Genomic DNA, 288,358 nt, shown 5'->3' on the forward strand with positions numbered 1-288,358 from the left:
AAAATTATAAATAGCCTGCAAAGACAACGTTATGAAAAATAAAAAAAAATAGGTTTAATCATTTCTAGTTTCAGTATCTCTTTATCAGTTTATAATGTAGTATCTTAGACCCACTACTCTGTCTGGCAAAACAGAACTTGTCTCAGGACATAGCATCTTAGTGATTTATAAATAAACCTGGCAATAGACCACATACCTGGAGTATTTATTATATACAGTATGTTGCAAATAGAAACTTGGGAGCCTAAGTAGCATAAGCAATGTATATTACAGTCAGTTCCACAAAATTGCCTTATATATACAGTATATAGAGAGAGAGAGAGAGAGAGAGAGAGCATTTTTAATGAATCAGATGAAAATTAAGCATAGGACTGGCCAGATATGGAGTGACTTTGACGTAGTTGGCCAGCGTAACTATATAAGGACAAACAATCCCTGTTTTGTTTATTGGGTAAGGCATTTTTTAGTAGCTGTATGCACAAAATGTCTTAAATATATTGATAACGGGTTGAGTGCAGAGGACCTCTTATATTTGTGTGTGTATATATATATATATATATATATATATATATATATATATATATATATATATATATATATATAGCTTTTTTAGGGTATCACCCAGGTATGTGATCTATTTATTTTTTGGAAACACTAATATGGATGGTGTGTGCTAGGACTTTGAATCTATATATATATAGTATACTGTATATACAGTAACTTGTACTCAGCATTCATTACTTCGTTTTGCAGAAAGAATGAAGACCATATTCAGCATTTTTTTCTGAAATAGAGCATTTTTTGCAAAAAAGTGTGGTGAGATAATATTTGTATTTCCATAAGGTACCCGACGGTCTACACTGAAAACATTCAAAGCTATGCTTTGGTTGAAAAAAGTGTTCAAGGTCGTGCAAGGACTCAAAATGAATTGCTTTCACAATTGCAGGGTCTTTTAGGTTTATCTGTTTAATCTGCAAATCTATCTGCTGAGCATTCTAATCTTGGGTATATATGAAAACTGAAAAGTCCAACAGATTCCCAATAATATTACTTTCATGAAATTGTAGGAACCTACATTTTCAGCACGGATATTTCATCACATCTAAAGTATGTGCTTTGTAGTTTCCTTAGTTTTATTATTGTTTTTTTATAGTGCAGAATAAATGAACTTAGTCTTTTGGATTTTATGCTTGATGTGTTTTGCAATAATGCAACTGCTAATTTGTAAAATGTTTATGCTGTTTTATAATACTATGGAGCAGATTTACTAAAAGGAGAAGTGACTAAAGTTGGCGACGATTCGCCAGCATTACTGCTTTCAGGCACTTTGCAGATTTACTAATGGGCGCAGGCGAATTTTCGCTCTGGTGAATGTACGTTACTCCACAAATTCACTAAGATGTGGATTTTACTGAACGTTACTTCTTTCGCCAGACTTGCCTTCGCCAGCTCAGAACAGGCGAAATGCATTGGAGTGCATATAACTTCCGCATTCTTCTGTGACTTACATCATATTTTTAGTGGAAAAAGTTTCTAAATCCCAAAAAACACTGGCGTCTTTTCCTTTTTTCAGACTGATAGCCTGAAAAAGTCCTTAAAATTTATTTTGGGTAACCGGGTTCCCCCATACATTTTCTAACATATGGAAAAAAAACTATACAGTGGGCTCATGTGTAGGGCATTATGACAAGTCTATTTTCTTCATTAAGGTTCCCTGGACTTGTGTAATGTAATGTATTTACTGCAACATATACATCCATTCAACTTTATAATTTCCCGCCATATGCAAATTAGCCTGAGCATAATTGAACGCTAGAGCATCTTTGCTTTGATTGCCGAAGTAACGATAGCGAAAATTCTCCAGCATTTGGCACCCTGGATGCAACTTTGCATTTTAGTAAATTAGTGTTGTCTGAGCGAGTTTTCCGCATGGCAAAGTGTTGCGCCGGCTGCGAAGCTGTCGCTGGCAAATTTTTGCTGCTTAGGAAATTTACCCCAAAATGCACTAGAAATATTTTTCAATGCATTTATTCATAAGTCAAGAATAAAATTGTAATAGTAAATGCTCAGTAGAACAGAATATGAAAATTTCCCCAACATGTGTTTTTTAATTACAAAAAAACAAATAATTTATCAAAAGTCGCGTTTGAGAAAAAACATGGCAAAAAATATACTCAAGAATATTCTTCAAAGCCTTTAATAGTGGAGATGAATACAAGAAAGAATATGTGAAAAGTTGCCTTAAAAAACCGGCAAGTAAAAGCTGGTAGCGAGTTTTCGATGAGTATTGTCTCAAGCAAAATTACTTTATTTTTTCCCAGTTTATTAAACCATTTGAGATTATCAGCCTCATTGAAAATTAATGGAACAATGTAATTTTCACTTGTGTGTATTTTTTTTTTATTGAAAAAACATGACTGCAACTGTTATTAAATAAGCTATTGCCCAATGAAAATGGGTGTGCGTTTTGTTGTAGGTTTTTTTTTTCCACAGTCAAGTTGTTTTTGATAGATTAGCCTATACATTTCTGGCTTGAAGGATCAAGTGTAGCACTCAAGGTTGTTTCAAGCTAGCACCTAACTTTACAACAGAATTTGATACACTCACAAAACTCACACCAATTGATTGGTTGTTGTGCACGAATTGATTGGTTGTTGTACATGAATTGATTAGTTGTTGTACACCAATTAATTAGTTGTTGTACACCAATTGATTGGTTGTTAAGGGGCAAGAAACCCTTTCTAATTGCAATCTAAATGAATGGATTTCAAAGTGTGTAGGAAAGGAAAGGAGGATGATCATTGTTACAATAATTAATGGCATCATTGATAAAAAAAAGAATATTTACACAATATACAGTCTGTAAATTAAGTTATTAAAATAAAAGGAACATTGATCTGAATGTACTTTGAAGCAGTTGACATATGAGAACTTCTTTTTCCTGCTTCAATCGAAAATACACTTTTTTAATATTATTTTAAGGGGACCTGTCACCCACACATAAAAAGATGTATAATTAAAGTTCTTTTCAAATGAAAACATGAAACCCAAATTCTTTTTTTTATTAAAACCTCCATACCTGTTACAAACTTGTTTAAAAATCACAGCTGTCAATGATATATTGCCCTAGACACAGAGATGGGGCAGTCAATTATTTCTACTTTCCATTCTGCACTTCCTAGATGTCACTGCTCTCCCCACATTCCCCCCTTTCTTTTCCCCATCTAATTGTTTAGCCAGTGCATTCTCCTAGTCTTTAGTCTTTACTTCATCTATTTAGCCTCTTTGTTCCCATGCAGTGCTGTCCAACTACTGACCCGCAGGCCACATCCAGCCGTGACCCCCCTTGTGTGGCCCCCCACATAAAAGTCTGCCGGATGTGTCTGCTTACCTTGTGTAAGATTTAAAAGGTATCAGTACTGAGAGTAACTGGCCCCTGCATTGTTTACACCTCAAATTCAGACAGTAATCCCCTGTATTGTTTACACCTCTAATACCTTTTATTGTTCACATGCATAAAGCCCTGTACTGTTCACACCTCAGGCGCAGATTGAAAGTGGGGGAGGGACACCAGCATTGTGTCAATGTATATAGCACAGTATGAACTGTTCATTTTAGAGTGGTCCTGATAGATTTACTTGTCTTCTGCTCTATATTGCCTGTGTGCCATATTCTATCTTTCCTGTGTTCTCTTTGTGTGCCATAATCTGCCTGCCCTATGCTCATTGTGTGTGTCATACTCATTGTGTGTGTGACGTGTGTCATACTCCCTATGCCGCCTATGTGTGGCATACTCTGCCTGCCCTAAGCTGCCTGTGTGTACCCAACTCTGCCTGTGGGGCGTGAGCCTGGTAGGGGTTTGTTTTTGGGGTATTTTAGTATTTGGAAATTGTTAGTAGGGGCCACTAAGGTGTTTAATTATATGCTAATGGCAGTTTGCCTTATAATTTCTAGGACTAGTACTTAAGCAGGCAGTTCCTGTTTTAAGCTTCAAATCACAGCTTAAATATGTTTTTAAAAAACTAAGCACCAGTTTGGGTGCTGCAGTTTGGATACACTTAGTACAGTGACTTACAATGTGGTAATACGAAGTGAAAGTGTTTCTATGCACCCGCAAGTTAAATAAATGTATCAAACACATGTAACAATTGAGAAACTACAGAGTGGAATACATTGTAGCTATTGCATGCACTCTGTGGTCCACTAGTTAACTAGTTCAGGTGCTGCAGTAATTGGCCACTTAAAACTCAACTTTTATTCATGTTGCATTAAAAAGACGACCCTGCTATATATTCAAAACTCATCACTGAGAATTGGTCCCAGTAATGCTAGGCCGTGCCCATAAAAATACAAAAATGTTAAAAACACACATAGGCTGGAACCATAAGAAAGAGCAGTGAGCTGCCAAGCTTGCAGCCACAATAAGGTAGAGTGGTCAAAATTGGGGTATATCTAAGTTGCCCTTATTCATTAGTCAAGTATTGCAGCTTCACTTCCCTTAAGTAAGTTGTTCAGTGAAAGGCGCCATCACTATACATAGTTTTTTTGTATGCAAAGAAACTCCCAGCCTCCCTGACCTCCCTTCCACTTAGTTCCCCAGAAATTCTACCTGGCTAAGTTGGGAGCGTATGGGAGCTGGTCTCCCACCATCCATCTCTGCCGCCCGCCCGACGAGTTTCACCAGAGATCCGGCTTCTTAAGGGGCATACGTTTTTGACATTTTTGTGTTTTTATGGGCACTGCCTAGTATTACTGGGACCAATTCTCAGTGATGACTTTTGTATATATAGCAGCGTTGTCTTTTTAATGCAACATGAATAAAAGTTGAGTTTTAAGTGGCCAATTACTGCAGCACCTGAACTAGTTAACTAGCGGACTAGTGGATGCAATAGCTACAATGTATTCCACTCTGTAGTTTCTCAATTGTTACATGTGTTTGATACACTTCAAAGGTATGAGACCTGTTATCCAGAATGCTCTTCATACCTTAAGTCGACTAGAAAATTATTTAAACATTAAATTAACCCAATAGGCTGGTTTTGTCTCATTTCTTAGTTTGGATCAAGTACAGTGTACTGTTTTGTTAATACAGATGAAAAGGAAACACTTTTTAAAAAATCTGGATTATTTTGATAAAATGGAATCTATGGTTTTCTATAGTTTTCATGTGATAGGTTATTTAATTGTACAGGATTTTACTTGTATTAGAGCACCTTTTGGTTTGGCTTTCTTAGTAAACATAACCAGAGGGCTTATTTACAAGCACAAATGCTATGTGCAAAATGCATTTTGATCACAACTTGCTATGTTTTTTTATCCAGAAGGTAGTGTTTTTCCCACAATTCCAGCACAACCATAATTACGGTAGCTCACCATAAATGACACCTCACAGCTTTATTTTCATCCAAATAAATTTTGTCTGAATATATATGTATTCAGTATCAGGCAATGCACATACATTTATCAACAGCAACAGAATTTGTCTAGACTTAAATGTATTATTTTCTTAAAGTATTTGATTGCAGGGCTAATATTAGTTTGTAAGTCCAACAGTAAGAGTAGTTTAATTATAAAAAAGCTATTTTTACTTTTCTTAGTCTGTTGGTCAAAAATGTTTGTGCATGTTTTAAATGACCCAAGGGACATGTGGTGCTATTTATAATTCATTCTTGGAATCTTCATTTCCTAGAATCTCACAGGAGATGAACTTTTACAGACATGAGTAACAGAGCACAATTTGTAGATAACACATTGCACATTCTCAAGGACACGTGCACCAAGTCAACCCTTAGCAAAGTCCTAATTATCAACTAATACTGTCATGTTTTTTTTTTTTAATCTATGTACATGTATCATTACTTTGAGGTAACCTTTAATGCCTGAATGCCATTTATGGCTATTCCACTGCAGAGTACAAGTTCATTAAAATACAGATCTGAAAGTAAAGGGAACCATATGTACATCGATATAACAAGACTTGCTCTGAGTACAGCACTTAAGTAAACGACTAGCATGGAATGGGCCACAATAAACTGGGAAGAATGTTTGAAGTAAGGAATGTGCATTATTGTGATGTGGAGTATTCCACAAGATGGAGGGACTTAGAAAGGGGAACATACATGGGAGCTCTTTTATAAAATGTGTACAATACAGAATAATTCAATAATACAAAAATAATTGGGAGTTTTTATTCACACTGTGATTGTCCTTTAAATGTGGCATAATTGCAAACTGTAAATATGTATGTGCTCTCTCTGTGTTTGAGTTACATCACAGCTGTGATAGTAGAAGAAATATTAAATATAACAGTTTTTGCAAATTGCAAATCTATATTCACAAAATTACCGTCACACCTATAATTGGGCACATCGACTACACATGGTAGCCACGTTCACACAAACACCCATCTCAGTTGCAAGCCATTTGTGAATATTTGTGCACAAGACGTAACTCACCAATATGCACATTAATAATAAAAATGTGCTACGCAAATGTCTCCTCTTCCATGTGCAATATGGGTTGCATGTGAGAGTTCTGTAGATATCTTCTGCACACATGCTAATAACCATTCTTCCCAGTTTTAAACACTTTTGGGGCAATGTAACAAGGCCGAAACGTTAGTCTCGCATTTAACAATAAAAAATGTTTATATTATATTTAAGACCTGAGAGTGCAGATCTTTCTTGCTGGTTATTAATCAATATTTTTGATACTGCACCCAGGCAATTTAAACCTTTTTTCGTGAGTGCTGGCTACCCTGTGGATTATACAGATGAAGCCACTTGGATTTGTGAGATAAATGCGTCATGACTCATGGTTAATTGAAGAAACTGCGTTATCTAAAGTCATCTTAACTCATTTAATGCATTTAACCTTTCCATTAGCATACCAAAGAACCATTGTGAACAATGGTGAATGCTTTAATTAGATGGGATGTTGTGACGCAGTTTTCTGTGTTAAATGAGATAAATGGGATATCTGTGTTTAGTTATTCTGTGTCAAACAGACAAACCAAAGTGGCTGCATCTGTATATATATATATATATATATATATATATATATATATATATATATATATATATATATATATATATATATATATTTCCATACTGGTTCGTTCCTAAGTGGTTGTATTTCTCACAGCTGGCAGGATAAAATACGGTGTCCTTGCCATTTGTTATCGATGCTTTATCGGCTTTACCTACATGCCCAACGCGTAAGTGGTGGCTGGCATTTTGATAATTGATGTTTGGTGATCTAATGGCAAGTTTTTTGGTTTATGGTTAACAGAGAATAATAACATGTTTAAAATAAAAGCTGTGGCGATCCTCACCCATTCAAATGGAAGTTGTTGTCTCTGTGTGGTTCTTTATGCCTTAGCTTTAAGAGTAGTTGGTTGCACAGAAATCATGCATGCCTCCTCTTTTGGAGCAAACGTAATATTTACAGAAGGAAGTTGTATTACATTCACTGCACACTGATGCAAACAATAACATTTGCAAACTTTCTTACGAGATCAGGAGAGGTCGCTATAGAGTTTCCAGGTTCACAAAAGCTATATTAAATTTGTGCAAAGGAACATTTGTTCGCACAAAGGCATAACTTTTTGCATTATGAATAGTTTTTCCTTTACAGACTTTGATTACAGTCCCCCATTTATTCCAGGATCAAGATTTGGGGGGCTCGAGCTAACTACAGTTAAGCCAACCAGTGTTTTCCATATGGACATTAGCATACCCATAAAAGAGAAACATTTTGTGTACCATGTGGCATTAATAAAATGAATTCATTAATTACTCTTACTAAATCTTAATAAATTTGTCTTACTGAAAATTACATGCTTTATCTTATTTTACATTATTTTCTTTTCTGTACCATAACAATAGTTACATTAGTTGCCTTTCTATTTTGTAACCTGTTGAACAAGCTACTTTTTTTGGGGGTTGGGATTCCTGTTCTCCAAGCTCATGTGCACCACAAAAAGGGAAAGAAGCATAGCTACAGTATTATTTATTACCAAATAATTACTCTTACTACTAAATTTACCGTAGCAAAGTAATTAGACTAACGACCAAATGCACAACGAATAACTCACTAGCCAGATCTCTTCTTCCACGAACACCCAGTGCACATTATACTTGAGGGATCAACTCCCTCCACTTAAAACATTAAAAGAAAGTACTTTTGCAAAGGGAATGCTATTGGGTTTCAGCTTTACTGACTATGTTCCTGCAGAGCTTGAACAAAGAGTTTTATCCTTCATGTGTTTTATAACATAGATTGTAGGTAGTCATTATATCCCCTTTTTTATTATAGAAATTAATTGGTACTCCCCAGTAAACCAGGGACATGTAATTGTTTCTCTTTGACAGGATAAGGCAGTTTTCAACCTTGTATTATTTGACTTTCTTTTATTTTTATGATTCAGCAACTAGGTTGCTTGGGACTAAGCACTGAATGAATTATGGACTTGATTCACATGGATTAATTTTAATCTTAAATATGTTAATTACTTTACTGATTGAGGTCACACACCCATACTCTATAATAATCCACCTTGCCATTCGATTCATTGGTATGGCATCCCTCCAAAACATTACACTGTAGGGGTACATGTACCACAGTAATAATATGTCAACATTAGTCTAGCAAAAGATAATTTAGAATAGACACAAGCCACAGCTTAATATAAAGTACTGTTTCTGTTTCATAGCAGAGCATTTCTCCTGCAATTTAAGTGAATAGATATTTACAGTGAGTCATCATCCTATATGATCATAAGTACTGCAAGAATGAACAATTAGTGGTGCTATTTACAGTGGCACAATTGATCTGCTAACAAAAGTAAGCATAAGCAAATCAATGAAAAAGCAGAAATGGAAAAAACTGCACTAAGGCTAAATGTTGCAAAAGATAATATCATGCTATTGTTAAGATGAAGCAAGAGTTATTGCAAAATATCAAGTGTTAAAATGATGGAAGCCCTGTAGACAATAGCTCACAAAGTGACTACAGTCCCCTGGTTACTAAGCATTTGCAGTCCTGTGATGCTAATTTATAGTAAATGTATATATCATTATCCCATCTAAAGGAATGTAGAGTATAGGATTGTAGAATAGTAAAGATAACATCTGCTTGACTATTTTGGATTACTGGACCAGGGCTACATTTTATATTCTGGTGCTATATAACATCCCTTATATAACCTCCATGTATCTTAGACCATCTTCTAGCTTCTGGGATTTATTATTAGCTTTTTTCAGAAATTAGTAATAAAGCAAGTTGAATCTCCACAGTAGGGTCCATTTCCAACCTCAAGGTTCAGAGAAAAATGGAAAAATGGAAGTAAGGTTGCACTAATATACTCTCCTATCTCTCTTACTAGACTGCCTGATTGAGTGCCTGCTCTACACATGTATGGGCATGTATGACTTTTATCCACATTGAGATAATATTGTCCATTATGTTTATAAGAGTACAAACAAACTAAATAGTAAAATAAAAAGTTGTGAAAAATAGAAAAAGGCAAGATAATACTGCAAATGAGTGCACATTCATAGAGAAAAACTAAATATGAATGCATTTGCTTCTCAAACTAATTCATAAACAATGAGGTTTAGAGGAATAAGTATTTGGAGAATAATTGTAACGTTTATGTCCCAGAGGGCTGAGTTGAGCGTTTATCTTAGATATTATGAAGCTGAATATACCATACTTCTAAACTTCACAATCTATCTAGAAAGCAGGTTAGTACTGGAAGAGGAATGGATAGCTAGGCTTAGCTTAGCTATCTAGAAGTCTATGGGGCAAATTTACTAAAGGGCAAATTGGCGGTTGCTAGCAAAAATCTGTCAAAAATCCCATCTGCAGGCACATCGGCAACAGGTGTAGAGGACTACTCGCTAGTGAAAGAGACCATCGCTAGAGTTGTTTCGTGCCCTTCGGTAGGCAAAGTTTTGCTCAGACAAATGATGGTATGTGTGAATTTTACAGAACGTTACCTCTTTTGCCAGAGTTTCCTTCACCACCTGGCGAACTGATAAAATGAAGCTACATCCTCCTCAACCATAAGTCAGTGACATCATATCTTGTATGCAGGAAAGTCATAAAAGTTCTATTTAGTTCTATATTTTAAAGATTTTTGTGTTAAAATATTTTTTTAACCAATTTGGGGGGCACCCATTTAAATGCTAGCATCTCATTGGTTGCTATGGGCTACTGCATGTATTCTATTTTTGCTTTTTTTTTTTTGCTTACACAGAGAGGCCCATAAAATAAATTACTGTGTGTATGCTATAAAATAGTTCATAGTGGAAATCCCTTTCTAGGCCCATGGAAACTAATTTATGTATAGCAAAGGCACAAACCATGCTACAGCAGTAAAGATATACTCAATTCTCCAATTTCATCAATCTCCAGAACTCCTGGTTCTACTTTTATGACTCCAACCTCTCATATAATAAGAAACTCAGTTCATGCAGTTCATGGAAGCTGGACCCAGGCAGTATATGAGTGTTTATCCTGCTTGGGGTCCAGCTTCCAGCACCATTCCACAACCAATAGTCATAACATCTAAAAAGTAACACCAACATGAAGGCATCTAACAAACTATTAGTTCAAAGAGAGAGAAAAGCATCCCCCTGCTATCAATACTAATGGTAGGCCTCAAGGTTGCTTCAACAGCAATTCCACAAAACAACCAACTTATGGGAATTCGAATGTTATAATTGTGCAACAACAACCCCTTTAACCACCTTGTAAAAAAATGGTGGGTCAGGGTATTCTTTAATCAAAAAAAAAAAAATTGTAGTTTAAAGTGCTTAGTGCAATAAATTAAATAAATAATTATATATCAAATGTTATAAATAGTACCTTGTAATTAATTCTAAACACCAATTACATAGTAATTCTATAAAGTGCCATGTGATATGAAGTTAATTAATAAATTTGATTATATTCAATAAAGTGCTGTGCTATTAGTTAAAAAAGAGAAATTCCCAATTAATTTATATAAATAGTGAATAATCAGTAACCTTGTTCCTAAAATTGATTTAATTAACGGATAAATTATTTCTCAATCATTCAATTCATGAAGAAATACTAGGTAAAATGAAAAAAGAGGAGATGGAGTTGTCCCATAAACTGCTACCTGATTTTATCTATCCCTGGGACACCACAAAGATGTAGAAGACAGGGAAACCAGGACTGTGGCCTTGATTTTTTTAGCTTGCCCTAAGCGTGTTAAAGAGCTAACTAAGCCTCACAAAAACCACAAATCGTCAGTCCCCTTAGAGTTCCAGTGCTGGATTGCAATAGAAAGGTAGAGTAGTTGAATAGAGTAATGGATTAGAAATTACATGCCACCCCACTTGACCGGTTCCTAATTTAATACCTAAAACCGCTATAAGTTTGCCAAATTAAAATCAAATAGATCATGCAGAGCTTCGCCAACGCGTTTCACTAGTTTAGCTTTTTCAAGGCGACTGGCATCTAACAAACTCACGTGGACCATCCAGGCACCCCCCCTGCTAAAGTGCATTTCTTGCCACATTGTAGTTTTCATACATAGCAAATTTGATTACTTCAGTTATAGGAGTCGAAGAACCCAGATCTCCATGCAAGGATTGAATTTACTTGCACCTAATAGCAATACTGTTTATTCTCCAGTCATTAAGTATGTTTAGAGCCATATATTTATGGTGCTATAGCAAATAAGCAAGGAACGTCGTTGCAAAGCAAAACCTTTTTGGTTCAATAGAAGCGTTGGTGTTGAGGTGGGTAAGAAAAGACGTGCTTTTAAGGCTTTCAAGTTAGCTGGTACAGCCGAAACATTTATAAGGTACAAGGAGGCCAATAAATCATGCAAAGAAGCTATAAGGCAAGCTAAAATTGATATAGAAGAGGATATTGCAGCAAGCTGTAAAAAAAATCCAAAATTATTTTTTAAATATGTTAATAGTAAAAAATTGAAGCAGGAAGGGGTGGGACCCTTACTATCAGAGGGGGGTCAGCTGGTTGATGAAAACAAAATAAAAGCGCAGATTCTGAACTCATGTTTTTCATCTGTCTACACAAATGAGGAACCAGTAAGTGAAGGTTTCCTTCTTAATAGTACCAATTCTAGTAATACAACTAATGATGCATGGTTGACACATGAAGAAATTCAAAAGAGACTAGAACATTTTAAGATTAACAAAGGTCCAGGGCCAGATGGTATTCATCCCAGGGTAATTAGCGAGCGAGTGATTGCCAAACCTCTTTACTTAATTTTTCAGGAGACTCATTGAGATCTGGCATAGTGCCGAGAGACTGGCGAATTGCTAATGTGGTGCCTCTATTCAAAAAAGGATCCCGTTCTCAGCCTCAAAACTATAGGCCAGTTAGTCTGACATCAGTGGTAGGAAAGCTTTTCAAGGGTTAATAAAGGATAAGATACTGGACTTCATAGCAAATCATAATACTATGAGTTTGTGCCAGCATGGTTTTATGCGTAATAGATCTTGCCAGACTAACTTAATTTCTTTTTATGAGAAGGTAAGTAGAGACCTCGATTCTGGGATGGCAGTGGATGTGATTTATTTAGACTTTGCTAAAGCATTTGATACAGTGCCACACAAAAGGTTACTGGTTAAATTAAGGAATGTTGGCCTGGAACATAGTATTTGTACCTGGATAGAGAACTGGCTAAAAGATAGACTACAAAGAGTGGTGGTAAATGGAACATTTTCTAATTGGACCAGTGTTGTTAGTGGAGTACCGCAGGGCTGTGTACTAGGTCCCTTGCTTTTCAACTTGTTTATTAATGACCTGGAGGTGGGCATTGAAAGTACTGTTTCTATTTTTGCAGATGATACTAAATTGCGCAGAACTATAGGTTCCATGCAGGATGCTGCCACTTTGCAGAATGATTTGTCTACATTGGAAAACTGGGCAGCAAACTGGGAAATGAGGTTCAATGTTGATAAATGCAAGGTTATGCACTTTGGTAAAAATGATATAAATGCAAGTTATACACTAAATGGCAGTGTGTTGGGAGTTTCCTTAAATGAGAAGGATCTAGGGGTCTTTGTAGATAACACGTTGTCTAATTCTGGGCAGTGTCATTCTGTGGCTACTAAAGCAAATAAAGTTCTGTCTTGCATAAAAAAGGGCATTCACTCAAGGGATGAAAACATAATTATGCCTCTTTATAGGTCCCTGGTAAGGCCTCATCTGGAGTATGCAGTGCAGTTTTGGACTACAGTCCTTAAGAGGGATATAAATGAGCTGGAGAGAGTGCAGAGACGTGCAACTAAATTGGTTAGGGGGATGGAAGACTTAAATTATGAGGGTAGACTGTCAAGGTTGGGGTTGTTTTCTCTGGAAAAAAGGCGTTTGCGAGGGGACATGATTACACTTTACAAGTACAGTAGAGGACATTATAGACAAATAGCCTTTTTACCCATAAAGTGGATCACCGTACCAGAGGCCACCCCTTTAGACTAGAAGAAAAGAACTTTCATTTAAAGCAACGTAGGGGGTTCTTCACAGTCAGGACAGTGAGGTTGTGGAATGCACTGCCGGGTAATGTTGTGATGGCTGATTCAGTTAATGCCTTTAAGAATGGCTTGGATGATTTTTTGGACAGACATAATATCAAAGGCTATTGTGATACTAAGCTCTATAGTTAGTATAGGAATGGGTATATAGAATTTAATTAAAAGTAGGGAGGGGTGTTTGTATGGATGCTGGGTTCTCATTTGGAGGGGTTGAACTTGATGGACTTTGTCTTTTTTCAACCCGATTTAACTATGTAACTATGTTAATTCTTAATACTTAATTAATCACTTACCTTCAACCAAAGAATTAAAGTTATCAAGTTGTAAAACTAAAATTGTAATAGGCTAAAATTGCGCCACCAGACAAACAAGCCAAGTGACAATGTAGCATCCATAAATATAGCATACTTTTATGTGAAAATGTTTTGTGCTCCAAAAATAAATTAAAACATATAGGTTGGGAAAATCTTGCAATCCATTTCCAATTCTGTATTCTCCTAATTAGAAAATTACATTGTCCGTGGTATACTTTCAGTATGTTATGTAAGATAAATGTCTACGTCTAAGAAATTAGTTTTTTTTTTTAAATATTAGAAATACAAACAGTGTCAGATTTGTCTGTAACAATTTCGTTTTATACGTTTAGGAAGATTTAATTTTGTCTAGAGTGGCATGCCTTTAAAGAAAGATAAAAAGAATGTGTTATCAATTTACCAAAAGCTGTTTCACATTTTTTTAAGAAATAAACTCACTCAAGGGATATAACAGAATGTATGACACAGAATTAAGCATCAGGTTTAATTATGGGCAGTTTTCCAATCCAAAGTCTCTATATATAACATATTTTATAATTCATTATTTTTCAGTAAATGTTTTAATGATCAAGAGGGTGAAGTAGAACATGGTGGGAGAGGTTAATAATACTGAAATTAATTTATATGTCTCATATACTAATATAGGTGCTAAATTGCACAAGTGCAGTTGCCTGTAGCAACTGATTGTGTGTTGTTATGGATAACAAAAGTATTAGATTGTACTTTTGTGTACCTATCAAATTCTGACAATGGAATCCTGTCAAAAAAACAGGAGGGTGCATATATATTTGCAAGTGCTGCTGCAGTCTCCACACTTTCTCTGCAGTCAGTTGCTGCAGAAATAATGCCAGAGAATGCAGAAAATGATGCCAGACAAACTTTGAAAATATTTTACGCAACTGCATCCAATTTGTGAAAAGCACGCACATTCATTTTGGCAAATCTGACGCCATTGCAGTAGGTATAGCATAACTATGTCAAGAGTATCAACCTCTGCGACTGCAATGATACTGGAATTCTGGGAAAATACACTTTAAATGCACTATTTGCTTGCAGATGTACATGTGCCCTATAGTGTCATAAGAGTACAGAGAGGTCTTGTAAAACCCTTATAGTTTTTCTGCAGAAACAAAAGTGTGTCCCACAGTATGTCTTTTATTAAAGTATTTTTAAATGCAGATTTATACTACAGGCACTGATCATTTTCTTTTATGAACCATTCATGCACCGTTCTATATAGAAAAGAATGGTATTCTGTGCTCACTATGTACAAGTTATGCCAGTGTATGTGGGTCACTGCACAAATTATATAATATAATATCAAATATACTCCACCCAAATATTTTCCTCCTAAAAATTCTGGCCAAAAGATTTTAATATTTGAGAAGGATTGCTAGACATCTGGTCTAGTGAGCCTTCTCACAAACCTAAATAGAAGGCTTATAATGAATACAGAATTCTTGGACTGCCATGTTTAAAAAATGACTATAGCCTGACAACTGCTAGTGCTTGCAGGTGATTCCATGTCAATTAGTTTTGTCCACTTTAGCACGTAATTTCCCACTGAGATTAGATTTTCCAGAAGGTATTTCTATGTTCTATGATGTTTTATCATTCCAGGAATATGTATTCATTAGTAAATAGAGGAGGTTGCTGTCTTAGCAAATAAACAGTCTGGAAAAGGCAAGTCCTTGGTCAGCAGATGTCAATTTTTCATAGCAGATCTAGTTGCATTTAAATTCGCTTTTAAAGGTCTCATCAATAATGTGTCTCTTTTCCCAGTCCCTGGAGAGTCTGTCTATATTACCAGTTTTTAAATACCGTAATACTAAGGTTCCCAAACTAGGCGGCTGGGCTCAGGATTAGCTTAAAAGCCTATTAGGATGATAGTTGGGATAATGTATATTTTCTTTATTGTGTACTCCAGGAAAAATAGCACAATAACTTAAAATTGTAGTTCTTTTGTATTACAGTGTTTTCTATCATAATGACATCTGTGCAGGATTTAGGTCCACTTTTTTTATGCCTATTGATGTAGCTCGCAGTAGAAACCCTGGGTGGCAGTAGTGTTCCCCTGCGGTCTTGATACTGATTGGTGGGTATAATTGCACTTGCTGCAAAATATAAGTGAGGGGGGCATGTGTTGCATGTTACATACTGGCCTCAATATACAGATGCTTTGTTGTGCCTTATATCTGTTGGGACCAAATCACTAAAATATTTTATACACCTAATTTATAGATGCAGTTCTCTTTTATGTCTACTGAAACCAAGTTAGTGTCATTTGGAGTCTTCCAAACTCTGAACTCGAATTTTAGAGATTTACCACAAAAACTTAAATGTAAAAATTTAGTATCTAAAAGTTGGTTTATTCATGTAGAAGTCAAGGGGAGTTGTCCTGGGCAAAATGTAAATGTTTTTTTCTAATCGTGTTTCTGATCATTTTGAGAACTCTTATATTCAAGTTTTTTTCATAAATAATCACACATTCGCATTTACATAGGGGCAGATTTATCAAGGGTCGAATTTCGAAGTGAAAAAAACTTTGAAATTCGACCATCGAATAGGGTAGTCCGACATTCGAAGTCAAAGTTGAAGGATTTTTAAGATCGTACGATGGTACAATTTAATTGTACGATTGTACAATTTAATCATACGATCATACGATTTTACAAAAAAATTCGACTTCTCAAAACGTAGCCAAATACTGGCTATAGGTTCTAGGCGGTCTCCATAGGCTAACATAGCAATTTGGCAGGTTTAAGGTGGCAAAGTGTCAAAGTCGCAGTTTTTTAAAGAGACAGTACTTCGATTTTCGAATCAAATCGAATTTGTGAAGTATTTTCAATTTGAATCGAAGTCGAATTTGGCCTATTCGATGGTCGAAGTACCCAAAAATGACTTCGAAATTCGAAGTTTTTTAATTCGAAGATTCACTTCGACCTTTGATAAATCTGCTCCTAAGTATTTTAATGTATTGTAATTTTAAAAGAAAAACTGTAAAATTCGCAAATGTGAATTATGATAACTAAGCCTCTATGGGTCACAGTTGCTAAAGAGTGAATTGTGTTTTTTTGACGAATTTTCATTTAAAAGACTTCTCAGTGACATCGACTGTTTGCTAAAAAGCAAGTAACACATTTTGCTAGCAAAATACCTCACACTCGAGAACTATAATACCATTTCACCAGGTGAATTTTTGCTCAGGCCTATTTCGCCAGGTTCTGACTGGCAAATTAATAAGCTGAAGCTGTATCCTAAACATTCATATGTCAGTGATATCCTGTATTCTAACAAAAGACATAAACAAAAGTCAAAACTTTGGCGTTCATATTTAAAGTGGGATTATGTTGGACATTTTTTTAAAGGTAATGCTTTATTCATTTTATAAACAATAAAAATTGACAGTACAATAAACATTTATATTACAGTTGTGTGTCACTGATTTTATTTTTATTGCGACAGATTGATTATTCCTTTTTTACAGGTTAACCTAATATATGTGTTTTGCATATGCAAAAGATTCCCTCACCATATCACTACTTGGTTGTGTGCCAGCGACCGACTCCCACCATGGGCTCCATATCTTGTCAAGTTTGCGGACCGTGCCCCTGGCTTTGTGTATGAGCTTGATCAAGGGGTCTTACAGCATAGACTAGGTTTATCCATGAGTCACTTGTGGGGGGCCAATGCATAATTATATTTTTCTTAGCATGATAAATTATGCCCTAAATCTCATTCATACTACTTGGTCTACTACCCCCAGTAGACATACCGTAGGAGATGGCACCTGTGGGAAGTCAAGGGTGGTTGCTAGTGCTGTCATTACCTGAGACTAGTATGCACTGATTACTGGACAGGCCCAGATCATGTGTATAAAATTAGCCGCAGGATTTCTACACCTAGGGCATATATCATATAGATTTATTCTAGTTTATCTTTAAGCCTGAGAATACTCCAAACTGTTCTACTATATTAAGGAGGGCGGGAGAGAAGCTTCGGTGTCTGCTAGATATATGAGTAAATCGTCAGTTTACAAGGATATTTTCTCGGTGATTGGGCCGAGAGTCAGACCAGTAATTTGTTCAGATTTGCTTATGGCTATGGCCAAGGGTTCAATAACCAGTGTGAACAGAAAAGGCGACAGGGCATCCGTGACAGATGTCTCATCTTAAGTGGATACCAAACCATTCACTCTAACCCTAGCAGTTGGCTGTTGGTATAGCAACTGCAGCCATTTAATAAACTGTTTCTCCAGATTGAACCTGCGCAGGGTCTCCCAAAGATAGGGCCATTCTATGGAGTCAAAGGCTTTGGTGGAGTCTAGTGAGGCCACTGCTCTAGTTCCCAGTTTGTCATGTTGTATTTCTATATTAGTATATAATCTCCTCAAATTAAAATTAGTAGATCTACCTGGCATAAAGCCAGATTGGTCTGGGTGTCAAATGTGTATAGCTGTAGTCTTGTGGCTAATATTTTTGTGTCTGTGTTTATAAGGGAAATTAGCCAGTATGAGCAGCATTGATTGGGGCCTTTGCCTGGTTTAGGAACCACAACATTGAGGGCTTTGTGGAATGAAGAGGTAAGAGAACCCACTTCAAAGGAGATTTGCAAAGCATTCAGTAGGGGCCAATTTATCCACCAGGGCCTTATACCAGTTTGCTGGGAGGCCGTCAATTCCTGATATTTTATTGGGCGGGAGAGAAGCTATAGCATCTTTGACCTCCTCTGCAGTTATGGGTTGACTGAGAGCTGCCTGGTCTGCTGTGTGTAGAGTCGGGATATTTATGCTGTCCAGAAATGGGCAGTGTGTGTTATTGTAGGGGTGTACAGTAGCTTCGTATAGATCGCAGAAGTATGTTGCGAATTCCTCCTATATGCTTTTGGGTCAGTAACTACTACACTATCTGCTCTCATTATGGCTGGTACTGCAGTTGTGGGGCTCTGTGTTTTTGCAAAGTATGCTAGCATTCTCCCATTCTCATCAACCATTTCAAAGTATCTCTGTGATTGTTATAGAAGAGCATTATTTGTTAGGAGGGTATTGTGCCTCTCCAGGGCATTTAGTTTCTCTAGTAGAAGTGTGTGGGACTCCAATGTTGGGTTAGTGGTATGTACATTTTCGGCCTGTATGACTTCTGCTTCTGCTTGTTCTGCCTTTTCTTGTGCTTGACTACAGGCTTGTCTTATTGCCCCGGACAGGACCCCAAGCATAACTTCCTTAGAGGTGTCCCACAGGACAGCTTGCTCTCCTAACTGTGAAGAACCATCTACATTGCTTCAAATGGAAGTTCTGTTCCTCTAGTCTAAAGGAATAGATTCTGATTTCTTTGTTTTTGTGAAAAAGATCCCCTGCTATCAGTCTATAATGAGATGCTGATAAATTTCAGGTTGAAAGATGCCCATATGATATGAATCTTATTATCTTTTCTGGTTTTATACAAGTGCAAAATAACTCCTTCAGTTGCAAACTCCCAGCCATAGATTACCCAAATATGGCTAGCATATAATATTAAAATATTATATCAGAAGAAATGTACATTTCTGTGATATATTAGCACAAATTAAGTCTTGTTTTTAATCTGAATATGAAGTATATATGACGTTTATTCCTTCTTACAATATAACATAAGTAATCACTTGTAGATTTTTTTGCTGATAATATAATTTTCCTGTTCTGAAAGACTTAAAGTCAGAAATTGTGCTGCTTAAAACTTTCAATTTGCGTAAGCAGAAATGAAATATATGTGTGGTAGGTGGCGTAGGATGAATCCATTTTCTGTGGATAATTATTATGATAAATAGCCTCAGTTTGTTCAGAAATCCGTTCTTTTTCAGCTACAAAAATTTGTGGTATATATTTATGTATATATTTTTTGGAGTTTTTTTTTTCAGAAAAGCTGACAAACCTGTTCATATAATACTTAAAAAAAAACTATACCCCCGAACAATCTAGGGGACAAATTCAATTAAGCGCCAATTTTCACCAGTGACCGCTTCTCACTACTTCGCAAGGTGCAAATTCACTATGCTAATTCACTAAAGTGCAAAGTTGTGTCTCAGCAGCCGAACACTGGCGAATTTGCATATCAACGTTTTGCTAGCGTTCATTTCTGCCTAGCGAAACTTTGTTAGTACTCTTACGCTTAGGTCAATTTGAATAGGGCGGGTACATAAAAGTTGTATGGACAACTTTATTATTGATGTTGGTGCAAATGCTTGAAGTGGCCACTTTTTATTTCAAATGTCCAAGGAACAGAAGAGATCATCTAATGCCCTACACATGAGCCCACCCTAGAACAAATGTGCCATGCCCCACAAATGTCTGGAAAAATGTTAACACAAAAATCTTTAGTAGGTCGGACTTTTGAAGGCAATCCCGCTTTAAAAAAGTAAAAGTCGCAAGCGTTTTTTTACAACTTTAATGAATTTCCGTCATCCAGAATATGATGTCACTGACATAAGATTGAGGAAGATGTATCTTCGTTTTATCAGTTCGCCTGGTCTGAGGTGGCAAAGTAAACTCTGGTGAAAGAGGTAACATTCAGTAAAATTCGCATCTCAAAGAATTTGCGGAGTAATGAACGTTCGCCAGAGCGAAAAGTCGGCTGGCGATAGGGTGCGAACGTACACTAGTGACAGTTAAGTTCTGCAGCGAATTGTCCTCTACACCTGTTATTGAGTTGGCGATGTCCTTGCGGATGGGATTTCTGACTGTAAGACTGGCAGGGAAATTGGCAAGATCTCTTACAACCCGGCGCGTCTCCAGGTTGATGGTGCACAGGAGTGCACTTCCGCATTCTGGTCCCCAGTGACGTCCACAATAGATGCAGAGCATCATTACGTCACTTAAAGGCACCAAATTTGAATTTCTGGTGCCAGAACTGCTTTAAAAGTCCAGTTTTCCATTTTGTAAATGCCCAAGCTGGTTCCAGTTTACTGATCCTGCCTAAGCTTTGTAACTATTTTTGAATTCCTGGCTTTTGACTCTTTTGCCTGACTTTCGACTACGATTTCTGCTGCCTGCCTTAAACCTTTTGCCCGACTTCGACTACGTCTTTTCTTCAAACCTGCCGATACCTCGCTTACGATTTTTCCACACACTTGCTTGTTGGATTCCTCAGCAGAAAGCCTGGGGCCCCAAAAGGGTGTCAGTGAACACTGGAATCCACAGGGTTCAACTGTGCGTCCGCAAGGTAAGTCACCGAACACGGTTCCTGACAACGTGGTCGTTACACTGGCCAATTGCCGCTAGCATCGGCCACTTAGCCCTTCAGTGAATCTGCCCCTAGTAGGTTTCCATAAAAATATATTGCATAAAACAGCCCAAATGTTAAACACTGCTTCATCTTAATAAACTATTTTCATAAAAATATATACGTTTGTAGTACTATGTGCCATTGTTAATCAAAAATAGAAAAACTGTCATTTTGCAGCAGCTACACGCAGGGTTGGACTGGGCCAGCAGGACACCGGGAAAAAGTACAGTGGGCCCGCCGACTGAGACCTGCACCCTGGCAGAGGCTCTGAGAGCTGCTACCTGACCTCCCATCCTGGCCCGATCATGGCGCCAGAGGAGAACAAAATGCCACAATGCAGATTTACAGGCCTTTAAAATGATTTTGCTTTAATTTTCAATCATATATTATAATAGGTTGGGCTTTTTTCTTTTTTTTAAGAAATGAATGGCAACCACTATGAGTGCATATGAACCTCTTTAAGTCCTTTGACCAAATTAGGTAGCTGTTTTGAAATATACATTAATTTTAAACCTCTTGTTTATGCAAGCATTGTTTTAATGTATTTGATGGTGATGATCCAGAGAATGGTGGAGGAATATATTATAGCCATTAAATTATTACATTATTTATTACTTTATTATTACATTATATAATGGCGAGCCCAGCTTCTGCTGAGACTGCATTAGGTAAATTAACATACAGTTACATTTGATGAAAAAACATAGCTAACACAATTATACACTAGATTTATATGGTGTATGAAAATTAATTTGCGTACCTTTGTTCAAGCAGATAAATCTTGTTAGATCACAGATACATTAGGCTATATGGAGTCATAATGCCTTGTTAATGTATCTGCTTTGAGGCTTAACAATTTAAGTTATTTAAAAAAGTTAAAAGCTGTCAAAACTAAGTATGTAAATACTTTTATGCTACAGAAGATCTTATATGGGAGCACATTTTGGCATTTAGGACATATAGGTTATCTGGAAACCCGTTATCCAGAAAGCTCTGAATTATGGGCAGGCCATCTCTCATAGACACCATTTTAAACAAATAATTCACATTTTTAAAAATGATTTCCTTTTTCTCTCTGTAATAATAAAAACAGTACCTTGTACATGATCCCAACTAAGATATATTTAATCCTTATTGGAGGCAAAACAATCCTTTTGGGTTTAATTAATGTTTCAATGATTTTTTAGTAGATAAGTTATGGAGATCCAAATTACAGAAAGAACCCTTATCTGGAAAACCCCAGGTCCTGAGAGCTCTGGATAACAGGTCCCATACCTGTACCACCTTTTTTTGATGCAAAACAGATTTACATGGCATAAAACTTGGGTCATCATACTTATGATTCCATGATTATCAGCTTTCTTTTATTTTATTCGGTAAAGATTAAACTATTTTCCATGTTTATAAGATGCTGTTCTTTTTTTTTTTACCTGTATTTTGATTTATGCCTAATATCATTATTTCCTGCTGGTAAAAATGAAAAAGTAAGCCTCAAATAGTGAACTGCAAAGTAGAAATTAATATGTTCATTAAAGATAATGGATTACATTTATAATGTGAATGGGTGAATGAAATATTAAAGGAAAACTATAACCCCAAACAATGTAGGTCTCTATAAAAAGATATTGCATAAAACAGCTCATGTGTAAAACCCTGCTTCATGTAAATAAACCATTTTCATAATAATATACACAGTTATCTTTATAAACCTGGCTAAGAGTGGTGTATTTAATGAGCAACCGAAATTCCACATTTTTATTCGCACTGTGAATGTCTATAGGGGCTTTTTAAAATGGTATAATTGCAAATTGCGAATATTTATGCACACACTCTGTGTTCGAGTTATGCCAGAACATTGGTGGCAGAGAAAATATTCACAAAAAAAGTTTTCCCAAATTGCAGATTACTGTCAATGCTTTTATCGCGCACAACAACCTTGCACAGTCACTAACACCCATCTCAGTTGCAAGCCATTTGTGAATATTTCTGCGCAGTGCAAATTCGAAAAAAACCCTATTATTATAAATGACCCCCTGTTTCCTCTGTGAAACCGGCCATCTTGTGACATCACTTCTGGTTTGTCCGATATCACTTAAGTGATGCGTATGCGGGAGGTGGGTCGGGTGTTCAAGGATGGGGAGAAAATGGGGGTAAGCGGGTGTGGGTCTGCAAAAACAAACCAGTGCAAGTCTCTACTGTGGAATATGCTGGAGGAACTTGAGTAAAGGATAATAACAATAGCTCCACATGTTGCTGGCAAACATTATAATTTTGTCCAAATGTCCTGAAAACAGATTACACAGCTTCCACTTACAGTTTGGCCCTAAATGCAATACACATTAATTCAGCACCTTTCAGAACAGTCCTGTGAAGGTCCAGTTGGCCAAATGTGAATCAACCACTTCCTTGGGTAGTAGTGGAGAGTGACAATTTGTCCAGATCTGAGCCTGGACTTTAACGGGTTACCCAAGCCACCATTTTGTGATAGTCTGTGTGCTCTCCCAGACACTGGAAATAATGCAACTTGTACCAAGAAGAAAAGGAGTAAAAGGCAGAGCTCTTCCTATTCATTGGCAGATGTAACCTTGCATGTACAGTATGTGGTTTGATATGCATTGAACAATTATATAGACATCTAACAGTAATGACCTAGGCTTTCAAAGCTCCACAGGTGCTTGCCATCTTGGAACCTACTAGGCACATGTTCAGCTTTTGAGAAGCTAAGCATAGGGGAAAAATGAGGTTCATCTGATCAAACTGATGCTGTGGAGCTGATTACGATTTGATCAAATGTATTACATTCTATGCAAAATGGTCTGATTTCTGAGCTTCCTTATATTGTGATGTTGATATATATTCTAAATATACTATATATTGTAAGTTGCTCCCTAAGCTCTGGCAATTAGGCACTGTCATTAAACAGAAGAGAAGATACAGAGCTACTGGGGACATCTTCTAGGTGGTCAGGTAAAGAAGCCTAAAATATTATGTGTACCACATGCAGACTACTTTTTTGTTTTATTTCTCTTTGAAATGGAAACTTGAGGACATGGAGTTAAGTAGTGGTAGTAAGAACAAGGAAAAAAATGATCTGGTAATAAATATGTTACTAACTTGAAAACATTTGACATTGAAAATACATTTACAATGTTACGCAGCCACTGTACGCCATTGTATGGATGAATAGCCATTGGATACAGTTGTTCTCTATTTGTCATGTTCTTTATCATGTTATTGCTACTGTCATGTCACAATGATATACCCATCATGTCTGATGTTTAGCATTATTTACTTAACATATTACATCTGCTGAGTGTGCACTGTATTGTCCTGTCCCTGCACTGTGCTGTCCTGTCTCGCAGGAGTTGCATATTTTTGCACATGCACTTGCATCTATGTTGTGTGTAGCACCATGGTCCTAGAGGAACGTTGTTTTGTTTCACTGTGTACTGTACAAACATATATGGATGAAATGACAACAAACGCACTCTTGACTCTAGATCATGATATAAAAAGAGAAATACAGAAAGTGTCAATGATGTGTATTTTTCCTGGCTACACCAAGATGAGTAAGCACCCCTCAATAAGTAAGTGTCCTTACAAGTGGCCTTTCCTCAGTGGCGTAACTATAGAGGAAGCAGACTCCTTGGTCTCAGGGGGACCCGGGGTCTGCTTCTATCCCCACTCAACAGCTGCACAAAGCTGGAGACCCCAGAAGGAGGGAGGATTGATGGGGAAGAGGGAGGGATGGAGGATGGGCGGGCGGCTGGGTTGTGGCCTCAAGGTTGAAGTGCACACTGGGCCCCTGAAGTTCTTTTGCAGGGTGACCTGAAGTGGTCTAGGTATGTCTTTACTGTTATGAATTATGAACTTGAAATGTCCATTATTGACCTATAGTCAGCACTGGATGTCAGAAAGGTGTGCACTAGATAGCAACCCAATACTTTCCCACATTTTCAGCAGTGCTGATTCTTATCAGGACTTCAAGTGCTTCCCTTAGTCACACCAAAGTATTCCACTTTGGCTATTAGTTACCAGTAACAGCTTTTTGCCACCAAGGGCAACTTGCAGGATGCTGCCACCTGAAAAGGGTTCCTCAACTCCTCTTAGCAGCAGTGTCGCTGTGTATGGGCAGACAAAAGTCACATACAAGAGAAGTTATATGAGGACATGTAATTTTAAGAGTTAAACATCTTGTTTTAAAGAGGAAGTGCAGATGTTGCTATTGCAGGAAAGTGAAATGAAGATGTCCCTCCCCCCATGCCCAGCCAACCTTCAGTAAAGTAAAGAATAAAGAGAAGGGAGGGGGCCCAGCAGCCAGGCAGTGGGAGGATTGGGGTGGCTAGGCTGCTGTCTGGTCCCCATATTAAATATTTTGAGATATTTGTTGAATTTACCATCCTATATTTTTCATCTATTTTTCTTTATTTCTGCATTGCTTAAATAGTTTGAAGCAGCTCTGTAAAAGGTTAATATCTTTGCAGAAAAAAACATGATTTGGCTTTAAAAGCAATCCTTAAAACCTTCAGGAAAAATAATAAAGTATTCTGCTGCTAAATGATGCCAGAAAAATCCCAGGGCGTAGACATCTATTTCTGTTTCCGTGCGCTTATATTAGTATTTGCGTGGTAGCAGAGGAATGTGTCACAGTAATGCAGAGAGCTGTAATGATGTCAACTTGTTATTTACTTTCCAAATCTGAATGACTGAGCAAGGCGAAAGGAGAATCAATCAACCACAATGTGACCCTACAGGCAGAAAAAACAGCACTCCCACCAGCAAGCCATGGGGGAAGGGAAGCACATGTAACCAAGGCAATCTTGCATCATGTACTTATGCTGGCTTTTTAAGGCACTCTTCTCATTTTCATTTGTTTTCTCTGTTCACGGTAATATGTAAGGATCTAAGAAAAAACCTGTGCAAAATCGTTAAGAATCAGAAAAAGGGTCGTATACTATATGGGCTGTAAAATAAGACTTTTATCGGATTTTCAGCAGTAATTTTTTTTAATGTTCTGCTGATTCAGAATTATGGAGCTCCTGTAAGTCCAACATTTTCCTATTTCTGTCTCTGAAACACAGTGTGAAACTTATGTGGCACATGGTTGTGATACTCCATTGTGAACTCTTGTCTGCTGTTTAGTTTAATATATATATATATATATATATATATATATATATATATATATATATATATATATATATATATATATATATATATATATATATATATATATATAGTGATCTATTTCAGTGCAGCATTTCAAGTAGCAAATTAATTATAATATATACATGACAATGTGTTTTAACTGTTGTAATTATTGTATCGGTAATAATAAGATGTTTGCCTTCATACGATAGCAAATATTGCAGAAGCAATAGAATGTTTTTCTATCATGTGGCCTTCTTAATGAACATTGGAGAACATTGTATTTATTTTCATATTCTAAGGACGAAATAATATCTAATGATATGTATTTAGTCCCCCAGCTACCAACGGCAGCATTTATGCCCATGCATTTCTATGTGTAATTATAAAAAGTATATAAGAATTCTCCAGGCACAGCATCTCCCTCCCCTCCCCCCACTCAAACATAATAAATGCCGAATGTGCAGTGTCACCCAGCTCCATTTTCTATAATACAAGCTCTCTAATCAGCTCCATTGTCATTGATGCTAAATATTGCCTGCAGAAGATATTTCACAGTTATTAAATCATATTGGATAGGTTGGATTTCATGTATAAGCCCCAAACAAAATTGTAAATGTTGATTTGTGAGTTTTTAAAAGCAAAAAGGAAACAACAGGAAATTATTACACTTAGAAGGAAGGAAAATAAAATATGCTATTGTTTTCCACTAGTTCAGGTCAGTTGATCTGTCTGTTTATAGTATTTTTTTTTTTTTTTCTCTAGGAGGTCACTGGCTCAGTGTCTTCTGTGTGTGTCTGTGTGTGTGCATGTGTGAGTGTGTGAGTGTGTGGATCTTTTTTTTTTTTCCTGCCAGTCTCTCTTTCCCCCCTCTCTGAGCTCCTGCTTCTGTCTTTGGAGCTTCACTTACACACAAACACAGGCTAACTAACTCTGCTAATGAACTACTTAGCCGTACCTTTTTGATTGCTGCACCAAATATAAAACACATTTTATAATATATATACATATATATAGTACAGTCCTAATAAAGTCTGATTTGGCACTTTTCTGGGAATCATAATTTTTTTTAAGTCAAACGTTTTTTTAAATCTATTTTTTTAATAACTCTGGAGGATTTACAGTTAAAGATCATCTATGGTTGTTTGCAAATCCAGGAACTGCGAAGGAAGAGTTAATTGCTTCTGCAAGTGAAGAAAAGTCCCTGTGTGTGTTTGCTTCCTATAAGAAGTTAAGGCTTTAACCAACTGCTACATGAACTGCAAACAGTGTCTTGTATTCCACGTTCTGTGAGGTGAGTCTGAATTTTAATTGCAAGGAGCTGACTTGAAATCCATTGATTGGGAATCAGCTGAGAGCTTTCTGGAATTGTCATTGTATATGTCAGTGCTGGCAAAACTTACCTGCAGATTCAGTGACTGATTTGCCATGTATGATGATGTTTCTCTTTTGAATTTGCTTACTGATATTACTGTACCTTTTAAAACCCATTTGAAGTCATGAAAACTTTGAATTGGAAACTTTATGTTGTTGCTTTTGCTTGCAAGAGTTAATGTTAGTGATCTCTTTTCCCTGTGATTATGCTGTTTTTTATTTACATGGATATTTTCCAAAGCGTGTTGGGGGATGGGTGTTTAAAAGAGTGCCCTTACTGCGTTAGAGTGTTATTTTCAATAAGAAGAAAGATACAGGGGGAAAAAACTGTAAAAATGCCAGGTATTCACATTGCAGATGGTGTGGAGTTTCCTTAAGCCCTGGAGTTGGGGGAGGGTAGTCCCATTCATTGACTTTATGTTAGACAGCATTTGATGCCTTACGTCAAATGTCAAAATCTTTTACAGCTAGAACTTTCATTTTTATTGTGCATATGGTGGTTTTATATTGCTGTGGGCAACCCCTCCCCCCAAACCCACTAAGGAAGACATATATAAAAGCAAGTTGGCAAATCATATTTTATCATACTTTACATTTTGTTGGAAGTAGACTTGTTGCATGTTTTGCTCCCTTGTTTTTATCTTGAAAATCACTTGCTTTTATAAATTTCTAAGGTCTGGGCTTATTGACCAATACAGAGGGTAAACTGTTCGATATACACATCAATCTATTGTGCAGTGCAATGTTTGTGCTTTGTAAAAACGTTTTAATAATAATCTCGGTGTGTACATGAAAGATCAGAAAAAGCTGCAGCACATTAACAATATTTACGTAAACAACAGACAATAGCTTATAGAACAAATACAATATTCCAAGTACAGATACCAGTATTATGGATTTGCTCAGAGATCCTATCATATTTATAATAGAGAAAAGATAAAACAGTAAAAAATGTAAAACGGCTCTTTTAAGTAATATTCAAAGGTTGATGACACTGCTGTATATCAGATAATGATATAATGATATTTGGCATAAAAGGGGTTGTTCACCTTAAAACAACTAGTTGTTTTCAGATAGATCACCAGAAATAATCACTTTTTCCAATTACTTTCTGTTTTCTATGTGTCACCGTTTTTCTAATATTGTAAAGTGTAATTTTTTACCTTCTAAAGCAGCTCTGAGAGGGGGTCGCCGACCCTGCAAACTGTTCTAAATTGATACAGTTCATTTAGTTGATACATTTCTTATCTTTGTCCTTGCTGAGCAGAATCCCTGGGTTTCATTAAAGGCAGCTGTTAGAAGTGATACAATAGTTGCTAATACTCCAGAGATGCTGCTGAGAAATGTATCGACTAAATGTTGCAAAATTGTAACAGTTCAGAATCTGAACCTGAATCACTGAGCTGCCAGACTCAAACACCAAAGACAGGAACATTCAGCTTTAAATTTAGATTTTGGAAAAACAGTAAGAAAATAAATAATAGGGGGGGGGCCCTAGACCAATAGCAAGGAAGAAAAGAAGCAAATCTCTGTTGCAAATCCCCGGGTCCCGCCTGGAAAAACAGCTGCACAGGCACGACCAGCCTGACGGAAATCATCACCCGGCTTAAACCAGGTTGGTGACGGAGGAGGCCCCTCGAACCACATACACACTTGGAGCTATTTCTCTGTTCTCCCCCCAAAATACAGACACCAGGGATAGAGGAGTCCCACGGCACAGCCACGTGGGCTCTTACAATCTGCCTGATCGCTGCCTTCCTCTACAAAGCAGGCACACACTGTCAAAAGGCAACTCCCGAGCCTCGCGCTGACCCCCCCCCCCCCGGAGTACCATATAAACACATATTTGCCTACCACATACTGCACCACTGGGGATAAGCATATCTATATAAGTACTACTGACTGCACTACTCACTCTTCTAATAAGTGAGACAATTACGGACCCAGTAATTCTGATATCTGCCCTAGTGTATGGGACACCTTGACAGCACTGTGATTGGGACACAACCTTATGCCTCGCAGGCCACAGCAAGCAACCCGCACCACACTGTCAGACTACACCATTGCCACACAATACCTGTGGAAAGGTGGCTGTGACAACATGAGACCATAATAGATTGGATGTCCAGTGCATTACATGCTATTAACTAGAAGCACGCACACTCAGGGTCCTCCAATATCTGGATATATTCACTCAAAGTGGACAAATAGGGCCCCAAGCAGAGATCACTAGAGCAGTTTACAAAAAAAAATGACAAAGGTCCGGGCTCCCCATCCAGGGACACAGATAAAGGTTCAAGGAATCCTTAAACCACCTCCTGACTCCCCACTACAGGACCCATGTGTCCAAATTTTGCTTGCTGCCATAGCAGAATCAAAAACAGCTCTATCCACACAGATTGAAGAACTTAAGGTAGACTTTGCTTAGAGCTGACCTTCAGATGGTTGGAGAGAGAGAGTGAACAGCTTGGAGGGTAGTGTCTCTGGGCGTGAGGACAGGTGTCCTCCCAAATCAAATACAACAGCTCACCCAACAGCTACGTAACCAGGCTGATCTCTTGGACGACTATGGAAATCGCCAACAAAGAACTAATCTAAGAATAATTGGCTGCCAGAAAAAGCAGAGGGTAATAACCCTGTGGCCTTCATCGAGAGCTGGATTAGGGCGAACCTGGGCACTCATGCATTATCTGGCATATTTGTGGTGGAATGGGCTCACCTTGTCCCAATCCCTGGGTCACCCACCAGGCCTTTCCTGCTACGTCTCCTGAACTATCGCCATACTGGCCATGGGAGAGTGAAAAGCAAGACCTCACTCATGAGGGCAGCAGGATAGCCATATACCCTGACTACTCCTCAAGCCTGCAAAAGAAGTGCAACACCTTTGTGGGAGTCAATCGACGGTTAAGGGAGCTACAACTGAAATATTTAATGATGTATCCAGCAAAATTGAGAGTTACTTATGGCTAGCAGGTCCACTTCTTCACCTCCTCGGAGGAAGCAGGAGCATGGCTGGACTTTCATCCAAATCAGTCCCCCCATGCTAGCCCTAACCGCTAAATATAACATGACACTATTCTTGACCCTATACCCACAATATCCTGGGAATACATTGCTGCACTGGGTGGACCTCTATGATCGTCTCGAAGGATGGGCCAGCTGCCAACCAATGGGAACCACATGATACATTTGTTTCCCCCTTTTTGCTTTGCACCCACGAACACGTGGGGTTCTGTGATGCCCCCTCTATAGTACTGTCGCCTGCTCAACAGGCCATAATAAGAACAACTGCGGGGCAGCTGAACTACCCTCTAGGGCTGAAGTTCTAATGGCAAATCTTACAGCCTAAGAACCAAACAACCTGAGTAACATCCCCCAAGGAAACCCTCACACCACATGAAAGTTTCTTACTGGAAGAGCCATTTTCCACTCCCTGAAATTATGGATGTTATCTCATCCTTCCCTCTGGGTAAGATGCCAGGGCTGGATGGAATCCCAATCGACTGATACAAGCTTAATCTAGATAATATAGCCCATAGACTACTTCATCTATATGAAACTGCACTGGAGGCCGGTATGAGGCACTTATAGTTCTGATACCTAAAAAGGTGACCCACTTCACTGTGCAGTTTATAGACCCATCTCGCTCTTAAGTAATGATGTTAATATACTGGTGAAAGTAATAGCCAACCGCCTCACCAAAGTAGTGCACCCTGATCAGTCTGGTTTTATGCCTGGGCGGGCAACCGATATTAATATATGATTATACACCAATATTGACCTATCCCTTGATATAAGGAAAGCAATTGATTCAGTTGAGTGGAGCTTTCTTTGGGGTGTGCTGGCAACCATGGGCTTTAGTCCTAAGTTATAAGCTGCACGCAACTGTTATACAGTATGCTAGTCCGACAGCTAGAATCTGAACTAATAAATTGGTCTCTGACCCTTTCAAATTAGGCAGAGGTACTAGACAGGGTTGTCCACTTTTCCCATACCTGTTTGTGTTGGCTATAGAGCCTCTGGCAACCTTGATACGTACAAGCCCAAATATCACCGGCTTGCGCTTTGGTGGGGTGGAGGAGCAGATATCCCTGTATGCCAATGATGCCCTGGTGTATCTAGCAGATACAAGACAGTCACGTGGTGCCCTCCTTTAAGATAGTTGACCAGTTTGGAGAATTTTCAGGGCTACTGGTTAACTGGCATAAATCTACCTATATGACTATAAATGGTCACCAGTCTCCCTCACACTCTTCCTCTACAGAACTGAAATGTGTAGAGACATTTAAATATTTGGTAATATGGGTCTCGCCAGACCCATACAAATTTAAAGAACTAAACATTGACCCAGTAGTCCAGCAACTGACCATGAACCTTACAAACTGGTCAGGACTCCCTAGGTTGCATCAATCGCTTAAAAATAGTGGTACTCCCCAAGTTACTGTACCTGTTTCACAATTCCCCAGTCCCCCTGCCCCTCAACCACTTTACCAAACCTGACATGCACGTTTATATGGGGCAACAAACAACCCTGCATAAGTCTCAAAATCTTAACTGCCCCTAAAATACTTGGACTCAGTACTCTGTGCAAGACATAATATCAAATCCATCGGCCAGCTTTATGACAACTAGGGGTATAAATCATATGTGGACCTGGCAGCAGAATTGAAGCTTCCTAGAAAACATTTTTTCCAGATACTTTCAAATAAGGAATGCAGCAATTAGCCAGTTCCCAGCTTCCCCAGGATGTCTCTCTCTTTGCTCGAGGTCGCCAAATCATGGGAAGTTGGTATCTCGCATCTACAATATTCTTAATAAACAAAGGGGCAACCCCTATGCAAGATGCCATAATAAGTGGATGCAGGTTATACCACACATAGACCTGGATGACTGGGACACTATTACACATTCATACTTGCCCTCAGTAATATCATATGATACATAGAACCTATGTTACCCCAGCGAGGCTGCATTCCATGCTTATGCTTATGCAACTTATGCTTTAAATGTGGGAAGGATCCAGACACTTACCTATACACCTTCTGGTTTGGTTGAAAACATTACAACTGTACCAATGTGTTTTATCAAGGTTGCTCTATTTCTATGCAAGGAAGGCAATCACCCTAGTTTGGAAACTGCCTAGATCCCCCTCCTTAAAACGATGGAAATCCCTAGTAAATGAAGCTTTTCCCCTATATAAATTAACATAGTAGAGTTGCGGATGCCCCTCTGTGCAGGACAATGTTTAATGTGATACAAGCTACATATAATGTGACACCTATGGTACACTACCCTCAGCCTGCCAATCCCCCCCCCCACCACCCCTTCTGTTACCCCTTGTTTAAAAAAAAAAAAAGGTTAAAAATGCTTGATCTATCTCTGGCTGACCCGACCTTAGTTCGTAACACTGTGACAACTATGTATTGATATGATAGACCACTTTATATTTGAACTGTTTGCTATTGTTCATTACAGATGTATCAAAGCTGGGAAAAATAAAATCTTAAAAAAAATAAAATAATGGAATGTAATTGAAAAAAGTCTTTATTTCTGGGGAACAATCTGAAAACAACTGAACTGAAAAAAGGTGTTTGGAAGGTTTGAAGCAGGGTTTGTAATGGTCAGCATCTCATGAAGATCAGTTTAGCCTTTGTTAGCTACTGTCACTACAAAATAGTCTCTCAACAGAAAAAGTAAAACCAGATGAATCAGAATTCACAAAATTAAAACAGAAAATGCTCAAAATGACCAGTGTCCACTGTTTATAGTATTTCAAGGCTTGTTTACTAAGTGCAAAAAATGGATGCAAACTGTCATGCAATTCACATTTTTGCCTTCTGTGCCTTGCAGAATGTGCATCTGCCTCATGAATACAGTGCTGCCTTTGTTTGGCAGCTCTGTATTCACAAAGGGATTTTTCATCCATCATGAAACCCCAGGTGCAAGTGCTTTTTGAATGGACACTAAAGGGTGCAGTTTACTCCTTACTTCTCTTCAATGGAATGCTGAAATAAAACTAGAGAACATTACTATCAGTTCCCATAATTTCTCTTCTAAGTAGGGATGCACAGAATCCCGAATCCTTTGTGAAAGATTTGTCAGAATACTGAAATGAACTGAATCCAAACACTAATTCGCAAATGCAAATAAAGTGTAATTAGAAATTTTCTCTACTTCCTGTTTATGTGACAAAAAGCATGATTTTACGGATTCGGATTTGTCGAATCTGAATCCTGCTGAAAAATGCCAAATCCTGGCCGAATACCGAAACAAATCCTGAATTCGGTGCATCCCTACTTGTAAGAAGTGAGCAGTGCAGTATAAAGTTTCTTATAAGCAATTATATTATTCTCCTTCTACTTTAAATTTAGGGGCAGATTAATCAATGGTTGACTTTTTGCTATTAATCAAATTTTTTTCTTCCTGGCAATTTCCAACAAAAAACAAAACTATTCAAAACAATTGGCACATTATCATAGGTTTGAATTTAAATATTTCTATCATTCTACCTACCTGAAAATCTTCAAGGGAATGGTTGGTTGTGTTACCCTAGAGGCCCATGGTAATATAACCAAAATTGAGAAGCGTTTTCTCAAGCATCATCAAATTGACATGAGAAAGGATAAATGTGAGAAATTTATATGCTTAAAAAAAAGATAAAGATACAGAATTGGAAATTTTGGCTTTGAGTTCATGTGAGTAAAATGGGGCCTTTTGTGTGCATTGTCACTCAAATCTCATCAGAAAAGCATAGAGGCGTAGATGTAAGAGATGTATGTGTGAGTGTTTGGTGAAACTGTGTCATGATATCTGCTGGGTGGATGCTGCTGCTGTTCTGAAATTACATTACAAAACAGATAAAGCATGTATATCATTTTATAAAGAGTCATGAGTAAATTCAAAAGTGAGAGTGGTTTGTGCTTCAATAGGAAAGCCAGTCATTAGTGGGCATACCATTCCTCTACTTTTTTAAGTAGCTGGTCTAAGAGATTATCTCCCCTAGAAGACTATGGACAATGTAAAAAAATAACCTTTTTTTGTAGTAAATTAATTAAAACTTGAGTGTCATTCAGTTATGCAAGTTTGGGAGCAAGAGAGGATGACCGCACACTCTGAAGCCCCCTGTGTACTTGATGAAAATCTTCATTCCAACACTAGGTTCAGGGTGCAGAATTCCTAGGGTGCAGGTGGTTGTTAAATAGGCACTAAAGGGAAATGGAGTCCTCATGTCTTTGGGGCAAATTTACTAAAGAGCAAAGTTACTAACGCTGGCAAAAATTTGCCGATCTACTAATGGGCGTAGGCGTTACTTCGCTAACGAAGGAGATATACTCTAGAGGTACTTCGCTCCCTAACGCCAGGCAAAGTTGCGCTCTGGCGAAGGGATGTAACTGCACAAATTCAGTAAGAGGCAGATTTTACTGAACGTTACCTCTTGCGTCAGACTCAGACCAGGCGAAGTGCGAGTAGATAGGACTTCCTCAAAATTCCCAAAGTTCCAAAAAACGCTGTCTTTTCCTTTTTAGGGTGCTAGGCTGCAAAAGAGTGTAACATTTTTTGAGGGTAACCTGCTTCCCCCCTACATTTCCTAACATATGGCACATAAACAATAAACTGGGCTCATGTGTAGGGCATAATAACAACTCTATTTTCTTTTATTAAGCTTCCCTGGGCTTGTGTAATTTAATGTATTTGCTGCAACATATACGTCCATTCAACTTTAACTTCCCACCGTATTCAAATTAGCCAACGCTAGCGCAACTTCTCTCTGCTTGTCGGCGCCCTGGATGCAAATTCACATGTTTATGAATTAACATTGTCTGAGTGAATTTTCGCCTGGTGAAGGGTTGCGCTGCCTGCGAAGCCATCACTGGCAAATTTTTGCTGTTTAGTAAATTTGCCCCTATATATGAAGGGCAAGAGTCTTGATCTTTATCTTGGATCACTATCAAATGGGAGTGAGAATGTCTCTATGTCCAAAATTGTATTGGTTGAGGAGTGGTGACAATGAAGGCTTTATTATAGGTTGTGGGGCTGCTGGAGCACAATTTAGTCACCCCAAGTGATTGTATTGACTTACCTGAAACCCCGGGCAGAAAACTGTACCAGTGAGCACCACGGAGCAATCCTCTTCCATCTTCCTACGGCAAGCGCCGTAGATCGAAAAGACAAACTTTAACTAAAAAGTTGGCTATGTCGTTCAACTGTGCATATGTTTGCCCTGGGAAATTTGAAGAAAGAAGAAGCCGGAAGAGGATCGCTCCATGGTGCTCACTGGTATAACCCCCGGGCTGGGGGTTATGTGGGATTTTTGGCATGTAACCAATTTACTCATGTCTGAGACACTTCTATTTACAATATTGAATGGCTTGTACTATTTCTAAATTCCCCAGATGCTATATGTTATTGGCACTGTGTATGGGCATACAATTAGTAACTGACAAATATGGGTATTTCAGAATTTTCAAATGATTTGCAAATGTGCCTAAACAATTGTTTAGGTGAAATTAATCTTGTAATGTTTACTAATTTCTGTTGCCTATTGTGAGAATGCACCTGTGATTGTAGGCAAATGGTGTTTAAATCAATGAAGTATTTTGTCACCGTCCATGCAGAAATTAATCACCCAGGAGACAAATTGTCCAGAATCACTATGTGTGCCCTTGTCCTAAGAAATAACACTACAGTGGGTATATCTACAGACTATGTTTCTGACTACTAAACCGATGTAGTCAGTGCTGTGTATTTAATGCATCAACACTCCAACTCATGCAACTAAGAAAATGATTCCCACCTTACTAAATGTCACTGACATCTAAAAAGTTTACCCTATTAGAACTGACTGCATCTCATTGTGCCGGCTGCAGCAGCAGGGGGCACAAGCCAGCCCTCTCCTTTCCATTGCTCCATGAGGACCCCCCCACCCATTGTGGCCTATGCCCTATTTTGCACCCTCTGACTCTGAATGAAATGCAAGTTAGGGGACAGGTAGTGGAAGTCGAGGTATGCCTTTGTGCCTCCTCATGTCCACACCTCACGATTACTTGTTATTGTACAAAGGCAACATTGCAACCATTTTTTGGAATTTGAAAACTGATTTACTAATAGTAAATGACCCCTACATCTGTTATATATTTATATATACATCACATTATACCTACACTTGTTTTAAATGTTAATTACATTTTCCCCTTTTTTCTCTATTTATATTTTTAATATTAAGCACCAATCATTGGTGCTTTTTTTTGTAAATGTTATTAATTTGTTATTGTATATACGTATCACTATGGTAGCTGGCTGGGAAAACTGGCTACCTCCTGTAGGGATGGCATGTCTGCCAGGAGTGACTGGAATTCTTTCTAATGCTTGTATAAATATACCATGAGAGGTGAAAATGTTTAAAGGGATTCTGCCATGATTTGTATGGTATAGTTTTTATTATGAAATGATATTGGAAGTAAGTCATTCTACGATTTATGACTTTTTGAACCAATAAGTGTATTTTTTAATTTGTAATATTGGTGTATAGGCAGCCATCTCATTTTGCCTTGTCATGTGCTTTCAAAAAGAGCCAAAAATGAACTTGTGCTGGGTTTCTGGCCTGATAACCTTGGAAAAAACACTTGGAAAAGGGAAGTTTGTCAAGGTTATAGAGCCCAAAATCCAGCATGAATTTTTTTAACTCACACCAGGTTTCCTTAAAGATTGTTCGAGCACAAAAGCTTGAGTAATATTAAATAAGCCACCTAGCATTCGCTACTGTGTATAGTACAAATATTATTTCTTCTCCTCTTTGCATTGATTTCTGTAACTAAGAAAGGTCACATTGCTGTTTAATATCCCAATGACCCAGAGTTTTCTGCGCCACATCGTTTTGAAATTAATTGAATTTCTAGTGCTATAATTATTCCTTTAATAACAATATGATAACATTGTTACATTGTGCAGATACATAAATGTAAATTAGATTGCTAAAATATGACATGCAATTATTATTATAATTATTTATATAAAGCAGTAGAAACTGGAGTGTTGCTTAAATGCACGGAAAGAATTTTTACATCCATCGGCATTGTTTATGTTTTTGTGTTAATGAGCCTGATCTGGTTTGCTGAATCAATAGAATAAGAACAGAAATTCATGCAGGATTTCCTTTGGGATACAGAAAACTCTTTAATTTAAACAAAAGTCAAACATTCTTGAAAACATTATGCACTTAATTAATACTTATTTGTGATTAAAAAAAAAATAAAGGTTAATGTAGCATTTACGTAGAAAGTAAAATTTTTTCAGTTTCTAATTTCCCTGTAGCCTTCAATGTAGTCTTCATGTGATGAAATAAGTTTAACACTGCCAAATCACTAACATATAAGAAGATTATTGGTTAAATAGTAGCTCATTCCTTAAAGAATGGAGCATAATTAGGTCAGAACTTAGGTTCCTGCATGCCCACTCAGAAGGCATGTATTCAATAACTTTAAAGGGGTGGTTTAACTTTTCATTACTATTATATATTATTGGTTTTCATTATTTATTTGTTAGAATTTTAATTAATGTAATTATTTGTTTTGTCTTATGACTCCTTTCAGCCTTGAAATGGGGGCCATTTACCCCATCTAAAAAATGAATGCTCTGTAAAGCTACAAATGTCTCATCTTTGTAATCAGGCCCTCTAATATTCATATTCCAGTCTTTTCAGTTCAGTTATGGTTCCTAGGGTAATTTGGGCCATAGCGAACAGATTGCTGAAATTGCAAACTAGAGAGCAGTAGGGATGTAGCGAACGGCGGAAAAAATGTTCGCGAACATATTCGCGAACTTGCGACAAAACATGCGAATAGTTCGCGAACGTCGCGAACCCCATAGACTTCAATGGGAAGGCGAATTTTAAAAGCTAGAAAAGACATTTCTGGCCAGAAAAATGATTTTAAAGTTGTTTAAAGGGTGCAACGGCCTGGACAGTGGCATGCCAGAGGGGGATCAAGGGCAAAAATGTATCTGAAAAATCCATTGTTGACAAAGCGCTGCGTTTTGTGCTGTAAAGGGCAGAAATCACACTACGTCACTCAGGTGATGTTTCTGGACACGGAATGTGAAAAAGCTCACACAGCTAGGTGGCACTTGGTTAAAGACTGGGCAAACAATGCCTGCAAGGGCAACGTATACACTACAGCAGTGGATACGGAATATATTATTGCTGCTTGGAAAACGTCACTCAGGTGGTGTTTCTGGAGACGGTATTATTATTGATATTTAGACAGAATGTGAAAAAGATCACACAGCTAGGTGGCAGTTGTTTGAAGAACAGATGCAGATGAGAGATCAGCAGCAGGACAGCTGCCCACAGCAGCTACATACAGAGCACTGCAGTAGAAGGTAGATTACTAGCCAGCAAAGCTACCTAACCTAAAATGTCCCTCAAATCCCTGCAGAGTTCTGTCCCTACAATACAGAGCAGTATCAAGTAGATTACTAGCCAGCAAAGTTACTATCAACTGTCCCTCAAATCACTAACAGCTCTCTCCCTACACTAGCTCTTCCAAGCACACACAGGCAGAATGAAAAAACGCTGCAGGGCTTCAGTTTATATATGGAAGGGGAGTGATCCAGGGGGTGTGGGGGTGGTCCAGGAGGGAGAGCTTCCTGATTGGCTGCCATGTATCTGCTGGTCTGGGGTGAGAGGGCAAAAATAAGCGCCAGCTAAGGCGAACCCAAATTGGCGAACGTCGCGCGACGTTCGCGAACATTCGCCGAACGCGAATAGTCGATGTTCGCGCGAATTAGTTCGCGGGCGAACAGTCCGCGACATCCCTAGAGAGCAGCTGAATAAAAAAGCAAAATAACTCAACAACTACAAATAATAAACAATGAAACCAAATGCAAATTGTCTCAGTATATCACTTTTTACATCATACTAAAAGTTAACTTAAAGGTAAACAATCCTTTTAAGTACAACTTTAAAGTTTTATAAAAGAATAGTCCAACAAATCAGTAGGTACTGTAGTTATACCCAATATTACATTGCACCAAAGTCTACAAGCTTTAATTAGAATTTAGCTTCTATAGGAAATTGTTAGAGCATTTAACATATAACCAGTAAAGGTGGCCATACACAGGCCACAGATTTAAACTGCAAAGGGCCAAAAATCTGATTAGCCTAATATTGCATATCCGTGAAAGGTCCCCTTCTTTGGGGGCCTAATGGATCTTATAATGTATGACCAGCTTAATACCATAGATCGAAGTATACAAAATTGTTGGCTTAACCAATATTTTGGATGGGGGGGGCAGTATGATTCAAGCCAATTTGTAACTCTGTATATACCTTGAACTAAATTCTCATGTGGGGTAACTGCCTGCATTGGAGGTTGTTAGTTTTATTTCCCATTGTATATGCTTAGCACTACATTAAGATGGGGTGTCAGGCATTAGCTCCATATAACATATAATAAAACAAATGTAGACTGCAGTCTTATCCTCACAGTGACAGGGTTTTCTTATTTGCAGAGCAAATGTTCACCCTATAAGTAAACTTGGGGCCATCATCTGCTCATTGAAATATCTAATTGAAAATTATAACCATATAGTTGCAACTGTAATCAACTATGAACTCACAGAATGATTTTTCAAATATCCACTCAGTGGCGTAACTAGACACCTAGGCGCCCTGGTGCGAAAATTTTAAACAGCCCGTGTTGTGGGCAGTTACCAACATTTACTGACCTAATGTCCTAGAACTGAATTTAAAAAGTTATTTTAATTACTGAAACTGGTACGCTTTTTAAGGGCAAAGTGCTGTACAACTAAAATTAAAATTTTGAGGTGAAAGGGACAGGAGGAGAGTGAGGAGGTGAATGAGAGTTACAGGAGGAGAGAGAAAGGTACAGGAGGAGATTAAGAGCTACAGGGGGGTGGGTGAGTGGTACAGGGAGTAAGAGAAATGTACAGAAGAATAGTAAAAGGTACACTAGGTGAGAGAGGGGTACAGAAGGTGAATGAGAGGGACAGGCGGGAGAGTGAGAGTGACAGGAGGTGGGTGAGAACTACAGGAGGTAAGAGAAATGTACTGGAGGATAGTGACTGGTACAGGAGGTGAGAGTGGGGTACAGAAGGTGAATAAGAGGTACAGGAGGTGTGTGAGTGTTTTGTGTAACCTAGGCGTCACAGTAGATAAGGAGCATTCACAGTAATATGTCACCACTGGGTCCCTCTTCTCATGCTCCTGGCCAGTCCTCAGTGATGCTGCAGAGTGAGATCTGAACTGCTGCAGTACCGGGGGCAAAGGGTCGGCCATGCTGCAACTGCAACGCTTCCGCCTACGAGTGGGCGGGGATCGCAGTAGGTGATGAGAGAGGGAGACTGAGGGCGCTGTCCTACAGTCTCAGACGGCACTTTACAGCAACTCTTTCGCTTCCGCCTATGAGTGGGCGGGGATCGCAGTAGGTCATGAGAGAGGGAGGCTGACGCTGTCCTATAGACGGCGGGGCTCTGAACTCATTTATGTAATGCCGGTGCGGTAACAACTACTACAGCTGTACTCTTGGATGAGGACACGGGCGGCGGGCCCCACCTGGTAGTTACGCCATTGGCAGCTGCAGCAGGATGTGCACCCGGGCTCCCCTCTCCAAATGTATGCATCAGCGACTAGCGAGCTGTGGGCTTGCGTGCCATAAAGTCCCCCTGCTGTGCCAGCTGTGATAAGATTTATCGCTGCTCCGGCAGGCCCCAGCTGGGTGCGGGCCCAGGTGCGATCGCACATGCTGCACCCCTGGTAGTTACGCCACTGTATCCACTATGTGTGGATGCAATATTTGTATATGATAAATATTGATGGGTAAATCTGTCTGAAAAATTTGTGAAACGCATTCAAGTCAATGGGCGTCAAAATCATTTTGACACACGACAATTTTGACGAGCGACAATTTTTAAACGCGCAACTCTTTTGTCCAAATACATTGAAGTCAATTGGCATCTGAAAAATGTTGATGTGAGACAAACTAACTTTCCGCAGCGAATTTTCGCCACAGTTTCGTGTTAAAAATTCACTACAAACCATAAGTTTGCTAAATCATTAGGACTGGTGCCTTTCAGTACTGGGTTCTTGAATTTAGTTGTGAAGTGTGTATTTTCTCTTCATGTCTGAACTGTTTTGCTACTGGTTCCTCAGTTTTCTTAAACACTCCTGATATGAATGATCTTTGTATGCTGTATAAACATGTTGGCTCGGCACGAATAAGATATAATAAATATAATGATGATAATCAGGCCCGGATTTGCAGCAAGGCTGCATAGGCCCGGGCCTAGGGCGGCAAAAAAATAGGGGCGGCATGCCGCCCAGCCGCATTATGGGGACGCGTGCGTCCCCATTCATTTACAGCAGCTGCCCCGGCGTTTTTTCGCCGGCGCGCTGGGAAGGTGAGGTGGGTGCTAGGACCGTGCGGCCGCCTGGTCAGACCGCGCGGCCTAGGGGCGCGCCTCATTGAAATCCGGCGCTGATGATAATATCACAAAACTCTTTTTAGACTGGTGGAATTAGGCTTGGAATAAGCTCCTAGTTGATTTTACTAATTTTGCAACATTACTTTAGATAGATAGACAGACAAAACTGTACAAAATATTCTATGAATACAGTATCTGAAACATATACATTTTGGGATGTAGCTTATTATATTAATACTGTCCTAAAATAAACTCCCTTTGTAGAACAGAATTTTTTTTCTTCTTATCTGTTACACTTTACTTTCATGCTCTTGTGGATTTTGATATGTGTGTTTTTGTGCTATCATCTGCCCCATATATGCACCTACAGGTTAACAGGTGGTAGTAAAAGTCAACAAGCCACCTATTTTATCCACGTCAATGCTATGGGAAGGTTTGTGTATAGGGAGAAAATACAGAACCTATTTATAAATATAAGCCTATATGTAAATATGTAATGATAATTTTACACTAAAATGCACCTTTGTGCCTATTTATAAGACTTTATATATATATTTATATAACCTGGAATGTATACATTTATTTCTGGGTTTGAAAAAGTACACTAAAATCAATCAGAACAATGTTATAAAAAGCTACAGTATGTGCCAAAAGTTGCATTTATGAACAACATGTGCAGAAATCAATGTGCAATTGTTTACACCTGTGGCTTTTTAGATCTGATTACAACAGTGATACACACATTTATAACTTTGATCAAAACACATTTAGCAGAAACTTGTATATAATTACAGATGCAGCCACTTTGGTTTGTCTGTTTGACACAGAATAACTAAACACAGATATCCCATTTATCTCATTTAACACAGAAAACTGTGACACAACATCCCATCTAATTAAAGCATTCACCATTGTGAACAATGGTGCTTTGGTATGCTAATGAAAAGGTTAAATGCATTAAATGAGTTAAGATAACTTTAGATAACACAGTTTCTTCAATTAACTCTGAGTCATGACGCATTTAACTCACAAATCCAAGTGGCTTCATCTGTATAACAATAAAAGAAAAAGTTGATTTGTTATTATTTTGTTCAGGAAAAGAAAAGCAAATTTACTGCAAAGCATGCAAAAAAAAAATTCAAGGAATTCATGGCACAGTATATAAAATCTGATCCGACTCCTGTTACAGCAGGGATATCAGATTTTGCAGGTTCCTACTAAATCTCTGCTGTTGTTTGACAAGATTTTGTGGGTCAAATAAAAAGTGACCACATAATCTGATAAAAATCTTTAGTGTAATATAGCCCTAAAAGTGGTGGAAAAGCTTCTCAAACGGCACTTGCTGACTCCTTCTGATTTCAATGGTAACCACCTGCCACCACAACTACAGGTGGTTTTTGGCCCTAAAGCTCTCGAATGTGCTGTTTAAGGCCAAAAATACCTTCTTGTATATTATTATACATTTTGTCAATCATTTCTATAATATTTTGAGGAAAAGGGATAATTCATTGGCTCAATGTCCCATTAAAACCAGTTATTAACACTCTGAAAACAAAAGATTGCTTTCTTTTGTTTCCTAAATCAAATTGTAGACATATTTGATTCATTCAAAATGTATATAAACCTGAGTTCTGGGGATAGCTGTTTCCTTTTGCTTTTGCCATAGTTTTGATTATGACTTTTGCCCTCTTTTTTACAAAGAGTCTCAGCAGAACATCCACTGTCGACTACAGTATGTGCTGTCTATTTTGTATGTTATCTTTTGTCAGACATTAAATGGTTTCATCCAACCACATAAATTTTGCTCTTTTCCACCTGTAATATTTTTTGTAATGCATAAATAGACCTTGTCATGTTGAAGATTTAAATTCAAGGAAAAGCTTAATTTTTTTGGAGTTCAGTGAACTACAAAAGGCAAAGAATAAAGACAGGCACCACAATGTATAAAGGTGGCTTTTGTTAGTAAATTCAGAACTCTCTGGGCCATCAACCTCACGGAGTATGTTTTTCTTTGTTATGTACACAGTCTAAGACTTTTCAAGATAGCATGGCTACAATTTGACACATGCTTAGAAAATATTCAGTTAATTTAATAATTTTAAATCGTACAAATGATATATATTATATTCTGAAATACAGTGTAGCACCCCAGACAACTAACTTTTTTAGATTGAATTTATTTTAGTGGCTTATTTATTATTAATTGAACTGGGGAATCTAGAACAATTTCCAGGAATTCAATATATTTTAAGATTGAACAATACTTTCCTAACAGTCAGGATAGTACTAATATATTGACATATTTACCAAATCTGATAGATGTTTACCAAATCTCCTTTCCCCTTCTCCACCCCCTCCATGCACATCTGTCTCTGCTCAAGATATTGCTGAGCACTTCAAAAACAAAATTGACACTATCAGAAGGGACATTACACTACTCAACCCCCCTAGACTTCCACCACCCTCCCTCCACACTCCCCAGTCTCTCCTGTGCTCCTTCACCCCTGTCACTGTTGAGGAAGTCTCAAAGCTTTTGGCCTCTTCTCACCTCACCACCTGCCCGCTTGATCCAATTCCCTCAAAACTTCTCCGCAATACCAATCCTTGTCTAATCAAAGCCTTAACTCACCTATTTAATCTTTCGCTCTCAACTGGACTGTTTCCCTCTCAACTAAAACATGCTCTTGTCACCCCCATTCTGAAAACCCCCTCTCTTGATCCCTCCAATCTTGACAACCTCCGACCTATCTCTCTGCTACCTTTCATCTCTAAACTACTTGAGCGCCTAGTCTACAACCGACTAACCTCATTTCTCTCTGACAATAACCTGCTGGACCCCCTACAATCTGGTTTTAAGCCACAACACTCCACGGAAACTGCCCTGACTCGACTAACTAGTGACCTTTTAACCGCTAAAGCGACAATCATTTCTCACTACTAATACTGCTTGATCTCTCAGCCGCATTTGACACTGTAGATCACCCTTTCCTCCTCCAGTCCCTCCATTCGCTTGGCCTTCGTGACACAGCCCTGTCCTGGTTCTCTTCTTACATCACCAATTGTTCCTTCAGTGTCTCCTACAACGGAGTAGCATCTTCTCCACTACCTCTTTCTGTTGGAGTTCCTCAAGGCTCTGTCCTGGGACCATTACTATTCTCCCTCTATACTTCCTCCCTCGGCAAATTAATCAACTCGTATGGTTTCCACTACCACCTCTATGCTGACGATACTCAGATCTATCTCTCATCTCCTGATCTCAACCCAGAACTCCTAACTCGCGTCTCCTCCTGCCTGTCCGCTATCTCTACCTGGATGTCGCAATGACATCCAGGTAGAGATAGCGGACAGGCAGGAGGAGATTAATTTGCCGAGACGATACTCAGATCTATCTCTCATCTCCTGATCTCAACCCAGAACTTCTAACTCGCGTCTCCTCCTGCCTGTCCGCTATCTCTACCTGGATGTCGCAACGCTACCTTAAATTGAACCTCTCTAAAACAGGAATGGTTCTCTTTCCTCCAACTAACACCAGTAACATCCTGGAAGTATCCATCATAGTTAACAATTCCACTATCACCCCCTCTCCCCAGGCCCGGTGCCTTGGGGTTATCCTAGATTCTGCCCTGTCATTCACTCCTCATATCCAGTCACTTATTAAATCATGTCACTTCCACCTAAGGAACATATTCAAAATACGATCATTTATCACCCAAGATGCTGCCAAAATTCGTATTCACTCTCTCATCATATCACGTCTAGACTAATGTAACTCTCTTTTAATTGGCCTTCCCCTCCAGAGACTGTCACCTCTCCAGTCCATAATGAACACTGCAGCGAGGCTCATATACCTCAGCAACCGCTCCTCCTCTGCCTCACCATTCTGTCAATCCCTGCACTGGCTTCCGTTACCTTTCAGATTCAAATTCAAATTAATGACACTGACTTTCAAAGCACTTCATAACTCTGCCCCACCCTACATCTCTAAACTCATCTCTATATACTCACCCAACCGCTTACTACGCTCCTCTACTGACCTGCTACTCAACTCTTCTCTCATTACCTCCTCACATGCCCGCATTCAAGACTTTGCAAGGGCTGCACCCCTCCTCTGGAACTCTCTCCCACGGTCTGTCCGACTTTCTCCCAACCTTTCGGCTTTCAAGAAATCTCTTAAAACGCAATACTTCCGAGAAGCCTACCCTCCAAACTACCAAACGCAACACCGCATACAGTACCACATTTCTCACCCACTTAATTCGATCTTGCCCACTCCCACACCTTGTGTATTACTCCCCTCCCTTTAGAGTGTATGCCTATGCATAGGGCCTTTCCTCACCTTTTGTACCTGTATTGATTGTGATGTATGTAACTCCATATGTTCTATGTATATAATTCATGTGATTTAGTTGTATAATCACATTTACTTTACAGTGCTATGCAATATGTTTGCGCTATATAAATAAATGTTAATTATAATAAATAATAATAGATGCGCCAATTCACCTGAATGTGTTTAGATTTAGAGCAGGTAAATATATCAATTTCCTTTGGATTTCAGGACAAAGTGGAGCCCAACTGCAGAGCTCTGTACTAACACATGTCCGAATCTCAGATACAGATTGCATTGGGGGATTATTTCATGCAGTGGAATAGAATTTTCTGGAGCAATATGCAATAAGTACTGTAGCCCAAACCTGCACTGCATACTTATTGTGTCTTAAATGTTTGCCTGTGTTCTACAGCTAGGAATATAATGCTGTTGACCACTGAAATCAGCAACTAATGAAAAGATTCCAAGACAAATTTATAACATTAACTAGACAGTATTTCTGGAGGTTTGGATGAGACATCTATATAATTTAATAATAATTATAATAATCATTTGTAAAGAACTGAATTCTTGAATATAGAATATAGAATATTTGAAATGGTAAAGGTACAATCACCTAATTCTTTCACAAGATGTGTATTTATTTTGTGGCTGTGTGCTTTAATAACTTAAATGAACATTTAATAAAAAGTTGTACCATATGATTGGATTAAAAGTCTTTGGGTTCTGAAGCTGAAAAATATTACTGTCTTACATTTCATATATGGACTACTGTTTCGCTTCAGGAAGATTACAAAAAGCAATACATTCTCCAGAAATTCTGTTATTGCAATGCTTTTTTTCTAAATGCTATAGACAATCATTTTATGACAGTACATATAAACATACAATATCTGGTAAAAATAATGTAGAGAATAAAGTTAATGTTAGATCTGTTTATAATTATTTAGCATTCTTAAAATGGTGTTAGCAAAGCCTCATAAGTAAAGCTGGCCATAGACGCAAAGATTCGATCGTACGAATTATTGTACGATCGGACTTTCCCATCTCCCGACCTGCCACTACCATTCTGATCAAATAAAGTACAAAAGAACAGACCAGCCGATGTTCTGCCCCTTACAGCAATCATAAGAAAGTTATGTCCGACCAAAGCTAGTGACAGTCTTCCTCTGAAAATTGTACGATCGGCAACACATGCAGAGATATTATCGGCAGCCGACAGAAATCTTTTAACCTGTCTGATCGACCAAACAACCGATCTCCGTCGGACGAAAAATGTCGGGACTCGCCACACACAGTCCGAAAATCGAGGATTCGTACGATCAGATCTTTGCGTCTATGTCCAGCTTTACACATGTATGGAAAGAATATTGTTTTTTCAACTTGTATGAAAAATATATTGGACAATAATTATGGACCTGTTTCTAAGAAGGGCCTGGAGCTATAGGGGGGGCTTAAGTATCCTCAGCTCAGACTAGTGTAGAATTGCAGATGCTGCATATTGTGTCATAATTTGAGCATTATCATGGGGGAGTAATCACACATTTTCTGACCTCCTGACTAACACAAGAACAGAACCTGGTCACAGTATCATAATAATGATGTAGGGATGTGAAAATCTTAGACACCCTTACACTTTACAGACAGGCACATCCCTAGTAATATGGACACCTCAGTGGGTCCTTATGGGGACCTTGTGCTTATGTAACCCCTGTAGTTCACACAGTGTACACCAGATGGCACTGTGCCAGAGTATAAAAGGTTTAGGAACCATGTGTTCTGGGTCCATTGCTTTAGCCCAACCAAGCAGGCTGCAAGGGAATGGGTAGTGTTGACCCTAGGCGCCTTGGCCCTAGTAATTAGACAGCTATACTCGTTTTATAGATCGCTCTAGGAGTGATAGAGAGGTTATTTAAATTGAGCAGCTCAAGGCTCCGCCGAGGAGATTAGAGGGATTAAGATCCCAGGGTATTACTGACCCAGAGTAAGGAACCAAGTGTTGAGATAGGGATGTCAGGAGTTCCCCTAGTCTGCCACTGGAAGATATCCTGAAAACTGGGCAATACCCATCACATGCTGTCAACTTACTCTCTGCTGTATATTCCCTAGCCTATGGGGATTCAGCCTATACGTGCTGTGAGTATATGCTTCCTTTATGCTGCTGTGTATGTTCTATATTCTATTGTGGATCAATGTGCTAAATGATCTATGTGCTATTGTTCAATAAACACAGTTCTTTGTTCAACCGTTAAAGAACTACTGGCGCCCATCATTGTGTTATCGCACCAGGTTACAGTTACATTACACCCTGCCTCCACCGCGTTGCGATTGCTTACCCCTGAGAAAGAGAGCTCATCTGTGGTCTCAGCCCACAAAGGAAAGTAGCTAAAACTGCCCTAGCACAAGTCAGTTTACTATAGCGCTACAATGATAATAATAAAAATGCATTCTGGGTAAAAAGCATGGCAAATTGCACTTCATACAGACATTGCACCATGATATTATGATATCATATCAAGATAAAGTGCTGTTAAAGGGAAACTATTGCTATTATGAGAGTGCTTCTTCAACCTAACTTTTTTCCCCACTGTTAGAAGAAATCACAAGTGCCAATGGATTTCAGGCAGTGACAACAGATTTATTAAAGATATATTCAGGGTATACCAGATAGCTATAAAGGCAATTATTTGCAAATTTTTTTCAAACTTCAGTTTTATTTGCAATATTTAAAAAGGAGAAATAGTCACGTATTGACAAATATGACAGTCAAGGAAAATAGTTTCTCACACGCAGGTGACATTTCAATATATAAAGAATAATTGCAGATAAAAGCAACCAGAAACAGATAAACATATCAGCTATCTAAGCACAGATAATAAAAGAAAGGAGAAAAAAAAAGAAATTCACAATGTGTCAGCAAAAACTCGAAGTGCTATCTAGGTTGGTCATAAGTGACCATGAAAGTGTACCAGTCACCCCAAATTTCAAAATGGCTCTCCAAAGAGTTATCTCTCTCTGCCGCCCCCTTCTCCATATTACCTCTAGCAGTAATTTGATTCAAGCATTCCTGCAGTGATGGAGTCGTAGCCGTCTTCCAATATTTGGCTATGAGGGTGGTAGCGGAATTGAACACATGAAACAGCAATTGCCTAGTGGCTTTGGGTATGCGTATAGGATAAAGTTGTAACAGGGCCACTGCAGGGGTCATAGGGAGCTGGTGTGGAAGCAATTGAGAAAGCATCCGAAAAATATGTTGCCAAAACGTGGAAATTATGTGGCAGTCCCACCACATGTGGAGTAAGGTACCCTCTAGTCCGCACCCCCTCCAGCAATTCCTGGGATAAGTTGGAACAATGGTAGCTAGCCGGACTGGGGATAAATGCCACCTATAAATCAGCTTGATGTGGGCCTCTCTATGATTGGTGCATTTCGTTGCTCCCTGGGGGGCAGCTAGTGCCTTTCGCCATTGCTGTACAGTGTAAGTTGTGTGGAGGTCCTGCTCCCATTTAGTCATATACGGCAACTTAATGTCCAGATCTTGGGCCAACACTTGTTTATAGCACTCCGAAATAATACGTCTCCCATTCCACGCTTTGTGGCATAAATATTCTGTTAGTTTTGAGTCGACTCTTTTTATAGTCCCTGGACTGGGAATGGAGCCAGTGGGTAATCTGAAGGTAAGTGTAGTTGTCACGAGGGCTCAAGGAATATCTATCAGAAAGTCTCTGAAACGATTCCAAGGAGGTTGCAAAATAAATGTCCTGGAGCTGGGTAATGCCCGCCGCAACCCAAGAAGCTACTCGAATCTGAGGAATAACTGCAGGCAAAGCTGAAATTGGGAACAGCGGGGAGGGAAAGGGCCCAAAATTAAGTTTCTTAGCCATATGGTGCCAAACTTGCAAAGTGTATCTGGTGGTAGGCAGGAGCAGGGTAATGGGGGGCCGGGACGGCTTGTTTAGCCAAAAATATTGCGTGAGCTGACGGTTAACAGCATAACCAAGTTCGAGATCTACCCATTTCTTGTGCCCCGGTGGGGCGTGCATACGGATGGCCGACTCCAGTATCGTAGCTATGTGATAGGCCTTAATGTTAGGAATACCAAGACCTCCTGAGGACCTAGAATATTGGGTGATTTGGAATTTGATCCTGGGCTGTTTATCTTGCCATATAAATTTATTAATGGTGCACTGCAGGGTTCGGAGGTAAGTTGGGGGCAGAGAGATTTGCAAAGTCCTGAACAGGTATAAAATTTGGGGGAGAAGGTCCATCTTGATTGCCACTATGCGGCCAAGCCAGGAGATATGTTCAGTTCGCCATTTGGCACAATCGTGGATTACCTTGTGTAACAGCGGTTGGTAATTCAATTTATAGATATCATCAGGATTTTTGGGCAGCTTAACTCCCAAATAAGTAACATATGAGTCTCTCCAGTCAAATGCAAAGGAGTGTTTGAGAGCGTCTAGGGTTGGTTGTGGTAAGTGTATGGGTAATGCTTGTGTCTTAGAGGTATTAATTTTGTACCAGGAGACCTGCTGGAACCGTTGTAAGCAATGTAAAAGGTTCGGTATGGTAACAGTAGGGTTGGTCAATGTCAATAAGATATCGTCCGCAAAAAGACCAATTTTTTGGATCCCTGCCTGGGTAGTTAGGCCAGTGATATCTGGGTCTGACGGAATGTTATGTGCCAGTGGTTCTACCATGAGGGCAAATATAAGAGGGGAAAGGGGACATCCCTGGCGGGTGCCATTAGTGATGTGGAAGGCGTCCGAGAGGGTCCCCGAAACATTGACTTTGGCAGACGGAGTAGAATAGAGGGGTTGTATTGCCCGGATGAACTCCGGGCTTAAGGCAAAGTGGTTCAGAGTCTCCCTCATATAGGACCAGTGGACCCTGTCGAACGCCTTCTCAGCATCCAGGGAAAGAAGGACTGTGGGTTGTTTGGTTTGTCTAACTATATGCAACAAAGTATGAAAACGTCTCGTGCTGTCTGAGCCCTGTCTCCCCATAATAAAGCCAACCTGGTCATTAGCGATCAAGGTTGGGAGGATATTGGCGAGCCAGGACGCCAAGATCTTGGCATAGAGTTTCAGGTCGGTATTCAATAATGCAATAGGGCGATAGTTTTGACATAAGTCAGGAGATTTGCCTGGTTTCGGGATCGTCACTATGTGGGCCAAAAGAAACTCGGGTTTAATAAATCCAGTATCTTTAATATTATTGAATAGCCTGGTCAGATGAGGAATCAAAACCTGCCTGAATTGTTTATAGTATAGGTTAGAATAGCCATCTGCCCCCGGGGATTTAGCATTTTGAAGACCAAGAATGGACTGTTCAATCTCCTCTTGGGTGATAGCTTGGTTCAGGGTTTCCAATTGCATGGTGGTGGGCCGTGGAAGCCGAATGTCTGCAAGATAGTGGCGGTTAGCCTCTGGCGAGGGCTGGGATTCAGAGGAGTAATTTTGCAAGTTATATAATTTAGAATAATAGGAGGCAAAGTGGTCAGCAATATTCTTAGGGTCGGTTAATTTGGCATGGGGGGTCGAAATAGAGGCTATCCGCGACCTGGCTTGCCTATGTCTTAATTGGGAGACGAGAAGTTTATTGGCCTTATTGCCGGTAGTATAGTAGTAGCGTTTTAGTAATTTCAATCTATGTTGTGTTTTGGCAAAGGAGAGATCGTTGAGCTTGGTCCTGGTCTCAGATAGTTGTTGTTGAATGTCAGGGGTAGGTTGAGTCAGAAATTGCTGTTCTAACTGCCGGAGTTGCTGTTCTAAGTGGAGTTGTTGGGATGTTCCCTGGAGTTTACAAGCTTTAGCTAAAGAGATTAGTTCACCCCGAATGACCGCTTTATGAGCCAGCCATAAATTTTGGGGATCCATATCAGGAAGTGCATTTTCTTGGAAGTATTGTTTTATTTTATCTTCTATCTTTTGTCTAGAGTCTGGGTTGTTCAGTAATGATTCCTCCAGGAACTAATGCATTGTTTACGACTGGATGGCCAGAGCTCTACACATACAGGGGCATGGTCAGACCAGGTTCTGAGGCCTATCCACGATTTGGAAATTTGTGCTGTGGTCTGGGGATCTGCCAGTATAAGGTCTATACGTGTATGTGTAGTGTGCCTAGGGGAAAAGTAAGTAAATTCCCTGACTCCCGGGTTCTTAGCTCTCCAAACATCTATGAGGGCATGATGGTGTAAGGTTTCACGAAACCTCCTCGCCTGGGCATCATAAGGCAGGGGAGACGAGAGCGTGGCGGGTCTAAGGACATCTATTGAAGGGTCAGGAGATATATTGAAATCCCCAGCTATGATACACCTGCCCTGCTTGTGGTGAGCTAATTTCGCTAAAGTGGCGGATAAGAATCGGTTTTGGTGGTCATTCGGGGCATAAATGTTAATCAAGGTGAAATCAGCGTTACCCAGTGTACATTGTAATAGCAGGTAGCGTCCCGAGGGGTCGGCGACCACCTTAGACACCCGTGATGGCACTTTGGCGCTGATAAGGATAGAAACTCCCTTGGTTTTGTTGGGCGAAAAGGCATGAAAGTTATGGGGAAATTTCTTATTAAGAAAAGAGGGTGGTTTGAGTTTACAGAAATGTGTTTCTTGGTAAAACAATACATCAGCCTTTTCGCGGAAAGCAGAGTACAATGCCTGATTACGTTTATGAGGGGAGTTCAATCCTCTAGCATTTAAAGAGTAAAAGCGCACCATTGTGGGTGTCGAGGTAGTCGCCTATAACCCGAGGAGCATGTACAAGTAACAAACACATTGTGAAAAAACATGAGAGATAGCTGAAAAAAAAAACAAGTCAAACTAGAGTGAAACTTCAAATAACCATGACAATGGAAAAGACCTTTGTCGAACTGTTGTTGGTTGTAGGTGGTATCCATAGGAGGGACCACAAAAGTTGACTCCTCGATCTTCATCATGGGAGTCATGGGGGCGGCTAACGTATAATGAAGCAGAGGGTATCATAACCAAGAGTTCTCCAATGAGGACCCCTGAACAGGGTCGTGATACCAGAAACAGTGACAACTTGACAGGCCTTCAATTCAAATCTGTATCAGCCATTAGGAACAGTGTTCCACATTTTAGAGACTTTGCTGGGTGTGGGGTGAGGCGAGTCTCTTCGGGTGCGACGTTGCTCCGCAGGTGGAAGGGAAATGTTCCATCTCGCCAGCACCTTCTTCGCTTCATCAAAAGATGAAAGCGTCGTCGGTGTGCCATTGCGGAGAACGATAAGTTTCACCGGGTAGCCCCAACGGTATGGAATATCATGTTGGCGAAGTAACATTGTAATCTCCTGGAACGCTTTGCGTTTCAAAAGCGTGGCTTTGGAAAGATCAGAATATATCTCGATCTGCTGATAATTTGGCGGCCAGTTCTCCTTTCGTCTGGCAGAGGCCAGTAGTTTGTCCCTGGTTTGGAAAAATAAAAGCCTCACAATCACATCCCTGGGAGCTTTCTCTGGCGCTGCTCTGGGTTTGGGGAGTCGATGAATACGGTCTATAGAAAGTTCCAAGGCGTGCGCATCAGGTAATATCGCCTTAAGGAGGTCGGAAAGGTAAGTCTCTAGGTCCGGGGCCTGGATTGCTTCCGGTACCCCTCTCAGGCGCAGGTTATTCCTGCGTGATCTGTCTTCGAGGTCATTTACCTTTTCCCGAAGTGCGTCTGCCTCGGTTTGGACTTTCGTGCAGGATTCCACGAGGTCGTTGTGGGCCTCAGCAAACTCCCCCAGCTTGTCCTCAATGTGGGCCGTGCGTTCGCCAATATCCTGGATTTCCCGCCTCAGATCAGTCGCCAGTTGCTTTAAGTCGCCTTGGAGAGTCGTTCTCAGCTCCGTCAGCATTTCTTTGATTTGTTGTGCTGATGTGGGTGCAGCATCAGTCCCCGAGGACGACATGGCCGACTGTGTGGGCGAAGGCTCTTGCGACTGCTGTTCCAAAATGGCGGGGGGTGAGTCCCGGAGAGGAGAGCGTGATCGCTGTGCAAAGTAAGCGGTAACCTTTTTGGTCTCCTTTTTCGGGTTCTTTTTCTGTCCCATGCCTCAGCGTCACCTCCACATGGGTTTTGCTCACCTCCTTGCTAATTTGCCTGTCGTAGCTAGCTGGAGATGGTCTCGGTTAGTCGGAGCGCAGTTACTTTGCGTCCATCTTGTGAGCTGTCAAGCTCCGCCCCTAATTATTTGCAAATTTTTGATAATTCCCCTCCCCTTCAGAATTCCCTGGCTTGAAATAAACACTATTGCTTCACAAAATAACAGTGTGTGCTGATCCAAGAGCTTTATAAATGCATAATAATAATTAGCTTAAAAGAAAAAGTCTGCAAAGATAATTTAAACACTGTCTGGTAACCATACTTATTCAGAGGAAGGTAAGATAAAGGGGTAGATTAATGAAAAACTGAATTGGGGCATCTTAAATGATTTATGGCTGGAACAAATTATTCCAGCACAGAAATTAATTAGCTACATTTCATTTACAGTTCCAAGGATTAAGTAAAAAGCATCTTCTCCCTACCTCCTACATGCCTTTCGATGTTTGAATGGTGGTCCATAAAAGATGACGGAAGCAGCATTATGAAAGACCTTGCAGGCAACATTATTGGGCAAACATATTTATAATTGTAATGGATTAACCAACCGGTATTCTTCAGACCAGTCATTCTTCCCTAGAAGGTTCAGCTAATTAAAATTATTTATTATTTGATACAACTAATAGGCTATTTTGATCAATTTCATCAAAAATAGAAATACTTGAGGATTCCTTATTTAGTCTTGGATAAATTTGCGTATATGATTTATTTAGTATAACAATGCTCTGTAACAGGCGTGACTGAAATAAATTACCAGACATATAAATTCAAAATTAATTTGCCTTCAGGTCCTGAGTATTCTGGATAGCAGGTCCCACAGTTTATTTAACACAGTCGTTCAGCCTTATCCTCCAAGCAGGCTGCCCACTTGATTGTTAATTAAGGAAATAAAATGGTATATATACCTTACACAATATAAAAGTTTCAAAAAGAACACAATAGAAGACTGCTATTATAGTCAATATGTATATGCATCTCACTTTAATTAATATCACATTAACTGTGAATAAAGCGTTCAGCAAAAATAAAGTTATGGTTATGAATAAAACCTTCCCATAATACTGCCAGCATATACATTTGCTTCATAAATATTTTTTTCCTTGCAGTTTTTATACTTAGACGGAAAATAAGTGATTTGCTTGCAGACACAGACAGTAGAAAAGGAGATAGGGTCTCTTCCTCTAGCGCTATAGGATTAAATCACCAACTACTGTGTTATTCCTTGGGCTTTCTATTCACACTTCTAAACAGGGGCATCGAAATTACCTATCTATATAAAAATAAATGTAAAAGTCCTTCTTTTTCCAGCTTAAATTCTTTATCAGCTTTTACATCTCCACAGTTCGGGTTATTTTGCTAATATTATATAATAAAAGTTAAGAAAATAAATATATACAAAAGACGAAAGCCTAACTTAATATTATGTTTCGGTGCAGCGTAATATTCTTCTGAGCCCAGAATGTAAGGATGCCAGAAATTACAACACTGGATGCAGGAAAACTATTATTTTGATTTAAATGTTACTGGGAGGAAATCATAAATGTGTTTGTGAAAACCAGACAGTACCAGGCATTATACCGGAATAACCTTACGTAACTTACTCTTTATTTTTGCCCTTGAGGATTTTCAGATCATTGGAACTCTGTTCCTTCAGTACCTTCAGTGAGTTTTAGATTTCATTCTGGAAGTGTGCTTCAGTGACTGCAGCTTTTTGTGATGTGTTCAAGGTGTTTGGAAGCATATTATCCGTCCGTGGACCATCACAGAGAATAATCGGCTTTTATGTCTCTGAAGTATAAGCTGTTAGGACAGCATAAACAATAACACAGGTTGTAAATGGAATTTGGAGAATGAGGTCTGTATATAATTTACTTTTCTTTATTGCTTCAGGTTAAAGTTTGGCTTGTAGATTTGAGATCACTGGGTTTTAACAGCCTTGTTCTTTTGTAGATGCGTCTTTGCTAGCAATAATCAAGTTTTGAAAATCATAGCAACAAAATATACAATTTCCTTTACATTATCAAGGGAAAAGAAGGAAGTGATTCTGACTGTCATAGTTTTAAAATGTAATGATCATTAAATTACATAAAAATACCTCTTATTTCTATGATGTAATATCAGTGATTGCAAGTCCATTAGTATTAAGTTCATTGAGAAGTAAGTAAGTCTTTCCTAGTCCATATCACTAACTTATTAAAGAGAACCACAATATGAGATCTTAAAGATCCATAATCAAACATGTAAGTGAACCATCCTTAATTTACAGTAAAAAAAGAAAGTGTTTACAACTGTTTATCGTATGTTTTTAAAACATAAAATTAGGTTTTCATTACAATCCTGTGAATGTTAAATATTATATTAATACAAAATCGTGTTGGTGTTTTCAACATTTTTTGAAGTAGCTTTGCTACTAGGTCAATGGGGGTTATTTACTAAACTCAAATTAATCAAAACATTTTTTTATGAAAATTAAGTTGACCAAACTCCCGAATTTAACTCATTTATAAATCATTTTTCTCGAAAAAAAAAACAGAGCTACAAAACATTGCGACAAAATAGAGCATCAATGCGGATCATATTATTGACACTCCAAAAAATCCATTTAGGACTGATAGGTGCATGGCAACGAAAGCAGGTGGAAGGTTGCAGGCTTCAAAATACTAAACTGTTAGACTGATAAAGATACTGCTTTCTGAGTTCAAATCTGACAGTCATACCATGTTGAATATAATGTATTTTTTACCTGCGACTTTTTATTGAGTCCAGTTATATTTTTCCACCTGCGTTTCATCGCTATGCACCAATCCGCCGGAAAACGTCTGTGGAGCTCAGCCCTTTGTCGCATTTTCTATGTGAAAACCTGACTTTTTCAAGTTATTGGACGAAAACCCCAACTTTATCGGATAATCCAGCTCAGATCATGATGTCAAGAAGCAACTTCAGGGACATCCGCCAATGACTTCTACATGACCTTGATGGTTTGAGATGGAGTATTTTTGAATTAAGATTTTTAGCAGCTATGGGGTATGATAAATCCCAAAAAATGTAAATTTTTATTTTTCCAGGAAAATTTTTAATTTTCCCCCCAAAACTTCGACCAGAAATAAAATCAAGGTTTAAGAATTGTGACTTAAAGGGGGTTGTTCACCTTTAACTTTTAATGTTAATTTAAAGGGCAACCACCCCTTTAAGACACATAACGATAGGGTTGTTACGTTTTCTGGAAAACAAATAATGGGCTTCCTATATTTTTATGTTTTTTCCAGATAAATAACATTGGCATCAGGCATCGTTTTTACCAGGCAGCTACATACTAAATATGACCAAACAGAGTGTCATTATTACAATCTTTATGGTGGTTTAAACACCATAATAATTAAAACAATAGTGTTTATTTATGAGACAAGCACCACATAGAAGTGATTCTTAGTTGTTGGACCAGTTTAAATACTTCTGAAAAACAGATATCTTGGCACAAACAAAATAGGGTATGTTACTGTAAATTAAGGATCTCATATTGTGATTTTCTATTAGGTTAGTAAATTGGAACATGAAGGACAATATACTGTATAATCCTAAAGTTACATAGTTACATAGTTAAATCGGGTTGAAACAAGACAAAGTCCATTGAGTTCAACCTCCCCAAATGAAAACCCAGCATCCATACACACACCCCTCCCTACTCTCAAATAAATTATATATAGCCATACCTATACTACTATAGAATTAAGTATCACAATAGCCTTTGATATTATATTTATCCAAGAAATCATCCAAGCCAAGGCATTAACAGAATCAGCCATTACAACATCACCCGGCAGTGTATTACACAACCTCACTGTAAAGAACCACCTACGTTGCTTCAAATGAAAGTTCTTTTCTTCTAGTCTGAAGGAGTGACCTCTGGTACGGTGATCCTCTTTATGGGTAAAAAGGTCCCCTGCTATTTGTCTATAATGTCCTCTAATGTACTTGTAAAGTGTAATCATGTCCCCTCGCAAGTGCCTTTTTTCCAAAGAAAACAACCCCAACCTTGACAGTCTCCCTCATAATTTTAGTCTTCCATCCCTCTAACCAGTTTAGTTGCACATCTCTGCACTCTCTCCAACTCATTTATATCCCTCTTAAGGACTGGAGTCCAAAACTGCACTGCATACTCCAGATCAGGCCTCACCAGGGACCTCTAAAGAGGCATAATTGTGTGGACATTTTACACTACAACAACATGGTTGCACATTTATAAACCTGCTATCAGTGGGGTCTTGCTTCATCATGAATTTAATACTTAGTGAGTTGCAAGCATTGATATTACGTTACATACATAGTTAGTTACATAGTTAAATTGGGTTGAAAAAAGACAAAGTCCATCAAGTTCAACCCCTCCAAATGAAAACCCAGCATCCATACACACACCCCTCCCTACTTTTAATTAAAATTCTATATACCCATACCTATATTAACTATAGAGTTTAGTATCACAATAGCCTTTAATATTATGTCTGTCCAAAAAATCATCCAAGCCATTCTTAAAGGCATTAACTGAATCAGCCATCACAACATCACCCGGCAGTGCATTCCACAACCTCACTGTCCTGACTGTGAAGAACCCTCTACGTTGCTTCAAATGAAAGTTCTTTTCTTCTAGTCTAAAGGGGTGGCCTCTGGTACGGTGATCCACTTTATGGGTAAAAAGGTCCCCTGCTATTTGTCTATAATGTCCTCTAATGTACTTGTAAAGTGTAATCATGTCCCCTCGCAAGCGCCTTTTTTCCAGAGAAAACAACCCCAACCTTGACAGTCTACCCTCATAATTTAAGTCTTCCGTCCCTCTAACCAATTTAGTTGCACGTCTCTGCACTCTCTCCAGCTCATTTATATCCCTCTTAAGGACTGGAGTCCAAAACTGAACTGCATACTCTAGATGAGGCCTTACCAGGGACCTATAAAGAGGCATAATTATGTTTTCATCCCTTGAGTTAATGCCCTTTTTTATGCAAGACAGAACTTTATTTGTTTTAGTAGCCACAGAATGACACTGCCCAGAATTAGACAACGTGTTATCTACAAAGACCCCTAGATCCTTTTCATTTAAGGAAACTCCCAACACATCGCCATTTAGTGTATAACTTGCATTTATATTATTTTTGCCAAAGTGCATAACCTTGCATTTATCAACATTGAACCTCATTTTCCAGTTTGCTGCCCAGTTTTCCAGTTTAGACAGATCACTTTGCAAAGTGGCAGCATCCTGCATGGAACCTATAGTTCTGCACAATTTTGTATCATCTGCAAAAATAGAAACAGTACTTTCAATGCCCACCTCCAGGTCATTAAAGGAGAAGGAAAGCTACGGAGGCATTTTATTGCCAATAGATTAGCTGCAATAGTGCAAGCTAGAATGCTATATTTGTTCTGTAGAATGTTTTACCATACCTGAGTAAAAAGCTCTAGAAACTCTCTGTTTGGTTAGGATAGGAGCTGCAGTATTAACATGGTGTGACATCACTTCCTGCCTGAGTCTCTCCCTGCTCTGGGCTCAGATTACAGCAGAGAAGGGAGGGGGTGGGGGAAGAGGAGCAAACTGAGCATGCTCTTGCCCAGGGCAATGAGGTTTAAGCTGAAAACAGGAAGTCAGATACAGAAGCCCATGAGTACACAATAGAAGGATAGAAATGCTGTGTTTCTTTTGACAGGGGACTCAGAGCAGCACTACTTTGGGGGTTTACTGGTATATTTAGATGGACCTTTCTGATAAGGCTTACTTAGTTTTAACCTTTCCTTCTCCTTTAATAAACAAGTTGAAAAGCAAGGGACCTAGTACAGAGCCCTGCGGTACTCCACTAACAACACTGGTCCAATTAGAAAATGTTCCATTTACCACCACTCTTTGTAGTCTATCTTTTAGCCAGTTCTCTATCCAGGTACAAATACTATGTTCCAGGCCAACATTCCTTAATTTAACCAGTAACCTTTTGTGTGGCACTGTATCAAATGCTTTAGCAAAGTCTAAGTAAATCACATCCACTGCCATCCCAGAATCGAGGTCTCTACTTACATTCTCGTAAAAAGAAATTAAGTTAGTCTGGCAAGATCTATTACGCATAAAACCATGCTGGCACAAACTCATAGTATTATGATTTGCTATGAAGTCCAGTATCTTATCCTTTATTAACCCTTCGAAAAGCTTTCCTAATACTGACGTCAGACTAACTGGCCTATAGTTTTGAGGCTGAGAACGGGATCCTTTTTTGAATAGAGGCACCACATTAGCAATTCGCCAGTCTCTCGGCACTATGCCAGATCTCAATGAATCCTGAAAAATTAAGTAAAGAGGTTTGGCAATCACAGAGCTAAGTTCGCTAATTACCCTGGGATGAATACCATCTGGCCCTGGACCTTTGTTAATCTTAACATGTTCAAGTCTCTTTTGAATTTCTTCATGTGTGAACCATGCATCATTAGTTGTATTACTAGAATTGGGAGTGTTAAGAAGGAAACCTTCACTTACTGGTTCTTCATTTGTGTAGACAGATGAAAAATACGAGTTCAGAATCTGTGCTTTTATTTTGTTTTCATCAACCAGCTGACCCCCCTCTGATAGTAAGGGTCCCACCCCTTCCTGCTTCATTTTTTTACTATTGACATATTTAAAAAATAATTTGGGATTTTTTTTACTGCTTGCTGCAATATCCTTTTCTATAGCAATTTTAGCTTGCCTTTTAGCTTCTTTGCATGATTTATTGGCCTCCTTGTACCTTATAAATGTTTCGGCTGTACCAGCTAACTTGAAAGCCTTAAAAGCACGTCTTTTCTTACCCACCTCAACACCAACGCTTCTATTGAACCAAAAAGGTTTTGCTTTGCAACGACGTTCCTTGCTTACAAGTGGAATATACTGACAAGTATATTTATTAAGCAGCATTTTAAAGACTTCCCATTTTTGTTCTGTGTTTAACCCTGTGAAAAGCATTTCCCACTTAATATGTTGCAGAGATGCCCTTATACTGTCAAAGTTTGCACGTCTGAAATTTAGTGTTTTAGTTACTCCCTTATAGAATTGCTTCTGCAACAGAATCTCAAAGGAGACCATGTTATGATCACTATTCCCTAAATGCTCACCCACACAAATGTTAGAGATGAGTTCAGTATTGTTAGTTATTACCAGGTCCAAAAAGAGTTATTCCTAGTAGGTTCTTGAACGAGCTGGAATAAAAAGTTGTCATTCAGCATATTTACAAACCTACTAGCTTTTTCTGTCTTAGCAACCCCATTACCCCAGTCAATGTCTGGATAATTGAAGTCACCCATAGCAACAACTTGACCCAGCTGTGAAGCCGCTTGTATCTGCAAGAGTAGCTGGGCTTCATACTCGACACTTATACGAGGTTGTTTATAGCATACACCAATCACGTTATACTATATAATCATGGGAAAAGGTTTAGTTCTAATACAGTTTTGTTATTTATTATTATTATTATTATATTATTATTATATTATTTTTATTTATATTAATGTATTTCCTGCAACCCACCTTCTACACATAACATTCTAGTGATGTGCAGGTCAACAAAACCTTGACCTGCACCTGGCCCAGACCCGCATTCCCCCCCCCTCCATTTATAGACCAGCGCCACCCCACTGATGATGTCAGAAAGGGGACCGGGCAGTATCAAGAGATAAAACAGGAAGCTGGAAGTCAGTCTAAGGTCGCTGACAGGGAGAGCAGAAGGAGCAGCGAGGTCGGCCCACGAATCTGCCCGGTACCCCTAGGTAAAGAGCGGGTTCGGGGTGGCCTGTACATTACTACAACATTCTATTAAGGGTCTTGCATATAAACAATTCAGTGCAGAGGAGTCATGCTGCACATCTTTGTGTGCCTATTTATCTCCTGATACAAGAATCCTGTATGTGCTAACATGAGCTTCAAATCGCAAATAAAGGAAAAATACTGTTGTCCATTCCTGCTGAGATAGTTGTGTTTTGTTGCCATTTTGCCTTTTTTACATAAAATAATTGAATGGAATTGCTTAGTTTGCTCCATCACTGCTGTTTTGCTAGCTAATGTCACACAGGCATTTTTATTTATTCATTAAAAAAGCCTTTTTACCATCGACAACCACTGCCCTTCCATTTCAATCGGAAATGCTCCATTTATAGCACACCCCCCATGTCCATAGGTTAGTAGTGATTTTTGTGATCCCTTGTAAAGCCTACCTTACTGACACAAATATCTGTCAAATGAATGGGAAGCAATTACTCCTGGAAAAGGTTATTTTGATTCATGTTGTTCTGCCACAGAGGACAGCAAACATAAATGCATGGCTTTAAAGCATTACATAAAGAATCTAATTGAAAATAACTGTTACGGTATCTTGACTGTGCTAGTAAAGCTCCCCATAGACGCGACGATTCTTTTTGCCGAACAACCGATTTTAGCGAAGTCCGACCAATCCTTCAAAATTATTGTGCGGTTAGTGGGATTCGAACGATCGTACATCTTACGATTTTTAGGCCGACATCTTTCAGGAAATTGATCGGCCAGGTTAAAAAATCTTTGTCAGTCCCAGTGCAATCTATCTATGTTTGCAGGGCCAAGCAGGCAGCTACCCTTTGTCTTCCTGGCAAATTGGTCTTTTTAGTTGATGGAAAATTCGTACGATCGTTCGATCGTTCCGAGAAAATCGTGGTCTCACGATGAGGATCGGATCTTTTAAAAATCTCAACATCTATGGCCAGCTTAAGACTTGTGTGAAATCTTCCAAAAAGTAGGAGAACACTGTTGTTTGAAGCAGTGACATTAAAAATAACATGATTACAATGCACCAATTTTCACTTGGCAATAAGTTCCCTTATTGTTTATGTAATTTCCTTACTAATATGGTGTCAAATTAGCATCCATTTTGACAAATTGCCTCAGAGAAGGCTGAAAAGGCACATCATTGCTCACCCACGTTGATCAGTTATGGATGCAAGTACCTTTGTGAATGACCACTAATAATATATATTCTAATTTTTCATATCAATGAGTTAGTTCCATCTGTAGAATCCTCCATCAGTAATTCCAATGACATGTAGAATGATTACATTGTCACAACAAGTTGCTCGATTTATCAGCATTTAACCCTTACCCTCACTAATTACACATGCTTCTTATATCAAAGCTGGGACCTGCAGACTTTGACAATAATACAAAGAAGCAACATTTAAGGAAGTGACTCTGTTACATACCTACTCCTTTTCCCTAGGGGTGGTGATGAGCTAAAATTAAAAGATATAAATATATACCACTAATAACAATAATAGTCATTATTGTAAGTCTAGACTTTAACTTCACTATGAACAAGGAAACAGCTAACTATCTAATCATTCTGTGCCAGAAAAGCCCTAATACTTGGTTCAGTGGAAGCCATATTACTAACAATGTCTCTTTTATGATATGGCCTTTAAATAAATGATTAAGAGTATAATTTTCTTGCTAAATATATGTTACTTTTCATATGGGTAATTTATTTTGATCATCTCAAAATGAATAGCAGCATTTTAAGTATTACAGTGCACCCCATTCATCTGACTTCACCTTGCTTTCACACGAATATACTAGGTTACAGTATTTCCTGTTAAGAACCTTTTTTGTGATCATTGGTGTCAGGTGTTCTGTAAGAGAGCACACACACAAAATCAAAGCAAAATTTATATTAATATTATGCATAAGCCAAATTGTTAAGTTTCTTTAATAAGTAACTTATTGGTATATCAATTATCTGCTGGTTTGGTTTGTTCAAACCACATTGATTCGATTTTAGTTTGAAATAAATGCAATCTATGTTTTACTATTTTTTGGACATTAATTCTGAATTTATTACAGTCTATGCTGTGCATTATTAATTGTGCACGTCTTTACGCAAGAAGCCTATGTTACACATTAAATGTTAAATAATATATTGATAACTCTTTGTAAGATTAATAACAGAGAATATGGTTCTTCTTTACAGTAGCTTAACTAGATGTTGCTGGGCCCCACAGCAAATTAAATTTAGGGCCCCTAACTTATCCAGAGGTTGCTCTGTTTTACCAATACGTATATGGTGAAATTGCTGTTTATTTGGGCCTTATGGGGACCCCTATACCTCCGGGACCCCCCTGCAGCTGCAGGGTCTGCTTCCTCTGTAGTTACACCCCTGCTGCTTCAGTAACTAACCAAGTAGCATAATATTAACAACATGAAGATTTGTATTGTAAAGTGTATTGAGGGGAATATAACGTGTTTTGTAGATTGCAATTTCAAATAGATCTAATTACGGAGTTCAGTTGTTTTATAAGTACATCCATTTAGCATTTTCTGCATTTATAAAGAGAAAGAGAGCACTAAAGAACATGTCAGATGTACTGTAGCTGCAAATGGTTTCATATCTTAATGCCTATGATGTTGTCACAATGAACAAATTTAAGTCCACCTTCGCAAATAGGATTACTCACTATCTGGTGCATTTAATGTAATGAATTATTGAAATACTACATAGATACTGACAAAAGGCACTGCTACTTAAGCACTCTAAATCAATTAAGATGGACAGCAATGACAATTAAAAATGTCTTTATTTATGTTTAAAACTATATAATAGTGATCCATGCCCCTTCTTAAAGGGATTCTGTTGTGATTTTTATGGTATCGTTTTTTTAATTAATTACACTGTGTTCATTGCAAGTAATGAATTTAACCATTTAAAATGTTATTCTTAAGTAGTGATGGGCGAATTTGCGCCTCTCGTTTCGCGAATTTATTTGCTGGTGGCGAATCGCGCAAATTCGCCGCGAATTCGCGCCTGGCGAATAAATTCGCCCATCACTATTCTTAAGCCAATAAATGTATTTTTTGTTGTAATATTGATGTGTAGGCAGCCATCTCTTCTGATAGGCTATTTATGTGCTAGTTGTTGTAGGTGTCACTAGTATTAGAATATAGTCCCAATGATAACTATTAACAGATTAATAGACCAAGTAGCACTGAAGGACTAATTTCTGCTTTAGAAAATTCTGATTAACTCCAGTATGAGGCTAATGTAACATTGTCTAGAATAGAAAAAGGCTAACAAGTGCTTTGATGGGTGCCATTTTTGTTTGCCTACTCTTTATTGCATACAAAATAAAGAATAAATAGAGAGACAGTAAGTAAAGTAAAAGATAACAAGAATAAAAATAAGAATAAAAATGACGAGAATAAATAAAAAGCAAGATAACAGCACTTTCCAAGCTTTTGCCTGCTCATAGGCAAACTCTCAAGGCAGGTAAAATGCATTTCACTTTTGTTTATCAAAACTGTGAAACAATGAAAGAGATCATAGTGATTGTATCTCCACTAGTGATGGGCAAAATTTGCAAAATGCATTTAATTTTGACGCGTGTCAATTTTGGCGCGAGTGACAATTTCGAAACGTGACTATTTGGTCCAAATGCATTAAAGTCAATGGCCATCCAAATAATATTGACACGCAACAATGTTTATGAATGCGGCAATTTTGACTCACGACTTTTTTGTATTTTTTTTACAAGACAGATTTTTCGCAGGCGAATTGTCACTGCAGTTTTTCAAAGCAGAAATTTGTCTTGAATTCGTGTCTGGCAAATTTATTCGCCCCTCACTAATCTCCACGAGAAAGCAACTGGACTTGCTGAGTAATCCTGAAAAAGGTTGTGATGTTGGGAACCATGATGATGGCATTGCATATATGGATGTTTCTAAAGTGTAAAAGCATTGCTAGCAAAGCATAGAGGGTTAAAGGTAACCCTGAATTATAGAATCTGCAGAGCTGGCACATTGGTACTTTAATGTCAGTGCCATAGATTGTACAATATAGAGATTCTTCTTCACTTCTATTAGTCGCTTGCAAATTGTACACCCATTGCAAATTGTCTTACAATGTCCTTCTGTACATCATATTTAAAGTTTATTTTAAACTGAGCACCCCATTAAAGAGATGAGATTATTTACAGCTAAAACAGTTAGAAATGTAAGCACATACAAATCAAGCATGAAAGCAGCCACAAAATTAGAGCTCTGCACAAACTACACACAGAAATCTACATTCATACTAATTGGAAGTGTGTTAAATTCTAAATAGAAAACCAAAAAAATTGAAATGTTAAATGTTATTTCCCTAAATAAATGGGAAAAAAATCTGCAAAGCTCAGCATGGTTGTAAGAGAAGGGCCTGCCATTAAGTTTTATGTCCATCATTAACTTCATGAAAGTGTTCAGCCATTACCAGAGGATGTATTTTTTTCCCTTTAAAAACCAGCAACATTTCCTAGTTCACAGTTTTAAAGCAATTAGTTGTAATTGACTAAAAAGTCTTTAATTGGTTTTGTTTATGTACCTTGACTTTATAGCAATTTTATGTCTGCTGCCCTAGGAGACCTCTTTTCATAGCAAAGTTGCTGCTATTAATTAGATGTTAAAGTTAATCGATACATTTGGAACGCTATTTTTAGTTTACTTTTTTCTGACATAAAAAATACCCAAAAATTCAAGCAAATGTTTTGATCTCAGGAAAGTCAATCTGATATCATAGGCCCTAGATTTGACTTGTTTCTATTGGTAGATATTGTCTTTAAATGTCTTATGCCCTTATTACTAACCATATATGTCTGATTCTCTCAATGAAAAAAAAAAATTCCATCATGGAAAGCTTTACAGTTTAGAAAGTGCCCTGAAAAAGTAGCTGTAATAGCGGAATATAGCTTAGTGGTGCTATTATACTTTTGTTTTCCCTCACAAAAGCCTACACACAAACATTCCTCCAGTGGCATTGTGTGCTGTGTCACCCAGGGAAAATTACTACATTGCCTTTAAAGCCTCTTTGTCTTCTAGTGAATATATTCTTTGAATGGTCTAATGGTCTGAACATTCTGCTTCAATCATTTGCCACAACATTTTTGAAATTATCCCAAGGAACAATCTGTTGCTGAACCTGCCATCACTAATGTGACTAAAAACTCCTATACTGCATTCAGTCTGGCATTAGTTAAAAGCTATAATGGTGTTGATTTTCATCAAAATCTAATATAATATAGCATTTTTTTTTTATTGAAGAAATAAAAAATGTATTGGTGATCTGACTCAGAATTCTGTCCTTGGTCCACTTTTTAACAAAGTCATAAATATACTTTGTTACTAAAGTTACTGAAGGGAACTTCTCAGCATTTGTCGGCATCCAGAATTCTTCAAGAAATTAGAACACTGCAGGATGATTATTCTATCAAGACTAATTTATATAACTGAAAGGACTATATGACCAGTGAGGTTCAAGTACTTGTTTACAATGTAAAACAAGGATATGCAATAATGATGGTGGATTTTATGAATGGCTTTAAATGTTGGATGTGACCTCTTGCAAAAGCATAATATCCAAGGCTACAATGAGCCCAAGGTCTAGAGTTAGTTTTGTATAGTTGTGTGTGCATGAGTGTACGAATAAAGCTGGATAGGTATGTATATACATAGCTATACCTATTATCTATGGGGATCATTTGGAGGGATTGAACTTGAAGGATTTTTGTCTTCGTTCAACCAAAATTAACTATGTAAATATGCCTACAGATTATACATTAAATCTTATATTGTGTATACAGATTATATTACCTTTATTTATGCCTGACTCTTCAGCAGTTAATTGTTTGTGCAAAAACACAATATAGAAGTTATTGCATCTTACATACTATCGGTTTATCTAAATGCTAACGTTTTGTTTATTATGGTGTATTCACTGATAAAACTGCAACATTCTTGATGTTCCTGCCCTATTTTTGTTTTTTGTTTTCTGTACCTATTCTTTTTTGTTTTCTGTACCCTTTCCTCCAACGCTTAGAAAATGTTTTAAGGAGTAAAGAGTATTAAGAGCAAGGAATGGCTAATTCACTAGGGGCGGAAATATGGTAGCCAACCTCCAAATAAAATGAAAAAGTTTTTGTTTTCACTTGGCTGGTGCTCCAGTTTGGAAAAAATGCAGGAGGCTTGGTAGAGTGCTGTGCCAAAGTCTTACCACATTCACGAACATCATCCACTTGGGCTTTCACATGTGCAGCGGAGTAAAAATTTCCAAATGGACTCATCTACAATCAGATTATATGTGTTCATGCTTAATAACACTTTCATGAACAGTCCCCCAAATGTAACCTGTGAGCCACCACGAACCTTTTTAATGTTTAACGCAATGTCACCACATTGCAAACAGACTGCTTACATACATGTCCCTGTCCTATAAGAATTTAGATGGATCAATACCTAAAAACATAATTGCATGTTGTTTTTTTATCCTCTGTGTAAAGCTATGCAGTCCAAAACTACATTCTACATTTTAAAATACATAACATTTCTATTAGGTATAGACATCTCTATACCTTGGCAAATTGTCATATTTATGTAAGGAGATACCTTGATCTGCAAAAAGTAGGAAAATATTTTTCTCTGCCTTGCTGTCTCTGACTAGAAGTGTATTTGAATGAGATATGTCTGGAAAATTCTTCTCAGAGTCTACAGCATATGCAATAAATCTTAGATTTTGCCTTATTGCTTTAATTTGTTAGCGTGAATATTTTGTTTCTAAAAGACCAATGTGCTCGAGCAGCAGAGTTCATAGACAGGCTTTTGTATTATGCAGATAATGCCTTAGACATTCATGTAAGATGGCTTTTGTATTAAATTATGTCTACTTCAATCACTTTATCGTTATAGAAGAGAAAAAAGGACTGTATATTTAATCCGAAAATTGCAACATGTCTGCATAATGATCATAGGAGCCAACAAGACAGTCACTAAAATATATACCCTCTAAACATACTATACCAAGTACATGTTGCAGACACAAATAACATGCATGTACCCAGAAATCTCTTGTAGCTTTAAAGGCCATTGAATACCAGTCCTGTTCCTCAAATCAACAGATTTTCCACCTTAATTCTACACTGACAAGTCCTGCAAAACTAATAAACAACAAAGACAATAAAGAGCAAAAAAGCATTAGTACAGCATTATATAACAGTAGAATTTGAAAGAAACATTGCAGATAAGCTCAAAGAAAGAAAAACATCATGAAAGCCGAGGTCAAATAGTGGATCCTAATGCTTGGTATCTCTAGTGATAGACCTGTATCACTAGCTACTGCCTAGCTAACACCAAAATTACAAAGAGTTCAATATTTTTTTTTTTAATAATATTTTTTTTTTGGAAATTGTTACCCAGAGTCCCGGTGGAGAGCTAAAGGAAGCTTTCAGTTTTTCAGTTCTCCAGTTTTTAGTTTTAGGCTTTGGTTTCGTCTTTGCTATTATTTCAGTTGTTTTTGTTATTGAATACCTGATTTTGATTCCTGAGGTCTAGAGGTCTTAGCCATGACCTCAACTTTAAAGCAAAAGCTACAGTTCTAAATCTATGTAACCTTAGTTAAATCTATAGTGAAATTACATGAACTCATAGGTCTGGCTTCTGAAAAAGAAGGAGCCCTGATCTATAATATTCCCCTACTTCTCCCTTCCTACCCCCCCTTCCTTTACCACCTCCAATGATAAGACATGGGCTACAATGTTAGTTGGTAATATTCTACAGTTTATTATCACTATTTTGTACAACATCTTGCAAAACAAAATCTATGCTTTGTATGTCTATATTTTAAATAAAAGTTTTAAAAAAGTGCTTTTCAAATTAAACTTGAAACTGAACATACATTTTTCATTAAGATATCCATACCTGTAAAAAACTCATTTAAAAATCTCAGCTGTCAATCAGATATTGCCTTCCCCTCCTTGATGCCTTAGTTATAGAGGCAGGGCAGGCAATTACTTTCACTTTCCATTTTGCACTTCCAAAATGTCACTGCACTCCCCACCCATACCTCCCAAGTGTTCCGTTTTTCATAGGACAGTCACGATTTTGACAGTTCAGTCTGCAGTCCTGGATTGTTACTGAAATTTCCCAAGTTTCTCTTTGATCTCCTGCACTTAACACCCGGAAAAAGATATAGTGTTTCTGAAATTAATGAATAAGAGGCTGTTGGCATAGAACCCAGAATACTCGGCAGCTTCACATAGATAAATTTGTAACAATTTAAGCAAAGATACAATTTTAACTATTTAAGCAAGGTACATCTTTTTGACCCTCTTAATGAAGTTTATTTAGCTTGACTAGCATAAAACAGAATTTGTAATTATTTCACAGATCCCCCTTAATAATTGTAGTATCGCAATAGCTGGTATCTAGCCCATCAGTCAGGACCCAGTACCTCATTCAGAGGGTTAATGTGCGGAATGGATTCAAAGTGCAGTATTCTAGAAAAGTTCCTAATCTAGTAACCCGATTGCATTTTTGTGCCAGTACAATTGCCAAATACAGGTATGGGATTTTTTTTTCTTAGGATGCATGGGACCCAACAAGGGATCTTTCCTTATTAAAACAGAATTATTTTGCCACCAATATAAATTTTGACCACTTAGTTTCCATCAAGTACCTTTTTTTTACCAGAGATAAAGGAAAATATGAAAAAGCTAATATTTGATCAGATAGGACTCTATGAAAGACAGCCTCGTCCTGTATCAAGGGGTTTCCAGATAATGATCTCCATATCTATAGCAAAAAAGTCTTATAAGACTAATTTCATAGTTAGGTTGAACAAATATGTATCAATAATTGCTTAAGTAAATACTGCCTAACTTCTAAATGATCCAGGATAGGTTAAAAAAACTGTAAAAATTGACTCACCTTTGCCTCAGAAGTGGTGAAAAAAATATATGTGACTCTTAATATTAGGCAAGGGCACACATATCGTATTAAACGCTTCTCTCAGCCTGCGGATTTAATAATACAGAGAGAAGCATTTAAGTGCTACGTGTGCCTGAACCCTAAAGATCAGTGGAGTAATCTCTCTCTTTCTTAAGGCATCAAAACGTTTCGTGAAAGTAATTTACTGAATGAAGTGTATTAACTATAGCATATGTAGCAGTTGTATTTGTAGCATTCATTATGCATTTTACCTGTTCACCAATGTTTGTCCACATTTGCATTAGCCTTAAGTTTCCTATATTTATCTCTATCCGTGTTTTTTGTGTTTTAGGAAACCTTTAAAGCAATAATTACTTTTTTTCGTAAGTGCCTGTCAGTCATAAATACCCTCAGTTCCGCTGTTGTATTCCAAAATTATGTTTTGACTAAGAAACATAATAAAAATGATGACCTGTAGCAAGTTTTACATAGAATATGTCAGTACAGCACCAATGAATTTGTAATGATTGAAATCTGAGATTGCCAACTGCAGATTATAATAAAAAAGTTTTAAGAATATTGCTATTATATTAGGATAAGAAAATAGCTATTATCACAAATGATTTCATTTGTTTTTCGAAGCATTTTGTACAGATACATGACTGAGCAAATTTCGCAGCCATTAACCGCTGGTTATTTATTCATCACAGCAATGTAATGGAATAAAAATAATGTGACAATTGAAAAATCCTATGAATTGTAACTATGAGAATCTTGCAAGTAATGCAGTTATTGTTTTGTTCAGAGAGGACAAGAAAATAGTATTATTTGTACACATTTATTCTTATAAAGATACATAAGTTCTCAAAATCTCAAGTTCCCCAAATATATATATTAGCACTAACTGAAAGATATGAGGAATAAACTGGTTAATAAAAATTTACCCAAGCCCCTTAAATGCATAGCTATTTATAAATGGGTACAAATCTTTTGCTACGCTTGCCTATTTGCTAACATTAATTTTTTTTTATGAATCATATTCAATTCTCTTAGGGGCCCATTTACTTAGCTCGAATGAAGGAATAGAATAAAAAAAACTTTGAATACATTTTTTTGGCTACTTCGACCATCGAATTGGCTACATCGACCTTCGACTACGACTTCGAATCTAATGATTCGAACTAAAAATCATTCGACTATTCGACCATTCGATAGTCGAAGTACTGTCTCTTTAAAAAAAACTTTGACCCCCCTACTTCGCCACATAAAACCTACCGAACCTCAATGTTAGCCTATGGGGAAGGTCCCCATAGGCTTTCTAAGCTTTTTTTGGTTGTAGAAAAATCGTTAGATCGATCGAACTAATTGAGGTAAATCCTTCGACTTCGATATTCCCTATGTAAATCTGCCCCTAGATGTTCATGTTTTTTTACATTTCTCTAAAACTCCAAAAATTCAAGATTAATTAAGTGTATAAAACCATGAAAAACTCTTAATACAAAACTTCAGCAAGTAAAAGCAGTCAAGGTCCTATAGAAGTCAAGTGGCATTCTGCTGAGCCCATTGGACTTTTTTTTATCCAATCAGACTGTTAGAGGTTTTCAGATTTTTTTTGTTGTTGTTTTTTCTAGTAATTGTCCGAAAAACTTGAAGTTTTAGAGGTTTTTGTATTTTTATTCGGATCATTAAGCATTTTTTTTTCCATTCGTACATTTTTATTCAGGTCTTTTATTAACTTTCGTGGCATACATGGTTTTAGAGAATATTTGTTTAATCGTGGTTTCAAAAAGCTCTAATACCACTAAAAATTTTACCTATAATTAATGGTCCTCTCCATGTTCAGCTTGTTCCTTGATCTAATTGCTGTATAAAGCACTACTGTATTTTTAAAATGTTAGACATCAGTAGTCCTATATAATGTTTTTTAAAAATAAAAATTAATTAAAAATATTTCAATTTTGAAAGATTCCCAGAAGTTTGATCAATCTGTCCCATAGTTTATTAAATATGATTAGCAATGGGAAAAAAAAATCTCATTTCATTTTCTTTTGAAAGTTATAGCCACATTTTGCTTTCAGATTTCCAGGTTCACGTTGACCAATATAATTTCCTCCAGTCATAGGATTCTAGCTTAGTCCCATCTGGAAATGTGTCTGAATATGAAGATCTAGGATCCCTGTGGTGTTATGTAACAACACAGCAGCCTGGGAATTATTTTTACATACAAGTGGATAAGATGTAAAACAAAAACAGAAAAAAATAGATCTGTAGAGGTTGTCTTACAGTTATGTTTATGAAAACACAAGGCTAAGCAATACAGTATTAGTCCCATTCATTTTGGATTGAAATGTGTCCTGTGTTTTATGCAGATTGGTAAAGGGACATCCTATGCATTCATTACACTGTTTTATTTCAATTACATTTGTTGTATATTTGAATGATTGGAATGTTGCCTAGAGACAGCTCTGTAATTATATTGATTTTGTTTGAACATACCAGTAAAACAACCATGGCTTTTTTAGATAGAATGCAAACGATACAATCATTGTAAATGTGGAAATTTCTTTTCAAGAACAGAATCAGTCTTATTTTAACTGGCCAATGACATTGTGGGTATAGACCTTGTAGAATTATTTTTTATTCTCTCGAGTTCTTGAATGGAAAATACTTCATTAGTCTGATTTGTAGCATTTTAGACATTTGCAAATATACCATCCTTTATGTTATACTCACAAATATCTAAATGGGTATTGTTATACAGTTACTGACACAAAAAGCAAAGCATCTTGAATGGGTTAGGGTTGACAGAATAGGTTCTGGAAGGCAATTTGCGTTAATTGAAACACAGACAACTATTGATTAATGGATTAAGGTAGACTCAAAGAAAAAGATTCCAGAGTGGAGCAATACAAGCTTTAATGAATTATTATAAATACTGCATTCACATTATAGGAATATAGGATTTTCATTTGTTATTCAATAAATTACTATCAGTCTGCATTTTTAATGAACACACTTTAGAGTAACACATCTGTATGAGAACATAATGTGACCTGATTGGCAGGGTCCTCTGAAATATAAAATAGAAAATGAGCCACCCACACTATAAGAAGAAACTAAAAGGGTCCAGAGATGCAAGCTACTGTAAGGGTGTCATGCAATGCAAATAAGGGTATCATAGATGATTGACCCCATGTAAAAAAGCAATATACTTGCAACTTCATATTATAGTGTACTGCATTCAATGGTCCTTTTTACTAATAGATTACAAAATATGTATAACCAGTCAGGTATGTTTTAAATCCATTAATCATCATTGTGTATTTAAAATAGTGCCAGCAAATTACTCTGGGTTAACATTAATTTATAATGAACAGTGGTCTTGTAATAATTAAACAAACAAGGGTACAGAATAAAATTTAGGATCAGAGGGCCCTACTCAACACCTACAATCTAAACAGGTTAGGGCACATTTGAAACATAAGGAATATGAAAACAGTTGGAGACTTATGATAAGTTGATGACTGATCAATCTAAAAGCATTGAATATGTTTCCCTAAACCAGGCATGTCCAAAGTGCGGCCCGGGGGCCAATTGCGGCCCGTTTTCAAATTTACACCGGCCCTCAGCCTCCGTCATGAAATTAATAATAATAAGGCCCCCCAGCACAGTGCGATCGGGAATCCCATAGCAGTAATATATGGGCACATTAGTGAAATGATCTGCCACTTGATCTATACTGCTGGTCTATAGAGACGCGCTGTTTTCGCATACTTCTTTAGGGCCGAAGGTGTCAATAGACGTACAGACGTGCCAGTACAGTAAACTAAAGAAGTATGGCGTCACTACGTGCCAGTACGTGTCTATTGCTAACACCTTCAGCACACAGACAGCAGTATAGACCAAGTGGCAGATCATTTCACTAATGTGCCCAAATATTACTGCTATGATTACTCGATTCCTGTAATTTAATGTTAATGGTTCAAAGCATGTTGGGCTGAATGGTTGGCCCCCACACATTTTCACCTCACCAAATCTGGCCCTCAAAAAGTTTGGGCACCCCTGCCCTAAACAGTGGGTCTTTAGGGAGCATGAAAGTTTGGAAGGAAGGGGAGAGTCTGAATTTGAAAACAATGCTTAAATTGTGTTAAATAGGTAAATAAATATAATATCCAATGACAGTGATCATCTGGAAGTATTAAGTAAAATAATGACAAGCCTAATCTCTATCCTTTCCTTGAGCTTTCTTTTAAATATTGCTGCATTAAGTTGTTCTTGGCAGCAAATGTTGTTGTTTTGCTTCCCTCGCAGCTTGTGCTTTAATTCAATGAACATGAAGCCGCAATGAAGCATTAACAATAGTAATGTATGTAATCCATTCCCTCACTGAGCAGAGGTTTTTTTTTTTCTAAAACATGTCCATTTTAATTGGGCTGGATATTAGGAACAACTTAAATGAAGTTGGCAGATGCAACTTGTATGGATAAAGGATGAAATGTTAGTATGCACCATGAGAAATGCCAGGAGAGTGAGGAAAGGGGTGCATATCACTTTATCATTCACCCATGAAACCCAGTGCTGCAATCTTTAATCCTGCAACAGTTACTACAGCCAATGAAACGGACAACACCCAGAATTTGTAATATTGGCCGCAGCATCTTTATTAATCTTACATGCTCACACATTTTGATCACATGCATATTTAATAAAAGCTCCAACCTTTTATCACATGATAACATTTTAAAATTAATAACATGTTTTACCTGGTTTTAACCCTGCCTATTGCTGTTCCCTCAGACAAATGGTCCTGGGATTGCAAATTCTGTGTGAGGTACTTTCCTTCAGTATCGCTGCAATCCATATGACTTTTGTTTACCCATCAGCCGCAGTACACGACTCATTAGTATTTACTGTTCTGCAACCAGGGGACCAGAAGTCCAAGTTGGCCAATTACACATTTTACAATAATCTATCCTGAACTCATCCAGAACCCATCATATTTGCACTCTCACTCCCTGTTTTCCGCCGCCAAATGTGTCAACAATAGCATCTTGTTGCCAGCCTCGGCATGCTGTTTCTACTCCCTTAGCAATAGGGGTGGGCGAATTTGATCCGTTTCGTTTCAAAATGTTGCCGACGCCCATTAAAGTCTATGGGCGTCAAAAAATTTTTGTTGCGTGTCGAATTTTTTTTGAAGCGCGTCTTTTTGTTTTTTTCGCATGGCACCATATAAGTCTATGAGCGGCATTTCCGCGGCGAAACAAGGCAAAAAAATTCGCCCATCCAATCATTGTCTTTAGAAATCCCAAAAACAGGCAGGGAGGATGGGCATCTTTCTGTTCTGCACTTCTGTTCCACGTTGCGGGTAGGAAAAGGAAGTACCCCTGCTCCTCTTCTCCTTTTAATAACCCCTGTAGTGACCTCACTCCCTTACCTAACCTTAGTGAGACTTTGCCTTCCAGTCATGTCCTCCTTCCTCCAGTGCAGGCACCGGTGTTACTTTCTGAATCCGTAAGCAAGCTTTCCTTCTCCCACATTTTAGCTCAGCGGTTGGACACATTGCTCATATTTACAATAAATACATCATTGACATAAGTGAACACTTGTTAAATATTTGTATTGAATATACTGTGTGTAATTGTTTTTTCAGTTTTAATAGCCTATCAATGCATTCAAACTAGAGGACTATTTCCTCTTTTACATTTTCAAACTATAGGTTAACGAAAATGCTAGAAGCTGATCTGTCTAGAGATTTAAATGTATGTAAACTTAACGCTTTATTCAGTGGGCCCAGGTGCTCATGCCCCAGACCTTCAGCCTAGGGGAGTGGTTCACTAGAAAATCATCATGGTAGGCAGGCATCAATCCAGAACACCAAGGAGTAGAATTCAGAAGCACAAAAACTTTTATTTCACAATATGTTTAAAAAAATAGCCAATTAGAGATTAGATAGGCGGAGTTTGTACAATCAAACAATAGCATTCTATGCATAGTCCCCACTATTGGTTCTACAGTATGTTTGATATACATACTAATTAAGCACTATGTACATATACAAAGAACATAATACATAGCACAATGCAAAAAATACAATAATGAAGGTTTCATTAGGTAAAACAAGAAACATCAAATTCGAAGTTAAATCCAAATGGTTTTCTGGTCCCTAAGTGCAAAATCCATCTAGCTTCTTTTTTTTTTAGTAATTCTGAAGTTCTGTTACAAACTATTACAAACAATTTTATCAATCCCTATTACACTCAAAAAAGATACTGTCCTACATTCTGCAAAGTGGTTTACAGCAAGAGTAAAACAGTTATCCTTAGTGATATTCAATATATGTTATCTTATTCTGTCTTTAAGTTTTCGATGAGTTTGACCTACATATTGCTTCATACACTTATTGCAAGTTAATAGGTAGATAACATTTTTAGTATTGCAGTTAATATAGTGTTGAATTTTATGGGTCTTATTTGTAGTGGAAGAAATAAAGACTTTTCATATGTTTTTTCATATGTCTACAAGTAATGCACCTTTTAGAATCACATTGAAAGTTACCTTTTATATGTAACCAAGTGTCCTGCTTTTCATTAAACTAAATAAAACTGGGCGTGAGTTTGTTTCCCAAAGTTTCAGTTCTCCTGGAAACAAACCTGCAACCTTTATTGAGGATTGTTTTAAGAATAGGATCCATTTCCAAGATAACTAAATTCTTATTGATAATACTTTTTATTTGGTTAAACTGAGGACTATATGTTAGTATACAAGATAAGATATCTTAAAGGGATAATGTCATGGGTAAAAACACATTTTCAAAATGCATTAGTTAGTGCTGCTCCAGCAGAATTCTGAACTGAAATCTTTTTCAAAAGAGCAAATAGATTTTTTTTATATTTAATTTTGGAATCTGACATGGGGCTAGACATATTGTCAGTTTCCCAGCTGCCCCAGTCATGTGACTTGTGCTCTGATAAACTTTACAACTCTTTACTAGTGATGGGCGAATTTGCGCCGTTTCGCTTGGCCGAAAAATTCGCGAATTTCGCGAAACGGCGAAAAATTCGCGAAACGGCGACGGCGTCTCGTTTTTGACGCCGGCGCCCGTTTTTCCGACGCCGGCGCCCGTTTTTTGCGCCGGCGCCCGTTTTTTGACGACGGCGCCCGTTTTTGATGCCGGCGTCCGTTTTTTCGAAAAAAAAATTGACAGCTTGTGGTAGATATAAGAACAGCACTCAATAGTAAAATCCAGGTCCCACTGAGACACCTTCAGTTACATTGAACAGGAGAAACGACAGCCTGCCAGAAAGCAGATCCATCCTAAAGTGCTGGCTCTTTCTGAAAGTACATGACCAGGCAAAATGACCTGAGATGGCTGCCTACACACCAATATTACAACTAAAAAAAATACACTTGCTGATTCAGGAATTAAATTTTACACGGTAGAGTAAATTATTTGCAGTATAAACAGTGTAATTGAGAAATAAAAACTACATCATAAAAACCATGACAGAATCCCTTTAACATCAGTTATATTATAGTTAACATGTTCAAGATTTTATATCTTGAAGAAGTCATCTCAATCTAACATTACTGCCCTCTCAAAGGCTATATTTAGAATACTGGAGTTATATCCCCTCTGTAGCTGTCATTTATGAAGATCCTTGAATTTGGCAATGAAACTCATTGTGTTTTGTGCAAATGCAACGTAGTCGCAAGAATTGGCTATAGGGTATATTAGGTGTTTAGGGTGACATGATTTGGCATTGAGGATTGTATTAACTGGACACTTTTTTTGTAAATAGTACAACAGAATCGTTTCAGAGTAAAAAGTAATATCAAGAAAGTTGATGGAGAGTGCATCCATCCAATCTTAAATTAAGATTATTTTGATGTAAGTGGGCAAGAAAATCTTTAAATAGTTCAAAAGTACCTGACCAAATAATCAAATGTCATTGATATAACGACCATAATATTGAACATATTCAGAATTTTTTTTTATCATCTTGAAAAATATGAAGCTCCTTCCACCAACTTAAAAAAATATTTGCATATGAAAGTGCAAATTTGGTACCCATCGAGGTCCCGCAGCATTGTAAGTAATATTTATCATTTAATAGGAAAAAAAATGTGTAAGCAAAAAGTGAATGGCTTGCAAAATAAAAGCGACAAGATTAGAATTTTAAATGCTGTAATGTACAAGATGATTTTTAATAGCCCATAAACCAAGATTTTGCGGAATGCATGAATACAGGGAGACAACATCAATAGATGCCCATTTGAAGTCAGTATTCCAATGAAATGTACTTAAAGCGTGTATGACATGGACGCTATCTTTTAGATAACTAGGTAATCTTAGTCGCAAAAAATGATCTATATATCTTTCTCCTAGTAAGCCAATGCCGGCTAAAATAGGACTACCTACAGGTGGCCTAAGTGCATTGTGTGTTTTGGAGAGATAATGAAAGATTGCTGTTTATGTATTTTCAACTTTTAGAAAGTTGGCTGTAGTTTCATCTATAACATCATGTTGAAGTGCTTCCAATATTACCTTTTCTAATTGTACTTTTCAGTAGGATTTTTGGATAGTTATTCATATGAGGAAAAATCAGCTACAATCAAACAAAAAATGATCCCTTATCAAATTTATTTATCCTGCGGTAGAAGCGGAGGTCTGACCTTAGTCAGTACAAATTAATGAATTAAAAAAGAAGGAAAAAGTACCCCACTAGCTTCAAACTCGCTCAGCAGTCTCTAGTAGTTCACAGCTACCTAATTATAATAATCTCAATTGCATGCAAAATTACTAATTGCTTTATAGTAATCTTATAAATTCAAAAAGTGCTTGTGCTATAATTTAACCGGTTAAAATCCTAATTGATTATGAATTAATTAAATAAATGTGATACAATTCATTCTGTTATATATGCAGGGGTTAAAAAATTGTACTAATATACCCTTAGCTATAATCAATTCTATTTCACAATAGTATATATCCTTTTGCAACAAGGTGTATTAGTCTAAAAGTTTAATAATAACCCCCTCCAATCACTTTGAGTTAGAAAAACTTTAAAGTGCAAGTGCTTAAACAACTAATGAAGACTGGTAATCAACATAAATTCATCCAGACTAAACAATAATTCATAGAATTTAAAGTGCTTGATAGTGCTTAGCAATAAATTATAGTTGAGATAATTAATTAAATAGAGACCGCAATAAATAGGATAAATATTAAAAAACACACAATGCTCAGGTTCAGGAATTAAGTCAGAAATGGAAAAGAAGAGGAGGTGGAGTTGTCCCAAATCTACTACCTAGGTTTTTTCTATCCCTGGGACACCACAAAGACAAAGAAGGCAGAGTACGGACTGTGGTCTCAAATATTAATCTAGTCCTAGACTTGAAAAGAACTATATAGGCCTAAAAAAACACAAATCCACGGGCTCTTGTGAGCTTTAGTATCAGAGAGAATAGCGAAGAACCGAGCACTGGTTGAGGTTTGAAACCTCCCCACCCCCTCCACTACTTCGAAAACCCAATTGACTTCAAATTTTAAAAAGTTAAGGTTAAAAGGACTCAGAACGCCGACGCGCGTTTTGCAATACTGGCTTTGTCAGCTACCTTCTAAAAACAATCCTCAATTAAGGTTGCAGACTTGTTTCCAGGAGAACTGAAGCTTTGGGAATCAAACTCACACCCAGTTTTATTAGGTTTAAAGAAAAACAGGACACTTGGTTATATATGTGGTTCTAAAAGGTGCATTAAAAAATGTTTTAAATAAAATTGTTGGTAACATTAGAGGAGGTAATAGAACTTCAGAATTACTAAAAAAAAAAAAAGAAGAAAAGAAGCTAGATGGATTTTTCACTTAAGGACCAGACAACCAATTGGATATTGGATTGAACTTTGAATTTGATGTCTCTTGTTTTACCTAATGAAACCTTTATTATTTTATTTTTTTGCATTGTGTTAAGTATTATGTAATTTGAATATTTACATAGTGTATAATTAATATGTATTTCAAACATAGAGCCAATAGAGGTGAATATGTATAGAATGCTATTGGTTGATTGTACAAACTCCTCCCATCTAACCTCTAATTGGCTATTTTACCTTTAAATATTTTTGGTGTATCTTCATGAATTTAGCCTATGAATAAGTGTCCCTTAGGCTTTCTGCTTTTATAAACATAATGTGTAGGGATTCACCAAATCCACTATTTTGGATTCGGCCGAACCCACGAATCCTGCGTGAAAGATTCGGCCGAATACTGTACCGAATCCGAATCTTAATTTGAATATGCAAATTAGGGATGGGAAGGGGAAAACATTGTTTACTTCCTTGTTTTGTGACAAAAAATCACAATTTCCCTCCCCGTCCCTAATTTACATATGCAAATTAGGATTCGGATTTGGTTTGGCCGGGCAGAAGGATTCGGTGCATCCCTAATAATGTGAAATTAAAGATGTTGTACTATTTAAATTTTTGGGCTCCTGAATTCTACTCCTTGGTGTTCCGGATTGATGCCTGCCTACCATGATGATTTCCATTTCAAACTATAGGTCAAAGAATATACTAACCAGCACTAATATTTTTTTTTACACTTTAAAAGGCAATTTAATTATTTAGCTGTGTCTTGCATAACGAAATATCCATATGATTGTGCCAATCTTTAAAATAACTCAGCAGGTTGCAATCAATAGGGTTTTGATGAATTGTAGTCTTCTATCTGGCACGATACATTCAACAAATTGTGACCCTCCTACTGGTTTTTATATAAATAAGCAGTTACATTCAGTATAAAGGTGTGGTTTATTGTATGCACAGTCCATAATTTAGTCTGCATTAATGAATGCATTAATGCCATATGATTCCTTACCATCTGCACAACCAACAATTTAGCTGAATGTAAAAGTGAAATACACTCTGCCTATAAACTGCTTTTTGTTCCCCCTTTAGAAACAGCAGAAATATTTTTTTAATCCTGTATATGTGAAAAAAATATAACCTGGATAGGAGATATACATATTAAAGCTGTAATAAATTGGATACTGTGTTCCCCTAGCTACGGTTCAGTTTCATGCTGTTATCTGATATCTACAGGCAGTTTCATATAAAATTATACTCAATATGATGATTTCATTAATTAATCACATCACAGATGAATAACACTGTGTTTGTTAAGACAGCATTATTTGATTCTAAAACCTGACCTTGTTTCCAGCAACCATGTTATCCCTTCCTTCATTTCCTCTTTTATTGAAATCCATGCAAAGTTGCTACAAAACAAGAGATGAAGTAATCACATATGGAGTTCTTTTAAACAATGTAGCTTAATTATTTTTTTAAAGATACGCTATGATCTACTTTAGGGATCCTCATGCTATGGGTTGGAACAGATAATGGGTCTGCCATTGATTCTTACTGGAGGGCAGTGGTGGACAAAATGTTCCATGTGCCAAAGCCCTAAATGTAACAGTAGCTGGATATAGCAGAAAAGAAGGCAATGCACAAATAAATTTGTGCGCCTCTTTTCTGTTACTTAGGGGGTTATTTATTAAAAATTAAATTTTTCTGGTTGGGCTTTTAAAGGGGAAATTTTAAAAAAAAATTGAGAAAAAAACTCCCAGATTTATTATACTCCAAAAATGCTAACAGTCCAGATTCAAAAATACTCCATCTCAAACCTACCTACCTGTAGAAGTCAATGGCAGATGTCCCTTTTCCAATGTGAAGATATCATAGTCTGCACTGGGTTTCATGTGGTTATCCTAAAAATTCAGGGTTTCAGGCGATTACTCAAAATGATTGAGCAATTCGGAGTTAAATCTGAAAAATTTGTACAATTCGAGTTTTTTCACGATTTTATCAACTTTTCCCAAACCAAATCAAGTTATTTTATTAATAAATAAGGTAAAATTGTTGATGGGAGTTTGGTCAAGTTTGTTTTATTGAAATTATGAGAAAATTTTAAGTTTTAGTAAATAACCTCCTAAGTGTCCTACTATGCTACCAATGTAAAGTCTTGTTTATTTAAATTCTGTGTTTTCTGTCTGGTGGATTAAGCAGTGCTGGGCCTAGACAGCTGAGTGCCCTAGAAGTCCCATCCCTGCTCCCACAGGGAATGAGTGAGTGCGCATAGACAGTTACAGTACGTGCATCAGCAACGTGCTAGGGTCAGATACCTCTGATGTGCGGGCAGTGGGGGAACAAGGACCTATATGGTTTGAAGAGGTTGAAGAGGTACATGTAAGGAGGATAAAGATGATGTCATGTGTAAAGTGCAGTGTGTGACAGTGTAGATGTGAAAACGCCTATAATGTCTGTATTTGGGTTTTGCATGTTGAAATTTGTAATGTTTAAATGTGTGGTTGCATGGTTTGGCCACAGGAGGAGTAGAGTCATATTAATTATGTAATGATGTAATTTTTTTAATGGGAAGAAAAACAGTATAAATAGGGGCAAGAAACTACTGGTGTGGCAGTTTGTAGGTGGGTGTGGTCCAGTGAAGAATATCTGCTGGAGGGAAGAAGAGCCCAGCCCTGAATTAAGTAGTAGGCTTAGCCAGAGTTAGGAGATTTATGTTATAGTGTGCACTAGGTGTACAAGGCAGTTAGGAAAAGGTAGCAAGGGAAGTTAAGAGCCCCAACCAGGAGTAAGTGGAACTAGCCTTCCGGTGGATCATCTACCAGTCAGGGATGAAGTGATAGAAACAGAATAGTAAAAGAAGGGCTATGGGACTGTGGCCATCGGAGAAACCCTGTCTGGAAAAGCAAGGGGGCGCCAAGGAGGAATGTCAGGTTGCTGGAGACAGGTAGGGATAGTGCGAAAATACATCGAAAAGATGTGTTGAAGTAAATAAAAGAACTGTTTTTTTATTATCGCTGGTCTGCCACTTATTACTGGAAAACCACGGGTAACCTGCCTAAATATGTACCTGCCACCCTCAACCTTTTGTTCCTTAGGCACATGCCTCTTCTGCCTTCCCCTAGTTCTGACCCTGGGATTAAAGGACATGTAAACCCCCCATGCAAACATTTAATCAGTGAACAGCCTCTTTGAAATCTCTAAATAACTGCCACTCTGGTTGTTCAAAGGTTAATAGTAAGGCTGCAGCATGCCTCTTCCGGCTTCCCCTAGTTCTGACCCTGGGATTAAAGGACATGTAAACCCCCCATGCAAACATTTAATCAGTGAACAGCCTCTTTGAAATCTCTAAATAACTGCCACTCTGGTTGTTCAAAGGTTAATAGTAAGGCTGAAGCATCCCCTTAATCCCTTAGGATTCTTTCTCCTCCTCTAACCCACTCTGCCCCCTCCCTCTGGAATTTGCTTTGGATGTTGGCTCATGAGCATGCTCAGTTCTTCTCAACTCAGATTAATAAACACACCCTCCAGTCTGGCAGCCAATAAAGAGATGGCATTGCTGGTTCCCATAGAAACTCTGCTCTAGCTGTCTGCTCCTATTTTTAAATCTTAACCCCTCTCCTGAGCTCAGAGTAACCATCATAGTAAAGTCTGCCTGTGTAAGCCTGCATTTTTCAATTGCATGAACTTTACATCACATATGTGCTGTTTGCAGATATAAATGCACTGACGATGTGTCTGAGGGAAAATGGCCACCAGGTGAAAGCTGCGATTTGTTTTAGGGGAATGTAATGACACTGGCAAACAGAGGGGTATAAACAGTACAAATAATGCCCTTTGGGTGGGGGGGGATTTGCCCAAATTAGATACGTGGTAGGAAAATATAGGCTTTACATGTCTTTTAAGTGTGTGGCAAAATGATGATCCTACTACTGGTATGAGACCTGTTACCTATCTTGGGATCTTTCCATAATCTGTATCTTCATTTTACTTAAATCCACTAAAAAAATCATATAAACATTAGATAACCCCAAATATTTGTTTTGCCTCAAATAAGGATTGATTATTGATATCTTAGTAGGGATCAAGTACAAGGTATTGTTTTGTCATTAAAAAAAAAGGAATATGTTTTGAATTTTTGACGTATTTGATTAAAATGGGGTCTGTAGGAGATGGTATTGCCATAATTCAGAGCTTTCTGGATAATGTGTTTCCAGAAAACGGACCCATACCTGTAGTAAAATGTTGGGGCAGTATATAGGTCATGGTCACTACTTTACTGAGAAAAAAGGAAAATTACCTCTATGAATACAGTCTATGCAAATTGTGCATGTTTACCTAGAGAAGACACCTTTAAGTGGCATATAGGATACAGCATACTATTCACTATTATCTTCTCCCAGAGGACATAGGTTATCTCTTCTGTTTGATCGAAAGGACATTTTATTTTCAGTTGCAAAATGTTTATTTTTTCTTTTCATGGTGGAAGCAGTACTCTATTACAGCATATAAGTAGGAGTTGTTTCAAATGTTGGTATAACACACTGCATTGAGGCATATTTGCTTTTTTGTAATTTAACTCTAGTTTCTGCCTAAGTTGCATTAACCTTAGTTAATGATTTATTTATTGCTTAATAATTTTTCCCATGCTTGATAATATATGCAGTACTGTATGGGGCAGATTTATCAAAGGTCGAGGTGAATTTTTGAACGAAAAAAAACGTATTTCGAGCTATTTTTTGTGTACTTCAACAAGGGAATAGTCCAAATTCGATTCAAATTTGAAAATAATTTGAAAATTAGAATATCGAAATTTATCATGTACTGTCTCTTTAAAAATTCAACTTCAACCATTCTTCATCTAAAACCTGCCAAATTGCTGTTTTAGCCTATGGGGGGCCTCCTGGAACCTATTTGGAGTCAATTGGTGGACTTTCAAAAATCGTTTTTTTGGGGAAAACTTTGAATCAAATTCGATCAAATGCACTATTCCTTTGATTCGAAAACTTCAAATTTGGCCAAATATGGACCTATTCAATCGAAAATGGACCTATTCGACCAAAAAAAACTTCGACTTAATTTCGGTTGGTCTTTTTGAATTTGAACGTCAACGTTTTTTCAATTCAAAATTCGACCCTTGATAAATATGCCCCTATGTGTTTTACTTAGTTATTTTCAGCTCTTACTTTTTACTGTAAGCCACAACAAGCCAACCACAATTTACTCGTCCCATGTTTCAATGCAAAGCTCTGATTAGTTGCTATGGGTTAATAGATCTTGTAAAACACTGTACCTTTTATAACATTGGACATTGGTGCATTTAAATGGATGGCTAGAACCACTTACATTATACCTATTCATGTTTCCTGCTTAGCAACATTCACCATTTACATGAAAAAGTAAACCACTCTAACACTTTACACTAAGAATTTTTGCCTGACCTCATGGAACATCACAAGCTGTAGCTCACAGTGCAGATGACACAGGCTGTCAACACTGTAATTATAGGCACCAAATGTATCATTCTAAGTTGAATAAATATTAATATCTCCTCCAGTCAAAAGCCAGCTCCTACACACTCGCAATGCTCCTTATAAAGATAGGCCAAGTTTATTATTTTTTTAAAGTCTGAGAATGAGCTTGTGCGCTGACTTAGGGGTGCCCCAATTGTACATATTACGGTGGAGCACAATATTGTTGTTGATGATGCATTCTTGTATTCTATTTAATGCAGTTGGTATTAAAAGGGGACCTACACCCAAAACTGTTTTTATTTTCTATAATGAAAGAAAATGTAATTTTGAGCAATTGTCCAATATACAACTGAAGAAGTATTTCACTACATTTATGTGTAAATGTAATAGTAACTGAAAGTAGTGTTTGTTCATCCTTTTCTTCTCTCTGGTTCTGATTCTTGAAACATTGAATCAGAAGAAGACAAATCACCCCACCCCTCTCTTATTATCTGACTCATTTCACTGGCTTTCCAAGATGACAACCAATTCTTTAGTCCCTGTATTGTCTTCCTGCCAATTACTCACACTTATACCATGTGGTAAATATACAGTAAATACATAAGATATTTCTTGTTGTTTCTGGAGAGACAGTGTATGAACATATTTTATCCAGGTCTTAAAAAAGTTTTCAGCCTGGTGTTCCCTATTGAAGGGGACCTGTCACCCAGACATAAAAAGTTGTATAATAAAAGTCCATTTCAAATTAAACATAAAACCCAAATTCTTTTTTTAATAAAGCATTCATAGCTGTTGTAAACACGTTTACAAATATCAGCTGTCAATCAAATATTGCCTGCCCCTCCTCTATGCCTTAGACATAGAGGCGGGGGAAGCCAATTACTTTCCATTCAGCACTTACTAGATGTCACAGCACTCCCCACATTCCCCACCATTCTCTTTACCATTTAATTGTGTAACCAGTTCATGGGGATGGACATCAGGGGGCCTATTCACAAAGGGTCGAATATCGAGGGTTAATTAACCCTCAATATTCGACTGGGAATTAAAATCCTTCGACTTCGAATATCGAAGTCGAAGGATTTTAGCGCAAATAGTGCGATCGAACGATCTAAGGATTATTCCTTCGATCGAACGATAAAATCCTTAGATCGAACGATAAAATCCTTCGAATCGAACGATTCGAAGGATTTTAATCCAACGATCGCAGGAATATCCTTCCTCATAGGCTAACATTGAGTTCGGTAGCTTTTAGATGGCGAACTAGGGGGTCGAAGTTTTTTCATAAAGAGACAGTACTTCCACTATCGAATGGTCGAACGATTTTTAGTTCAAATAGTTCGATTCGAAGTCGTAGTCGAAGGTCGTAGTAGCCCATTCGATGGTCGAAGTAGCCCAAAAAACACTTTGAAATTCGAAGTTTTTTTACTTCGAATCCTTCACTCGAAGTTAGTGAATCGGCCCCCAGGTGACAGTTCCCCTTTAATAGTGACCACAAACCAGTCCATAGGGTACACAAAGTCAAGTTTTAATATCACTAATTCCAACGTTGGAGGTATATCTGAGGTCCAGCAGTTCAATATAGCTTTCCTACTGACTGCTGTTGTACTGCTGTCGTACAGGCTGATACATTAGATAGCTTTAAGAAGGGGTTGGATGGCTATTTAGCAAGTGAGGGAATACAGGGTTATGGAAGATAGCTCATAGTACAAGTTGATCCAGTGACTAGTCTGATTGGCATCTAAGAGTCAGGAAGGAATTTTCCCCATTCTGAGGTAAATTGGAGAAGCTTCAGATGGGTTTTTTTGGATCAACTGGCAGTTAGGCAGGTTAAAAAAAGTTAAAAGGTTGAACTTGATGGATGTGTGTCTTTTTTTCAACCTAACTTACTATGATACTATGTAGATGGGCTTTCCAGACTGTGGAGCTTTCTGGATAACAGGTTTCAAGATAACATATACCATACCAGTACTTGAAAACCACTGAAAAATGGTATTTGATATATATTGGAATTATATATTTTCTTCATCATAAAAAAACGTTTTTTGGCAGCTTGCTGTAAACATGGGATGAAGAAGAGGCTAAAACATGATCAAATGAAGGATGCCAAATAATAAAGCAATAGCTGTGTATGAGAAGGAATACAGATGTCATTATATTTAACATACAGAAAACAACATATTTCCTAGCGAATCTTGCTTGACTGGAAATAAGGGTCAGTTGCCGTATGTATGTGGCAAATTATACCCTTCTAGTTGAGAAATAGTTGGCTAAGGATTTGTGTAAGAATTTAAAGAGCTGTGGAAGGACATGCAGATTTACACTCTCGCACTGATTCCGTGTATCTCTGCTATTGGATGTCTAATATCTGCAGCTGAAATTTGCCGCTGTGTTTACAGCACATTTCTGTCATTGCTGCTTCCTGTCCAAGCACCGCAGGAAGAAGTGTGTTTCCTAAATTAGATCTCTAAGGTCACAATGAAAGCTTCTCGCACTGTAGCAGATGGAGAAGGCGAGGAGAGAAAAGCTTTCTAGATTTCCAATAATGCGCCTTAATAATCCTAGCTGCAGATCTATTTTTCCCTTTCAACTCCTGCCCGATATTTGTTTCAACCATCTTATTTACTGATTTTGAGTGAAAGAAAATCATCGTTCACAATGTCTTATATACCTGTAGTAACATTAAAATGAAACCAATTTACTAAACACTGAATGCAAAAATCACAAAAAATTTGTGATTTTTTTTAATAAAAGCGGACTTTTAAAAAAAATCACAAGTTTTTCAGAATTTATTAAACCCAGAGGATGGGAAAAGTTTGAATCTGAAAATTTGGCATCTCAGACCTGTCGAGGTTGCATATAAGTCAATGGGAGAAGACCCAATGATTTTTTGATGTGCGCTGGGTTTTTGGCAATACCCCAAAGTTTTCTGCAAAAATCCAAAAAAAAAAACAGTGAAAATCGGATTTTTCACGATTTTTTTCGGATTTTTTCCTGCAAACTAAATTTTTGGGAAAGTGTATTAAGAAATAAGTCCAAAAAACCCGTGCGGATTTGGTCTGAGTTTTTTCAGAAAATATTGAGATAAATTCGGACTTTAATAAATAACCCCCCAATTGTACAGGTAATTTCATATTAACTGATCCCGCACAATAAATTAAAGGTGCAGTATACACACCTGTACAGCTGTATAAACTTGCTCACTCTGCCCATGGTAGATGCTCCCAGGCTTTTCCTGCATTAACCTATGTCTGCCTGGACTTATTTGAAATCTGCCTTGCTTTTGTCCTTTGGGCTGTGTGTAAGTAATCCTTGCAGTGCTGCACTTTGGACTTTCTCCCTACCTTGCCTTGACATACCAGTACCTACCTTAACTATTCCTGTACCTATTTGTGACTTTTATGTTTGTTCTGCTGCTTTTGATGTTAACGTCTGCTTGTTTTCCATCTAGCCCCCTTCTCAGCCCCTATAACAAACACTAAGACCAGTGGCCCCTGAGTGGTCATTTACAGTCTGCTTTAGCTACTAGTCCCTTTCCAGGGGTATGCCGTCTTTTTAAAAATATATATTCACTACTATATAATCCTGCACATAGGGTTAAGAGGTCATTTTAGTTTGCATCTGACTCAATGCAAATATTTAACTAAGGGAGCAGCATTATGAAAATATACAGCATGTTGGTTGGTTGTGTATTTTCTGGATTAATAATGTTATAGAAAGAAGTAAACTAAGATTCACTGCCACACAAAACTTGAAAACAGATAGAGAGAGATAGATATTGATAGAGATAGATACCTGAATACAATGACACTTGAGGCATATTCTTGTTTCTTAACAAAACTAATGTAAATGTTTACATTACATACATTGTCTATTTTGCTTCCTGTAAGGATTAAACATATCTTAGTTTGGATCACGTACAAAGTACTGTTTTATTATTACACCAAGAAAAAGGAAATCATTTTTAAAAACTTGGATTATTTGGATGAAATGTAGTCTATAGGAAACAGCCTTTCCATTATTCAGAGCTTTCTGGATAATGGGCTTTTGGAAAATGGATCCCCTACCCAACAAGGATAACTAATATAATTATGAAAATAGTGGTTAATCTTAATACTCTTTCTGTTAAAAATAGTCTGTGAAATACAAAGTAGAAGTACTGAAAGAAGCATGACTTTTTATAATAAGGCGTAGTAATAAATTCACCTGCAACTTCAGAAACTATATAGGAATTAGGGGCTTTTCGCTGACTAGGCTGCTAAATTGTATTCAACTCAGTCAACAAGATTGTGTATTTTTTAAAGACTTATTAGATCAGTGCCTCTTGCATTCCAAAGAGACCATAGCAGTTTTAGTAGATGTATACTGTCCTATATTATCCTATATTAACACAAAGCATAGGAAAGATCTTGTTTTGTGAAGAGAAGTCATCCAAGGCTAGTTACACTTCATTCATCATTTCTTCAATATTTAATTACAGTAGCACAAGCACCCAGGATGCAACCAACAGCTCATTCTGAGTATCATATGAAACACTATTAATAACTGATTAAGGTTATCAAGGAATAGTTCTATATTGGGCAGGCATTGGAGAAGGTATTACTTAGATATCTTCTCATGCGTCTGTCTGCCTATATCTGGTGCAAATTCTGTCTAGATGTTTAAGGTATCTGCTTAATAACAATTTGCTTAACTTAAGGGGCCTATATGATGAGAAAGCTTAGAGACATTCATCAACATCATCAGCTTGCCCATGGCAGAAGTGTAACAGGCCTAGAACAGCAGCTTTTAGGGCAACAGCAATGGCTTAAACTTCCCTAAGATTATCTTAAATATAAAAATAAAATCTCTCATTTAAAAAAAAATCTACAGAGAGAGAAATATATCTTTACAGATGCAATACCAACTGTAAACAGAATGCAATTTCAAAACTTGGCTAATCTCTACAGATATCTCAAATAATTGTGTGCGTATTCTGTAAATGAATCACCAAAACAACATATTTCTAATTAACATACTGTAAATCTGTTTATATTTTAAATAATATTGCTGCAGAGTCATTTGTAACTGTGTGCAAAAACGGTACATTGGAACAAACTTTAATAGTTCTTTCAGTATATTTAGGCAGTGTCGGACTGGGATGCCAGGGGCCCACCAGAAAACCTTAGGCTGAAGGCCCACTTTCCAAACTATTATTCCTTCTCTTCTCAATCAAGCTCTTTATTCTACTAGTCTTTTATCTCTACATACTATATTCTATTCTTCCATTATTAAGCCCCTTAAAGAAATAGGGAATGACCATGAAATAGACCAAATGGTTAGCAGCAAGAGCCCCACTGACACCTGGGCCCACTGGGAGTTTTCCTGTTATCCCGGCGGCCCAGTCCGACACTGTATTTAGGCCACATGCACATGTTTCACTGGCAGCCTGGAGCAAGTTAAGCTCTTCTATTCCTTTACAAAGGAACTTGATTTTGAATTGGGCTTTCTTATAATGGACCTTTCTTGGTATTACTAACTAGGTGCCAAAACACAGGATAGCTATGGATGTATTGTTTGAGGATATTTATTTTTATTTATTATTTATTTTTGTAAGACCAGTAGGTTCACTAGGTACAGTAGTTAAATGTATCATTAGCTTAAAAACTGCTATATTGCATATAATAGTTGTAATTAGTGCAAGCATTCAGTTATTGCCATATGACAGAGGGGACAAACCAAAATTTTCGAACCCATCAGATTGCAGAAATTATATTAGTCCCCATTATTTGCTATTGTGTCAGAAAACTTGTATATGACAATGATATTTGTACACCCATGGATACCTAGGAAATGTGAAGCAATTCTAAATGGTGCACAGTCTAGATTATTATTGTTATTAATATACTTTATCATTTCTTTTCATGTCTTCCAGTCAATCATTTAACCTCTGCAGTGGGACACTTAAAGGGGTGGTTTGCCTTCAGGTTAACTTTTAGTATGTTCTAGAATGGCCAATTCTAAGCAACTTTTCAATTGGTCTTCATTATTTTTTTTTTTATAGTGTATGAATTATTTGCCTTTTTCTCCTGACTGTTTCTAGCTTTCAAAAGGGGGTCACTGACCCCATCTAAAAACAAATGCCTTGTAAAGCTAAAAATGTATTGTTATTGCTACTTTTTATTACTCATCTTTCGGTTCTGACCTATTGACCTTGACGGGTTTTTAGCTGGAGTATTTTTGGATTGAAGCTTTTTGCAGGTTCGGGGTATACTAAATCTCAAAAAATTGGAGGGGGTTTTAACCCAAAAAAATTGATATAATTGAAACTAACCTTGAAAAACTCATTTTTCTGTAAAGACACAACTCGACCTTTGATAAACAACCCCCTTAATGTGATACAATTGTTTCGAAATTTTTTAAAAATACATTGACAGTAGTATGAATATTTATCAGTATGAATGAATCAATATTTATGATCATGAATTCTTTGGGTGGAAATGGAAAATAATTAAGAACTAATGACCAAAATAATTTCAGTAAACAAAGGTTTATGTAATGCATTTCCTTGTTTTTAGTTTGAAAAAGGATTTCATTGTAAATCTTCTCCAAAACTCTGCAAAATGAATAGCTGCATAATTATAAAGATTTGCCTGCATGCAACCTAATTCTGTGTTTAAAAAGATGAAATAAAGGATTACAAGAGAGATGGTCCCAAGCTAGATAAAATTGCAAATCCATTGACAGACTATGATACCTTTGTCAACTGAGTAGGATACAAAGTATGAAATGCAAATATTTGAAATGTCACGTGTCATTTCATTAGTTAAGGCTCTAACATTTGGTATTTACAGTAACTGATCCTTTGTCATTAGAGCAAACTTCTTCTGCCTCATCCGCATACACTGTGTTGTACTAATCTTCACACCTTAAGTCTACTAGAAAATCATGTAAAGGTTAAATTAACCCAATAGGCTGGTTTTGCTTCCAATAAGGATTAACTATGTCTTAGTTTCATTGAATACAAGGTGCTATTTTAAAATGACAAAATAATTTGTACTATTTGGATAAAAAATTTTATTTTTTGGATAAAATGGAGTCTATGGGAAACAACCTTACCATAATTCAGAGCTTTCTGGATAATGGTTTTCCGGATAATGGATCCTATACCTGTATTATAGTACAGGTATGGTACCTGTAACCCAGCATGCTTGGGACCTTGGGTTTTCCAGATAATGAAGCTTTCCATAATTTGAATCTTCATACATTGAGGAGGTTATTTATTAAAGTTTTTCATAAAAAAAATTGAGTGTTCAAGGGTAGTTTTCAGTAAAAAAAAAAAAAAAAAAAATTTGATTATGCCCCGAAGCTGGAAATACAAAAATACAAAAATACCTGTCAAGGTCATGTAGAAGTCAATAGCAGAGGTCCTTTGAACCATTTGAAGATGTCTGTAGCCTTCATGATGTTCAGGTTTTTTACAGTGAGTTTCCCTAGAAAACTCAATAACTTTGTGTATTTGGATTTTTCACTTTGAATACACTGATTCAAATGTTTTTACGTTTGAATTTTTTCATAAATAAGTAACATTTGAGTTGTGATTTTCTTCAAGGTATAAAAAAAACCTCACAAACTCGACCTTTGAAAAATAGCCCCTCTACTAGTCTACTAGAAAATCATTTTAACATCAAAAAACCCAATAAAATGGGTTTGCCTCCAATAAGGATTAATTTAAAAATTTGGATTATTTGGATACAATGGAGTCTATGGGAGTCAGAGTAATTCTGAGTTTTCTGGATAACTGATCCCATTCCTGTTAGTTCTTCCAAACTTACATTAATATATAGAACTAGTGATGGGTGTATTTATTTGACAGGTGCAAATTCACGCAATTCACCGCTGGGAAATAAATTCGCAAAACTGCAGCGAAAATTTGTCGGCGTCAAAAACTAGGTGCCGGCGCCATTTTGCACATTTTTCAGCCCAAATTCGCCCATCACTATATAGAACATGCTAAGACTGGTCTGCTGGTGTCTTAGGCAAAATGGCAGTAAGGATTATAGCATTCTAATTACATTTTCTTGTACCATATTTCACTTGTCTGCAAATTAATTAAATTGGGCAAGGTTAGTAAATCCATTCAATAGAACAGGAGTGCCCCTACTTTACTTATGCGTGGTCTATTTTTAATTATGTTGTCCCATTATTATCTACATCCATATAAACATTGTTAGTAGGGATGGGCGAATTTTTTCACCTTGTTTCGGAATTGAAGTCCATAGACTTGTATGGCGGTGTACGACAAAAAAAAAAAAAGACGCGCGTCAAAAAAAAAATCACCAACATTTTTTTGTCGCTCATACACTTTAATGGCCATCGGTGACATTTCCCCGACGGCAAATTTTTGGCGAAATGAAACATTGTTAGCATTCTGTGGAAAATGTTGTGGTTAAATGTTACTTAAATATTGTATTGATGTATGATGCATGATGTATGAGAGAATTTACATTTAACATTAACTATTTAACTATTTCTTATGTAACCTTAATATAATGAATATATGAATGAAAAGCATGAAATAGGAGGGCGATGTAGACAAGCTGTCTCTTAGACAGAGTCTTGAGATCTACTGATCACCAGCTAAAGGTCTTCTGGTAGATCCTGATCTACCTTTTGGGCACCCCTGCAACAGAAGCTTAAGGAAATGTACAATGCTCAGGCATCTTCACTCTTGAGAAAACTGATGAGAGAAAAAATGCAGAAAGTTTGTTGGATACATTTTTTGAAATTCCATTATTTCAATGGTATATGAACAAATGATTAGATTACTGATCAGTCAGTGGTTTCTGTCACATTGTCTAGCAGAAGGAATATTTTGTTTACACAAGTTCAGAGCAGACAAAGCAATTTCAGATTTATTTTGGAATTCCATGGTGTAGTTTAGAATGCAGTGAAACATTTTCCCTAAAGTGTAAAAGAAAGTTGGAATACTTTGTCCTAAGCATCCATTATTTCTTACTCCTAGTTACTGGAGTTACTCCTCCAGTTATTAAACTATTTTTTCCTTTGTGTGTAATTACACACTCATCAGCCACTGAATCTGTAAATTATTGAAGTTTGTACTATGAAGAATTATGAACAGTACCTCATATGCTATTTGTCAAGGCCTTGCGGCTCTAGTGGGTTGGAGTCATGACCAGATTGGAATGCTTTAGAGCAGATTGATATTGAAATAGTCAAATGCGTAGTGCAGAGAGTTAAGAAAAGCAAGTTCAGTATCCAGGCAAGAAGTTGGGGCAGGCGGCAAACAGTGTAGTCAGGAACTAAAGCAGAAAGGTCAGGAACCAGAAGCTGGCAAATATAGCGCATCCCATTCCAACTCTCAGAAGCAGAACCTACATTTGGCTTGTTCCTTTTGACTTTGAATTAGTGCCAATTGGGATTATGTCACACCGGTGCTATGCTACGTGTTTGGCCATGAGCCAGAGCGCTCCTGACAGTATTATAATGGATAGGTGTAGCAGCACTTGAGTTCACAATGTGATTGTAGGTCGAAGGTTACCATATATTGCAATGTTTCTGGGTTATATGGACTTACACTGTATGTCACATACTTGTCAGAGATGATTCCCATGGGTTGAATAATGTAAATACTGAACATCAATTTGATTTCAGATGCAACTGCATTTTGATTTAACATATTCTGTAGCGCTGAATACTAAATGGGTGTGATTATTCAACATATAGATTACATACAAAAATACAATCCATAACTGAAATAAGAGGGTCAGGCGCAAATTCGCTACCACTACACTAATTCACTAAAATTCAAAGTTGCGTCTCTGCAGCAAAATGTTGGCAAACTTTCACTAGCGTAAATTTGTTGGCGCGGGCGTTTCATAGGAACTTTTGCTAATGTTCAGTTCTTCCTAGAGAAACTTTGTTAATACCCTTACGCTTAGGTAAATTTACAAATGTCCAAGGAAGCAAAAGAAAGACTAAAGAGATCCTCTTATGCCTAGACATGAGCCCACCCTAAAACAAAACAAATGTGCAATGTCCCTCAAATGGTTGAAAAAAAAAAAAATGTTAACAAACATTCTATCGTGATAGGGTTAGTAAATTGACCATGTGCCTGCGGATGGGATTTCTGGAGAATTTCCCCTAGCGAGAGTCACTTCGCCCTTTAGTAAATCTGCCCCATGTGTAAGTTCAAAAGCCTAATTTCCAATTTTAACAGATTTGAAATTGCTATCCTGAAGTTGATTTGAGTTTTACAACAGCAATTCTTGCTTGATATGCGTTAACTTATTACTTATTCTAACTATTCTGTTGCAATATCCATTTGATTACACATTTGTAGCATTACAGTGCATTCATTTTAGAGGGGGTCAACGACCCCTGTCTGAAAGCTGGAAAGAGTCATGAAAAGAAGGCAAATAGTTAAAAAAACATAAAAGAAAAAAATGAAGACTATTTGAAAAGTTGCTTAGAATTAGCCATAATATACTAAAAATAACTGAAAGATGAACTATCCTTTTAAGGTGGCTAATTTGTCCCACACTGTTGATGGTTGATATATTGATTCTGGCTGGATGTGTTAAGCCAGTGTTAACCATAACAAAAATACTAAAATCATGAAAAGAGCATTAAACAATTACCTAAAGAATTTAAGTGCACTCAGTAAATAATACTGTATTATTTATTTAAGTATGTATATATTTTATGTTGAGACCAATTCAATTTTCAGTATAGGAAGCCAGTATAGTATGGAAAGTGTTGACTGCATTGGTGCATTTATTGAAGTTGCCATATGTTTAGGCTTAAAAAACATGAATGTATGCAAAATATACTATATATCCACACATACATACTTATTTGTGAACTAGCTTCTTAAGCTGTGAACATGTGAATTATGCATGATATCAGAGTTTTGGCAAAGGAAATGTACACTTTATTCTAAAATATGAAACAAAGTCAGCAAAATATTTGTTTTGTGATTATTCCATTGTATTGCTAAAACAGTGTGTGCTGAGTATTTTCATTTGCACTGGAAAATAATTGGTATGCATAATGATGTACTTTCAGACAGATACATTCAGACTGGTGACATTGTCTGCTTGATATGAGCATTATATATATACAGTATCTCATATACATATATGTATGTGTGTGTGTGTGTGTGTGTGTGTATATATATATATATATATATATATACACACACATACATTTACACTTTAGGCCCTAACCAGTGATGTTTTTAGGAAGTGCAATTGTCTTTTTATTACTCATCAACAAGCATTCCATTAAAATATGATGAAAAGTGAAACTGTGAAACTGTTTTAAATACTGATATATTTATTATATCCGAATACCAAAATGTTACTGAAATCCCATTGCATTTATACCACTTGAATAATTGTGATTATGTTTTCAACAAGAAATAATGTTTTCATTCATTTTTCAAAGAAAACCCCATTGTTTAGCTTCCCATTTCAAATTGTGTTGTTTTTTTTATAAAATAGACAGAAGAAGCAGAAAACAAATACATTAACAATGCTTTGAAAAATCTGTATTTTTTTGGTTGAAAATGTAGACTTATAACTGGTTAAAATATCCGAAATAGAAACTTATAATGAAAATTATAATTAAAGCCAATCTGCACCATTCAAAATAAGACCCTCTGTCTGCTTCCAAAAATCTGTAGAAACAATTATTTTATTTATTTTCACTTTTAACATTCCTTTTGTAGTACCGTTGGGACATGTCCATAATTATGTTCATATTTAGTTTTGCAGATCCAGTCTTACTGGTCATATGAAGAAACAGTATAAACTCACACATCAAAAACTATAAAAGCTTTTGCCCTTTTATACTAATTAGATTGCCGTTTTAGATGAAAATTCACGAATTTTTTGGCAAAGTGAAACGGAGTATATTCGCCCATGACTACATATTATGCTACAACATTTACACAAGCTATCCCTCCCCTTACCATAGAACAAATAACTACAGTTGCTGTTGTTAAATTCTACTCACTATAGGTCTAAATTATCCATGACAATAATTATTCATCCTAAATTGTGTTCTAATTACCATCCAGACAAGCTTAGTATTCTATGCTTTTATCTCCCTTATATGGGTCAAGTCCGATACTAATTATTGGAAGATAAATGGACAGGAAGGTTCTTTTCTCTAAAGGTTCAGTTCTGAGCTACAGGTGGAGAGTTAATACCAAACATCTTGCGCTTCTAGGTTTGAGCCTCTTGGGGATAACAGATCACCACATCACAAGAACATGCAGATTGCAGAGCAGCATTAATCAATGGCGATGCCTAAATGTCACATCATCGCATCTGTCAGACTATTCTCTGCTAATTTCCTTTCCTGAAAAAGTTGTAAACCAAATGTCTAGACATGTTAGCTTCCACTTCCCACTGTCAAAAACTAGAATCAACCTCAGTACAAGTGAACATGTGGAGGCCTATTTTTCAAAGTTCGGATTTTAGTGGTTTTGAGGTTTTTGAAACCACAACTAAACTCACTTTCTCTAAGGGCTCTTACACATGAGCGTTTTGACCTGCGCTCCCCTGCTTTCCGTTTTTTGGCGTTCAGCCGCAGGGGAGCGCAGGAATAGACGCAAGTCATTATTTGAAATGGGGCTGTACTCACTCAGGCGCGTGTAGGCGCCGAACGCAGGTTCAGACGCAACATGCTGCATTTTTCCTGCGTTCGGCGCCTACACGTGCCTGAGTGAGTACAGCCCCATTTCAAATAATGACTTGCGTCTATTCCTGCGCTCCTCTGCGGCTGAACGCCAAAAAACGGAATGCAGGGGAGCGCAGGTCAAAACGCTCATGTGTAAGAGCCCTTAAACTATGAATGTCATGACATTTATTAAAAGATCCGAATTAAAAAGGTAGGAGAGAAAAATAGCACTGAACCAAAATTGACTTCTTTAGGACTTTGACAACTTTTACCTGGCGAAGTTTTGTTTTAGAGGTTTTCATTGTTTTTACACTTAATTATTCTCAAATTAGAGCTTTTAAAAAAAACATGGAAAAACCACGAATTTGTAGAGATTTGTGGAAAAAAATCTAAATTTGTTTGTTAGTAAATGGGCCCCATAGTATCTGCAAGTCTGCTTGATAACCAAACACAAACCTGTAATATTTGTTGCTTATTGCAAAAAAAAAAAAAACCGTTTCCCTATTGCATCACTCATTTTATTATAGCATAAGAGGACCTGAAGAGAAAGATAGGTAATAAAAAGTAACAAAAATAAAATATTGGTGGCCCCTATTTGAAAAAGGTAAATAATGAAAAAAAAATAATACCAATTGAAAGGTTTCTATTACATACTAAGGGGCAGATTTATCAAGGGTCGAATTTCGAGGGTCCCTCGAAGTTAAATCCTTCGGTTAACAATCGTTTGATCGAACGATTAAAATCCTTTGAATCGAAAGATTTTAAGCAATCGATCTAAGGATTTTTATTCAATCACAAAAAGCTTAGAAAAGTGCTGGGGAAGGTCCCCATAGGCTAATATTACAGCTCGGTTTGGTTTAAAGTGGCAAAGTATGAAGTCAAAGTATTTTTTAAAGAGACAGTACTTTGACTATTGAATGGTCGAATAGTCGAACGATAGTCTAATTTTTTACAATATGAATTATTCCCTCGATCTAAGTAAATCTGTCCTTTAATTTTAATTTGAAAGTGAAGTGCTTTCTTTAAGACAAAATGACACTAGTGACTACAATAAAACAGCCAAATCCAATTTGTTTTAATGTGGAAATATGTTTTACTTTGTTAACAGGTAAGAAAATATTACTGAAACTGGCTTGGGCAGAGAACCTGCGGAAATTAAAAGCTAGTGGGGATTGGCCACCTCTAAGTCTGTGTAAGTTTACAATTTCCTCATGCCTTTCATTAATGATATAGCTTTTAACAGGCCAATGTACTGTAAATACTTTTCTAAAATGTCTATCTTTCTATTGTTCTGAATTGTATACCTTTTAAGGAAGTGCTACTGGTTCAAATTGAAGTTTAGTCTTGCCTTAGTTATTCTTAGACTATCTGGTTAGAACTTCCCAAGCCTCTATTATTCTTAGGCAAGCTGGTTATAAATTTCGTTATTACCCGCCATCCCCTTTACCAGAATCATGCACTGGGAAATGAACAACACAAACATGGCTAATAGTGGAATACAATGGGGCAGATTTGTCAAAGTGTGAAATTAGAGCTCACCACAAAAAAACTCATCCACTTTATATTCATTCCTATGGGATTTTCAGAAGCTCTGAGCACTAACTTTCACTATTGATAAATATGCTTGTAAAAATCCCATAGCAATGAATAGAAAGTGATTGAGTTTTTCTGTGGTGAGCTCTACCTCACATTTTGATAAATTTGCTCCTAAATTTTCTAAACTGAAAAAGAGATTAATCCAGCAAAGGTACGGCTCTCTACAGAGTATTGATGTGCAGGTTGAGAGAAACTCGTCCCGTATCTGCCTCCTCCCCTCTTTATATAGGCCTGCGCCAACTCGCCCCATAGATGACATCACAATAGGGGTAAGACGAGCGTTAGAGTATAAAAAAGAGAAAAAGAACTGGCAGCTTAAGGCCTGCGACCCACAAAGGGTGTGCTGGTTTTGGCCCAAACCTGCCTGACCTGGGGATATCTGGCCGGCCTGTACATCACTCCTACAAAGTACTACACAAGAAAAATAAGAGTATAGTGGCCTGTTAATATATGTTTACACACTGCTCTGAATGGCTTATTGTAAATGAACAGCCTTGTCTAACTGTAAATAATGATAGTTTATTTGCTCTGTGAAACATGTCTGTTGTGTTTAAAGCACCCTTAGAAAGAGGAATATTTTTAAAGTTTTTATTTTTCATTGATATGTATAGATATGTTAGAAAACTTTTATTGACACATTGATGCATACAACAATAATATAACAAACAAGGGAAAGTTGTGCTCGCCACTAATTTTTATAACATTAAGTGGGGGTGCAATGAGGTTGTGACCACAAAATACATATAGACAAATACAAGAAGTCCTCTGCATTCAAATCATTATCAATATATTTGACATTGCGACATTTTGTGCCTTGAGCTACCAAAAAATGCCTTACCCTTTAAACAAAACCGGGATTGTTTGTCAATATATTTAAGCTGGTCAACTATGTCAAAGTCATAAAACAATAATATAACATACTATACTATAACACAATAACCATTTTGCCACTAGTGTTGCATCTGTGTGGAACTCGGATGCCTGTTATGTGATTTAAAAGCAGGAGCAGTTAAAGGTAAATGTAGGTCTAGCACCCAAAAATACTCTCTTGAAAATAATTTTTAATATACAGTATCTGTGCAAAATTAAGCAATTAATATTTGGGTTTCTCTGGAGGATAGTCAAAATATCTATGTATATTTAAAGGGCAAGTCACCCCCAAAATTACAAAATGCCTAATAACAGAAAACATAATTCTAAACAACTTTCCAATATACATTCATTAAAAATTGTCAGTGCAAAGTTATTTGTAAAAACAATGGTTATTGTAAGCAGCATTTGCCTAACTCGTGGCTGTTACTTTTTAAACAATATTGCAAGAGTCTTAGTTCCCCAGCAAAGACAGGTCTGTTAATCAGTTGGCGTGTCTTACATTATATCAACAGTTTGAACCACCAGGGCAGAGAGTAGACAGGGACAGACTCTGCTTTCAATAGCAATACATATACAAATAACTCAAAAACCATAGAAAATTTGTAATGAATATATATATTGCTTAAGTTGGATAGAATCAGGGTTTCTTTATTAGTCAAAATAATTATTTTTGGGTATTATTTTAGTCAAAATAATTGTTTTTGACTCTTTAAAAATCAAAAAGGGCCATGAACATTATAAAATAAAAATACCCTAAACTCACACACTTTAATATTCAGTCTTTTAGTGAATATATTTATTGTTTTGTTTTTTAGGGCTTTCTGGGGCAGGTCATGAATATATCTTTTTTAAAATACAAATGCACACCATAGACTGGATGGGACTATTGAGGCAACACATTAAAGATGAAGTAACGTATGGTATCCCAAAACCCAGAACAGACCCCAAGGTCCCGGTCTCTGCTCACACTTCTGCCAACAGCCTTTTACTTTAGGAGGAGGCCTCCGTTACGCAGATGCCACCAGATCTTAAAGTTAGAGGACCAAGGTGGAAGTTCTGGGCAGACAAGGGAACATATACAGGAAGGACACGGAACAAAGGAGCGTTTTTGAAGGTCAGGCTGAAGTGGAAACCAAATCAGGCAGTTCAGTAAAGAACCAGGAGTTAAAGACATAGTCGAGGTTACAAAAACCGGGTCAAAAACCGATCAGTAATGCAGTACAAATCAGGAGCCAAGAGAATGGTCAGGAACCTGCAAAGGTCTGTACAGGCAGTGAACAAGCAGTAGTCAGGGAAAGCAAGGATCAAAGAACTGATATCAAACTTGAAACACACACATGAACTATCAGGAAATAGACCTAAGTTGGGCAAGGAAAAATTGGCCACTGTCCTTTAAATAATTGCGTGCCTAGCATCATGATGTCAGATGCAGCACGGATTCCGTATCAATTCCGTATTCAGTGCGCGTGTCTGGAGGCGCACAGGTCTGTTTTCAGAAATATCCAGTAACAATGTATATGAATAATTAATTTTTTGTGTGTGTTTGTTTAAGTTACTAGTCCTTCCAGTGGTTAAATTCTAATTTAAATATATACAATTTGCAATTAAAAGTGAATTACAGGAATACATATAGTAAATAAATTAAAAAAATAAATAATAATAAAATAATAACTCTGTACAAATAGATTATATAAACAAAAAACATAAAAACATATTCCAACTGTGACATGCATGTATACTTTAATTAATCATTGACTTTCTTACAATATAAATATGCAAGGGAGCCGGTTGAATGTTTGTTGTACCAAATCCTTGGTGACTTTTCATTGTCTTCTTTTTCCTCAGTAAGAGGTAGCTAAGTGCTTATTAGCTTCTTCTGGTGCAAGGAGAAATAGTGTAAAGGTGCTATGGGGCACAAAGTACTAGGAATGTGGGGAATCACATGGAACTCAAAGCAATCAACCAGTGGTGTAATTAGATGTTACTGGGCTCTACAGCTAATTAATTGCTAAACAAAACATTTGCTAATTTGACCAGTTTTACCCAGATATATTGAAGTTGCCCATTAATTAGGGCTTTACTGGGCCCCCTACACTCCTGAACACCCTTGCAACCACAGGGTCTGCTTCCTCTGTAATTACGCCCCTGCAATCAATGTAATTTATGAAGGCAGTACACTTGTCATGAACATTGGTAACAGGCTAGACTTTGAAAAGTGGAGAAACTTTGAGCACTGCCCAGGAACAAATAGCAGCGAGGATGTGCTTTTCTATATACAGACGACTGATCATTTTGTATGAGCCTGAATTTTGAATATTATCAATGCCAGTTGAATACATGTCGTAGAACTGTTTATGTGAAGGGAAATAGTGAACATTTAGATTTAACAAAATGTAAGATTAGAGCTCACTGCAAAAAAAACACACACACACACATTTCTATTAATTTCTATGGGATTTCTGGAAGCATATTTATCAAATGGTGAATTCTAACTTTAACCCATTGATAAATACACTTCTAAAACTCTAATCTCACATTTTGATAAATCAGTCCCTTAGTGAAATATGTCTTTATCCCAACATCACATATTAGCATGTATTAACCAATATTACTGTCATATAGACAGTGTATATATAGACATCTACAAATATTTTTGGCACACAGGTCTCTCTAAAACTCTGTGATCTGTTTATTTGTAAACATTGTGCAGTTTGAGCTCTGCTTGCCAATGATAAATAATGGAGATGAGCCCAAATTCTGTCCACCTTCTACAGTCCAGAAAGCAACTGTTGTGCATGACAGAAACACTAAAATGATACAAAAATCGGACTTGCCCTGTTTTGTATGAAGAGACATCTGACTTTTGTACTTTATTCATACCCCTCATTCCAGATTTTCCTGTACCAATAAAACCTACATACTTCCTTTATCAAATGGAATGTTTCATGCAGCTATTCAAATGACTGTTGCGTAGGAAGACCCAGTGATCAAGCCCTTTGTAACAGAATATTTGTTTACTGGCAGGATTAATGCCCTCCTCCACTTATTGAATGAAAAATGCTTGCCATGGAACCCTGAGACATTGAATGAGCCCATTCAGCTTTCTCACAACTGCTGCTTATAAACATGGCAGCAATTTGTATAGTTTCATAGAGCATAAATTCTCTGACAGTGTTTGTATGTCACCTGTATGTTTTATGTATGCCTCCTTATATTGTACATGAAGAATATGTTGGCCCTTTGTAATACTGGTTAAAAATAATAATACTGTAATACAAAGGTGCTGTAAATGAAGCCCAGTCTGGACCAGTGTCCAGTTATAATGAATAAATTATAATCTGTTTTAATTCCAAGAAAGAATGTGCTGCTGTGCTCAAATCTAGTGTTCCTTTCTGCATATAAATACATGGCAGAGGTCACCAGTTGTTGTAACATTGGTCTTGCATTTGAGTTTGGTCTTTTTTTATATTGTATGCTTACATGCTTTAGTAATTTTCAATATGTTAATAATTGTGTTACAGTGCGATTAATTTGTCAGATTTATGCAGCAGAATTTAAAATGTTTAAAGTTTGTTATGCTAGTTTGTAATGTTCTTTTATTCAAATGTTCTTTTATTCTTTTTCTGGTTTGTAGTACTTGGCAGACAAGATCTTTTTTGCTCATGCAGCTCTAGGGATTTTTTCAATTATGCTTTAATAAACAAGGATTCCACTTATAATTGTTAGCTTATCTGTACAGTCTGTTGTGGCAGGCTCTACGCATTTTTCTGCTCTATGTGTGCAGGCAGAGATGGCAGCAGTTTATCTACCGATATATATTTATTTCTCTGGAGAAAGAAGGTGTCTTGTTTGATGTGCAGTTACATATGTGCTTTAAGGGGTGGTTCACCTTTGAATTCAATTTTAATATGAGGTAGACAGTGATATTTTGAGAAATTTAAATTGGTCTTCATTTTTTATTTGACTTTTTGATCAGCAGCTCTCCAGTTTGCCATTTCAGATATCTGGTTGCTAGCAGGGGCGTAAATATAGAGGAAGCAGACCCTGCGGCTGCAGGGGGCCCAAAGGTAAAGGGGCCCCATGAAGCCTTAATTCATACAGAGTTTCAATAAATATTGGTAAAACAAGTCAACTGATAAACATTTTGGGGTCCTGAAAAATAATTAGCTGTGGGGCCCAGTAATATCTAGTTATGTCACTGGTTGGTAGGGTCCAAATTACCCTTGTAACCAGGCAATGGTTTGACTGAGAGACTGGGAGATGAATAGGAGGGCCTGAATAGAAAAACAAGGAATACGAAATAAAAATAATAACATTGTAGCCTCACAGAGCAATAGGTTTTGGCTGCTGGGGTCAGTTTATAAGCTGGAGAGAGTCAGAAAATGACAAATAATTAAAAAAACCAAACAGCTTAAAAAAAAATAAAGACCAATTAAAAAGTTGTGAAGAATTGACCAGTTAACTTGAAGGTGAACTACTCATTTAATGCTTGTGATGAATTTAGGCTAATACCTAAGGTCTATGGGATATAATAAAAAGCTAACACTTTTATACAGATTTGATTGTGTTTTATAAGGAAGAAAAAAAGAATTATAGACAGAAAGACTGACAAAGGGATTAGCCCCAGGCCATTCTCTACTTCAATGAATGCTGATTTAGTTTGCTAGATGGGCTGGCCCCATGAGCAAAAGTTCAAAATTATTATATTGGCAGTCATTCTGACTTTCAAAATTCAAAAAGGCTCCAGTAGGAATGGGACAGAGGAAGAGAACCCCAAAAGGAGTGTGGTAAATTCTCGCCCTGTTATAAAATCAGCTCAAAAAGCTCAAGAACCCATTTGTGGAAGTATTGGGCTATTGTTGGACTTGAAATTATGCTTAGACTAACTAAAGTTATATTTAGTTGTATTTGCTATTCATTAATGTTGTTTCTGCATATGTGTTTAGGCTTTAGAAAATGCAAGACATTCAATGTACTTTCTATTTATTTATATGAGTTGGAACTGTCATGTGTGATGCTCAAAGAAGTATATATTAAATCACGTCCATGGCTGTAATGAAACTATTCCCACCCCAAAGGTTGAATGATTAAGGAAGAAGTGTATTTTCAACCTATTCTTCCCCTAACACCAACATTTTTCAGTCGGATTGCTGTACTTATTTCCTAGAGCTACAAATAAATTAATGTTAGCTGCTACCAGGCCAAGAACAACTTCCCTTGCAATAAAAGGATTTAGTGACCATTTTCCCTTTATGAGTAAAACAGCAGGCCTCCCTTTAATGACTTGAAGTAAATATTTTATTTTGTGAACCATAGCCCTGTCCCAAATCACAATGTGCTTCAATGCAGATTTGCTAAGCAATGCAGCAAGATGAGTTGTTTGCAAGTGATTAATGAGGAAGCCTACTGGCAGTGATCACTTACAGCTGCAGTGAACCAAGAAGCACAATCTGCTCTGTACAGTACTGCTGACAAAAATCACAGCAGAAATTTAAACTTGGTTGGAAACCTGATATACTGTATTTTAAATTGATTGCCATAGCCTCCTCATCTGCTACGTTTAACCAATGGAAAATAGGTGGGCAGAACAAGAATAATATCACCACAACCTTGACTTTATAAAAAAAAATGCACATTAATGTGAAACATGGATGAAACCATTGACATCTGTTCTGTAATATATTACAAAAAAAGTCTGCTTTATGAAAATATACTGACCTGGTCTCAATAAATGCAGTAAGAAGCATTTTGTATTTGTGTGTTTTTCATAAATATGAAATAAAAATGCCAAAATTCATAATTCATATTGAGTTTTCTTACATAAATCTCATTTGTGAATTCAGAGCAACTGGCTGCTATGATTTCTAGCAGTCAAATGTAGCATTTTATTCTTGCCAAGTTTCCCTTACCTTACAAAAATTCACAGGCGCATTATTTGTTGTTTTTGAGTTATTTAGCTTTTTATTCAGCAGCTATCCAGTTTCTAGGGTCCAAATTAGCAACAATGCTCTGATCTGAATGTAAAGCTGTAATATGAAGAGGAGAGGTCCTTAATAGAATGAGTAAAAAAAAAAAAGTAACAATAATAAAAAATTCTAGTCATATTTTTTAGATATTGGGGTCAGTAACCCCCATTTGAAAGCTGGTAAGGGTCAGAAGAAGAAGAAGGCAAATAAATAAAGAACAATAACAAAGACAACATGAAGGCCAATTGAAAAGTTGCTTAGAATTAGCCTTTCTATAACATAAACACCCCTTTAATAAATTTTTAAAAATCGTGTTTCAGAAATCTGTGTTCAATGGATACGTTTCAGGGCAACCCCCCCCCAAATTCGAATGTTAATAAGGGTATGACAAAACTTCTAAGGGTTGACTAGTGACTGAAACTTTGAGAAACTTAGAGAAACTTTGAGATGTATTAACAGATTTTTTTATAAAAATCTGTTAATATATGTGACATCATCAATCTTAATCAGTATAATATTTTAAGAACAGCATTGCTTCTAAAACAAAATGATTACTACGAAAAATAATAAAGATAATGTACAGGTGTGAACTGTCAATATTTTATTGCATTTTCCTATAAAATCAGTTTTGGTTATGAATAATATTGTATTCTATAGTTATTATCACAGCAAAGCAAACACGTTCTCTAAAGCAATAACTAGACCTTCTTGAATTGCTATGCAGAATTTGGAACTGCGATTTAGTAATATAATATTTATTGGATTGGTTCCTATAAATCAGTCCAACATGACTGAGAGAAGAAAACCTACTTTATGTGGTGTTTCATGATGTCAGAACCAAATGTATCAGTTTATTGGAAGGGATTAAGGATTAAGAAAAAAATCCAGGCTGCCTCGTCTATTATTTAATAATAAGGATTTTTACAATATCAAGAAACATGTTAGTATGACAGGTGATACTGCCCAAGGTATTTATTTAGGTTTTCATAAACTCAATAAGAAACTGAATTTATATTTATTCTGGATAGAGACCTACCAAATAAACCTGGTTAGGGAAGTCATGCTAGAGTTGAATTTATTTTTCTTGAATCTCAACAATCTCAACAATCTAGAATACCATCGTTAGTGAGTTATTAAAAATTTATAAAATTAATTAAATAAAAGAGAGTTTGGTTGGATTTGTTTTCATAAAAAAATTTGATTTATTCAAGTTTTAGTAAAAGAGCCCTTAAGTAATGATAACCTTGCCTTCAGTCAGGTTGTTAGACTTTCCTTAAAAAAAAAAGAATTTTGGCATTGTAGTGCTCTACTTATCCTGATCTGGAAAAAATGTTTAATTTTTAGATATTTAACAACACTTTCTTAATGTGTTAATAGCTCATCTTCTGCCAGGGTCTAGTGGCTCTTGTAAGGTTGGAGTGGGGACCAATGAAGAAGCTGTTTACAGAAAGTCCAATTCACTGTATATGAAGAGTTAAGAAACTTTATAGTTGTTTCTAGGCAAAAGATCAAGATCAGGGCAGGCAGAAAATAGCAAATTCAGGAGTCAAAACAAGAAGGTCGGGATCCACTCATTAATTATAGTTCAGCCAGGAACACTCAGGAGTAGAACATATATTTGGGCATTGAACCAGGGTCTCTGGCTTCCTTTTATTTTGAATTTTCACAACAAAATGCAGCACGATGACATCATGTGCCACTACATCACAACCTAACGTGATGATGTCAATACGTGGCCATGGGTGTCGATTTCTTGGATCCTAAGCAGAGTTCTCTGCAATGGAGGACACCTGGCATCTCAACCACTTTTCAACCACTTACTCTTTGCCCCCATCAGTATTTTGTATATTTCATGCTATTTCTCTAGAAAATAAATATTGCAATCTAAAATAACTTTCAGATAAAACAAACTTGCACAATGCCACATTTCCATTCACATACTTCTAAAACGTCTAGTAACATTTCTATAAATACATGTTAATAATAGTGGGATTGCACTTCTTCAAAGCCTTTTTACACCTTAAAGTTCAATGAAACCATAAATCATTGGGGGGTACCAATTAGCTCTACCACGGACTTGGAGTAGACTCATGCACAGTACACTAAAAGTCAGCTTTATCAACATTCAAATTCGACTTTTGTTAATGCAAAATAGCAAATTTGAATTCCAGCTTCCAAAATTCAAATTTTTTAAATATTAAGTGCCAAAAACTAATGAACTGAAATATAAGAATTTGGCATCTAAAAGCTAGCAAGTTAATTGTGATTCTGCTGCATTCAGGTTTTTTCAGGTTTTTACATAATTGAGTTTTCAAGATCAAGTTTTCATTAAATAACAGCACATTCCAATTTGGTGAGTTTTCAATTTTTTTTTCAAACTAAAGAAAAATATAAAATGCCATCTTGCTAAGACTTGCTAAGACCTGGGAGATATAAAATTTCAAAATTTCATCATAATTCTCCAAACGATCTTCCCACTTCTTTGGGCTCATGTAGTGGATTAGCCTAAAGATTTGGGAAACTTCGCTCTAAGCACATACATATTTGTTAGGGATGCACCGAATCCACTATTTTGGATTTCGGCTGAACCCCCGAATCCTTTGAGACAGATTCGGCCGAACCCCCGAATCCTTTGAGACAGGAACATTTTTTTACTTCCTTGTTTTGTGACAAAAAGTCACGCGATTTCCCTCCCCACCACTAATTTGCATATGCAAATTAGGATTCAAATTTGGTTCGGCCGGGCAGAAGGATTCAGCCGAATCCAAATCCTGCTGAAAAAGGCGGAATCTCAAACCGAATCCTGGATTTGGTGCATCCCTAATATTTGTAACTGCTTGATGTTGGTTAAATTCAATAAGGGGTCCATTTATCAAAACTTGAATTTATCTAGTCGGGTTTTTAAGGGAAAAATAATTTTTTTTGTGGAAAAACCCTCAAATCTTTAGAGATTTTATACCCCAAAGCTGCTAAATTTCAGAATCTGAAAATACTCAAACCTTTTGAGGTCATGTAGAAGTCAATGGAAGATGTCCCTTGTTTCTTGACATTGTGATCTGCGTTGGATAAAAAAAAAATCAGGGTTTTTGTCTGTCAAAAAGTTGAGTTTTCAGCGTTTTCAATCCTATGATATGAATTGACGCCCGATATTGTCACATCGTTTTTTTGCTTCGACTTTTTCGATAAAAATCATTGATGAGTTAAATTCATGGAAGGGATTTTGACAACTTTGTGTTTATAAAAAAAGAGAATAATTAGACTTTTAGTAAATAACCCCCTAAGTGTTTGTTACAATAATAATATTTTAACTAAAATCTTAATATTACATGTTTCTAACACACATTTAGCCATGCTATATTATATTCATATTTTCATTTTCTCTCTTAGTAGAAAGCATGGAATAGATTAAAAATGTTTGTATTGCAGATGCAAATTCTGCAGTCATGTAGTGCATTTTCTTGTCTGTGTATAAACAACAAGAAGATTAATAAACACATGCGCCATATAAACCTACTTTAGTCTGAGCTCTATTGACCTCCTGGCTTTCAAGCTTATAGATTGATGGGTGTTGTTTTATCATTTATTAGATTTGATTTTTTTGCATGTTTTTTTTCTTTCTTAAACTAAATTTTCATGATGTGTTTTACAGAATTAATAATTTAAGAAAATGAATCCAACAGACTATATTTATAGTGTTCATATACATACTGGACTGTTATTCTTCTGAGCATTCAAATGCTTAGTCACATAAGCAAAAAATTCTTACGTGTGGTAAACATTTCCTATGATATTAAATAAAACTAGCAAAGATGCAGGGAGTATATGTATTAAAAATATGCATTGAGGCTTCAAACTGTAATTTAAATTTTAGAGAACACACAAAGAAATTAGGAATTAATGTACTCCAGCAAAGTGTTAAAGTGTTCAAACTTCTGTCTTCCACAAATTTCTAAACTCTTACTGAAGTTATAAAGGATATTAGAAGTCAGTCCCGTGAGTCCAGTAAAAATGCCACAGAAGTCCTCAAACTTGAAAATTCTTAAAATGTCATTGCATTGTCCCACAAGTGACAAATACAAACAGTGTTTTCAATCACTATGCTTAATCTATTTATATAAAAGCACATGCACATTTAAGATCTCAGTTCGGTACTGATCAAGGTCATAAATGAAACATAAGCTAATAATGTTTTAAATTGAACACATTTTTTTTTAAAAAAAGTAGTATTATTATCCCTTATATAACAGCTTCTACATGTTATGCCATGCTTTATAGAAACTGTCCCTTTAGTCACATCGGTCAGTGAAGGTTATTGTCTAAATTCCATATAACATTCATGCAACACTCACACACTAGGGTCAATTTCATCAGAAGCCAATTAACATGGAAATGCAGACTGGCACTTTAAAAGCTGCCAAGTGATTGAACTTGCCTTTGTAGGCCATTGCACTAAAAATAAATGACGGCAATATTTTATCCTTCACTCCTAAACTGTTAATTGATGCATGCAACAATGTGCTTGAAATGGCCCTGCCTGCCACTGTCTTAGAACTAAGCAGCATTAACAGAAGAGCATTCACAAACAATATATGCAAGTGCAGAGCTATACAAATAGGAAAGAGAAACATTTTCTTCAGAGTTCGCCATTAATTGAATATGGGCTCTATTAAGAATGTTTGAGAGCTGGGGATTTTCTGTAATTTGGATCACCGTACTTTTAGGCTACCCTAAAACCATTTAAACATCAAATAAACTCAATAGGATTATTTTATCACGAATATGAGATTATTCATTTTAGCTATGATCAAAATAGTATCATGGGAGATTTAAACATTAAATAAACCCAAAGCGATTTTTTTTGCCACCATCAAACAATAGGTTTAGTTACCCTTAGGTAAAAGGAACTTATTATTACAGAAAAAAAATTAAATCATTTAAAATCAAATCATAAAAATTCAAACATGTATTAAGGGATTGTTTACCTTTAATTTAACTTTTAATATATTATACAATGGCCAATTCTAAGCAGCTCTTCAATTGGCCTTATTTTTTTCTTTTTTATAGGTTATACATTTGTTGCCTTCTAACTTTTTTCATCTTTTGAATCTAAAAAACAAATGGTCTGTAAGGCTACACATTATATTGTTATTGCTACTTTTTATTACTCATCTTTTTTTTCAGGCTCTCTCCTAATTTGGACCTAGCAACCAGATTGCTGAAATTGCAAATTGGAGAGCTGCTCAATAAAAAGCTAAATAACTCAAATCCCACAAATAATAATAAAATGAAAAACAATTGCAAATTGTTTCAGAATATCACTCTCTACATCATACTAAAAGTTAATATAAAAGATCAACAACACCTTTAATGTAATCTTCTCAGTCTGCATGACACATAATAATTTAAACTGGATGCTGGAAAGAAGTAGAATAATATATAATTATTCTGGAATAATTAAAAATATTTTAAAAAATATATAAAAAATGGTAATCGCTGTTTATACATGCTTTAGCCTATCGATAATATTAAAATAGTATAATGAAACTGACGCATTTCACAATACTAAGCTCTGCTCATTAAACATTTATACAAAAGATTGAAAAGGTACTTTTGTCAGGACAGATGATTTTCACAGTGAAAACAACTCGCCTGATAAATAAATCCTGTTATATACTTGAAGGAATACATGTTCTGCTGTATTGCAGCCTGAAGTGTGATATTGATGCAACCTCATGATGCTCTGTAGTGAATAGCAAGTCTGCTGGATTTTCTACAGAATCAATCAACTTTGCAAAAAGGTTAAAATCCCACTACCTTGTAATTTTTAAGCAGATACCACAAACTAAGGACAAGCCCTAATAACTTATGTATTTTATATTCCTACTGAGGGTTCTTTTGTACATGTATACTGTGTCTAGTAATGTAATTATTTTTCTTGCAAAGATGTTTGTGATAAATAGAAGTGATATTCACAAGAACATATTGCTTGAAATAAATCTAAGTGCAAAGTAACAAAGTGGAAATGCTGATATGTGGGTGTTCAGAATTGGTCTAGAATTTTTTTTTTTAAATGAAATCCTCATTTTCTCTTGTACGGTCATGTCTTTATCAGTCCTGGAAAAACAAGGCAGCCATTTTCTCTAAATCTGTTACACACAGCAAACTGGATTGAAGTGTTTCATACGCTGCTCTTCTCTTCCGTGCCTGCAGCTATCAGATGGGAAAAACAACCAATGAACCACAAACAGCAGCCATTTTTGTCCTTACATGCTATGATTCATAGTTCAGTAACTCAGACTGGAGGGTGAAAGACTTGATTACAAATGAATCCATATTCAAGTTAAATGCAGGCACAACAAATATTTTTCCTTTTTTATTCTAGAATTGACAGTCTATTCATTATACATACTAATTATATTTATTTCTCTGTTTCGTTTCTGTAAATCTATTAAAATCTATTAAATCTATTAAAATATATAGATAAGTATGCAAACTATTATCCAGAATGCTCTGGACCTGGGGTTTTCCATATAGCGGATCTTTCCATAATTTGGATATTCATACCTTAAGTCTACTAAAAAATCATGTAAACATGAAATAAACTCAGTAGGCTGATCTTGCTTTCAATAAGGATTAATTATATCTTAGTTTGGATCAAGTACAAGGTACTATTTTATTGTTACAGAGAAAAAGGTAATCTTTTTTAAAAATGTGGATTATTTCATTATAAAGGAGTCTATGGGAGGCGGTCTTTCCGTAATTTGGAGCTTTCTGGATAATGGGTTTCTGGATAACGGATCCCATACCTGTAGAGATGTAGCAGACTGTTGGTGCACCATATGCACACATTCTTCTACTGATGTCATTATAGCAAATGTTTCATCTGGTTGTGGTCATCGGTAAAATTATGGTGCAAATTATGGTGCATTCGTCATATTGGAATCAGTTGGAAGGCAAAAATTACACTGCAGTTAACTCTGCAATTGCATATACCCTGGTGGTCTAGCGGGGTGGTGGGGACGCCCACATTAATGTCGCGGGGACAACTGCAGACTTATCTCCCTGCACACCGATGTGAGATGTTCTTCTGAGGCGCGCGCCAACTGCTTCCCAGTTTAGTGTACTGGCACTGTGACTTCATTGCACATTGGCGCAAAATTTGAATATTTAATGGCGCAGGCGTCAATTTACAGTGCCCAATGTAAAGGTATTTTCACAAATTCCTGGGTGCTTTCTTCTGGTGTATTAAGTTGTTATTGGTCCTGCCTGTCCCTGGTTACGTCCTGACTGCTGCCTCTCCTGATTATTGCCCATTTTGACTACTCTCTTGGATTTTCCCCTGGTACTGTGATATTGGTGTGTCTTGACCCGGCCTGTGACCCTTACTACTCTCTAGCTTACTGCATCTGTACTGTCTCTCCTGTTTGGTTTTTGACCCGGCCTGTGACCCGGCTATGCTTCTTGTTCTCCATTACTGAGACCTGGTGGCACCCAAGTAGCGGAGGGCTCCTCCAGAAGTAAAAGGTGACTTGAAGGTGAAAGAATGAGCCGCGACTGGGATCTCCTATTCCAATATGCCACAACATATTTTCATGGAAAAGAAAAACTTCCTATTTTACCAAGGTGAATGCTGGTTCATAGTGGAGATAAGAAAATCTGTGATATCACAGGTCATGTGATCACCCATGTGGTCTCCTGGACTTTAGAGGAAGAGGAATCAGGGGTAGCAAAATAAACCATAGAGCAGAACCTGAAACTGTACAGGCCCACCTCTCCCGTGACTTCTTCATGGCATTTATGCCACAAAACAGAACAGGTAAGGGTGTGGGAGAATTTACATTCACAAAAAAGCACACAAATAGAGAGAATATATGGAAATAAAAGTAGTAAACAGAAGAGGAATGAAATTGGAGATAAGACAGAAAAAAAAACATCAGTAGAGATTGCAAGAGAAAGTTGGAGGAAGAGTGAGGGTTTGTTGGCTGATATGGGGAAGGGATGAGAGGAAGTGTAAAAATGTAAGAATGAAAGTGTTTAAACATAGACAAGGAACAACATTTTCAGGAACATATCACAGGCTCAAGAGCAGTAGCCACACAGTGCATATGAGAGGCCTAAGAGGGATCCTCCACCTGAAGCAGTCTTTTTAAAAAGTAGTTCTTAGCAGCTTACATTTGCTAAGGTCCAGGGTCCAGTTCAAACTAAAGCTGTTTTTCGCTTGTGCTTATGCCTTTGAGTTTTATGTATTTTATTTTGGGGAAAAAATTCACAAACATAATCTTCATTATTGTGGATTTTTATATATATATATATATATATGTCACAATACTTAAAAGTATTTCTCCCACCATTTCACACATACATCTGTGTACATGTATGTGGGTATGTGCACATCTTTAGTTTGGAAGTTGATTTTTAAGGATCTTCTGAATGAATGATGTAACTGCTATATGGCTATTTGCTCTTTATTTCAAATACTCTAATAGACCATTAGTGTGTTTCCTTCCAACAATGATGGCAGTATTCCAAATTCCCCTTAGGCCTGTGCTTTGACTTAATGTATATTAATGAACCACAGTCTATAGTATAAACACCATATTAACTAATGAACAAGGAGAAAAATATAACAGGAGCAAACATTGTTTAATCAAGCTTTATACTATGCTTTCACTTATTCCCTACAACCACAGACAAGACCCATTTATATGCATTCTTTATACGTCTGGCTAGACTCTGTGTTTATTCCTTAGTCTATCTTACATTTGATATAGTAAAAATAATTGATATGCTTGAGTTATATTCCGTGATGTACAATTAAATAGGGGCAATTGGGAAGTGTGTTTCTGGGATTGCATTTGTCCCAAAGGCATATGTGATATGTGTATCAGGGATTTTATTGTTTGCTTTGTTATATACTTATATTAGCTTGTGGAAATACTATCTTGCCTTAAACAGTGTCTGGTTTTCTATAATGTGAAAAATATAAATTTGGAATCTGGCATTTTAGTCCCATACTAGGCCTCACAACAAGTTTTTCCATGATAGAAGAACAATGTGCACCAATGTTCTAGTCTAGCTAAAGTCTAATGGTGGTGGAGTAATGAAATCCTGGGAGTGGTCACATACTGATGTCCATGGTTAAACTGTATGTCATCTCTGTCAGACATCTCTTGCTAGTGGATCACAAACTGATGGCCTACAATCCATTTGTTTTTGCATTTACCATGCTTCTTACCAGATCAAACCAAATCCAATAGGACTGCAAGGCTGTAGATAGGTCATATATGTGACTGTTGTCTTTGCCTTTAAAGGAGAACTAACGCTCAACTGTAGATGTAGGCTAGCAATGTTGTACATTATGTTTTGTGCTTCGGTTCAGTCCAGGGCAACCACAGCCCTTTAGCAGTAAAGATCTGTGTCTCCAAAGATGCCCCAGTAGCTCCCCAACTTTATTTCTGCTGATTCACAGCACAATATAAGGCTGATTAGTAATTAATACAGAGAATTACTACATGACAGCCCAGAAAATAGTTCGGTTAGCATAATAATTTAATAATCAACCCTGTAACATCATCTTATATTACAGACCAACCTTATTTTCTGCTTGATAATTTGTGATGACCCCTAAGTTTAGCTTCTCAACAGTTTCTCAGATCCCACTGAGCATGTGAGTGTCACAGACACTTTCCAAGACCGTGACCAAGTGTGCCAAGTTTGAAGTCCTGGATCATTGCTGCTATTGAGAACCTGAAACTATGGGCTGGTGCAATAAGGCCAGTATATAAAAGATGGCATTCTTAGCCATTTTAATTTTTAGGGTTTAGTTCTATATTAAGCCACATATACCTCTAGAGCAAAGTTACATCAACTAGAAGAACTGATCTTCTTACTGTATGTATTTGATATTTCTGTACCATACATTGTACATCTACAGTATTAAATGTAGTTGTTTAAATGTATAATATTTTATATTACAACATACGCTTCAATAATGTTCTGTTATTTTTGTTGCATCCGAGGTTTATATCTAGTCCATTTATATAGTTTATAAATAGCACATCTATTTACGTCATGTGATCTGCTGTCTTCAACCCCATCTTTAGAATGCACTGGGATGACATCCACCATCACAGTGTACAGAGAGGGCAGATGGTGTGAAAATTCTCAGTTTTGCATTTCTTTATTTACACTGGAAACTGCCCTATATGTTCACTCACAGGCCAATGCCATCCATGTCATGATGGGAGAGAAAGCATAGTGTTTTCTTCTCTGGAATAAAAAGTAGAAAATGCAACATGACACTAATGTAAGCCCCCTTATCTTATTCATTCTCATAAAGCAGAGACAGGGTAATTGATCGCACTTCATCTTGTTGGACAGTGACCCTGATCTTGGGTATATTGAACCACTGCCATAAAGAAGATCTTCAGTTGTTTGCAAGAAAAGAAATAAAATAGGTGACTGCCCATGTGAGCAAAAACTATAGCGATGACATCTAAAGCAGTATAGTAAAACATTTGTTTCCAAAACTGCAATACTTTACATAATATTTAACAATTGTTTTAAGGTTAAATAAAGTGTATACTGAGTGCAGTATCCCTTTAAGTTGCTTGATGAAACCTCCTGGTTATAAAATTTACATCTCAATATGACAGATAATTGCTGCATTTTAAAGGGTAATTATCATATTCTAATAATCATGCACCCAGAGACATGTCATATAATACAGCTGTATCTGAATACATTTTACATAGAAAAGCCACAGAGACTTAATATAGGAATAAGCAAAAGGCCACGATTCATAACCATTAATTTACTGATTTTAAAACAATAAAGCTGGGAACATATTGTATAAATTATTATTCTTAATTATACTAGTCTAATTTCTTTTACAACAACTATGCAGTTGGATTTGAGGATTAAAGCAGATACATGATATGCTCCAAAATACATTTTAAAATGGGTATGTAAGTATAAGGAAACTGTAACTTTTAAACTGCGTAATTAGAGACAATCCTAGTTCTCAATTGCTTTAAAGATTACCTACCATACTGAATCAAACACATGTGTATAATATAATGTAACAAAGTGTTTCTTCTACTTGAACCAATGGTGGGATCTTTAATATGTCTTTGATTGTGACCTAAATTTTAGTTACAGATTATGGAGATTAAATCAAGAAATGAAAAGGGATATTCAGTTACTGGCAAGACATAAAGTTCAATTACTATTGAAGTTTACTGAGGACATAGTCAGCAGCATACCAAGCTAGCGCATACAGCAACTTTCCCGGCCCCATGCTCACAGACTCTCTGATTTGAGCTTGCTGGTTCAGATGAGTTGACGCAAGAGAGCGATAATTGCGGATGCATTGACGCAAGCACACTGATTGCGGGTGCACATCTACTTGCTGTAGGGGCCTGTAGGTCTCCAGGCAAGAGAGCTGCTATAGTGGAAGAAGACCCTGCAGTCTGGGCCCCTCTTTTCCCTGGGCTCCCCCGCAACTGCAGTGTCTGCTTTCTCTATAGTTAAACAACTGGACATAGTGAGTAATAATGTATAACAAATACAGTACACCGTCAATAGCACGGGACTTTTTTACCCATAAAGAGGATCACCATACCAGAGGCCATCCCTTCAGACTAGAAGAAAAGAACTTTCATTTTGTTGTGATGACTGATTCTGTTAATACCTTTAAGAGTGGCTTGGATGATTTCTTGGATAGACATAATATCAAAGGCTATTTTTAGTGAGACTAAATTCTATAATTAGTATAGATATGGGTATATATAATGTGAGTCAGTCAGAGAGCAAAATAACTTAAGGGCAATATGGATTTTATAATAGGAATTATCCTATATTTACAAAAATGTCATGTCCTCTCTTTATCTCATGGTATCCTAGTAACTAAATTTCATGCAATAATCAAATGAAATCATACTCCTGGGTATTCAGGCAGACAAGCATTTAGGCCAACTTGGTCTGTCAGTTCACTTTATAATCCTGCAAGTATTAGTCTAGAGCAGTGGTCTCCAACCAGTAGCCCGTGAGCAACACGTTGCTCGCCAACTCCTTGGCTCTTGCTCCCAGTGGCCTCAAAGCAGGTTCTTATTTTTGAATTCCAGGCTTGGAAGCAAGTTTTGGTGCATAAAAATCCGTTGTACTACCAAATAGAGCCTCCCATAGGCTGCCAGTCCACATAGGGGCTACCAAATAGCCAATCAAAGGCCTTATTTTGGCACTCCAGAGACTATTTCATGCTTGTGTTGCTCCCCAACTCTTTTTACATCTGAATGTTGCTCACAGGTAAAAAAGGTTGGGGATCTCTGGTCTAGAGGGTGCAAGTATACTGTTGCAAGTCACAGATCTCAATCATGACATAGGTGGGGCACTCCTCATCTCCAGTACTGCCTGGGGACCCTGGTAGATTTATTCCCACAGTTTAGTTATTTATTTTTAAATTAATGTGGATGTTACATTCTAATTATCTAAATGCACTAGATCAATTATTGCTTATTATGCAGCTAGTGCATTTACCACTGTAATTTACGCACCACTGCTAAATTCAACTAAATACAGGTAATGACTAAATGATGCAGAAATATGTGACCCCCACTGGCATAATATAATAAGGACATCATAAAGTGAATATATTCTTTGTTGTAATTTCCAAAATATATATTTTGTATAAAATTATTCTAATACAACTAATAATAAATAAGTTAAAAAACAAGTAATACAGGTCCCTGTTATCCAGAAAGATTAAGGGAAGGCCATCACCCATAGGCTCCATTTTTATCAAATAATTATTTTTTTTTAGTTAGTTTTTTCTCTGTAATAATAAAACAGTACCTTTTACTTAATCCCACTAATGCCCAAGATTATATTATATTCCTTAAATTATGATGTTTGAAATGGTCAAGGTATGGGTTATTTTATCTTGTAATACTTGAAATTATTATCTTATTCCTTCTCGGGTTTTTGATTCAAAAAAAGAAATTTGTGCACACATTTTAAATTTGTGCATGCAGTTTTTAAAAACTGTGTGCTCAGGTCATAATAATACAAAATGTTGTTTTTTTATGCAACATTTTTTGCGCGCACCACTATTTGTTGTGTGCGCTGGCTTTAAAATGTGTGTATGTGTGTGCATGCACAAATGCACAACTGAGAGGGAACATTGGTTGAAACCTGGCATTTTGTAGATAGAAGTTGTTTTACCACTGACATGAAGTACTAAACTACTTTAGTTCAGCAGTTTTGCTAAACTAACTTTAGTTTTGTAAATTTGCTAATAAATTTGCAAAAATTAGGAATGTTTCATTTAAAGGGCACTCCAATCCTATTTTTATTCTGTAATCCTTGTTTGCTATATTATTGTATAATTTCTACTTATAATTATGATGAAAGTCACTATGGGAAAAGGCATGGCTGTATCTGCAACATTCTGGATCATAGATCCCATAGATTTCTTTTCAACATAAGTAAAAAGTACTAAAAAATAGAATATGTTGTGCAGTTGATTGAAAAACTAGATCTGTCTTTCCTGAGAGATAATTAATTTAGAAATCGTTACTTTTAAACATAATTTATTGTGTTAAATAATTTGCACCCTAAATTTGAGTAGTTTTGTTCTATAGCAGCCATACGTTTTATATCCATTAAATGGGAAATACAGTATGCCAAAAATGGCCTGGCTACAAATGCTCTATAACTAACATATCTGTTTAAAAAAATATCAGGCAGCACTACTTCTTCAAGTCAGAAATCACATCTGAAAGATGGGTAGATAAAATAATGCAAGTAAAGAGATTAAAAATAAAAATTATGTGACTCAGAGTCTATATAAGGATTTCAGTAATGCAGTCCGCTCCTCTCCTCACAGCAGAGCTAAAATAAGGAACCATTCTGTTGAGTGGGCGTGCTGTGCAGAGTAACTAGAAAATTACAGAAATGTTTGTGGTTTCGAAAACAGAGAAAAAATATTTTTAATCATGTCAAATGATAATGTGAAGCAGTTTTTATTTTTTGTTATTAACATTTATCCATTAAGTGGCAGATGTATCAAGGGTCGAATTTCGAGGGGTTAAATTCCTCGAAATTCGACTGGGGAATAGAATCGAATAGGCAATTCGGGCGAATTTACGCGCCGGCGAATAGTCAAATGGGCGAATAGTCGCACAATCGAATATTCGATCAAAGGATTTTCATTCGATCTAATGCCTTTTTATTCAATCAAAAACGTAGAAAACAAGCCTATGGGACTTTCCCATAGGCTTTTAAAGCAATTCGGTAGGTTTTAAGTGTCGAAGTAGGCAGTCGAAGTATTTTTAAAAGAGACAGTACTTCGAATATCGAATGGGCGAATAGTCGCAGCGTTTTTGCGCTCGATCTATTTGAATCATTCTACTCAGGCGAATTTACGCCAATTCGATAGTCGAGGAGCACAAAAAATTACTCGAAATTCTAGTATTTTTCCCTCTATTCCTTCACTCAAACTTAGTGAATGGGCCCCTTAGTGTCATAGAAAGCATCGCTAGGACTTTGGGTGTATGGATTGCTACAAAAAAATGTGTCTTAGCCTTGCTTTTTTTAAGATGGCTATGTTTCTTAGAGAAACAGTAGAGTTTAAAATGCACAAAAAATTGGCACAATTTACTATCATCTTATTTTTTTTTCTTTCAATGAAACATTCTTTCCTAGAAATGTTATCGCAGCTACCACCACAAGACAAACTATTGCAGCAGATGCTGGATTTAAACTAAATAATAAATTGCAAACAAATGGTGGTCTGCAAGGTGCTGGAAATGTGTGTGCACTTGTTGCACTGTTTATGGTTCAGCTTGTACATGTTGAATGGCCAAACATGCAAACGGAAACCTTTAATGAGGACCAAAACATTGGATTATATCAAATATGTCAAATGTCATTTATGTCAAATGGCAAATCTCATTATATTATCCCAGAAGCATCCACTTGATTAATAAAAGGGTACTGTGGTGGTTTCTTTCACAAAAAACAAAACATTGTTTAACCTTGATAATACAATGGCAGTGAATGTTTACTTCTTCAATATACCGAATCCTAGTTTCCTAATAATTTTCTAACCTTACTTGGGAAATGAACTGTCTACTTTGCTTTTGCTCAACCTTTACAATTCTGTGCTTTTATATCAAATGGCTACCGACTGTTTCAAGTACATTAGCAAGCAATTACAGTGGCTTTCTAGCAGTTGTCTAACACTTTCAACAAGATTATTCATTTTATTTTTAACTGAAGCTGAGAAATACCTCAGAGAATTGTCACTAATTGCCTCTCTTGCCTGTTATTGCCTGAGCACACTGTTCCAAATAGAATAAATCTAAAAGAATAACAAATAGTAAGTAAGCAATAACTATTTCACCATTGTTTTTTGAGAACAGCAGAGACTGAAAGTGCAATCAAGGTGCCTATGTACCCCTCAAATGTACACAGATGCACTTATTGTGTGGAGCCTGAATTTTTAAGACTTATGTCTAGTGATGGGTGAATTTGCGAAACGGCGGCGGCGTCTCATTTTTGACGCCGGTGCCAGTTTTTTGACTCGGGCGTCCGTTTTTTGTCGCCGGCGCCCGTTTTTGACGCGAATTTTCGCGGGTGGTTCCTGAATTTATTCGCTGGCGGTGAATCGCGCAAATTCGCCGCGAATTCGCGCCTGGCGAATAAATTCGCCCATCACTACTTATGTCTATAAGTATTAAAATAAGATGCATCATTATTATTGATGGGTGTCAAAAAAGTTTTTATAAGTGGAAAACAGATCGAGAAAGCTGGGAATCCTTATATAGGTATAGGATCCGTTAAGCAGAAACCCGTTATCCAGAAAGCTCCAGAAGGCAATCTCACAAAGACTTAATTTTAATCAAATAATTCGCATTTTTAAAAATGATTTCCTTTTTTATTGTAATAATAAAACAGTACCGTGTGCTTGATCCTATGATCAATTAAGGCTAATTGAAGGCAAAACAATCCTATTGGGTTTAATTAATATTTAAATTATTTTCTAGTAAACTTAAAGTATGGGGATTCAACTTACAGAAAGATCCCTTATCTAGAAAACCCCAGGTCCGAGCATTTTGGATTACAGGTCCCATATACAACTGCAGAGATCTCAGCACACCATTCACTTATGATTCTTTTATCATCATTTATTTATATAGCGCCGACAAGATACGCAGTAAGTTCATCCCTTTAAATTAAAAAATGCATGGACAAATTTCAATAATTGCACATCATTTTAAAAAGTGTTTTCTCTTAAAGGGATTCTGACATGATTTTCATAATGTCGTTTTTATTTTTAAATTACACTGTTTAAACTGCAAATAATTCACTCTACAATATAAAATTTCATTCCTGAACCAGCAAGTGTAGCAAGGAGGGGGTGATATCACTCCAACTTGCAGTACAGCAGTAAAGAGTGACTGATGTTTATCAGAGCACATGTCACATGACTGGGGACAGCTGGGAAACTGACATTATGTCTAGCCCTGTGTCAGATTTCAAAATAAAATATAATAAAAAATCAGTTTGCTCTTTTGAAAAACGCATTTCAGCGCAGAATTCAGCTGGAGCAGCACTATTAACTGATGTGTTTTGAGAAAAAAACAGAATATTTAGAGACCCACTAAATAAGTGACCAACCAGATTTATGTATTTATTTATGTACAGTACACCTGCGTTTGCAGATAACCATGGGAAAAAATGATTTCTCCTAAAGACACTATTCAATCAAAGTGTGAATTTGTGAGTTTTCGAAAACTCACAAGCTCACTGATTTATGAAAAAAAACTAGAATCTTGAAAAATTAATTGACTAAAAATGTGAACATACTCAAAATATGACAACTTTACATTCTACTAATCATTGTCAATGAGTCTAGCAACTACAAAAATTCTAGCAAAAATAATTGAAAAACTCAAATTGAAAAAAAATCACTTGCATTTTGACTAGGACAACTCCCATTGACTTCCACGTGAACTCGGCAACTATAAGATGCCAAAAGTACAAAATCTAAAAAATGTTAGTATGGTAAATCTAATTTGAGTTTGTGATTTTTAGAGCAAATATTTTTATAAATGTGCCTAATGGTCTATTCTCAACTATAATGCTTACATGACATTGCTATAAAGAAATATTCAGGTTCCCATAAAATAGTTTAATATTCAGCAATCAAAATCATCATACTTATGTTTTCTATACAACTTTGAGGTATATAGCTGAACTACTCACAGTATATCATGCACAACTCCAGGCTTTTTTTTCCTAGTTTCTTTTTTCATTACAACATTTATAGTAAATGTCAAAAATTAAGATGTCGGAAAAATACACTGACATTTTTTAGTTATGAGTTAAAAAAAAAAAAATTTTGAATATTTATTTTTGGATATTTAATTTTGGATAATCATTGATCTGAAATGATATGAAAAAATGTTTTTTTATAAATATTCCACTTGCTCTAGAATTATACGGGGCATATATATTTTTATTTTTGATACTCATTGGACCTCTCTTTTTCTGGACGTTTGTGAGTCAAATGACACTACGCGGCATATTTAGAAAAGTGTTTAAATACCACCATTTCATGCTGTGTATATATAATATAGAATATGTTAAAACAGGGATAGTTTATACCATGATTGAGTGGCCATCACATCACTTACTTTGAGAATATTCAGGAAGTCAGCAGCGAATTGTTATTGGATTGTTTAATGCCACTCACCTATGTTAGTCCAGCCCTTGGAATTGCTATAAAAATGATTTTGCTTGCATGTCTCCAGCTGGGACTGCAATGGGTTACCCCCCAGAAATATTGAAATTTACAAATGTGTTAGGATTCTTTCCAGATTCTAATTGTGTGTACCCTTGGCTGTATTTTCTAATTTCAATGCTATTCTCAGCACGTTTCCAGGCAAACGTGACGTGAATTTTATTAGGGGCATGGGGCCTATTAGCCACATTTTTTTGGAACTGGGGATTCCCAGATAGGAGATGTTTTTCATAATGGTGAGCACTGTGTCTTAAAACTTTTACCATTTAGACATTATAAAAAACACCACAAGATTGAGTTGCCATTAATGTGGATTAATGCTAGCTTAGTTAACATAACATCTTGTCTTATTACAGAGAAGAAAAAAATCAGTCAAAGTGAAGATTGGTTTTCTGAATATTGGGTAACAGATTCCATACTACAAAACAACACTGTACAACTAAAATACTGCATATTTTTTACTATAGTGTGCATGTTTAGGCCAATATTCTCTTCACCCATTAATAAAATGTTTTTCATTTGGACATTTTCCACAAAATTGCTCCCCAATGCAAATCATAAATTAGGAGAAAGAATATTTTCTGTTCCAGCATGGCAAATAAATTGTCAAATACAAAAATAATTGGTATTTTTTAATAATGTATGGGCTTCTATAACCTAAAATATTTCAGTCTGATATTTGGTTAATTCAACTTCTGCTTTACCTGGTTTTATGTTTTGCTTCCTCTTTAAAAATAGCAAAAGTGAAAATAGTCATCATATTTTATTATTCTCCCATAATCTGATTGAAGTCATTAAAATGTCACTGAAAGAGTTTCACATTATTCCATTTTTACTTATTTACTACTTTTACATTTCCTTTACTACTTTCTACCTATGCCTTAGCAAGCAAATGTTGGAATGTTAAGACAATTAGAATGTAGTCAAATATAATGAACATGAGACAGAGTAATAAATTGACTTGCACCCTCTAAAATGCTCTTTAAACAAATGCTGGGCAAACCTGCCTTGGTGCAGTAACCTATAGGAACTAATCATTCTTTCATAACTCTACCTGCAGCAGGCTGATCAAAGTTGGTTCCTGATTGGTTGGTATCAGCTTTTCTTTTTCGGCACTGTTAGTAAATGAGCCCTTAGTGTACTGTGAGCCACACTGTTATGGTATAACACTTCAACACCATGTTTATTAACTCAATACCATGTACTTAAGTGAATACCAGCAAAATGGAAACCAAAAAACTGATCATGCGTCATTTATTTCTTAAGTCACTGGATGTAGGTATGTAATGACTTTCAAAATGAAGGTGTTATCATTGATAAATATTTTTATCATATTTATTAAAAATTAACATTTTGGGGGGAAATACATAATTGCAAACAAAACATGATTATGTGACTTTTCCTGTGATCAAGATTTTCATATTTATTCTTTTATGGTTTAATCCTGATTGCCTATTGTGTTCAGTATTAAAAAAACACGATTCATTTTATTGAATGCTGAAGCAGCATATTTCATTGACTTCAATAGCAACAGGCTTTAGGTGGCAAGATTTTTATTTACCATTTTTCTCAATCACGTTGCCAAATTTTAAAAATTCCCAGCTAAAAAATGTAATAGTGTCTTTGATCATAATTATGTTTTCTGCTTTAACTTTTTTAAAAAAAAACCTTGACATACATATTTTTTAGTACGGTTTTACAGGATTTTAAATGCTTATCCACGTTTGAATCCCTCAGTTTTCCCATTGTTCCTGTTTAACAAACTGAATGCTAGGGTAACATACTGTAAGCATCTTTTTTGAGATTAGTTACTCTTTATAAGCAAATGTATACTTGTAGTTTCATATGTAGCAATATTTTTTCTTCGCCCCTTCAGCTTCCATTAATTCGCCCTCATTATACATCATCTATTCCATTCCATTCTCATGCTGACATTTCACATTGGTGTCCCTTATTTATCTTTTTAGAGATTTATAGAGGTAATTTTCCATAATCAGTGCTTCACGTTTTTCTTTCTGTTGCAGGCTAATATTGAAGCTTTCAGTAATCTGACGCAAAAAAATGCAGGATATATATATATGTATATTATATAATATACAGTAATTGCTTGCATTTTCTCAGATGTACCTGTCAGATATTAACATTTATTCTGGGTAAATAATGGTGCTATTAAACTTAATGTAATATGGGCATATGATTGTAAACATTGCATGTCTTTTAAAGGCAACAGTATCTACAGATTAGTGATGTGTGGGTCGACAAAAAGTCACCCTATACCTGACTCTAACCCGATCGTTCAGCACCCTGGGACTTTAGATTAAAAAATGCAGAGTACAGTGCTTACAGTGTAAAGAAATTGTGAGAACAGGGCTGACTAGCACCCAGCGCCAGTGTGTAGTCAGTGTGTATGCAGAACTATGTTGTATATTATATAGAGCATAATGAACATGAGTACTGTATTTTAATTGGTTACTTATATGTCCGCTTGGAAGTGCATAGGACAGGAGTGCCCAAAAGATAGATCGGGATCTACCAGTAGACCTTTAGCTGGTGATCAGTAGATCTCAAGACACTCTCAACAAACAGCTTGTCTCAATCATCCTCCTGTTTCATGATTTTCATTTAGATATTTATTATGTTATGGTTACATAAGAAATAGATGCAATATACATTTTCCCATGAATCAGTATTTAAGTAATATTTCCCATGGAAACAAAATGCTAACAATGCTTCTATGGATGTAGATCATAATGGAACAACATCACTAAAAGTAGACCTCGCATAAGTATGGGCACACTTGGCATAGGATAATGAAGCCCATGCTGCAATGTATAAGGTTGTTATACAAAACTACAAGGCTGCAGTCTTAAATTATTTTTAGACATCCTTAGATATCCTTAGATTTTAATGATATCTTCTCTTTCTACATACATTTTATTACTTGCTCTACAATCCTGCTCAGATTTATTCCCTCGCTGTCATGCACAACTCCCTGCACTATAAACTCCCTGCACTTTAACTGCATTTACTGTATTCTAGCATCAGCCCCTGTTCCCTGCCTCCCTAAAAATTTCCCTTCATCTTCTTAGCGCCCCATGCCCCCAAAGTCTGGCCAGTGTCCCCTCCAGTTGCTTTTATATCCCGGACAACTCCCAGCACCTTCACTGTCATGTTTAATTCTCACCACCAGGCCCTCTCCTGATGCCTTGTAAGTTTCACTGTCAACACTGTCCCATGCAACCATCTTCCCTTGCCAGTTTCTTTATTTTAATGATGAAATGAATTAACGTGTCAAAACAGCAGTAATAGCATAGCTAACAAGCACTTATATGGGTGCACTGTCAAAAAAAAAGAAGATTGCACCCCTTTAGGGCAAGTTAACTCAAATAGAATACCCATGCCCATGATAATGGCACTGCTGACATGCACTGGCATAGCACTGTTAGACCACTATAATTTTAATTATAGACTGTGTGTCCATCTACAATCTAAACTGTTCATTCTGATGTCAGAACTCATAATTTATACAGATATAATACACAAAAGCCATGAATATCCTGTAAATTATATCCTTATAAACGGTGAGTAGTGATGTCATCAGTTATAAACGGTGAGTAGTGATGTAATTTCTGTCACATGACTCACTAAAATTTGTGTATTATAATTAATAAAGTACCCCCAGTTGTAAAATATGAGGATATTATAAGTTACCTCGGAGTTCCATGACCTGTATAAAAACACTCGGCCTTCGGCCTCGTGTTTTTATATGGTCATGAAACTCCTCGGTAACTTATAATATCCTTATATTTTACAAGAGGGGGTACTTTATTCACTATATAATATACAGGTATGTTGCACTGTAGATTACAAAGTAATGTTTTACTAGCTTGGTGCATCAGTTTCTAGTTTCTTATATTGTTTTCTTGCCACTGTTCATTTTCTCCTCTGAATACAATATAAAGAGGGCTCTGACATTTTGACTGCAGAAATATAAATGGAATGGGACCCATGTTACCAATGATTCAGTCATCTGTCAGGCTGATAAATGGATTAGTGTAAGCAGTGTTCCAGTGGGGAAATACAGCCTATAGGGCTTTCAGCTAATTATATTTAAGTTGTTTAGTACTGCTGGGAAGCTGCATCCAGGCAACTGCTGAAAGCTTTGATACAGCTTGCACCATTAGACTGTGTGTTCAGAAACTCATTAGCCTTTCATGCTTTGCTCTGCCTGGAATCGAGGAAGTTGACATGAAATAAAGAGAGAGGATCGATATTTGAAAAGACATTTTATTTTGCTTCTGGTCTGTTTCCTGATTCAACAGCAAATGTGGTCCCTGTAATGTCTTGGTCAACTGCACCTTTTCATGTAAAGGCAGGTAGCATTTAAGCATTTTTCCCCATGTTAGTTTGCTGCTTTACACACAACTGCTGGTGGCAGCTTTTATTAGTAGCATTATTTTTATTTTGTATAGATATATACATGGGGTAGCAGAAATTATAAACATCTTACTGAAATATATGTCTTGCTGGCGAACCTCTGAGGCTTTGGTTTCTCAACAGTGTAGCACATTCATAGGGTGGAAAGTATTTACCAAATGTGCTTACAAGTTGCCAATGATACAGCAAGGATGGCACATTTGCACATCCTGAGTACATAAATCAAGTGTTTAAATATGTTTAATGCTACAGTAAATTAAGTGGCGCAGTTCTCTAAACTATAATCTTTACCCGAATACTTTGCTCCCGATGAGACCTAAATTCCCAGGGGTTAAGCCCTCTCAATGGTTTGGAGGTAGGTATTGTACAACTGTTACTATGCACAATAATTGGGCACCAGTAGTTCTTGCATCTTAACCAGATAACGTTTCTTGAACACAGTGATCCACATAGGAGTATACATAAAAATCAAGCAGGAACATAGAGCAATAGTGGATATGCATATACTCACAAGCACAAAGGTCAGCATTAGTCCCTGCAGGAAAGAGAACATACACAGCAGCAATGACACACAGTTTTCAACCTTTACCCTGTGGAACCCAGGGGAATCTCTACATCCCTATGCCTGGGTAATTAGTACCCGGGATCTTAAACCCATTCACACTCCTCCTCGGAGACTCAGACTGCTCAGCTAAATAACCTGACTGTCTGTCACTCCTAGAGTGACCTCTTAAAGGAGAATTCAACCTGTGAGGAAAAAACCCATACTCCCCTTCCTCCTTCCCCCAGGCTAACTACCCCCCATCCCTCCAGGGAAATGCCCCATACTCCATACTTACCTCTCGCTACAGATTCTTCCAGCGGAGTTCCACGCATCGATCTTCTGGCTCCTCTGTAAGCTGACTGAGAGATCTGCAATTTCCATGTAATTCCGCGCATGCGCAGTTGTCGCAAACCGGCAAACTGCTCTTACTGCGCATGTGCAGAAATACCGATCTCCCAGTCAGCTTACAGAGGAGGCAGAAGATGGATGCGTGGAACTCCGCTGGAAGAATCTGCAGTGAAGGGTAAGTATGGAGTATGAGGCATTTCCCCGGGGGGTAGTTAGCCTGGGGGGAGGAGGGAGGGGGGTCTACCTGGGGTGGTGGGTACGGGTTTTTTTTCCCACAGGATGAATTCTCCTTTAAGGTGAGTAGCCTATACTAACTATACCTGACCTGTCTAGGTTTCACTTTACCCTTCCTGCCTGCTGAGGCAAGGGCTTAACAAAATGGACCCTGAGTACATGGTTGCTCAGGACTATATACTTTAGTGCTGGGCATCTACTGGACACTTGTTGAACTACAGGGGGAATAGCTCAAGGCAGGATGAGGAAACAACCCGAGACAGTACATGATCATTTTTGATATTTGAATTTTTGAATTTTTTTCAAATTCAAATCAAATTTGGACTTTTTACACAAAAAATAGCTTGAAATTCTTTGCAATTCTAACCCTCCATATAATTGCAAAGGACCTGCCAGACAGTGTAGGTAGGAACAGTGGAAGACCTATCCATTTTGCAGCATTGCTTGGACCAATGTCATCTGCATGGAAGAGTCACCAGACTGAAACGCTACCTGCAGTCATAAGTGTACATCTGCCTCCACAGCTCATGAAGCAAAAAACATGAGTGGGAGAGAAAAAACACTCACTTTTTACAATAAATTAGAAATCAGTGAAGTTATGGAACAAAGTGCTGTGGACTAATCAAACAGAACACTTTTAAGAATGACAGCCTTACCAATTATTGTATTAGACACCAGAGGGAAGGATGGCTTATGATATCAATATATTTTGGAAGCTAATGGTGCACAGTTAGTGAAGAAACTGAAACATAATAGGTTGGGTAGTACAGGTATGGAACCTGATATTCAGAATGCTCGGGACGTGGGGTTTCCCAGGTAAGGGATCATTCCATAATTTGGAACGCCATACCTTAAAGGGGTTGTCCATTTTTAAATGATCTTTTAGTATGATGTAGAGAATGATATTTAAAGACAATTTACAATTGGTTTTAATTTTTTTATTATTTTAAGTTTGTTAGCTTTTTATTCCGCAGCTCTCCAGTTTGCAATTTCCAAATTACCATAGCAACCATGCATTGATTTGAATAATAGACTGGAATATGAATAGGAAAGGGTCTGAATGAGTAATGAAAAAATGAGTAATAAAAAATAGCAATAACAATATATGTGTAGCCTCACAGAGCATTTGTTTTTAGATGGGGTTACTGAATAAAGAATAAAGGCAAATAATTAACAAAAATCTATAAAGGGGCTGCAGGTTTGACACCCCTGCTTTTTATTGGTCTTTGTTTTCAAGTTGCAATCAGCTTTCCTGCTGAAGCTCCTGGCACTCTTCTTTAAGTCCAACACTGATTACCCTTCTACTTATCTGTGGCAAATTTATTGTACTAACTTGATACCATTTGCTGTTCCTGATCTACTATTCAAGCGGCTGGAGCTAAACAATTTATATCTTTATTGATTGCTTTGCAAAATCACAAGTGGTGCAGAGAATGCCAATTCTATGTTAACAGCTTTTCTAAATTAAAATTCAGTATGTGATATAACAACAGAAAAGAACACTGCTTCTCAGAAACTCATCAACCATGTTTTTATATATCCCAACACAGGACCAAGGGAATGTAAGAGTACCGTTTCATCTAGCTATTTTCATTAGAATAAATTTTCAGCTGATTTACAGCATTCTTCCCCTAACTCTTCCTTTCCTCTGTTTCCACATTCTCAAACAATTACCTCTATTACAGACAAAATGCATTTTAATTGTTTTTATAGACGTGTACTATCCCACTGGGGCACATTACACACCAACACTTGCTATCAGCAATTCTTGTTAACACAAAAGGAAGAGTTTCCCATAGCAGTTATCATCTGCTCTCTCTGTTTAGTGGAGATTACTTCCTCATTACCCTCCAAATATGGTCTTCACCACAGGGTGCAATGTTGAGATTTATTGTTTGATAGGTTTACAATGGAAAAGCCTGCATGGCTCGTCTCTCTCTCTCTTTGTCCTTGTTTGATATCAACCTAAAAGTATTGTGATTGGAATGATTGCTGCATGCATAAAATAAGTCTGCTTAAAGGGAAACTAAAGTCTAAAGTAGAATAATGCTTGAAATGCTGTATTTTGTATACTAAACATAAACAAGGATTTATGCTTTCAAAGTTGGCCACAGGGGGTGACCATCTTGTAATTTTGTTAAACATCTTTGCAAGACCAAGACCATGCACATGCTCAGTGTGGTCTGGGCTGCTGCTTAGGGATCATCATAAATTATCCAAATAGCACAAGTCAAATAACATCTGCCATAGAAGCAGATACAGCAAGACTGATTTATAATCAGAATATGCAGACTGCATTGGGTCCAGTGCTGTCATGTACTCTTATGTGGATTTTATAGTTTTTGTATTGTTTAATACAAATTTCTCCTACTCTCCAGAACCACTGGCAAAAAAATCCTCCAAATGTAATCCCAATCTGTTTAAATCTGGCCCCATGATCTTTGTCCCTGCCACTAGAGTTGGAAGCATTAAAGAGGATGTATAGGTAAAAAATAAAATACCATTCAATTGAAAAATCTGTACCGTTTTTATAAGAAACCTGACTGTATGCAGTGAAATTCCCCCTCTTTACTTGCTCTGACTGCTGCAGATATGAATCTCTACATGGTTGCCAGCTATTCTACAGGGAAACAAACTCGAAACAAACTTGCTCGAGTTCTGGAAGTCCCTCCCCACTGCCATTTGAAAGTATGATTGTTTCCCTGCAGTGCAGATAGGAACCATCTGCAGCAGTCAGAGCAACTAAATGAAGGGAGAATATTACTGCAAACAGTCAGGTTTCTTATAAAAACGGTCGATTTTTTTTTTTTAAAAAAGCATATTGGAGATAGGTTTCTTTTTCATTAAAGAAAGTAAAAATGGGATTTTTTTTGCCTTTACATCCCCTTTAAACAGCAAACACTGCTGCCATTAAATAGCTCAGATGGCACAAACAGTAAGTTATAAAATGCAAACCCCATCATCCTCCATGGTAAGCATTTTAAATATATTTGCAAATACTGTGGTAGAGTGACCAAAGAAATTAGTCAAAATGTGTTTTTCCTATAATTTCTCCCCAGTTGGAGAGGTAAGTGCCAGGAAGGGTGTTAATAAACAGAGAAAGGTTTCTCTGTTTAAAGACTTTGGTGGCCAGTTCTTGGAAGCTGGAGTATTCTGGAAGGAACAGGCAAGCCAGGTACCCCAATCCAGTAGTCCAGCTCATGTATTGGAGCTCACCTTCCACAGAAAGGCTGTCATGTAGAAAAGTATTTAATTTAGTAACTAAAGTCACAAAGTTTTTTATTGCTGTCTTATCATCAATTGACAGGAGGCATCAAGATTTATACTGATTCTGAAGCATGAAAACATTTTTGATGACACTTCAGGCAAACTGACATTTAAAGACCTTTCTAAAAGAACAGGTACCAAACAGTGTGTTACGATTATAATGACATATCAGTTATTTTAACATGTACAATAGAATATACGTGCATCTTAAATTAAGCCATACCAGATTTTATAATTCAGGTATTGAACAGAATGCTCAATGCTATTATCCAGAATGCTCAAGACCTGGGATTTTCCAGATAATGGATCTTACCGTAAATTGGATCTTCATACATTAAGGGGCAGATTTACATATGGTCGAATATCGAGGGTTAATTAAAAAAACATTCGAAATTCGACGTTTATTGTATTCTATTCCTTCACTCGAGCTGAGTAAATGGGCCCCTAAGTCTACTAGAAACTCTAAGTCTACTCATTTAAACATTAAATAAACCAAATAGGCTGGTTTTGCTTCCAATAAGGATTAATTACATCTCAGTTGGGATCAAGTACAAGGTACTGTTCATTTTTAAAAATCTATGGAGTCTATGGGAGATGTCCTTTCCGTAACTCGGAGCTTTCTGGATAACGGGTTTCCGGATACCACAATGAGAAAAATAAAGTAACCCCCAACAATATTTTTATAGCAAGTGCCTAATTGGTAGTAGATACCCCATTTACTTTCTAAACAACTTTTGTTGTACTTGGAATGATATTCCAAGCTGTAGGTAGTTGGATTCGGAACCATCCTTCAAAAAGAAGAAAAGCCTATTTTTCACTGAGGAATGTGTCTGACTTCACCCTAGTTTGTGAAACCACTCTCCAATTTGTTTAGCTTTTTGACCATGAGAGAACCTTGTTTGAACCATAGGATGCAATAGCAGACCTAATGACTCCCACATAAGGATTGTACATACCCTTATGAATCCACAGATAGCAAAAGATATGATGATGATCCAGGAAAGCATTGCAAGAGCACTGAGTGATGCAAGATCACATTTCCCAGTAGTTATTCAGCAAGTGCATTTTTCCCTGGTCTGATGGTAGCCTGCACTTAATAAAAAAAATCTGAATCAAGGTGTAGACTGCAGTGATACTGCCACAGGCCAGCCATATCGTTACTGCCTGCTATAGGGCAGGTGGTAAGGAAAGGGCTCCTTTGCAGCCTGTTTCCCCTCCAGAATGGATAGGGGTGGGTGGGGGGGGGGACATCTATGTGCCTCCCTCGGCCTAGAATTCATGCACTGTAGAATACATTGATGGCAGATGTAATTCTTTGCACACGACCTTCTCTTAAACAAATGACCCCTATTATGTCTTAAAGACTTAAAAAGACACCAGAAATTAAGCTCTTTTTTACATCTATAATATTGGCTTTGAAAGCAAAAAACTAAATTTTCCATAAAGTATTTGCACAATGCTTTTACATTACCTGTCTGGTGCCCCATGTTCCTGTATGGGAGTGCTGACATATTTGTGCAGCAGAAATCCATTTGAAACTCTTAGCTGACAGGCTGAGATGGGACAGTCAGGTTTAGATACTTCAACTAATGCTTACAAAAACAAACCTCTCTGCAAAAAATGATCAACATGACCTATAGGTAACGTTTAGGGGCATATTTATCAAAGGTCGAGGTGAAGTTTCGAATTCAAAAAATTCAAAATTTCTAGCTATTTTTTGTGTACTTTGACTAGGGAATAGTTCAAATTCGATTTGAATTTGAAAAAATGTATCATTTACTGTATCTTTAAAAATTTGACTTCGGCCATTTGCCATCTAAAACCTGCCAACTGTTTTAGCCTATGGGGGACCTCCTAGAACCCAAAAACTTTGATTCAAATTCAATCGAATGCGCTATTACTTCGATTCGTATAATATATTCGATCGGAAAATTACCTATTCGGCCAAAAAAAACCATTGAGTTAATTTTGATTGGTCTTTTTGAAATCGAATTTTGAAGTTTTTCAAATTCGAAATTCGACCCTTGATACATATGCCCCTAAATGTACATTCATATTTTAAAAAGTATTTTTTTTAGTGTCAGTATCACTTTGATTTGTTTTTTTTAAAGCCAGCGTTATTCATTGTCTTTCTAGCATATTTCTCTTTTTCTATTTCCCACTGAACCCAATAGGCAATTGCCTGGTAGGAATTATAACTTTATTTTAATGGCTGATAGCTCTTTAACTGATGATGTATCTAAGGAACAAGTGTCACTAATACTGAAATTTATCAAATTGGCTTGACAAACTCTGGATTATTTACATTACCAGAAGGATTCTCTTGTGCCCCATAGTGTTTTAAAGAAAAAAAAGTAAATGGCTTTTAGATAATTCAAACTTTAGATAATCCATATTTTGATAATACATATTTGTTAACTGCTCCAAAATACCCTACCACAAAAGCGACATATTTTCATAAAAAATGTCATACATTTGAGAAATAGTGCTGAATTTGCAGAGTGCCCACTGAGGAAACACGTGTATAAACACTTATAGGTCATTTTGATTTCCTGCTATTACTGGATGTTTAAATTGTTTATCCTCTAAATGTTGCTATTTTAGTAATGCCATTGACAGCCTTCACTTCCTTCTCTCTGCTAAACTGTATAAAAATAATTACCTTATTAATGGTGGAGTAACATAACAAGGAAGCCGGCAAAGTTTGATGTCAGGTCTGTGCCCTTGGGCATTTGCTAAAAGAAATTATCAGCCCTGATCGTCAGAGTGATTAATCCTATAATATATATACACCAGTGCATTAAAGCAGTGCTGCAAGACATAAGACTCAGGTCATAACCAGTCTTGTATGTGTATGGGCCCTTCTCATTCTAAAAGAAATGTTCTTGTGGCTCTGAAAATTGTAATCATATCTGTGAATGTTATAAAATAATATTTTCTGCAGAAGCAGCTTGCAGGTCAACTACCGCCAAGTTAGAACTGGTGATATTATATTACAGATTTATTATCCATTAAACCCACACTACAAATTGCTTTCGTTCAGTTCTTATCCAGAGCTAAACTGACCTATTAAGTGTGACTGGTAGCATATATCAACAAAAAATTGTCAGTGTTTCTCTGATAGAGAATTAACAGTCCTGTATTTATTTCTTTAACTGCACAGATATGCCTGTGGGCTATCAATGCATGGCCAAGAAATTAATGTAAAATTAGTTGTTGGTTTAGCCCTTTAAGCGTTTGCTCCTTCAGATGTGTACTGCCTGGTTTAGAGACCAAGTACATACTGTATCTACATTAGGATAATTTAGTGTCCCCTATAGAAGACTTGAAGCACAGCACCGGTTTATGTTTAAAAATAAAAAGCCTTTATTAAGCACATTTGGCAATGATCTGGATACAGCGACATTTCAGGCCCTATGGCCTTTTCTCAATCTAGTGTCCCCAACCAGTGGTTCATGAGCAACATGTTCACAACTGACGACAACTCACTCATCATAAATTTCCTTCATATCAAGTTTTCTACCCCAAGTATAAAGTGCAAACCTAGTAAATAAACCTGCTCACAAAGTGGAACCAACACACCATTTCCAGTGGGCATTCTATAAATACAGTTTATCAGGTAGGTGTGAGCGCTGCGCTTGGTCCAAATTGCAAAAAGTCTTTTAGCTGCACCAAGGGTTTGTGCGAGTCCAAACGAGGCCCGCAATGTTACAGGAAAGAAAAAGTTCAGGGTTTGGTGCACTAAGTTGATACCGAGTGTCAGGTAAGGGTAAGCGTCTCTGGGGAAGATCTCCATCTCCTGCACAGAATGTCCGACCTCACTTAAACAGGTAGATTAGTAGATATGTAACATGTTGACCGCTAATCTGTTTAAGTGAGGTGGACATTCTATGCAGGAGACGGCTCTACAGACTGACTCTGCCCTTGACCATGTGTACTGTTTCTGCGATGAAAACACTTGTCAAGAAGTCCAATTTTGTGAGTAGCTCTGATTAGCAACCTACACCAACTAATCGACTGTAATACACTATATATATTTTAATTTTCTGCTTAGATATTGGGGATGTATTATCAACTTAGCACACCAAACCCTGAACTTTTTCATTCTATAGATACAAACTGGGCTATATGTCTTCATTGTCCACAGACACTGGAGAAATTATTGTAGATGAATGGTTGATCTAGGGAGAATGTTTTTTTTTTTGTCTTTTTTGTGCAATAAAAACACACATGCTTCTGCTATAGGTCTACCTGATCTCCTACTATTTTTAACAATCCCTTCATATTTATGTTTCTCCTATTTTTTCCTTCTATTGAAATCATTTTCAAAGAACCCGAGGCACTGGTTTATATGAATATTATAGGCCATTTGCTTTCACGTATTGCCTTAGACCTGTTTTACAAAGCCTTGGACAAGTGCACTTTGCTCCAGGCCCAGTAGATTGTAATGTGGCCTGCAGCTGTTCAGGTTCACTACATCCAAAGTATACCCTGAAATCCTCCTAGAGTGAAATTTAACGGTGTGGGCCCTTTAGTGTCCCAGCACTTGCCATTGTAATGGTAAATGAAGCTCCTTGTGTCCTTACCCTAAAATGAACTAGTCTGCTGCACAACTTGCTTCTGCTATATAAATATAAGTTGATTATGATGATGAATATTGTGGTTAGAAGGCTATTATTCACGACACATGACACACTTGCAGTATGTTCTAGGTTACATCTCTTATATTCACTCTCACTAAATGAGCCCTAAATAATTCATTTTTTGGTATGGAGAATAGCAAGGTACATCCTTTAAATCAAGAAATAGAACAAATTTAAGAGCGGACAACCCCTACTATTAATGTGAAATTTGCTTTATGTCTTAGCTAAAGTACAGAGGATGCTTACAGCCCTTGGTATTTGTTTTATTGAGCTGAAAGATAGTTTCTATCAAAACAATTCTCAAAGGCAAGACATTAGTAAACATTATTTGCATTCAGAGATGCAGTAAATCATCTGAAATAAGTCAGTGTGAATAACTTACAATCCAGCCAAAAAAATAATTTCCCTTATGATAGCTCAGTGTGCACAACAAATAACAATATAATATGTTTTATGGGTCTCTATTATGATGCTGGTTCTGCTCTGTGAGCCAGTAATTCTGTCCTCTGTGTTAAACTGGTAATCAAAAAAAATATCAAACTAATGTACTAATCTTAGGTTAAATGAAAAGTTCTTTAATGAAAGCGTTTTGCAAAGCATGGGAAAAATTCCAAAAGCAAGAATTGCTCAGTGCCTACCAAGAAGTTTTTAGAGGCAGTTAATTTGACCAAAAGGGGGCCCTGACAGACAATGTGTAAATATTATTACACATACCATGCCATGTGCTTAGAAAACAAAACAATTGCATCTAACATTAAAATGGTATGGTACTCCTTGTCCAGTTATCCACAAAGTTCTAAATTACGGGAACGCCATCTCCCATTATCTCCATCAAATATTTCAGAATTTTAAAACATATTTCCTTTTTCTCTTTAATTATAAAACAGTACCTTGTAATTCATCCCAGCTATATATTAAAGATATATTTAATCCATATTAGAGGCAAAACAATCCTATTGGGATTATTTAATGTTTAAATACATTTTTTATCAGGGGGCCTATCGACTTCTAGCGTGAGAAGTCCGGACCAAGGAGGAAGCTTTGGGTAAAAGTCAAAGTTCAGCGGTATCCAAAAGGGGTCAGGCAAAGGCGTAGTCAAATTCAGGCAAAAGGTTCAAAAGGCAGCCATCAAGGCTCGTGGAACAGTCTAGGAACACAATCAGGAATAATTTAGGAGCACCCAGGAACAAAGGTAGCAATTCCTGTAATCGGGCATTAAACCCGTGACCTCTGCGTCTTTTTATTTAAAATTTTTGCGCCGGATGGGTGACGTCTTAGGAGCAGCGCCGACGGAGACTGGAGCGCCATCATTTTTATAAAAGGATGAAGATCCAAATTAAGATCCCATACCTGTAAACATATATGGAAGCAACTGACCACAATACTCCTCTGTGCCACTGAAAGTTTCATCAAATTGAAAATCAATATTGGTCAGTATTTTAACAGTGTGTTGAGAATTAATCTTTCATTTCAGCTGAGCAAAACCAATAGGCCAGTTGCTAGACAACTTTTGCAGAATGCCAAAAAGCCATGTTTAAAAAAGACCTCTTTAATAATGTAACAGAGGATAAAGCAACTCTATCAAGGGGTGATTGTTCCTGGAAGTCGTGTTTGAAATAATTGAATCAAAATTATTATTCAATGTACATTTTACTCTATGATTGGTCTTGTAAATACTACATGAACAATGCCTGGCATACAAATGCTACAAGGCAAATATCTGACCCCTATCAGATTCTATTTTGTCTGAAAACTCATCTCACATAAACTATTCAGATGGTAAAACAAAAAGGAAAATAATAATAATAAAATATATATATATATATATACACAGTCATGTGAAAAAGTTTGGGAACCCCTCTTAATTCTTTGGAGTTTTGTTTATCATTGGCTGAGCTTTCAAAGTAGCAACTTCCTTTTAATATATAACATGCCTTACGAAAACAGTAGTATTTCAGCAGTGACATAAAGTTTATTGCATCATAACAAGGTGCATAACAGGTGCATAAATGTGGGCACCCCAACAGAGATATTACATCAATACTTAGTTGAGCCTCCTTTTGCAAATGTACCAGCCTCTAGATGCCTCCTATAGCCTTTGATGAGTGTCTGGATTCTGAATGGTGGTATTTTTGACCATTTATCCACACAAAAACTCTCCAGTTTAGTTCAATTTGATGGCCTGCTTCAAATCATCCCATAGATTTTTGATCATATTCAAGTCGGGGGACTGTGACAGCCATTTCAGAATATTGTACTTCTCCCTCTGCATAAATGCCTTTGTAGATTTCGAAGTGTGTTTAGGGTCATTGTCTTGTTGGAATATCCAACCCCTGTGTAACTTCAACTTTGTGACTGATGCTTGAACATTATCCTGAAGAATATTGATATTGGTTTAAATTCTTCCGACCCTCGACTTTAACAAGGGCCACATTCCCTGAACTAGCCACACAGCCCCACAGCATGATGGAACCTCCACTAAATTTAACAGTAGGTAGCAGGTGTTTTTCTTGGAATGTGGTGTTCTTCCTCCGCCATGCAAAGCGATTTTTGTTATGACCAAATAACTAAATTTTTGTCTCATCAGTCCAAAGCACTTTGTTCCAACAAGAGACTCTGGGGCAAATTCACTAAGATTCGTAGTTGCGCCAGGCGCAACTTCGCCGTACTTCGCCAGGCGTAGTTTCGCCAGCGCTCCACAAATTCACTAAAATCCGAAGCTGCACACAGGGGTAGCGTAAGGTTGCGAAGTTGCACTAGGGTTGATTTCGCTAAGTGAAGTTACGCTAGCAATGGTTAATTTGCATACGGTGCCAAATTCAAATTTCAATGGAGGAATACGTAGAATCACTACAAATGCCTGGGAAACCTTCAAAACATGAAATAAATTTTTTTTTTGTCCTACACATGTGCCCACTGTATAGTTAAGTTGCCATGAGTTAGGAAATGTAGGGGGGAAGGAGGGGAGCCCCAAAAAAAATTTATATCTTTTTCAGCCTATCATCCATAATATAGAAAAAACGCCAGCGTTTTTTGGGACTTAGAAAAAATTTGACCTTTTTTTTAAGCAATCCCTATCTACTCTATTGCGCTTGCCTGGTCTGAGGTGGCGAAGGAAGTCTAGCGTAAAAGGTAGCGTTCAGTACACTGCGCGCATTAGTGAATTTGCGTAGTTACGTCCGTAGCAAAAATTCGCCAGGCGTAAGGGTGCGAAGTAACACTAGCGAATCTAAGCCAGCGTTCGTTAGTGAATTTGCGAAGTAACGAAAATGCCCAACGCTAGCGAATTGACACTAGCGTTAGGCGCTTCGGCGCTTAGTGAATTTGGGTCTCTGTTTGTGGCCTGTGTGCAGAAAGGGCTTCTTTCTCATCACCCTGCCATAAAGATATTCTTTTTTTTTTTTTTTTTTTTTCTTCTTTTATTTTTTTATTTTTTTTTGCAAAGGGGTATATTTAAAAGATATTCTTTGTGCAAATTTCGCTGAATTGTAGAATGATGTACAAATACACCATCTGCAGCAAGATGTTCATGCAGGTCTTTGGAGGTGACCTTTGGGTTGTCTGTAACCATTCTCACAATCCTCCAGATATGCCACTGACCTGGGTTTTACAGCAACTGTGCCTGTGGCCTTCCATTTCCTGATTACATTCCTTACATTTGAAACTGACAGTTTAAACCTCTGAGATAGCTTTTTGTAGCCTACCCCTAAACCATGATACTGAACAATATTTGTTTTCAGATCTTTTGAGAGTTGCTTTGAGGATCCCATGCTGTCACTCTTCAGAGTCAAACGGAAGTACAACTTAAATACATTTTCTTATGATTGGACACACCTGCCTATGAAGTTCAAGGCTTAACAAACTAATCCAATCAATTTGGTGTTGCCAGTAATTGGTATTGAACAGTTACATGCATTCAAAATAGCAAATTTACAAGGGTACCCAAATTTTTGCACAGCCTGTTTTTACATTTGATTTAATTTCATACAACTGAATATTGCTTCACTAAAAATCCTTGTTCAGAAAACACCCCAGTTCTCAGATGTTCCTGGGAAATGAAAGACATACCACTGTCATCTTTTTTGTTTATGCAGGCTTTTTCATATGATTGTATATATGTATGTATATATGTATGTGTGTGTGTGTATGTATATATATATATATATATATATATATATATATATATATATATATATATATATATATATATATATATATATATATATATATATACATACATACATATAGGTATGGAACCTGTTATGCAGGAGGCTCTAGACCTGCTTGTTTCTGGTATGAATCCCCATACCTTAAATCTTCTAAAAGATAATTTAACCATAAATTAAATCCAAAGGAATTGTTTTGCCCCCGATAACGATTCATTTTATCTTAGCTAGGATCATGTACAAAGTAATGTTTTATTATTACAGATAAAAAGGAAATCATTTTTAAAAGTTTGAATTATTTGATTAAAATGGAGGAACTGTTTTATTATTACAGAGAAAAAGGAAATCACTTTTTTGGGAGACAAACTTTCTATAATTCGTTGCTTTCTGAATAACAGGTTTCTAGATAACAGATCACATTCCTGTATATACCAAATTTTTTAGCAAACAAACAATACAAAGTTTTTTCATTTTCTGCTAGGAACTTAGATATTCATTTTTTTTAAAAAAAATGTATCCCCTTTTAAAATGTAATGGAACTCTGCAATTTTTTGTGCTTCGTCGCCATTTAACATAATTGCAGTTAACCACTGTTAAACCATTTGTTTTTTTCCTGCTTACTGTTGTGAAGGAGAATCATAACAAGCAAATATGAGAAGCCAAGAGTGCCGCGAGCCTGTTCTATTTTTGTGCTATCTATATGTATGAATGTACTTTTGGCTCTCTACACAATGCTTCTCAGAACATTTCTCAATATGCAGTGAAATTCTTTTCAGCTATGTGTTTTGATTGATTTGAATTCCATGTGTAGAAGCCCCAAATTCCCATTTATGAAACTTGCTGAATCATTTTTCTTATCTCTTAGGCTGCATCTGGGAGAAAGTAAGACTAAGGGGGTTATTCATTAAATCTGAATGTTGAAAACTAGAAAAATGTGTGTTTTTTACAATAAAATCCGAATTTTTACTGGAAATAAAAACTCAAATTTTTTGGGATTTATTATACCCCGAGAATGGAAAAAGTCAGAATCTGAAAATCTGGCATCTCAGACCTGCCAAGGTTGTATATAAGTCAATCGGAGAAGTGCCGAAGATATCCTGATCTGCACTGGGATTCGTGCAATAATCCGAAAATTTTGTGATTTTCAGGCAAAAATCCGGAAAAATCTAGTTTTAATGTGGAAAATCCAAAAAATTCATACAGTCTGAATTATTCATGATTTTTCTGAGTTTTTACCCGCACAGGAAACTTTTGGGAAAATGGATTGATAGATAAGGGGAAATAACCTGTGCGGATGCCCATATTATATTTCAGAAAATCCTGTGATAAATTCAGATTTTGATAAATAACCCCTTAAATATATAGCATGTTTTGGGGGTTCATTAGCTTACTGAGGCAAGTTTTTCATAGGGAATACAGCCATAAAAAGCCAAAGGTCAAATGACAAGATGAGTGAGGTTTAGTCATGCAGCCATAATTCATACCATTTAGTTATCTGGATATAGGACAAATGATCAGAATATTTAGGGATTGATTTTGTAGTGGTATTTAAGTAAATTTGTTTATTTAGATAAGCGTATTCCATGGACAGTTACTTCTGTTAAGCAAGTGACAGTGTACTGCATTGCTTCATTTGCCCACAGGCCAATCCTAAAATAGATGCCAGTATTAACAGAGAGCAGCGGAGTGAGAGGATTAGAGGTGTTATATAACTAGAAGAGAATAGTTTTATTTTTAAGCTGACAGCTGATTTTTTTTGTATGAGCTGCAGGCTTTTTAGTCTAGTATCTAGAAGTTTCATTTGCAGGTATGTAGGAAGAGAGCAAGCAAGTAATATTGGGTTTGAAAGTGTACCTGCTGTTAAAAGTAATATAAGTCTGACTGTTTATATTCTCTGCACTCCTGTCTCTAAATTCTGAAACAAAGTTGCAAACCAGATAACTAAAGGAGGAAAAGACTAGTAACACCAAAACTAAAAGGGTTTTACATGCATGTAAGTATAATATAATATAATATACTACTACCCCTGCTCTGTAATAATGTGCGGGTAGGCCCAATACCCACAGATTGCGGTTCGGGCTGACACTTGCATAGAATTTGCAGTTTGGCCTGAGCTTTCCCTCCTGTACTCCCTGCCTGCAACCTTCCAACTATGGCAGTCTATATTTATAGGTGCACAATCGTTTGCACCAGCCCCTTCATGACAACAGAGATGGGATGGGCAAGGGTCAATAAATGAAAGTGCCTTGCTGGGTTAAGTTGGGCGTGGGTTGGGAGTGGGCGAGTAGGGTCAGGTACGGGTTGACTTTGATGGCTCTATATGACTACAGGATGGAAACCCCTGTAAAGCTATGTAGTACAGCACAATGTAAATAAATTCGGACAGAAAGTTATTTTATTGGCTGTACAGCACGGCAAAAGAGGACCCTCTTTATATGGGAATCATTTTGAATATTCACATAGCGAAACATACTGTATACTACCTGTACTCTCTAAATTATATGAGTAAAAAGCTTTTGCTGTTTTAAGTACTTTCAAGTGTTTTCATTCAAAATCTCTTGCTGAGTATTACAAGGTTTGCACAGAGAAAGGTGTTGTAGTCAAGGGTTATTGCTTAAAAATGCCAACAAGTATTGAGCCATTCACAGGGGTGACCACAATACTGTTAGTCCATAAGGGGCCAAGGTTAGTGAGGGAAAATATGAAATGTGTGAAGGTAGCTCCCAGTGGACAGGAGTTATTTTTATAATTTATGTTTTGTATCCTGAAATGGTCACCCCTGTGTGTAAATAAACTGCCTTAAAAAGAAGAAGGTGTCTGTTGTGGATCCCACAAGCTTAAACCCCTGTATCTGTCTGAATGTCTGTGTTATAATATACCAGAAAGCTCCAAAACATGGAATTAATCAATAATAATAATAAATAATAATAAAACCGTACCTTTTACTTGATCTGAACCGATATACTGTATAATTGATGCTTACTAGAGGCATAACAATCCTATTGGGTTTAATTAATGTTTTAATGATTTTTGGTAGACTAAAGGCATCATGATCCAAATTACAGAAATACCTGGTATCTGGAAACCCCCAGTATTCTGGATAACAGGTCCTATACCTGTAACAATAATAAATATTTCTCTTATGAACACACTCTTTCATCCCTAATAATACTTTGTTGCACCCCAAATATACCCAAGATTATTAATAATGGCACTGATAATGTCCAGTTAAATGTCAAATCAATAAAAAAAACACATGGCCTTCAGTAACAATAGCATTTAACTCAGTAACTAGAAGCATGAAATACAGATAGTAAAAAAACTGAAACATTGGTTTTATATTCACTATATTACAACAGGCAAGTCCTAGTGGGCAGGCACAGTATATCTAGGCAAGAATTAGGCATTCCGGTTAGTGATGGGCAAATTTATTCGCCAGGTGCGAAATAATAATACATTTGCTAAATATTTTGTCGCCGGTGACAATTCCAACACGGTGGCAAAGAATAGGCGACCATTGACTTTAATGCGCATCAGAATTGTTGCCGGTGTTAAAATATTTTTAATGCTGGCTCAAAATTCGAGTTTCGAGAACTTTTTGCCATTTTTCGAAATTCGCTCGTTTTTTCTGATTATGGTTACCTATTGTGCTTAATTTAATGTTTTAAATGTATGTTAACAGAGCATGTGCAAAATCATAAACAATTGATTTAGAATGATACAATGAGTGCAACATTTATTAGAAGTGTCCCTGAATCGGCAAGTGATCTGGTAACCTTATTTTAAATAAAATGGAGTAACCAATACACAGAGACATCCTTGTTTAAAAAATCTTCTTGGCTAGTTAGTTTTCCCATTAGAATGAAACGTTTTCCTAGAAATAAAATACACTCATTTAAGAGAGCAATAGAAACTGCTAGTACATTGGACAGATCTGATTTTTAGTAGTAAGCAATTGCTGATGAGCTATTTACAACCTCCAACAGCCATGCTCACTGCTCATTACCCTGCTGAGTCAGCAGCTCAGTGCTTAGCTCAGGCTTCTTCCCCTGAGAATAAGCAAACCAGATGGAAATACAGCCTTTCAGCATGATCCCAGGACATGTCTGCTCACCTTTTAGAACAGGAATAACTATTTTCACAGCTCTAGTGTTAAAAATTTAGGTTATAGAGCCAGAACAAAAAGTATAAGCTACCTGCCATATAATATATTATGCTAAAGTACTTACGTTTTCTTATCTCCTATAAGCACAGTTTATAAGTATATAACCCGTAATATAATGTGTTCTGCTGCTGTGTGAACAGGAATTACATTAGAGCATGTTTTAGGGTTAGGCCGAGATGGCAATGGAGACAAAAAAACAGAAGACATGTTATATGTGCTCAGTCTACCCATGCTGTAGTAGTAGTAACCAGCTATCCATCCTTCTGGACTGACCAGATGCATTAAACAATATAGAGACAAAATTTGCACAAAAGAAACAATATAACTGGCAGAAAATGTTTTCAGTACAGGTATGGGATCTATTATCCAGAATGCTCGGAACCTGGGGCCTTCTGGATAAGTTGTATTTCCATAATTTAGATCTTAACTTAAAGTGATACTGACACTAAAAATGTATTTATTTCAAAATATTAATCTACATGAAAAGTCACCTATAGGTCATATTGATCGTTTTTTCCCTGATAGGTCTGCTTTGTATGTAATTATTACTTGAAGTTTCTAAACCTGACTGTTTAGTCAATCTGACTGTCCCTTCTCAACTTATCAGTTACAGCTTCTAATGCTAACAGACTACTGCTGCACAAATTAATTAGTAGATTAAATGATTAATCTACTAATTAATCATTGAAACAATAAATAAACCCAGCAGGATTGTTTTGCCTCCAATTAGGATTAATTATATCTTAGTTGGAATCAAGTACAGGGTAAGTTATTAAAAAGAAAATCATTTTTAAAAATTAGAATTATATGGGAGATGACCTTCCCAGTAATTTGGGCCTTCTGGATAATGGGTGTACGGATTATGGATCATGTGTATGTAAAAATAAAATTCACCTCTGAATGAGCACTTATACTAAAGGCTGAATACCAGCTGGAAACAATAATTGTTTAATAGTTAGAAGTTTTTAGCATACACCACAGGGGCATCCAAACTGCATTCTTCAAGCGTTTGCTGACCTGTAATGTCCAGCACTGCACTTAGAGGCCAGGCTGTCACATAGCTGCTCTTTCAGCCCTTGGAGATAATGAGGCCACTGGGGGACACACACAAAGCACCTGGGTGGAATCAAAGCTATGACCCAGTTCTAAGTCTAACCACTGTACCAACTCATTTAATTTCTGGTAGATCACCTATTGGGGTACTATCTCCACTATATGGGGTACTATATCCATTATGTCCCTTCTATGGCAATGTTAAGCTACTGCTGCACAACATAATATAGGTCTAGCCTTCATCTGGTTATTCCTTGCTTATGTATCCCCTGTTCTCACATCCCTTCACTGGAACATGTCTCCTCTACCAGAAGAGTGTGTTACCAGGGTCACATTGTATAATGATGCTTAAGAACACAGATTTAACATTCATTTAGATTAAAAAATATATGATTGCATCTTTAACATCAAACTATATCTCAACCTGCACAGAAACAAATGAATAAAAGGAAACCACCAAAACTGCATTATCACCTCCTAATGAATGGCTAAGGCAGCTCTAGCAAGGAAAATGTTTTTTTTTTAATGCATTTCTTTGCTTGCCAGCAGAACATGGGAAAAGGGAGTTGCACACAATCAGGGGTGTCAATGGAGTGATGAAGCATAGCCCTTCCATTAATTAGCAAATAAACAGCTGGAAAATAGGAGAATAAATTAAATGTTTATGTCCCTGTCTGTGCTCTGTTCATGTTCTTCTTTTTTAAAACCAGCACATCATGTTAACTGTGGTGGAATAGAGCATGCTAAGAGTTGTTACTGTAGGCTAAATCTACACTTGGTATTCAATGATGAATCTACTGCAGAAGGTCTCTGTAGTGTGCCTATTTTGACTCTTTATTATTCAGTGACCTCTAAAACATTTTTATTAGCACTTCTATATAAGTTGGCAGCAAATACAGAAAATTGTCTGGTCTTTTTCATATTCATATACAGTACTTTCAGATAGCCATGATCCTGCAGAGTAGAGGCACCTCCAGTTGTGGAACAAGTTTTAGAAGGACCCCAACACAATGTTCCCATGGATGGGCTGTTTGGTCCTATTGTTCTCCCCTTTAGAAAACCCAAATCATGTTTCATAGTTCTTAGCTCCAAATTACGGGAATGTCATATCCCATAGACTGTCTTTATGAACCCAACCACATTCTCCACACTAGTTTGTGTATACTTATCAGATGTGCTGCTCCCTGGAAGCCTGGCTTATGTCTCAATCAGGAATATATGAAGAAATTAGGCGCTACACAGCTCAATTACCTTAACTCACTTTTTGAGTCATAACCAATTCAGCATTTTGGGGGATCTCCACCTCCCTTCCCCTGAAAAGGGAGATGGAGACCTCCCCCCAAAATATTGAAGCACCCACAAAGCTAATTGATGTGTGCAGCTCCTACTTTCTTCATACGAATCCCGTAGACTCTATTTTAATCAAATTATTCCGATTATTCTCTGTAATAATAAAACAGTGCTTGTAATTGATCCTAACTAAGAGGCAGATTTACTAAAGGGCAAAGTGGTTAACGCTAGTGACTTTTCGCCAGAAATCACATCACAATTCACTAACAGGCAGAGACGACAATTCGCTAGCAAAAGAGACTGTCGCCAGGCGACTTTTCACTATGTCGAATGGTGGTTGCTCCGCAAATTCACTAAATTGCGGATTTTAATGAAAGTTACCTCTTTTACCAGAGTTTCCTTGGCCACCTCAGACCTGCAAACTGCTGAAATGAAGCTAAATCTTCCTCAATCTGATGTCAGCGACATCATATCCTGTACGGAAAAGTCATAGTGTAAAAAAACAGAAAGTCCTAGTGTAAAAAACGCAGGCGACTTTTCTATTTCTAAAGCGGGATTGCCTTCAAAAGTCCGAACTATTAAAGATTTTTTTTAACACATTTGAGAGGCATGCCACATATATTTTAGAGTGGGCTCATATCTTGGGCATTACAGGAGCTTTTATGTCTTTATTAAGCTCCCTTGGACATCTGTAATTCAACATGGCCACTTCAAGCATTTACACCAACATCTCTAAAAAAGACGTGTATATGACTTTTATGCACCTCCCCTAGTCAAATTGACCTAAGCATAAGATTACTAGCGAATTTTCGCTAGGTAAAACGAACGCTAGTGAATGTTCGATATGAAATTTTTCACTGAAGAAGTATCGCTAACGAAAAGTCGCCAGTGTTCATCACCCATGACGCAACCTCACAATTTAGTGAATTACCATAGTAACGAATTTGCACCTGGCGAAGAGGTGCAAAGTGTGCGAATCGGCACCTGGTGACAAGTCACCCTTTCGTGAATCTGCCCCTAAGAAACAATGGGGTATATTTATCAAATAGTGAAGTCTGATATCGCCACAGTCCTTGGGTGAAATACAGCCACTCTCCATTCATTTCTATAGGATTTTTAAAAGAGTATTTATCAATGGGTGAAAGTGAAAATTCACCCTTTGATAAGTACACCTTTCAAAATGGCATAGAAATAAATGTAAAGTGGTGGTATTTCACTCTAGTGGACTGTGACGATCTCAGACTTTACTATTTCATAAATATACCCCAATGAATCTTTATTTGAGGAAAAACAACCCTTTTAGGTTAATTTGATGTTTCAATTATTTTTGTAGAATTAAAGTATGGGGATCCAAGTTACTGAAACACCCCTTATCTGGAAAACCCCAGACCGAGGTCAGTGGAGCAAGGCTTGAAAGCACCCCACCCCCAAGGCTTAGAAGGATCCTACTGTTGTGCTCCCCTTTAGAAAACCCAAATCATGTTTCCTGGTTTTCAGCAGATTGCTATGGTCTTGTGAATTTTTTGATAGGTTTCATAGCAAAAAAAAGACCAAGTTGTATTGTTTGGGGAATATCCTCCATTGACTTAATGCATATGCATTTTCGCAAATTTTCATCAAATTAAAACGGGTTAGATTCGCCCATCACTGCTAGGATCCAATTTACCATTAGAACCAGCCAGTAGTTTAAATAAGAGGACAGGAGATGAACATGAGGGCCTGAATAAAAGATAAGTAATACAAAATAGCAATATTATGTGTGTGTATATATATATATATATATATATATATATATATATATATATATATATATATATATATATATATATATATATAATTATGTTATAACCTCACAGAGCACATGCTATAATATACTTGGTTTTTATAATATTCTGATCACTTGATCAAGTAGCATAATCAGAAAAGTGACCTATATACAGAACAATTGTTACAGTGTGCAGTTACCATCACTGATGTATTTTAATATTCTTTATAGTATAAAATTTGTATCACCACCCTACCCAATAAAACAATGCAGAATTTTGAATTGTGACGTAACAACTTTCCCAGCTTATGGGTCATATGTTTTTTCCTGTAGCATACACATACACATGTAAACATAGGGTACAGTGGAGCCTGCTTTTACATATACTCATAGTAAGTTTTTCCAGACATAACATCTTTATTTCTAGATACAGTGAATGTAAGCAGTGTTCTTTCCTTCACGGTTTTTACATAGCTTTTTTTGGGCACAGGGAACATGTAAAAGCGGGGTTCCAATATACAGGTATGAGATCCATTATACGTAGTAAAAAGCTACTAATATCTTTCAAATTACTTTAATTACTTCTTCCTAAAATGTCTTATTTTTAAATATAAATTTATATTTGCAATTGGAGTTTGGGATTTGGAGTTAAATTGAAGTACAATTATGGGACCTGTTATCCAGAAACCTTCTATCCAGAACTGGAAGCAAAACCAGCCTATTGGGTTTATTTAATGCTTAAGGTGTGGTGATGCAAATGATAGAAAGATTCCTTATCTGGAAACTCCCAAGTACTGAGCATTCTGGATAACATACCTATACCCAAGGAAATGTATATAGATATGAATTATTTTGATAGAACAGAGAGATTCTTCACTAGCAACACCTTCAATCTAAGAAAAAAGTCCAATATCAAACTGAATCGAATACCTTAGCAAGCTAACCTTTCATAATAGTGTCTGAAATTGGCTGCGTCAAAATATATCTGCAGGTTGAAAAAATTCAGATTGCAGAGAAAAATACTCTCTGAAATGAGCATTTGTCATAAAGTCACAGCAATAAGCTTTGTTATCTGTTATTATTTTGTCTTTAGCTTTTTATAAAGATGGGGGTTTTTTTCATTTCAAAGAGAGTTGGCAGTAAAATAACCTGCCTGTGTACATTATAGAATGTACTCATTTTTTTTCGGCTTCAAATAAAAATTCTTTCTTATCAACCACTGTTAGAAATACTATATTAAGCCATTCTGCTTTGCTATATGGTGTCACACTGTAAGAATTCCTGCATCTCACTTACTAGTTGCCATGGTTTATGTCACATTGTTCTGTGTTACCAGGTCAAAAGATATAAGAGAAGGCAGCTAGCTAATGGCACAACAATACAATACTATCTCGGTGGGTAGCAATGAAATGCTAACAAATGATCTCTCCATCAGCTTCAATCCGCTAGATAAAATCATCCCACAAAGAACTCCATGCTGCATTTAAATAGCAAACATAGTTATAGTTATTTCTGAAAATAGCAAAAAATACTTTTTTTTAGCATTTTCGCTTTAGTCAAGTAACCAATAGAAACAATTGGATGCAACCTTTTCGAGGTTTAATGCAATTTTGTACACAGGTATGGGATCCATTATCTGGAAACCTATTTAAAGGATTATACTAACAGTATAGTGCCTGTTTCAGAGGTAGAGGAAAATTTTAATAACATTTTGTTCAAAACAAGTGTTGTGATGTTTTGTTACAGTGGTGTCCAGGGTCCGGCCTGTCAAATCTTCCTGAATCATTTCTTTCCGTTTTTATAATTAAAAATGAAGGGCTTTGTTCTATTAGCTACGATGAAATCATTGCTGTTTCTTGCTCTTCTGCAGTTTCTTCCACTTGTGCATTTTTAATTAGATGATGTGCTAATGATAAGATGCCACTAAGGGCTTTAACGACCCTGGTGCTGGCTGTTACTGAACACTTTTTAGCAGGGATTTGTGAGCTACACTGCCACGCTGAATTTAGAAAAAGAGAACTCGTTTGTTTTAGTGTTTGTTATTCAATTTCCCTTTTGTTAGCTGCACATAAAGGCACCGGGATCAGATCACAATGAATTGATAAGTGTGTAATGAAGGCTGGCAATTACAAAAAACAACCTCTCAAATAATTTGCAAATGATCAGTGCTGTTCTCAGAGCTAAAGGATAAAGCATGTAGCTGTGATCATGGGGAGGCATGGTTTTTATTGTCACCTTACTGTCTGACCAAGCTTGCAGTCTGAGAATTGAGAATATTTATTTTCTTGAATAACAATATATATTTTTACCCAAACATTTGTGAGTTTGGTGATAACATTTATAATTTCCTGAATGTATTGCCCAAATTACATCGAAATTCTATTCTATTTCTATTTACTGAATTTTGGAATTAAATGTGTAAATATGCCTGATTCCAAGAGCCATCTGCACATATTGGGATAAATTAAGAGCCATCCGGCTGCTACACTTTCTCTGAACGATAGATGGGATCAGGAAACATGAGCCACTCCAACATGCTGCTAGAAATAGAGCAGAATATAACTAACATAAAATCATAAAACTTATATTGGTCTACCAGACTGTGATACACAGGGTTCCTCTAACATAATGGAGGCATGAACAAAACCAAAGCTTCACCACCTCCTTCCTTCTGTTTATACTTGTATAGGACCTGTTATTCAGAATGCTTGGCTTCTGGGGTTTTCTGGATAATGGATCTTTTCATAATTTGAATCTCCACACCTTAAGCCTACTAAAAAAAAAATGTATACATTAAATAAACCCAGTAGGCTGATTTTGCTTCCAATAAGGATTAATTATATCTTAGTTGGATCAAGTACAGGGTACTGTCTTATTATTACAGAGAAAAAGGAAATACTTTTCCTTTGGGAGACAGCCGTTCTGGATAACTGGTTTCCAGATAATGGATCCCATACCTGTATAAACCACTAGTCTTGTGAATGAACATCATTCATTGCATACTTCTCAGATACATGAAAATGGATTCCTATTTTGATAGAGCAAACTTTGTCCTGACATTGCCATGGCAAACCATGGTACAACATGTTGAAACATTGATTTAAGCACCAAAAGCTATAAAATGGAGTGATATGGTGCCATATGAGTCATATATGTCTTGCTGTGTTTAAAGTCCCTTCTGGATGAGTTTTTAATTGGAGCAAATCTTTCCTAACAATGTTGATTGATTTATCTTGGTTTCACCTTTGGCATAACTAATATATAGCTATGAGGGATTCTTGTTGGGGTATTGGTACATAGAATAAGATATTTAATTTGATCTAAACTGTTTAGTGGTCCTGTTACACATATACAGCATGATCAACCCCTGAATCATAGTGCCTGTGGCCAATAGAAGCAAGAACTAAATGAATATTTCAATAGAGCCTGGATGTCCTAGTTTTCTAGTGAGACTTACAGTACTTTTATGTGCAATAGGTAGCATGTTTCCAGCACACTATAATGGGAAACTGTCACCAAGAGTTCAGAGTATTGCGATTACTTTCTTTACCTTGAAAAGAAAGCAATAAACAATGAATTGTGTTAAAGGCTTAAAGTTCCATAAATCAAATCCAAAAAGCCAATATCCCAAACCAAAATATCGTCTCATATTTTTTTCATTTGAAATTTGTTCATAGTACTTAAGGAAGGATATATACAATTGAAATAACTTGGGTGTTCTGCTGTGATAATAACAGTGTGAAATAAAATATAATTTAAAGATGCCTCTTTTAATGTAAATATAACCTGTTCTCCATTAAGATCTAAATAACTGCATTGCTTTGTACCCAATGATCCTTAGCATAAATCTATATTGATGGCAAAACAAATCATATTTTTTTTTGATATTTAAATGTTGCTTAGTGGCAAATGCCAAATTAAACAAATTATTCCAGATAACAGATCCGATACCTTTAAGAAAGGTCCACAGAAATCCTGTTTATTATACAGTGCAGCAAACCAAAAGTAATGGAATCAGCAGGAACTCAAGTTAAGACTAAAATTTATCTTTTTCGTTTTCTTTCACAGGGCAGAGCTCTTGCTTCTGACTGACCTCATCATTTTTAGGTGGGGCTAAGATGAGCATAACTAGTGACGAAGTTAATTTCTTGGTGTATCGATATCTCCAGGAATCAGGTAAATTATGCTGTTTTAATCATTTGTTTCTAATTCTGTAAACTGCAGCCTCTAAGGCCTTCCAAAGCTTATACCTTTATAGAGAGAGTGACCATAAATTTCTCTTGCAGATCTTTAGGGTTTTGCAGAAGGCTGTGAAAGTAGCTGAAATATCAGTTTTCAGATGCACTCTAATGCTCTTTAAGTTTATTCATTAGTCAAACATTGTACTAAGGCATAACAGTTTTTGCTGTACAAGAAGACAAGTTGCATGTGGATTTAGCAAACTCTTATGGCAGGCTGAGATCAACTTTGTTGACTTTTATATATTTATTGACATTGATGTATTTTAGTGTGATTTTTTTCCCCCTTTTAAAATAAATTACTGTTAATATGATAGAAATTCAAGGAAGCACAGGAGTGTGAACAAAGAACAATTTCTGGAACTTTACACATAGGCGGCAACTATGAAACAGTGGGAGGCTGAGAAATAAGAATTCAAATATTGTTGTTCCAGTCACTACTCCATTTGAACCAAGTTCTGGAAGTACAAACAGCATTGTTCTTGTGTCTTCCGTCTAGAGTGCACAATTTAATTCCTTTAACTGTTGGTGGAAAGTTGCTTTTGAACAGAGACAAATATGATTAGCTCAGTCTTAGGTTTTATGTTTGAGAAATATGCTCCTAAAATGTCATTGTCCTATAATAGGAAATATACAACTTACCTCTGACTGTGCTATGCATAAAGGAAGAATGTTTCACCATAACATACTGTAAATCTCAAGCTGGGTTAATTCCAACTAGTCATTATTTACCATTAAATGTAATTTTGACCACCTTTGTGTCAGTGATCCCAGGAAAGATGCAGCCACCCATTATTAGTATGTTCTGGATGCCACCAGTGACATCTAAATGGTTCTCATTGCTGGTCCAGTTGCTGCTTTTCTTCTACTGCAATTACAATCCTGTTATGAGCAGGTGCCGTGTAGTAGTCTTGGATGACATTTTATAACATTTATTTTTTCCACATATACATGTTTAGGGTAGGGTTCTCCCACAGTTCTATCCACATGCAAATATATCCAGAGCTTAGTCAGACGCACATGGAAAAGACAAGGTACAAAGCTAATTTGTTTATGTGATCTACTTTTATGTTCTCTTGGCTACATGCACTGTTGTTCAAAGGGATTCTGTCATGATTTCATGGTGTCGTTTTTTTTTATTTTTAAATTACACGGTTTACACTGCAAATAATTCACTCTACCATATTTAATTCTTGAACCAATAAGTGTATTTTTTTTAGTTGTAGTATTGGTGTGTAGGCACCATCTCAGGTCATTTTGCCTGGTCATGTGCTTTCAGAAAGAGCCAGTGCTCCACTATGGAACTGCTTTCTGCCAGGCTATTGTTTGTCCTTCTCAATTTAACTTTAAGGTGTGGCAGTGGGACATGGATTTTTAATAGTGATGGGCGAATTTATTCACCAGGCGCGAATTCGCTGCGAATTTCGCCGCCAGCGAATAAATTCGCGAAACGCCCGCGAAAAAACGGGAGCCGGCGTCGAAAAAATGGGCGCCGGCGTCGAAAAAATGGGCGCCGGCGTCAAAAACGAGACGCCGGCGCCGTTTCACGAATTTTTCGCAGTTTCGCGAATTTCGCTAATTTTTCGGCGAAGTGAAACGGCGCAAATTCGCCCATCACTAATTTATAATATTGAGTGCTGTTCATAGATCGACCAGGGAGCTGCTATCTGGTTACCTTGCTGACGGGCTGCTGGGAGGAGGGGGTGATATCACTCAAATTTGCAGTAAAGAGTGACTGAAGTTTACCAGAGCACAAGTCACATGACTAATTTCAAAATAAAATATAAAAAAATCAGTTTGCTCTTTTGAAAAACAAATTTCAGTGCAGAAGTCTGCTGAATCCGCACTATTAACTGATGCGTTTTGAAAAAAACATGTTTTCCCATGACAGTATCCCTTTAAGACACCAGGGAAAAGAGGCACATAAAGTTATGGACATCAAACCCTTTTGTCCCCAACTGAGGAACCAGTGGTATAGCTATGAGTTTCAGTATGTCTAAGTAAACCCTTTTTGGTTTCCTCTAATAAAACAGCCGTTAGAACCAATATCTGTATTGTACAATTATAATTATATAAAACAATTTTGTACCACTCCTTCTTTTTATGGCCCCCAGCAGGTTCCCTTTCCATTTTTTTAACACCTCTTTTGAAGGGAAGGGGGGTGTAACTTCATAACACAAAAATGTGCAATATTAGTTCCGTGACTTTGAAATATTACATGCTGCACGTGACACAAGGTCAGGACATTTCCTAAACGAATACATATCAGTGTTTAAAATGGTGAAAGGGAATGTCAACCCAAAAAATTATCTTTTATCTAATAAGAGAAAACATATTTCTAAGCAAATTTGCAATATACATTCATTACAATTTTTCTATGTTGTTTAAGTAATTTGTATATGTATTGCTTTCGAAAGCAGTGTTTGTCTGTCCTGGCAGCTCAGACTGTTGAAAGAATGTAAGAGGGAAGACACACAGAGCTACTAGTAGCAGCCACTTGTCACGGCTATAAAATAGCCTATGATTAAAGGAGAACTAAACCCCCCTAATGTGAAAAGCCCGTTCCATTACTCTCCATAGTGCCTGCTTCTGCCACACATTATGCATTTAGTGAAAAATGTGCCCCTAATTGTGATACGCACGTATCTGTGCAGAGTAGCACAGCAGACTTTAATGATGCCATCTTCGGTATCTTTGGAATCCTCTTCCTTCTCTACGCCCATTTACAAAGTTTTTGGAGCAATATCTTCCCTTCCAGTAGAATACCTAGATGCGGAAGATGGCACCCTTGAGCTCCTCTGTGCTACTCTGCACAGATACGTGAGTTTTACAATTAGGGGCACATTTTTCATTAAAGCACTGTGCGAGGCAGAAGCAGAAAGGGGGCATTATGGAGGGTAGTGGAAGGGGCTTTTCACTTTGGGGGTTTAGTTCTTCTTCAAGTGCCCAGGAGGAGCACGAAAAGCGTCAGGCTTTTTGTAACATAAGATGTAATATTTTTTGATTAATAAAACTTTTTTAAACAAAATTTTTCAACTGAGGTCTGGTTTGTGGCAGCCTTTGTTCTATATGGTGGTACAGCTATAAAATAGACAATAGTGATAATTGGCTTTGCTAAGAGACTACTTGTGTTTTAGCAGAGGCAATTCTCAGTATTGTCTATGGCAGGGTATTTTTGTAGCCACAACAAGTAGCTGCTACTAGTAACTCTGTGTATCTTCACCCTAAAACAAGCCACCTGATTAACAGACCTACCTCTGCTGGGGAACTAACACTTTTGCAACATTGTTTAAAAAGTAACAACCAGGAGTTAAGTAAATGCTGCTTTCAATAGCAATTTTTTTACAAATAACTTTAAAAGCACTGAAAAATGTTAATAAATGTATACTGAAAAGTTGCTTAGAATTATGTTTTCTTTTATTAGGCATTTTTTTATTTTGGGGTTCACTTGCCTATTAATAACTTATTTTGTGTCTGTGGTTAAAATGCAAATTGATAAACAGTTTATGAAAAAGAAAACATGTTTTAATAATACCCCAAACTTGGATAACCAAACCTGGACATTTCCACTTGCAAGAAAAACAGACATTAAAACTGATTAGTAATTAGTAATGACACAATAAGAATATGTTGTCAGGGGAGAGCGTATTTTGGGTAATTATGTCCTTACTATGCTGAATTTTATGGTTTTCAAAACCTATTATACAAAGTTGCATTATGTATTCCCCATATAGGGGGTACATATTGATATGTTTTCAGATAAGGAAATCATTTTTCACGAATGGTGAGGTCTGTATTCATGAAAAAACCTCTCTGGGTCACTTATAAACTTTGGGCAAATTTGTACCTGGGCAAGTTACCCAAGGCAACCAATCAGATATTTTTTCAGATGGCTGTAAAAGTTAGTCATTGGTAAATAGCTATGGGTTACAGGCCAGGTGCAAATTTGCCCATAATGTCTGGAACTATCATATTATGTCTGGGTTATAAAAAAACATACATTTTTTGATATAATAGCTAAATATTTATGGCCCATTGTCAGAATAATTGTTACTTCCTACACGTGAAATGAATGCCTTTAAATGCCATTGTGGGCTTATCTATGTGGGGAAGAGGCTGTACAAATTATTAGTGGCAGAATTCGCCAGCACAATACAGATCAAGCAGCGATATAATGTGTTGCCATTTACTAAAAAATATTCAGCTATCAAATTCTGGGTCATTAAGTAGGTAGTTCCTCTTAATCATGGCCCGATGAGACTACTTCACCTCAAGAGGTGTGAAATTGTAATAAATCACTGTGCATTGTCTTAGAATAGCATAGTAAAATATTTTCAGATGGCCTAGGCTGATAGTCCGATACATATAATATACTGGCACATTTGTATGATTTAATGTATTATATATTTTTATTATTATTTATTAAATTTAGCATTTTGTGAATATGAGACTGCATTGCAGCTTTTTAAATGCCAGTGTCTTCATGGTTACCCTCCTTTTATCTCAGACTAATGTTAGTGCATGTTTACAGTTTAGAATTGCTCATGTGGGTTTTCTTGATTAGTTGGTTTTACTTGACCCTTTGCAAATAATGAACGCCATCAGAAATATGCATTGAGATTTTGCAGTGTAATAAACTTCCTTAGAATGTTTATTACATGTAAAATTGTAATGTTTTCTTTTACCAGCTTAAAGGTGGTTATTTTTATTTTCCTAAAAAACAAACATTGCACAAATATGTTATGACATACATGGTGCATTGGCACAAACTAAAGTTGCGCCCTTTTTTTGCCAGTAGTGGATATATGTATTTTTTTAGTTCAAATAGTTCAAATCAAATATACCTATGCAAGGAAAACAGTTTGCAAAGATGAATTATTGTTCTTATTTCCCATATTTTGTCTTTATAAAAAATGAATTGAATTCCCCAGTGCCAATTGGGCATTTTCATTCCCTTGTGTTACTGTCTCTTCAATACTGCTACATACTGGCTGGATAAATAAACATCTCAACTGAAATCTATATAATGTAAGTGGTTGAACTAGGAAGGAAATGGAAAATACAATATAGGTGTTATTTTAATGTATGTCAACCCTACAGCTACTGATGCCTTTTTATAAGCCCTTAGTCACAAGAAACTGGAACAAGATGCTCCGGCTGTGTAATTACTGTCGGTGTCAGTGTGTTAACCAGCCAAGCTATTACATGTATTAAGGTTTAGCTGTATATAATACAGGAAATACAATCTATTTTATGTTTATTGGCACACTAATTCAATGGTCTGTTAACTATGTCTCTCACTTGACAATATCTTCTAATGTTTCTTTCAATAGAGTTGTTAAATGGGTACTGGTTGATTTAAATGTCAATAACTCACTGTCTTTTAATGGAATTGAATGTTATGTTTAAACCCTGCTTCATAATGATTTTGGATGCCTTTAGGTTTCAAAGCATATCTATAGTGATGGGTGAATTTATTTGCCAGGCATGGATTCACAGCTAATCTCTGGATTTTCTCAAAACTGCAGCGAAAATTCGATGCAACAAAAAAAAAAGTTGCTTGTCAAAATAGTTGCACCTCAAAATTATTCGGACACCTATTGACTTTAATGCATTTTGTCTGCGTGTTAAATGGGTGGTTCACCTTTAAGACAACATTTATTATGTTATACAACTTTTCAATTGGTTTTCATTATTTATAGTTTGAGTTATTTGCCTTTTTCTTCTGACTCTTTGCAGCTTTTAAATGGGCATCGCTGACTCACTTTTAAAAAAATAAATGCTCTGTAATGCTACAAATGTATTGCTATTGTTACTTTTTATTACTGATACTTCTATTCAGGCCATCTCCTATTCATATTCCAGTCTCTTATTCAAATCAATGCATGGTTGCTAGGGGAATTTGTACCCTAGTTACCAGATTGGTTAAGATGCAAATTGAAGAGTTGCTGAATAAAAAGCTAAATAACTCGAAAACCTTCAATAATAAAAAATGAAAACAAATTGCAAAATGTCTCAGAATATCACTCTCTACATCAGGGGGCTGATTCACTAAGCTCGAGTGAAGGATTCGAATGAAAAATACTTCGAATTTCGAAGTATTTTTTGGGTACTTCGACCATCGAATTGGTTAAATTCGTTCGAATTCGAACGAAATCGAACGAATCGAACGAAAAATCATTCGACTATTCGACCATTCGATAGTCGAAGTACTTCCCCTTTAAAAAAAACTTCGACCCCCTACTTCGGCAGCTAAAAGCTACCGAAGTCAATGTTAGCCTATGGGGAAGGTCCCCATAGGCTTGCCTGTGATTTTTTGATCGAAGGATTTTCCTTCGATCGTTGGATTAAAATCCTTCGAATCGTTCGATTCGAAGGATTTAATCGTTCGATCGAACGGAAAATCCTTCGATCGATCGATCGCAGGATTAGCGCTAAATCCTTCGACTTCGATATTCGAAGTCGAAGGATTTCAATCCGAGGGTCGAATTTCGAAGTATTTTTAACTTCGAAATTCGACCCTTAGTGAATCGGCCCCCAGGGGTTCCCAAAAGGTAGATCGGGATCTGCTAGTAGACCTTTAGCTGAGATCAGTAGATCTCAAGAAACTGTCAACAAACAACTTGTCTAAATCACCTTCCTGTTTCATTCTTTTCATGAAGATATGTATTACAGTTCATTTATTAAAGTTACATAATAAATAGTTGTAAGTTAAACATTACATATACTTTTTCTCATAAATCAATATAATATTAAGTAATGGTTTAAGTGGAACAGAATGCTAACAATGCTTTTATGGATGTAGATCATAATGGGGCAACATCACCAAAAGTAGACCCCACAATATTAAAGTATGGGCACTCCTGCTCTACATCATACTAAAAGTTATCTCAAAGGTGAACAACCCCTTTAAAAAATCGAAATTGATGCGCGTCAAAGTAACTTTGATGCTCATTGACTTCAATGCGTTAAGCAATTTTTTTGGCAAAGCGAAATGGGAGAAATTCGCCCATCACGGCATATCTACAATCCATCTCAGCTTACTCCATGTCGCACCCATGTCCCAGCTTTTAACCTTATACTTCTTTAAAGGAGAACTAAGCCCAACAGTTAAAAAAACCCTACCCCCCTACTCAACATAGACCCCCCTCCCTCCTTCCCCCCAGCCGAGCTGCTACCCCAGGCAAATGCCCCTAACTCTTTACTTACTCCTCCGTGCAGATTCTGTCCATCCGAGTTTACGGGCGACATCTTACGCCGCTATGATAATCTTCGAATGAGACCGGCGCTTCGGCAATTTTCATGAGTTCCAGCGCATGCACCACTGTCACACAACAGAAAATTGCTCCAACTACTCGTGCACCGCTTCGCTGGTCTCATTCAGAAGATTACCGATTTCAAGGTCATGAAAAAAATGCAATCATGTTTTAAAAAAAAGCAACAAAGCTCTTGTGGTTTTTTTTACGCAATTGCGTTTTTTCCCTCCAGCACCAGTTTAGGAGAAAACTCAAACTGAATACTGGTGTTCATGTATTGTCCTAGAAAAAAATTCGCACACCTGCGAAAATCCCATTGTTCTATTCAATTTCAATAAGGCTGAAAATCTTGAATAAATAGCTTAAATTGCTTGAGACAATTCCCATTGATTTCTATATAAACTCATGAGCTTTTATTTGTCAAGTTATTTCTGCCACTTTTAACATTTTTTCAGTAGTGACTGAAAATTTCAGAAAATATTCAATCATATATTCACATTAGCATTGTTTGCTGCGTTTTTTTCTTGAATCAAGAAGAATAGCTAGATAAATGGTAAGATAAATCTGCCCCTTAGTGTTTTGTGTGTGTAAATGGGAAATATTTTGCAGTAACTGTAAACCTATTAATTGTAGATTTGGAAAGCAGGTTGACTTGTAGAAATCTGTTGCAACTATGACTACAATATATAGAGAGTACAGAGAGAGAGAGAGAGGAAAGATACAATGTAAAGTAAGAAGGCTGTCCTATCAAATATCTTTAAAATGTAGTTTTACAATTCAGATTTGCAATTCGAAACAGATTTAATTTTGCTGGAATGTGAATATCTGCACTGAGAGTATTTGATATGAATAATGCTTCACTATAGCAAACTATTTATCCTCCACCATATTGCATCAATTACCCAAGTCATTACTGTACTTAAAGAATAATAGGGTTCAGTACTATACTTAGCAATTGGTTGACAGATTACATTTAGTAGCATTAGGATGAAAAAATGAGGATGGAGAATGGCTATTACTCATGTTTTTTTTCTCCATAGCATAGTTTTATGCTGTAATCACATTAATTTATAATCTGCTAACAGCAACCCTATGGCACATAAATCATATCGGCATCATGGGTACATCACTTAAACTCCTATATTGCAATAATGCTTAAACCCATGCATGAAAAAAAAAGAGATGTTTTGTAATGAGTTGTACTACGTACACGCATCCAGTCCTGATTCGTTTATGAGGGTTAGGAACTCAGCTTGCCTAGAAGTTGGTAGCTTTACCACCAAAAATCTACTGTTTGGTCAAGTGTCAATATTGTTCTAAATAGTGTAGTGCCTATGGTTAATTCAGTTATAAAGATACCCAATCCATATCGAAGTTTATTACATTAAATTGACTGGTGATGTCACTTACCCCCAGCTATTTATTCTGGCATATTTCATGTACATCTAAACATATACGACGAGGCCATGGTTGGAATTTCTGATATGCGGGGGCCTATTTATCAATAGTCTCATTTTTGTGGTTTTAGTGATTTTTGAAATGTCATGAGATTTATTATAAAATCAGAATAAAAAAAGACAAATGTAAAATTACGCAAAAAAATCTGAAAAGTAAAATATGAAAACCTCCTAACCTCCAAAAGTCCAAATTGATTTAGAGGGCCCAAAAAGATCAGCGCAGCTCGCATTGACTTCTATAGGAATTCGATAACTGTTACCTGGCAAAGTTTCGCATTAGTGGGTTTTATGGTTTTTACACTTCATAAATCTCAAATTGTTAGAGCTTTTTAAAATAATGACAAAATCACAAATTTTTGTGTGTTCATATTTGGCAGAAGTGTAGTTTAAAGATATATCTGTCTATATATATCTGTCTATATATTTCTGTCTATATATATATATATATATATATATATATATATATATATATATATATATATATATATATATATATATATATATATATAATTAGACGAAAAAACCGCACCAAACAGGGCTTAGTATAAAGTCCATAGACTCCATTTTATCCAAATAATCCAAATTTTTAAAAATGATTTCCTTTTTCTCTGTAATAATAACACAGTAACTTGTACTTGATCCCAACTAAGATATAATGGGGCAAATTCACTAAGGCGCGAAGCGCCGAACGCTAGCGTAGCTACTGCGCAAATTCACTAACGAACGCTGGCGTAGTTTCGCTAGTGTTACTTCGCAACCTTACGCCAGGCGAATCTTCGCTAGCGACGAAACTACGCAAATTCACTAACTTGCGCAGTGTAGCGAACGCTACCTTTTACGCTAGACTTCCTTCGCCACCTCAGACCTGGCGAAGCGCAATAGCGTAGATAGGGATTGTTTCAAAAAAAGTCAAAATTTTTTCTAAGTCCCAAAAAACGCTGGCGTGTTTTCTACATGATGGCTGATAGGCTGAAAAAGATCGAAATTTTTTTGGGGCTCCCCTTCCTCCCCCCTACTTTTCCTGACTCATGGCAACTTACCTAGACAGTGGGCACATGTGTAGGGCAAAATAAACTTTTTATTTCCAGATTTGAAGGTTTTCTAGGCATTTGTAGTGCAGATACGTGTTCCTCCATTGAAATTTGAATTTCGCGCCGTATGCAAATTAGCCTTCGCTAGCGCAACTTCGCTTTATATAGCGAAACAACGCTAGGGCAACTCCGCAACCTTACGCTACCCCTGTGCGCAACTTCGGATTTTAGTGAATTTGCGAACCGCTGGCGAAACTACGCCTGGCGAAGCGCGGCGAAGTTGCGCCTGGCGCAACTTCGCATCTTAGTGAATTTGCCCCAAAGAATCCTTATTGGAAGCAAAACCAGCCTATTGGGTTTTATTTAATGTTTAAATGATTTCTAGTAGACATAAGGCATGAAGACCCAAATTACCGAAAGATCCGTTATCCGGAAAACACCAGGTCCCAAGCATTCTGGATAACAGGTCCCATACCTGTACTAATAATTTTCTATTTAAACTTCCTCTTTTACACTGGAATGATTTGTCCCAAACTGAAATTAGGCCTCTTGATTTTTAAGATTTAGCACTAAATCTGAAAAAGAATTGTACTTTTCTTTTATATTATTATGTTAATGGTCAGTTCTATTTTTGTATTGCTTTATTGTACATCACTGCATACAAAAGCATTTTGCTATAAATAGGGAAAAAAAGATTCAGCTGCTGGCAATCTGGATCTCCCAGTTTGATCTTTAATAAATCATTCCCTAAATTTATGTGTATGCTGCATATCTAAGCTTTTCAGTACTTTATTTGGCTGTGCAGACAGATACTGTATGGAATCCTCTGGAAGATCAGTAGCTTTTATCTAGCATTTTTTAGAACTCATTACGTTTTTTGGTCAGAGGGGCTTGTAAGGAATCCAGATTTATTTTGGTTTGGGACATGTCTGTGTGACTTTGTGCCAAGCCAAGGATATCACATCCAGTGAATTAACTGAAGCTGGCCATAGACGCAAAGATCCGATTGTACGAATCAAGGATTCGTATGATTTTCGGACCGTGTGTGGAGTGTTCCGACATTTTTTGTCCCACGGAGATCTGTCGTTCAGTCGATCGGACTGGTTAAAAGATTTCTGTCGGCTGCCAATATCTCTGCATGTATTGGTGATCGTACAATTTTCAGTGGGAGGCTGTCACCAGCTTTGTCGGACATAATAATAATAACTTTCGTACGATTGCTGTCAGGGGCAGAACATCGGCTGATCTGTTCTTTAACTTTTTATTTGCTCTGAATGGTTAGTGGCATTTCGGGAGATGGGGAAGTCCGATCGTTTGAGGATTCGCACGATAGGATCTTTGAATCTATGGCCAGCTTTAGTCTTCTATTTAGTGTACATTGCTGTGCAAAGCCTCAGTAGAACCAAGATAAGCAGTTACAAGTTCACAGTGCTCAGGGTGGAAGAAATCTCAGTATCGTTAGGTGAGGCCAAGTTAAAGGGAAATAAAAGCCAAAACATCTAAGCCACCACTCCTCTCTAGGCTATAAGAGAATACTACAAATTGCAAGTTGCTTTCATCTTTTTTTTCCAGATAAGTCCATCCTTTCTGATTTCCTTGTTCAGCGATTGAAGCAGGCTCAGTATGCTATAGGGGTAATTTACAATGCCCTAGGCGGTGTGCAAAGTGCAAAAAAAGTTCACAAGTGGGTTTTTTTGCACTTTGTACACTCCATTTCAGAGTGCAGAGACCTGCAGAATATGCCTGGACTTAGATACCGCCTGACGCAAAAGGGGTGGGCATGAGGAGCATCAGTCTTTCTTTTTGGCCATCTGAGGCCTGCAACGCCACCCCCGCACACCCTAGTGCTTATCTTACATGCCCTGGAAGGGGTCCTAGTGGTGGGCAGAAATTCAGCTCTTAAAGGTACCTGGAGTGGCTTTTTTTTGTCACCCCTGCTACCTTGGTCTGCGCTCCTACCTGAGGTGAGTTTTTCAACTTACCTCATTGGTGCAGCACCCCTGAGGAGGAGGCATGTAGGCCAGGCCCAAGGACAGGGCTAGCTTTGCCCCTTTGTGCCCTAGCATCTGTCAGGGGTAGGGTTGCCACCTGGCCGGTAAAAATGATAGTCGATCCCAATGTGATTAATAGGGAAAAAAGATAAATATGTAGGAAAGCCGGTATTTTTTTTCCAGAAAAGGTGGGAACCCTAGTCAGGGGATGGTAAATAACCCCTAAAATATATTATGACTATCCAAAATTAGGATAATTATTTTAGTACAAAAAAAAATAGAGAAAAGCCACCTAGAAACATTAATGTTATCTTCTGTTTCATGAGTCATGGTTATTAGATTTTTTTGTTGTAATTTGTATGTTCCATGTATACACCCATTTGCAGAATATGTTTGCACTTTATTAATACTTGTTAAAAATACAGGTATGGCATCTGTTATTCAGAAACCCATTATCCAGAAAGCAACGAATTACGGAAAGGCCATTTCCCATAACCACCATTTTATTCAAATAAACCAAACTTTTACAAAGGATTTACTTTTTCTCTGTAATAATAAAATAGTATTTTGTACTTGTTTCAAACTAAAATATAAGTATTCCTCTTCGGAGGCAAAACAATCCTAATGGGTTTAAATAATTTTTGTATCATACTTCAGGCATGGAGATCCAAATTACAGAAATATCCTTTATCTGGAAAACCCCAGGTCCCGAGCATTCTGGATAACAGATCACATACCTGTAATAATAATAAACAGGTAATGATTAGTTTAAATGATACAAAAATATTGACTGCTTTGCAGATTTTCATTATAAGTTGCGCATCGGTGCATCTTTTTGGTTAATGTTTTCTGCAAACACAGTAGCATATTACAACATCACTGAGCATGTTATCCTCTTGTCTTCAAGCCAGATGTGTTCCATTAGGCATATAAACAAAACCATATGCTCTGGCTGCACACCTCTGTAGCACCTCTTTAGGCTTTGCATTCAGTGCAGCTCCTCTGCTATTGGATAGGGCCATGATTTATTACTGTTTAGTAACAGACAATCTGAAGTCTGCAGTGTGTTTCTCTGTGTTTATTCAGAATTTGTTAGTGCAGCACGCAGAATTGCTTAGTAAGTACATTTCAACTTTTTTTGTTTAGATTAGTGCACATTGGAATGCTGTGTGTAATATTTTATCAACATGATTTTTATTTTTTTTATTTTCTGGAGTGATGAAGCTCTTAAGTTTGTGCAGTTTAACCGTGTCTTTACTACCGAATATATAATACAGTTGTATATAAAGATGGCTTGTGAAATTATTCCCTTTTGAATTACCAACCCATCTCTGTATGTAGATTAAAGTGGGCCAAAGTGCAAAATGTAAAACATAGACATAAAAACACCATGCCACTACTTTTTTGCATCTGATGTTGCCTGATGCAAATCTCCTAGTATGGGGTTCAAACAAATGTACCTGACCGTGACTGGTATGTTTTCAGGCGCAACCAAATAAGGTGCATTTTGGGTAGCCCATGCACATCAACATGCACACTGCAGCATGTAATACCCTCTATTTGTGTCTGTTAGTTACCTGTCCATCTACATTGTAAGCTCTACAGGGCAGGGATCTCCTTATTCTTGTCCGTTTGACATTTTGCTCTTAAAAAATACATTTCTATTCATATATATATATATATATATATATATATATATATATATATATATATATATATATATATATATATATATATATATATATATATATATATATATATATATATACACACACACACGTTTTTGTACTTATTCCTTCCAATTCATTTTTGCTTTCCTCTAAGTCACCACAGCAAATTGCATGGGCACTCGATCTGATAAATCATTATACTGAGTGAGGACATGCCACTTTTAATGGTATGCTTACTTTGAAAATCTGTCTTGTTATTTATGTTAATACTAGGCAGAACAAAGGGAGATAAAACTGATTTTAGACCCACTACATATTTCAGCTTCCCTGTATATTATTCTGATTTGAATCTTTAAAAAGGATTTAATAGGGATTTAAGATCCATAGAAAGAACTATAATCAAATGTTCAATTCTTTAATAAAAGTAATTATCTCCTCCCTTACCAGGCTAGTTCTGTGATGTTAATTATGTAATAGGTCAAACCTGTTGAAGGTCCTTACTTTGCTTATAGCACTAACTGATGTTTTGAATAACCTTTATCCAAAAAAACAATCCTTAGTTTTATTAGCCTGTTCCTCATATTTATTTACAAATTGTTTCAAATGTGGATAAACTGGTAGTGCAGATTCTCTGGAGGAATGTAATTATTTCTGGCTAAATATTTAAAAATCCATTTATAAGTCTGAGAATTTAATTATTCCTATTGTAATTTCTGAGCTATAACATATACAGTATATGGATATCCCCAAGACCCAGAGATATTCCCTTTACTCCTACCCACTCCCATCACACTCTCATATGTTTTAGGCTTTTCTCACCTGCAGTAGTTATAGCTCAGCATGAAATATGCCATAGAGCAGTGGATAGTGTCCAGGATGCCTGGGGATGCAGTGGGCATTGAGCATGCAGGAAACTGAGATATAATGTAACCCTAAAGGTGTCAAGACAATGTTTTATTGCTTACTGTGAGTGTTGTGACGCTAACATGCTTTTCCTGAGATCCTGGAAATACCATGGTATTGGGGTAAATGATCGAGTTTAGCTTGGATTTAGCGTGGATCTGCTACCCAGCTATTATTATTCTTAATGAATTGAATTTATGCTTAACATATGTTTTGCCTTTTGTTTTAAACATGAAAAATCAATTGTTTGTGTTATTTATTGTTCTTAACAGGGAGCATGGTCCTTGCAAGGTAGATAATTAGATTACCAGTATAAAACCCCCTCCTTTCACCTTTTGTTGTGACTGATTAGCTATCTCTACGCTGCTAATTGAATTATCTACTTTGCAAGCACCAAGCATAGCGTAGTTTAAATTTCCCTCATTGCTCTTTTAATATTAAGGTTATAGCATTCTGTTAAAAACAAAATCAAGCTGCTTATGTGTGTGTGCATGTATCTGTTACTTAAGAGCTAAGAAACACAAAGCAAAATAAAACAAGAGAGGACTAATATTTAGAATCATTTCTATGGTATTTACAGCAGAAAAGTAAGCACATATAGGGGCAAATTTACTAAAGGGCGAAGTGACGTCATTTCAGTGTTTCGCCAATTTACTAACAGTCGCTGGTGTAACTTCGCTAGTGAAGGAGATAGACTCTAGCACTAATTTGCACTCTTACACCAGGTGAAGTTTCGCTCTGGCGAAATAGCGTTACTTCGCAAATTCACTAAGATGCGGATTTTACTGAACGTTACCTCTTGCGCCAGACTTGCCTTCGCCACCTCAGACCAGGCAAAGTGCAATAGAGTAGATAGGACTTCCTCAAAAAATAGTTGAACATTTTCCCCAAAAAACGCTGGCGACTTTTCATTTTTCAGAGTGATAGGCTGCAAAAGATTATACATTTTTTCTGGGGTACCCGGCTTCCCTCCTACATTTCCTAACATATGGCACATAAACTATACACTGGGCTCATGTGTAGGGCATAATAACAACTCTATTTTATTTTATTAAGGTTCCCTGGGCTTGTGTAGTGTAATGTATTTGCTGCAACATATACGTCCATTCAACTTTAAATTCCCGCCATTTCTCAAAAGAGCAAACAGATTTTTTTATATTCAATTTTAAAATCTGACATGGGGCTAGACATATTGTTAGTTTCCCAGCTGCCCCAGTCATGTGACCTGTGCCTGCACTTGAGGATGGAACTACTTTCTGGCAGGCTGTTATTTCTTCTACTTAATGTAACTGAATCAGTCTGTGTTGGACTTGGCTTTTACTATTGAGTGCTGTTCTTAGATCTACCAGGCAGCTGTTATCTTGTGTTAGGAAGCTGCTATCTCGTTACCTTCCCATTGTTCTTTTGTTTGGCTGCTGGGGGGGGGGGAGGGAGGGGGTGATATCAGTCCAGCTTGCAGTACAGCAGTAAAGAGTGATTGAAGTTTATCAGAGCACAAGTCACATCACTGTGTCTAGCCCCATGTCAGATTTCAAAATTGAATATAACAAAATCTGTTTGTTCTTTTGAAGAATGAATTTCAATGAAAAATTCTGCTGGAGCAGCACTATTAACTGATGCGTTTTGAAAAAAACATGTTTTCCCATGACAGTATCCCTTTAAGTACATCTGAGATAAATCTTCCTTACCTTGGATGGATAAACACAGTCACAGTGTGTACCAAAACATTTTTAAATGCAAGGTTAAATATTATTTCATTAAAGGGGTGGTTCACCTTTACAATCAATTTTAGTATGTTGACCTTCATTTTTTCTTTGTTATAGTTTTGAATGTCTTCTTCTGTCTCTTTCCAGCTCTTTTCCAGCCATATAAAACAAATACTTTGTAAGGCTACAAATGTATAGTTATTGCTACTTTTTATTACTCATCCTTCGATTCAGGCCTCTACTATTCATATTCCAGTCTCTTATTAATTTCAGTGCATGGTTGCTAGGGTAATTTGGACCATAGCAACCAGATTTCTGAAACTGCAAACTAGAGAGCTGCTGAATAAAAAGCAAAATAACTATAAAAAACACAAATAATAAGAAATGAAAACCAACTCTAAATTGACTCAGAATATCACTCTTTACATCATACTTAAAAATATCTCAAAGGTGAACAGCCCCTATTAGGCTTTACATTCTTTTTTTTACATTACTGCTTTAAGTCTATGGCAAACATTGTTGTTTGCAGTGCCTAGCATACTGTACTTTATTTATGACTTTATTCTTTCAAACCATTTTTAGTGTTTTATGGGTTAGATCTCCTTATGCTAGTCTGTTGATTATTTTAGAGAACCATAAGTAACATATTTTGTTTGGCATTAAGAACGTGGATTTGGTCTGCAGCTTTACCATATTATTTTGCTATATTGTGAGTTTATCATACTACTTTTTTTTATGGTACGGCTCATTTTTCAACATCGGATGCATTTGCACCTGGGCAGTAACCCATGGCAACCAATCAAATGTTTTGCTGTCATTGTTCTAGCTGGTTAAAATAAGCTAATCGCTGATTGGTTGCTATGGGTTACTGCCCAGGTACAAATGTATCCAGTGCTGATAAATGAGCTGTCTCTTCAATGCTACACAGGTTCAATGGCTTGTACAATCTAAAACTGGAATTTAAAGTAATGTGAAAACTCATATCTCACTTTAATGTCAAGATGAACTGTTTCTTCACACTTCACAGCAAAAGAGAAATTAGAGCTGGATTTTTTTTCCTATTATGTTATAAACAGTTAAGACCCGTGAATCGACTGAAATCTGGAGATTTGAAAGCAAAAATAATGTACTCTAAAAGTAATTAGAAGTAACTCATTGGCTTGAATAGGTTTACAGATTTTGAAGGGGTTTTTTTTGGACCGTACGAACTGTCACAATTATGTTCTAGTCTTGGTCACTATAATGGGTTTGGTCTAGCCTAACATGTATGAATTAAACAGGTTCATTTATATGCACAAGTACAATGGGCAAAATGCAATTTGGGGCACAAGCCTTAATGTTTTTAAACCAAAATGCAGCATTGTTTCCCGTAATGCCAACTTCATTGTGGCACAGTCTTGCATTTACCGGAATACATGTTTATGGAAACAAATGTAATCACATGAACTTTCCTTTGTGGATAAGTTGCATGTTGCAGCTAAAATTTTCATAGTGGGATGGTGTCTCTTCCAGCACATGGTGTTAAAATTGTGTATAATTCTGATGCGCCCATTGGCGAACAAGATAAACAAACAGCCGCACTGCACAGCTATTTGGTTATGTAAGGAACAGCTGCAAGTACAGGTAAGGGACCTGTTATCCAGAATGCAAGAGACCTGGGGTTTTCCGGATAAGAGGTCTTTCAGTAATTTGGATTGCATACCTTAAATCTGCTAAAAATCATTTAAATGTTAAATAAACCAATAGGATTGTTTTACATCCAATAAATATTAATTAGGTCTTAGCTGGGTTCAAGTACAAGGTACTGTTTTGGTAATTGCAGAGAATCTTTTCAAAATAGTAATTATATGATTAAAATGGAGCCTATGAGTGATGGCCTTCCCATAATTCAGAGCTTTCTTGACAACAGGTTTTCGAATAACCTGTACCTTTAAAGAACAACGCTGATTTGTGCAGAGACTGTGATTATGTACATGAATGTAACTGCTTCGTAAATGGGCCCCCTTTAATTTCCAGACAAGGGCACATCATTTTAATTCATTATAATTGCTGCCAACCCAGTGTAAGGTCTGTTTCATTCTTGTCTGTGCTCCCTAATGTAGGACAATATTTTTTATCAGCAAATGTAATGATTAGCCAATCTCAGTGTAAGGTCTGTTTCATTCTTGTCTGTGCTCCCTAATGTAGGACAATATTTTTTATCAGCAAATGTAATGATTAGCCAATCTGTAGTTCTAATAGATTATGATAAGCAGGAACCCTTACCTAACAGATGGTTACAAGAAATAGTTCTACCAGGCAGAGCACTGATGTGACAAATGCAAACAAGATTAAAGATCTGGGACAACCAAAATTATTTTGGATACTTGATTTTGTGCTTGTGCATTGAAATTACTATTCTTATTGCTTCCTTAAAGAAATACAAAAGCATATTTTGACTTGAATGTACCCCATTCCCATACTAAAATAAATAACACAAATGCAAAACATGAAGTCCTAACACAATAATAACAAAACCTTATGGAGAGACATTTTAAAACAATGGCAAAATTCTTACCCACTACTATTACTTTACTTGGACATAAGACTGTTGTCCTACCCCTATTAAACAATATTAGAGCAAACCTTGCACCTTCTGTTATATTGGTTTATAGCTATCAAAAAGTGCTGTCATGATATGCTTTCCAAAATTCTTTCACTATTACCTTTAATTAAAGAGAATGTGCTAGTAAACATGTTATCTGCATCCTGTCCAGCCGCCCACATGTAAACCAAGGAGCGATAACAGTACATGTGAACAGGTGACGATTACAAAGTAATATGTACATATTACATCAGCAGAATTTGGCCGTATTTTTATTTTATTGCTATCAAACAGCCAGTGGGAGTCTTTGCTTTAGATTTTTATGCTACATGAGGAACGCAAAACAAAATATAAGGATGTGTTTCTGTGAGCAGACTGACTTAATAAGTAAAGCAGACATATAATTATTTTAATAACAAGGAATGGCTCTGAAAGAATGTTATTTTAAGCAGATTAATCCTCAACCAGAGACCCACAGTATTTATTTTGTGTATCATGCTGAAACTGGCACAACGAACAGTGACTCACAGTATGTCTTGGGCAAATTGTTTTTGATTTTTACATGAGGAAACAGGCCAAACCTGGAAATACATTGACTCTGGTTACAGAAGCTTGCGGCTAACGTGAACATGTTGAACTGCACTTTAAGTAGCTGACAGCCGATTTACACTTACACCAACTGAGTCCTTCTCTTAAGGTAGCCGAACAGGACAATCTTTGGCATTGGAGAGTTTGATCGAAGCACCTTACTCTCTGCAAATAATCAGGAACAGATATCACCGTACCATATTTGATCTTTTAAGATTGGAAATTTAAATCAATTTGCCTTAAATTATTGTATATCTATGTTCTTATGCAAAACAATTGAATCCGATGATCCATGGCTGGCCACCTTTACTAAGAGTATGTATTGGGTTTTTGCAACCCCATATCTAGGTACATGACCAGCTGCTTGATCATGTACATCTTCTGACAGTATGATAAATCAGGGATGTCAAACCTTTGACTTTCCACCTGCTGAAAGATCCAACTCCAGGATGAGCAAAGGATGAAATTCCCAGAATGTTGATGGCCATGACAATTGATATCCCCATCATCAACCGTCTGGATTTCCCACAATGTGAGCTGACATCACTGAGCTTAGCTACTCAGAGTTGCTAGGGTTACACAAAGCCCTTAATTTTACCACCCAACAGATTCAGGTTGCATTACTATGACATATGACATTAACAGCAAGACTCGAGATAGCTGTCATATCTAGTTGCTAGGGAGAAGAAAGAGAAGACATATTTAACTCAAAATAGACCATAAAAAAATACATCCATCAATTAGTCTTCTGAAATGCGTAAGAGCGACAGTTTGTTCTAAATTATGTGAAACATGGCATGACTAATAATATACTGGCAGCTAAGTGTAAAATATTAATAAGCAGATTCACCTTCAAAAACAGCAGTGGTGAATATAATAGTGGCACATTTGCATGAAATACACATCTATTGTCTGATGGAACACAGTATCATTTTTATTGCAGATTTAAATTAAAAAAGAAAAGGGGGAAACTACTGCATTTGTCCTATTCAGGCGCAGGCGTCTGGAATGCAAATTCCCTGCTTATACAGGAAATGTAATGGATAAAATGGAGTATGAGTTCAGGGACATAAATGTTTTTTCAGTTCTATTAATTGCATCACTTGCAGAAATAATTTCTTTTTCTGGTTAAGCCATAGAAGACATAACATTTATGAAGCCGCAGAGCAGAACAATTACATTGTTTAGTTCCAGCTCATATATTACACTGAGTGGTTAGGGGGGAAAAAATTGTATGCAGTAATTTTTGTGTGTTGCATGAATGCCAGGGTGTTATTGTCATGGCTGCATTTTCTTGCTTTCAGGTTTCTCTCACTCTGCCTTCACATTTGGTATTGAAAGTCACATAAGCCAGTCCAACATCAATGGGACACTAGTGCCACCTGCTGCCCTCATTTCTATCCTGCAGAAAGGTTTACAATATGTGGAAGCTGAGATCAGCATCAATGAAGTAAGTGATGTTTAAAGATAACAAATGTCAGTGTAGAAACCATGGTTAGATAAAAACATATCAGCCTGATGCAAAAGATAGATTTTAGTCATAATTTACACTGGGTTCTTTGCACATAATTCATTCTATAGTTTAAAATGTTATTCTTGAACCACTAAATGTATTTTTAGTTGTAATATTGTTTTTTAGGCAGCTGTCTCAGGTCATTTTGCCTAGTCATGTGCTGTCAGAAAGAGCCAGCACTTCCCAATCAGGCCGGCCCAGACCCACTACCTGCACTAATCTTCCCTTTTTCGGGCAGGTTGCAGCAAATACAAAGCGCACGCACATTTGGGGGGGGTAGATCGGCGGGGGGGCCCTGTGACTGCAGTCCTGGTGGGCCCAGGGCCCGCAGTCTGACCCTGTTCACAATGGAACTACTTTCAGACAGGCTATTGTTTCTCCTACTCAATGTAACTGGGGGAGTCAAGGGCGAAATAGTTTTTTTTACTATTCTCATATCTAATACTAGGTGGCACATGGAAGCATTTTTAGCAATGCTGATGTTACGGAACTGTTATCTGTTTACAATCCTATTCGTATTAAAGGGATGCGGTCATGATTTTAATTAAATTACACTGTTTACACTGCAAATAATTCACTCTACCATGTAAAGTCTCATTTCTGAACCAGCAAGTGTATTATTTTACATTTATAATATTGGCAGCCATCTCAGGTCAATTTGACTGTTCATGTGCTTTCAGGAAGAGCCAGGGATGGAACTGCTTTTTAGCAGGCTGTTGTTTCTCCTACTCAATGTAACTGAATTTGTTGCAGTGGGACCTAGATTTTACTATTAAGTGCTGTTTTTAGATCTACCAGGGAGCTGTTATCTTGTGTTAGGGAGCTGCTATCTGGTTACCTTCCCATTGGTCTGTTGTTAGGCTACTGGGGGGAAAGGGAGGTAGGTGATGTCACTCCAGCTTGCAGTACAGCAGTAAAGAATGACTGAAGTTTATCAGAGCACAAGTCACATGACTGGGGGCAGCTGGGAAACTGACAATATGTCTAGCCCTTTGTCAGATTTCAAAATTAAATATGAAAAAAATCTGTTTGCTCTTTTGAGAAACGGATTTCAGTGCAGAATTCTGCTGGAGCAGCACTAATAACTGATGCATTTTGAAAAAAAAACATTTTCCCATGACAGTATCCCTTTAGAAAAACCTATAGGTGAATGAACTGTATGCAAGTAAACCAGGGTGTCCAAATTATATACTGCATAAGACAAACCAAAATACAAGAAAGGACTTAACCCCCAGATGACTGTAATTATGTCCATATACTGTACAATATAAGAGTAAAAAGCCAATATTTACTAATCTACATCACACTTAGCCAGCAGATTAATACATTTTGGCTTTTTACTCTTATATTTTATGCGGATGTAATTACAGTCATCTGGGGGTTAAGTCCTTTCTTGTATTTTGGTTTCTATTACTTGGTTAGCTTCCCATTGTTCTGCAGAAGGGATGCTGTGGGCCAGGTGGTGAAATCACTCCAACATGCAGTGCAGCAGTAAAGAGTGACTATCAGAGCACAAGTTGCATGACTGGTGGCACCTATGAAACTAACACCATGTCTAGCCCCACGTCAGATTTCAAAATTAAATATAACAAAAATCTGTGTGCGCTTCTGAAAAATGGATTTCAATGCAGAATTCTGCTGACATGTTTTGCTAAAAAACATGTTTTATCATGATAGTATCCCTTTAAGGATCCACTGCAAAGATTGTTTTTTGCATAATGATGTCACTCAGGAGAAAGCCTTGGCCTTGGTGTTCCATCATCAATATTATCCCAATTTTAAACCAGTAATCTATAAGACTATTGTGATAATTCACTCTAGAGCTAGACTTTTAACAAGGAGTTATATAATAAAAGATGCACGGTTTGTTATTGGTCTAATCACCAATAGCAACCAATCACCAGGAAACATTTACTAGTCTCATGTTTACTAATTCTCAAGCAAACACCTTATTTCTTCCTATGAGTTACTGCACACTGGCAAAACCTGTTCCTTTTATTACACAGAGGGTTAGCCTTGCAACTGTTGTGTAATTATGCAAACAAGACATTTTATAAATACCCTACAGCAGGCCCCCCAACCTTTTATACCTGAGAGCCAAAGAGTTGAGGATCAAGCATGGAAAAGGTTCCCGGGGCGGGTTAAATAAGGGCCTCCCAATCCGTAATCCCCTTCAGTTGGAGTATAATGTGTCTCAGGCTAAATACTGGCAATTAGCTTAAGGTTCTAACCCATGGATTATTCAGCCAATTCCAACCCCTTCACCCTCATAGGACACCCTCCCGATCAATAAACCCATAGGCACCATTTTAGCTTGCAGTTAGGCAGGACAACTGATTGGGACCAGAAGGGTATTACGAATCGGGAAGGTGTCCTATGAGGGTTAAGGGGTTGGAATTGGCTGAATGATCCGTGGGCTAGAACCTTAAAGGGATACTGTCATGGGAAAAAAAAATGTTCAAAATGAATCAGTTAATAGTGCTGCTCCAGCAGAAATCTGCACTGAAATCCATTTCTCAAAAGAGCAAACATATTTTCAATTTTGAAATCTGACATGGGGCTAGACATTTTGTCAATTTCCCAGCTGCCCCATGTCATGTGTTACTGGGCCCCACAGTAAATTGTTTTTCAGAGCTGTTTTACCAATATTTATTGAAACTGTATATGAATTACTAGGCCCCCTGCAGCCACAGGGTCTGATTCCTTTGTAGTTATGCCCCTGATGGAAGTGGAAATGTTGACTAATATTCCAGTGCTTAACAAAAAAATCTGTGTCTAGGATGGTACAGTATTTGATGGTCGTCCAATAGAATCATTGTCTCTAATTGATGCTGTGATGCCGGATGTTGTACAAACACGACAACAGGCCTTCAGGGAAAAGTTAGCTCAACAACAAGCTGCTTCGACTGTCACTGCACCCAGTGCAGCTCCAACGGCACCTGCTCCTCCATCACAATCAAGCACACCAAAGAATGGAGCAGCCACTGTGAATGGGGAAGAAAATGGGGCACATGCAATAAGTAAGTTGATTTTCTGTGAATTAATTTCCCAGTTTTATCACTGTGCTTTGTGCACTTAACTAAACAGTACAAGCTTCATAGTGAATGGGGATCTGAATCCTAATCTGTATATTCAAATCTGACTAGATTCATTTGACGCTCAGAACCCACAGTTCAATTGCAGAAATATCCATTGTTGGACAGCTGTCAAATTATTTCAATACTCGCTAAATGGCTAAAGTTATAAGCATATGCTGAGTTTCTAAGAACATTATACAACAGCATGGGCAAATATTTTTCCAATCCAGTAGCTCATAGCAAGCAGCATCAGTTAGTATTTACTAGAAAACTGAATAACTAGAGTCCATGTTACTGCATACCCCTCCTAAAAAATAAAACATTTTTCCTTTAAAGGGGTGGTTCACCTTTAAGTTAACTTTTAGTATGTTATAGAATGGACAATTCTAATCAATTTTGCAATTGGTCTTAATTTTTTTCTTATTTTTTAATCGTTGTTGAATTATTTGCCTTTTTTTCTTCTCATCTTTCTATTCTGGCCCTCTCCTATTCATACTCTTATTCAAATCAATGCATGGATGCTAGGGTAATTTGGGCCCTAGCAACCAGATTGCTGAAATTGCAAACTGGAGAGCTGATGAATAAAAAGCTAAATAACGCAAAACCCACAAATGATAAAAAATGAAAACCAATTGCAAAGTGTCTCAGAATATTGATATCTACATTATACTAAAAGTTGCTCACAGGTGAACAATAGTGATGGGCGAATTTGTCCAGTTTCGCCGCGAATTTCCCACGAAATTTGCGAAACTGGTGAGAAACGATTTTGACGCGTCGAAAAACCTTTGACGCGTCGAAATCAAGATGCCAGCAAATTTTCATTGCAAATACGCAAATTTATTCGCCGGCAGCGAAACTGCAAAATTCGCCACAAGTTTGCGGCTGTCGAATAAATTTGCCCATCACTAGTGAACAACCCCTTTAAACCTGATGTTCACTGACCCCTCTTCTATCACAATGTTTACAAGGTGTTGGAATGTTTGGTGCTTTTTAATTACTTATAAGTGCATCAAATGCTACAAACAGGAATTGTGAAGAGACTGCACTTAATTATATTGTTTTATTAAAAACATCGCTACCTTATTAAAATATCCAATATATATATATATACCTCATATATCATGATATATATGACATCCGAACTCCCCAGAAATGGCTGTGCATGAACAGAACAAAAAAAATATATGTCTTATCTGATTTTTGATGATTTGTTTGGCTCTGATGTCTTTATCATAAGCCTTTTTTAAAAACAATTCCCTTTGCTAAAGAGCAAAATGGCATTTCTCATTATAGTGAAATGGTCTGCTCCTGTCAAATATACTTTCAGTCATGATATATAGACATCCCGTGTTGTTTCTGCTCTTTCACACCAGACTGTAGTTGGAATAAATATGATACATTTGGCCCTTGCAGAGTTTCTTTATGACTGTACACATGATGCAAAACGGACTTCTCTCTGAAGGTTTCACAAACCATGTACAATATGCAGTGATCCGTTTCCATGTCATTTAATAGAATTTGGATTTGGTTTTCAAATTTCTTATAGCATTTCAACAGCGTAAAAAATGTTTTCGTTACCACCAGCTGATTTGCATCATCAGATATCAATTGTGTATAATACGTTTCTGATTTGTTTCACAGACAACCATGCAGAAGCAATGGAAATTGATGGGGATGTAGAAATTCCACCAAATAAAGCAACGGTCCTTCGAGGGCATGAGTCAGAGGTATTCATTTGTGCTTGGAATCCTGTGAGCGATCTCTTAGCATCTGGGTAAGGAAAATAGTATTGCTTTGCAATTTGAACATTGTTATTTTGTAGTCCTTAAATAATAATTCCTTAAGGCACAAATGGGGGAATGTAATAAAAGTTGCAAAGAGCAAAACAATTTGCAATGTAATATTTGTCCTTAAACTGTTATCACATTGCAAATTTTCATTGAGCATTGCCCACTTTTAAGAAGTGCTTGAAGGTGTCGTAATCTTTTGGAGTAAACACAGCAACTTTTTCAGTAAGAAGTTTTTTTACATTCACTGTGCACTGGCGCAAACTATAAAATTTGCAAACCTTCTTCCACTGTCGGAAGTGGTCGCTAAACAGTTTCTGGGTTCAGAAAAGCTATATTGAATTTGCGCAAAGAAACATTTGTTAGCACAGAGGCATAACTTTTCACATTGCAAATATTTTTTCCGTTACTGACTTTTATTATATTCCCCCAAAAGACTTTTATTACTCTTGTATATATGGAGTATAAAACAATTAAGGGGCGAGTTTAATAGTTTAGACTTGCCATGGTATGCCATATTGGTATATTTCCTCCTCTCTCAAATAACCTTCTAGTTTACCCATTCTCTTTTAATTGCTCTGACAAATTTGTGATGCCTTCTTATCTTTTGGTTTTACTTTCTTGAGCTTATTCTATTCTTACTCCTGCTATGTCTTTTGCTTCTCCTCTCTACTCTGGTCTCTCATTGGCCTGCACCTGAGTAGACTTGGTGCATTTTATTGCATATTGGGGTTTTAGTCTTAACATAAAGATTTATTAACATGAGATTTATTGCTAAACCCCAAAAGACTCACTTACTATGGGTATGTTGCAAGTGCTGAAGTACTCAGGGTATACCCATTAGAGTTCCAGATAAAAAATCCACCACTAGCTGCTGGGCTTATACTATATACAGATAGAAAAGATCAATCGTGCCATACCTGCACAGTGTCCAGAAAATTGCGCCGGCGTCCAAAAAAAATCAGATTGTGGTACGACTGTGATCATAAATATAAACTTTCATTTCAAAGGTCTGGAGACTCAACAGCAAGGATATGGAACCTGATTGAAAACAGCAATAGTAATTCAACTCAACTAGTTTTAAGGCACTGTATACGAGAAGGTGGCCAAGACGTTCCCAGCAACAAAGACGTAACTTCTTTGGACTGGAATGTGAGTTATTTACTGTCAAAAAGCATTAATATTAAAGTAAACACCAATGTTCTAGAAGTCTTTTACATTTTTAATTAGCACATTTCTACTCATTTAAGCAATTTGTACTTTATGCTATCCTACCTTTCTCTGAAAAAGCCTGGAAGCAACTTTCCTTGTATTGATTTATTTAAGACTTCAATTCTAATAAAATGTTTATCGTAGTTTGGCTAGAAAGCTTAATGGCTTAATGGACATTCTGGTTCTGGTTTACATGGTTTTTACTCTGCAAGGAAAATATAAAATGCTACAATAAATGAACAATATATCCAGTAGAAACAAAACCAAGCAACCATTAAAAGCAGAGAAGCATATTCTTTTTACAGGAAATAGATTGCCCCAAGAAATTAATCACTGCATTCCAGTTTTCCATAGGTTTCAAGACCAGCATCACCTTTAGCTGTCTGTTATATATATATATATATATATATATATATATATATATATATATATATATATATATATATATATATATATATATATATATATATATATATATATATAAAATTTGCACTTGTTTATATAAAAAGATAGCAATATGGTAGAGCCGCATATCATCAGACTGTACCTTTCTAACAATTTAGAATAAAACCCACACAATGTATAAATTGGATACCTAATGTATAAATGTAAATATTGTTACTATGAAACATATTTTGTATAAACTTATTTTGTATAAACATTGTTTACAATTTAACATTTTATTATAATGAGGAAAACAATTTGCATAATTAGTGATGGGCGAATTTGTGGCGAAATTGCGCCCGCCTCCAAAAAAACACTGGCGAATTTGCGCAGCGGTTTCATGAATTTATCTACCGGCGGCGAATCGTAGGAATTCTCCGCAAATTTGCGCCTGGCGAATAAATTCGCCCATCACTACGCATAATGCTATAAGTGATTTAGGGATACATTGTTATAGAACTGCAAGTATTAACATGACACTACTGGAAATTTTTGTGCATAATTGTTGGTGTATGAAAGGTTGCCTATCTTCATCTTCACATTCAGAAGTAATCATGTACATTTATAGGAGAAATGATGTGCTTTTTCAGGTCCTTTCCTGATCTTGATTTATCAGGTTCTCTATCACAAACAAAAAAGGTTTTCTAGAAGCCAACAATATTTGTTGTTCTTTTTGTCCAGACTGATGGCACTCTGTTAGCTACAGGATCATATGACGGCTTTGCAAGAATTTGGACACAAGATGGTAAGTTAATGCCAAGTTCATTTTATTTCATTTCAATTTACTCAAGCAATTTTTTTTTTGCTGATTTTTAACTGAATAAGTGCCAGGTCCCTTTGGAAAAACTAAACATTTGTTGAATTCAGGTTTTGCGCTAGATATCAATAGAAAGAATCTTGAAAATTCTAATTATAAAAAGTGTGATAACGAAAATCTGTCAAGCTTCTCTATAAGTCAATGGGTGGTGTATTTTCAAGCATTCAAGTCAGGTTTTTGAAGGTGCTCTCCAGTTCAAACATTCAATATTCTGAAAACCAGGCACAAGTCAACCCAGTCGCCCCTAAGTGATGCAATAGCCCCCCCATGTAGAAGCTCCACCCCATCATCACACCCACCCCCTAACCAAAGGCAGAGGTGGCAACACTATATTTAGTAGACTTAAGGTGTGGTTATCCAAATTATGTAATGAGTATCTGGACCCAGGTCCCAAGCATTTTGAATAATTTATCCCATATCCCATATACTTTGTTTTGACAATACTATCATACAGAGCAGCTAATATACAATCCTTAGACAGTATATTGATCAATATACAGTTCATTCTAGTGCTTTTCTCTGGTGAACTCTGCAGTCACGTGGCCAACTGCTAGCATCTAACCACAAACTTGTCTAGCCTCATCTAGCTTTAGAGGAATAACTTCATTCTGTTATTCAGTTATTAGTGATTCACGGTCTTGTTCCTACTGGCCACTCTGATGCCTAGGGTCACAGGGCCTCTTTTAAAGCTAAGGTAATATCAATTAAACTTTTTGTTGGTTAGATGACCGTCAATTACCCAGTTGCATAACTATAGAGGAAGCAGACCCTACTTCATGGGGGGGGGGACCAGGGAACAGGGGCCCTGGTATCCCCCAATGTGCGCATGTGAGAGAGCTTGCATGCATCTGCCAAGGAAGGTTTTAGCAGTGCAGGGCCCCTTCAAGGATATTTTTGCTGGGAGGCCCAGCAAAAATTAATAAGACCATAAATAATCAAGCAAAACAAAAAATCTGCTTGGTTGCCTAAGGAAATATTCCATACACTTAGTTGGTGCTTATCCTGCGGCAACAGCCATAGGGTTCTGATGCTATTGATATCGTAAGAAAACTTGGTGAGGCAAGAAGCCTTTTTTTTTTTTAAATACGGTTATTTGCTACAGCTATTCAGAAGTCGCTCAATACTTACAGCCGTGATCATTTTGCTTCTTTTTATTCAGGCAATCTTGCAAGCACATTAGGACAACACAAAGGTCCCATCTTTGCACTGAAATGGAATAAGAAGGGAAACTATATACTGAGTGCTGGCGTAGATAAGGTAAGAAATTGAGGAAAATGAGGGTACAATAAATTTCAATAAATTTAAACATTGTAAACTTTGAATTTCAATGGGGAGTAATTATTTTAGGGAGAGTATAAAGTATGACCCCTTTCCTTATACTTATATAGCATACATCATATTTTGATTCAAACCATTCAACCTGCATTCAATTATGCTGTTATATTGGTTATTATAACTAACAAAGAGTTTTAGGAGTCTATTTGGTTAAAGTTTCATTTTTCAATTTCTTGTCTTGCTGAAGCAGCTGGGGGAGAGCTCACTGATTCTGTAAACTGTTCTAAAGTAATATGTTTAGTCGATACATTTCTTATCTTTGTCCTGCTGAACAGAATCCCTGGGTTTCATTAAACGCAGCTGTTAGAATTGATAAAATAGTTGCTAATGTTCCACAGATGCTGCTGAGAAATGTATCAATTCATGTAGCAAATTGTAACAGTTTAGAATCTGCACCTGAATTACTGAGTTGCCAGACTGAAACCCCAGAGACTAAAACATTAACCTTAAATTTTGGAAAAACTGTAAGAAAAAAAATAAAAAAAAAATACATGGAAAGCAATTGAACAAAGTCTTTATTTCTGGTGAACAATCTGAAAGTAAATGAATGGAAATGCGAACAACCCATTTAAAATTTAAACTTGAATTTGGGAGGTTTAGTTAAAAAAAACTATATTTTTGTAAAGGTTTGAATTCGAATGGCCCCTTAGTGTGGGAGGACAATCCCTGAAAAAAATTCTGACCATAGTACACTGATAATGTGATTTATAATGAATGAATGTGTCTAATACATTTATTTCCAGTATTAATATGTTTGCTTTTGTTGTTGTGCAGACAACTATAATTTGGGATGCTCACACTGGAGAAGCAAAACAACAGTTCCCCTTTCATTCAGGTATAATCTATGATTTGACCTACTCCAAAGCTATTTTAATATAGAGAATGTAAGTTTAACCCAATAAATTCCCACTCTATGCTTCAATTTGTCATGTCTAATCTGTACATTTGCTTGGGATCCTCTACCAATTGGTTCCTAAACTGTCGGGTTTGTTCCCCTTAAGGGGGCCTGGAGCATTAGCTGGGGGGGGGCTAAAGGTGGCCATACATGGGCCGATAAAAGCTGCCGACAGACCGAGTCGGCAGATTATTGGCCCGTGTATTGGCCGAAAATCGGGCAGATGTCAATCGGAAGGGACTAAAAATTCTGTCGGATCGTGGACCGCATCTGTTCAATGATGCGGCCCCACGATCCAACCGCCTGTTTACCCTTCTTTATGATTCGATCGTTAGGCCCTAGGGCCCATGATCAGATCAGTACAACATCGCCAAAAGAGCGGATCTCTCTGTGTATGGCCACCTTTAGCCTAAAGGGCAGTTACATGAAACTACAAGCAAATATGAAGAACAGGGTGTTGTGAAGTAGTTTTTAATCAGGATAGCTAAAAGCAGGAGGTAATCCAGTGAAATTAATGGTCTTCTGTACCATAGCATTTTGATGACCTCAAATTATATTTTCTTTATATATGCTGGGCTATTTACTATAAACATAGTACGTACCATAGTATATAAAAGTTCAAAAAAGTATAGGACTTAGTGAAAATTATTGATAACCCCAACATTTCGGTCACTAACGGTGTCCTTTGTCATAGGAAACGAAAACAAAATTTGCATCATATATAGTATTTTACTTTAGTAGTGCAGGGTATTTACAGCTATGATTTAGGCAAGATAATGCAAACAATTTAAATTGATTTAGTTTCTGCTTACTGATTGTACTTTCTATTTAGCTCCTGCCCTAGATGTGGACTGGCAGAACAATACCACCTTTGCTTCATGCAGCACAGACATGTGCATTCATGTTTGCAGACTGGGCTGTGACCGTCCAGTAAAAACCTTTCAAGGACATACAGTGAGTAACATTGTCAGCTCCACAAAAGTGCATCTATCAAAGGAATTTACTGGAGTGGATTTCAAGTGGGGCATGGCATGGTATAACTGAATGTCCCACAGGTCCTATTAGGGGGCACAAATGTTCTATGTACGACTATATCTTACATGACTTCAATACAATACAATTGTATGAAAACAATTTATTAAAGGGCAAGTAAACCCAAATTCACTGAGAGGTGCCATTAATTAGCCACCACTAGTAAATTACAATTTTTTTTTTTTGGATTGGTGCATACTTTTCTAAAAAAACAGCATTCCTAGAATTTCCCAAGCATAGACTTAGACAGGGCAGTTTAATATATTTGGAACATTTTACTCTACTGTGCAGGCCCGTGTTTAGCACGGGATTCCTGAAAAAGCCAGGTAAGATGGAGTGCTGCTATAGAAAGTTACATTGCTTTTTAATTCACTGGATGGGGTGCATAACATACTGTCATCACCTAGTGAACTAGGATTTCCATGTCCTTTAATCCCATTAATAGACCCGTCCAGCAATTCCCTTTAGCAGGAGAGTTAACAGCCACAGAATGTTTCTGGTTACAGGAAGTCTTCAACAGGAAGTCTTCAAAATATTGTGCTATTCACATACTGTATATTGATTTTTTTATATTCCAAATACAAGTGTGTGTGACTGCTTGAGGAGTTATAATCACCTTTTGCAATATTAACTTTATCCTCACTCAAAATGAGGCAATATTGTGTTTAATAAGTGTGTACAATGATCTTTCTTAGCAAACTGCAAATTTGTTTGAAAATTTTAAGTTTAAGCGTAACAACTACAAAGCTTATGTTACAACATAAGTTCTCCATATACAATAAGCTTGTGTTTCACTTTACAAAATGTGTGAGAAACACAATTATTACACATAGGAAAACACTTCTGTTTAAAGAGTCTTTTCTTTGTGTTTCTTGCATTGCCACGGTCTCTGGCTCATTTTTGTCCTTCTCAGCCTTAACTGTGATGGTTTCTCTGGATCTTTTTAAATGTAATACTTAGTCTCCCTCTTCTGGACACCTGATGTATTACAATACGTTTAATTCCATTTTTATATAGAACGAAGTGAATGCAATTAAATGGGACCCATCAGGAATGCATTTAGCATCATGTTCAGATGATATGACATTAAAGGTAAGCTACTCAGTTTAAGCCATTTTTATTACCATCATCCTGTGGATTGTCATCATTATGTAGTCATGTGAAGAATAAACTATCCCCAAAAGATTTTTCCATTTTAAAAGCAGCCATCCTCACATACATTCCAAGGGCGTGCATACATGTTAGGTTACATGAGCCAATGAATGTACTGAGGTTTTTCTTTGATTGTCAAACCTATTCCTAATCTTATTTCTGGAAGGTGCAGCCATAACAGTTTTAAGAAACTGATGTAAAACAGAAATATTTATTGTTATTAACATATTGGTTTAATGAGGTTTTCTGATTGATCAGTTATGTTAAGAATTAGCAATTGGTTATGTTTGTTTTTCCTTAAAGGCATGGATAAATGTCAGTAGATAAGACATTCTTATGATCTAATAATTACACTGTAATTCTAATAACATACAAGGAACACAACACTACAGTATTTTAGCCATCCAGGATAAATCAGTCATTTTTCCACTTTCAAAATAAAAGTTGTATCACTGCAAATAATGATGCACTCAACTGTAGTGCCAGGAGTGTTTTTCACCACTATGATATATACTTGGTTTGCTTATCTTAATGGTTTGATGGTATGAATTACAACATAGTAGTTTTATCGGTGGAGGAACATCAGATATGAATCTTCCCTCGTTGAATTACACTTGTTACTATTAATGTGTTTATCATGTGTTTATTACAGATCTGGAGTATGAAAGAAGATTTGTGTGTACATGACCTGCAGGCTCACAGTAAAGAAATCTACACAATAAAATGGAGTCCAACTGGTCCTGGCACAAGTAACCCTAACTCCAACATCATGTTAGCAAGGTATTCCTGATAAAGTACAGCAGTCCTAGTCCATTCTATTCATATACACGTATAGGAAATGCAGGGAGGTTAGAAAAGAAAATAGAACAAACTCTGATTGGTTAATAAGTACCCCCAATTTATAAAACATCACTTATGTCATCAGCACGCTTTTACTGTTTTAAAAGATATTGAAATTCTTTTAAAATGTTACTGAAATCCAATATTTCAATTGCATTTCAACAACCTAGACAAAATGATATATATACAGTCATATGAAAAAGTTTGAAAACCCTCTTAATTCTTTGGAGTTTTGTTTATCATTGGCTGAGCTTTCAAAGAAGCAACTTCCTTTTAATATATAACATGCCTTATGGAAACAGTATTTTAGCAGTGACATAAAGTTTATTGGATTAACAGAAAATATGCAATATGCATCATAAGGTACATACATTTGGGCACCCCAGTAGAGATATTGGCACCCCAGTAGAGATATTACACCAATACTTTAGTTGAGCCTCCTTTAGCAAATGTAACAGCCTCTAGACGACTCCTATAGCCTTTGATGAGTGTCTGGAATCTGTATGGGGGTATTTTTGACCATTCGTCCATACAAAATCTCTCCAGAAATTTGATGGCTGCGGAGCATGGACAGCCTGCTTCAAATCATCCCATAGATTTTCCATGGTATTCAAGTCAGGGGACTGTGACGGCCATTCTAGAATATTGTACTTTTTTTCTCTGCATAAATGCCTTTGTAGATTTAGAAGTCTATTTAGGGTCATTGTCTTGTTCAGGGCCGGATTTACATAGTGGGCACCCCTAGGCCCGCTGTCGTTCGTCGCCCCCGTCCCCTCCCTTTTATTCACTCAAATTTTCATCATCGGGACCGGAACAATGGGGAAATCTAAAAAAAATTATAGTATCTCTGCGCATACCCAGTGTTTCTGAGCCAATGTGGGTGTGGTTGGGCAGCATGCCACCCCCTGAAATCTTGCTGCCCTAGGCCCGGGCCTTGGTGGCCTCTCCACAAATCCGGGCCTGGTCTTGTTGGAATTTCCAACCCCTGCATAACTTCAACTTTGTCCTGAAGAATTTGTTGATATTGTGTTGAATTCATCCTAGCGTCAACTTTAACAAGGGCCCCAGTCCCTGAACTAGCCACACCACCCCACAGCATGATGGAACCTCCACCAAATTTGACAGTAGGTAGCAGGTGTTTTTCTTGGAATGCGGTGTTCTTCTTCCGCCATGCAAAGTGCTTTTTGTTATGCCCAAATAACTCAATTTTTGTCTCATCAGTCCAAAGCACTTTGTTCCAAAATGACTGTGGCTTGTCTAAATGAGCTTTTGCTTACAACAAGTGACTCTGTTCTTGGCATGAGTCCAGAAAGGGCTTCTTTCTCATCACCCTGCCATACAACTGTTCTTTGTGCAAAGTGCGCTGAATTGTAGAACGATGTACAGATACAACATCTTTGGAGGTGATCTTTGGGTTGTCTGTAACCATTCTCACAATCCTCCACATATGCCGCTCCTGTATTTTTCTTGGCCTACCAGACCTGCGTTTTACAGCAACTGTGCCTATGGCCTTCCATTTCCTGATTACATTGCTTACAGTTATAACTGACAATTTAAACTTTTAAGGAGGGAATGTTATTAAAGTCGCAAAAGAAAAACAATTCACACCAATAAGAATAAAAATCCACATCTCGCAATGTAATGTTGTTCCTTAAACTGTTAATGCATTGCGAATTTTAATTGCACACTCTTAAGAAGTGCTTGAAGGTGTCTTAATCTTTTGGAGCAAAGATAACAAATTTTTCACTAAGAGGTTTTATTACATTTACTGCGCATTGGCGCAAACTATAAAATTCGCAAACGGTTTTCCACTGTCAGAAGTGGGAAATGAAAGACATACCACTGTTATCTTTTTTGTTGAAAGTGGAATAAATTATTATGCAGGCTGAGAGGGGTTCCCAAACTTTTTCATATGACTGTATATCATCAATACAGGTAAAATACTGATGACTGCTTTCATTTTGCCCAAAAGGAGTTCCACTTTCTCCCCTAAAATATAATGGATTATAATGGGATTTCACTGGGTCAATCCAAAATGTAAATATTTATATAATGATTCTGTGCATTGCTATGAACTAAATGGTATAAAAACTGCTATCTTTCATGTATACACATTATTTAAGCCAGTTTTGTAACTAAATACAGCATGTATCTGTCATATATAATACATATGGAGAGAGCTGCAGGGAATTCTAGCATTTATATTTTATACAATAGTCAACAAGCAAACCAACCCAAGAGTTTTCACATTATTTCCTGAGGATGCACTACCATATTATAAGGAAACAGAGTACAGGTATGGAACCCGTTATCCAGAATACTCAGGACCTGGGGTTTTCTGGATAACAGATCTTTCTGTAATCCTTTACCTTTAATCATGTATTAAAATAATTAATTTTAAATAAACCCAATAGGCTAGTTTTGCTTCCAATGAGGATTAATTATATCTTAGTTTGGATCAAGTAAAAGGTACTGTTTTATTATTATAGAGAAAAAGGAAATAATTTTTAAAAATGTGAATTATTTGGATAAAATTTAGTCTGTATGTGTGACAGCCTTTTCGTCTAAATAACGGATCCCATACCTGTAATGGTAGAGCCATTTCTCATAACTAAGAGTTTGGTTCATCATAAATACCAATCATTCTGTTCTGAGATCATTTGTAAGTCATTTAAGCTGCCAGGTGAAATCGTCCTGATGTTCCTTATTTGAAATATGCAGCAACACCCACTTCTCTGCTGCAAGGAAAATCTAAGTGGCTGCTAAATATATTTCCAAACTAACCCTATTTTCCAGTTTCACCATTTTATTAAAAGACCCTAATATCTTGGAATGGTTGGAAAAATTTGCACATTTTCTTTCATTTTTAATTCATATTAAATGGAAATCTTTTGAAGAAACGTCAATATTTTAACACGTTTATATTTTATAACATATTCAATAATTGAACAATTAGTTGAATAGTATCTGTGTTTTTCTTACAGGTACAGGTACTTGTACAGAATAATTCCAGCAGTAACCTGCTTAGCCTTTCATATATTAATCATGAATGCCTTTTGTGAGAATAGGCCTATCAGTTACATTGACCAGCCATGGATGTAGAAAATTATGCATGTGCTGGGCTCTCTGAGTAAAACAACCAAGAGATTTCCTATATCTATAAATAAAACAAATAAAAGTAAAAATACATCTCTCTGTGCAGAATAGGGTAGGTCACTATATTTTTTACGGAATATTAACAATCTCTTTTTTTTTTTTTTCAGTGCTTCATTTGATTCAACAGTCAGACTGTGGGATGTGGAAAGAGGTGTTTGCATCCACACGTTAACCAAGCATCAGGAACCAGTTTACAGCGTAGCATTTAGCCCTGATGGGAAATATCTGGCCAGTGGATCATTTGATAAATGTGTTCACATATGGAACACCCAGGTAATTATAAATTCATTAAAATTGTATACTCTGTCTGTCATGGTACTTTCAGCCCCAGATTTGTGGGCAGGCCACAAAGGTCTGGGCCTAGGCAGCAAAAATGGGGGGGGGGATGATGGCTGCAGTGGATGCATCTCCCCTGGGTGGGAAATTTTGACAGCCATTTGAATCTCCTGCCTGCCCAGTCCCCAGTAGAAGCGATTGCACTGGACCTGAAGTAGAGTGGGGCAATCTGCGAGCATCAGGTTGGTGAGAGGGAGAGAAAAAAAAAATGTTTGCTCTGTATTCAGCAGTATGTATTCATGAGGGTGTGTGGGGCAATGCACGTGGGCATTGAGTATTTGGCAAGATCTTTTGTGGAGGATTCAGGATCATGCCTAATCCAAAAATGTTAAAAGTGGTCTGTACAATTAGAGTAATACCCATTATTTCTATTTATTTCTATAAAGACGTTATCATACTTGCAAGGGTATCTCCACACGAATCAACAGACCTTAAGCTAATTTAGATTTAAAATGACATTTTCTGTCTCTTAGGAAAAAGTAATGTTTCTAAGAAAAACTTCTGCTTCTGGTCTGTGATTACTTCCTCTATTGCGAGCCACAGGTTTTTTCATATAGTTCAGCTGAACTGTAACTAAAATGTCTGATGCTTGGTGTATATTTGGGCCACTGAAAACTATTGATCGCTCATCTTTGTGTAATTGTCAGGGGCGCTGTGCCAATGAGGCGAGTTGAAAAATTTGCGGCAAAAAAGCCGCTCCTGGTACCTTTAAAAAATGGAAGTTTGGCTTTTCTAGTGCGAGAGAGCAATTGCGCTCTCTGTACTAGCACTGTGGCCCCCCCTCCGACCCCTCCACAGCAAAGGTAAGCGGGTGATGGGGGCGGCATTGCAGAAGCCACTGGTGCCTGTGCTTGAGAAACTTTACTGTAAGTTGAACTGGGACAGTGACTGGGTGATTAAGCAAAGTGGCTCAGACTAATATTTTGGTTTGGTTCAATGGATAATAACGATGTGGCATCACACTTATTTAGTAAAGCTCAGTGTACATTGTTTAACATGTTCAATTAACTGTGCATTTCATTGTGCTCCATATTACAATTGGTACACGGTATGTTCATGCCTGTACCAGCACACAGCTTAAAGGGAACATTGAGTATAGCCACTGCAAAAAAAAAAAATAAGGACTATTGTTTGCATTAAGAATATTTATATATTTTTTTAAAGATCTGGCAAAATAATAAACATACTGTATTTATGAATATTAAAAATGTTGTCTCACCATAGAGATGTCTAATTTAGCTGTCATTTTACAGCATTTTATTATTATAGCAAAGCATTGAACAAAAAAAAGGTGTTCTTTTTAACTGTTTGACTTCAATAAAACATAAATTCTACAGCAACGATGTAGAATTTCCAATTTCAAATAACCCGAAACAAGTGGCAAAAAGGAAAAGAACATTTATCATCAAAAGGGTTAAATGAATAGACATTTATTGCTTCATAGTAACGTGAAATTTTGAAATTGTACTGAATGCATTTTTAAAAAAATATACACATTTTCATTACCAGAGTGGATCCCTGGTATACAGCTACAGAGGAACAGGAGGGATATTTGAAGTATGTTGGAATGCCAGAGGGGACAAAGTAGGAGCAAGTGCATCTGATGGATCAGTGAGTATATTTTAGCATTTGGCTACTTTCACTTGTATGGATCAATTACTTTGCACCATATTAACTCAAGATCTACTTAAATGAAATATAAAATCAAAAATTATTTTTTTTCTAATGAAAGAAGCTCAACTTTGGTTATATATTAATTCAAATTGTCATTGGTTAGTTGTAAATGTAGTTGCAGTTGAATGCAGTATCTGTCTGTTCTCCTCCTCACTGCTGGTTCTGACAAGATAGCCAGGGCCAGAACTAGGGGTAGGCAGAGTAGGCACGTGTCTATGGCGCCAAGCTGGGGGGGGCACCAGGCACGTACCTGCTTTGTCGCCTACCACATGTCTGGTCCCCTCACTCCCCGTCTTCCTGTACGATGATTGGCGCTTCTGCGCATGTACGCGTGCTGATTGGCGCTTCTGCGCATGCACGCCGGCGTTGACACGCACATGCGCGTCGGCATCAACTTCAACTTGGGCATGTGCGCCTGCGTCATCAACTTGCGCATGCGCACGCTCACCCGGCGCTGCGGCTGGCCAGGCCGTCTAGGGCGCCTGGCCAGTGTGGCCCGGCTCTGAATATAGCAGAAGTCAGCACTCCTCCAGCCAAGATGCCTTTTGTCATAATGTATTGCATGCTTTTTCACAGGTTAGTTAATCAAGTGACTTTGACTACATTGGTTTAATAGTCAGAATCAGCAATAGATAAGGACAGACATACTGCATTTTTTGCAAAGAAAAAAGAAAAAGGAAAAGAAGCATGGTATTGTAATATATATCATAGTACATACATAAGATTTTAATAATATTATGTTACAGTTGTGACATCACTTGTTCATAATGAGAAACGGAATTACCCTAAGTAAAAAATTTGAGGCTACAGAAACTGGAATGCCTAATCCCCTCATGTCTCCGTTTGCTTTTCCTTCTCCTTGTACAACTCAACAGAAACAGATGGTGCTTTGTGAATAAATTCTAATAATATACTGCAAATATTAAGTTGTTGATGGAAGACACTGCAAGTGTGAATTAATTTATAGTCTAAAGCATGCGGATTTCATCAAACAATATGCACAGCACTTAAATTAGTTTAACAGGTGTGCAGTAATGATGCCCAGCAAGCAAACAACCATTAAGACTTAGTAGCCCCTCACGAGTCCTGTGGTTCGGGTGCAACCCGCCCCTTACCCCTGAGCCTGGAATACCACATTTAATCATCTAATAAATCCTAATATGCCTTCAAAATTGATGCTGTGACCCGGTGCCTCTGCCCTGAGTCCGTCGCTAAGGGAGACACAATCTGCAAATATCCAATAGTGGCAGCGCACACCACAAATCTAAAAGGACTGCTCAAATCAATGTAATTTACAGCACCTTAAGTCTGAGGCGTTTCTTGTCTATGCATGTAGACACAAAATGCGTCAGACCTCAGATGCGGTTTTACCAGATGTATTCATAAAAATGGATATTTTTCAAATCTAAATATTGATTCAAGTAGTCCTTGTAGTTTCCTGGTGTGCACTGCCACTATTGGATATTTAAAGCATGCAGACACCTTATTGTGTTCTCTTTGTATACTTTGCAATACAGGTATAGGAGATATCATCTGGAAATTTGTCATCCACAAAGCTCACAAATACAGCATTGCCATTTACCACAGAGTTCTATATAAATAAGCAATTATTTATTTCTGACTGATTTTTTTTTTTTTCTGGAATAATAACACATTATTAGTTCTCTTTAATAACTAGACATATTGATGGAAAAACAACTGTTTTAAAGGGATACTGTCATGGGAAAACAGTTTTTTTCCAAAACACATCAGTTAATATTGCTGCTCCAGCAGAATTCTGCACTGTAATCCATTTCTCAAAAGAGCGAACAGATTTTTTTATATTAAATTTTGAAATCTGAAATGGGGCTAGACATTTTGTCAGTTTCCCAGCTGCCCCAGTCATGTGATTTGTGCCTGCACTTTAGGATGGGATTACTTTCTGGTAGGCTGTTATTTCTCCTAATTAATATAACTGAATCAGTCTCAGTGGGACTTGGCTTTTACTATTGAGTGCTGTTCTTAGATCTACCAGGAAGCTGTTATCTAGTGTTAGGGAGCTACGTCGTTACCTTCCCATTGTTCTGTTGTTAGGCTGCCGGGGGGGGGGAGGGTGTGATATCACTCCAATTTGCAGGACAGCAGTAAAGAGTGATTGAAGTTTATCAGAGCACAAGTCAAATGACTGGGGGCAGCTGGGAAATTGACAATATATCTAGCCCCATGTCAGACTTCAAAATTGAATATAACAAAATCTGTCTGCTCTTGGATTTCAGTGCAGAATTCTACTGGAGCAGCACTATTAACTGATGTGTTTTGAAAAAAACATGTTTTCCTTTAATATATAAATGTATATATAAAAAGTATGTTTTTTTTTTTTTTACTAGCTTCAGTCATTGTGCTGCAAATTTAAAAAAAAAACGTTTGGAAAACCCCAAGTCCAAAGCATTCCAGACAATAGATCCCACATACGTACCTGTACCTTTACTTCAGTCTCTGGTCTTCTCTACCTATTGGTCAATGTTTCCCTGTGACACAAAGAAATAATTTTCCACAACTTGTGCTTCTTACAGGTTTGCGTTCTGGATGTACGAAAATGAATCTATAAATTCTGTAAGATTAAATGGACCAGCAGCAAATGTGCACTGTTTGAGACATGAGATTCCGAAAATTGTACGAACCTGACGCAGTCTAAGCGTGCAAGAAAAACAGAACCTCATACTTTAGGAAAAGAAAGGCCACCACAGATCCATTTCAAAAAATACTTTATTGGAATTAATAGTTTCCAAATGGGCATAATTCACTCAGACAATGCTCTGAATGTCTGTATTTGTTATGTCTAAAAAGCTGGTTGTTACGGCAGAACTGACCTTACCAAAAAGGTTAAAGACTCAGATGGATAAAAAAGAGGCTCTAACAAACCAAAAGGGAAAACATAATTATCAATTTTACATTTTTTCCTTCTAATCTGGACACTACAATTGTTTTCCCAAATGACCTACAAATACCAGTTTTTATTGATCAATCAATTTGACTTTTTAATTAAAACACTTTCTATTTTTAGACTACTTTTTGTTGCTTTGTCCAGTAATTCAATGGTTTTTCTACTAGCTTGGAAGAATGAAACAGAGAAGATCACAGGGTTGCCAGAGAAACTAATCTTGCTTTTGGCTCAGCTTTAATCTTTGTCCGCAATTAATGTGATGTGCTGGCTAATAATGCACTTGAAGGAATGCTTAACCCAGCTCTTTGCAAACCTCTTTTTTTCATACTTTAGGTCCTACCTTGATATTCTCTACAACTCTGAGCGCCCATCAATGCATAGCAGTGGCCTCTTATCCTCTCCACAATTTAGCTTATAATGGAACTTTTGTGAAACAGTGTCACAAGCTTTTTATAACATTGCAGCACCAGAAGAGCTTTTTACAAAGATATAAAATAAAATTAAGAAGAAAGATGAACTTTTAAGAGAAAGAACCCACTGTATTTTTGAAAAGAAAAATATTTTTTATGTTAAAAAATTAATTTTAAAATCAAACAGTAATTGCAAATCTTGGGTTTGTCTAAATCATGCAAAAAAAAAATCTAAAAACACAGGGTAAATAAAGACTGAATACCCTTTTTGTTGATTTTGAGTAGTCCATTTTTAAGCGAGTACTATAGAGTTTATACAGTTCAGTGTGTTTGTGTGTGTGTACTTTGAGACCTACAGTACTATTATCGGGTCTCAAAGGTTTACCCTATCCTCTTCCCAATGCCTCACATGACCTTACATTAATGACAGTTGTTCATATCAACAACTTGCTCCTGTTGGCTCTTCTACAGCTATGGACATGGAATGCTCTTTGGTTCTTCAATGATTTCCCAAACGTAAAACTTATCTTAAGTTATATTGTGAATCTATGTCTGCAAAAAGTCTTGTATTCTAAGGTAGGTTTTTTGAAAAAAAAATTCAGATATTGCTGGGAGATTTTCTTAAATATTGAGAGTTTATTGAGAATATAATAGAAATATCTAAGCAATATACATTAAAACATAAACACAATATCAATAAATGGGGTCTTTTACTAGTACAAATTTTTAGAACTGAAAAATATTTTTTCATTAAGCTGAGGTTCATCTATTTTTATTTTAATTTCTATTACATTGATGTATTTAAATTCTTACATTGCAGTTTCGCAACATAACATTTTTACAATACCTTTACTTTTAAGATAAGGTTATTTTATCTGCTGTCCAACTTGCGGGCCTGGCGGCCAGACCCCCCTTGTGTGGCCCCCACATGAAAGTCTGCCTGCTGTGCCTATTTACTTTGTGTAAGCTTTAAAGGGTATCACAACTGAGATTTACTGGCCCCTGCATAGTTTAACCTCAAATTCAGACAGTAAGATTCACACTTGTAATCTCTCCTGCATTGTTCATGACTTTGATACCTCTATTGTTCAAACCCCTAAAGCCCTGTACTGTTTACAACTCAGAGCCAGACTGAAAGTGCCCACATTGCTCACCTGTTCACACCTCATAAAAACTGCTGACGGGCATCAGTACTGTTTCACTGTATGTAGCACAGTATGAATTGTATATCATAGAATGGTCCTGATAGGTTTCCCTGTCTCCTGCTGTATTCTGCCTTCCCTGTGCTCCCTGTGTGTGCCATACTCTACTTGCCATATGCTCCCTGTGTGTGCCATACCCTGCCTGCCCAATGCTCCCTGTGTGTGGCATACTCTGCCTGCCCAATGCTCCCTGTGTGTTCCATGCCCTACGGGAGGTGAACCTGGTGGATGTTTGTTAGCATTTGTTAGGGTGCTGTGTTATCCACAGGGGAGGATGAGGCATATGGATTTAAGGGTATGTCTTAACATGACTTTATAAACTTGTTTCACATATAAGTGAAGAGTGATACTCCTGCAGTGAGCACCAACCATTATGTTTTTTAGTGTGTTATCAGAATTAATGTGGACATGCTCTTAAAAGTTCTTGTGGTAACATGGGTGTGGTTTCAATTGAGTGTGGTTTAAAAACAGGGAGTTGTCTACACTGATTTCCATTATCGGCCTTCCACCACGTAGGCCAGAAAAATTCCGGCACTAGGTGCCACAGAAGTCTTAGATTATTCTTCTATACTTGAGAAGAAGTTATGGCTTTTCTATCCAATTGTCTGCTATACTTTAATAACTGCACTGATAAAATATAAGCAGCAACCCAGATATCAACAGAGTGCTGTATTTATGGACTTTGGCAAAAAGTCATATTTGTAAAGACCTGAGTATGAGGATGATGCAAACAGTGGGTAGTTTAATTGTGATTAAACCGCTGAAATCTTGAGGTGCTACTACTGGGGTTCACTAGATAAGGTGGCTGCTGATGAATTTCCAAGTTTTTAATGTTAAAAACAAACAGCATTTGTTAGGGTGCTGTGTTACATGGCTGGAGGACCACCAGTTTAGTTTCTACCTTCAACTGTATAAGATCTACATACTGCACCGTGTTTAAAATAGGGCAAAGTAATTAGAGATGCATACTTTTCTGATGATGTTTGTTATTGATTAGATGCATTAATTAATATCTAACATTTTTTTTTTCATTTTGAACTGTATGATGCTGCAAAAATCATTAAACGTGATATGATTCCAATGAATTTAAAGGGTTCTTGGTTTAAAGTAATGGTGTTTTTGGAAGTTTTGACACATACTGTAAGCAAATGTAGTGTTTTATGATGCCAGAAATGGTGTGTGAAACATGCCCTTAGTTCCACATACAATATGCAATGTGTTTATTATAAAGTGTAAGATTCAATTCTGTTTCCATTTCTTAGAGAAGGTATAATGTGCAAATACAGTTGATTTTGTTCAAATCGGTCCATAGTGTCTTATGTAAGCAGGGCCCCATAAATGTTTTTAGTCAAGTTGGTGAGGTCCTGTGGCACAACCTATACATATTCTTCGATAAAGGCTTTCCTCCCTCTCAAGTATTCCACAGAACAGCACAAATGCTAGACAGCTCTGTCTACTTCTCTTCAGCCATTGCAGATTCACATTTAGTAGGCCCCCGCCTCTGAACAGAGGCGGGGCCTTCGACACCACCTGTCTGCTACATACAATGCTGTTCTAACATCTGTACCCCGGCGGTTTCAGAACACTTCACACATCCATTCATGCAACTCTCACAAGTAACAGCTGTATCTAGGAGTTGCATGACACATTGGATAATCCTATCACAACTACACAGAATCAACAACTCTGTGAATTTCTTCAGATGTCACCTCTTTGAAGAGTTACAATGCGCCATTGTAAATGGATTAATGGAAGAGTTTATATGCTGAAAACTTCCCACACCAGTCAGTTGAACTGAAGAAGCTGCTCGGATGAGTAGTGAAACGTCTTCATTGATTACTCAGCAAGTCCAGTTGTTTTTAGATTGAAATATACTAGATTTAGTAGGCTTTGTACATCTCTAATAATTCAGTTATTTTAGACAATTGGACTCAACTACCATACTTACACATTCAGCCAGTTGCATTGATAATTTCACACGTAAAGATTCAGTGGAGAGAAAAGAATGACCCAAAAATTGCACCACCCCATTTATTATTCCATAAATCCCATACCACAGGAGGTAAAACTTAACCTTTATTCGTACGTATTAAAATAACCCAAAGGTGAAAAATCATTAAAATTACAAAAAGGAGGAGCGCATTATTTGCTGGATTCAGTAGTCTGCCCCAGATGCTTAAAGATTGATCGTATTCCAACTGATAGGATCATATAAAAAGCATCATCATGGGGATAAGCTACATTAAGTTCTATAGATTGTGGCGAATGGCAATAGTGGTAGCACTCAATTCCCAAAAGGGTTAATTAACTAGTAAGTGCCAAAATGATATAGGATGCGAACATTGATAAGATCGAAACGGACTGAGGGCATCATTTCTATCCATCCCAAACATTAGCCGAAAATACCCTCATGCGACAGGAAATATAAGGTGCAAGAACCTGTCTTAAGAGATTCCGTTACCGGCGTTGCTAAAATACAGCCACTATGGTGCCATTAAGCCCCCCACCCTTGGTGCCTCTCACTCATTTTAGCTCAATTAGGCAGGGAGTTCATTTGCTGCAATTTAAGTTACTTGCGCCGCAAACATACCTCACCACAGACCCGACAGTATCGCTGGGGGTGCACCAAGGGTGGGGGGCTTTATGGCACCATAGTGGCTGTATTTTAGCAACGCCGATAACGGAATCTTTTAAGACAGGTTCTTGCACCTTATATTTCCTGTCGCATGAGGGTGTTTTCGGCTAATATTTGGGACGGATAGAAATGATGCCCTCAGTCCGTTTCGATCTGATCAATGATCGCATCCTATATAATTTTGGCACTTACTAGTTAATTAACCCTTTGGGGAATTGAGTGCTACCACTATTGCCATTTGCCACAATCTATAGAACTTGATGTAGCTTATCCCCATGATGATGCTTTTTATATGATCCTATCAGTTGGAATACGATCAATCTTTAAGCATCTGGGGCAGACTACTGAATCCAGCAAATAATGCACTCCTCCTTTTTGTAATTTTAATGATTTTTCACCTTTGGGTTATTTTAATACGTACGAATAAAGGTTAAGTTTTACCTCCTGTGGTATGGGATTTATGGAATAATAAATGGGGTGGTGCAATTTTTGGGTCATTCTTTTCTCTCCACTGAATCTTTAGCATTAACCCTTGACCCTGCACACCATTTATGTGCTTTCTTGATTGGTGGAAGGTGCTTTATACTCCATTTTCTTTATATTACTATATCATTTCACACGTAAAAAGATATTCTTAAACACAAAGGGGAAGGTATATTTAATATAAAGGACTCCTCTACATTTGACATTGATAGAACAACAAATGATAATAACATGTTTAGTACATGTTGTTTTCTTTTTTTACTCCATGCTTCCACACCACAAAAATAATAACCTTCCTCACCCAATAACAGGAATTACAAGATATTACAAATATGGGGTGTAATATCACTGGACCACTGTGGCTGCATTGTCAGATTTCTGTTTCAGGGACATTTAAAAGTGAACATAATATATTAATTTAATTTCATTCATATTCTTTCTTTTAACACAATAAATTAACTAAGGAGCTGCTTGCTAGCAATATCTACTGGTACAACATAATCTATATTTGGGCACAACTGTCCTATATCAATAAATCTTAGAGCTCCCATATACAGTATATTCACATTGTTGACTTTGATTCTGGCATAAAGAGGGCTGGCTACTAAAATTTCTTAAGAGCAAAAGGCATGTATACAAACATACATATATAATGTGTTAATTAATAATACATTATATGCAAACATTCAATGGGAATTAAACAAATCATAATTGCACATTTATATATATATATATATATATAAATATATATATATATATATATATATATATATATATATATATATATATATATATATATAGCAGCGTGTGTGGGCCGCACACCCTGAAAATAGTCGAGACCTGGGTGCACAAGCGCAAATAATTAGTAAAACATACAGAATGATGGCACTCACAGGATTTGTACAAAAAAGTCAATAATTAAAAAAAGAAAAAAATGTTTATTTGTCCAACGTTCGGGTCCAACATTTTGGTCCCACACAGGAACCTTTATCAAGGTTCCTGTGTGGGACCACAACGTTGGACAAATAAACCTTTTTTTCTTTTTATACTTATTGACTTTTTTTGTGCCATAATTGTGTGTATATATATATATATATCTATATATATATATTTATATATTTATATTTATAAAAACAACCTGTGGTCTGGTGCACAGCAGATTACCTGTTAATGCCTAGGTGCTGAAACAAACAAATCCCATAATATTAGATAGTCCGCACTAGGTCTTGTGAAGTGAAATAAATATTATTTATTCATCGTTTCGGCTCACGTACACGAGCCATCCTCAGGAGGACGGCTCGTGTACATGAGCCGAAACGTTGAATATATATATATATATATATATATATATATATATATATATATATATATATATATATATATAAAATATTATAATGTAGTTCCCTTTGGCATATTGCAAAGCTTTATTATTCATTAAGGATTTAGCTCTATTACTATTCTTATACTTTCTTGTTTTTCTAGAACTTAAAGGGCAGCTTAACCTTACATTCAAATTTTTTTATATTGGCATTTAAAAGTTACTGGTCTTTTTATTTTTTGTGGTTTTTAAATTATTTTGAATTTTGTTCTTGGGTTGCTAGGGTTCCACTGACACATAAAACTACGCTGAATGATAGCTTAGCCTGAATAAAAAATTAAAAAATAATGAAATCTAGTCTACAAAATTGAAAATGTACTGTATATGTTTTACTTGCCAACCATATAGCACATTGCAGAACAGAATTATTCATTCATTAGAAAAATCATAAAAATATAGAAAAACACCACCAATCCCAGATTGTCTCATAATTTTATAGTAGGAGTTGATTTTAAGGTGACTTAAACATTCAACAGTACAATAGTTTTTTGTGGTAATAAGCTATAAAGTGAGAAGTGCCATGGGGTTTATATGTATAAAACTGAAAATAGGAAGACCAATAACAAGACACATGGTTATTTTACTTATAGGACAAATAAGCATCAGGATACTGATATCAATCTAGTTTGAAAATCTTTCACCGGTTTTAGGTTTCCTCATTTTCCAGTGATTCCTCATCAGCCTCATTGTCATCTAAGTTTGGCAGCTCACTGGATATGTGGATCTCAATTGTGCTAGCATCAGAACCTAGCAAGATAAAAGAACATCATCTCACCTTCAAGTGCTAAAGCCTGTTGCTGTGTGGTTTAACCAAAAGACCACAATGCAAACTGCAGAGCTGCATTATCATTTGGGACCTCCAAAAATCCCCACGAATCTTGCTTCTTTAATGGCAACAAAAGGACACACTCATCAAAACCCACATTAGCCTTCCAAGGCACTTTTTCTGGCTGTGTATGTTACTTGTCAGTATAACATGGCTGTTTGCTGTCATGTTACGAGATATAAGTAGAGAGCAGATGAAGCATTGGCTCCGCTTCCCACTGAGATGTAGCCCCTGACTTTCCCTGATGTATTGTATAGAATTATTAAATGCTATAGCAGGAATTACACAGAAGCACTAGTCTTTTTTTTTTCTTTTTTTTCACCTAATCAGTTTGTTTGTTAATCCCAAGATAATTTTCTTCCCTGAGCTACCTCTGGTGAGATCACACAAAAAGGAAAACCGGGCCAATATATTACCTAGTTTACCTGCCGCCCCACACATTTCCATTCAAGTATAGATATCATGCACTAATAACTTGCCACTCATACCATGATTATGATTTGGCCTAATTTTAGGTATGGGACCTGTTATCCGGAATGCTCGGGACATAGGGTCTTCCAGATTATGGTTCTTTCCGTAATTTGGATCTTCATACCTAAAGTCATAAAGTCATATTACTAGAAAATCATGGAAACATTAAATAAAGCCAATAGGTTGGTTTTGCTTCCAAAAAGGATTAATTATATCTTAGATGGTATCAAGTACAAAGTACTGCTTTATTATTACAGAGAATAAGAAAATACATTTAAACATATTAATTATTTGGATAAAATGGAGTCTATGGAGTTTTCTAGATATTAGGTTTCCGGATAATAGATCCCATACCTGTATTGGAAGATTTCAATTCTATATATCACTTGCAGTGATAAAAAAAAAAATCTTATGTTGCTATTTTACATTTATGCTCCGGTAAGTTTCCTACTCATTGACCATGCAAAACATTTATGAAACAATAGACGTGTATAAAAATATTTTTATTAATTTTACCAAAATTCCTCTATCCCCTTAACATCCATTTCAATTTATGAATTATAGCAAACGATGCAGACTACATATCCCATCTTGATTATATGACGACAGTGGCAGGCAACATGCACTCAAATTATCTGTTACAAAATGTTTAATGGAGACACAAGTTTAATATTTGAAATTGTGAAGTGATTATGAGAATGTGTTTTAAATTCAGTCATTGCAATTGCTTCTTCATATTGCCAGGTACCCATTATTGAGATAGAGTGATGACTTCTTGCCGCCAACGGGAGCAACAATACTACACCAAAGTAATCAAGGTGGAATAATAGCCTAGATATAAAATGACATCTGGAAACTACCATCCTTGATATACAGGGGAGTTCCTGCTTAGTCGTTCCACTATACTCCCATTACCTTCAGATAGTATGCTCAAAGCCTCATCTGTTTGTTGACTGTTTCCAATTTCAGTCTTGTTTTGGTTCTGTATGTAGCCAGGGTAATCCAGGAAAGATCCATTGGTGCCATTGTGTGCAGCTTCAGTCAATGAAGATGTAGATACTCGTTCCCAAGCTGTTTCCTTTTGTCTGAAATTAAAGTCAACATTCCACCCTGTCCACCCGTAGAAAGCCAAAGTGAAGAGAAAGCCTTGCATTGGATTCAGTATACCCTGTAATGTAATCAAAAACAATAACAAAAATAAATAAAAGGCCACAAAGACAAATTATGAAAACTGTATATATATTGTAATTGATTACAATTAAACAACTATAAATCAGAATTTTTTATTATTTAAACTGCTATATAAATTTGATGGAAATATCAAATTTGTCGCTGTGCCTTTTTTGGTCTCAAATATATTGGAGTCTATGGGCGACTTTTTTTGTTGCATCAACTTTTTCAGTAGCAAAATATATTGGACTCTATGGGCAACTTTTTTTCTCAATGGAAAACGCGAATCTATGCATGGCGAAAACATTTGCTCATCATTAGTGGTAGATGTTGCAGTGGAGCATAGGGCAACAGTAAGAATGTCTGTATCCTAAGGAAAGGAGGACCATTACTGAAGTTGGGGAATGGAGCATAGCAGATCCTCATATAGAACACCCCAGGAGTGTTAGATTAGTAGCTAGAAAAAGCAGTCTTTTCTCCTCCGAGTAGATATGGGGGTTATTAAGGTTCGAGTTGTGTTTTCCACGGAAATTCAAGTTTTCAAGTAGATTTTTTTTGTCAAAACTCACATTTATGGGTTAAAAAAACTAGAATTTTTAGAGATTTATTATACCCCTACCCTGGAAAAAGCTAGAATCTGACAAATACACCATCTAAAACCTGTAGAGGTCCCTTGAGCCATTTGAAGATGTTAATAGCCTACATGATGTTTGAGTTTTTTCCAGAGGGTTTTGCAATCCCCTTGAGTTTTTGCCCGTGGAAAACCCGATTAATTAGAGTTTTCACATTTTGCAACCCAAACTTGCAGAATTGAGTCTTTTATATCCGTGTATTTTTCTTACATAAGATACCATTCGAGTTGTGAGTTCATTCCAGGTATAAAAAACTCTAACATTCCACCTTTGATAAATAAACCACTTAGGGGCAGATTTATCAAGGGTCAAATTGAAAATTCTAATTTTTAAATTTGAATTTCCAGTTTATTTTAGTGTAATTCAACTAGGAAATAATCCGAATTCGATTCGAATGAAAAAAAAATTTCAAAATTAATCATGTATTGTCCGTTTAAGTATTGAAATTCGACTATTCGCCATCTAAAACCTGCCGAATGACTCCAAAGCATTTATTTGAATTTGATAGTTTGGCAAATTTTTTGAGGAAGGGAAAAGACAGGAAACCTGATACCCAGAAAGATGTGTATTCCCTTTAATAATAAAACAAGTACCTTGTACCTGATACCAACAAAGATATCATTAAACCATATTGGTGGCAAGATCATTCTATTGGGTATTCCAGATAATAGATACCAGACCTGTACTCGTACTCCACATTCACTAAAGTTGCATTCGGGAATGACAATTTAAGTGTACAGAACCACCATATTCATGAAACTGATTAAGGCTTTTGGGAACAGTGGCATAACTATAGAGGAAGTAGACCCAGCAGTTATGGGGGGCCCAGGGAACAGGGGGCCCAGTCTGTGGGGGTCAGCTTCCTCTATAGATGCCTTGTTGCATGAAAATTTGGCTGCCAGCGAGGAGGAGCGTGCTGCTTCCCACTGGCAACCAACAGTGTAAAATAGTTCAACTTGTATTTCAAATGCAGCAGAAATTTGATGATGATCCCTTTTAAAGAAAGAATTACATTTTTTTAAAGCTTCTTGTAACTACAATCTTCAACACTTTTTGTTAAGTTTCATAAGAAAAGTTTTACCTGATAACCTTTCAACTGGCTAACAGTACAAAAGTTTTACCTGGTGTCCTACATGCAGCAGATTTGGGGTGTTTGGAGCAATTAATGCACCTGTCTAGCAGCTGGTATGCACAAGCAGTGAGTAGGCTTCAGTTAGTATTAATGACTCACTGGGGCTCATTTATAAACACTGGGCAAATTTGCACATAGGCAGTAATCCATGGCAAGGTTTGCTTTCATTGATCAACCTGCAGGTTTATATGGGTTATTACCCAGGTGCAAATGTTCCAGTTGTATAAATGAGCCCCACTGTAGTAAATGTAATTAAGCCTTCAGCTAATGTGCCCCAGAGTAATGCCTTTTTTAGAACTCCTAGGGGCATATTTACTTATGTGTGAATTCTTGCTTCAGAAGACTTTGTAAAACGTTAGACACTTGCCGCAAATACACGCATTTATCAAAATGCAAAACTTCGTCTCTGGCATACTTTCACCAGCAAAAATTAGTCAGTGCAAAAGTTTCTTAGCGAAGCTTTACTTTCTTCCTAGCGAAATGTCATTAACATGCTTACACTTACGTCAGTTTAAATAAGGCAGGTACATTAATGTCATATATATGTATTTATTAGTAATGTTGCTGAAATAAAAACAAAAGAGATCTTCTATTGTCCTAGACATGAGCCCATCCTAAAACAAATGTAGAATGAGCTTCAAATGGTTAAAAAAGTATGCATAACATATATAACAACTTGTAAACATAATTACACATTAAAATATGAAAAAAGCCAGTGTTGTGTCTTTTTTATGACTTTTTAGAGTACAAGATATGTCACTGACATAATAATGTTCAGGAAGTAGCTTCATCTTATCAATTCTCAAGGCAGAACCTGACGAAATATGCAACGAATAGAAACGTTCACAGTTTGATAAATTTGCGTTTTAACGTTTGTTCACCTGAGCAAAAATTTGCCTGGCAAAATGGTACAAATCTTCTCTAACGCTGAGCTTTTTCTCTTGCAAATTGTGCTATTCTCCCTTTAGTAAATTGGCGATGTCCCTGCAAATTGTCATTTTGGCGAATTTTTTCTAAAAAAATGCATTTTGCTCTTTAGTAAATTTGCCCCTAGTCTCCAGGGCACAAGGGAACTACTTATGTAGTCACATATAGCTTGGACAAATGGACAGTATTTAATGTCCATAGAATACAATATTTGCAAATGAATGTGTATGTGGTTAACTTGCTCTTATTTTAAGCAGTGTCTGTGAATGGTGAGTGGTGGTGGTGTTGGTGAATGGTAAGTTCCAGGTGTAGGTGCATATCATGTTGCGCATCTTTCTCTACTTTTTATATTACAGGCTGAATAATGCATATTTTTCCACTTATTAAATTGCTATAGGTAGGAAGGCTCTAGTGTATCTTAGGAGCTAAAGGCCCAGAGAAAATTCTCTGTAAGCTGTATATCGGCTGTGATTCAGAAAATCCGAAAAATCGGACTGAACGTAGTAGTGAACTCCAGAGAAGGGGTGCAGCCTTAGCAAAGTCCTGAATGTGAGTAGGTGAAGAGATAATGAGAGAAGTGAGTATCTACTGATGTTCAGAGATGTAGGGTGGGGCTGAGTAATGAACTGTTTACAATGCGAATTTGAAATTTATTCTGAAAGGTAGCAGAAACCAGTGCAAGGATTGGCATGGCAGAATTGTATGCTGAAGTATATGAGCCTAGAGGCAGAATTCATTACAGACCATTTCTGTCTTACAGAGGAGATAGCAGACTGAAAAAGGAGAAAAGCAGGAGTTTAGAGCTCTGGTTTATATCATATCGTGATGTGTAACTCTGTCCTCCTTAAAATGCAATATGGAGCACATATGCCTCCCTTTAAATTGCCACTTTAAATACTGTGGTGCCCATGCAAATGGCATGTAAATGTCACTGTGCTCATACTTATACTGTGCATACTTCCTGGTAGCTTAAAAGTGAAAGCTTACTGTTGTGTAATGCTTGCATGACTCATAACAAATGGCGACAAGGATGGCTCTTCTACCTCTGCAGCAGCCTGCACCTTTTCTTCCAAACCCTGGTGAGCCTACCATACCTTTTACTGCTTGGATCCGTATCTATGAAAATTACATTATTTCTGCTGACCAAGGGGAGATTTCTGCTGCTAGAAAGCGTTCTTTACTTATTCACTGCCTGGGAGCAGAGGGACAGCGTATATTCTATACATTACCATTACCTGATGATACTTCACTTACTGCTATAAAGAACTTTATTGTGTCAAGAGTAAATGTGGTTGCTGAAAGATATAAATTCCACCAGCGGACAGTGTAATGGTGAATCCACAGAACAGTTTGTAGCAGCTTTGAGAGAGCTGGTTGTTACCTGTGAGTTTGAGAATCTAACAGATGAAATGCTAAGAGACCAAATAGTGGAAAAAACAAACTCACCTCGCATTAGAGAGAGAGACTGCTCCTAGAGCAGGATTTAACCCTTGAAAATGCTATTACAGTTGCTAGCCAAATTGAAACAGCAGTGGCAGAGGCTAAAACGCTCAGTCAGGGAACTGCTGGGAATGTACAGATTGTGAATTCAACACTGTGGCCCACCCCATTAACCTGATGCTTGATACAGGTTCAGCTGTTTCTATACTACCAAAGGATATGTCCTTGAAATACTTTGCAAAAGATCTGCTTGTTGCACCTGCCCTGAAACTGGTCAGTTACTTAAAGGATCCAATCCCTGTGCTTGGTTGCTTGCCAGTGACTGTACAATTTGAATCAAATACTGCAAAATGTGACTTTAACATTGTGAATAAGGGTACTGCTATACTTGGGAGGGATCTCTTTGCTCCATTAAACCTACAATTAATTGATGGTCTCATTACTACAGCACCAGTGCCTGCCACACAGCCATTGTCTAAAATTTCATCACAAAGCAACACTTCACTGGGTTGTGCAAAGAACTTTGTACACAAAGTTAAGTTGAGACCAGATGTAAAACCAGTAAAATTTCCTGATTCAGCATGGGAAAAACTTTCTATTGATATTGTCGGTCCTTTTACAGATGTTCCTATAGACTGCAGATTTGCTATAACCTTGATAGACTATTACAGTAAATGGCCTGAAATTGCATTTGTTTCTCATATAACATCAGCTACAGTAATAACATTTCTGTCTATAGCAGAGAAGTTAATCCAAAGGAGTTAATATCAGACAACGGACCACAGTTTGTCTCATATGAGTTTGAATCCTTTCTGAGAGAAAGGAATATTGTGCATAGGAAATGTTCAGTGTATTACCCACAAGCAAATGGAGAAATCGAGCGATTCAACAGAAGTCTGAAAGAAGCACTGCAGACAGCAAATTGTACTGGGAAATCTTGGAAAGTAATTACAACAGAGTTCCTACATAACTACAGAGCAATGCGCCATGCAACAACCCAATCATCTGCAGCTGAATTATTACATGGCAGACAGATGTGCACGAAGTTACATGTTGCAGACAACAAACTTACAGTGTCTACAAAATCATCTACTACTGACATTGTCATACGTCAACAAGCCAAATGTAAGGCTTATACTGACAGAAAAGTGGTGCCAGAGAAGTACACTTTCAGCCTGGATCTTTAGTCAGAATTAAGAAACCAGGAATACTGAAACAAGGACAATCTAAATTTACTACACCACTTGAAGTGAGACGCCAGCAAGGACCATACACATATGAACTGTCTGATAGGCGCATATGGAATGCAAGTCGTTTTGCTCCTGTTAGATATGACTTTGGAGAAGCTCCATTTGATAAAGGACATTTTCCTACTCCTGATGTCAACTGCAATAGGCCTGAAGAAAGTGAACCTATAAGGCAAATCAGAAAACTACCTGCACGGACCAAGGACTTTGTGATGTGAAGAATGTATAATATTGCTTAAATATGTATACTGTTTTATTATTGCTGTTATTATAGTTGTCCAAATGCTTTCCTACTATAGGGGGAATATGTGGTGTTCATGCAAATGGCCTGTAGATGTCACTGTGCTCATACTTATACTGTGCATACTTCCTGTTAGCTTAAAAGTGAAAATGAAAGCTTACTGTTGTGTAATGCCTGCATGACTGTTATACTCTGTTATACTCTCCTCATCCTCGGCTACCCAAAACATAACAAATACTTAAAGAGATAATGACACCAGAAATGAAATTTTTTTTTTTTATCTATCATAAAATTGACTTTTAAAGCTATTTGTAACTTTGCCATAAAGTAATTGCACAATGCTTTTACATTACCCGTCTGATGGACCATGTTCCTCTATGAGGGGGCTGCCATATTTGTGCAGCAGGAGTCTGTTAGCATAAGAAACTCTAACTGGCTGGCTGAGATGGGACAGTCAGGTTGGCAAAACAGTCACGTTTAGAAACTTCAACTAACAATTGCTTACAAAAACAAACCTCTCAGCAAAAAATGATCAACATGACCCATAGGTAACTGTTAATGTGCATTCATATTTTAAAATGTAGTTTTTTAGTGTCAGTATCACTTTAATTATCATGTTTACTTTTCACTTCTATTTTTCCATCATAATAATAACCCCTCTGCAGTACTTTAAGTTAAGGGAACATATGATTTGCCCCAAGCTCCCTCCCCCCTCCCCCCACATACACACACAAATTTCTAATTTCTTTGATTTTTAGAAGTATCACCCACGACTAAAGAAGACTAAGATAAAACATCCTGACAAAGAGTGGAAAGACTGCTTGCAGGAATGGGTTGGTTTCAGGTTAGGCCAGCACTCTTCTGGGGAAAATGTGTGATTTGGGTCTCTTTCTACAGAAGTAGACTAAAGCATGCACATTATAATATCGGTAAATGTAACTGCACTGTGCTGTTTGGGGCAGATTTACTAAAGGGTGAAGTGGCTAATGCTAGCAACTTTTCGTCAGTGTTGCCACCCGCAGGGACATCGCCAATTTTCTAACGGGTGCAGGCGCCAATTTGCTAGCAAAAGAGACTGGCGCTAGTGGTCACTTGCACGCTATCGCCAGGCAAAGTTTCACTCTGGCAAATGGACGCTACTCTGCAAATTCACTAAAATGCGGATTTTACTGAACGTTACCTCTTTCGCCAGAGTTGCCTTCGCCACCTCAGACCAGGCGAAGTGCATTAAAGTCACTTACATTATATTCTATGAGCGGAAAATGCATCAAAGTCCAAATAACTCTGGCGTCTTTTTTCAGAGTGATAGCCTGCAAAATTTTTGTGTAACCAGGTTCCCCCATATATTTTCTAACATATGGAACATTAACTATACAGTGGGCTCATGTGTAGGGCATTATAACAACTCTATTGTCTTTATAAAGGTTCCCTGGACTTGTGTAATTAACAGTGGAAATTTAATGTATTTGATGCAACATATAACATGTCCATAAAACATATAAGATGTCCATTCAACTTTTAAATTGAAATTTTGATAAATAGGTCTTCCTGAAGTTTTATGTGCTCTGCAAGTTAATATTTGAGCAGAAATTCCTTTATCCAAAGATAACTGTCCCGAGGCTTTTTTCAGTAAAAAAATATCAATCTATTTAAATTAGCATTAAAACTCAGATACAAATTGACCCCACCAGGCCCACCTCACGCGTTTCGCACCCTCCGGCGCTTAGTCATAGGTGTATCTGATACACCTATGACTAAGCGCCGGAGGGAGATACACCTATGACTAAGCGCCGGAGGGTGCGAAACGCGTGAGGTGGGCCTGGTGGGGTCAATTTGTATCTGAGTTTTAATGCTAATTTAAATAAATTGATATTTTTTTACTGAAAAAAGCCTCGGGACAGTTATCTTTGGATAAAGGAATTTTTGCATGTAATTGCCTGAGAACTGGGGCGAGTCCCTTGGGCTTAATTAGGTTGGAAATCAGATGTGGACTCCCGATTGATATATAATATAATATTTGAGCAGGACAGACAGGTAGTATTTTAGCGGTGGTGATAGCACTTGCAGCTATGTTCCCTGATCTGTAGGGGAAAATTGGCCCAATATTTTGCTGCTTTCTAAAACTGACAAATACAAAAAAGGTGTCTCCATACGAATACAAGAATTCACCCAGTTACTTATCTTATTACAACCATTATCTGTCATAATGTGTCTTCTCATACAGATGTTTTAATTCATTCATTAATATACATTAATTTGCATGCAGCCAGGAACAAAAACAGGAAACAGCTAAACTACTGCAGATGTAATTAATTAGACTAGAAGATCCTCTGTAATTAAAATCATGCTTGACTTACCATTATAAACCATGTGATGAGTGCTGCATTCCTGACATTCTTTAGCTGATCCGTTTTGATGTCTGGCTGCATTTCCAGGTAGAACAAAAGAGTCTCATTGATAATATTAGCTGTCCAACTAATAAAGGATAATATAAGACACATTACCAACAAAATTAAAAGCAGAGTAGAAATATTTTGCTAATTTGAAATACTTGTTATTTTTGCATGGAATTTTATGGAAACCTTGCACTTGTCACCTGAATTTAGATTGAGACACACACTGGTAGGGGGATTTTTTTTAAAATAGCCCCCTGCCAGTGCTAGGCCACCCAAGGGAGGGAGCTTCTAATGCAGGTTACCATGTTGTGCACATAATAAGTGACTCTCCCTACTTGCCCATTATGTGCAGGCATCTGGCCACCCACACAGAGAGCTTCTTCCTGGTGTGGGGTTGGTCTAGCTTTGGCAGGGGCAATCTCTTTACAAGCTATTGCCTTTTTCTTCTGACTCTTTCCTGCTTTTAAACTAGGGGTCAATGACCCTCATCTATAAAACAAATGCTCTGTAAGGCTACATTTTATTATTCATCTTGCTGTTCAGATCCTCTCTTAGTAATATTCCAGTCACTTATTCAAATCGATGCATGTTGCTTGGGTAATTTAGACCCTTGCTGAAACTGTAAACGAATGAGCTGCTGAATAAAAAGAGAAATAACTCAAACCACAAATAATAAAAATTGAAAAACAATTGCAAATTGTCTCAGAATATCACTCTCTACATCATACTAAAAGTTAATTTAAAGGTGAACAACCCCTCCAGCAGCACTTCATGTCCAAGCATGCAAGGTAGATAATTAGATTATCAGTACACAGAGAAGCAGAAGTCTGTTATTTAGGGGGATTATCTGTCAAATGGTAATATAATTACCAAACATGGAGTAGTTGCAAATTCCCTGTTTGATCTGTTTAGTTCACGAAGAAAAAGAGCATAAGCAATATTAAGGGGAAAAACAAACGGGAAGCTTCGGGGAGATTAGTTGCCCGGCGCCAAATCTCCTTCTTTCGGGGCGACTAATCTCCCTGAACTGCCTTCCCGTCGGCTAGAATGAAAATCACCCCCGGGATGGCACTCGGAGCACTTAGTTTTCTGAGAGCTGAAAAGCAGGAAGTTGTGTTCTGTTCTGTTAGATATCCACTCACTCCAGCCTTTATACATTACATAATTGGCTAACTATATTAGAAACATGTTTTATTTTGCACAGCCCAATACCCAATTTTTATTTTCACACTGAACTGTTCCTTACTCTGAATTAGTCAGTGACTTGAAAGGGGGGGGGGGGTTACTTGGGCATAACTGTTCAGTTAATTTGGTTTTCCTTAGCATGCAGGTCATATTCAAAAGCAAACAATTATGAACCATATGGTCCCTGCTCGAGTCACTGATTGGTTACTGACAAGCTGATGCTGATGACTATCAGTGCAGATACACAAATAAGCAAATGGTTGTGCAGACAGAGGGAAGCCGATGCACAGCCCCGTGTGCCCAAGAATAGTCATATGCCAATTCATCCTGTACACTCTTTATTTCACTGCTTCTGTATTATTGCATACTTATTTACACATCAAATAAATAATTACTCACCAGATCATAAACACCAACATGATCTTGAAAAAACGGAGTTGAATTTCTGTCCCCAGCCGTCTTTCATTCTCTGTATAAATTCCTTGTCTTCCTTTCAGTAAAGAAGCAACTAAAAATCCATTCATTTAATGCATGGTATAAAGGGATAGTGTAGTAACAAAAAAGCATGAAACAAGCAGCAAACATGTATTTTGTATTTTATTATACCCTCTCTCCTTATTTCTCTCCTTAAATGCAAAAATCTGTTTTGGACATGTTTTTTGTGTTTTGGCCTATACTCAATATCAATATTTCCTAATATTTCGTGGGTGAAAAAATCTCTGGTTCCTGACAGCATGAATGTAAATCGTAGTTGGGACACTATGCATCGTGTAGCAACCTGAAGTTTCCTTGCAGGGCAAGTTTAGGTTATTAAGCAGTGAATATGTTTTACTGCCAGGCTACTACATAACACATACGTATGTGATTCATTTGTTTTACCACTGGGGATTTACATTAATGCTAGATAGAATGCAACTTCAGATGTTTTGTTGTCTTGCTGTCATTACCCTTAAGTGGAATTTTAATGTTCCATAAAATGCAGAAATAGCAATTAATTTTGTTAGCAAGGACTGCTATTTTTCTCATAATTTTTATGATCTCAGTTTTTTAATTATAAGTATACATTCTAAATTATTCATTAATTTGCATGGTAAGTAACTACTAGCTATTATAATCACATTATAACATTACCCCCTTGATGGCACACCAGGAGATTTGTAATTTGCTATCAACTAATCTCCTGAAAATGTTTTCCCACAACCATTAATGTAAGTCACCAGTGTTAAACATTTACATTACATGGTAGCCTGATGTTGCCTCATGGGCTACTACATGAAGCATAGGCGACACATGTTTTTTCCCACCAGCATTAATGCAAATTGCCGGTGACACAACATACATGTCGTTTGTGCTTAGCAGGAGTTTAGCAATTTCAGAAGATTAGTTGTCCTTTCCATTCTTGGCAATTTATCTCTTTGTGTGCTATAGCCCTTATGGCACTCCCCTTCCCTGCATTTAAAATAACATGTTTTAAATGACTAAAAATTAGATTATCTCTACTCGGGATAATCATAGCTAAAGTACTCTTACCTGCTGCAACTGTTCTTCGAAAGAGGATTGGATTCGCAAACATTACGATAAGAAGTGGTGCATAGGTTGTGACATAATGAGGAATTGCATGTTCTAGTCCATTTTCACAACTGAAATAAAAACAATTTAAATACATTGACTATACTTCCCAAATTACAACATACTGCTGTTTGTTTGGGGGGGGGGGGGCATGCATGTTATGTGGTAGTATTTGGGACAACTGCATGCACTTTATTCAAGGAGCATAGGCCTTTGTGTCCAATTTGGAGCATAAAGACAGTCATGGTGCAAAGTGAGATTTGTGCCCATTTTTTTGTGCTTTGCACGCTACACTGCACTTTTTAAAATATAATGTGTTCTATGCATCTCCTAGAATTATTGGTATTTCCTATACTTTTCAGTGGCAACAGGCTGGGTGCACACACCTGCATGCTCATATTTGTCATCTCCTGTGGCCCCCATGTCGAGCCCCCATGGCTAAGCAGTTTACCATGCCCCCATGGCCGAGAAGTTTACCAGGGGTGGGAAAAAGACACTCCTGCTACCTTAGTGTGGAATTACCTTATGGGGCATATTTATTATGCTATGTAAAAAATGGAAGGATAATACACCACTCATCACCAGGCTTTGCCTTGTAAAAAACGGCATAAAAAATGGTGTAAAATATTTACACATTTTTTCTTATAGCAACTTCCACTGGAAGCAATGTAAAATAACGGTGGCAAATCTGGTGTTCTCACTGCATAAAATTACACACACCAAGTGATATTTTACACAGATTTTTACTTTTTACTTTCTTATGTGAATTTAATTTTACACAGTATAATAAATATGCCCATTTGTGTTTTCAAAATAGGGGATCCATTAAACAGTACCAGAGACAAAATTTAGGGCAATGCAAACAACAGTACAACAAATGTTTGTAAAATTCTTTGCTTCCCGTGTGTTTGTCTCCCTTATAATGGGCAGGTGCCATTTATGTGATCCACTCATGTGGGATCATTTATATATTACTGACATGAAATCACTCTTCATCATAATCACAGCATCATCATAGTTATAGGTGTGTTAAATCATGCCATTACTTGAAACCCATTAAAATAGATAGCAAAAAGAATACTGAAGGTCAAAATGATTTCAAGTATTTATCTGATTTATTATGATTTAGATATAAAACTTAGGTTTCTGCACTTATTAGTCAATTAAGTAGCATATTTGGAGACAGCTATTGTAAACTGGAGGAGTCCAATATCCTATGAGCTACATTTTATATTTTTATACTAATATTCTTTAGTAAACACAGGTTATGGTTACTCAGCAAACCTTCTGAAAAATGACCAGGCTTTAGCAAAATTCACAGAATTGGGCTAAGAATAGCTGATATAAACAGTATGATCACTGAAACAAGATTACAGTCAGCATCTGAGGTTGGAGTCCCTTCAGCTCTCTAGCATAAGAGGAGAGCTGCCACCTATGTTTAGTAGCCTTTGACCTAGGAACATTAGATTATTGCTTGCTTTTCATTAAGGTCTTCTGATGAAGTGGCAGGACGCAACGAAACACGTTAAGCGGGCAGCCAGGGTTCACTGCTGCTGTAATTTGTTTTTACATGTATATTAAATAAAATTTCATTTTTTAATACTTTTACTGGACTCCACGGTGCTCCGCTGTATTTTTCGTTTACTTTTCATTAACCTGATGGTCATGCACTGAAGTTTGTTGGGGCTCTCCAATTGTGTTGAATTGATGATAAATTGGCTACAATTGTAATAACCATCATACAAAGTGAAGTAAATATATTAATTAAATTACTTGTGTATGAGTGTTCCTAATAGCTTACTAAAAGTACATCAGAAGGTTTAGACACGGATCCTGCAAATTCTGAAAATTTCAAAATCTACCTGCACACATTATATGACCAAAAGTAGTGACTCTGGTATTCCCCTTCATTACTTCTCACTACTAAGTGACAGCACATGATTTACTTGTTAGTAGCAAACTAAATATCACTAGTACCAAGTATCAGCTGAAGTGGCACAAAAATGTCCACCATATATGTGAACATATGTTTTTTTTTTTTTGGGTGATGATGCTTCACTATGGCAGTCAGATAGCCAAGTCCATTTGGCAGATGACAGGAGAACACTACCATGTTTGCCCAGGTGCAGTAACCCATAGAAAGCAATAAGATGTTTCCTTTTTAACAAATGATCAGTAAATGCTTCCTGCTGATTGGCTGTTATAGATGACTAGACCTGTAGCAAACTATTTATTGCATAACCCATAAGTGTTTTTATCACTTAAACATGAAAATGAAATACTTACTTGGAAACTGAAGGATAGTAAAGCATAGCCACACCTTCAACGCAGAGCATAAGTGCCAGGCCCCACGTCATCATGTGATACAACACAATTGTGCTATAAAAAAAAAGCATTAACATTTATTTTTACAATTACAGGTATGGGACCTGTTATCCAGAATATCTTTCCGTAATTTGGGTCTTCATGCCTTAAATCTACTAGAAATTCATTTAAACATGAAATAAACTCAATAGGCTGGTTTTGCTTCCAAAAAGGATTAATTATATCTTAGTTGGGATAAAGTACAAGCTATTGTTTTATTATTACACAGAAAAAGGAAATCATTTTTAAAAATTTGGATTATTTGGATAAAATGAAGTCTATGGGAGACATTCCGTAATTCAGAGCATTCTGGATATCGGGTTTCCGGATAAGGGATCCTATACCTGTACTAATTAGTTCCTCTAAATGACTAGATTTAACACCTGTTAATAAATGGGCCCTATATCTTGATAGAAACTGTTAAATGTAATAGTATTTGTAAGTAACTAAGCTAATTTTTTATTGAATAAAACTTTATCCAGTCTTTTAGGGACCTCAGACAGAAACAGATCTGCTGCTGGTGAAAAAGGAATACATTTCATATAGTAAATATGTATCCATAGCCAATCATTGTTGCAATCTTGTATGCATTGCTAATGTCATACAAATGTACATCAAATATTGCCCTACTCTGTAGGCCAATTGAAAACAAGGAGATTTCAAGTGTTTGGTCCACGGTATTTTTTTTATCCCATATGTGGATAGCTTGACTGCTACAGCCAGTACTTTTGTAAGATTCTAATTGGGCAAATTTTGGATATTGCACTATTATATACAAGACTTTTTATCCACATATCTGTTGACACGTGTAAAATGAGTGCACAGGTGAAACAGGCCAAACAAGGTAGATTACCAGAGTTCAGATAATCCCCTGCATAATGGATTTCTGATTATCTGTGCACTGCTAAATTCATTGTATATTTGATTTCTCATGATTAAAACAATAGACAAAAAGTATGTTCAGCATAAGCCCTAATTATTACACTCATGTTGAAAGTATGGATGCAATGAATCCACTATTTGGGGATTTGGATGAATCCTGAATCTTTATTCGGGCAAATGCTGTACTGGATTGAACCCTAATTTGCATATGAAAATTTGGGTAAGAAAGAGTACAAAAGAAAAGAAACATAATTTCCTTGCTTTGATGAAAAGTCCCAAGATTCAAATTTAGCTTAGACAGGCAATGGATTCCACCAAATTGGAATCCTGCTGAAAGAGGCCAAATCCTGAACTGAATTCTGGATTCGGTGCATTCTTAGTTAAAAGGGAGTAAAATGTCCCTTCAGTCTGGTAATCTTAATGCCTTATGTTCATATACTACATGTTTATTTTATTTGACCACTAGTTCCCAGACCGTCTTATGGGGTCTTTAAAAGTATCCCAAATGTATGTATCTACAAACCTGTGGTCGAGAAATATGGCTCAGTATAAGTAAGATCTCTGTGAATGGTTTGGCACAAATCAGATTTCTACTCTGCTTCTTACACAGAGAGACTTGCTCTCGTGACTGTCATGATTTTTCATTGATAAATGATGGCCATAGCTTAGTGCATTCCTGAAGTCATATGAAAAGCTTCATTCAAAACTCAATACTACATCCTTCTTTTCCTTTTCTTATCTCAAAGCAATCTCTCATGTCGGCTCATGTGAATCTCAGATGGTCATTTACTGTGCTGCCAGCTATGACATTAAAATAGGAAGGATGCCTTTGTCACATGCAGATTATGCGTGAAAGAAAGCCTGATCCAAACTGGAGGTATTAAATAAGGAACTACAATAAAGCCGTGTGATGGTTAATATTTGTATTTGCAAGTAGGGGAACCAGTTAATATTGCAGGTCTATTTGTAGATTTTTGTTTACTATTCTAAGAATTATTGGAGTACAATACCTATACCTTATTCCTGCAGATCTGCGAACAACTAGGTAAGCATCAATTGCATAGCAAAATAACCACCAGAAACTTGCACTGTAAAACAGCTGTATCCACATCTGCAAAAAAACATAACTTTAGAAAGTAATACAATATTACATTTTTAATAATTGAGTCAAATTCCAGCCTATTTTTTCCCATTGATAAAATAATAAAGTATAAGGACATACATGATCTGTAGATGCATGGCCACACCCCTGAATCACTCTATTTCTAACCACTCCCATTATACTAAAAACCTGCCCATCTAAACCTTAACCCCTCCCCCAAGTCTCTTGGGCCCCCCTCTGACATGGGACACCTGACTGAAGTACCCCCTGTCCCTATCTGACTTTGTCTTTCCATAGAAAGAAAAAAACACATACCGCACTTCCAACGCAAAAGCTTGAAGGCCAGATGTCTGAAGTATTCATTAGTGACATATTACTAATGAAACCTGGGGATGATATCCATACCGATGATCGAATTAAAATTCCTAGGAAGAATATATATTGTATGAATATTTTCCATTAAATTAAAGTAATGCAAGAACAGGTATGGGATCTGTTTTACAGAATGCACGGGACCTGGGGTTTTCTGGATAAGGGGTCTTTCTGTAATTTGTATCTCCAAACTGTAAGCCTACTAAAATATAATTTAAACATTAAATGAACTCAATAGGATTGTTTTGATTCCAATTAGGATTAATTATATCTTAGTTTGGATCAAGTACAGGGTACTGTTTTATTATTAGAGAGAAAAAGAAAATAATTTTTAAAAATGTGAATTATTTCATTATAATGGAACCTATGGGAGATGGCCTTTGTGGAGCTTTCTAGATAACGGGTTTTTGGATAAGGGTTTTTTGGATAACCGGTTTTTGGATAATGGTTCCTATACCTGTATACAATGGTGTGTTTTTTAATAAGAACATTGTGTAAGCAGAGTATTGCTTCCAGAATAATATTTTATAGACTGTAAGCTCTTGGGAAGGAGCTCATTCCAACACACCTAGGACTTGTATTTATTCTTACTGTTTCATATAAATTAACTGTGCCCCTATTTGTGTTCATGCTTTGTAAAGCACTGTGTATACTTGCAGTTTAAACACAGAAAATGTGATATACTTGCATGGTGATATCAACTATAGCAATAGCTGTATAGAATTAATTTAAATGCTAAAAAGCATTCAAGCATTTTCCCCCAAAATGAGTTACACTTGCTGCTGTTTTTATGAAACTTACAGAATTCAGCATATTGTCGCCTTGAAACGCAGTGAGAAATAGAGTAAGAAAAGCATTTTTATTCACTTTAAAGGGATGGTTCACTTTTAGTATGCTATAGAGGCCAACTTTTCAATTGGTCATCATTATTTATTTTTTATAGTTTTTAAATGATTTGCCTTTTTCTTCTGACTCTTTCCAGCTTTCAAATGGGGGGGGGTCACTGCAAGGTTACAAATGTATTGTCATTGCTACTTTTTATTACTCATCTTTCTATTCAGGCCTCTCCTATTCATATTCTAGTCCCTTATTCAAGTCAGTGTATGGTTGCTAGGGGAATTTGGACCCTGGCAACCAGATTGCTGAAATTGCAAACTGGAGAGCTGCTGAATTATAAAGGTAAATAACTCAAAAAACACAAATAATGAAAAATGAAAACCAATTGTGAATTGTCTCAGAATACCACACTCTTTATCATACTACAAGTGAACAACCCGAGCTGTTTCTGTTTTCCCATTTCAGATATGATACTACTGTATATCAAACAAGAGATTATGCTGTTACATTTGGGGGTCATCATATATTCATATAGCAACTACATTACCATTTAAAGGGGCTTCATACAGATCAGTAAACACACGTGTTGCACAATGACATCATAGACAATGACATTCTCATGTGTCTTTTTGATGAGTGGTGAGCATGGAGGAGATCCCCTTACCTAGGCAGCCCAGTAGGTCACAGACAATAACTAGAAACAAGATCCTGGAGGAAGAAGGTTTTGGCAGCATGGATCTCCCGTGCCTCCTGTAGCCGTGCTTTGTCTTGGGCAACAGCTGGACAATGGTCAGCAGGAGACTCACCAAGCCGCTGCCGAGACACAGCGAGCCATAGACCTGAGGCTGGAAATCAAGCACTAACTGTGTAGCTGCATCCCTGTTGGGGCAGCAGAAAGTCTCCAGCCTGGGGGAAGCCATCCTTATAGGCTCAAGAGCCCCGCAGTCTCCAAAAGGCAAGAAGAGAAGAGAAAGCGTCGAGGCAGATGCACGCTACCCTCTGAGCTTCATGCTACAGCGCTGCTGATCACGGGGAGAATGCGATCATGTGCCTTTACAATCCCCCCCCCAGCTACGTCTTTGTCTCGCTCGGCTCAATTCTGGGTCAGGGGTTCCCGTGTTGCCTCTGTTAGTGAAGAGATGGGAAAGCAGACGTGCTGTCGCCCGTTTACTGACTCAGCAGCTTTCACACTGTTGCCATAATCTCTACCTGATTCTATTATAAAACAGGAATGATGGGTTTGCCTCCATTTCTGGGAATACGGATTGTTATGTAAAACTTGGGGGAGGAGGTGAAATATGAGAGACACCCCCTCTGGCTCACACGTGTGTGATTGTATGTCTGCGTGTTGCTTGGGCACATAGAGCTAGTGCTAGTGGTATTTACTGAGACGTTGCAAAGGCTTATGGGTAACACTAATCACGTATCTGTGAATAGATACCAAAATGAGATTTGGCGGGAATATTCATTATCCCTTTCCAAGGAGGCTGCTAACTTTATTCTTGAGCATGTTACACTGACACGTGTATTTGTGTCCTTTGCCCTTGCTGGTGTCTAATGAGTATGCCCAGGTCCAGATTTATGGAAAGGCCACCAAGGCCATCCTGCCCAACCACACCCACATTGGTTCAAAAACACTGGGTATGTGCTGGAGATACAATCATTTTTTAAATTTCCCATGCGCCAATCCCCATTGCTCTGGTCCAAATGAGGAAAACTTGCACGTGGCGCCCAGTAGTGATATGCTGACCCGCACCTGACCCTAACCTGCCCTGCTATGACCCGCTTCCGGGGGTCCTTTTATAGACCCGCGCTGACCCGCCCCACCGATGACGTCACAATGACATCACAAAATGTGTGGGGCGAACCCGGAATTCGGATGCCGACATTTGAAGGTGGCGGGCAGGGAGAGCAGGAGAAGAGCTCAACCTGCACACGTCTGCCACCCGCGAGGAGCACTGCAAGGTCGACCCGAACCGGCCCGACCCGCGGGTATCGGGTCAGCCCGCCCATTACTAGCGCCCACTATGTAAATCCCGCCCTAAGTATGCGAGTAACTGCATAGAACTTCGGGTATTTGGCATCTAGAATGCGGAATGGTTGGGACATCCATTCCTAGGTAAAGGATACGGTGATTTTAATGTCACTAATAAAAGCATATAAAATAAAAAAAGACCAATAGAAGAGATCAGTTTAAATTCCAAAGACAAAAACCAAATCCCAGAACAGAAACAAAAAGAATAAAGAAATACAAATCAAATATAACTGTCCACTTGGTACTATCGAATGCATCTTGATTTATTTCTGGGGACAATTGAGGTGGCCCTATTTTTTCTGTCCCCAGGTGCTTGTTGTTAAAAGAACAGTAACATCAAAAAAAGTGTTTTAAAGTAATAGAAATATATGAAAGTGTTGCCCTGCACTAGTAAAAATGCTGTGTTTGCATTACAAACACTATTATTGTTTATATAAATAAGCTGCTGTGTAGCAATGGGGGCAGACATGTTACACAGCAGATAGCAGATAAGCTCTGAGATCCACTATTAAACCTGTGCCATATAGCATTTTTTTTATTTCCATCATTGCTACACAGCAGCTTGTTTATATGAACTATAGTAGCGTTTCTGAAGCAAACAGATCGGTTTTACCAATGCAGGGCAAGAGTACATGATATTTTCATTACTTTAAAACACTTTCATTTTTTGTTGTTCCTTTAAAGCTTGGGCAGTACAAATTCATGGTATAGTATAGTGTGCCCACCCATACTCAAGGAACGCCTAAGGGCATGGCTGTCGGTGGGAGGGGAACAAGCACACCTGCTGTGGCCCATTACCCTGTTACCTGTAATACCAACAGCATACCTTAAAACATTTTGGAAATAAAAAAAGGGACAAGAAAGTTTTGTGGCCACACCCCCTAATTACCATGTTCATTTTACTAAATTTGCCCGGTTATGAAAGTTTGAACATATTTCTGTGGGTTTTTTTCAGTCATGATTACAGTTTTGCTAATGAAGGTGAATTACCATGTTCATTTAAAAAAATTTGCCAGGTTAGGAAAGTTTGAACATATTTCTGTTTTTTTTCCAGTTATTACAGTTTACATTACTAAATTTCTTCAAATATTGTTTGCAGCTGTAAGAAGGTCAATATAGAAATAGTTGATTAATCCTCTTCCACCTATGAAATCAGACATTTTTCAGACATTTTTATGTACCTTCACGTACATTTAGTACTACATTTAGATTTAGTACGGAAAAGTATAGAAGAGAGTATATGATAAAGTGGTTACCATGTTTTGACGTACTGAACAAAAAGAGAGTGATAATATTTGAGATTTAACTATTAACCTTGAAATTAATAAAGGGAGTCATGTCATAGATTTGTTTGGTTTTATTTGTGTTTCTTTTTATTTACATTAGCTTATTGTTACAACTGGTATAGGATCTGTTATCCGGAAACCCGTTATCCAGAAATGTCCAAATTATGGAAACGCTGTCTCCCATAGACTCAATTTTATTCAAATAATCCAAATCCAAATAATTAAAAATGATTTACTTTTTCTCTGTAATAATAAAACAGTACCTTGTACTTAACCTCAACTAAGATATAATTAATCCTATTGTAAGCAAACCCAACCTATTTGGTTTATTTAATACTTTCATGATTTTATAGTAGCCTTAAGGTATGAAGATTAAAATTACAAAATATCCGTTATCTGGAAAACCCCGGATTCCGAGCAATCTGGATAACAAGTCCCATACCTGAACAAGTTTTATTGAATGTGTACCATTATTCATTGTATTCTGTCATTGTCTATTGTCTAAAAATAGTATTGTCTAATATTATTATTACTAATACCCCTCTTTTAAACAACTCAAACAGGTCGCTGAGGAAAAACCTTGCTACCATGCACCCCAGTAAAGTACCCTGGGCAGGTATGTTAATTATAGAGGAGGCAGAACAGCTTGGAGCAAAAGGTAAACAATTTTGCTCACTTGAGGGTGGGTGCATAACAATAAAATTTCAGTGACACCAATGATATAATTAATATTATTCATACTATTAATGATTTTTTCAATTAATAGAAAAAAGGCAAGAATGTTAAAGGGAAACTGTTGTGTTTTTTTTCAAAATACATCAGTTAATAGTGTTGCTCCAGCAGTCTTCTTTTCTGAAATCCAATTTTCCAAAGAGCAAACTGATTTTTTTATATTTCATTTTGAAATCTGACATGGGCTAAACTAGACATTTTCAGTTTTCTAGGAGCCCCAGTCATGTGACTTGTGCTCTGAGAAACTTCAGTCACTCTAGTCTTTACTGTTGTACTGCAGATTTGAGTAATATCACCCCCTCCCTTCCCCCCACTGGCAGCCTAACAACAGAACAATGGGAAGGTAACCAGAAAGCAGCTTCCTAACACAAGATAACAGGTCTCTGGTAGATATAAGAACAGCACTGAATAGTAAAAATACAAGTCCCACTGCAACACATTCAGCTACATTGAATAGGAGAAACAATAGCCTGTCAGAAAGCAGTTCCATAGTGCAGCACTGGCTCTTTCTGAAAGCACATGACCGGGCAAAATGACCTTAGATAGCTGCCTACTCACCAATTACACAACTAAAAAAAATACACTTACTGGTTCAGGAATTACATTTCATATGGTAGAGTGAATTATTAACAGAAATAAAAACTACACCATAAAAATCATGACAGAATCCCTTAAAGGGGAACTAAAGTCTGAAATAGAATAATGCTAGAAATGCTGTATTTTGTATAATAAATATAAACATGAACTTACTGCACCAGAAGCCCAATTAAACAAATGATTTATGCTTTCAAAGTTGGCTGCAAGGGGTTGTCATCTTGTAACTTTGTTAAAAATCTTTACAAGACCAAGACTATGCATATGCTCAGTGTGGTCTGGGCTTCTGTTGGAAGGGTTACGATTAGGGATCATCATCAGTTATCAAAACAGCACAAGTCAAATAATATCTGCCATAGAAGCTGATATAGCAAGACTGATTAATATTTAGAATATGCAGACTGCACTGGGTCTGCGGATACAAATCTTTACACGGTTGCCGGCTGCTCTACGGGGAAACAAACAAAGCTGCTTTAGTTCAGGGAAGTAATGTGGTATGATCCTTTCCCTGCAGAACAGTTAGGGACCATCTGAAGTTCCCTATCCTCAGCAGTTAGAGCAAGTAAAACAAAGGGGCAATTTCACTGCATACAGTTTCTTATGAAAACAGTACACATTTTTTCATTAAATTATATTGGAGATAGAATTATTTTTCATTAAAGAAAGTTAAAATGGGATTTTATTTTTTTGCCTTTACATCCCCTTTAAATTATTGCCGCCCTAGGCCCAGGCCTTTATGGCCTAACTAGCTACAAATCTGGGCCTTGTCGGAAGTTTCCTCGCAAGGCAACTTCGGGCATCTTCAGAAAAATAAAGCAACAACAATGTTTTCCCAACAGCAATTTACATTATTTATGACGGGAAAGCATTTTTGGAAGATAAGTCACCTGTGGTACAGCAGATTTATCATGGGTAACTAATCCCCCTGTGTGCCATCAAAATGTTACAGGAGCTATATGATTTAAAATTTGGGGCGTGGTTGGTAGGTAGACTTTGCTTATGTAAGTTTAGTGAACTCACAGGCACACGCAACTTCTGTATGTAGTTTCACTTCAGTGTTCAGTACTGAGAGGCAACAGTACCCACCTGAAATACTCGTAAAAACACTACCAGCACATGGAATTTCTCTTCCTTGGGGTGAACCCCTGTGTTTATTGTGTGGTGGGTTGGGCGGGTTCAGGCCAACCTCACTGTGCCATTTGTGGGTCAAAGTTTCCTCCAGAGGCAAATTTGGGCATTTAGCGATATGTTGTTCATACCGCCAGCGTTTCAATTATTGGTAATGGAGAGGCATTTTTGGGATATTTGTCGCCTGCAATTTTTAATGAGCGATTGCAAGCGACAAATCTACCAAAAATGCCTCCCTGTCAGCCATTGCTCTCTCTGGCAATAAAAGTTAAACTTGATGTATTTGTGTCTAATTTTTCAACCTCACCTACTATGTTATCCGGCAACAAGTTCTTGTCAAGCATTGTTTTGGTTTAGATATGCCTGAAGTCCGAAAGTGGTTTCTGAAACAGGGAGGTAACAGGTCTGTGTGTAGCACTCTCAACTTTTTCGTTGCAAAATTTTTCAGGCTAAAGAGAGAGTTCAACTTCCAAACTGCTTTTTTAAGTTCAATTGTTTTCAAATAGCACACCAGAAATAATTTTCTTTTTGAATGCTTTTAATCCCCCGCCTTTTTTATACAATTTAAGTTTTATTTTTCACCCTATCATGTTTCTCAGGAGCATTGCAAAAGGGGGGCCTTGGACTCTTACATTACTTGAAATACTTCTTAATAGTAGCAGCTTCAGTCCCTTATGAGCATGCTCAGTGATCGTGGCTAAAATTTCTTATAACTGATAAATTGGTAGCTGACATTCCTGTGATGCTGCTGAGAATGTATGTTGTAATGTAGCAAATTGGAACAGTTACTGAAAGAAGACTGGTTCAAAAGAGGTGTTAAAGAAGCCATATATGTAAAAACTGAAAAAAAACTAATTTGAATAGAGGTGGGGTGCGACATCTATTGTCTGCGACATACAATGCTGTTTTGTCACCTCTCCCTGGAAGGTTTAATAACGCCTCAAAGTTCCAATCATGCTATTAAAATCAACACTTAAATTCTTGACATCCTTGCGGATTATGATAAACAAATTATGATGATTATAGCAACATTCCAGAGAATATATTCCTGAAGAAAGATCCTATTTACAAGTTATTCTGAATTGAGAAGGCCAGTTGGATTGGACTGGTGAAATGTCTTCAAGGAAAAAACACAGTAAATCCAGTTGATTTGACTTATTTATACAGCTATAACATGACCTGGATGAATGAGAATCTTCACAAACACAATTCAGCAAAGTCATACACAAATGAATAAATAAGATCTCCTTCCCGAACTGTTTTGCATAATGAAATAAACAATTATTCTAAGTAGGTTTCTAATACACATTTATTAAAGCAGCAGTCTGCCTGGCTGTTTATATATTCTGAAATTTCAGGTTCTAACTTTTGAAGCAATGTAGCAGAAGCCAGCCCTGGATGAGACCTGACGTCTGCTACATGGTTTTAAGGCTAATGTAACACAGTTGCAGCTCCATGTTGCTCACCAACCCCTTGGATGTTGCTCCCAGTGGCTGTAAAGCAGCTCCTTATTTTGTAATCTCTGGATTGGAGGCAAGTCATGGTTGCATAAAAACAGGTGTACTGCGAAACAGAGAGTCCTGTAAATTGACAGTCCACACAGGAACATTATTCATGCATGCATTTCTCCCAACTCTTTTTAAATCTAAATGTTGCTCACATTTAAAAAAAAAATGTTTGGAGATCCCTGGCATAGAGTATTGGCCAGTGTACAACAGCTTCTATTTTGCTAGCAAAATAACGTTTTTTGACTATTAAATCAATTTAATGTAGATTATACAAACATTCTGGGATGCTTCTGGTTTCTGGCAGTGGTTGCACGGATCTAGCAAGAACGTCCCACTGATGACACAGAATTTCAATGAAATGGATAAAGTCCTTTTAGCTGGAGTTTCCCCAACTTTTCACATGATCTGATAACCTTACTCAAACGAACAATGGGCTATTGTATGAATGTGGTAAACCAATTAAGACATTTGAGGGCGAGTGTGTGAAAAAAAGATCAAAGTAACCACATGAATGAGATTTGGAATTTTATATGTTAATGGCCATGTTAGAAAAAGACCATCAACTTAATTTTGTGTCACTGTCAGATTTATAGCTAACTGTTGGCTTTTGCCTTTAATGTTATTTATTTCCCACTTACTATACAATGTGATTTATAGAGAATATCATGATGAATAGAAAGTTCCACAGTTTCAGGCATCTTTGAAGTTTAAGCAAATCATCTCATAAATTGGAGATTTACATCACATTTTAGCCAGGGCCGTTCCTGCCATGAGCAAGGTGAACACCTTGCCTCAGGTGGCAGTGAACGAGCAGTTACAAGGGGCAGCAAAAAGCCGCCTCCTGTAACTTTGAGACGAATTTCTGTTTTTTAAACCGGAAATTCGGCTCTGCTAGTGCATAAAGTGCAGTACACGCTCACTGCGCTAGCGATGCAGCCCCTTTTGACCCGGTCCGAAGCTAAACTTTTAAGTGCTGAGTGGGAGAGGGGGGTGGCATCGGGGTTTCTGCCTCAGGCACAGCAGCCCACCGATCGCCCCTGATTTTAGCTCCCAAAACAAGTATAAATGTGAATAAATATTGTTGTGAAATTTCAGGACTGGTAGGAAACTCATAAACATCCAGGAGCAGATTTATCAAAATGTGAGCTAGTTTAATAAATAAAAACCCCACCCACATTCTTTTCATTCCTATGGGATTTTTAAGATAGTATTTTTCAATTGGTGAAATAACTCACCATTTGATAAATACAGTTCTAAAAATGCCATAGGAATGAATAGAACATGGGTGAGTTTTTATTAAACTCTAAACTCACGTTTTGATAAATCTGTCCCAGAATGTACCCTTTATCAATTTACCATGCTCATTGATGACAAGCTTAATTATAGGAGACACACAGCTGTGATGATTTTGTAGTTATACTGGGAGAGAAGCTACTTTGTAATGTATCTGCAACGGTGCTCTAAGGTGAGTCTGTTAATGCACAGGGTCAGACTGGCTTATCTAGGTACCATGGAAAATGCTGGTGGGCCCTGGGCTGGCCAGTGGTTCCTACATAGTGTTCACCATTTGCATCAGCTACTACCTGTTGCACTTTGTAATTCACTACACCACCAGTTCTGATACAGTCTGCCACTTACCAAGTAGCAAAAATTCTAGTTGTGCGCACATCTCCCACTGTGCTTGTCAGCTTGACAGTAGCAGACTTCAGTTGATTTCAGTACTGCAAATATTTTGTCTAAAACCATAACCGTTAAATTAAAAATCCTATAGATTCCTATTAGATCATAACTTCCTTTGTAAACATATCCACTTTACCTTTATGCTTATTTTAGTAGTTCTGCACAATTTACAACTATAGCAGCGTTATTTTCCCTGCCTTGCTAACCTTTCTTATCTTATCCAATCTGTTTATTAATCCCATGTGAAGACTTTTTGAGTTAAATTTCTCCGGGCAGGGTACAGTTTCTGTGCTTTGTATGCTGTCACGCTGTTTAAACTCAGTATTCTCCATTTCTATTTGTGCTCATAATACCTGGAAATTGTAATTTAACCTTAAGCATGAGTTAAGCATTAGTGAAAAGCTGAAAGTTGGACATTCCTCAAAAAGTCATGCCTATGAAAAGACATCCTCCTAAGGTTACCAGGTAATGTTAAAAAGTTAACTGAAATTCAAGTAGATTGCAATCAGTACAATCCAAAAACTTGTGTTTATTTGGTGCATCCATCTATGTATCAGACACATAGGGACACATTTATAAAATGTCTGGGTTTTAGTTCACCTTTGATTTTGAGTACAAATGATGTTCATCCTGCAGATCTATTTTTTCACATTTTAAATAAACCTTTGTCGTTTGTTCATATTGTTTGCTACTGGCATCAATGTTAGTGCCAGGTCAAATGGCAAGGGCACGGAGGGTAAATCCCAGCCCTCAATTGCCCCTACCCCAGCAAATTGATAATGTTCCTAGAGCCATGTCACCATTGAGCCCTAGGCATGTTACAGCCCTGGTCAACATTTTTCAAATAAACCTATTTCACCATGTTTACTTAAAGGAACAGTCACATGAAACAATTAAAGTGTTAAAGTAATATAAAAATAATGTACTGCTGCCCTGCTCTGGTAAAACTGGTATGTTTGCTTCAGAAACACTACTATTGTTTATATGAATACGTTGCTGTGTAGCAGGGCAGGTTACACAGCAAGGCTGATGAGCTCTGTGGAACATAATGGTGTTATTGTTTATTCACTATTTAACCTGTGCCATATAGCCTTTTTTCAATTTCCACCATTGCAACACAGCAGCTTGTTTTTATGAACTATAGTAGTGTTTCTGAAGCAAACAGATCAGTTTTACCAGTGCAGGGCAACAGTACATGATATTTTCATTACTTTAAAACACTTAAATTTTTTGGTATTACTGTTCCTTTAAATATTTTTCTAATTTCAGGCCTTGGAACACCTTCATAAACCTACTGACACATTTACAGACAAATAAACCAGCTTCGACAATATCTTGATTTGCATGTGATAATTCAAAATAGACACCTAAAGGATATTCAGACTCAGCAAGTGTTTACCCATGAAAAGAACTGCCAACAAAACAAATGTAAATTTGTCTGCCAAAAATAACATAACAGTAAGTGCCCAAAACTTTTAGATTTTTACAAAAAAAACAACTTCAGTTTGAGTATTTTTACCCTATTTACTAAAGTAGTATTGTAATCATTGTAATCATTTTTCTTATCAAAATTTTTGGGCAGGTTTACGATGGCAAACATCATTATAACCTATGTGCAAAACTGGAGTAAATTCTAGGAAATTCTATCTGTGAAAGAAGGCAAAAAAAAAGGCTTAAACAAAATCTTTACTTGCAAGTAAAATGTATAATGGGAAGCAAAGTGACATTTGTACCCAATGAGAAATTGTTTTATGTTTATATAAATGATTTTGGGTGAATTGAAATTGGGTGATAAATCTGTTCCTTTGAATCAAATAAGAGATATGGGGAGCAATACTTCAGGTGTTGTTGCATACGGTGGTGCTATTCCGTAGACGTACGGCCACGTCCACATTCAGCAAAATTTCGCAGGAAAGGCAAGCACTTCACCAATTCTTTAATCCTTTATTTAGTTGGTTTTACCACTCCAAGTACAGAAAAAAGTTTTTGGGGGTTTGCACCTCCTGTCATCAGGTTACTTCCCCCCCCCCCCCGAAACGTTGTTCTGTACTTGGAGTGGTAAAACTGGCTAAAATAGCCAGGATAAAAGGAATAAAAGTGGCGAAGTGCTTGCCTTTCCTTTGAAATTTTGCCTTTGAATCAAATCACATTTTTTGTGTTTTAAAATACATTTTTTCTGTTCATTAAAACTTGTGACCATTAGAGGGAGACTCATCACAGGTAACCAGCAGCAGTAACACTGGTGATACAGAGGTTTTTTTCACAGTGGCAGAATAACAATCTCTAGCAATAATAATACATAATAAAACCCACTGGAACAGCTTCTTATAAGCACGGTATGTAATACATTACTATTATTATTATTACATATTTATAAAGCACTAACATATTCAGCAGTGCATTACTCAGTGCAGCATTCAAGTTTTTTGCAGTGTCTTCTTTCTAATCAAAACAAAAAACAATTGGATTCTTTTTTTCTTTTTTTTAAATCCTAACATAATTCAAAGTGGCAAATTGTGAGCGGATTTCTATATAAAAGTCCCCTTTCTTTAATCAACAAGAAGGTAATAAGAAGGCTCATTTATAAATGCAAAAGTTCACGCACAAAGTACAAAATTGTGTGCAATTTTGCATGTACTCAGACTATTAGCAAGAATAATATATATGCACTTTACAACTAAGGGGTCAGTGAGCCAGATAGGTTACTAGGAGCAGAACCGGAGCAGGATTTAGGGTTGGGGTGGGGATGGGGGGGGTCACAAAGAAGAATTAATCCACCCCTGCCTATATGGCCCTGATTATTTGTATAAGTTTAGGTTCCGGTAGAATTACTACTAAATATACAATATATATTCATAGTGACAAGGGCCCCAGAAGATGCTTTTGCTTAGTAGGGCAGGGATGCTGCCCAATAACTTGAACAGGGTTCCATCCGGTTAAAAATTCAGATGTCTACACATAGTGACTGTAGTATGATTTTTATACCTATTCACTGTGATACAATAAAGGTATTGTGTGTTTGCACTATTTCTTACACACTTACATTGTTTATGTTAAATTATGCACTTATTCATTCATTTAATTACTATTGCTCTGCCATTTTTAAAAGAAATGGGCCTTTTCCAGCCAGGACTAGTTTTGCTGTAGACATTTTGAAAAACTCCAGTAATAACCTTTGCAACAATAGCAATTATTTATGAGCACTAGACGTTTTGATACTATTGTTTCCTTACAGAGACCCGTATCCTTTCTAGATCATCAATATGTTTTGCTTTAACCAGTGGATATCACCAAATTATTAAATATCAAAGATAAAGCACATGAGGAGGCCCATTTATCAAAATTCATATTTGTGTGGTTTTAGAGTTTTTTTCATCCACAGCTAGACTTACATTTTAAAAAGCACAAATGTCTACTTATTTGTTAAAAAATACAGATACAAAAAGCACTAAACTAATAAAACCATGGAACAAATCCAAATAAGAATATAAAAACCTTGTTTGCTCTAAATTATTTCATGCATTTACAAAGGAAAAATCTTAAAAAAAACCCTAAAACCTCAAACTATATATTTTACAATTTGCTAAGGACAACTCCTATTGACTTCTACATAACCTCCACATCTTTTAGATGGCGTACTTTTGTGGGCCCATGTATTAAACCTCAAAATTTTCTTTATTATATAATTTATTTATTATATTCCAAAGCTGCTAAAAATCCAAATGCAAAAATACTCAAGATAAAACCTGTCAAGAGAAGTCAATGGCAGATGTCCCTGAAGTTGCTTTTTGACATTGTAATCTGCGCTGGATATTCTGATAAAGTCAGGATTTTTGTGCAGTCAAGTTTTCGCTGTGACAATTCGATAAAGTTAGGTTTTCGAAGCATCAATTATAAGCTCCATTTTGTTGTGACATTTTTCTGCTCTGACAAGTGATTTTTTTTGTGTTTTTTCATGTATTTTTATGCTTAATAAATAGTGAAAATTTTCTGTTTTAAAATCATTCTTCACAAGCAGGTTTTTAGCACTAAAAAGTTTGAATTGTGGAAAAAAATATGAACGTTAATAAATCGACCCCATAATATTGCATATACATGGCAACTTATATGTCAAACCATTTATGAGATTCTCTGTATATATAGCCATTTCCATAGTTTAGTAATATGTTCCAGCTCAGTCATTTATACTAATTCACATGCTTCATCAAGAATTTCCACAAAGAATGGCCTGTTGTGGTCCTTAATGAGTGGCCCAGTCATTTTGATTAACCTACATAATCAAAGAAATGCCTGTTCTGAAACTTAAGACCTGTTGTTATGCTGGAGAGGCCAAAATAAGTTCTTGTAAACTGTAAACCACTAGAGCAGATGTAGAGATTATTATAAAGTAATTAACCCTGCCTTACTCTCATACAGTTAATTTAGAGTCGCTGTAACGTTTTCCTTTTTTCCCCCTATAAACTTGTGTTTGCATTGCACAATATTTAGTTGCAGTGGGTCACAAAGATGTGTATTTGATTTTGAGGCTATAGTTTTGCAGTGTTCTTTTATCCCTGCCAGTGCAATTTGCCTTAAACAACTATTTCTTTGCAAATGGACAATTATTTTGTTATTTGACGCAATTCGGTTATTGCCAGAGCAAGTGTTTTCTCCTCTGGCATTCTTAGCAATGACATCTGCCTGTCAAAGTGGACATGGGGTGGTTATCATCCCAGAATTGGATAAAGAGATTTTTTGAGCCAAAATGCACCCCATATGCACACTGACATGTGGATGTCATTACTTTAGCTGCTAGGAAACACAGGAAAGCATTGATTGGTATTCAAGTTTCGTCCAAAAGTGCACTATCGGACTGGCCCACTGGGATACCAGGAAAACTCCCGGTAGGCCTTTTGCTTCTAACCATTTGGCCTATTTCATGGTCATTCCCTGTTTCTGTCTGAGAACTAAGAGGTTTATTAATTGTAGCGACAATACTAGGAGAATAAAGTGGTTGAGTGAGGAGAGGAGGTATAATAGTTTGGAAAGTGGGCCCTCAGCCTAAGGTTTTCTGGTGGTCCCCTGGCATCCCAGTCCCAGTCCGACATTGCAAAAGTGCATGGTATGTCCTTAGCCTTTTTATTTTACAACTTGAGTGCACCTGAAATTTGGGCATCAGTTGTTGGCCTGTTTACAACTCTGTTATGTCTGACTGTCTGATCTATTTTATAGATTATACATAATGCTAATCATCCATCAATATGACTGTTCAGTCTAACCCCCTTTCTAGTTCCCTTTCTGGCCATACATTTAAAAATTGAGGTGGCAAATATCAGGCTTATCTTAGTCAGCTCATTGATCTGGACCCCACTAGTCCGATGCCGATAAGAAGCATTTTGAAGTAGAGTGGATGTAGTATATTAGGATTAGTGGCTTTTTACTGCTAATATAAGGCTTGTGTTATTTTCAGCTTCATCTGAAAAGTGTCACCTCCACTCAAAATGTGAAAAAATGTAAAATGTATAGTTATTTTTTATATATATATAGTAGTTCAAGTTATTTAAAGGAGAAGTTTACCATTCTAACCACTACAAACAATTCAACTTCATTAAGTCAAAAAGAAATCATCTATATCTGTACACCCCACTTTCAAAAAGTATACATGTTTTAGCTTGTGTTACTATTCAGTTTGTTCTGGTTTACAATTACTCATCTGATATTCAAAGGAGGGACAGATCATCATGCGTTGGTACTAGAGTGTCATATGACCAGGGCAGTTACGTCACTGTACAGAGATTTGCATAGAGATTTTTTTAGTGGCGCAATAGATTGGGATAAGAGAGGTGGGGGCAGTTTCTGGGAGCTGCTTCTGAGGCAGCAAAAATGCCAGCCTAGAAACCAGTGCCACTTTGATAAGTTTAAACGGGTCATTTACTCATGTCCCCCAAGGACACCAACTATCAGTTTTATTTATTTGTTTGTGGTTTCCAAAATAGAGGTGGATTTTTAACGGTAGTAGTGTTACTACTACCCTTTCTTGTTGTTGCCCACCAATTAAATCTTTTCCATGGTTAAAAAAATACCCTGTAACTGTTGGGGTATTCAGGAAGTATGGTCAGGTCAGCAGGCCGTGGATTATATTGTAATAGTATAACATCAGTCTGCACAAGGTCTACCTAAAACTGCACTTTTCAGTGATATGGAACCCATTGGAGTTAACCTTACCAATGAAAATACCTTATGTGCCATTAGCCTAGGATTATGGCACACTGGCTATTTCAACAAGCAGTGAAAGCCTTCTCGCATTGGGGAGGAGAGTTAGTTTCCCACAATACTTTTTTCACCACTTATGTAGAATAGTGAGGTAAGCTTTTCAGACATTAGAAATGAAGTGGGTTATTTATCAAAGGTCGAATTCTAGAGGTTTGTGAGCTTTTTTAGACCTCGAATGAACTTACTACTCAAATGGCTTCTAATTTAAAATACAATTTGAATGTAAAAAACTCAGATCAGTGAATTTGAGTTGCAAAACCCAATAACTCAAATTGATCAAGTTTTCAGTGGAAAAAAACTTAAATCACTTGAATTGATCTAGTTTTCGTGCAACCCACCGAACGAAAGTCGAACATCATGAAGGCTATTAACATTTTAATTTGGTTCAATGGACCTCTGCCATTGACTCCGACATGACCTTGACAGGTTTTAGATGGTGTCTTTTCAAATTCAAGCTATTGCCAGCTTTGGGGTATAGTAAATTTGAGGTTTTTTTAACCTGAAAAATTGATTTTTTACTAAAACAAAAGTTAGAAAACACACATTTTATGTGGAAAAACAACTCAACCTTTGATAAATAACATACTTAATTAAAGGGATACTGTCATGGGAAAAAATGTTTTTTCCAAAACACATTAGTTAATAGTGCTGCTCCAACAGAATTCTGCACTGAAATCTGTTTCTCAAAAGAGCAAATAGAATATTTTATATTTAATTTTGACCTGGGGCTAGACATATTGTTAGTTTCCCAGCTGCCCCCAGTCATGTGATTTGAGCTCTGATAAACTTAAGTCACTCTCTACTGCTGTACTACAAGTTGGAGTGGTATCGCCCCCTCCCTTCCCCTCCCCAGCAGCCTAACAACAGAACAATGGGAAGGTAGCAAATAGCAGCTCCCTGACACAAGATAACAGCTGCCTGGTAGATCTAAGAACAGCACTCAATAGTAAAATCCAGGTCCCACTGCGACACACAACAGCAGCCTGACAGAAATCAGTTCCATCCTAAAGTGATGGCTCTTTCTGAAAGCACATGACCAGACAAAATGACCTGAGATGGCTGCCTACACACCAATATTACAACTAAAAAAAAAATAAACCTGCTGGTTCAGGAATTAAATTTTATATTGTAGAGTGAAATTATTTGCAGTGTAAACATCATAAAAACCCTGACAGAATCCCTTTAAGTATAGAAAAAATATATATATACCAGGGATATAAGTATACAGGAAGCAGACCCTGCTGGCTGGCTTAAGAAGTATAGGTGACTCCACATCACCTATGGGACCTACTGGCAATACACACACACACACACATATATATATATTTAGATTGTAAGCTCTTTTGGCAGGGCCCTCTTTGCCTCTTGCATTGGTTATCGGTATTATTGCATGTAATCTGTATGTTTATTGTTTATATACATTTATACACAATATCACAGTACAAAAATCTTACTGAAATTCAAAGCTTGAACATAATCCAAAGAAAAATGACATATGCATACCCAAACATGAAATATTTAACTTAAAGCAAACCCTTTACACCCCCTTCCACCTCCCCCCTAGGCCGTGGCCTGCACAACTTAGTCCCCTAGTGGTGTGGTGGGCTAAGTGTCCAGGTGTGTACATCTACTGCTATGGCGTCCCTTAAACACCTCTCCTGGAACGTCAGGGATCTAAATTCTAAAATCAAACGTGGTCTTATATTTCAATACGTTAAAAAATATGTCCCAGATATTGTCCTGCTACAGGAAACGCATTTGGTTGGTAGTTAAATCCTTGCACTTAAAAAAGCTTGGGTCGCCAAGATTATACATGCTTCCTACTCTACTTACTCCCGTGGAGTGGCAATCCTCATAGATAAATCGGCCAACATCAGTGTTCAGCAAATCTGTACAGACCCACAAGGTAGATATGCACTAATAAGATTCCTGTGGGAAAGCACTGCATATGTGATTGCCTGTGTGAACCTACCTCCTCCTGCCAACCTAGCTATCCTCTCTGAAATACTGGCCAAAACTTAGCAATTGGGACCCAGCCCTGCTGCTACTAATGGGAGACCTTAACCTGGCGCTGTCCCCTGTCTTAGATAGACATGTGCCCATAGACACAACTGCAAGCCCTCTTGCAGATTGGTGTGAAACCTACAATCTTATAGACCCTTGGAAGCATAAATTCCCTAGTCAAAAAACATACTCCTGCTTCTCTGCATCCCATGAGGTCGCCTTTAGAATAGACATGGCGCTAATGTCTAAACCCCTTCTAGCAGAGGTGCTTGAAGCCAAATACCTCCCAAGTGGTATTTCAGATCACGCCCCTTTAATGATTAGCCTGAGCTCCCAAAGGGACGCCTGCTCCCCACAATAGAGATTGCACCCTAAGTGGTTCCAAGTCACAGAGGTTTGAGAGCAAATGTTAAATGAACCAATGAACCAATCTGGGAGACATCTAAGGCCTTCCTGAGAGGTACATGTATGTCAGCGGTAGCCAACTAGAGGAAGAAACTCAATCAAAAAACTATACAGCTAGAGGGAGAAATTGAATTGGCAGAAGGGGAGTTTGCCAGGACCTCCTCAGCACACAATTTTGAATAGGTATCTAAGGCCCACAGAAGCCTTCAACTACACGGGGCTGACAAAACTAAAAAGAAACTCCTCCACTCAAACCACCTCTTATTTGAGAAAGGAAATAAGGGGGGGGGGAAGTTATTGGCGTTCCTCCTAAGGGAGACCACTGCTTCAACCCCTATCTCACAGGTACGCTCTCCTATGGGAGATCTATATGACAACCCCAAGAGCATCAACGACACATTTGTCCACTTCTACCAAACACTTTACCAGTTTACACAAAATGAATATACTCCAGACCCAAGGGAATATCTTAAAAACATCCCCTTAGAAAGTTTGTCATTACAGGACACACAAATCCTTAAAGGAACCTTTGTCAACTGAAATTAAAGATGCATATCCCTATTCCCCACTGGGAAAACCCCAGGTCTGGTAGGCATCCCAATGTAATCGTACAAACTCAACATGGACTCCCTGGCTCCTAGGCTCTTAGGCTGCTCCAGCTGTATGAGACAGCCTTTGAATCAGGAATTTTACCAATATTTCTAAGAGAAGCCTTAATAGTTCTAATACCTAAAAAGGGGGAGACCCATAGGAATATATCGACTACTGGCCCATCTCGCTTCTTTCCAATGATGTTAAGATTCTGGCAAAGGTATTATTCAATCGGCTTACTAAGGTAATGCTGTCAGTGATACATCCTGTTCAATCGGGTTTCATGCCAGGTGGGGCAATTGACATTAACATAAGTAGACTGTACACCAATTTGGATTAACCCAGTTGGGGGGCTATCCTGGAGCAGTGGTCTCCCTGGACATAAGGCATTTGATTCGGTAGAATGGAGATATTTGTGCAAGGTGAGGACACTTATGGGATTGGGCCTAAGTTTAAACAATGGGTTCAATTACTCTATACCAGCCCAATAGCACGAATTCACACTAACAAACTAGAGAACGTGACACGGGTGCCCGCTCTCCCCTTATCTATTTGCGCTGACCATAGAACCCCTAGAAATAGCGATCCGAACAAGCCCACAAATCCAGGGCTTTTGGGGAAGTAGAGATCCACAAAAATTCACAAGATCCACAAAAATTCAGAGAGTTGAATATAGACCCAACAATACAACAATTAAGCACAAACTTTATGCACTGGGCAGTCCTTCCACTCAATATTGTGTCGTATTAATCTTATAAAGATGGTAGTACTGCCCAAACTACTATACTTATTCCATAATTCCCCTACCCCCCTCCCTGCCAGTATGTTTGCCAGGCTAGACTCCCTGACTCCCCCCTTATATGGGCCAATAAGCAACCGCGCATAATCCTTAAGACCTTAGCAGCCCCAAAAAGCAGAGGTGGGCTATCAATGCCACGCTTCTACCACTTCTACCACTACTACCACACAGTTAGTCTATGTAGCGTGGTGGTTTTCCTCTTAAGCCGAAAATGTAGTCTTTCCTATGTCAGCAGAGGCACCTGGTTCGATTGAATCACTTGCTTATGTTCCCTTATGGGGGACTACTCAAAGGGGATGCCCCTCGTCTACCCTAAGCATGTTACCTGGTATAAAATCAAATATTTGGGACAACTATATGAAAACAAAAATTTTAAGACCTATGAAACTTTAGTAACCGAATATATACTCCCGAGAACAACGTGGTTCAGAAACCTCAAACTCAGACATGCAGCAAATAGCCAAATACCTAGTTTCCTACTCCCCCCCCCCCTGGGGTCTCCCTCTCAGTCCTCGAAGAAGGGCTCAGGGCACCTGTCCAGAAAGGGTTAACCTCCCGGATCTATTCTATACTCAGTAAGCAGAGGGGTAATCCCTTTGCCCAAAGTTATACTAAATGGACATCTGATATGCCACAGTTAAACCTAGAAGATTGGGAGGACTTTACCAACTCCTATTTATCCACTGTAATTAGTAGCAACGATACTCTAATACAGTACCATACAATACATAGAACCTGCCTTACGCAAGTGAGGCTGAATTCCATAGGCCTAATGGCAAATGTTTCAAATGTGGAGGCAGCCCAGGCACGTTTATGCATACTTTATGGTCCTTTCCAATAATTGATAAATTTTGGGCAAAAGTAACAACATTCACAGAACAAACTCTGGACTTGCCCAATATGCGATCACCAGAAGCATGTCTCCTGGGACTAGTGGAAAGTATAGTGCCCGACAAGCATAACTGCTCCCTGTTGCGGCCTTTATATTTCTATGCTAGGAAAACAATTCTTCTGTCATGGAAACTGCCCAAACCACCCACCCTGAAAAGATGGAAATCCTTGATAAATGAGGCTTTACCACTCTATAAACTGACCTACTTGAGCCGAGGCTGCCCAAACAAATTTCACAAAGTCTGGGGCCCATGGGCAGACACTGGACTCAGCTACAGAACAGGACAGCAGATAAACAACTCCTAAGACAGGAACATTTGAGTATACTGAACAACCTCCATGGCCTTAACCCCCCCTATATGTAGTGTGTCTGTTATAAGTTGAGGGGGAAAAAGTTTGTTCATTCATATGTACCCCTGCTTGTCGGGGAAAATGTAAAAAAGATGGTTCAAACACATATAAAGAAGAAATGCTTTATTATAGTCATCAACAAATATGTTGTTGTTCAAACAAATAAAGAAAACTTTTAAAAAAAAAAGTTACTTCAAACCCTGTACATTGGGTATAACAACTGCTTAAATAAATGTTTCTCATGGTGGCGGGGGGGGGGGGGGAACCTGAGGCTCTTTTCAGCTGTTATCGAACTACATCTTCCAGATTCCTTTGTCTGTCATGGCTTGCTGGGAGTTGTAGTTTACCGGCAGAAGGGGGAGACAACAGGTTGGAGATCCTGGCATTAGACAGTGTTATAATGTTATAATGACACGAGCATTCTCTCCAAGGGATAATCAGGGAGTGATTGGTAAGCACTAGTTGGGGGAAGGGAAGGAGCCAGCCTGCAGGGAAGCAACTCTATTTGCTTCTTCTTTTTCTTTCTTTCTGATATTGTGCTTCCCCCCCCCCCAAAAAAAATCGCAATCGTTCATCCTGGGCTGAGGAAACAAAAACAAGGCTCCAGTTGGAGGAAAGAAAAGCTTTAGTGTGAGGGGGGTGACCAGAGAGCAGGAAAGAGCCAGAACTGATTATTCATTCAGGTTGGAAGCAGCGGCTCAGTCACCTCTAGCATTGCAACCAGGAGGTCGGCTCCTACCAGGAAAGAGACACAATAAGGAACCGGGCACCTGCTGGGACTTGCGGACGGGCCTATTGCCTTATGATTATCATTTGCTCTTCAAGTTTGCCCCAATCTGAACAGGTGGTTTTTGGGTAACTGCTGAAATTGGCCAAGGAGATGAAGCAGGTCCTGGGTTTCAGATCAGAATTATCGTAGTTTATTGTTACGGCCCTGGGGGAGTTTTGTCTTATACTGATGGCGTTAGTGCCTGTGCACTGGGGGCAATGTTCAGTGCGTGGGAGTCCATAGGAGGCCCTGGCTGAACTCCCTGGAGGACTTTTCTTCTACTCGATTCGACATTTTGGATTTGCTGCTCATTTTTCTAGGTGCTCTGCTTGGAAACATTCCCAAAGTTCGTTTCAACAGAGAAACTTAGCCTTTGCTCAGCCTGTGGAATAAAGTAGCGAGACCGGCGAATTTGATCTGTCAGGAAATAATGAAAAGAGAATTGCGTTTCTTAAGGCAGTCGGATCTTTTTCTTGCAGCAGAGGGTGCATGTTGGTGTTAGGCTGCCTGCAATGTATTGCCTCCGCCTGGGAATTTGCTCATAAGAGGATCTGTCATTCATCACCCATTGCTCCTGGACTGCACAGTGTTGGTTTCAGTGCACAGCTACCAGCATGGAGAACCTGGAGCCAAGAGCTGGGCACGAGAGTTTTCTACCTGAGGATACAAGTGTTCAGCATGGTTTGTTGGATCAAGGGCAGACAGTGGTGGAGAGGAAACTAATGGAAGGCTACAGGCTGGTGGATGTTATTCTTACTGGAGGTGCTCCATGGGGATTTACTTTGAAAGGTGGCAAAGAACATGGAGAGCCCCTTATCATTACCAAGGTAAGGAGAACAAAATAAGCTACATGGATATAACTTAGGGTTGTAGAATGACACACTTATTGCAAGAACACATTTCCTGCTGGACAAATTACATTGGCTTCAAATTGTAGCACAGACTTCCATCGGGAACCAGTGGCACATCTTTCAGTTGTAGTTTAAACATTACTTTTAACACTTTACAGGCTCTGGCTCTGTAGAGTCAGACCCTGTATACTGAGCATTGCTCTGAAAACACGAGTGTACGTGTTCGCATTTAACCTCTTTAAATTAGTACATTTTGATTCACTGAATGCTACATTTGTGAATGACATGTCAGAGCTAGAATGCAGCAGGGTGACTGAGCTAATGACTATATGCGTTGGTTGGTTGGTTCAAACAAATAAATACAACTTTTAAAAAAAAAAGTTACTTCAAACCTTTTACATTGGGTATAACAACTGCTTAAATAAATGTTTCTCATGGTGGGGGGGATCTTGAGGCTCTTTTCAGCTGTTATCGAACTACATCTTCCAGATTCCTTTGTCTGTGTGGGTTGCTGGGAGTTGTAGTTTACAGGCAGAAGGGGGAGACAACAGGTTGGAGATCCCAGCATTAGACAGTGTTATAATGACACGCGCATTCTCTCCAAGGGATAATCAGGGAGTGATTGGTGAGCACTAGTTGGGGGAAGGGAAGGAGCCAGCCTGCAGGGAAGCAACTCTATTTGCTTCTTCTTTTTCTTTCTTTCTTTCTTTCTTTCTGATAGTGTGCTTGCCCACCCCCAAAAAATCGCAATCGTTCATCCCGGGCTGAGGAAACAAAAACAAGGCTCCAGTTGGAGGAAAGAAAAGCTTTAGTGTGAGGGGGGTGGCCAGAGAGCAGGAAAAAGCCAGAACTGATTATTCATTCAGGTTGGAAGCAGGAAGCAGCAGCTCAGTCACCTCTAGCATTGCAACCAGGAGGTCGGCTCCTGCCTCCTACCAGGAAGGGGACACAATAAGGAACCGGGCACCTGCTGGGACTTTCGTACAGGCCCATTGCCTTACGTTTGTCATTTGCTCTTTAAGTTTGCCCCCCTCTGAACAGGTGGTTTGTGGGAAACTGCTGAAAGTGGCCAAGGATATGAAGCAGGTCCTGGGTTTCAGATCAGAACTATTGTAGTTTATCGTTACGGCCCTGGGGGAGTTTTGTTTTATGCTGATGGCGTTAGTGCCTGGGCACTGGGGGCAATGGTCAGTGTGTGGGAGTCCATAGGAGGCCCTGGCTGAACTCCCTGGAGGACTTTTCTTCTACTCGACTCGACATTTTGGATTTGCTGCTCATTTTACTTGGTGCTCTGCTTGTAAACATTCCCAAAGTTCGTTTCATCAGAGAAACTTAGCCTTTGCTCAGCCTGTGGAATAAAGTAGCGAGACCGGCGCATTTGATCTGTCAGGAAATAATGAAAAGAGAATCGCGTTTCTTGAGGTAGTCGGATCTTGTTCTTGGAGCAGAGGGTGCATATTGGTGTTAGGCTGCCTGCAATGTATTGCCTCCGCCTGGGGATTTGCTCATAGGAGGATCTGTCATTTATCATCCACTGCTCCTGGACTGCACAGTGTTGGTTTCAGTGCACAGCTACCAGCATGGAGAACCTGGAGCCAAGAGCTGGGCAGGAGAGGTTTCTACCTGAGGATACAAGGGTTCAGCATAGTTTGTTGGATCAAGGGCAGACAGTGGTGGAGAGGAAACTAATGGAAGGCTACAGGCTGGTGGATGTTATTCTTACTGGAGGTGCACCATGGGGATTTACTTTGAAAGGTGGCAAAGAACATGGAGAGCCCCTTATAATTACCAAGGTAAGGAGAACAAAATAAGCTACATGGATTTAATTTAAGGTTGTAGAATGACACACTTATTGCACATAAGAACATATTTCCTGCTGGACAAATTACATTGGCTTCAAATTGTAGCACAGACTTCCATTGGGAACCAGTGGCACATCTTTCAGTTGTAGTTTAAACATTACTTTCAACACTTTACAGGCTCTGGATCTGTAGAGTCAGACCCTGTATACTGATCATTGCTCTGAAAACACTAGTGTACGTGTTCGCATTTAACCTCTTTAAATAAGTACATTTTGATTCACTGAATGCTACATTTGTGAATGACATGTCAGAACTAGAATGCAGCAGGGTGACTGAGCTAATGACTATATGTGTTGGTCCTATGAAACATAATTTTGGTGTAAAACAGTTTAGTGTTGAAACAGGAGGTTTTTTTGTATTTCAATAGAACTCTTAGATCTGGTGGTATGAACAACATTGCACAGGTTGTTGATGGAGTTGTACTTCTACAGCATCAGAGAGGCCACAGATTTCCCTCCTATGGTACAGATAATACCACAATCCAGCTCCAGTGCTCTAGTTCATGGCAACTGCTGCTGGCAGATGGAGCAGGACCTGCCCTCACCCTTGAACTGTAAGCCTTCTTATACCTGGGGTTGCTGTAGATATGCGAGTAACAGTTGTTGTGATGATCTCATTGAAATAGGAGTGTGGTACATAGCAGAGACGGGATGCTTCATGCTTGTGAAAATAAAGGAAAATTGTTCACAGCTAATGCTCCTAGGCAATGTTTCCTACCATTTAATCGGCAAAGGAGCTGATGCCAAGTCATTCAATAATAAATTTAATTTTTCTTTCTCAACAATGATTCATGAACTACAGATCTTGGGTGTTTGTTCAACTACACTTGCTTGATAGTTGGTAATACAATTTAGGGCCGGGCCAAGGTAGTTTGGCACCCTAGGCAAGGACTTCAATCAGTGCCCCCTAAGTCTGTACCTGTGCCACCAGCATTGCCCCCCACGTCTGTACCTGTGCCACCAGCATTGCCCCCCAAGTCTGTACCTGTGCCACCACCATTGCCCCCAAGTCTGTATCTGTGCCACCAGCATTGCCCCAAGTCTGTACCTGTGCCACCAGCCATTGCCCCCAAGTCTGTACATGTGCCACTAGCCATTGCCCCCCAAGTCTGTACATGTGCCACCAGCCATTGCCCCCAAGTCTGTACTTGTGCTACCAGCCATTGCCCCCCAAGTCTGTTCCTGTGTCACCAGCCATTGCCCCCAAGTCTGTTCCTGTGTCACCAGCCATTGCCCCCCAAGTCTGTACCTGTGCCACCAGCCATTGCCCCCCAAGTCTGTACCTGTGCCACCAGCCATTGCCCCCCCAAGTCTGTGCCAGAGCAGCAGCAAAAATATTGCCCCAGATCTGTACCTCAGTCATTGCTCAGTGTGCTCTGCTCACTCTGTTCTTCAACTTCAACAGACAGCTGAGACCAGTCAGAAAAATCCAGCCGCACCACCTGACTCTCTTCAACACCAACGCACCAGGCCAGCACTTGCAGAGTGACATCACCACGCGCCGCTTACTACAGCGTATGCGTATCCACTTTTCACTTCCACCTTGCGTCAGGCAGTAGATACCGCAGCCGGGCAAAGGGCAAGTAAGAGGGAGGTGGTGGGGACTGGAGTGGAATGCTTCTGCTGGAGACAGGGGTGAAGTTCAAACTTAAAGAAAAAAAAAACAAAGCCTACTCTGCCTACCCCCAGTTCTGGCCCTGATACAATTTAATGTAGGGTGCGCTTTACCATGGCGATGTTAATGGCCACTTGCTATATTTGCAACTTTCATGCATCTTCTCTAGTTGAAATAAGTGTTCCACCCCACACAAATGAAACATCTATAGTACATTTAATAATGTCACATTATGAAATATATAATTTTTTGTTAATTAAAACTTTGCTATCTGACTGCCCATATGCTCAATGTTGTGATCAAACAATCCAATGATTAGATCACAAAATTGAGCATATGGGCAGTCAGATATGGTCCTCAATCAGATGGGATTTTAAACCCTGCCCTACTTTTGGTCAGATATAAATTGGGGAAGCCCGTCAGAGGGCCCCATACACTGCCCAATAAGCTGCTGACTTAATCTGTCAGCAGTTTATATCTGCTCTTGTATGGGGACCTTACCAAGATACAGTGAATTGATTATGTGTTATTGGTATCGTAAGCTTGCCATGCATGCCATACAAACTTGCCATACATGACCTTGCCACAAAAGCGAACTGATCTCTGATATGCCCATCTTGAGGTGGGCGATATCAGGCTGATCCTATTGCGAGCCAAAGGGCCTAACAATCTGATCACAATGAGAAGAATATGGGTGATCGGATCTAGGGTCGCATCAATGAACCGATGTGGTCCTCGATCTGATGGGATTTTTAAACCTGCTTGATCGACTTCTGGCCAACTCTTGGTCAGGTATCGATTGGGGAATTCTGTCAGAGGGCACTATATACTGCCCAATAAATTGGCAACGTAATCTCTCAGCAGCTATCAGCTTGTGTATGGGGAGCTTTACTAGATTTTAAAACATTGTTGTGGATCAGGCTGGGGTTGCAGTCATGATTTGTTCCGATTTGGAACACAGGTTTACAGTTGGCTTGAGGACATGCCAGTCAGGTTCTTTCACTCCCATCTCGGGAAACAAATTCAATACGAAACTCGCTTTGCGCATGGGGGCATAATGAAACAGGAAAAACCCTTCCCTAAACTATTGCCAAGTAGACAAAACGATTTGTCAAAAATGTAATTATACGCTGTAGCCTTAATATTTGCTTTCAGTGGAACCAGGAGCCTTTTCCCAGGTAGCGTTCTCTTGGTAACCACCAAACCCTGATCTGCCCACAGTCTGTCAGATGGTGTCATTCAACTCATCACTTAAGAGAATACCCTCCAGAAAGGTAGCAATCTCGATGACACTCAGGCCCTGGCTAGCAATCTGAGGACTCTGGCAAACGCCAGAGGGGCTGCTGTAAGATGCCATGGACAGTCACTGTTAAGTGGGCTGATGGGGGGCTGTTTGGGCCTCTGTGCACTTGAAATACCAGGGCGCATTTTGATTCCCAGTCCAGACCTGACAGCACTTCAACTAGTGCTTAACATTGAGCATGCTGCAGTGAGTAGTTCTTGGCTGATGTTGCTTTCAGAGAACTTAGCAGTGCATGTTCCCCAGGACATGCAAGGTTAGAGGGGGATACCTGGATATTTTCAAACCTGTCAAATCGACATGTGCCCAATTTCTTCTGATGTAGTTCTCTTCATATGATTCCCCCCATACCAACAGATAAATATAAAAGATGAAACTTGGATGCTGATCGCTACAGCACCCAACAGGCAGCACGTTTGTACTGCTCAGCGACTGGAACTACAAAGGAAGCAGACCCTGTTATTACAGGGGGTCCAGAAAGGCCCTAGTTAATGAGCAATCTAAATATTATCAATTTCAAGTAGAATAGATCAATTTAACAATGTTTTGGGGCCCTAAATTGATTGACCTGTAGGCAAGGGAGAACTGGATTTGTAAGTACACCAGCCTTGGAATTCTCCATAAGTTCTTTTCGTATAGATTGTTGACAATGCCATGCATCCTGAAACTCAGTGGGAAGACTACAAATGTCTTTGTTGGTTTTTTTTGTTGCTGGGTAACCAAAGGGTAAAATACCAATGAATTCCCTGATTTGAATTCTAATTGTGAAACTAAAAAATGTTTTCATGAAACTAAATGACCCTGTTGCATAAACACACTGAATAGATAGATAGATAGATAGATAGATAGATAGATAGATAGGTCAATCTATATAGATACGCTTTAGGCTTTAAAACCTAGGGTGGTGTTACTCAGTTCAAATTGAATCTTGCAAAAAAGCAACTATATTTGAATAGTATGCAAGAATTAAGAACATTTTAATTATAAATAATAATAACAACAACACATTTATGAATTGCCAACATATTCCACAGTATATACACTTTAAACATGCAAAGATTAAACACAAAACCACCCAGTAATCGATACAAGAGGTAAAGAGGGCCCTGTCTAAAAGAGTCTTCAATCTTAAAATTAGATGAGTTCTGTGCATTTAAATGTACTGTTACCCTTTCTTGATGCAACTCGAAATCTAAATTTTAATAAATTTGCCCAGGTGTATGCAGTGTAGGTTCAATTACTTTGTCATTTTGTTTCTGTATAGTACATAGGAGTGTCAGTTGACTTCAGCATTTGTACAGATGTACTTGTCAACTTATCGCCTGTCTGCAGTGCTCCAAAAACTGGGACATGAGGGTTGAGCCCACAGCCCACCTACAAATCTAGCACAGAATGACAGAATTTTGGAGTGGTGACCCTTTGTGTCATGTTCCTCCTCTTTTCTGACTTGGATCTGGAAGGAGGAGGAAGCACAAAACAACCGTCATCCCTCCTGCTTGATGGGTCAGCACTATGATATAATTGCTAGCATAGTGCTCTGAATTCCAGGAATTTTTTCTCTGGCATGTCCTGTTCCCAAGGCTTTCAGGTAAGGGATATACATACTAAAGAATATACTGACCCATTGTTTCATTCACTTTGTAAAATTGTGCAGTGTTGTAATAGTATTATCAAAGTACCTACATATTGCTGTGTGTAGTTTAAGGTGAACTAAACTCAAGAACAGGAATAAATAATTCCAATTTGAAAAATATATGCTTGTTTTGAATTCTACAACACGTTTCACAAAGTTGGGACAGGGGCAAAAAAATAAGCTGTAAAAGTCATGGAGCATCTCACCAATTGTCAACAAGTCAGTGGATATTAAAAGAGCGTATTCTAGTGAGGCTGGGTCTCAGATGTAAAGATTAAACACTGCATGGGGGCAAATATTGCAACACTAAATAACATTACTCAATGTTAAATTACAAATTTTGCGAATTTCTCCCGTTTTGCTTTGCTAAAAAATTCACGAATTTCCTGCGAAATCGCAAAAAATTAGCGAAAGGCAATTTTGCAAATTTATTTGCTGGAGGTCCCCGAAGTTGCCTCATTAGGAAAATGCAAAATGAAGCACTCCAAGTGCCATCCCGCCCGCAATTTACATTCTAGCTGCCGGGAAGCAGTTCGTGGAGAAAATAGAAACCGAAGAAGAGGAGATTTGTCACTGGGCGACTAATCTCCCCTAATATGAGCATGTGCCCTGACCCTTAAAGGAGAACTAAACTCCCCATGGTGATAAGTCCCCACTGGTCCCCTTCCCTGCCTCCCCTTGCACAATCTTACCCCTGAATTCTGTCCACTATAGAAATAGCGACCGCACATGCAGAGTGAGCGCAGCGCAGCTAACGGTCATCATCTTTGTGAACCAGAAGATTGCTCCAACTGCGCAGGGTAGACTGTGCAGGGGGAGGCAGTGAGGGGGGCCAGTGAGGACTTATCTCCAAAATGTTAAATTATATTTGGAAATCCTGGATGCCTCTGGGCTAAAGAGGTGAAGGACCTTTCAGCTTGTTACCAGCGCACAGCACAAAAGACAGCTGGGTGCATTTTTGCACATTGCTTGAGTAGCTTGCACTTCTATACTTCTATATCTGAGGCCGAAACGTTGAATAACAGAACTTTTTTTCACTTCACAAGACCTAAGAGTGCAGACTATTTTTGTTGCGCTATATATATATATATATATATATATATATATATATATATATATATATATATATATATATATATATATATATATATATATACAATTCCAACGTTTATGATGCACTAATCCCAATGTATATCAAAGTCAAGGGTGCTGATCCCAATAGCAGTGAGTAATTCCGCTTCTTAGTTATATTGGTCCAACCAGATCGCACTCCATATTTAAAACATAGCTTTTATTAGCTTGTTAAAATGTATCACAAAATGGCATTCTTCACAACATAGTAGCAGCGTCATTTGTATCAAGACACTCATCTGTTAAAAGTCCAGCATAAACGCTATATCCATCCACACTCACGCGACGTTTCAGGACACATCTGTTCCCTTTCTCAAGCGTATGTATCGTGTAGTAGTGTGTAGGACTCCATTGCACACACTTTCTGCTTCCTCGTTAGGCGGGGCATACGTGGTAAGTAACTGTGATGATGCTTCCTCACCTGGAGGCCGGATCTGCACGTCAGTCACCACATATCTCCACCCTCCCGTTACTATGCAAAGTCCATAGTTACCAAAGAAAAGAAATATATCAGTAACAGCAAATTACATGGGCATTTTTCACTATATCTGATGATTGTAGTTGTTTGAGCAGATTGTGCCAAAATGAAAAGCAAAAGTTAACAAATGAATGGCAAAAAAGAAAAATTTTTTTAAAAAAAATACAAAAATACTTATAAAGAAAATATTCAAAAAATATACACAAAATAATATTAGTTGCCCGAAATATTACTACTCACCCTAAATGAGTACTTTACAGAAATAAATGCAAGTCAAAATCACGATTTAAACCCCTTGGACTGAGAGTCCCTAGCCTGTCAATCCATTTAACTTCTGCTCTTTTTAATGCTAGAACACGGTCTCCTCCTCTTTTCAGAGGTGGGACGTGTTGGATAACTCTGAATTTCAGCTCCTCTGATGTATGTCCTTGTTCTAAACAATGTCTAGAGACTGGCAATGATCTATTGCCCACGTGTATAGTTGATCTATGTTGAGAAAACCTATCCTTCACCTTCTGGGTGGTTTCTCCAACATAGACCAACCCACATGGGCACACCAGCATGTATACAACAAAATTGGTATCACACGTATTATAACCCCTAATTTGATACTTCTGATCCCTATGTGGATGGTCAAAATCAGGACCTACCAATACAAATCGACACTGGGCACAACCCTTACATCTATACATGCCCTCTTTCTTGGGACCCCAAAACATTGCCTTATTAGGTGGTTTCCGTATGTCTGCATTCACTAATCTACTCCCTATGGTTGCTCCTCTGTGATAGGACATCATAGGGCCTTGTTGAAACTCTGGAATTGAAGGATATGCATCTTTTAATAAGTGCCAATGTTTATCTAATATGCATTTAAATTTGGAACTGGCAGAATTATACTGGGATACATATGCTAATCTGTTACCTGTAGTACGCCGATCTCTTGATGTACATCCAAGAATCCCTTCCTTAGCAGCCTGTTGGTTTTTTTTGTATTAGCTGATTCGGGTATCCCCTATCTGTAAGTTTCCTAGACATTATTTCTAAGTCTTGTTCCAGAACCACTGGATTATTTGTAATTCTACTCACTCTGGTAAACTGGCTGATAGGAATCGATCTCTTAACTGAGGGGGGATGGAAGCTGTCATAAGAAAGAAGTTGATTTCGATCCGTGGGTTTTGTATAGATACGAGTATCAAACCCTGTCTCGGTTCGTGTAACCAATACATCTAAGAAAGTAACTACTTGGAGATCAGCTGTCATCGTGAATTTAATGTCTTTATGGGCCCCATTAATTGCCTCACGGAAGACGGCCAAGGAGTCCAGGTCACCCCGTCATAGGAGGAACACGTCATCGATGTACCTCCACCAGGCACAACAGTGCCTAGTGAAGAGTACATTTTGATAGACATGCTCCTCCTCAAACCAACTCATAAAGGAGTTGGCATATGACGGGGCGACCCTGGACCCCATGGCCGTCCCCCGCACCTGCAAGTAATATTTGTCCCGAAATTGAAAATAGTTTCTATGTAGTATGAAGCTCAACATCTCCATGAAGAATTCTATTTCTGCATCACTGTACAAACCTGATCGATTCAACAAAATTTTGGTTGCCTTTAAGCCATCCATATGAGGAATCGATGTATATAGACTTGCCACATCAAAGGTGGCAAGCCAACACACCCCCTCTATCATAGGTATTTGGGAAAGTTTTTCTAAGAAATCGTTGGTGTCCCTTACAAAAGATCTAGTTGTTTGTACCAGGGGACCCAATATTTTATCCAAAGTCCAAAAATTACTCGTCAAGGAACCTATGCCTGCCACTATTGGCCTGCCTGGCGGATTTATTGGATCCTTATGGATTTTTGGTAAGACATATATGAGTGGAATAATAGGATAGTCCACCATCAGATATGTCCTAGATTTCTCTGTGATTATCCCCAGCTGAGAGGCATTATGTAAAGCACCATCCAGTTCTTTTTTAAAGGAAGTGGTAGGGTCACCCTTTAATTCAATATACACTGTTTTATCTGAAAGTTGTCTATTGATTTCGGATATATATTTATCTGTGTCCAACACAACAATTGCCCCTCCTTTATCAGAAGGTTTAATTGTTATGTGTGACATAGAGGACAGTTGTGATAAAGTGTCTATTTCATCACGACTCATATTGTAATTACTCAACCTGAGTGGCAATTTTAAAAATGATTCTACATCAGTTTTCACTTTGTTTATATATGTTTCCACAGTGGAATAAGATGTTGGGGGAACAAATTTACTTTTATTACGTAAACCCAGTCTGTTAGTATCAAACCCTGTAACAGGGACTGGGTTTACATTTATTGTTTCCTGATTCTGTGAAAAATGTACTTTTAGTCTAAGCAAACGAAAAAAACGATATAGGTCAACCTGTAATTGAAAAGAGTCAAGTTTAGATGTTGGGCAGTAATTGAGTCCATATGATAGAACTTTCATCTGTATTGGTGTCAGCTCCACAGATGAAAGGTTGTATACTATTTTTTGCGTGCTTCTCTCCTTGGTTGTATTTTTCGTTCCTTCTGTGTCCTCATATTTCTGTTTCCTCCTTTTTCCACCTCGTCTGGTCTTTCGTTTCCTGTGGATAAAAAATTAAATTCTCTCTCTCTAGCGCGTTCAGTGGAACGTGATTGCCCCTCTCTTAATTGTTGGAAAGCATTTCTACTTCCATCTCGTCCTCGATTAGATTGTGTCCAATTATACACATGACCTTTTTCATAGTCAAGCGTATCTCTATCGAATTTCTGCTTTTACGTGTAATCACTTCAGACTTGTACTTCTCTATTAAGGTGTCCATTTTCAATCTAAACTCAGATAGTTCATCTGTACTCATGACATCAGAGATGGTGTCCTGCAATTCAGCAAGTTCTTACTACAATCATCAGATATAGTGAAAAATGCCCATGTAATTTGCTGTTACTGATATATTTCTTTTCTTTGGTAACTATGGACTTTGCATAGTAACGGGAGGGTGGATATATGTGGTGACTGACGTGCAGATCCGGCCTCCAGGTGAGGAAGCATCATCACAGTTACTTACCACGTATGCCCCGCCTAACGAGGAAGCAGAAAGTGTGTGCAATGGAGTCCTACACGCTACTACACGATACATACGCTTGAGAAAGGGAACGGATGTGTCCCGAAACGTCGCGTGAGTGTGGATGGATATAGCGTTTATGCTGGACTTTTAACAGATAAGTGTCTTGATACAAATGACGCTGCTACTATGTTGTGAAGAATGCCATTTTGTGATACATTTTAACAAGCTAATAAAAGTTATGTTTTAAATATGGAGTGCGATCTGGTTGGACCAATAATATATATATATATATATATATATATATATATATATATATATATATATATATATATATATATATATATATATATATATATATATATATATATATATATATATATATATATATATATATATACACATACATATACATATATATATATATATATATATATATATATATATATATATATACACATACATATACATATACATATATATATATATATATATATATATATATATATATATATATATATATATATATATATATACACATATACATATATATACACATACACAGGTTGTAGTGCAACATATGGTCCATTGAGACGGTCTTATTCAGGGAAGGCCTGGCTTGTTTCAGCAAGACAATCCCAAACCGCATTTTGCACCTATTAGAACAGCATGGCTCTGTAGTAAGGAAGTTTGGGTGCTAAACTGGTCTGTGTGCAGTCCTGACCTGTCACCCACAATATTTGGAGCATTATAAAATGAATAATATGGCAAAGGAGACCCTGGACTGTTGAGCAGCTAATATCCTGTCAGGCAAGAATGGGACAACAATTCACTTTCAAAAACTACAGCAACTGGTTTGCTCAGTTCCCAAACAGTTGTTAAAGTTGTTAAAAGAAGAGGTGATGCCACAAGGAGGGAAACATGACCATGTCCCAACTTTTTTGAAACACATAATTTTAACATTATATTTAATTTAAAATTATACAAAGAGAACATATCACATGTTGAAAATGAGAAATGTTATTGTTTTCTAAAAAAAAAAATATATGCTCATTTTGAATTTGCTGTCATCAAATTCAAAATGAGCATATATTTTTAGTAGAAAACAATAATATTTCTCATTTTCAACATGTGATATGTTCTCTTTGTATAATATTAAATTAAATATAATGTTAAAATTATGTGCAAAATATCCCATTCTCTTTTTATTTACATTTTACACAGTCTGTCTCAACTTTTTTGTAATCTCTATTTAAATTTTAAAAAAGGTAGTCACAATACGCATCACACAGTATCTCTGATCATCCACTTGCATTCAATAACTGTAATAAATACTGTTAGGTGGATTGACATTCAGAGGGAAGGGAAAGTTAGTGTAGGGTCTAGAAATCTATTTTAAACGCACTTATATCTGAGGGAGCTTGAAAGTCTTAATCATTACCTTTCACCTTTATACCACATGGATACTTATTCATGCATGCCCGTGTATATTTTATGTTTGCCCTTTACAAAGGTTTTGTGTGTCAGTTTGAAGATAAAGGCAGCTCCTGTTTCTTAATAGTTTTAGACATTTGATACCTTCTACAAACGAGCCATCAAGACTATTCTTTATTCAGATGCTACATCTGTGCTACAGACAGCTAAAACACACAGTGCCATTATTAGGCAAAATTAAGGGGGTGTAAAGCTAAAAGTAAAATGTTGCCTAAGGAATGGACATTTAATCCACAACAATTTTCTAATATACATTCATTAAAAAAAATCACTGTTTTGAAAGTTATTTGTAAATGTAATTCAAGTTGAAAGCAGTAATTTTTGTTGGCCCTTTCTGCACTGCTGGTCCTGTCTTTTGAAACTAAGTAGCAGAAGTTGGCCAAGCATACTTCTTTACAAGTCTATTCATCGGCTGACTACATTGTTTCAATAGACAGAACCACCAGTGCAGAAAACAAAAAGATATACATTTACAAATAACTTGAATTTCATTGAATTTTTATATTTATATATAGTTACATAGTTACATAGTTAAATTGGGTTGAAAAAAGACAAAGTCCAAGTTCAACCCCTCTAAGTGAAAACCCAGCATCCATACACACACCCCTCCCTACTTTTAATTAAATTCTATATACCCATACCTATACTAACTATAGAGCTTAGTATCACAATAGCCTTTGATATTATGTCTGTCCAAAAAATCATCCAAGCCATTCTTAAAGGCATTAACTGAATCAGCCATCACAACATCACTGTCAGGCCTCACCTGTCCAGAGTCCAGATGTGAGGAGACGAGGTCCAGCAGGAGTGACACACGATATCACAGACAACCGTAATCAGAAGGAGTAGGCAGAAGAATAGTCATGGGGCAGGCCGGGTCGGTGCAGGCAGAGTTCAGTCGTAATCGGTAAGCAGGCCGGGGTCGGTGCAGGCAGAGTTCAGTTGTAATCGGGAAGCAGGCCGGGGTCGGTGCAGGCAGAGTTCAGTCGAAGTCAATATCCAAAGCCGAGTCAAAAACCAGAATCAAGAGTTAAAGTTTCTAAACGTTCAGGAGCAGGTTAAATTATCAACAAGCACAGAGCCTTTCCTTGAGCGCCCTTTTAAAGGCGTATTTTGGCGCCAAACGTAATAAGGCCTGCGTCCTGCGTCATCACGCCGCACACGTTCACGTTAGCGGGCGTTTTTGCACCCGCATCCGTTTCGTTGCGCGAAGACGCAGGCGCATTTGCGCCCAGCGCCGGATTTCAATGTGTGGCGCCCCTAGGCCGCGCGGTCCGACCAGGCGGCCGCGCGGTCCTAGCGCCCACCTCACCTCCCCTTCCCAGCGCGCCGGCGTTTTTTCGCCAGCGCAGCTGCTGTAATTGAATGGGGACGCACGCGTCCCCATAGTGCGGCTGGGCGGCATGCCGCCCCTATTTTTTTGCCGCCCTAGGCCCGGGCCTATGTGGCTTTGCCGCAAATCCGGGCCTGTTTGCGCCGGCGTCCGTCTTGGCATGCACGCTGAGTCCTCACAATCACTCAGCAGTGCATTCCACAACCTCACTGTCCTGACTGTGTAGAACTCCCCCTACGTTGCTTCAAATGAAAGTTCTTATCTTCTAGTCTAAAGGGGTGGCCTCTGGTACGGTGATCCACTTTATGGGTAAAAAGGTCCCCTGCTATTTGTCTATAATGTCCTCTAATGTACTTGTAAAGTGTGTAAGTGTATATAATACACAAAAGCCATGAATATCTTGTAAATTATATCCTTATAAACGGTGAGTTCTGATGTCATTTCGGTCACTTGACTCACTGAAATTTGTGTATTATAATAAATGAAGTACCCCCAGTTGCAAAATATGAGGATATTATAAGTTACCGAGGAGTTTCATGACCATATAAAAACACGAAGCCGAGGTAACTTCTAATATCCTCATATTTTGCCACATTTACAAGAGGGGGTACTTTATTCACTATATATATATATATATATATATATATATATATATATATATATATATATATATATATATATATATATATATATATATATATATATATATATATATATATATATATATATATATATATTATATTGCTTAGAATTGTAATTTCTTTCATTGGGCAATATCCTAAAAAAATTATAGATACGGGACTGTTTTGTTGAAATGTTGAGATAAATATAAACAGTATATTGCATTACAATATAGCATGTTAAGTTAAGAATTAATTGCCCATTCATTCCATGCATTCAGACATACATATTGTGACCAAATCTACAAATACAAATATCTTAACTTTTTCTTATAATTATTGGATCTAATCTCTCTTGGTAAGGAGACTCAGTCATATTCAATTGGCAAAGTAAACTTCTATTTTCATTTATTTTATAACCAACCATTAGAACAATTCTGTAGGACACAACTAGTTGGACTCATGGAAGTCTGTTATATTAAAGAGACATATTTTTTTAATAAATCATTAGGAAATTACCAGATTAATTTCTTTCTGTGTCCTACATACAGTTTTTTACGCAGCTCTGAGACTGTATAGTCACCTAAATGGTTAAATGCTGTCTAACCTTGCATTGGAGTAGAATAATACCTTGTCAGTGGGAACAAGCTAGCTGGATCTGCCCTGTATTATTGTTTGGTCTTTCCACTCCCAAATGTTTCCATTCCTGACTAATCATTATTTACTCCCTTTAACTGCTGTTAGGGATGTAGTCTTTGGAAGTGAAAATAAATGAGACTGTATTATTTCACTTTCTTTTTTTTTCATCTTAGCAGATCTTTACCAAGGAATGCTCTACATTGAAATTCAAAGCAACATTTTAAATATACATTAATATGTTATTTGTAAATATAACTGCAGTTGAAATCAACGTATGTTTATAAATTTAGTTCTCTGGGCCTGACTCTTGAAACAATATAGCAGAAGTCTCTATTGTTTCAATAAATGTATTATAAAAACATTATTGTATATTGCTAGTTGCATTTGTGCATTATATGCAAGTTACATTTTCTTTATGTTAATATTTTTGATTTAAATTCTAAATATCTATGTGCCAGTAAGCCTTTATTGACAAAAATATGAGCAGATGGAAATAGAATGTGTCATGGCCTATGCTGACTGTACGACTAGCTTGTGTTCCTATTGGCTTTGTGTTGACAGAACACGCTGTCCCTGGAGTGACCAACCCCTTTTCTTGTGCCATTCACAATGGATCTCCATCTCAATTCTTCCATGTTTTTCCACGATCCAAACATTAGGAAATGTCAGGGCATTTTAAGTGATCTGTCGCCCCTGGATAGCAACAGATCTTCTTGTGTGCAGTTGCCCTAAGTGCTTGAAAAGCAGTAGTGACTTGGCCACATGGGAATAGTGCCACAGCTTGCTCTAGTACAAATTGTGGTCTCCATTTTCCTCCCAATCTTCCCTATGTGTCATTGCCCTATGACTTTTGTCCAATTAAAAATGTGCCAATAAAGGTGCCAATAAATAAATATTGGTTTTTATTGGAACACCAATGAGAGAGATTCTCTTACTTACTAAACACCATTTTCTGTTTACAGTCTCCTATATTTACAATGTTGTGTGGTGGAGGTTTATTGTGCTGAATTCTAGTTTTCAAGGATGAGCCAATCTTTTAGAGCAAGAAGTAAATACAATCACTGGCATCCTTATAAATGTACTTGCAACATATATACATAATATATGTAATCATTATACAGTTGTATAAGTTGAGTCCATACCCTACAGTGTGGACAAGATTCTTTGCATATTAGCAATTGAACATTGAACAGCGACTTTAATATTGCTTGCCTCTAGATTTTCACATTTTCCCAAGATATAATATTATAATAATATAATATAGATATTTTGTTTGTTTTGTTTCCCCTTAATGACCACATTGTGTTAAAAAGGGGGTATTTATCAAAGGATGAGTTTTAGAGTTTTGTGAGCTTTTTTTTAAACATTGAATTAACTCACAACTAGAATGGTTTCTAATTTAAGAAAAAAATTGAATGTAAAAAAACTCGAATCAGTGAATTTGAGGTGAGAAACACAAAAACTTGAATTTGGTGAAACAAAACTTGAATAGCTCGAATTGATCGAGTTTTTGAGTAAAACCCCCCGAAAAAAAATCATGAATGCTACAAACATGTTCAAATGGTTCAAGGGGCTTCAAGAATTCAAGATATTTCAATGTTCGGGGTATAATCAATCTCGAAAAAAGTTTCGTTTTTTTTTTTTAAAAAAAACCTCGAAAGATTTTAGTTTTTTTAATCTCGAAAATACAAATTTTTCATGGAAAGAAACAACTTGACCTTCGGTAACTAACCTCCTAAGATTATGCATATGGCATTTCCTATTTGCTGGGAAGGTTCAAGGTATAAAATAATTATAGCAGTGTTCATAGTTTCACTTCATCCAGTGTAAAGTGAAAGAGACCAGAAGAGACTGCCTGATTCTGATTTGGTGAGATAGTTAGAAAAAAGCAGGAGATAAGAATTTTCTAATATTGTGTGTACTTTCTGATGCGTGCCTTGAGCAGCTCTTAATCACTGGGAGAAGGCATCAATCACTGACTGGCATTCATTATACAGGAAGAAATGTGCACTTGGGAGTGGAAGAGATATTTGTGTGGGAGCTTATAAGAGTTTCAAGAAAACCATTACAAGTTTTAGGAGTGTTCTAGTAAATCTTTTGGTACAATGTTATTTAAAGCAGGAATGGGGAAACTGCAACTGGCGTTATACAGCTTTTAGGATCATCTGGCACAATTAGGTACAATAAAATCCTATACATAGTAAAGGACAGTACAGAAAATGGTTTTCCCCACCATGACAAAAACACACATACCTCCCAACACTTTGGAAATAAAAAGAGGGACAAAAAGTTGCCTCGTAGCGCTCTGAAATTTTTTGACCACGCCAATTTTTGTGGCCACAAACCCTAATTACCATGTTCATTTTACAAATTTTGGCAGGTTATGAAGGTTTTTTTGTTCAGTTATTAGTTTTGCTAATGAAGGTGAATTGCCCTTTAAGCTGTGAATCTAACTTTTCCCTGTTATCTTATATTGTTACAATTACGTTTTTGCTTATCTTGAAATTTTTACAAAAGTATCTTATAAGCAGCTGTTGCTGTTCTGGGCTCTCTGCCAAAAGCCAATTAAGTTAGAAACTTGGTTTATTTTTCTGGCTGTTCAGTGCAGAGAAAAACAGGACTTTCCAGTACAAATGAGGGACTGCGGCAGTTAAGCTGTCAAAAGAGGGACTGTCCCTCTAAAAACGGGACAGTTAGGGCCCTTACTGATGAGCGGTTGAAGCTGCGCTCCCCTGCGTTCCGTTTTTCTGCAGGGGAGCGCAGCTTCAACCACTCATCAGTAAGAGCCCTTAGGAGGTATGAACACAGGTGGGATAAGGCAGCTTCCTTTTGCTTTTACCAGTTTTTATAAAACAAAGCATTATTTCATCATTGCCTTTTTGAAATATGTTTTGTTTATGGCTTCCACAGCCTACAGAAAGGTTCCAATTCATGGCCATACACCATATGTATTTTTCCCATTCTCTTGAATAAAGCTTTATTTCTTGTGTGATACCTGCCCCATACCAATCAGTGATATTCACCTGGCAAATATGTCGCCCCAGAAACATGTTTGTCTCAATAACTGCATTCCACTATTCCTGAATTACAATGTCGCCCCAGAAACATGCTTGTCTCAATAACTGCATTCCACTATTCCTGAATTACAATTTGTATTGTAAATGTATGCAGCATTTGATTATCCTTTTTTGCTTTATACTCTTGCTCTTATTTCTTGAAAAAAAATATAGCAAAGGTTATTTCTTCTCCATGGCGGTCTGCTGTATTGTTTCAGGAGTCAGAACTAGCAAAGCAATTTGTTTTTTCATAAGGCATCTTATGTAGCTACAAGCAGGTGGAAGCTGTGATTGCTCTGTGTAACTATAGCAGGTGGAAGCTATGATTACTCCATGTAGCTACAAGTAGGTTGAAGATGTGATTGTCACAACAGCTACAAGGAGATGCAGAAGGAAGCACATCTGCTTTTCTCATCCTGCAGAAAAAATGCAGGCTGAGAGCAATGGAGCTAATGGCCGCGTGTCCAGTTCCTTAGGCTTTTAATTTTGCTGTTAATAGAATTGTTTGCATACAGCTGGTACTATTTGAAAACTTTCAGTAATTATTAACCACTTAATAGTAAGCTCTTGTCAGCAGCTTTCTTTTCAGTTTAGTCATTCAGTTTCAAAAAACCATCCTAACAGATAAGAAAATGAGGGAAGGAATGAAAAATGAAAACTTAGTTCTGCAAAGCAAAGACTGTTACTATAGATACAGAGATCATCCAAGGGTCAGCCGAATAAGATACCATGAAAAGTGATCTCTCTGATGAGAAGCTGCAAAGAGCTTGAGAAAGTGTACAGTGGTTAGCAGATAAGAACATTAGCAGGGGAAAAGTGGAACATACAGAAGTTAAAATGGAAGAGGTACCAATACCATCTTTTATTTTTTTACGGTGCTATTAATAAACCACTTGGGCAGTGATGCCTGGGGTGTTTCCGAGTTTGTCCAGGCAAAATAACCCTTGGAATCGTTCTCTGTTTATTTAAACAGCAAAATCACATCATGACTTGTAGCTTTCACATAATAGACTGTAGGAATCACGGTGGTTGCCGAAATATTCTCTAGCACAGCAACTAATTCCTGACCTTTGAGTCCAGGTGTTTGGTGACTGTCACGCTGGAAATAACCTGGTGACAAAACATCCAGAATTCCAGTGTTCGATTGTTTTTAATGCCAGTTCAGGTATGAGTCCCTGGTTCATAGAGTTTTGGCCTATGGCACCATTTTGCAGAACACAACCAGGGGCATTCCGCGGGCTGCTGCCTTCTGAGGCAGCAACCCTGGTGCAGCCCCCCTCTCCCACTCCGCGCTCAAAAGTTTAGCATCGGAGCGGGTCAAAGGGTGCTGCATCGCTAGCGCAGCTGAATTTCCGGTTTAAAAAATGGAAATTCAGCTCTTAAAGTTACAGGAGGCTGCTTTTTGCTGTTCACTGCCACCTGAGGCAAGGTGCTCACCTTGCCTCATGGCAGGAACGCCCCTGAACACACCATGTGCTATAGGGCCACATACCTTGTGAACATTTGCACCAAGTCTAGTAAGCCATAGCAACCATTCACATTTTCCCTTCAAGCAGGTGAACAGTAAATGATACCTTCTGGTTGGTTGCTATCATTTACTAGACGAATGCACACTTGTTATGAATCAAATTAATGAGGTGTTGTAATAAGAGCATAAAATAACTCCAGCACACGTAGCATGCTCAAGGTATTGCTCCCGTGTTTAATGTCAATCCAACAATACAACGTTTCCGGGGCGTGCCCCTTCGCCAGGCACCGTACGTAATTATTGGGAGAGGCCAGGTGTGCGTGTGCGACTCCTTTGCCTAATCGTGTTGTAATAAGAGCAAATTAAGTATGAAGAAAAAAACAAAGTTTTGAATTCAGATATTCCTCCAACAGAATTGTAATTAAATCTTCATTTTTCCACCAAGTCTAATAACACAAAGTAACCAATCATTCGATAGCATTTAGTGATGTGCTGGCCGGCCCAAAACCCGACGGTCAGGCAGGTTTTGGTTTGTCATACTGCAAAAAATCTCCCTGCCTGCAATCTCACACTGCCGGCTTCTGGCCACTGAATTTATAAACTCGTGCCTGCCCCATCCCTTTCTTGAAGTCGCTACAGGGCTGTTTAGACGTGGGTCTATAAACAGAGGGGATGAAGCAGACCAGGTTTGTGTTGGGAGCGGCATGTTAGTGTCGGGTGTGGGTCGAGGGAAACTCAACCTACACATCACCAGTAGCATTTACTCATCAATTGTTTGAAACTAAACCACTCTTTTTTTTTTTTGGTGTGGGTTCCTAGTCCCAGTGCAAATGTATGATAGTACTTTAACCCTGGCCATTCCCTCACCCAGACATGTTAGTATTTTATGGAGGCAAAGCTGCAGTCACCTTATGTTACTAACTGAAATCGTATACTTTTTATTTTGTGCACATTATACCTGATCATACTGCGACAAGGTATTTTGACATAACTAGTATCATATGTGACGTTTACTCATAAGAGAAAATCTGAAAATCTCATCTGATTTGGCTATTTCAAGATAGTCCCTGTATGTGTGAGCCTCTGGGGAAATCTATCTATACATTGTACATTGGCATGATTCCATTCTTAAACTGGTTTATCTTGGATTAGGAGCAAAAATGGGTAATCCTCTCTGTATCCATATAATTAAAAGGGAACATACGAAGAACATGTCACCTTCCATTTATTTCTTCCCAAATGAAGTAGTAGCTGATTTTTGTATTTACGCGTATATGTGGCAGCTGCTGCACTGTTTACACTGGCCTTACCATTGTCCATGGACCATAAAATGATGACCACTAGCGCAACATAAGGTATTGCATTTTTCAATAGATCTGTTCAATAGATCTGTTCAATAATCTATTTGTTGGACAGTTTTCCTCTTAACAGTTCCCCAAACATTATTTAGTAATAATATAACAGCCTTGTATTGACTGCACCCTGCAAATGTATGTTGTGGGCTTGGGCTGCTGTAGATTTGAGCATTCCTTACTTCTCTTTGCACCTACAGTATTTTTAAGTTATAAGTAAAATAGGTTAATTGAGCCTAGGAGAAAGGAAAAAAAAAACATAGGCACAGAATTGTGGGGTTTTTGGAATGTGGCACTGTGAATGCCAGTGGGAAATGAGGTCCCAAATGTGTTTTGTTTATGCATATTTGTGCCTGCTGGGATATTACGCAATTTGATCACATTTCTGAAGTTCCTCAGAGGCTCACCAGACTGTGAATACTTAAAGGGGAACTCCACAAAAACATAACTTGAGCTTTTTGAAAAGTAAACATAATTTCAGGCAACTTTGCGATATACATCAATTAAAAAATATGCAGACTTTTTATGATTTTTAAATGTTTCTGACAGTTCCCTAAGTGCCCTCCTGCTGATCTGTCTGACTACTTTGCTGAGCTGGCTGACTACTGTTACTTTGTATCAACAGCCAGCTGTCCTCAGCCTGCATCCTCCAAACCCCACAATTCCCTGCACACATTTCAATAAGGAAAGGAACATCACAGTGCAATGCATTGTGGGTTATATAGTTCCTGTATGCTGTCTGTAAACTGTGGAGAAGTTGTTACAATTTGTAACATCAGTGTTTTAGTCCCTCCTTTCCTAACCAGCTGGATAGAAAATGCCATTTATTCATTCTTTTTGAAGAAACCGGTAACTGTGATGGGTATATTAGGGGTTTCAGTGTTATGTGGGCCTCTTTATCAAATTTTGCTTTGGAAGCCGAAGTTCCCCTTTAACTACTACCTTTTTATAATACCATTTAATATTTTACACAGGCTTTTATAGTATTATGTTACATTCTGTCATATAAGCTGTTCAGATCTCAGGTGTTTTTAATTCACATTATCATTTTACTTTTTCCCATTTAGAATTCTTAACGCTTCCATTTGTTTTAAAGGGTTTTGTTCAACTTTAAATTAACTTTTAGTATGGTTTAGGAAGTCATGTTCTGAGACAATTTGCAATTGGTTTTCTTTTTTTTATTTATTATTTGTTTTTCTTTAATTGTGTATCTTTTTATTCAGTAGCTCTCCAGTTTGCATTTTTGGCAGTCTGGTTGCTAGGGTCAAAATGACCCTAGCAACCAGGCATTGATTTGAATAAGAGACTGGAATATGAATAGGAGAGGGTCTGAATAAAACAATGAGTAATAAAAAGTAGCAATAACAATACATTTGTAGCCTTACAGAGCAATTGATGGGATCCTTGATCCCCATCTGATAGCTGGAAAGAGTCAGAAGAAGAAGGCAAATAATTAAAAAATAAATAAAATTAAAAAAATAAATAATGAAGACCAATTGAAAATTTGCTTAGACTTGGCCATTCTATAACATACTAAAGGGTAACTTAAAGATGAACCACCCCTTTAACTTTTAGTATATTTATAGAATGGTAATTGTAAGCAATTTTTTAATCGGTTTTCATTTTTGAATTATTTGCCTTCTTGCAAATGCGGGTCACTCTGCAAGGCTATACATTTATTGATAATGATACTTACTTATCCTTCTATGCAGGCCCCCTCATATACATATTTCAGTCTCTTGGTTGCTAGGATAATTTGGACCCTAGTGACCAGATTGCTTAACTGGAGTGCTGCTGAATAAAAAAGCTAAATAACGCATAAACCACAAATAATGAAAAATGAAATCCAATTGCAAATTGTCTCAGAATATCACTCTGTATATTATATTAAAAGTTAATTTAAAGGTGAATTACCCCTCACCTACATTGGTTAAAAGACTCAGGATACGCAGGAGATACAATCATTTTTTAGAATTCCTGTGCACCAATACCCATTGCTCCGTTCCCGATGATGAAAATTTTCATGAAAGAGGGGAGGGGACAGAGGCGACAAACGCCAGTAGGCCTAGGGGCTCCTGCTATGTAAATCTGGCCCTACTTGTCAGTGGCTACTTAATAGGGTACGGATTGGAATGGATTGGAGTTTTTCTGCCGACAGAGAAAGCACAGTGTTTGACTTAAGCCTTTCAGTTTAATGGTAATAGACCTGCTTTGTGTTTCAGGACAGCTGATCTGAACCTCAGTATATCTGGAATCCCTGACAAAAACTAGGATAGGACGTCTTTTGTTTGGAAATTGAAGTAGTCTTTTGAATTAAAAAAAAAAACAACTAAATTAGTCATGCTAGAATAAAAAATCCAAAAACTGTTCTCTAACACTGTGTTTCCCCCTCAAAACTACATACCATCACTTTATACAATATTTAATAGTTTATTAAACTTCAACTTTTAGAAAAACTGCTGCTCCATTTTCAGTATATCTGTAAACTGGATTGAAGGCACAGGGAAATTAAAACCTAAAACAGTCAAAACTATTAAATCCCCCCCTCCCCACACACACACACACACACAAATAAGACATGCAATCAGAACTTGAATTATTTTTTGTCTACACATTTCTCAAACCTGTGATTTTCAAATACTGAGTAACAATATTGTGTAAACGGTTGTCAGAACAGCATGAAACCCAGACCTGCAAACCTACATTTTAACCTGCTTGGACCCGCCACCCAAACCAACCTGCAACTGCCTTATCCACAACCCGCTGATCACAACAATTAAACTGGAAGTGCTGATGGTGCAAACCGGAAGTGCCATCATCAGAAGTGAATGGTGTCAGAAAAAATGTTTATAGGACTAAAATATAGATAATATAAGAGAGAATAATTTAGAAAAGACCCGCACCCATAACCGAAAATCCAACCCATAGGGTACCAGGTTTTTTTTTTGGGGGGGGGGTAGCCTTCAGACTCACTGTAGGGCTCTAGCATAAGGTATTAACTGTACACAGTATTGCAGATTGTTTACAGGCAAAATAAACTTGCAGTTTCCATTTATTAACGTATTGTTTGTGCACATAGCACAATTTTATACATGTTCACCATGAGGGAACTGTGGGTCCCATGTCATAGTGATGGACAGGTTAATGGATATTTCCCAGTAGGTATGTTCCCAAAGAAATGGAGCTAAATGTGCTTAACATTGATCACAATTCTCATTTATACAGACCCAATGGAGAGATTCGTATACACTTTGTGGCATAATATGCACCACATAGAGCTGCACTGTGAGGCTGAAAATTGTTTGTAATTTTTGCAGTTTCTAACCTGACCCTGATATGCTAGTGTGGTGCATTCAAGCAATCCCTAAATCGTATCTGTGATATCAAGTTTTCTATCCGTAATAATTTAGACCTGTGTTCAGCCCAAGTCTTTGTGCCTTAACACAGATGCTTTTCCTGGCATCAGAAACATGACTTTAAAGGGGACCTCACCCAAAAAAACGTGTTTTGAGTAATGAAATAAAATGTAATTCCATGCAGCTTTCCAATGCGCCTTGATTAAAAAAATGTCTATGGGTTTGAAATTATTTGTATGTGTTATTGCAGTGGAAAGCAGTACAGTATTTGTTTATTCCCTTTTGCTCTACAGTCATTCCAGGTTCTGACTTTTGAAGCAGTGTAGCAGAATTAAGTTATCCTTCAGGTATTTTAATCAGTGATTTCTTTAATTATGCAAATAGTTTGTGAATAAAGATCCACTTGAAAAATTACTGTAACATAGTAAAATAGTAAGTTAGGTTGAAAAAGGACCCACGTCCATCAAGTTCAACCTTTTTACTTTTTTTAACCTGCCTAACTGCCAGTTGATCCAGAGGAAGGCAACAAACCCCATCTGAAGCCTCTCCAATTTGCCTCAGAGGGGGAAAAAAATCCTTCCGGACTCCAAAATGGCAATCAGACTAGTCCCTGGATCAACTTGTACTATGAGCTATCCATATTCCATAACTCTGTATTCCTTCACTTGCTAAAAAGCCATCCAACCCCTTCTTAATGATATCTAATGTATCAGCCTGTACAACTGATTCAGCGAGAGAATTCCACATCTTCACAGCTCTCACTGGAAAAAAAACCCTTCCGAATATTTAGGCGGAACCTCTTTTCTTCTATATTGTATATGTCTGTGTTTTTAACTTTACTGTAGATATTTCACATAATTGTATCTTTAATAGTCAACCATACTTCTGTGCATTATGAATTCAGATATCAACCCACAAGCTTATCTAGTCCACCCATTCTGTAGCTGTTTCAGTGACATGTTCAGGATATCCCAGTGTCTATTCCTGGCAGTTTTTTAACTCCACTAATTTGTTTGCATTCTGTTACTACTCTTATACTGTGACATTTACTGTATACTACAAGGATTTTTCATTTGAAGTGGAATAAATAGTTGTTTTTTTTAAATTTATCCTTCTTTAAGTATCTTTACAAAACAGCTCTATCGAGGTGTATAGAATACTATTCATTTAAAAAGTGTTCATCATACAGTGGTGTCACTAGATGCTACTGGGCACTTCAGCGAACTAATTTTAGGGCCCGTAGAAAAGCTCCAGAAGTGTACCTGATTCACAAATTTATACAAAAATGACTCCTAAATCAGGGTCTCACTGATTCCTCTATACAGCTAGGCACCCCTGCATTCTTATGGTGTGCTACCTGTTCTCAAGTCTTATGGCATAATAGTATTAAAATAGATTAAACCTATCCCATAGGTCACAGGACATTAAAGCATTAACCGTCTTCTATGGCTCTCTTGGTAGATTCAAAGTGTGTAAGCTTTGTCATTTGACCAGACTGTCTGATCTGTGTCAAGTTCTTTTCATTGCAGAAATGCAAGAAATTGTATCCAATTATCTAAGGGCAGTGGCACATGGGAAGATTTGTCGCCCGAGATTTTTTAGACATGGCTGCGGGCATCGAATCCAAAATTGCTGGCATTATGTCCAACTGATTTCTAAATCGCCCAAAGTTTCCTCCGGTGGCAACTTCGGTCGATTTGCTAAAATCAAACTGGTGTGCCTACACCCGAGCCAACAAAACAATTCTGTATGTGCTATGCAGGCAGGAGAGGAGGCTGATTTCAGCCTCTATGTAGCACTAGCCTTAACCAAACTAGCCTTTACCTCATGTTTTAGAGAGGAGCTTTGTGATGTTGCTTTGGTTGTTGTTACTTGTGGAATCAGGTAATGCTAACTTTTGAGTTTGGCAGCTTCTTATGTTATTTAATTGCCTACTGCCCCAGCTACTTCAGGCCATGCATACAAAAACAATTACATAAGTTGCTCACACCCAAGTGAAGTTGCCATGATAGCTGCTTTGTCCACATTGAAGTTTTGCAGAGCAGGTAGTGATATATCAAATGTAGAAGAAAGTCTAGGATTTTTAGTTTTGGTTTGGGCAAACTTCAGCCTTTGTTTTCATGTCATATCTGTCAAACACAACTGTCAAAGAAGTAAAATAATTCATTATTAACACAAGCTTTTGAGTTTGAAATATTGATGGTGTAAGGGTCAGGGCACACCGATTCCTGCAGATCAGTCACTCCGGTGACAAATCTCCTCTTCTTCGGGGTGACTAATCTCCCCCGAACTGCCTTTCTGCCGGCTAAAATGCAAATTGCCGGCAAGATGGAACTTGGCATGATTCATTTTCCTAAGTCGCCCAAAGTTGCCTCAGGATATGACCTGAAAACAAAGGCTGAAGTTTGCACAAACCATAACTAAAAATCCTAGACTTTCTTCATTTGATATATTACTACCTGCTCTGCAAAACTTCAAAGTGGACAAAGCAGCTATCATGGCAACTTCACTTGGGTGTGAGCAACTAATGTAATTATTTTTGAGGCAGTTCGGGGAGAGGAGGTTTGTCGCCGGGCGACTTCTCTCTCTGAATCTGCCTGTGTGCCCTGACCCTAAAGGTAAACATGCAACTATGGAATACAGTTTGATATATGGTCAAATAGTTTTCAGTGGAGCCATAGTTTAGTTTAAATATTTCTCAAATCTGCCAATGCCAAAACCCGATTTTATGTGATTATGGGATCCTCTTATGTGCAGTGGCTGCACTTCCCATCTTTTAAGTTAAGGTTACCTTTCCCATAGGGTAAGGAATCTGATCAATGGCTTTTGAGGAATGTTGTTTGACTATTTTTTGTTGTATTGATACAAGAAGAGCTAACACAAACATGGACATCATAGGTCTGTAAATACTGTAAAATAATGCTACATGCTTTATTCTTGTCATGACACGTATACACAACCAGTTCAGTGTCTAACTTTAGCTAATTCATATACACCGTGTATTGTTGTGTAATGAAGCACTGTCTGCCCATCTGAATTGGCTCTTATTCATGTATTGAATTTGTGCCAGATAATCTGAATGTAAAGCACACAAGGCCACATGACAATGGCGTAATCATTTGTCTGTGAATCATAACACTTTCCATGGCTGAGAAGAAGAGCAGGGACATCCTGCTGAGAAGTTGGCTTCCTTGCTTTGTCTGCAGGCATTGTTAACTAGTTTGCCTCCTAAAATATGTCAAAAGAAGAAATGTCACAAGCAAAGTGTATAAATAGTAGCCACTGTGCTTAATGCCCAACTTGTCTAAATGTAAAGTAGCATATTCACTAATGAGTTAGTATGGCTTGGAATTTTTTTATTTCAGTGTCTCCTGTGTGCATTCTGTGCAAGTGACAAACATTCTATAATGTAACCACACGTAGATGAGTTTTTTTAAGGTGGCCATAGACGCACCAATAATTTCATATGAAAAATTTTTTAGTATGATATTCGGTGCGTGTATGGTGGGAGACAAGCTGACTGTCATCGGCATAAGACTTGGATCGAGTGCCTTTGAAGGCACCTGAACATCGACCATTGTTAGTGCTGAATCGTCAGGTAGAATTCTATTGTTTCTACCTGTTTATCTGAAATTCAGCTCTACACGTGTATTAACGTAGTAACAAAGTAATTAGGTGGAAAAAAGACACACATCCATCAAGTTCAACCTTCTAACTTTAACGTTAGGCAGGACTAATGGTCTTTCCTGTAAAGATCTTTTCGAGGAAATATTGTAATTATGTCTATGACCACCAAGTAAATGGACTCTGACTTGGGAAGCCTTAGTTCATTATCTGTGTCCAATTCTAATAGCCTCGATCAAGTCACAGTCTTATGCACTGCATTGCACCAATTATCCAATACTTTGATTTTCCCATGGGGATAGCAAACTTATACTTAAAAAAAAGGTAATGTCCTGAGTGGAAAAGTGTGTGTGAACAGGATGGACCACGGCAGTGTCAAATATGTTTTGATGTTTTTCACATTACCTTTATTGCTTGTTATTCCTGTTTTGAGAAGGGATGCATAGGCTCTAGTTGTCACAAGTAAGAACTAGTGAACAAAACTGTGAGGAAAGGGGGGGAAGGCATCTAATGCACACTGAAATAATGTGTAGGGTTGTTAAAGGAGAACTAAACCGCAAACTAATGAAAACCCCTACTCTCCATAATCCCCCTCCCTGTTCCCCCCCGCACAGGTGTTAATAACTGTAAATGCCCCTAAGTCTTTAATTACCCCTCGATGCAGAGTCAGCGCAGCGGAGCTCACGGGCAACATCTTCACCACTTCAGGAGTCTTCAGTAAGTAAGCACGTATCGGCACATGCGCAGTTGTACCAATTTTCCTGTCCCGAACAACTGCGCATGAGCCGACAGTCACGGAGACTGACGAAAGGCCACCTAGGCCCGGGCCTAGGGTGGCAGGATTTTAGGGGGGCAGCATGCTGCCCAACCACTCCCACATTGGTTCAAAAACACTGGGGATGCGCTGGAGATACAATAATATTTTACATTTTCCGTGCGCCAATTCCCATTGCTCCTGTCCTCCAGAAAGGGGACAGGGGTGATGAACGGTAGTGGGCCTAGGGGCGCCCACTATGTAAATCCGCCCCTGGTCACAATAGCAAATTATGAACTAGTGATCCTACACTCACTGCATTTTTTAAAGGAATTCTTAAGCCACCAAAGAAAAGCTAGTGTTTCTGAAGACAAGTATTTTGAGGTATGGTATAGCCACTAAAAGTCACACCTATCTTTTGGTTTCTAACGATAAAGCATGAGCAGGTACCAATTCATGGAAGGAGCTAATGCTATTTTATGGACCTAAAAAGCTATACATTTTACTCTTGGGGAAAAAGTAAAGTAACACTGTTTGTTGTAAATGCTTGCAGACACCTAATTGCAGTTTTCCAAGTGATAGTTTAAATGCCTGAGGCCTGGGTTGAGCCTTAGATAAGTATTTCAGGCATGAAAACAGTTGAGCTAACCTGTAACTTGCAATTCTCCACCTTATATCTGAGATGTCCCTTTTATATTGGCTGTTTACTTTCTAAACATGTTTTTCAGTTCATTTGTTTCAGATACCAGAAAGATTTGCTATTTATTTTTTTTCATTTTTCACTGTTTTTCTAATATCAAAGTTTAATGTTTCACCTTATTATGTCTTTCTGATGCAGCTTGGCAGGTGGGGTCACCAACTCTGTTAACTGTTCTAAATTGATACATTTCTTATCTTTGGCACTGCTGAGCAGGATACATGAGTTTTATTAAAAGCAGCTGTTATAATTGATACAATAGTTGCTAATATTCCTCAGATGCTGCTGAGAAATGTATCAACTAATTGCAGATTGTAACAGTCCAGAGGTTGTGCCTGGATTGAGCTGCCAGAATACCAGAGAGAAACATTACATTTTAAAGTAAAAAAAAAAAAGAATTCCATTTTCAGGTCCACTGAAAAAGCAACCTACATTTTTTACCTTTTGTAATTAAAAAAAAAATCTATACTGACCACCCGCACTTCAATATCCTCATCTCTACACTCCCACTGACTACAACATGTGCATATCATACTGTGGCTGCGGTACTTTAAAATTATCAGTGCTGCCGAAGTTCTCAGCGGCAGGAAAGCAGCATATTAGAAAATAGTCAAAAAAACTTTAAAGCAATTAAAGGGGACCTATCTCCCTGACAAACAAGCTAAATTTTCAAATTAAATTGAAATTCTTTTTTTTAAATTAAATATCCATGCCTGGATATGTATTTAATAATCTCAGCTGTCAATCATATTTTGCCTCCCCCCCACCCTCTATGCCTGCGTGCTTTTAGTTTTCATTTTCATTACTCTTCATTCACTGCCCTAATGTCACTGCCCTCCTCACATGCCCCCTCTATCCTCATTATCTATAATTGTGTAGCCTGTGCATCTGGTCCTCATTTGTGGTGCATACATTAGATTTTGGGATGATGCAAAGGTCACCTTGACAACAGCTTCCACAAAATGTCTCCTGCCTGGATGCTCTAATTATAGATTCCATAGGAATTTAAGGGGTGGTTCACCTTTAATTTTACTTTGGTATGTTATAGTATTGCCACTTCTAAGCAACTTTTCAATTGGTCTTCATTAATTATTATAGTTATTTAATAATTTTCCTTCTTCTTCTGACTTCCAACTTTCAAATTGGAGTCACTGAGCCCATCTAAAAACAAATGCTTTGTAAGGCTACAAATGTACTGTTATTACTTTTAATTAATCATCTTTCTATTCAGACCCTCTCCTATTCATATTCCAGTCTTATTCATTTATGCTATGGTAATTTAGACCCTGGCAACCAGATTGCTGAAATTGCGCACCAGTGAGCTGCTGCATAAAAAGATAAATAACTCAAAAACTGGCTCAGAATATCACTGTCTACATCATATTAAAGTTAATTTACAGATGAACAACCTCTTTAAATGACTTTTTACTTTCTATTTTCTATATGTTACCGTTTTTTTTAATATTAAAGTGTCTTTTTTACCTTCTAATGCAGCTCTGGGAGGGGGGGTTGCCGATTTTGTAAACTGTTCTAAATTAATACATTTAGTTAATAAATTTCTTATCTTTGATCTCTGGGTTTCATTACAGGCAGCTGTTAGAACTGATATAATAGTTGCTAATACTCGAGAGATGCTACTGAAAAAATCTATCAACTAAATGTTACAAAATTGTAACAATTTAGGGCAGAGACACACGGTCAGATTCGGGGAGATTAGTCGCCCCGAACTGCCATCCCCTGTCTTCCCACCGGCTAGAATGTAAAGCGCCGACGGATGGCACTCGGAGCGATTCGTTTTCCGAAGTCGCTAGGCAACTTTGGAAAATGAATCGCTCTGAGTGCAATCCCGCTGGTGATTTACATTCTAGTTGGTGGGAATGCAGGAGAGGCAGTTCGGGGAGATTAGTCGCCCCGAAGAAGAGGAGATTTGTCGTCAGGCAACTAATCTCCCTGAATCTGACAGTGTGTCTCTGCCCTTAGAGTCTGCACCTGAATCACTGAGCTTACAGACTCAAACACCAGAGACAGGGACATTCAACTAACCTTGTTAGGGTGCCCGGTCCCAATTAAAAAAATCTTTAATATTGGTGTATTATCCAGAACCACCTAAACTGAAAAAGTGTTTGTTTTGAAGATGAACAACCCCTTTAATTCTAAATGCACTTTAAGAGGTATGGCACATAGGGTGATTTTGTTAACACCCATTTTGTTTTCCATTACAGTGACTCCAAGACTCTGGGGCCAGTCCATTTATGATAAACTTTAAGTCTATTTTCTCCTTCCTAGAAAAAGTACCTAGAAAGCTCAATGCAAATATATTTTGGGATGGCCATCTCCCATAGATTCAATTTGAAGAAAATAATTCTAATACTTGATAATCATTTTCTTTTTTTCTCTATAATTATAAACAGTACTTTGTAATTTATGGTAACTAAGCTGGATAAATCCATATCGGAGGCAAGTTCTGTTGGGTTAAGTATTTTTTAGTATTCTAGTATTGTTATGGTGATCCAAATTACAGGAAATAACTCTTATTAAAAAAACCAAAGTCTTAAGCATTCCAAAAAAAACACTTCATATCTTAAAATAGCCAAAACACTAGTACTTTTCCAAGCACTTTCCATAGAATCATGCCTAAAACACTGCCAAGTTTTCAGACAAGGCACTTGAACTGTCACAAACACGGTTGCACCCATGCTTTTCAGTAACAATTGCCTTGGCTCCACTGCTGGAATTCAAACCATTCTTTTGGAAGTAGTTAAAGCATAACAATGCAGAAAAGGTTGCCATTATATGTGTACTACTTAAAAAAATTTAGTTGTTTATTGAAAGATATTTTTTTGTACTGCAATTCATCTGGAAAGTTGACCCTGAAAAGAACTTGTTATTGTGTGGTTAGGAGTGCTTCTAAGGGGAAAGTGGAAAATTCGTTTAGTGCAGTTCGGTGGTTAAGAAAGGATCTTTAATCAAAAAGTAAACACATTCATGGTTTTCTGGAATTATTAGTCAGGAAACCCACGTAAGAGCATATGATGGACAGATGCCTTAAAGGGGAACTAAAGTCTAAAATCGAATAATGCTAGACATGCTGTATTTTGTATACTAAATATAAACATGAACTTACTACACCAGAAGCCCAATTAAACAAATGATTTATGCTTTCAAAGTTGGCCGCCGGGGGTTGTCATCTTGTAACTTTGTTAAATATCTTTGCAAGACCAAGACTATGCACATGCTCAGTGCAGTCTGGGCTTCAGTTGGGAGGTTAAGCTTAAGGATCGTCATAAATTATCAAACCAGCACAAGTCATACAGTATCTGCCATAGAAGCTGATACAGCAAGACTGATTAATAATCAGAACATACAGACTGCATTGTATGATCGGTTCCCCACAGAGCAGTTAGGGACCGTCTGAAGTTTCCTAATCTCAGTAGTCAGAGCAAGTAAAATGAAGGGGGATTTCAATGCATACAGTTAGGTTTCTTCAAAAAAAAAAAAAAAAACGGTACACATTTTTTAATTACAGTATATTGGAGATAGATTTCTTTTTCAAGTAAAAATAGGATTTTATTTTTTTGCCTTTACATCCCCTATACCAGTGATCCCCAACCAGTAGCTCGTGAGCAACATGTTGCTCTCCAACCCCTTGGATGTTGCTCTCAGTGGCCTCAAAGCAGGAGCTTATTTTTGAATAAAAATTCAAGTTTTTGTTGCTTAAAACTCATATGTAATGCGAACCAGTGTCTCCTGTAGGCGGTCAGTCCACATAGGGGCTACCAATAGCCAATCACAGCCCTTATTTGGCACCACCTAGGAACATTTTCTGTGCTTGTGTTGCTCCCCAACTCTTTTTAAATCTGAATAATGCTCACGGGTGAAAAAGGTTGGGGACCCCTGCCCTATACGGTTAATGCCACACTTGGTAGTTTTAGCCATTTCCTACAGATGCTTTCTGGTGATTATAATTGATTTATTACTAGGTGTCTCAACAGGATTTTTGTCCTTGCCTTGGTGTCTGTGTATGTACATATAAAAGCCTAGTCTATCTAACACACATATATATATATATATATATATATATATATATATATATATATATATATATATATATATATATATATATATATATATATATATATATACACAGAGCAGATGTATTGCAGTGTTTCATCCTCTTTGCAAAATTCCTAAATAGAGCCCAGGTGCTAAAATAAATCTATTTTAATGAGTGAAAGTTGTGAGTTATTATTTGAGTCAACAATGTCACTTTGCAGCCAGGGAATGGATACTTAATTCAAAAATCAATCAATTCAAAAATGATATCTAATATTTTGTTATGAGTTTAGAGAGGACCTGTCCAGGTGGATAACAAGCAAAGAGATGCTTGAACGCTAAAGTCTGAAAATTTCTTCAGTAAATCAATAGTTTGTTTGGTTTGACTGGGCCGGTGGGACACCCAAGAAAAAACCCGGTGGGCCCCACCAACACAAACCAGCTCCCCGCTCTGTTCCCTTATCTCCACCCGAGCCCAGATCCTGGCCACAAAAAGATAAGGTGCATGGGGGTTGCGGGGGGGGGGGCAAAGGCACTGGGAGGGGGCTGTGGAGTGGGCCCCAGACCGTCCAGTCCAGCGCTGATAGTCGGTCTTGATTCTTTTTTGGCTAATGTTTAAGCTAGAGTAAACTGGAATATAGGTTTCATTCTAAGGGCAGAGACACAATGTGATTTGGGGAGATTAGTCGCCCGGCGACAAATCTCCCCTTCTTTGGGGCAACTGATCTTTTTGAACTGCCTCCCCTGCCTTTCCACCGGCAAGAATGAAAATCGCTGCTGGGATGGCACACGGAGCGCTTAGTTTTCCTGAAGTCGACCAAAGCTGCCACATAAGGAAGTCAGGGGAGGCAGTTCAGGGAGATTAGTCGCCCAAAGAAGAGGAGATTTGTTGCCTGGCGACTAATCTCCCCAAATTGTAGCCTATGTCTCTGCCCTAAAGGTGGACATTCACCCTAAGATCTGCTTGTTTTTTTTTTTTTCCACCAAACAGAGTTTTGTAATCCGATATGGCTGATATCAAGCTGATGTGAATCATAATAGGCTCCTGTGCCGGCTGAAAGAAGAGGCCACAACACATAGCTGATGCAGTCCTTCCAGAGATAGGAATTTAAAACCATATTTCGCTCACATATCTAGAGGGTAGGCCAGTGATCCCCAACATGTTGCTCGCCAACCCTTTGGAGGTTGCTCTCAGGGGCCTCTAAACATGTGCTTCTTTTTGAATTCCAGGCTTGGAGGCAAGTTTTGCATGAAAACCAGGTGCACTGCCAAATAGAGCCTTCTTCAGGCTGCCAGTCCACATAGGGGCTACCAAAAAACAACCGTTATTTGACTTCCCCAGGGAGGGACTAATGCTTCTGTTGCTCCCCAACTATTTTTACATTTGAATTGTGCCGTACGGGTAAAAAAAAAAAAAGTTGGGCACTCCTGGCATAGGCCATTAGATAGGGCCCATACACAGGCATATACACTGCCGACTGTCTGAAGGGGCCAAATTGGCAGCTAAAATCTGCGTGTGAATGACCAGCTTATGGTATAAATACAGGAAGGCATAATTTTCATGCACACAGTATGTTGCTTCGGCATACTTGTTGTTGATTTTAGGGGATTTAAGTGGAACATAAGACTTATGATCTGAATTTAGTCAAGATGTTAATTTCTATTTATTTACAGTACTTTCAGTTCCATTACAGGCAAACTGGCAAACGTATGCTGTATCAGTTCTAGTTTGCTGTGAGCCACAAAATGGTGTTGGGGTCTAATAAGACACAAAAGAAAGCAGTCAGCATTTTGCAACATAGTGCAAGGGGAAAAAAAGGACCATCTGTCTTCGATATTGACTTGATTAAATATACAGAACATGGTTCAGCTCAGCTGCTTTGACAGTTGCCAACAAGCGGAATTTTAAAAATGGCCTAAGAGTCAGCATTGAGATAATCTCCTTAATGTCTTGTGTTCTTAATGCTAGTTGCTAGTTTAGACTATATAACTCATTCTGCATTGTCAGTGATCAGTTCAGTGGGATAGCAAAAGTCTTCTTTAGGTCACAAATGTGTATAAGAGATAGCTAGCGAGAGAGCCTATTTAATAAAACTGTAATTTAGAATGACCTATTGAATTTTAGATTAAAGGTTACTCTGTGCTGGGCTGTGTTTCTGTGTTGAAACCTCTCTTCTTATTCTTTACATTATGCAGAATTTCAAAAACTATAGGTGATGCTAGTTTGCCTGGGATGAGCCTGTTTAAAAAAAAAATTGACCTGTTGAGTTGCTGTACCTTGAACACCCTCATTATACTTCACACTGGCTTAGGTACAAAAAATCTATTCTGCTATCTCTTCTTCTACAAGGTTGTAGAGTACAATTGTCACCGTTTTTAAGGACAACCTGCCATTTTCCAGTTTAATGCAAGAAAGCACTCCGGCTTCTTTTTAAAGGACCAGTGACACCAAAATAAACGATTTGACTTGTTTATTTCATGCTGTCATAAGGACACTGTGTGTTTGTTATCACTCTAATGTGTTCTGAGATACAAAGGGGTTGGTTGTGGGAGCATTCCAAGGATAATTCAACTATATTTATAGTATAATAGAATAAGTATAATGCAAATGCTCTGATTTGAGCAAGATTGCTGCAAAATACAAGCACAGACATGCATATACACCCACACACATTCAAATACACACATTCATATACATATGCACATCCTCACACATACTCTTGGTTGCACATTCCTTGGCCCATATTTTATCAGCAGTGCTGTGAATGCAAGTGAATACATTTTCAAAAAAGTTTTTAGTACTGTATAATATGTATGATCTATTGTCACTAAACCCAGACATATAAACTGCATAAAAAGGTTTGGGTAATATTTTGCAATCCCTATATGATTTCTAGACACAGTTGCACCCCCACCCCAAAATGTGTGTGACAAGGCTACTAGGCAGATAAAGCAGTGTCCATAAACTGGGAAATCATATATGTAACAGTAAGTAGACTACTTTATTGAATGTCCTAAAATCGGTCATCTAACACAATGAAATCTGACCATGTATGGCCACCTTTACTCACTCTGGCCAGCTTAATGACATAACGATGGTCTTGATCACACCTGAATGATCAGAACAACACAATTTCTTCAGGCCTCCCAGTTGGACTGCAACCACTGGTGGGAGTATGACACAAAAGTCTGCACATGAAGCCTGCCTCTTCCTTTGGGGTTTTCAAAAATCATAAATAGGGTTGAAAAAAGACAAAGTCCATCAAGTTCAACTCCTCCAAATGAAAACCCAGCATCCATACACACACCCCTCCATGCCTTCACATAAATTATATATACCCATACCTATACTAACTATAGACTTTAGTATCACAATAACCTTTGGTACCTTTTGGTATTATGTCTGTCCAAGAAATCATCCAAGCCACTCTTAAAAGCATTAACTGAATCAGCCATCATAACATCACCCGGCAGTGCATTCCACAACCTCACTGTCCTCACTGTGAAGAACCACCTACGTTACTTCAAATGAAAGTTCTTTTCTTCTATTCTGAAGGGATGGCCTCTGGTGCGGTGATCCTCTTTATGGGTAAAAAGGTCCCCTGCTATTTGTCTATAAAGTCCTCTAATGTACTTGTAAAGTGTAATTATGTCCCCTCGCAAGCGCCTTTTTTCCAGAGAAAACAACCCCAACCCTAACAGTCTACCCTCATAATTTAAGTCTTCCATCCCTCACGTCTCTGCACTCTCTCCAGCTCATTTATATCCCTCTTAAGGACTGGAGTCCAAAACTGCACTGCATACTCCAGATGAGGCCTTACCAGGGACATAATTATGTTTTCATCCCTTGAGTTAATGCCCTTTTTAAGGCAAGACAGAACTTTATTTGCTTTAGTAGCCACAGAATGACACTGCCCAGAATTAGACAACGTGTTATTTAGTTCATGACCAATTGATGATGTAGTTGAACGGTGCACCTCATGACTAAAATTCACTACCTGGGAGCTATTACATCTTATCTCTGTTGTACAGTCATGTACTAGACCCAGACAGTTACTGTTGTGTATTTACAGAAAATAATTGGAAGCATTTTTTTAACTGATTGTAGAAGATCTTTGGGCTTATGCAGGACCACACAGAAAGATATCCATCCAAAACAATCACATCTGTGTGGTCGATATCTTGCCTTGTAGAAATTCATTTACGTGAAATTGATTCCTTGTGTTCAGCTCTGCATAAAGTGTACTAAATAGGTTTTCATGTTTAATTGTTAAATCTCTTACTTTTTATACAAGTAAACTTTAACTGTTTAGTTAATTGTTCTAGCTTTTTTACACTGTTTGCCCCATATTAATTGCACAAACGTATAATATTTGTGAATAGTTATCCCATATTTGTTCTTGAACCAGCCACAGTCTCTAACTTTTCTTTGACACACATTTGAGAAAAGGAGGTTTATGCCTTTTGTATATATATTAGCTAATGCCAGAAATGGCTGAATCTTGGCCTACAGAGAAGCCCAAGCCAAGACTTGGCCTCTACACTGGCATCAGCCTTTCCTTTTGACTGCACTCAGATCCATTGTGTTGGCCAGGTGCAGACACACAAAGTGAATTTCGCTACAAGTATGCATTTTTGTGGCAAAATTGCCCTGTGTGCCTGCAACACAATGGCTCCAGGTGCAGGCACAGAGAAAGGCTGATAGCAGCATAGGGGTTGTTCATAGTCTGCGTTGATCCACATAAGCATTACTTGTAACAACTAAGATTGGTGCCTGGGTGCAAGAAAAATGAAAAATAAGCAATAAAAAAATGAAAACCCAGCATCCATACACACACCCCTCCCTACTTTCACATAAATTATATATACCCATATCTATACTAACTATAGAGTTTAGTATCACAATAGCCTTTGATATTACGCCTGTCTAAGAAATCATCCAAGCCATTCTTAAAAGCATTTAACAGAATTCAAAAAATTCACATAAATTTGAAATTCGACATTTGATAAATCTGCCCATTTATATAAACTTTAGCAGTCTCTGTTATTATTCTTTATTTATATAACACCAACATGTTTTGCAGTTCTTTACACGAATTATAATCATTCATATTTGCCTGTCACTATTATGTACAGTACTTAGAATTACCAGCTTGAAGCTATTTGTACTATCAGTCTGCTTTATGAGATTTATTTAATTCGTGCCTCATAAAACTTAATAACACTAAATGCATTACAAACATAAAATAAACGGTGGACTCTGTAGGATGATTCCTACATCCTGCTTACTTTTGTTTTATTTGTGCATTTTTCAATCTTCCTTTTTTTCCCTGTATACTTTTAACGTGTGATTTATTATGCACAGGGAATCACTGTTATTTTAGTGCATTAAATTCAGCAAAAAGAACATTTTTCAGTGTGTTGTTGTCAGCGGCGGAACTACCGGGGGAGCAGGGGGTGCGAGCGGGCCAGGGACCGCACCCCCTCAGGGCCCCCTGGCAGTCCATTTGCTGCTGAAAATGCGGCCATACGGAGGGGTGCGTCACGCACCAGGGCCTGCCCCCCTCTAGGATCGCTACTGGTTGTTGTGTTAGCTGAAAATGTCCTTATTCATGTACAAGTTTCCTACTTGCTTTGGAAGTGTGCCAAATTCTACCCCCCTGTATTTGTGCAACGTATTAGGGCTTAGTTTATTAACACTTGGTAATGATACTTAAAGCTTGCTAAAACTGTAACGATGAATTAAGATTTAAATATTTATTTCCCACACTGGAATTATTTGTCAGGCAATGCCTTTTGGCAAGAGTAACTGGAAAACAGCTTTCTATATCTAGTTATATCTAGTTTATGGGCCTATAGAACTGGCCGTATCTTTCTAATGACTGCTGAGTGTCATAGTGAACTTACAGAATACACGATCTGTGGTTTGCCCTATAGAGAATAACTGTTTGTGTGATATTTGCTTTTAATTTACAGGTACATTTTGTTCCAAATACTGTATAGACCTGAACTCAGTGGCATTCCTTTGTTTACATATGTGAAGTCATAGCATTCTTTTACCATTGTGTAGTTAGTCTGCTGCAATTGTATTATTAAGAAAAAACTGGATTATGTTACAATGTGGCAGTCACTGCCAACAACTGTGTTATTAAAACCACATGCCTGCATGAAAATACCTTTACTTTTATCTTCCTGCCCTGATAAGACCATAATCTAATTATGTTGGAGTCATAGGATGACAATGTTATTACCCCATGTCACAGAACTTGACACATGAATGGAGCCAGAATTTTCTTAATCTTTTTTGCCCTATCCTATGTTATAGATAGGGATGTAGCGAACGTCGGAAAAAAAGTTCGCGAACATATTCGCGAACTTGCGCAAAAACGCGAGCGGTTCGCGAACGGTTCGCGAACCCCATAGACTTCAATGGGAAGGCGAACTTTAACATCTAGAAAAGACATTTCTGGCCAGAAAAATGATTTTAAAGTTGTTTAAAGGGTGCAACGACCTGGACAGTGGCATGCCAGAGGGGGATCAAGGGCAAAAATGTATCTGAAAAATCTGCCTGTGTGTGCTTGGAAGAGATAGTGTAGGGGAGAGCTGTTAGTGATTTCAGGGACAGATGATAGTAAGTTTGCTGGCTAGTAATCTGCTTGATACTGCTCTGTATTGGAGGGACAGAAGTCTGCAGGGATTTGAGGGACATTTTAGCTTAGGTAGCTTTGCTGGCTAGTAATCTACTGTTCTCTTTAAACAACTGCCATACGTTGACCTTGTAGGCATTGTTTGCCCAGTTTTTTTGGACGCAGCCACTGAAGCACAGTTGCCAGAAAAAATATGCCATATAAATGCTGAAAATAGTCATTTTTCGCCATACGTTGACCTTGTAGACATTGTTTGCCCAGTTTTTTTGGACGCAGCCACTGAAGCACAGTTGCCAGAAAAATTATGCCATATAAATGCTGAAAATATAAATTTTTTTGGTTGCAGCCACTGAAGCACAGAGGCCAGAAAAATTATGCCATATAAATGCAGAAAATATGCATTTTTTTGGTCGCAGCCACTGAAGCACAGTTGACAGAAAAATTATGCCATATAAATGCTGAAAATATAAACTTTTTTGGTTGCAGCCACTGAAGCACAGAGGCCAGAAAAATTATGCCATATAAATGCAGAAAACATGCATTTTTTGGTCGCAGCCATTGAAGCACAGTTGACAGAAAAATTATGCCATATAAATGCTGAAAATATAAATTTTTTTGGTTGCAGCCACTGAAGCACAGAGGCCAGAAAAATTATGCCATATAAATGCAGAAAATATGCATTTTTTTTGGTCGCAGCCACTGAAGCACAGTTGCCAGAAAAAATATGCCATATAAATGCTGAAAATAGTCATTTTTTGCCATATACGTTGAGTCAACGTATGGCAAAAAATGACTATTTTCAGCATTTATATGGCATATTTTTTCTGGCCTCTGTGCTTCAGTGGCTGCGGCCAAAAAAACTGGGCAAACAATGCCTACAAGGTCAACGTCGTTGACCTTGTAGGCATTGTTTGCCCAGTTTTTTTGGCCGCAGCCACTGAAGCACAGAGGCCAGAAAAAATATGCCATATAAATGCTGAAAATAGTCATTTTTTTGGTCGCAGCCACTGAAGCACAGTTGCCAGAAAAATTATGCCATATAAATGCTGAAAATATAAATTTTTTTGGTTGCAGCCACTGAAGCACAGAGGCCAGAAAAATTATGCCATATAAATGCAGAAAATATGCATTTTTTTTGGTTGCAGCCACTGAAGCACAGAGGCCAGAAAAATTATGCCATATAAATGCAGAAAATATGCATTTTTTTGGATGCAGCCACTGAAGCACAGTTGCCAGAAAAAATATGCCATATAAATGCTGAAAATAGTCATTTTTTGCCATACGTTGACCTTGTAGACATTGTTTGCCCAGTTTTTTTGGTTGCAGCCACTGAAGCACAGAGGCCAGAAAAAATTAAACCAGTAGGGTTTGCACCCTAGTTTGTAACGGTGGCGGAGGGAGGAGGAGGACGCTAAAGGACAGCTGTGTGTGGAGTCATGAGGCTTGAAGAGAAGGACAGCTGCATAGAAGTCAGAACAAGTCTTCCGGCGTGCAGTAACCCTCCGAGATCCACCCCTCATTCATTTTAATAAAGGTCAGGTAATCGACACTTTTGTGACCTAGGCGAGTTCTCTTCTCAGTTACAATCCCTCCTGCTGCACTGAAGGTCCTTTCTGAGAGCACACTTGAGGCTGGGCAAGACAAGAGGTTCATGGCAAATTGTGACAGCTCTGGCCACAGATCAAGCCTGCGCACCCAGTAGTCCAGGGGTTCATCGCTCCTCAGAGTGTCGATATCTGCAGTTAATGCCAGGTAGTCCGCTACCTGCCGGTCGAGGCGTTCTTTGAGGGTGGATCCAGAAGGGTTGTGGCGCTGCCTTGGACAGAAAAACATTTGCATGTCTGACGTTACAGACTGGCCAAAGGGCTTTGTCCTTGCAGGTGTGCTCGTGGCAGGATTACTGGCACCTCTGCCCCTGGAATGTTGATGAGTTCCTGAAGTGACATCACCCTTAAAAGCATTGTACAACATGTTTTGCAGGCTGGTTTGTAAATGCCGCATCTTTTCGGACTTGTGGTATGTTGGTAACATTTCTGACACTTTATGCTTGTACCGAGGGTCTAGTAGCGTTGCGACCCAGTACAGGTCCTTCTCCTTAAGCCTCTTGATACGGGGGTCCTTCAACAGGCATGACAGCATGAAAGACCCCATTCTCACAAGGTTGGATGCAGAGCTATCCATCTCCGCTTCCTCATTATCAAGGACTGCATCATCCACGGTCTCCTCCCCCCAGCCACGTACAAGACCAGGGGTCCCCAAAAGGTCACCACTAGCCCCCTGGGAAGCCTGCTCCTGTTGGTCCTCCTCCTCCTCCTCCACAAAGCCACCTTCCTCCTCTGACTCCACTTCTGGCACCTCTCCCTGCGTTGCAGCAGGTGCCTGGGTTCGTTCTGGTGATTCCGACCAGAAATCGTGCGCTTCCAGCTCCTCGTCACGCTGGTCTACAGCCTCATCTGTCACTCGTCGCACGGCACGCTCCAGGAAGAAAGCGAAGGGTATTAGGTCGCTGATGGTGCCTTCGGTGCGACTGACCATATTTGTCACCTCTTCAAAAGGTCGCATGAGCCTGCAGGCATCGCGCATAAGCACCCAGTAACGGGGGAAAAAAATCCCCAGCTGTGCAGATCCAGTCCTACCACCCAGTTCAAAAAGGTACTCGTTGACGGCCCTTTGTTGTTGCAGCAGACGTTCCAACATAAGGAGCGTTGAATTCCAGCGAGTCTGGCTGTCAGAAATCAAACGCCTGACTGGCATGTTGTAGCGCTGCTGAATGTCAGCAAGGCGTGCCATGGCTGTGTAGGAACGTCTGAAATGGGCCGACACCTTTCTGGACTGGGTGAGAACGTCCTGGAATCCTGGGTACTTGGAGACAAAACGTTGGACTATTAAATTTAACACATGTGCCATGCAGGGCACATGTGTTAAATTGCCTAGTCTCAACGCTGCCAACAGATTGCTTCCATTGTCACACACCACTTTTCCGATCTGCAGTTGGTGTGGGGTCAGCCACCGATCGGCCTGTGACTGCAGAGATGACAGGAGTACAGATCCGGTATGGTTTTTGCTTTCCAGGCACGTCATCCCCAAGACAGCGTGACAACGGCGTACCTGGCACGTCGAATAGCCTAGGGGGAGCTGGGGGTGCACAGGTGTGGAGGAGGAGAAGGAGGACCCAGCAGCAGAGTAAGAAGAAGAAGAAGACGAGGTAGAGAGCGATGGAGGAGTAGAGGTGGTGGCAGAACCGCGTGCAATCCGTGGCGGTGACACCAACTCCACTGTTGTTGTTGAGCTACCCATTCCCTGCTTCCCAGCCATTACCAAGTTCACCCAGTGGGCAGTGTAGGTGACATACCTGCCCTGACCATGCTTGGAGGACCATGCGTCAGTAGTCATATGGACCTTTGGCCCAACACTAAGTGACAGAGATGCGGTAACTTGGCTCTGCACATGTTGGTACAGGTGTGGTATTCCCTTTTTAGAAAAAAAATTGCGGCTGGGTACCTTCCACTGCGGTGTCCCAATTGCTACAAATTTGCGGAAGGCCTCAGAGTCCACCAGCTGGTATGGTAAAAGCTGGCGGGCTAAGAGTGCAGACAAGCCAGCTGTCAGACGCCGGGCAAGGGGGTGACAGTCAGACATTGGCTTCTTACGCTCAAACATGGCCTTCACAGAAACTTGGCTGGTGGCAGATGACTGGGAATGGGAACAGGTGGTCAAGGTGGAAGGCGGAGTGGAGGGTGGTTCAGACGGGTCAAGGAGAGCAGAGGTAGAGCAGTAAGATGCTGGACCAGAAGGAGTGTGGCTTTTAGTTTGCCTGTTGCCTTTGAGGTGTTGCTCCCAAAGTGCTTTGTGCTTGCCGCTCATGTGCCTTCGCATAGAAGTTGTACCTATGTGGCTGTTGGGCTTACCAAGGCTCAGTTTCTGACTGCACTCATTGCAAATTACAATGCTTTGTCAGAGGCACACACATTAAAAAAATCCCACACTGCTGACTTTTTGGAAGTGTGCGATCTGGCGGTAACAGTAGAAGTTGGCGGAGTTGGCGGTATTGGCGGCAATGGCGGGTGCGTTGGCCGGCTGAACACAGGTGCCGATACATGTTGTTGCCCTGCTGATCCCTGCGGGCTGTCCTCCCTGCTTCTTCTAAGTCTTATTCTCCTACTGCCTCTCTGACTCTCCGTCTCTCCATCTGAACTACCCTCCTCTTGCTCTCTTCTACTAGGCACCCACAAAACATCAATCTCCTCATCATCATTCTCCTCAGATGCATCAATTTCTTCTGACACATCACAGAAGGAAGCAGCAGCGGGGACCTCCTCCTCATCACTCATTATGTCCATCTCTATCGTGTTCTCTGCCAG

The 288,358-nt window shown here is 37.6% G+C and overlaps 3 protein-coding genes across 14 annotated transcripts in view; 2 read left to right on the forward strand and 1 right to left on the reverse strand.

Annotated features, from left to right (window-relative positions):
• Window positions 1-25,794: 25,794 nt before the first annotated feature.
• Window positions 25,795-199,733, forward strand: tbl1x.L (transducin beta like 1 X-linked L homeolog). Of its 5 annotated transcripts, XM_018246614.2 has the most exons (18): window positions 25,795-26,152; window positions 27,417-27,553; window positions 100,378-100,461; window positions 134,381-134,474; window positions 155,491-155,598; window positions 176,151-176,296; window positions 179,139-179,379; window positions 181,078-181,210; window positions 182,234-182,375; window positions 183,561-183,624; window positions 184,856-184,953; window positions 185,806-185,866; window positions 186,759-186,880; window positions 187,976-188,050; window positions 188,763-188,890; window positions 192,214-192,379; window positions 193,952-194,053; window positions 196,669-199,733. In XM_018246614.2, exons 5-18 carry the CDS (start codon window positions 155,541-155,543, stop codon window positions 196,693-196,695), a joined length of 1,563 nt encoding a protein of 520 aa, XP_018102103.1. In that variant the 5' UTR covers window positions 25,795-26,152; window positions 27,417-27,553; window positions 100,378-100,461; window positions 134,381-134,474; window positions 155,491-155,540; the 3' UTR covers window positions 196,696-199,733. The 5 variants fall into 5 exon arrangements, with proteins under 5 accessions (XP_018102103.1, XP_041438014.1, XP_041438013.1 ...); XM_041582080.1 differs by lacking the exon at window positions 100,378-100,461; XM_041582079.1 differs by lacking the exon at window positions 27,417-27,553.
• A 3,721-nt stretch (window positions 199,734-203,454) lies between these two features.
• On the reverse strand, window positions 203,455-223,236 carry gpr143.L (G protein-coupled receptor 143 L homeolog). Of its 4 annotated transcripts, XM_018245372.2 has the most exons (10): window positions 222,605-223,231; window positions 221,047-221,156; window positions 220,646-220,740; window positions 218,670-218,762; window positions 216,345-216,454; window positions 215,214-215,322; window positions 213,591-213,708; window positions 205,360-205,612; window positions 204,462-204,568; window positions 203,455-203,894 (listed from the first exon to the last, which is right to left on the reverse strand). In XM_018245372.2, exons 1-9 carry the CDS (start codon window positions 222,858-222,860, stop codon window positions 204,501-204,503), a joined length of 1,212 nt encoding a protein of 403 aa, XP_018100861.1. In that variant the 5' UTR covers window positions 222,861-223,231; the 3' UTR covers window positions 203,455-203,894; window positions 204,462-204,500.
• A 19,413-nt stretch (window positions 223,237-242,649) lies between these two features.
• Window positions 242,650-288,358, forward strand: part of shroom2.L (shroom family member 2 L homeolog) — a 124,996-nt gene continuing 79,287 nt past the window's right edge. For 4 of the 5 annotated variants that reach the window (XM_018246618.2, XM_018246620.2, XM_018246621.2 and 1 more), the window contains exon 1: window positions 243,830-245,609. In XM_018246618.2, coding sequence (XP_018102107.1) covers window positions 245,397-245,609 — 213 coding nt within the window. In that variant the 5' untranslated portion in view covers window positions 243,830-245,396. Of the gene's footprint in view, window positions 243,793-243,829; window positions 245,610-288,358 lie in introns of those variants that run through there. The other variant, XM_018246619.2, reaches the window with a different exon arrangement.

Source organism: Xenopus laevis, chromosome 2L (assembly GCF_017654675.1).
Source record: "Xenopus laevis strain J_2021 chromosome 2L, Xenopus_laevis_v10.1, whole genome shotgun sequence".
Classification (NCBI taxonomy): domain Eukaryota; kingdom Metazoa; phylum Chordata; class Amphibia; order Anura; family Pipidae; genus Xenopus; species Xenopus laevis.

What these genes read in the sequence shown, in the direction of transcription:
- tbl1x.L (XM_018246614.2), top strand. Translation starts at nt 155,541, where the DNA reads ATGAGCATAACTAGTGACGAAGTTAATTTCTTGGTGTATCGATATCTC. An exon ending in TAACTTCTTTGGACTGGAAT is followed by an intron (nt 182,376 to 183,560) that starts GTGAGTTATTTA and finishes CTTTTTGTCCAG; the next exon opens with ACTGATGGCACTCTGTTAGC. An exon ending in TCCAACATCATGTTAGCAAG is followed by an intron (nt 188,891 to 192,213) that starts GTATTCCTGATA and finishes TTTTTTTTTCAG; the next exon opens with TGCTTCATTTGATTCAACAG.
- gpr143.L (XM_018245370.2), bottom strand. Translation starts at nt 222,860, where the DNA reads ATGGCTTCCCCCAGGCTGGAGACTTTCTGCTGCCCCAACAGGGATGCA. An exon ending in ATGTTGGTGTTTATGATCTG is followed by an intron (nt 213,709 to 215,213) that starts GTGAGTAATTAT and finishes ATCCTTTATTAG; the next exon opens with TTGGACAGCTAATATTATCA. An exon ending in TCATCACATGGTTTATAATG is followed by an intron (nt 205,613 to 213,590) that starts GTAAGTCAAGCA and finishes ATTACATTACAG; the next exon opens with GGTATACTGAATCCAATGCA.